Here is a 245262-nt window from a genome sequence, read left to right as displayed (position 1 = left end):
GTTCCAGCACAAGGGAGTTTGAAGGCTGGGGCAACACCACAAACTCTTCGTCATGTTCCTCAAACTATTCCTGAACAATGTGTGCAGTGTAGCAGGGTGCATTATCCTGCTGCAAGAAGCCGCTGCCTTTGGGGAATACTGTTATCATGAAGAGGTGTACCTGGTCTGCAACCATGTTTAGGTAGGTTGCACGTGTCAAATTGATGTCCACGTGAATGCCTGGGCCCAGGGTTTCCCATTGTCCAGATCATCACTTTCCCTCCACTGGCTTGTCTTCTTCCCACAGCGCATCCTGGTGCATCACTTCCCCAGGTAAAGAGCGCACACATACCTGGCTTTCAGTGTGACGTAAAAGAAACTCAGTGGACCAGGCATCCTTCACTGGCCGTGTGCATTGATGACCCTTTGGCGCCCAACACCCTGTCCCGTTCGGTTTGTGGTTTGCTCCTCCACACACCACTGTCAGTAGAGACTCGCCACTGCTGACCGAGAGCACCCCACAAGCTTTGCCGTATCAGAGATACACCGACCCAGTCATCTGGCCATAACAATTTGGCCCTTGTCAAAGTCACTTAGGTCTTCACACCTGCTGTTTCTCCCACATCCAATATGTTGACTACGAGAAAGAAACTATTCGCTTGCCATCTAATATATCCCAGACCTTAACATGTGATCATTATTCACGTCATCTATGAGCGGTCATAACGTTTTCTCTCATCTGTGTACATTTACATATGTATTGTTCAGGAGGAGTATGATTGTCACTCCAATTGAATGGCAATGATTACTTTTGGTTTCTTTATACCACAGCTCTGTTGAATTCTTGATTCTGATTGGTCAAAAGGTGTTGGTTAAATTTCTATTACAGCAGTCATGATAGTAGTGAAGACTCTATTTCAAATCTCAGGTTTATATTAATACACTTGTTCTAATATGTTATCATTTATGAAAAGAACATGAAAGATAAAAAAAAATGTGGAAGGAGATTCCACATGTACCTTTTGATATTTCTGACCTGGGAAACTCTTGAGTACAGAAAGCTTTTGCCATTTCTCTGTAAAATGACAAGCTGTTTTTTTTTTTTTTTTTTGTCTTATTAACTTAAAGAGAGAAAAAAAAACAGAGGCTGGTGACGGAATGACTACTCGTAGCTGTTATAAGTGAGCTAGCTTGCTTTTTGGACATTCCACAACTTTAAATATAACAATACACAAAAGTGTAATGTATTGTTCTTTAATTAAGAAAAAAAGTAACAGTTGGCAAACTACTGTGGTGTTAGAGGAATAAAACACTTCAGGACATGCTGTTATTGGGAAATAATCAACATTATGATTGTGACTCCGCTTTGCGTTGGGTCTCATCACACCATCCCATCATTAATTCTTTAACTATTCTAGCATATCTCAAAGTGTTTCAATCCTTACTTAACAGCTTGTACTGTCTGTTCAGCTAATAACAATATGGAGCTGACATTTTATGTCTGAATGTCGTTTCTTTATTCACAGCCCAGTATACTTCCACACCCGCAGGTAAGACTCCAGCCTACACAAAAAAAAAAAAAATCCAGACAGCTTTTATTGACCTCCTTTGTACAAACAGGGATATGCAAATCCGTCATGGCACTTGTAGCACGAGGCCAGAAATAGCACAGGTTTCCATGGGAACGGTTTGTATCCTTTCCCCCCCCACATGTAATGAGGTCTCACCAGTTTTAGCTTCAAACTCATCAGCCCATTATTACACTACTACCAGTGAAAACTGGCATGAAAAGATCAGCTGAATCCCGATTTTGTCTCTAGTATCTGTCCATGTTGGGCCAGAATTGGCAGAACTATTGTGCTAGGTCTGCAAATGTCTTTTTTATATTAGATTTCTAAATATGGCTTTGTCATGTATACAGAATAAAAGATATAGAAGTAGTAACAACAAATAAAAAGTGCTAAAAACCCATAGAATACAGAACAAAGTATGTTTCCAAGTATGATGTTTCCCTCTTCAGTATCAAGTTAATAGCTGTAAATGCTCTTCTGTAGAATTGCTCATCATTTAAACAGGCTCTTCTTTTTATCCTCTCAGTGTAGACCCGCACTACACCACATCCCACTTACCACAGTCACATTTAACCTTGAACTGTTTTCTTTTAAAGGTTGCTTCAGTTGCAGTTTTCATTTAGCAGAATCGTACACGTGTCATCTGTGTTTCACCAATGTAGCTTTTGATTTGTTGACATTATTTTGCTTTAAACCAACTAGATCAGCCATGGGGCAGTGGAAATGGCCATGGCTCATCTGATGGCAGATGAAATCAGCCTAATCCTTGTTTGCTGATAACATATTGATCCTTCCGTGTGATGAGCCCAACAACATTATCCTTCAGATAAGATCACAAGGAGAAATAGGAGAGACAAACTCTAGTGGTGCCTTTGAAGACGAATACGCCGGAGTCTGTCATAGATGAGAAATGAATATCTCCAAATTACAGGCAAATGGATGCAGTTTGTCTTCAGTCCTGTTCCAGCACTAAGATTAAACTCCGTTCCTGTTAATATTCTCTCTGATTGATGTTTTTAGTTAATTTATACTTTGACATTTGTAAAAATGCATGCAATGATACAGCACTGGAAATTGCCTTGATTGTGCTCTGTTGTGAGTGATTACGTGTTTCGGGGGTGTAGGAGTCCTGGAAATTTCAAGGTTGGCAGCTAAAAAACTGCCATTTTACCTCTAATTATTAATTTATTTTTTTATAGTATAAATAAACAATTTTTAGTGGAGCTGCAGGTGACGATCTGCGGGTCCAAGCACCTTTCTTGAATAGCACCCCTAGAGGCCAGTTCTTGCCAATTTACATAGAGCATTAAAGAGACCATAGATGAACATACTGTTAATCTTTGTGATGGTAGCTCATGTAACCATATATTTATATTTATGCATCTTAGCTGTGCCACACCCCCAGTGCTGCTGGCACCAGTGCTTAGTTAATTTCAGCTGTATCTTGCTCTGTTTTCACTCAAGTGTGCATAAAGATTTTGCATCTGTATAAATGCAAATGCTTCATTTTAATTTATTTGCTATTTGCACTACTGGTGGGATGCTAAGTGCATTTCCTTGTGTCTGTACTTGTACTCTGACAATGACAATAAAGTTGAACCTAACGTAATGTTGAGTGAGAAGGGTTGCTTTTTTTTAAATAAAGTCCATATTTATGGATTTTTGCATAAATTACAAACATTTTCCGGGTACTTGTAATAATTAAGAAACATCTGTAAAAGTAACTCATGAAATGACCTGCTATCATTTTGAAGTAAGGGTGTGCAAATTTTCCTCCAAACTATTTATTGTGTATAACAATAGATATTTTGTTTTTTATATTTCTTGTGTCCTGAATGATGTTTCTACTGTAACTCTACTCATATTGCTTTTATTTATGTTTAGTTGAACTAAGCTCAGTTAATTGAAAGGAACTTAAGTTAATTAGTACTAAGTTTTGGATGGTTTATTTTGATTCCTTGAGCATATTTTGCACAATCAAGTATCTAAGAAGCTACGTAGATTTACACAGTTGCATGAAACCAAAAGTATTATGGGCTGTATGCAGAGTTGGTGACTTAATGTTACATCAATATTTACTTGGACAAAGTTGCTCGTATTCAGAGACGGGTTACACAGCTGTGCAAGTTGATTTACTGGGTGTGCCATTCAGATTATGCAAATCACCTGCATAGTTCACACCTCACAACTTTAAACACAAGCACTTGCCTTTAAATTACGAATAATAGGATAATTTCCATATTAAATTCTCACTATGCATGCTCAGAATGCAAATACTAAGATATGGCCCTACAGCTTATTATTTTCAGGCATTTCTGTTTTCTTCCTGAATGTCTATGAAACACATCTGGATAATGTAAACTTGTACCTAAGAACTGCTGCTCTGATCATAAAGACTGTCCTGTGCTCATCCCAGGACTCATACTGAACACCCTCTGAACACACTTAAGACTGTTTATCTTTACTCTTCTGCACCTGTATGCTGTAATGATTTATAATCCTACTATCCAGTGTCACCCAGAAGAGGATGTGTTCCGTTTTGCGTTTGGTTCCTCTCAAGGTTCCTTCTGTAATGTTTCCTTGTCTCAGTCATCTCTGGCTTGTTCATGAGGGATCTAAATCAACATCTGGATTTCTATAAAGCTACTTTGTGAAATGTCCATTGTTAAAAGGCACCATACAAATAAAATAGGATTGAATTAAATACATGAGCACATCTTCATATAACTGCTTCTAATGACATAAAATATTTAGCAAGGATAGCAAGGAAAGTCTTTAGATTTTAAATTTAATGTTTGAAGTGAAACTACAGTAAAATCAACTGCATAATTGCCAACTTTCTGGTATAATTCTGACTTCAGATGTTGGGACACATGGTGTAGATTACTGCCATGTTTAGTAACATCAATTGACTGATCTTTTAGGTGTAGCTGGTTTTCCAAGATGGCTGCCTGCGTAATAATACAGTATTCAGCTACACTGTGAAATATGTTCAGTTAATAAATTGTAAGTTAGTGTGTCATAAAACACATCATTAAGTCTGTGTGATATTTGTGAAGGATATTTCCTGAAAAGGTTTTGGGTATGATAGAACTCCATTATCTGTTAACTGAATTAGCCTCAAAACTCCAGTGGAAAGTAATAGAGTTGTACACCAAACATGTCGTTGCTGATGGATGACATTAAGTGTAAGCTGAAAAATTTGTAAATTTGATATTTTTGCCTACGTCCTTTCTTAAGAGATCCATTACCTTAATATACCTGTGTTATGCAGTGGTAGCCCTGTGTGTGTGTGTGTGTGTGCATGGGGCGACAGTGTGTGGCGGATGTTAAAAAACAGCCTGAAAGTGGCTATTGGTGATATAAATGGGTCCTCTGGCACACAGCTCTAAAAAGTAATGGAGATTCATAGAGCTGTCACGCCATTCTGAGGTATTTGACTCATGGGATTTTGCCTTGCTTTCCAAAACAAAACAGAGGTGACACTTGTACAGGAGTAAACACACATACACACACACACACACACAAATACACATGAGTGTAAAGGGTACATATACATACTGTACATGCAAGGTCATTTACCTTACCATAGGTTATGTAAATAGGTTAGGTTGTGTAACTGTTAAATTTCACTGGCCCATGAAAAATAAATTGCCTGGTGCAGTTGATTAAAACTCTCGCTTGTCATGAGTATTGATGACTTGGAGGCATCGTTCAGGAATAACAGTGACCCTCTCTTGACTTATTTATTATTATTACTACTTAGTTTGGATGGAAACTTATGATAGTGTTTGTATACATTATCCATTTATCCATTTTATCCTTCAATCAAAACGTCATTCTTTTATAAATAAAAAATTGTAGTTGCCAAGAAGTACAATTTTTTAGTTATTAAAGCACAACGAATTATGTTTTTTTTTTATCAATATATAGTTACATTTAACGGTGCGGAATGTCGGAAAAACAAGTTAGTTCCTGTTACCAGTTTTTATAACAGCTGTAAACAGCTGTCATTCCCCTCACCAGCCTCAGGTTTTTCTCTCTTTTGAAGCTAATAAGAAGAGAACTGTAGCTTGACACATAATTGAGGAACCACAAAGAGCAAAGTCCTCCATCTTCAAGACTTTAACTGAGGCAGAAAACTTAAAGGGACAGCTTTACCTTGAAGTTTTAACTGAACGAAATCTACACGTCTCTTAACAGAAAGCATCACTAGTACAACATTTCTACGTTTTTTTTTGTTTGTTTGTTTGTTTTAAAACTCTCTTCTTATTATTAGTCTTAGATTATGTGGAGCATCCACTGTACACGTCCCTTATTGGTTTCAACAGGAATGATAATACATTAGACTGCGCATATAAATATAAACCTGTGGTTTGCCTTGCAGCTGGAACTACTGGCAGAACTGTTGTCATAGAACATGACTCAACAACTTCTGACCAATCAGAATCAAGAAATTAACAGCGCTGTGATATAAGAGCACCAGTCTCAGGCTGTATTTCATGATTAGTCCCAAATTAGTTCATGTCAAAGCTTTGACTCCACGGTTATTGCTTTTAAAGCCCTGAATAAAGCCCTTATTCTTAAAGCTTTAAAGTAATATTTCACTCGAAGACAATCTCATACTCTTTAATACAGGTCATGCTGATTTCCTTCCTGATTCACGGTTAGTATCTAAAATGCTGTGTTATGTATGATTATTTTAATATAGTAAAATTTTTATTTCAGGTACTCGCTGTCACTCAAGGGTTGTGCAAGTGATATTATTTTTTGTGTTGCTCTTGAGGTGAAGGTGGACCTCATGTTCACGTGCATGTGAATGCTATCTGAAGCTGCACGTGAAACAGGTCATATTACAGCGATTCAGCCAGTTCATAGAACGGCATCTTTCCCAGGGACGCAGTATCCCCTGGCCCAGTGTAGCTGTATCAATGGGGTCATGCCCTCCACCCTAAGACCAGCCAATAATTTCTCCTAAATTAGTCTAAACTTTCAGCCCTCTTAGTCATTCAGCTTGGGCCGGTCAGTAGGGTCGAGTCTCCACTGCTGTTTTCACTTGCGGCAATGGCGTTCAGGTGATTCTCTCCTTGACACCACACTCATGCAGTCCTTAGTATCAGATATAATTTTATCAACTGTTAAAACTCATAATCTGACAGAACAGGAAGTTAAGTGTAACCCATTTTCAGTAATAATAAGAGAGATCAGCCCATGAAGTGTGTGCTCCAACTATTTACCCACTACAGGGCAGGAGCATTGTGACAAGGTCACCCCTATCTCTAATTCTGTGTTCGTACTGGACTCGCTAATTGATTACTTAAGGTTGGTCACTAATGCTAATTAGTGTTAATGAATTTGCTTTTGACAAATTTACCTGTGTCGTCTAACATTTTGTAGTCGTGCATGAGCGCACATGGAGAATATATGTATTCTCAGCTCAATACGCTAACCCTGTTTGTATAATGCATTGTATAATTTCCCTGTGAGGGTGCATTCATTAGATTTAGTAAAAGCACTGCATGGGTGCAGGCTGGAGAGCTGAGCCGAATACAGAACACTCTCATAAACCTGCTGACTGCCAGCAAGAGGATCATGACTTATAATCAAATGTCTCTTTCTCTCTTCATCCATCTTTTTCTCTGTGCTTTCTGTCTCTTGGGCATCTAGAAGTGACCTTGCACATAACAATCAAGCTTTGCCTACAGTTTAGCATGGACATCAATTTAAAGAACTCTGAACATTTATTAACAGGTTTTTAAAGATGTTAAAGGAAACCCAGGGACCTGCGCTATTCACATTTCATGACGTAGGTTTCAGTGGTCTTTTATTTTTGTTAAAATCTTATATAAGCGTGATTAATCTACCCTTACCTGGAACGAGTGTTTTAGCCATGACAGTCTCACATTGAGTGACATTAGTTGGGGGCGATACATTTTGCATTCAGTTCATTTCAGTCTCAATTGATTTTCCATATAGTATGTGTTTGTCAAGCTCCTGATCTCTTTTAGCCTTAAATCAAACTGTCCTGAATTTCCACTGGGACTATAGGAAATGTCCTGTAATGGCTGCCTGACTACTTACTGTTGGATTTATTTATTTATTTTAGTTGTCACGTTTAACTCATCACAAGCTCTGACATTTAATTCTGTGGAAGTTGTAGATTAGAAATCTAGCTGATGTGGCTCTGGATCCACCGCCACCCTGACCAGGATAAAGCTGAATGCATGAATGAATGAATGAATGAATGAATGAATGAATTACCATGTCACATTTGATATGCAAAAAACCTGACACATTTTATGTGGTCCATGTTCAGGATGTGCTTTTCCAACAACACTTGGATACATATATACTGTTAATCATCTTTAAACAACACATAATTCTGATAAAATGCATTATATTATATTATATTATATTATATTATATTATATTATATTATATTATATTATATTATATTATATTATATTATATTATATTATATTATATAGATATCTGAAGAATGGTGAATGTATGTGAAAGTATGTATTTGAAATACTAAACTATTTTCCATAGAATTTCCCCTGTTCTCATCCCTTCACAGCTCTTTCATGGTGATGATGAAATCCAGTTTTCTCCTCCTGCTGTAAGAAAACGTAATCCATTCGTGCAAGCTGCCATCAAATAATTTCATTTCCAAGACTCACGCTGGATCAGAGCCCTCAAACCCTCCTGCTCTGACAAGAGATTATAATGTGTTTGCATGTTCCTTTTTATGTCTGTGTGTGTGTGATTTTTATTGGATGGGTTTGGGATTTCGCTGCACAAGTGCAAGACCACTTGTGTTCGTCTGGCAGTCTTCCTTTCCCTGACACGCAGTTTTCCTCTGTAAGGCTGCTTGCATGTTCTCTCAGATGTTAAATGCAGGGAAGGGCACTTAATGCTGGAGGATTACAGAGAAAGGAGACCTGCATTATCTCTACAGGCTTAGTCCTCTCCAGACACCCAGTTCACTTCAATTTGTTTAATGTCATGTCTGAGTTATGTAAGAGTGACGTTTATTTAAATCTCCGAACTAATCTGTGCACTTTTGGTTTGGAAATATAGTCAGATCAGGGATGTAGTCTGTAATGGGCACAAACTGAATCTAGATGGACACCTGGCGATGTTACTTTACCTGGAATAAGTGCAGTGAGACAGATAAGGGTGGCTTTCAGAGCAGACAGACAATTTTAACCTCGATTTCCATAAGACAGACAGTTCAGAGCAACTAGCCAGCTCAAGATGAAGTATAAGAAGTTCTTCCCGGTGATGCAGGCAGCTCTTGGCATCGTGCCTCTCAACAAACGCGAGCTTCTTCCTCCTCCACGAAGACTCTGGAAGTCACACCAGTAAGTGCTTGTTGTGTAGCTATATATTTGTGTGTGTGTGTGTGTGTGTGTGTGCGTGTGTGTGTATGCGTGTGTGTGTGTCTGGAGCCAGCAGGTGAACACAGAAAGTTAATGATGGTTCAGAGCCAAGCGCACACAGATGCACTGCTGAAGGAGGAGAAATGAGCTCCATTCACGTCTCTATTTATAGAAATGGTTGTGTGTATTCCATTCTGAAAATATGACGATGAGATCACCTTGAGACTGATGCTGTCATGCTAGCTGGTCATTGACAGAAAATTGTGTTTATATGGGTTTTCATTGTGTGTTGTAGGACATGTAAATTCGCATTTGTACGAGCTGCAACATTTCAGATGTAGAAAAAATATTGATAATAAAAAAGTGGACTATACTCAATGTATGTCTTATGACTATATATAGTATTTACCATTAATAATCTTTAAACAGACACCATTTTGAACACTGGAATATGCCCTGGATGGGATGCCAGTCAATCACAGGGCACCATGCACACATACATTCTGACCTATGGGCAAACTAGAATAGCCAATTCACTTACCGCCATGTTTTTGTGAGCTTGGAGGAAACCAGAGAACATGGATGAAACCCACAAGGACACAGGGAGAACCGGACAGTAACGCAAGCTCGGGATCGAACTGGGAATGCTGGAATTGTGAGGCAGCAGTGCTGCCCACTGAGACTTTTTAGATATTAATTTAATAGATATTAAGTGAAATGTAACAATTTTAGTTTAGCAGACTGAATTTCTTTTGGTTCCTTGAACATTCGCTCTGTTATCTGAATTTAAACGTAACATTCATTAACATCCCCACAAGATTTTTAACACAAACATTTCCATAAAGCTAATTATGAAGCAAGTCAGTATTACATCATGTATTTTCGGAGCAATACAGGAACATTAAAAGGGGGAGGTGGGGATGAATTCAAGGGCCCTGAGTAGACAAAGGTTCCAGAAGGAACCAAAAACTGGCCAGGGCAGGGGCCCGGAACAATGAACTGTCTGCAGGCCTGAAATGTGTACTAGCAATCATGGAATTGTGTGATCAAATGAAATTTTCAAAATTTAAAGGTGAATCCAAGATATGCCTGTCTTTCCAGCTATGAGAAAACTGTTGCTAAGCAACTGGGAAATATGGATGCTAATGACTGAGGGTAGCAATTTAGCTAGCTATCACAGAGCCATGAAGTAAAAGCAGGGTGATGCTAGAAACAAGACTGAACTCTTAGGGATATCTACATGTTAGGAAGTTTCTAAGACTTTTACAACAAAAATTACACTGTGATAACACTTACCATAAAATGCAAATGAACCATATTAAGAAACATCAACATTACATGAGGAAAGTAGCTAATACAACAACCTAATCCTAATGTCCTTAGCTGGATGGTGAGTGGAAGGTCTTGACTAGTCGTGAGAGATGGTGTATGACTGTGAAAAACATCTTCCCAACTTCACACCTGTCTCATATTCCACAACTGAGGTGGCATTCTTGTATTAAAAATACATATAAAATATATAAAAATACACTTTATTTTTTATGAAATAATTTTTCTAACATTGAATCTAAGAAAGCATGTATTTAAACATTCAAAAATATATTAACCTTTTTCAGGTAACAATCTCATTTTTTCAGGTTGCTTTGCTCTTAAATGAAGTAACAGGGCTTGAGGGCTTATGGACATTTTGGAAGTTAATAATTTACTTTCAGGCTAGGATTTGAGTAACAGGGTTGTACGTTCAAAGTGACCTCATCAGTCTATATCAAAATATCAATGAAAAAAAAGAAAAAAGAATGAAAGAACTTACTTTTCTTCTTCCCATGATCCGCAGGAATTTTGGATGATGCAACTTTCTGTTAAAAATGTGACTTGTGGAATATATCAAATATTCCATAAGGGTGAATGTTTTCAGGTAACAGAACTGAGCGAATGTTGTACATTTTTCATAACCTGTAATGGATGACTCGTGGTTTCAAGCATGAGATGTGAAATGGATTCACACATGAATGCAAAACTGCAGATTGTCAAGTATATTAATGATTATATTTCCAGGTAAAGTGTAGTTATAGTTGGCCGGGACACTTTTTTCTATATGTTACAGAGGCTTTTTTAATGTTTTTATTATTTTTAATGTTATATTAGAATGTTGTGAAGGACACATTCCGAATGTTTCAATGTCTTTTGCCTTGACTTTACGCGCATATTTGTAAATGCAGTATGGGACAGTGGGGCATTTGAGTGGAATCACCCCTTCTGTCTGCCACCCAGACACAAGAAGCACTAGAGGGATGAAAAGCAGGCAAATACAATTAACAATTCTATGTAGTCGCTGAATAATCAATCGTGAGGTGACAGAAGCAGAGCGGTTTGTTCGCAGCTGCATGTGTGAGCTAGGGCGAGAGGATGATAGTGTGAAAGTGTCTTGTGAATGCTCACTGTGCGTCCTAGAAGTCTCCTTATCATACCACAAGCTGAGGAAAACAGACGGAGACGCCCTGTAGAGTGTGTGTTGGGTGTATTCATGCACATGTGGATGGGGAGTGTGTGTGTGTGTGTGTGTGTGTGTGTGTGTCTGCTTGTTGACCAGGTCTTTGGCTGCACCTGTTGTGTGTGTGAATGTGTGTTGGGGACTTAGGTCCAATAGCAAATAGCTGAAGAAGCATCTTTCTCTCTTCATCCTCCCTCTCTCTCTCTCTCTCTCTCACACACACACACACACACATTCTCTCTCTCTCTCTCTCTCTCTCATTCACTCTCTCACTCACACACCCTTACTCTCCTCTCCTCCCTCACACTCCTCCCTCTGTCCTCGCTCCTCTTTCATCACTGCCTCACACTCCACTCTGACAACACCAGGCGACCTGTACCTCTCCTCCTTCTTTTCTCTTCTTTCTCTCCATCTCTGTCTCACTTGGAGTCATCCACCATGCGTTTGGGCATCTCAGGCTTCATCACGGATATCCTCAGCACCTCCAGCAACATCTGCTTCTGCTGGGCCGACGGCAAGGTAGTGACTCTCCTCTCCTCCAGTCTTAGAGGAGACGAGCAACTTCACCTCTGTCTCTCTCTCTATCTCTCTCTCTCTCTCTCTCTCTCTCTCTCTCTCAGAGACGCTCAGTGTCTCCCACTGTTTGGAGTTTGTTCGAGTGAAGTCATGTTTGTGGCTTGCTTGTTTGCTGTTTTTGCTGATTGCTTTTGGTATGGCATTACAGTTTGGGTGAGAGATGACATTATTTATTTTGCGTGTATGTGAGAGAGTGTATGTGTGTGTCTGCAGGGGGGCTGAAGGCAGTCTTGGCAAGCGTGGGTGATTTGGTGTTGATGTGAAATCAGCAGTAGCTTCATGTCACGGCATGTGTCCTGGGTGAGAAAGAGGCAGAAAGAGAGAGGGAGTGATGAACACTGAGTCAGGCTAAGGAAATGACACATAACTCTTCAAGCTGCTTCTTAACTTCACTAGACTCTAAGTGGTTCCTCACTCTAAACTCTAAACGGACTCTGTAGGGAATTTTTACACTTGCGCTTTTTTCTGGATTTGAGATGATTCTGAGCAAAAAATTTCGGTCACGTGTGAAATTTGTTCTTGAACCTGGTGAAGTCCAGGAAACTGATCTCTGGTTCACCAGAAAATGCTAAACTAGACTTCTCATCACTTGAATTCTAGGCAAACCACATGTGAAAGACGTCAACTCCCAGGACCCGGCTTTACGGGTCCACAAAAGACACGGAATTCCTTCTTAATATACTGTTCAAAGATGGTATTTTGAACACAAGTGACTATAGCTGTTATGAGCAGCTTTGACTAAAAGGTTTCACTTAAACCACTGACTAGCATTGAGAAAAAGTAAAGAAACAGTACTTAATAAATAAATACTAAATTACTTGGAAGTGGATTACTTCACATTAATTGGCCCTAGGTGTGAATCACTATGTGAATGTGCTGTGATGCCTTGTGATGTACTGGCGATCCATCCGGGGTGTATTCCCGCCTCATGCTCAGTATTCCAGGGATAGGCTCTGGATTCGCCACAAATCTGACCATGCTGATTGGATTAATAGAAAACGAACACACAAATAAAAGAATAAGAACAACAATTGTGTGGCATGTTGCAAATATTTCAAGCACTGAAGAAGTGCAGGTGATAAAACTGTGCAATTTGTGGATCGATAGTAATTTGTTTGTGTAAGAACAAACCTACAAGGATGATGCCTTCCCCTTAAACAAACCCAGGGTACCCTTAATCAATCAGGTATACCCCTTAATCAAAGTTTTGCAAGCTAAACTATATTTATTTGGTATTTGTTCTGATGAAGGGCTTTACACTGCACACTTCTCGGCAAAATATTGCACCAAGGTCAACTTTGTTGAAGCTTGACTCTGAAATTTGTCCAATATCGGTTGAATTGGTTGCATTGACTTCTGAAGGTATTGCCCTCTTTATTGCAGTGCAGACAATCTAAAATGGAAGATGCACTAATTTTAGCGCTGTGTAGGCATGAGATTATAAATGATACTTCCTGACCAGACTGTAAATTATTCTATAATAAAGTGTGCACGTTCTGTCTGGAGGCTGGATTACATGGTTTCTGTTTTTTAATTTTGTTATTTTTTGCTGCATATGGTGGATGAGTTACAGTAGCTAGCTTGCTATCAACCAGCTTGAGCAGGTAGCCAACAAATTTCCCAAGTGGAATAAACCCACCATGTTTTCTCCTTCATATCCCTCATTTTTCTCAGAAGAAGAAAGGCAGAGCTAAGAGTACTCTGACATTTTCTCAATCTCACCATGACAATTCTAGCTGTAGCTAGCTAAAGCCTTTGCCACTCCTATTTTGCAAATATCTGGTGTGACTGCAGCTATAAAGTAGTGTCCTTTTGTTTGCTAGCTGTGCTAAGGTAAAAGGCGTTGCTATTCCATGTGCTCGCTTTCTCTCAGTTCCTGTACGACTGTTAGCTAATTGCTGGGATTGGGATGGTATTAAATTCAGCATGCGGCTATTGACTGGGGATTGTGGGAATGATTTGTTTGTTGCTTTTCTCATGCCCTTACTGGTGAACATGGCAAGCTCTGACAAGTACTACATCACTGCTGGCCTCCCAGTTATATTTTCTTTGTGGTTCTGACAACTGAAACACAGCCACACAAAACTGTCATTATATCTGATGGTTTAATTGATGGTTTTGTCCAGCTCCCTTTTTGGAAAAGCTGCTAATTATTGTGTTTACCTTACAAAGCTTTTGCGATTATACTGTATGCTGTTGTTACTTTTGACATTGTGTAGAGTTGATAATGTCATAATTGTATTGTGTAAGCCAGGATAAGGTGGCATACTTCATCCCCCGCCATCTTATATGACCACCATGAAGGCACGTAGGGGGACATACTTCTTTTTCTAATCAGTCTGTCCGGGCAGTGTTACCAAATCACTTCTACAGATTATTGCTCTTGTATTGATCGGGTCATTCGGACATGCAGATCTATGGCTCAGCCGTTAGCTCCATGTTAAGAGTGGAGTTGAGTATGAGTAGGTCATCTCCATTATGCTGGAGCTCCGAGTCCTGTATGGTTCTCTCACATCTCAGGAAACCTCGGTCCTAACTACTGACAGGCTTTGGGTGGAGTGCAGCAGAGACAGTCTCCAATTTTATAAAATAGATAGATAAATAAATATATCTTCAGTTTCAGGGGAAACCCTTAAAGATTAAACGTAGAACCCTCCCAGCTAACAATTTTAGGTGAGTAAAAGGTTTTCTGAGTGTTATCCTTTACAGTCACACAAACCTCACATTTGAAATTTACACTTTTGTTTTCTGACACTTCCCACTTCCCAACTTTCATACAGTTTTCAGATGTAGCACATGCATTTTTATTTCTCACATATGGTTTTGCCAATGATTCCATTTTATTTATTATGTGATTTTGTGTTTCTGTTGCCTCGTACCTCCGGGTTTGGAGGTTTGAATCCCGCCTCCACTCTTTGTGCGTGAAGTTTGTATGACATGACATGCACCGTAGGCTGACTAGCATTTCCAAATCGTCTGTAGAGTGTGTGATTGTGCCCTGCGATAAGCTAGCACCCCATCCAGGGTGTCCCCCGCCTTGTGCCCCGAATACCCCGGGATAGGCTCCAGGCTCCCCCATGACTCTGTGTAGGATAAGTGGTGTGGAAGATGGATGGATGGATGTGATTTTGTAGATCATTTGTTTATTTTCAAACATTCATTTTTCACGTGATCACATATTATTCACACAAATTGTCAGAGTTTTTTTTGAGCACATGTGCAATTTCAGGGCACAACATGTTGAAATGCACCTTTATGTGTGATCACTTGTTACTCACGTGTGAAAAATATGATCATGTGCGATGTGATTTTTTTCCAGTAGGGGAACATCTGGTTCTGAAAATAACAATCAACCTGTAATGTCTTCTAGATAATCCAAATGTCTGAGACCACATTGAAAATCTGGGATTTTTTTCATTTAATATTGAAAAAAATTAAGGTTTTAGAATTGTGAAATATTTAAAACATAGAAAGCAAATGTTTAATATCTTGAATATTTAATATTCAAGATTCTGCACTATTTCTAGGTTCCTATTGAACTGTAAGCAAATTTGTGATATTGACCATGTTAACTGCTTTTTACAAATAGTCAGATTTTCCTCATGCCTAATCTCTTCTATTGAAGCATGTGTTCAGATGACACTCCAATGGATTTGAGCTAAAATGGATCATCATTTTTTGCACAAACTTGTTGAGTCCATGCCAGCTCGAGTGCACACTGTCATTAAAGCAAAAAGGGGACATAGCAAATACTAAGAAACTGAAATATGTAAATATTTCAGAGAGTCTAATTTTCACTCCAAATTTTTTGTATTAAATTAGAAAACAATGCAAAATAGAAGCATTTCACTAATGATCTCAGACTTTCAGACCCTACTGTAACTGTAACATTTTCATATGCATTAACATTTGTTAGTTTATGTCTGACTGGGAATGTAGTGTGGGCAATATTTAAGAACATTGTGAAGCGAAGCTTCATTACAGCTGATGCTTTTACAACTTTTGAAGCGTTATAGTCTAAACTTTTTAGAACAAGGTGAATACTTGCTGAACATTGTAATAATGTTCTCTAGGACATGAAGAACTTTTAACTATCTAAAGAACCTTAAATATGTTCACTAGTATACTGTATATAGTTTAATTTCTGTTTTTTTACTGTTAAAGGGTACAAAATAGATCAGTCCTTATTGAAAGCCTTTAATTAGTGATTAACCAGGAAGTCTGAAAAAGTGTTTAAGCCTGACACAAAATTCCGACAAAGCTTCTCTTTCTTCTGACATGTCTGGATAAGACGTAAAGATTTTTAATATTGTATTCCACTGTGTGTAGGTTTGACTGAACTACAGTATATTTTTGAAGAGATAAGCTGTACACCTCCTTTGTTATTTCTATCTCTAATTCTTCCTTCAAAGCTTCTTTAGTGAGATTGATAAAGTGTTGAATATCATAAAAAATTACACATTGTGCCTCATATATGATTTTTAATGGCAAATCTGATTATCTGTCTCTATCACCAGGCTTAATCTGTGTCTGTCTGAGACAAACTTTATGTCAGTTCTTATCTTCCTAAACTAATGTCATACACTATCCACTGACTGACACTGAAAAGCACTATGTCTGATTCTGAATGAACACAATGTTTTAAAATACACTTAAATACATTTAAGCAGACAAGGCACTTTGTCCTTCATATCCAAATCCATATTATTTATTTAAAGTGCCTCATTGACATCCCTAAACAAGCAAGATGGTATTTTTAGGCATAAAAAGTAGCGCCACTCCAGCAAAATGTAAATGGCGCCTGCGACACGGTTACAGCATTGATTTGTGTCCGGGGTGACCTAGCGTAACGGATCACGTCAGCCTGACGCCACTGTCATTTGTCATTTGTGAGAACTTTACAGCTCAATTTAAGGCCCAGAATGTGTGAGGCTATAATGCACTGTGTGGTAAGAGTGATGAACCTGTCTAATTTCAGTTAGAGATTCAGTTAGTGATTCTATCCAGTATCCTCAGATTGACAAGCAGGTTCAGGTCATGAGCTTTGACGCTATTTTTAGGACCAAATAAATGGATAGATGAATGGATAGAAATCCCTGGATTCAGAAAGGCACTAGAGCAAGAACTGCTGAAATAAGTAACATACAACAACATCGATGTGTATGACCTAGCTAAAATAAACCAACCTTTCCTCACCTTCATGCCCTTCATGCTTTTTTTTGCATGGCCACTGGGTCTGGATTACAGCACTCAGCTTTATTTGTGAGACGTGGCCTCGGATGGTCTGATGTACAGTATATTGTACGTTAATCTTGCAGTCTTGTCACTTACAATCTGATTGGCTATCCACACCTCTGTGTGTATGCACTCTGGTACAGCTTGTGTGTTAAAACACATGCAAACTTGATAAAACCCACACAAACATACAAGCCGGTTTGTTAAGAGTCTACAGAGAATGAAATAAATAAAATCAGCTTTGTTTGCTTGATTTGATGCATGTGCAACATGGGATGTTTTAAGCTAAAATTGCAAACCACAGGGAGGAATCTTTGCAAATAGTTTCTTTTAGCACCTGCAGTGTGATTTACTAAACCTGAAAGTCACTGAAGTGATGACTGCATGCATAAATAAATTATATAATCAAATTGAAGGGCAGTTAATTTGCCTAAACCTACTTATGTTATTTAGATTAAAAATAGAAGCAGTGTTATCACAATTATAATATTATTCCTCTAGTACATTTAGATTCATATCAGATATCCACACCTAGTTGATACTTGACATATATATCCTATATGTGTTTATTTTCAGTTCACTTATTGTTATTATTACTCACGTGTGAAAAAACCTCCTGCTATGCATGTGACATAATTTACACAATTATTCTTTCTAAATCACCCACAACATCCCCACTTTTACTGAAATTTATCTCATAAATGACCCTAGTTGTTTGGGATCTTAGTAAATCAAGGGCTCTGTGTGTACACAATTTTTTACAGTCCGATGTAGAAGCAAACTTTCTAAACTTGACAACACTGACATTTTAATAGCAAGATCTAGTCACTGGATTTAAAAAAAGTTTGTAAGATTTGTGGCATCCTGTTATTCAAAAGTTTTGTTTGGAGCAATTAGTAGCAAATGTCAGACACACCACCTACAGACCTGTTCAGCAGCGTTTTCACGTAACTCACATCACGCAATCGCAAATGTCTGTAATTGATTATTTGCAATGTCAGCCAAATGTCCTATTTCTGGAAAAGTAGCTGTTATTGGTCATGTTAAATGATGAAATCTACCAGTTAGGCTTACAGAGCTAGGACATTTAGACATTTAGTTCATATGATGTGACTGTGCAGTATCTACCTGCTGAAATTCATGTAACACAACTATGGTGAAGCTGGGTGGCATGCTGGTGCAGAGGGTAGCCTTGTTGCCTCACAGCTCCAGGGCCTCTGATTTAATCCTGAACTCAGGTTACTGTCTGTGAGGAGTTTCGCATGTTCTTCCAGTGTCTGCATGGGTTTCCACCGGCTTCTCTGGCTTCCTCCCACCTCCCAAAGCATGCTGGGAGGTGGATTGCCTAAGCCAATTTGCCCCTGTGTGTGAAAGTGTGTACATGGTGCCCTGTGCTGGACTGGCATCCCAGCTAGGGTGTATACGAGGATGGGTAAAGCTACCAGGATAAAGTGCTTACTCAAGATGAATGACTGAAAATGTAGTTTTACTCTCTGAAAGAAAAAAAAAATCATATTAACAATTAAACTTACAATACCCATGGGCTTCCATTATAAGTTACTTCTTTACTCTTTACTCATAGATTTATATTACAATTATATTAGCTTGTCCTGAAGTGACCATGGTGCTTTTTTGACTGTTCATGATTTCTAAACCGTGTCAGACTGTCAGTACCTCTGTCCTTGCTTCCTCTCTGAGCATCTGGCAGTGATGGAGCTGGAGGGATCTGACCTGATGACCCCTGCCTTTAATCTGCTGCTTCCACTATTTTTAAAACCTGCAGTGGACTATGAGGCCTCAGATAGGATGTGAAGGTGAATGTGAGATATGACCATCTTTGTAAGTCCCCTGTTCCTTCTTCTCTCTCTCTCTTGCTCCCGATCTTGTCTTCCTTCCTACATCTGTCTCTTCCTCTCTGTTCCTCATCCTGTCTTTTCCCATACCTCCTGGAGTTCTGCACTACACCAGTGCCTCTTAAACTCTAATGCAGTGTGATGTAGTGGCATTTTGGTTTACTGTAATTAAAACCTCATTAATGAGCTCCATGTTCAGGGGGAACATGGACATGACAAACAGCTGCAATCATATTAGTACCAACAATGATCAGTCACATCAGTTAGGCTGATTATACTGGACGCTATCTCTATCTCCCCATCTCTCTCTCTCTCTCTCTCTCTCTCCAGAGAGAAAAGGTAATTAACAGCAGACAGATGGAAGGGGGACAGGAAGTCCACGCAGCGCAGCCACAAAACCCGTAATTACACTCCTCTAAATCGTTGCAGTGTGATCGCTGCTGGCTGTTTATTCTGCAGGAACTGTATGAGCTAAACTACAAACTAAAACTCACCTTCAAACAAAAGACCTATTACTGTTCATAACAATTCATAGCATTTCCCAGACAAAATATATCACTCTATGGGATTGTGTTTGTATATAATTCAAGGTGACCTCCAAGTTAATTTAATTGGAAATGATGCCATCTGTTTTAAATACCACAAATCCCACCATACCAAAAAAAAAAAAGCTATTGGACTATAAAAAAAAGGCACAGAAACACCAATGTCTTTGCTCTCATTAAGAAATCCTGATTCCTTGAATACCCAGTTTGGGAACACCTACAACTCACACACTCCTCCCCACTTCCCCTGTATAAATAAGTATCATAGCTAATACTATGCACCATTTTAAATAAGTGAACACCGATATCTCGAACTGCCTTGTGCCTAAGATCTTTAACGTTATCCTCCAACAATCAGTAAGAGCTAAGATACTGAAAGTAGCTAGCTAGGAAAGTTTGTAAAAGTTGCTTTTTTAGATATTGCTCAGGAAAATAAAGGTCTATCTGTTGATTTCTCCTTGCTACTGATCTTCAGAACAGTTAAGAATTGCTAAAACTGTTCTCTGTGAAACGAGCCATGAAAATCTTCACCCGATCTAGATGGCATGCACCTAAGTATTATTGTAAACTTCTGGTGTAATATTTGATCCTTTTGCAGATAAGATAATGAGGCCACAGGTTCTGAACTGTAACCCTGAACATGTGCAATCTGTCATTTTGGTAAACGTATTATTAACTACTGTAGAAAGGTTTTATATAGGCTTCTTTAAGATGCAGTTCCTGCATTTGCATACTGGGACCTGATTGGCTCTTATTTTTTATGATGTAATAACACTTGCCTCCTAAGTTTAGTTTTTTCTGTTTCCTAAAAGATTGGATTTTTACACTTTGATCATTCTTCTTAGTCAAATCAATTCTACACGATATAATTATAAAATATGATAGTTATGGGTGACTATTTCCATTTCTACATCATTTTTATTGACTGAATAAAAGTTGTATAGATTAAGTTGTATTATATACTCAGAGTATATAGTTTTAATTGAAAAAAAACTATATATACCTTAGCCTTAGAAATAACTAGAAATAATAACTAGAAATAATTAGAAATAGCACAGGGAAGTTCAACCGTGGTTCCTGAGGACTGGAGTGCAGCACAATTTGGTCATATCACGTTGTGCTTGAGCTAAGCTAGCATCTATGTTTTTGTCAGAGTGAGTCCACAGAATGCCACAGTGCACTCCTTAACGTGCTCCGTCACACCTGATCCAGCTTGTGTATTAACTGCTGAGTTGAGTCAGGTGCGTTAGAGCAGCAGAAACACTGACCTGTGCTGAGCAGTGTGTCCGAAGAGCCTAAGGAAGGACACGGGGGAAGTCAGACAGGAGCTGCCTTCGATATTCACAGCTGCAATTTCAGATAGGGAGGACTGCTGAGTCCCAGCGCCATTACACTTCCTCAGCAGCTTCCCAGACCTCTTCCTCTATATGCATAATCAAGGATGAATATCTGACCTTCATGTACTAGAGTAGCATATGAGCTCTGCAGCACATGAGGGTACATTTGAAACCAATCACATATCACCTTTTAACCTTTTTAAAGGTGCCCTAACAGGGGCCCTGTAATGTAGCTGATGTTAAATGCTATTTTATGGGATCTAATTAAATGAGGCTACGTCCACATTAATCCGGATAGATCTGAAAACTGCATTTTTGTTTAAAACGTTCTCCGTCTACACTGGCGTTTTCAAACGTTGTCCACACTGAAACATCTGAAAACGCTTAAACGCTTAGCCTATTCTGCCCATGCATAAAAATGTAAGAAGCTTTGGCCATTTCTGTCAAGCGTTTATTTACTTTCCATCTCCTATTTGAAAATTCCATTCTGTACCCCTTCTTAAAAAAAATGCAATCTGAAGATCGTACAAAGTGACATTAATCTCTAACAATGTTAGCAAACTGGCTAGCAGGCACAACGACTACAGTACAACATCATCCACCATTTTGTTTGTTTTGAGTTGAATGGGTCACATGACTGCGTCACAACTAAAAATACGACGTTGTTTTTGAATTTCTGTGTTTTCTCAATCCACACTACAATGCAAAAACACTGTTTTCAAATTTATCCACTTGGAAGAGCATTTTCGAAAAGCTTCATATTTGCTGGACAAAAAAGCCGTCTCAGTGTGGACAGAGGGCCAAAACCTAGAGGAAAAGATGCATTTTCAAATGTATCCGGATTAATGTGGATGTAGCCTTAGATTGCACTTTTAATTAAGATTGTTAATTTTTTGGTTATTAGTCACATATTATTGCTAGTCCACAGAGAAAGGATTACTCTTCCTCTTACTGCTCCTAGATAATATTAGGTTTTTTTTAAGTTATACACTTAACTACAGTGAAAGCCATGTAACATCTTTCCCACACATTTACAACACAGTGCTGCTTTAAACAGGAACAGCTGATGTTATTTTGACAGTTCTGACATTTCCCACTGGTTTTGTAACTTGCTTCCGCATGCAAAGCTGTCCTGACAATCGTCTCCACTGGTTGGGTCAGATCCCAGGAGTCAGACCTGAAAGTATGAGGATCTGGTGAATGCCAAAGCAAACTGAAACAAATGACATGAGAGAAGCTGCTGTTAAACCCAGTGGACACAATCTGTGAACATGTCTGTCTTGTAGATTTTATACATAATAAAAAGTTTGCTTGAATTAAATAGCTGTGAATGTAAATACAGTTTTGAGCCAGGAGTATCACAAACCCTGGCTAAGTGTTGAAACTGTCTTAGCTAGCTAGTTAACTAGGTGACTAGTCACCTAGTTTTATTCCAATGGCATTCTTGTACATCTCCCCCAGGCTGAGCTAATTAGCAAAACAGCACCATTATGTAATTATGGATATTTAACAGCATTTTGTTAAAACACATATTACTTTCATTGGAGAATGCTATAGTTGTTATGATAGTTAGGTAGTTAGTTTGCTAGCAGTTGTACTGTTATATGGGTTAACTAAAAGCAACAACCACAAAAAGAGAAAAGTTAATGACAAATCATTAGCTAGCTAATTTGACATGTATTAGCTTACTGTCCTCAGTGTGAAAAGGTGGAACTCAAAATCATACAGTCATTGTTGGAAAGGGTTCAAATACACAAAAATGCTGGAAAACCAAAGAATTTGTGGGACCTGAAGGATTTTTCTGAAGAACAGCAGGCAGTTTAACTGTTCAGGACAAACAAGGGACTCATGAACAACTATCACTAAACAGAAAAACACAGCTGTGGATCATTCAGGTAACAACACAGTATTAAGAATCAAGGGGATGTAAACTTTTGAACGGGGTCATTTTTATAAATTCAACTATTATTTTCTCTTGTGGACTATATGTAAACATGAACATTTTGCAGATTCTGAAAGGGGGATGTAAACTTTTGACCTCAACTGTATAAACACACACACACACACACACAGCATGGAGGCATGGACTCCACAAGACCTTTGAAGGTGTGCTGTGGTATCTGGCACCAAGACATTAACAGCACATCCTTAAAGTCCTGTAAGTTGAGAGGTGGGGCCTCCAGGGATTGGACTTGTTTGTCCAGCACATCCCACAGATGCTCGACTGGATTGAGATCTGAGGAATTCGGACGCCAAGTCAATACCTCGAACTCTTTGTCATGTTCCTCAAACCATTCCTGAACAATTTTTGCAGTGTGGCAGGATGCGTTCTCCCGCTGAAAGAGGCCACTGCCATTAGGGAATATAGTTGCAATGAAGGGGTGTACTTGGTCTGCAACAATATTTAGGTCAGTGGTACATGTCAAAGTAACATCCACATAAATGCCAGGACCCAAGGTTTCCCAGCAGAACATTGCTCAGAGCATCACATTTCCTCCACCGGCATGCCTTCTTCCCATAGTGCATCCTGGTGCCATCTCTTCCCCAGGTAAGCAACACACACACACACACACACACACACACACACACATGGCCGTCCACAGGATGTAAAAGAAAATGTGATTTATCAGACCAGGCCACCTTCTTCCATTGCTGCATGGTCCAGTTCTGATGTTCACATGCCCATTATAGGCACTTTGTGCTACAGTAGCTCTTCTGTGGATCGGACCAGACAGGCTAGCTTTCGCTTCCCACATGTACCAGTGAGCCTTGGGCACCCATGACCCTGTCGCCAGTTCACCGGTTGTCCTTCCTTGGACCACTTTTGGTAGGTACTAACCATTGCATACCAGGAACACCCCACAAGACCTGTCATTTTGGAAATGCTCTAACCCAGTTGTCTAGCCATCACAATTTGGCCCTTGTCAAAGTTGCGTAGATCCTTACGCCTGCCCATTTTTCCTGCTTCCAACACATCACCTTTGAGAACTGACTGTTCACTGCACAAACATCCACATATGACTACAATAAAACAAACACAGAAAAAAATGTTTTCATCAAACAACAGTAGTACTTTCTGTCTAAAAAGGTCTGTATTGAAATAGATCCGAACTAAACCACTCTGTCAGGGTGTTATTTGAAAAGGAATATTTACTGCCTGCCCTGCTACATGATGAACGTTGTGCATGTACACATATTTATTCATTTATTCATGCGAGCAATCATATGGTAGCGTATGATCCCTGTGGTGAACTTGTACATGTCTGATGAGTGCTTTTTGCCTTCTTTATCTGTCTTGCTCTCTCTTTGTCTTTAGTAGCCAGAATGTGTGCTTAATTCACATTGGAAATAAATTGGAATTATATGAATTATATATTGGAAGTGACTCCCTGCCTTTCAGCTATTTGTTTTGTGCAGACTTGTCCAACGTGTCTTTCTCAAACAGTTATCAGAAACTGATCGTGTTACTAGAGCCTCCTGCTAATCCCCCACCCCCACACTGCCCCTGTCACTACGTATTACTGCCGTCCTGTCTCTCCTCGCATCTGTACAGCTTATGCTAACGGCTGTCTGAGGCTCAGATCAGCTCCTGCTTCCCCCAGCTAAGGAGATGCCACCCGTGGCCTTCATTTACGCTCCCTCCTCCTCTTTATTATCGCGTGCAGAGTGGTTAGAGCGTTTTGGATTTGCTTTTTTGTTTAAATGTTGGGGGTTTTTAATCTTGTTAGTTCACTTACTTTGTGCTGTTTAACAACTAAATGAGAGTTGATATGAGCATCAGGTGTGTAAGACGAAGCAGATGGAAGAGCAGGATAGCAGAGGACACATGAGTTGTTCAGTGCTATTGACACACCAATTTGTCATGTGTCCTTGCCATCTACTTGCTGTCAGTTATATGTGTGTGATGAAGGAGAGTATGTCATCTCCTCTCTTTCCTCAGGCTGTGATGACATACTTCGGAGCATCAAAGGCGCAGTAGTGTGTCATGTTTTGTCCTTGTGGTATTCCTCAGATTAACAGTAGATCACTATAGGTTTAGGCTTTCGGTGGATGTGTGTGTAGTGTGTGTATGATGTGATCTGTATTAGTGTCTGTCAATATCTCTTTAGGTGTGTATTAAGGCTGGCTGTGTGGCTCGGCTCTGCCTGTGGAGAGCTGCTCGTTAGGCGCCGGATTGATGAAGGGCATCGTGGCTTGACTAACGAGACTTGGGACGGCTTTGCCGCTTCGCCTCTGGCCAGCACAGAGTGACTGTTCCTCCAGCCTCCATTACTCATGTCACACTCCGTCAGTGTGCTAAAACCCAGGGACGCTGCAATTCTGCAGAGACTCACTCATGCTGAGCACAACAGGGGACTTGGTTTTGACATTAAGGGCAAATAGGCAGAAAGGCCACAAATTCTAAGCTATTATTGTATGGTCTTACATGTGTCCATCATCTCTATAGATTAACAAAGGGTGCATCAATAATCTAGGCTTTTAAATCAGAAAGCAGGACATTTCTAGTAAAAAAGAACAGGTGGACTATTTAACAGTAGTATCAGGCAAGGAAAAATTAATACATTGATTAATGCTGTTGTAACTGAGATCCTTTTTCCATCTTGGAATTGGTAGAGACTATTTCTTTGGGAATGAAAAATATTTTTGTGCTGGGTCCATCCATCCATTCATTCCCTGGATGGGGCGCCAACCCATTGCGGGGCACAATCACATACACATTCACTCACTACGGACAATTTAGAGATGTCTATCAGCCTGCATTGCATGTCTTTGGACTGGGGGAAAAACTAGAGTACCTGGAGGAAACCCCCGAAGCATGTTGAGAAAATGCATAGTCAGGAATCCAACTGGAATCAAACCCCCAACCCTGGAGGTACTAGGCAAATGTGGGTTCCCTCTGGGTTCTCAGGTTTCCTCCTACCTCCCAAAAAAAAGCCAGGAAGTGGACTGGCTACACTATATTTGTGTTTACATGTCAATGCGTGTATGAATGTGTGTGCATGGTACTATGTGCTGCATTCAACTAAAACTTGTATCTTGGACTAGGAAAAACCAACAAAATGCACCCTCAATTCGGAGACTCATGAATGTCTCCTCAACCTCGAGTTCAGCAAGTGGCATCAAATCATCATGGCTGCTCACAGCATGAACTAAAAATTATATAAACAATTCTTTACTTTTAAATGAGTTATGCTGTGTATACTAGTATTTGCTTTAGATCAATCAACATACAGACAAGCTTGATAATTCTATAAAACTGACTCTATAGTTCACTGAGAAGGTAAATCTACATCACTCATTACAGTTGAACATGGGGGCGTCCATGTTTTTTCCCACTTTGTAGCTCGAACGCACAAAGGTCGAAACTCCAATGCTCCACTTCTGAGGTAAGCTGACCGAAGCATAACTGGCATCCCATCAAGGTTGTATTCCTGCCTCACAGCCAGTGCTCCCAAGATAGAATCTGGATTCAGGATCTGTGACCCTGACCAGGATAAATCGGATACTGATAATGAATTAATGAATGAATGACTATCACAGCTTTGTTACAAAGAAATCACACTGGTGTACATCTGCTAAAAACAAATATATGCTCAGTCTCCTATCTCTAGTATGTATATTTCCAAGGCTGGAACCTTTTCAGGAACTCAGGATCTTTTTTCAGAACCCAGGAACTTTAGGGGCATTTCCAGGAATCTTTTTAGTTACACTAAAAAATGTCTTTAAATTCTGAGCTCTCCGTGACAAACAAGAACAAACAAAAACTTTGATTGCATATTGTTTTCAACCCAATTATTTTCTGTAAATCACCCAAACACATCCACCACCCATTATTTGTGATCTTGATAAGTTTCCTCCTTGCTGTAGTGAACATTGCTGGTCAAACACAAGCTCACAGAATGACTGACTGATGATTGCACAGCCAAGTTTTCACAACACTTTTATTTTGGAAATAATTATTTTGAAGGCTAGTACGGTGCAGGAGCATGTTTTGTGTTTTGTATGCACTTCTAGTGAAACTCCACTTATGGCAGGACCTTTAACTCTCAACTACTCAGTTATATCCTTTCTTAATTGTACGTTGCTTTGAGTAAAAGCATCACGTAAATGGAAAAGTCAACCTCCTCAAGATTCAGTGTGTTGTACTTTTGCCGTGTGCTGAAATGTTGCAACGGTTCACTGAAATGATATGGCCTTGTCTTTGTTCAGGAACCATGTACTTCTCATTCAGGATAGTTTTTGTAAGATTTATTTTCTTGAAAGACTCAGTGAAAAGGTGACCTGCAGCCATCTAAACTGTCTGTTAGTGTTAGTGTTGTGGAAGTGCATGTGACTCTGAATTGGTTCTGCTGTCTGAATTTGGACTCAAGCATTTTATTATATTATACCACAGTGCTGCTGAATGCTCGAATTTGATTGGTCCGAAAGTGTTGATTATTATTTTTTTTTTTTTTAAATAACAGCATCTCTGACAATCGTGATGGCTGCAAGGCAAATAACAGTTTTATATCTTCTATAGTAACAACTTACACAAGGACTTCCATATACTCAAAGGCTGATAAAAAAATGAGTAAAAACTCAGTAATCATATTGGTATAGTACAATCATTGTATAATCATTGATATAGTGAAGTTTTCTGTAAGGAGACATTTATGTAACATTGATGGAAGAAGTCTCCAGTGTCATCACTCAATACCTTTTCCTCCACAGAAGAGTCTTCTGGACAAAGGAATCTGTGCTTTCTGGTTTCTCTGTAACATAAAATGCTGCATTTTATTTATTTATTTTTTTCTTGTTAACTTCAAGAATGAGGAAAAAGAGAGGCTGGTGAGGGAACTACTGTTTATAGCTGCTCCAATGTAAATCATTACAGGACCTAACTTGTTTCATGGCTGTTCCACAGCATTTAAATGTAACGATAAGCTGACAAAAAAAGCGTGGCATTCTTTAATTAACAAAAAAATATGATTGTTGGCAAATTACCAATGGTAGGAGAGGAATAAAACACTTCAGAACATGCTGTTATAGGAAAATAATCAAATCTGGGGTGGTAACAGTAACTCCGCTTCACACCAGGCCACGTCATACCACATATTTTCCTATAACAAAACGCCCTGAAGTGTTTTATTCCTTACTTAATATTGTTATGTTGGGAAAATTCTCTATATTTTAATATTTCAATAAGTTTGCAGCAGGCCACATTATTTTACATACTTTCTTCATTATCCCAATTACTCATTACACTCATTATAACAAATGTGGCAACTCAAGAGAGGTAATCTTAAACAAATTGTAACTTCTAGTGGCAGGTTCACTGGTAATCACACACACAGCTCTCACATATCTTCTAGCTTAATCTCATGCACCAATCTGTAAATATCACCCTTCATGGCTTAATAAAAACTTTAACCAAATTCATTTTTCTAGTACGTGGCTGATAAAACCACCACAACCACCAGACTCGTTGTGTGTCCTGCAGGTTAATACACAGATCAGTGTGTCCTAATGTGCATGTTCTATTGTAGGGATACGTACGGCTCTGCGATCTTGCATACAGGCTCTTCAGGAGAGAAGAGCTACTGGAGCAGCAAACTACACTACATCTTCCTGCTCGACTTACGCCACACCTCTCTACACAGCCTTACACACCTCTGGCAGGTATTTTCCATTTCGTTTTCTTTTATTTATTCAACTTCAACCTCATTTATCAGTGACTAAGGACGAGTGGACACTTTGTTATGTTTATCATCATCGTTTCACTCTTCTTTTATGTATGCTATTACTTTGCAGGGAGATTTACACAGCAGTAAATGAATGCGTTCAGCTTGTGGGAAAAAATCAATAAGGTCCTACACATAATGATCAGTACCATTAATGATTAAGCACAAATCACTGCTTGTTTTCATTCACTACCCACTTTAAAACGTGTTAGAGATGATGGCGAATCACTCACTTACAGTCTTACTTCCCTATTTTAACCCTCTGTTATTTATATTAAATAATGTACATTATTAGTATATATTACTATACATTATTGAGTATTAATCATAGTATAAAAGTTGCTACAGTTTAATGTGATGTAATATAATTATAGTCCAAATAAGGTGCAGTGTTTTCACATAGCCTCAAATGCATCCCTTAAGGCGGAGGACTGAGTGGATAAGTATGCAACAGTGCACCCATCCTGTCCTTCCTATGACATTTTATTTAATCGCTGTTCAGGGAGCCAAGTCAAGGAGGGGCAAATGCTTTTCAGTAATAGATTTTCTGCAACTTGGAATTGAGACTTGATGAAGGGCTGAAAAACTAAATAGTACAAACAGCAGGACAAACAGCATGTTCCATAAAATTACAAAACAAACCCACAGGCATAAAGAGTAGAGAAGCATTGATCTAAATTTCAGGACTAGAATGAAGACAGATCTTTACTGTCAGTACCTGAGTGTGTGTATTTGTCCCATGTGTTCTCTTTAAATCCAGGCGCATTTCTCTTTTTTGTCATGTGACTATGTTTGTAACATAAAACACTGTACTTTCTGATTACTCATAACACTCTATTATTGTAATTAGGGTATATTATATAGGTATGTTACTATTTATAAGTGTATTATGTAAGGAATAAAACACTTCAGGACACGCTGTTATAGGAAAATAATCAAAGACATGGTGGTGTGATCCAGCCTGACACAAAGCAGTGGCACTGTTACCACCCTGAATTTCAGTATTTTCCAATATCTGCATGTCCTGATGTCTTTTAATCCTCTTATACCATATCAATTTGCCAGTCTAACAATGTTTTATTTATTAAAGAGCAACACATTTTAATTCCACTTAACACTGTGGAACATCCACGAAACAAGTCCCGGTTATCACTTACATTATCACCAGCCTCTCTTTTTTCCCAAAAAAAGTTAAGAAAACAAAAAAATGCAGTTTATCATGCTACAGAGAAAACTCCAGTCATGAGGACTTTCTTGTGTCTGAATACTTAAAGGAACCTCTGACTGTTACAAATCACTGACACTGGAGACTCCTTCCAACAATGCCGTCTCCTCACTATAACTTCACTATATCAACAATTACGCACAAGTCCCGGTGTAATTGTTACTATAGAAACATTCATGTGATAGAAGGAGCGCATTAATATACTCTCACCGTTCACTATAATAGGAACACCTGTACACCTGATCATTTATGCAGTTTACACAGAATGGTGCAAAAAACAAAAAACATCCAGTGAGTGACAGTTCTGAGGGTGGAAATGCCTTGCTGATAAGAAAGGTCAGAGGAAAATGACCAGACTGGTCTGAGCTGACAGAAAGTCTATAGTAACTCAAATAATCACTCTTTACAACCGTGGTGAGCAGAAAAACATCTCAGAATGCACAATACATCAAACCTTGAGGTGGATGGGCTAGCAGAAGACCAGATCAGGTTCCACTCGTGTCAGCCAAGAGCAAGAACAAGAATCTGAGGCTATCATGGGCACAGACTCACCCAAACTGGACAGTTGAAGACTGGAAAAAGACCAGATGATTTTTTTTTTCTAATCTTCAACTGTCCAGTTTGGGTGAGCCTGTGAACACAGATAAATGTGAACATTAACTGAAGCTCTTGACCTGTATCTGCATGATTTTCTGCACTGTGCTGCTGCCGCATAAATGTCTGATTGGAGAACTGCATAAATGAACAGGTGTACAGGTGTTCCTATTAAAGTGGGCGGTAAGTGTAATTGAATTACAGCTGGAACTACTGTTGCGCTTCCGTTTCTCAGGAAATAAAACTCAAGAGTGATATATGTAGTCAAAGTTTTGCCTTGTCAGTATCTTATTTATGCAGAGCGTCATTATCAGAGTCACCTTCATCCATCCCCTCTTCCTTCACTCATTAGATGCACAGAGATGCTTTTGATTTTTTTCCTCTGTTTATGGATTACTGTCAGAAGCACAAACCTTGAAGCATGCTTACAGTATCCTATATCGGTAATGCCTATGGAGGCTCATGTGTGACTGATTGTAGCACTGCTCTGAACAAAATGTTAAAATAACCAAGACATGATTGGTATTAGGTGAAACAGCTCTGACTCTGGATTTGAAGTTAGAGTTTAATAAGCATCCAGAAAAATCTTAATAAGCTCAGTGGTGTCTAGACCATTTTAGGATTTGCCATACAGCAGATAGAGTTAATGTACCACAGATCATAACAAAGAAATTATGTAATTTCCTGAGTAATGTAAAATTTAATGTCATTTGTGCCACATTATGTGTTGCATATCACTCTACTCTTATTATGCTTTTGCGTCAGAAATGTGTGTATAAAGACAAAATGTTCTAAAGTGCAAAATAACAGCCTGCATAATAATTATAAAATGTAATTTTTTTTTTTAATTTACATTAAAACAACAAATTAATCTTTATGGCACATTCTTGAGTGTATTATTTTTCCACTTTTTTGCTGGTTTTTTTTTTATTCTTCTTCTTCTTTTAACCCTAACATGAATTATGAATTATATATAAAAAATAAATAAATAAATAAATAATAGTTCTTTTTAATTTTGACTTTCATTATTATACCATATCAATATAAGTATCTAGCAATTATTATTATTATTATTATTATTATTATTATTATTATTATTATTATTATTTAGGAAGTATTTGCTTCCACAGTTAAATGAGCAAAGTCTATCAAAAATGTGAAAACAGCCCCTCTTGTGTCTGAAATCAGTACTGCACCCATAATAAAAGTTAATCTATGATCACCTGAAGCAGCTGACATCTGACATCTGTTAACTTTAGTTTTCATTCAGTCATTTAAACTACTTTTGAGGAAGTCCAAATTAAGTAAAGAAAGTTACCTGTAATATGCTGACATTCATCAGATGTCAAATACATTCTGCAGCATGTTTCAGGACTTGTCAGGAAATTATTTTCCCTCTCAATTTTCCCCTCTGTGACGTAGGTACAAACTTTTGAAACACATTACTTATTAATTCATAGCTTTGAGCTAAGTAATTTTGCAGACACACCCTTCTCTGCCTGCACCAGTGCATAATTCAACAGCAATACCACAGCTATGAGTGCAGGCAAAGCTTTGAGCACAGCTTATATTTAAAGCTGGCATTTTTTTACTCATTAAGGTCACAAATAAGTCATACACTAACAGGTGACCTTTGTGTAATTGACTTATGTTATTTGCTTGCTAATTAACCATCTTGCTGATGTGTATCTCACAAGATCTCATCAGGTTTTGAAAAAAAAAAGAAATAAAAAAATTTGATTCCATTAGTGACATCATGGGAGATGTTTTCCTATTAATTTACACCGTGAATATTTCATGAGGATGGATCAGTGTATAATATGCATTTTAGCAGGTGTTAATCTGATCCATATGCTGAATTCTATTTTAAACTCCGCTTGTCTCACCTCCACTAAAAGTGTGACTGAAAAAGCATTTAACATGATGTTATATTTAGTGTTAGACACGACAGGCTTAATATAGGCCACATATACATCTAGACATCTGTGGCTGGTTCTGCAAGATGCTCAGTAGAACTTACAGCTCATTTCCTTATAAAACTGCACAAGTTGTACCTGAGACTATTCATTTTGTTTGTAAGCAAAGGGTCATAACAACAAATATTGGCTTTGTTTCATTTATTACTGTTTACTGCTCTTTATAGTAATTTTTTTAATGTAGAAACATTTCATTTCATTACTTTTGAAGGCATCTTTGCTCTAAATAATGTACAAAGCTCTATTTCTTAGCATGTACCTAAGACTTTTGAACAGTACTGTGTGTGTGTGTGTGTGTATATATATGTGTATATATACATATATATATATATATATGTATATATATATATATATATATATATATATATATATATATATATATATATATATATAATTCCATTTGCAGTATTACTTGAAGTGTAACTCCAGTGTTAGATTGGAGGAAGTGGATCTTGAACAGTCCTGCAGGCCTGACAGTGTGCTGACAGCAGTGGGCTTTGAAGCCGATCAGGACGATGCGGCTAGTCACTGAAACAGGCCCGTTTGACAGCTCACTGTCAAGTGGAACAAGACAGCACCCGTCCTCTTCCTACACACACACACACACACACACACACACACACACACATACACAAAGACGTGTAGTTCTACACTTCATCAGATAATCAATCCATTGCGTTTGTTCGATTTTGAAAAGCCAGTGTATGGCTTTGTATGTAAAAATGGTTACTGGAGGACTGGAAGAGGTGAATGGCAAGCACACAATACATACACACTACACACACACTCCACATTCTAGTGCTCTTACCACTCAGATCCGCACAGAGACATCACCCGTCTAACAGGAACTGCTTACAACAACACACATAACACACAAAGGTTAAATTGATTGAGTTTGAATAGATGTGGTCATGACTGAGTGTGGTTTGTACATGATGAGCTATCCTGTCATTCTGCCTAACCAATGATGTCATCCTTGTCCTTTGGTCAGTCTATTGGTCACATACTGGAAGAATGAAGAAGGAAGAGGTGTTTTATTTATTCTAAGCATGGTGGCCTCAGTACTTGCACTAACCTGTGAACAGCTTGGAGGATGACTATGTTATTCACTATTCACTCCACAGGAAATGGTTCATTTGTGTTTATTAGGCTTCTCAAAAACTGTATCCAATACCTATAAAAAAACGAAATATTCAATTCCCTACTGGTAAAAACATGCAGGCTCTTTTTGGTTTTGTTGCTTGTTTGGATTTTGTGTTTTTCTAAAGTGTTGGCTTTACACTTCTCATAAAAGTGAATGGTTTAGGCCCTAAATGGTCCTAATGGTTGAACCCGTGACCTCCACCTGGTTCACAGGAGTCTGGTGGTGTTTTATTGGTGACCTTGTGGTAATAGACTGTGATGTAATGCAGATTCAGTGGGCCTAATCGATTTTTTTTTATTTTTTAATCATTTCCACTCCTGCAATGACGCTGCATTTTAGACTGTCGACAAGAAAATAGGACGTTACTGATTTATAGCATTCATGGTTATATAGACATCTTCAGTAACCTCTTTATCCTGGTCAAGGTCGTAGTGGATCCAGAGCCTATCCCGGGAATGCTTGGCGAAGGGCAGAACAACTCCTTGGATGGGACATCAGTCCATCACAGGGCACCATGTACACACACATTCACACACCTGTGGCCAGATTAGTGTAGGCAATCTGTCTACCTGCATGTTTTTAGGTAGTGGAAGGAAACCGGAAAACCTGGAGGAAACCCATATGGACGCAACTCCACACAGACTTTGACCTGAGTTCAGGCTCGAACCGGAGAATTAGATTCCAGTGGGAAAATGCTTGATGGAAACCACTAGGCCATTTCCAATAGGAAGTCAGAAATTATTTTTAAAAAAAGGTTAGCAGAAAGTTTTAGAAAGTTTCTTTTGATTCTTTAAGGTATCTAAAAGGAATTGCAATGAAGAAGAGACAATCACAATGAGAAATTGTATACTGAGAAATTGATATGAAAATGTACATATTACAGTCTGTGGATTCAAAATAAGAAGGTTTAACTAGTTTTGAAAATGCATACTGTAACTTGGCTATTAAAGTCCTGCCAGTGCCTCACCTAATGATAAGTCAAATTTTATTTCCATTTACAACACTGTATGATTGCATGATCAGTCATATAACATTAAAATGAGTATAATGCCACCAATTTATGCTTTGGTATGTTTACGGTATTTTGTTTTAGTCCTTCCACACACACAGCTCTGTTTGTTATCATATAACTTTCAGAGAGAACAGTTAAATCAATGTTGCCAGCTGGACGAGTCCATGTTAAGAGACAGGGGTGTGGCAAAGTGAATGAGAAATTCGCACTCGTTACATGTGTCAGCCTTTTTCATTTGAGGTCTGTGAATAAATATCTGTTGTCTTATCGGCATTAATGTGTTTTTGATTTATTTTTTATATTTCGTGGTTTTATTAACATTGCTCGGTAGAGGTGAAACAAACACCCCCGTCCCGTTTGGCTTCACGGTATAATCGTGAAGTGGGTTGGCTTGGTCGAAAGTCGCTCGGTGTAAAAATGTTTCTCAGGCTGTACTCCAGCTTATAGAAAGTGCGAGCAGGAGTGTGGCGTCGGGAGGAATGTTGGAAGGACCGTTTGACAGTTGTCATGTGTAGTTTAACAAGATAAGGACTTTTAAGAAAACGTTTGCACTTGAGCTAATTTCTGACATACATATAGGCTATATTTTGTCCTGAAGAGCGCAGGATGCCCGTCAAAGGAGGAGGAAGAACTGCGTATGCGAATAAAAACCAGAATGGAGGAGTAAGTAGATTCATAGACTAATAAGACGTTTATGGATTTAATTACGCCTTTAAAAGTATTTAAATATATTGTTTATAATCTTAAGGAGTTTACTGAACAGCACCCGTGTCTTTCTTATGAAAAGAATGGACTCAAATAGGTAAATTTGTCAGTGACCTTAAGCTATTTCAAAAACTTGGTGGAGTGGAATGTTGAATCATGGCTTGAATCCCAAATGGCGTTGTATTCCCTACATAAGTGCACTACGTAGCCTATATAGAATAGGATAATGGTGGTCTATATACACTATGTAGTACCCTATACGTTTACTGGGCTGTAATTGGGATTCAGTCCGACTCTTATCCACCTGTTGCGCGTTTTCCTCTGAGGTCCAGCTGTTCACCTGGTTCAGTGTTTTGCTTTAGTTTAGCTCTTAGTTATCAACACGTAGCCACTTTAGCATTTAGGACCCTCACCACACACTGACGAGCTTAAAACTTTGACTTTTGACCTGCACTGTATACTTAACATTGTAAAACAAGTCTGTTTTACGTCTCACTTTTTTTTTAAAGGAATATTTTCTGTAGCTTTTAGTGGCTGTTACTTTTTCTCTCTCGACCTTTAGTACTAAACTGACATTCAAATGAGTCATGTCAGATTCATAGGCAGCCAGTTCCTGTTTGTGTTGCCTGAGGTGTTAAAAGTTCTTATAGCTCAATATTAATTTTTATTCTTCACATGGGGTTGTAGAGGGGCATGGGGGCTCAGTGGTCAGCACTGTTGCCTCAGGTTGGGGGTACGATTCCCACCTGTGTGTGCGGCATTTGCATTTTCTCCCTGTGCTTCAGGGGTTTCCTCTAAGTTCTCTGGTTTCCTCCTCCAGTCCAAAGACATGCTTTGTAGGCTGGCTGGCGTTCCCAAATTGTCCGTAGTGTGAGTATGTGTGCGATTGTGCCCTGCATTGGGCTGGCACCCTCTCCAGGGTGTCCCCCACCCTGTGCCCTGAGTCTCCTGGGATAGGCTCCAGGTTACCCCGTGACCCTGTGTAGGATAAGCAGTACAGAAAAAGGATGAATGGACATTGAGTTGTCCATCCTTTAGAGAAAGGGTGGCAAAGGTGGGCCAAGAACACACTAGAGGGTGGCACCATCTAATTATGTTTAGGACAAGGCTGCATTGTCTGATTTGTTCCTGGGTGCAGAATTAATCACCCCAAAACAGACACAAGTCTCTATAATGTTTTGGAAAAATACAGTGAATTATATTATCCAAAAAAATAAATAAATAAAATAAAAATACATATTAACAAAACCATTTTTTACACAATTACCTCTAGAAATTGTTCTGAAAGAACTATAACTGAAGCATGTTCCCATTGATATTTCACATTTTTTTAAGGTCACCTGCATGTTTCGGACCTCTTAAGCCTTTATCATTTACTTCCTGTTTCACTGAGGATTAAAAATAAGGGGATACAGGGTCATTCATCAACAGGGGGAAGATTAGAGAATACACAAATGAAATGAGTCAAAAGGTTGTTTACTTTCATAAATTAGGCAGTGGCTATAAAAAAAAAAAGCTACATACCTAAAAAATGCCCTGTTAGGAAAATAATAAATAAGTTTAATAACAGCAGGAGCTGTAGTGAAGCTGCCTGGAAAAGCTCCTTATTTAGGAGAAGAAGATGTGGTCACCAAATATACAATTAGATGCCACCTCCATGCCAGAAAACTATTGTGGAAACGTCTGGAAGGCATGTTAGAACCTCTGTGGTTAGATGAGACAAAAATAGAGCTTTCTGGCAGCAGGCATTCAGGGTAGGTTTGGCATAAGAAGATGGAAAAGAACCTAGTGTTAAGTATGGTGGCTATGTGATGTCAGCTCTTTATCCCTGAGAACCATGTTAGGATACATGGCATTATGGACTGCCAAAAAGTTATAACTGGGTCATGGTTGGATCTTCCAGCAGAGTGATGATCCAAAATAAACATCCACATCCACACAAAAATGGTTCCGTATCCACTGAATCCAGCTTTTGACGTGACCATCCCAGTCCTCTGATCGTAACCCTTTTGAAAATCTAGTGGGTGAGCTGAAGAAGAGCAGCCACAGGAGAGGACCAGGCCATTCCTTGATCTTTTCAAGCACTATAGAGAGGTGGCACAGAGTACTAAATATGAGAGTGCCAATAACCGTGAAACAGATAGTTTTGTTAACAAGTAAATTTGCTTCACAATTAAAGGTGTGATTTCTCTCATATTTTCAGTGTGAGGTTAAACTAAGTAAGTAACAACAAAGACATTTATCTTTTTTCCACACATCTTTACCAGGGGTGCCAATAATTCTGGAGCTGACTGTATCTACAATGCTACAATGTGGATTTCAAGATTTAATTTATGGAGTCTGCAGTAAATTTATAAGAGCAATAAACCTTTCTTTTGAGTTCTTGAGTTCAGAGATGTGGTCAGTGAGAAGCTTATTTCAAGAGTGGCACCTGCCACCCAGCGCCACCCCTGTGGCCACGCCCTGATTTTTAGGCTTTAGTAAATCTTAACATTTAAAAACTTTTTTTTTTTTTTTTTTTTTAATTTCTAATAATATTGGGGCCCAGTGCCCTAGCACGTATTATTGGATGGAGTTGCCTCATCTAGAGAGCAGCTGAAAGTGTGTGTGTGTGTGTGTGTCTGTGTGTGTGAGAACCCCCAGTAGACACTCATCGAGCTCATTATTGTCTGTCTGACTTGGCGCAGTGGGGAACGGCTTAGGCTGGGGATTACGGGCCCCGTTATTTAGGATGAGACTGTCAAATAATCACAGCAAGAAACCTGTCTGTATGTTTACAGAGACTCAGCATAGTCGAGCTGGGTGATTTTATAATATAATGTCAGTATTGTGATAAATTACATCCCATTATACTTTTGTATCACGTGTTTCGTTAGTACTTGTATAACATCGTATTTCTTCCCAGCAACAAGTACCTGATTAAACATTTAAAATATAAATTTTTTACCAAATATATTCCATTTTACCTTTTTTTGTAATTAATTTTTCTAGATGTTAAATTAGATTTTTTTTTCCTGGTTTATTTTTGTAGATTAATGTATGAGGTGGATATCACATAGTGTATGTAGTGCACTTTTTAATAGTGCATAAAACAATCTGATCCTGCTGCATTCTGAAAAAAAAACTGCTAAATTTATTATTATTATTTTTAATTAATTAAATTTTTTAATATATTGTTGAGCTCTAGGGCACTGTGTATAAAAAAGCAGGGTACAAAAGGCTTTAAAATATTCTTAAAATATGCCAACCCCATTAATTCATTTGTTATGACTTGTTTTTTTAAAAATTAAATATTAAAATTGCAACATGGACTGTAACACTTATGCTCCGTTATATCACAGTGCTGAATACTCAAATCTGATTGGCCAGAAAGTGTTAATTAATTTTCTATACCAGCAGCACAGACGTTAGTTTGGCTGCAAAACACACCACAGGTCTATATTAATGTGCATTTTTTGTTGTCTTACTAACTTCAAAAAAGAAAACTAAAGATGCTGGTGAGGGAAGCACTGTTTATAGCTGTTATAACGTAATGATCGCAGGAACTAACTTGTTTTGCGTACTCCCCACAACATTAAAACGTAACTATAAACAGATAAAACATACAGTGTGTCAGTCTTTAATAAATGAAAACTAAGAGCTATAACTACAGCACTTTGGATAATAATCAACTTTGAGGTGGTAACAGTAACTCCGCTTTGCATAATGGTGCACACCACCCCATTGTTGATTAGTTTCCTATAACAGCATGCCCTCAGGTGTTTTGTTATTTATATAATGTATATGTGTATGTATGTGTGTGTATATATAGATAGCTCATAGTTCTGATCTTGGGTCACTTTTAACTTTTTATATCCTAATGGTTCCAGTTACATGTTACATGGACAGCTGGTGGGAGACGCTAAACCACTAGGTCTACTCTTAGTCAGAGACATGTGAGATCTGACTGTGCGGTTTTTGAGCAGCTGGGATCTAACCTCGCAGACCCCCGTGAGGAAGCATGTGAAGAGGGAAGACTCTTAATTAGGCTTAATCTTCCAAATGGCCTGATCTCTCCCCCCCAGTTTCCTTTCATCTTCCCAGTGGCAGTTTGCCTTTTTATTTCCTGTTGTGATCATACTTTTTTAATGTTATACAAGGGTATAATTTTCTGTTTCTAGGTTTGTGCTTGTTTTTTGGCATCAGTATGTTTTGTTCTGTGCTTTAGAAAGTATGAATCATAGTGTACTCGTAGAGAGAAGTTGGTTTTGGCGTGAGTGTTCGCAGAGGAAGCAGTGAGTTCCCATGGTGCAGCTTGTTTTATTCCAGGCACACGAAGACTGTGTTTGCATTTGTTGTGTTTGCATGTTTGTCTCGTGCTGTGTACGGATCAATGGGCCTCCACTACACCACTCCCATCTACACCTCAGATAGAGAGTTCCACAGGATTGCCACAGCATAGGATCTCAATTTATTACTTACAGAAATGATATATCGTAAAGCTGCACGATTAATAATAATACTTTTAATCATGATATTTGGCTTCCTCGAGTAATTAAACAAAGTCAGATGCGATATTGGTTAAATTACGCCCATTAACTCACAAACTCCTCATTTTTTTGTCAGGCTTCTGGCTTTGAGATTTGGGGTGGCTAGACCGCACTAAAGGGTGCCACCCTCTATTCTTATGGATGAAGCAGCGGTCACACCACACATCAATGAAATCCATCTGGTGAAAAGGGATTTGCTTCAGTGCTTTTCGCCCTCACCCATTTCACTTTGAGCCAGTTCATCCAGATGAACTTTAACCCTGTGAATTTGCCAATTTTGGAAGCGTGAGCCAATAGAAAACAAGAGCGTGGGGCTGGGGTCACATGTTTCTTTATGAAAGACTGAGGAACTGTTTATTGTTTCTGTTTCAGGACACTCTGTTTGATACAACAGTAGTATGTATAAACCTATGTGGTTTTAGCAATTTTGGCAAGAGCTAACAAGCTATGACAAAGCAGCTAAATTAACCTGCTAATAATATTCTACATAATAAGTTTACAAGCTAGTGGCACATAGCAGTGTGTGAAGACGTCAGTTAACATGATGTTTTTTATCTCAAACAAATTAGCTAGAGTGGTAAGGTTAGCTGTTTATTGAACCAACCAGAAACAATGTTTGCAGGCAAAAATCTGGCTTAAGACGAGGTTGCATTTGCAGAAAATCTTTTATATAATGCTTCTGAAATTTCCAAGATGTTTCTTCAACATTTTTTCCCTAGCATTTCGGAATGTTAACGCAAATGTTCCCATAATGTTCCCATAATGTTCTGATATGGTATGTTGTTTTAACGTTCTAAGAACATTATCAACACAAACCTCATTACTTTGGATGGTTTGAAACATTTCAGGAATGTTATTTTTGTAACATAACAGCTTATCCTTTTTTAAAATGTCTCACATATAAACTTTATGGCCAAAAGTATGTGGACACCAGACCACTGACACCCATATGTGGCTGTGGGGATTTGCTCATTCAGCCACTAGAGCAGCAGTGAGGTCAGATGCTGATGTTGGGCGAGGAAGCCTGAGGCGCAGTTAGTGTTTCAGTTCATCCCAAAGGTGTTCAGTGGGGTTGAGGTCAGGGCTCTGTGCAGGACACTCGAGTTCTTCCACTTCAACCCTGGCAAACTATGTCTTCATGGAGCTCGCTTTGTGCACAGTGGTATTGTCATGCTGGAACAGGTTTGAGCCTCTTAGTTCCAGTGAAGAGATACTGTAATTTTACGGAATTCAAACATATTCTAGACAATTGTGTGCTTTCATCGTTGTGGTAACAGTTAGGGGACGAACCACATATTGGGGTCATGGTGAGGCGTCCATTTATTTTTGGCCATATAGTGTATTACTGAATGTTCTGATAACATCTGTTCGTCACCACACCTCTGGATGTATTTTTATTTTTATTTTTTTAATTTTATGTTCAGAAGTATAGTTTGGCTGAATAATTGTGATTGACACGTTTCACCTCACTTAAATGCACAAAAGTAATAATTGTTACCATTTCAGTCCTTATTGTGCTGCCTTATTGGAGTAGAATGCCTGGTAATATAATTTGTGGTCTACCTAAACAAATACCCCACCTTACACAATCAAACATCTGCAGCTCTTTTCATATATGAGTGCATATTCAAATCGGAGCTGGGCTGTTAGTCGACGCCCAGTTTGAGTCCCTGCCTGTTTAAATAAAATAAATAAAAAAAATAAGGACAAGGGTATTAAAGGATTGAACTTGATCTGTTTAAATAGTTTTTTTCCTTTCTACTTGTTATGATGGGCCTGTGGGAGGATGATACTTCCCACCGCAGCTGGCAATTAGCTCATGGTGTTTGTCTTCCTCCACGAGGCGAAATCCACATGAGGTCTATTTTTGTCTTTTAGACCTTTGTGCTACGTACCGGTTGACTTTCTTTATGAACTACATGGGACTGTTTTCACTCCTGCTGAAATTTTAAAAAAGGCAAAAAAAAAAAAAAAAAAAAAAAACAGGGAGATGAAGAAACAGTTCTCATGATCAGTGTTTTATTTGTTAGGGGAATATAGTATCTCGAAGCTTCTTCCTGTCATCATACTGTTTGCTTGTTCTTGTTTAAGTCAATGTCCATACTAGGTGAAAATTTGCTTTTTTTTTCTCCCTTGAAAATGGCTTGTTATAATTTTGTGATGTTCCAAAGTTGTTATTTCCTTTCAGAGCATGACAAACAACCTCTGTCTTATCTGTACTCCCACAGGATGAGAAACGTTTACAGACTACTTCTCGTGCAGTTTGTTTTTCGCTCTGATCTTTGCTACGCCTATGAGTTTCACCGTCGATCCCACATCAAGCCGTGCAATCAACAACGAACTCTGTATAATAGTTGAGATATCTGGGAAGATTTATTTTTACCCCACTGATCACTTCATGTCTCACAGGGTGAAACCGAATGACAGTTTCAGGTTTTCCATCGTTCATGACTCATTTCATCAGGGCGTGGTCTCTGTCTTTTTTAATCTGTGCGTTAATTTGAGTAAATTAAGCCAATTTATATTCTGCACACTCCCACTACTTTGCCATTACAGGATGTTTGCTAAAGCCGGCAGGCATCAGTTTTAAGGACTTAATATTTAGATTTCCCCTGGGAAGCACTTTAATTACGGATGGATTTTCCTTGTTCACATTAAACTGTTTTGGCAGCAATGATTCTTTCACAAAAACATATTACATACTGGTTGTTTTTGTTTTTGTTTTTTGCTAACAATGTAACCTTGATAAACTGAAGTATTTGCAATAATCACTACGTATTTCAGTGCAGCACTTTGGTGGAACATTGGGCCGTATGTGTGTGACTTCCTGCAGATTCTTGGAGGAACAATGAACGGATCCAAACATGTGATAGCAGAGCTGATAGTGAAGTCCTGAGGGAGTAGCCACTGATGCAGGAACGTGCTGCTTAGACATTTAAGGTTCGCTTAATGAAGCTCTGCCGTTTCACAGCATGCATTGCTTTAATTAAATACGTATCGTATTGTGCCATGGTGTTTCAAACAGTTAGATATACAGACAGGTGCAAAAGTTTGCACCCCCCATGGTTTTAAAATGAATTTTTTTCTTTATTATACACGTGCTATATTCATTATACGCTTTATCTACAAAAATAGTGTTTAAGAATTTAAAACAAGGCAAAAATCAACAGTTTGCCATGACCTGCTTGGTCTCCACATCTGATTTGAAGAAACATCTGGAAGAGGACAGATGTGTTAGGAAGTAAATGGAGAAGTATGACAACTACAAGGATCCAAATTATGCTGAAAGGATATGAAAGTGCTAGGAGGTAAATATCAAAGCAAAGGGTGGGCATACAACTTATCAGAGAAGATTTATATCGTGTTCAAACATTTTTTGAATATTTTTTTTTCAATATTGTAACATATACTAATTTCACTATTTGTGTTCCTTGTGATACAGAACTAACAACCGTGAAACGTTTTCTTTTTTTATCTTGTTCTAAGGGTGTGCGTGAATAAGACATTTTTTCTGACTCATCTTTAAATTCTTCTCTTCCTGATTTAGACATTCTTCTGTTTTCACATTGTATACACACAGCCCTGATACTATCTATTTCTGAACACGCCACAATCCACGAGGAATTCCAAACACATGAGCAAGTCAAAATCTCATTTAGTAATTCTGATCTCAGGCAGACAGCTGGGAGGAGGAGGATGAGGAGGAAGAGAGACGTGAGTCACTGTGAACCCGAGGGATCGGGGAAATGAATAAGAGGTTGTTTATGCCAGCTCTGTGAGATGCTCTTACTCAATAGCATCCATTGTCCCTCAATAAAAACCCAACACAAGCCGAGCGTGAACAATGTGAGTGTCTGCGAGGAGAGTAGCTCTGTGGAGGAGGGAGAGAGCTGGAGCACTTCTAAAACTTTTATAAAACTCGACTATGCACATTTTATCACTAGTTTAATGGACTTTTCGCAAGAAGACATGGAACTACAAATAAATCCTTTTAGCAACAACTGATTCTCCAGAGATCAGACTTTCAGATTCACAGAGGATGATGCAAACATTGACCTTTTTTTTAATCAAGAAAGAAATATTCTAAATAAAATCATTTCTAAATCTAATTTATTTCTACTAGACATACTGTACATAAGTCCTACACTTTAATGCCTCTTTAGATGCAACTGAAGGAGACAATGGAATTAAATTTATATCCAAGTGAGTTATTTGGTTTATTAGGTTTCACAGTTGTTCCGTCATTATCACAAATGGCCAAATAGTGTAAATTAAGACCATAAAAGTGAAAATGGAAAAAACAGAGCTTATATTAATTTGTAGGAACCTCTGAATGAGATATTAAGAAAGGCAAGAAACACTTCATACCTACCATTTGTGTGTGCTGTTATAGGAAATCGATCAACAACAGGATGGTGTAAAGCAGAAGACTGTCACCATTTCCAAAGCTGACCATTTTCCTATAACAGTATGTCCTGAAGGGATTTTTATTTTACACCATAGCCAATGCACATTTATCAGTTTATAGTAACATTAATATTGTGGAATGTCTGCGAAACAAGTTAGTTCCTGTAATCAGTTACCTTATAGTTGCTATAAACAGTTGTTTTGTCACTTTCTCTTGAAAATAATGAGACAAAAAAAAATGTAGCTTGTTACTGAGAAACTGCAAAACTTAAAGCTACAGCTTTAAGTCCGACTGCTACAAAGTGCTGACACTGGAGACTCCTTCAAAAATGTTAAATAAACACCTTCTTAAGCCACCTAAAGATAATCAGCATTTTTGTGCTTTTCTCACCGCAAAGCTAGGCGCAATATACAAATGACAAATTTGAAGCAGTGATAGTTCATCAAGACACATTTGAAAACAGCGATTATGTATACAGCTAGCCCACTGTGCATGTTTTTAAATCCAGCATGTGTCTAAATATCAAACAAAAACATGGTTCTGGTTTTAGTCTTTGTGGCCAAGTATGGTGACCCATACTCGGAATTTGTGCTCTGCATTTAACCCATCCAAGTGCACACACACAGAGCCTTGCTCAAGGGTCTCACCTCAGTCGTGGTATTGAGGGTGGGAGAGAGCGCTGGTCATTCACTCCCCCCACCTACAATCCTGCGGGACCCGAGACTCGAACCCACAACCTTCAGGTTCACCTTCGGGTTGCAAGGCCGACTCTCTGTCCATTATGCCACCCTTTATAACTACCTCTAACCTCTTTCATATCCTATGAGCTGCTTTGCTTCAGTTATATTAGGCTCACTCCTTTAGCCCTGACCTCTGATCATCATACACATCAGTCACTCATGCAGTACTATAAATATTAGGTCACGGCAACAAATTTGACTTCTATCTACGTAAACTATTTTTTGGTTGATTTTTCCTTGTTGGATTGTTGTTTTTTTGCAGGGTACAGCGTATTTATTTATTTTTACATGCCACACATTTGCTTTTTTTCAATTAATTTTTTTTTTTTTTTTACATTTTGAGACAAAATCTTTGCACTCGATTATATCAAATTCCTCATCTGGATTTCTGCCTCTGAGTAACGACCCATGGATTGTTTCACTCCGATTACAGTTCTGTGTCTTAATCTGTCTCGTGTGTCTGAAAATGTGATGAATAAGATTGAATGTTTTAATAACATTATGGGATGACATTACACTTTCCTATGTATCATTTCTCTTCAGAATTTCTTAGAATTAAATATTAAAATTAATCTCTTTTCTTGTAAGTAGTTTTAGGAGAGATAACAGAAGCCTGTGCTGCTAATTTATTGTGATTTCACTTGTTTCTTCAGAAAAAGTTTTAGAGCAAAAGTTTTGCTGTGGGAGGACAATCTGTCATTAGTGTCATGTATTTCTAATGTTTTGATGTCATCAACCTGGTGCTGGTTTGGAAATTCCCAGTGCTGCATTCTCACTCAGCACTTTTGTGTTTTTTTTATTTATTTATTTATTTTTTTTAAACTGTAACACAGCAGTCTGTCAGCTCTCTCACTAGTTCTGAGGTTCAAAACTGCACTAAGATGCACTTCTTTTGTACAGTTCTCAAACTGGGATGATCCTAAACTCCTGGGGCTCAAGACTGCTGAGAGATTGCTGAGCTCCAGTTCAGAGACTTTTTTTTTTTTTTTTTTTTTAACCCAGAAGTCCTTTGAAGGAGTCTCTGAACTGAAAACACCTACACGCTCATAGACATTAAAGCCATGAAGTACAATGGCATGGCTCGTGCCTGTCCACAGGGGCCACTCACTCTGTGGGTTATTGGCCAGGAGGAAACGTTTGCCCCATGGGGTGTAGGTTAGTGTGTGGTACACGAAGAGAGAGTGTCCGGTGTCCATCAGATTACCTTACAGTGCACAACAGATACCCTTTACCTGATTGGCCACTGGGGAGCTCAGTGGGCAGAACAAGACACTCTATTTGTCCTCGTAGAAGCTTGTTTTATTTTGTTGCAGTTCATTGTGGGAGTAGTACAGGTGACGGAACTGTCACTACGATTTGTCATGTTTTTGGTCTTTTTTTTTGTTTTATTTTAATGATATGTGACGCAGGATGAGAAGGGAGCATTATGGCAGTTCGGTTCATTCTGCAGGTAAGCTGCCTATGGAGTGTACTATGGAGTAATTATTAACCTCCACCTGACACCTGAAGGGAAAAAAAAACATACATTGGAGCTCATTCCAGTCCTGTGAGTTTGAACATGGTGCAAGGAAGGAATAATCTTTTCATAGCTGGACTTTAATCCTGAAATGGTGCTCCACCTGGGCTGCAGAGCCCTCACACACACATGCATACACTGAGAGTAAGCAGGTTTTGTGACTCAGGTTACTGAAGTATCGGGATGCAAACTGGCTTATGTAAATAGACCTGCTGTGGTTCACTACTCGGTGTTTTATGTGAGCAGAAACATTAGCGTTCATCAGCGTTCTGCCATAAACAAGAAATATACTGGATAACACCTTGGAGAAGCGAAGATCCTTCTGTTGTTGTTTTGATGCATGTCTGAGTGGGAGATTTAGTTTAGCCTCTTGTTGGTACATTGGCATGCGCAAAATACATTCCAGGTTCAAAGACAATAACACGCTGGTATGAATTCTTAGGATGTTGTTCCAGAAATGGCCCTGTTCAGCTGGAAAGAACGCTTTTCTTCATTCTTTCTTTATTGGTTTACTCAGTAAGGCCCGGCCCTGGAGCTCTGTAAAGCAGCCTGGATGTAATATCTGTGAAAAGAAAAGCGATGTGCAAATAAAACTGAACTGAAATGCAAACAAATGATGTATAAAAAGCCCTTTGTGTTCATGGGTGCTGAATGAACACTTTAGATGAATCAGACAGCTGTTGAATTCATAGGGACTAATTTTCCGGAGTGACTGGAGGGAAACAGAGATGCAAAAATTAATCGTTGGTGTTTTTTAAAAAAGACTTTGTATCAATGTATAAAATGTTAGAATTGGATTTTTACATAGGAAAGTGTGTTACTGTGCGTTTATTAAGAACGGGCAGCAGTTGCAAACATTTTTAATACAATGATTAACACTATGAAATGCTGTATTTTAAGTGTATTTTTTTTTCTCATGACCTAGAAAGGAATTATCTAGACCCAATTTAGAGAATCAATTTATAATCCTGGTCTGAAAGCGAATTAAGTCATAATAGGAAAGTCTTTAATGCATGGGAAGTAGGTGAAGCCTCTGAATGCACACTTTTGTATGCGTCACACACAGCTTCCTAATCACACTGTTTTGATGAGGAACATCACTGTACATCCTCTTTTTCCTCTTATCTGTAAGTCAGAGCCATGGCGTTATTGTTCCAGTGGCACTGTTTGGAGTTAATGGCCTGACCCATTTCTCAGTATGGGGAGTTATTTTAGTTAGGGCAAGACTAATCATGCAGTGAAGTGGCAGCCACTGTGTCAGCATAATTAGACCGAGGGACAGATCACATGACCAGCATTCGTCTGGTCCTGTTTCTGGGTGATAAACAGTTTGTGTGTTTGTGAATATAGTATAAGTATAGGTTCCTTGTTATGGTGATTCAACTCACAGGCAGCAGAGGACTCTAAAATTTACACACTGCTCCTTTAATACCTTTTAATTTCATTTGTTTGCTTAGAGGACATACTGAGGACATTTAAATAATATTTGACTTAACACTCTGTCACTTAGCCGTGTGTATCTTCAGGTATTCTTGCATTTACATTTATTTATTTGGCTGGTGTTTTTTCTTTAGAAGTAGCATTTTCTCCCTAATTTGGTCTTGGCCAATTCCCACCTCTATCACATGACTTTCAACCAGGGAGGGTGAGGGCTACTAACATGTCCTTCCTTGGAGACACATGAACCCAGCCAACTACCACTTTTTGAACTGCTGCTCATGCTGCATCACAGAGAAGCCTGATACAGGCTCGGCTGAAGGTACTATCCGCCCTCTTCTGCATACATAAGCTTACAGAAGCTCATGATTGGATGCTCATGTATCAGCACTCTTCCACATACATGAGCTTACAGAAGCTCATGATTGGATGCTCATGTATCAGCACTCTTCCACATACATGAGCTTACAGAAGCTCATGATTGGATGCTCATGTATCAGCACTCTTCCGCATACATGAGTTTACAGACGCTCATGATTGGCTAGTGTCACTGTGATTGACAGGGGAGAGAGAGTATGCCATCCCACCCACCCAGAGAGCTCCTGGCCATGGATGACTGTGGCATCGTTGAGATTCGAACTCAGAATTTCCAGACGATAGAACGAACTCTTTTCTGTTGCGCCACTTGGGAGCCCGCAGTAGTGACTTTCAGAAAACAGTTGAGGGTTAATGGCCTTGCTTGTGGCTTTCTGTCAGTCTGGGATTTGAGCTCACAACCTTCCTGTCCCAAGTGCTGAACCTTAACCACTGAGCCACCACAGCCCTTGGTTGCTTGTATTATTTTTGAAATCCCCAAGAGTTATTATATCCAGATACCTCCGTAGTGCAATAAAGCATTCCGCAGGTTCAGCCTCTTGTGTAGGCCATATATTTTTACTGTCTGGATGTAAGTGATATACACACAAGCAGTACACATTTGCTGTGTGAAGAGTGCAGCAGCGGGAGATCCATGCGTTATGGACAGGTCTGTGATGGGAGAGAAGAGTAATGGCAGCCTTCATCACCAGGCTTGCGCTGGTCAGGAATGCCCTAAAAATACCAGATCCAGCTCCAGCGCCTCCCCAATGCTTCTCCATTTTCATCATAATAACAGCTCCTCAGCCTCAGCGTCTCTCTCTCTCTCTCTCTCACACACTCACACACACACACACACACACACACACACACTCAGACTGAATGAGCTTTTCGCCTTAAGACCTGCATATAGCTGAGTCATTTTGTTTACTGTAGAAATTTGAGTTGTTTATGTGGAATTTGAGAAGTGTTATCAGGTTGGTTTTGCACATCTCAACAGTGGTGTGAGAAGCACCTATAGCTTTTATATTGGCACCTTCTCCCAGCTCAGATTCTGAAAATGTTTTTATACAAATATTCAAAGTTTCTGAGTGTTTCATGTCTGGAAATCTTTGCGTCCTAGAATGTTCTGTCAGTGTGGCTGGGAAATGGTTTTACATAATGTGTATTAACATTCCTACAATGTTGTTATGGCACTTTTAATTATAGAATCCTGGGGTGAAACGGTATATGTGTTCTAAACAGATACAGATACAGAAATGAATACCAGGAGCACTATTTTTTTTTTTTTTTTTTTTTTTAAAGAAAGCTTGCCAGAAAGGTTCGCAGGACATCCGGTTGAGACTAGAGGTGTACATAAGGACTGGGAAGTAGAACCAAATAAATTCGTTATAATATATCGCAGACAGGTACAAACATAAATAATAACTGCGCGAGTGGGATTAAAAACCAGTTGAAACCAGTTATGATCTTGAGAGAGTGTGTGAGAGAATTCACAGACCATGCTGACAGTGCTGAAATTTCTACATCTGGGTTTTTTCCCAGTGTTTCCAAGGCATAGTGATGGAGTTCACCTTTAAATTTAACTTTAAATTTAATTTTTTAAAAATGAGAAAGAACTCTCCTTCCAAGTTAGACCTTGCCCACTTTGGGTTTGAACCTGAATACACATATGGATACAAATATTTGGAGCACTAAAGAGATACAGATACAGATAGTGTCACCTCTAGTAGACTCATGGACACAAAAGTCCACCACAGAAATCCAAAAATGTCAGATAACTCAGAGTTCATGAGTTATGGCACGTTAAAAAAAAATATGGAATAGGTTCAGTTTGCGCTCAGTGCTAAGTGTAATTACTTTCTGCAAGTTTTTTTCTTAGTACTTTACCAACACATCTGAGGGAAATATTGATATTCCTAACAATTTTATCTTGTTTTCATTGTTGTTGTGCCTTTACGTTGTCCATATAAATTACATGGCTGCGTGTTCGTGTGCCAAATCATTAGCCTCGGTTATTAATGACCCTCGACATCCATTTTGCAGTTGAGTTGCTAACTTGACTGGTTTGGTGCATAAGTTAAAGGAATCACATTACAACTTAAAAATAGCTGAGTAATTTTGGAAAGCTGGCTTAGGGTTAAATATTGTGTACTATTTGCAGTGTGGAAATAGAAAAGCTACATGTAACAGGTTAAATGCAAATTTTCTGCAATGCTCAGTAATTGTACTCAATGCATTTTTGGAATGAGAGATGATATTATTATTGCTATTTTAAAGGTGCATTAGGTAAGATTAGTAAGATTATTAATTTTTATTTTTTTTTTTTAAACTTCTTGAGCCCAACCCTATTCCCCACCCTGGTTTTCAAAGCTCCACCCCCAGCATCTACGGTTTCCTGTAGAGTAGAGTGTCTGTAAAAAGACATCCAAATGCAAACAAGCATTCCGGACCAGTAGTCAGTTTTCCAGACGGGTTTTCTCAGCCTCTTAATACACTTGTGCTGAGGCCATGGCTTAAACCATTATTATTTATCATGTTCTACATGTTGTCCAGGTTATTTGCACAAGTAGGAAATAAAAAATGACTATTGCACCTTTAAATTTATTATCAGCAGTGTTCTCTTGGTTTATACCACTTGAACTACAAGCATACTGTGTTCGCCTTCCAAAGTTGCAAGCACATATTCACAAGTTCTATTTGAAGTAACCACTAGATTTTATCTAACTGAAAAAATGTTAGGAATGTTTTTAAGGACATTATGAAACAATCCAGTATTACATCATGTTTTCAGAAGTTTGCATGAACTAACCTTAATACTTAATACTTTCCTGAACATTCCCATAACATTCTCTGATAGTAGTTCACCTGCTCGTTTCTGCTGTGGCAGTCTTTGTACAGTTGAGTGCAAAAGTTTGCACACCTATTCTTCCTGAAAGAAGTAGGAAAAATACCTCTGTACAGTTTATCGAGCTAATTTTAATTATTAAAATTAAATTTTAAATTTTTATAATTAAAAATGAAATGACCATGAAAAATGAACACAGCAACAATTCACATAATAATAATATCTTATTGGTATAAATGTAGCCTTTTTTATGCACATGGACTTGTGAAAGCTTTTTCTATACGCAGCAATTTCGAGTTTTACCTGTTTTCCTTTCCATTTTTTTATATTTTTCATTTCCATTAACACGCTTTAAAGCAGATACACAAAGCAATTATCAGCTATAGTGGCACCGCTATTTTGAGAAAAGAGAAGAGTGTGTATTCGTATCGTTAACAGCTTTCTACATTACAACATTTGCTGCCAGGAACCCCTGTTCATGATATAATTTATATCACATTGCTGGAGTGCCCCTGTGACAGGCTGCCTAAGTAGTGTGTCAGCTCTCTGATGCTGATCGCTGATCTGCAGACGCTTGTAAAGGAGCGGTATTATTAGCGGAAGGAGTAGTGGATAAGGAATGTGGATTTGTCTACTTGAGCTGTTTATACACACTGTATAAGAGAGATGTACACCAGTAGTCCTGACTGACCCTCTCTCCTGATCGACACTGAGTGTATGTCAGCAGGCTAAATCAATGTGGAGGTATTTAGGCTGTACTACAGCTGACACCCATCCGTCCTCACCTCCAGATAAAGATTTATCCCAGTCAGTGGATTAAATGCGCCAGTTATCTCTTCTTCATCTAGATATAGACACCTAGTATGTCCGTCAGACACCTAGTACATCTATACTCTCATAATAATAATAATAAGCACTGTGTAATAAACGCTGTAGTGTAAATTCAAACAGTAAAGTGTAGATTAGAGTTGTAACAACACCATCACTTTGAATCCAGTACCAATAACAAAGCAATACTACAGAAAAAAATTGTTATTTCAATGTGTTTAAAAAAAATACAAGATGGAATATACTGTTTTATATCACAGCCCTACATATGAGCTATGTAATCTAATGCAAAAAAGTGCTGTTATTTAACAAAGACGTATACTGGTGTTGATGTGATGTAGCTTTCTGTAAGGAGATGTTTATTAACGTTTATGGAAAGAGTCTCCAGTGTCAGCATTTTGTAACAGTCATTAAGTTTTCCACCATGGTAAAGTCTTCAGGACTGTGCACTTTCTGGTTTCTTGGAAACATGACACACTTTTTTTTTGGCCATAACTTCAAGAGAGACAAAAAAAAAAAAAAAAAGTACCACCACACCACCCCATTGTGGATTTTTTCCCCCTCTATCACAACATACCCTGTGATTATATCATGTCATATGTCATGTACAGGTAACATGCATGTACATGTAGGCTAACTAATGTTGTTTCATGCTGGAACTGGGGATTTGCTAAGTCAGAGCATCCATTATTCATTTGAGTCATATTTGAAAATTGAGGTCAACGTTCGTTTAGGATATGAAACTTTAATTAGGATCGGTTCAAGATTCTGACGCAAAATGTGATTAAATAATTTCAGTCATCATGGGAATTCTCTGAAACTGGCAATTAAAAAGAGCCACCACAGAATTAGTATCTTATTAAAATTCTCTCCTGCCATCCTGAAATATTAAACATAGCTTTTCATGACAAATTAAAAAATAATGCAGAAGAAGCATAGACGAGTCTGATAGAAATATCACATAATTCCGAAAGGTGGCTAAAGTCAAAGCTTAAAGAGAAACTCTTTCAGAGTTCATTTGTGTCCAATTGGACATATATAAGCACTGTAGGTGTTAATTCAGCACTGGGGCTTTTGCTGTATAGACTCAGGACAGCTATGTGTCTGGTAGAGATGGGGACTGAGACACAGTGAGTGTGTCTAAGCTGACCAAGGCTGTAGGTAAGATGCTGTACAGACAATTTATGTATATAATAATGATTATTAATATCTGTTCCAAATTGCATTACCTCAGGTTAATCATTACATTAATCTCCATTGAGCCCCAGTGTATGTTTCTGCCTAACCTCCATTAGCCAGTGAGCATATCTGTATCTGTGAAAGAGCTGTGTGTGTGTGTGTGTGTGTCTAGTTAGCAAAGACCGTCATTCTCTTTCGTCATGGCTTCTCGTTGCATCCTGCACATGGTAGTGAAGCCTTTATTTGGAGGCGTCCCTGTTTGAGTGGACAAAACAAAGGCCATGCTTGCGTGAATGTCATCCATTGTGCTCCAGTTTTTCTGCCAGTGTGAAAGCTTTCTCTATTTATAGGCATCGCTTTTGTGATGACAAGCTGAGCTCACTTCGCTTGGTGAGGGTGTCCTAATATTAGGCAGAAAGAATTAATATGAAGTTTCGATTCACGCTTGGTGACTATAAGAATATGTGAAATAGTCATTTGTTTTAATCTAATTATGCACTTGTTTTGTTCATTGGATTATAGTTTATCTCCCATATATTTGTTTCTGTTTTGCAACAAAATTCTATTTAATTTGTGGATAATTTTTTATTCCCCTATTTTCTCCATAATTTGCTCATCTGCTTATTCCCACCCACCAGCCAGCTGTCCTCTATCATACAACAGCTACCAACTGGGGAGGGCGAAGGCTATCATGTGCTTCCTCTGGGACATGTGAAGCCAGCCAACCACATCTTTTCGAAATGCTGCTCACGCTTTGTCATAGGGCAGTGTAACACACTCTGAGGAAAGTGCTATCCACCCTCTTCCGCATACATGAGCTTACACACACCCACGATTGGCTAGTGTCACTGGGATTGACAGGGATGAGAGAGTATGCCATCTCTCCCACCAAGAGGGCATGGCCAGTTTTGTGCACATTTCTCCTGGCCAAGGATAGCTGTGGTATCATTGGGATTTGAACTTGCGATCTCCAGAAGATAGGATGAAGGCTTTTTTTTCTTTTATATATATATATATATATATATATATATATATATATATACACATATAAAATTTCTCATCATTTGCTTTCTTCCTTTTTTGTAATTGTTTTCTTCTTATTCTTATCAACTTATTCTAACTTGATATATTGCTAACAAAGTCCGTATTCTTCTTATTATGGTCATGGCAGGTTTATTTAAAACAAAAATAAAAGGTGGTGGGTGATAGTGGAAAACTCTTATTTTGCATATTGCAAGAGTTACTCTTACCACCCTGAAGTAGATGATTTTTTTAACAGTGTGTCCCAAAGTTCTGTCACCAGTCTTTCTTTTTTCTGTTTCTCGAGGTTAATAAGACCAAAAAAGTGCAGGTTGTCGTATTACCAGGAAACCAAAAAGTCGTGACGACTTTCCCGTAGTGTAAAACTTTATTATTATTACTTATATTATTTATTATTACACTTGGCATCAATTGTACAAGTACCTGTGTACGTTATTATAGAAACAATAACATATTAGAATGAGCGTGTTAATATAAAGCTGTGATTTGCCTTATAGCCGACACTACTGTCAGAGCTGATGTTATAGAACGTTAATCAACACCTTCTGACCAATCAGACTCAAGAATTCAACAGGACTGTTTTATCAATATATAGTATATACAGTAGTTTGTGAAATGTCTTGGGCCCTGCAAGTAATTCCTGCTAAAAAAAAATTATGTCCAGTAAATCTTACTTCTTTAGTCATTTAGAATGATTAGAATTATTTAGCCATAATTTGTACAATAGAATTCACTTGAACATCCCTAACTAGCACGCAGTTTGGAAAATCATAGGGTCATGAATGAGCCGTATGTCATCAGCAGTTGATGAGGTCAGACTTGATGACTCACCCTGACCAGGAACTTTGCATTACAGGGAAATGTAGCCCATTATATCCATGCATGTGTGTGTGTGTGTGTTTGTGTGTGTGTGCGAGTGTGTTCTCAGTTTCTGGGAAGAAGACAAGGGCTGCTTGGATCAGGGGAGTGTGTATTAGAAGATGGAGGGTGTGTGCATGTGTGTGCATGTGTGTGCAAGTGTGTGTGTGTGTGTGTGGCTCAGAAAGGTGGTTTAGTGCAGCTCTGATAACTTTAAACACACTGGAATGTTTGGGTGTAAATCCTGATAATCTGCTGTCAGACTCTGGTCCTTATCTGTGTGCAGTTTCTTGTCAGTCAAATCCATTTGAGTTCCTTCGTCTGAGTCTGACTGACGTGTGCTCCATGTTGTGTGCATATTAGCGTACTAATTAAAAGGCTCTAGAATAAATTAGATGAGGTTTGAGGCAGATACTTAATTTCCTGATTAATCCTCACGGCGGTGTGATTCAGCCCTGATGTAGGAAGTCAGGAAGTCATCAGTCGCCCTAGACTTCTGTTTTCACAGTGTTAAAACTGTAACTGCGTGATGCACCAATGCTGCCTCCTTGAATCCCAGTGCTGCAATGTGTTAAAGGGACATTTTTTACATTTACCTTTAATTTAAACAAGATCTTTGAATGTTAGTTAGTTGAACTAAGGTCATAAACCAGTTATCTCTGTAGCCTGGTAGTAGAGCTAGCAATGTAAAAAATTGTGATACATATTTCAGCAAAATACATCAATAACGATTGATGCACGCACAAATGTACACTCAAACACCACTTTACAATGTTGATGTCTCTGTCTGTCTGTTATTCATTGTTTATCCGTGTTTAAATTTTTCTCGTCTTATGTGTTTATCTACTTGTCTGTGTGTTTATCTACCTATCAGTACCAGGTTCTGACCTCTCTCCGTCTGTCTCACACCCTTTTGGCATGCATGGACTCTGGACAATGTGGTGCTGGCAGTGATGTAAATGGGTGTTTGGTATCTCATGGCTAATTTTTGGTGCTCTTTTAGTTGGCTGCTGTGTTCAGCCCTGGCTTATTTAGCTGCTTTTTTCACTCAGCACGTACACCTCGAAGCATTTAACTGTTCTCCTTGACTGGACATGTAAAACATTAACTTTTTATGCTACTTGACCTCTCACCCTGTCTCGTCTGCTGCTTTTGTGACTGAGTAGTTGCAATGCCATTGAAGAATTTTTTGGTTTTATTAAGAACCTTATGATTAAATGTTCTGAATCTTTATTGTGGAAAATGATTATTCAGCTGAAAGGTTCTTTACTAAAATGGCTCTCCTATTGCACTTATACTGCACTGCTCTAAAGAAGCTGCCTTATCTGCTACCTTTATTTTCAAGCGTGTACGTCACTGAGTTTATTTGCTTGTTTTTTGTTGTTGTTGTTGTTGTGATTGCTGTTCAGTCTTTGGGGTTGTTTCAACATGTTTTCTTATCGTGACTGACGTTGTAAGAAACCCTGAGCTTGGGAAAGACACTATACAAATATTTCTTTTGCGTGGGGGAGGCGTCATGTTTTCGGGTTGTCCATCCGTCTGAGATTCTCGTTAGCGATATCTCAAGAACGAGTGGTTTAGTGTTTGTAAGATTTATATGGCGTTATTATTGTAACCAGCAGATGAACTGATTAGGTTTTGGAATTGATCCAAATAGGGTCAAGGTCACAGCAAGGTCAAATGTCTGAAATAGTTTTTCTTCAATAGCTCTTTCCTGTTTAAGTATATTTTAAAGGTATTTCTGGCATACAAATTAGTAACAAGAAGGACTAGACTTATTGGTGGCATAGGCATCCTCGTCGACACTGTTGGTGTTGACTTTGGCTTGTTTTTTTCTCACTCCTGCTTGCTCCCAACAGATCCTGTCCACTCTAGTAGAAAGTTTGACCAATGCCTGCTCCCAAAGGAACTTTGACCAATCCCCCCCCCGCATGAAGTTTGACCAATCCCCCCACTCCTGCATGAAGTTTGACCAATCCCCCCACTCCTGCATGAAGTTTGACTAATCCCCCCCACTCCCACAGAAAGTTTGCCTAATCCCTCCTGCTCCCAAAGGAATTCTGACTAAACCCGCTAGCTCCTGCAGAAAGTATGACTAATCCCACCACTCCTGAAAAATTCTGAATAATCCTGTCCGGTTCCACAGATAGTTTGATTAGTCTCGCCAGATTCAGAAGGAATTCTGTCTAATCGCGCCCAACTAAAGCGTAGTGTGTGTACAGTAGTGTGCACCGTCCAGCAACACAATATTCTCAGTCTGCAATTGATTGCTGAGCCTCAAATTTTTTTCAAGCCTTTTTCATTTTTCTCAGTGATCAGTTGCATATGTTGAACCCCTCTGTGACTAGTTGTATGTACATGAGAAACAGCCATTGAGTGAATGAGAGGAAATCAAATACATCTGCTCTCGTGTGCAGCAGATCCCTGAACCCAGTTTATCATTTATCTATCACGCAGTAATATTGGTCTATTAGGACTTATTAGGCATGGCATATCCAAATGGTTGTTAAGAGCAACAAAAATAAACCCATGTAAACATATGATTTGCACTATGTAAATATAGCTATGATTCTTTTCACTATACACTGCCTGTTTCTCCCCAAGCAGTATTTCCTCCACATTTTTTATTTCTCTTTTTTCTTGTTTCTGTATTAAATAGAGACAGTTGCTTAATAGACAGCATTTATTTTTGTGAGAAAGCAGGTTCTATACACCAAATTATAAACAGATTAGTACTTTAAACCACAGCCACCATCGCCAAGATGAAACAGTTATTAAAGATGAATGAATGAATGAATGAATGAATGAATGAATAAATAAATGAAGTCCAGTTTACACAGTAAGCTCAAACACAGTAAGCTCATCATGCAGTGCCACACAAGCACCACACCGCATTCGATATGCTCCCATGTTACAACATGGCCTTTCTTTGTCCCTTCAACCTGTGGTGTGTCCCAGCAGATTTGGAGATGGAAGTGTTTTTAGTTTGAAATTCACAGAATTGCTGTGAGCATGATCTTGTTTGTGAAAGCTTTAAAAGCAGAGGGACACTTTGCAGAGTAGGTGCAAAGTTGGAATATTAAAGTGCACACTAGTGTGGTGCATATAACAGAAACTACTGCGGATCAGTGCAAGATAGGGTAGAGAGAGTGTATATATGTGTGTGTGTGAGACCAATAACACAATTCACACATATGTAGATGTCTGAGTGAGCCCGTGTAAATGAGCACGTGTGTGTTTGTATACAGTATGTAGGCCATTATTGTATTTAGATTACATAACACAGGGAGCAGTCCAGAGCAGAGAGAGGAGAGAGAGAGAGAGAGAAAGAGAGGGATGCAGATTGGAGATAAGAGTTCTCTCCACTCTCTCCCTCTCTCTGTGTGTGTGTGTGTGTGTGTGTGTGTGTGTGTGTGTGTTTGTGTGAGGTCAGTAGCCGACAGACGGCTGAGCTTGGCTTACGGACCTGGCCATGAAAACGGCACTGTGCCGAAGGTGGGCGCGCGCCGTCCGATCACTCAGGACTCGCCAAGGTTCTGTGAGTTTTATTTTTAGCCTCACTGCCTCCCTCCTTCCCTCCCTCTCCCCGTCGATCTCGCCCTCCCTTTCTTCCTCCCTCCTCCCTCTCCGTCTCTCTCGAGCTCCTGATCCGCTTTGCCACAGCTCCTAATGAGATTGGAGCAGGGGCGGCCATGGGGAGAGATGAGCGTGGACTGGCTGCCATGGAACTGCTGCGTGTGTTTGCGGAGAGCCACCGGCGGCCGGAGAGTGCGTGTGGAGGTGCGGGCCGAGAGCCGGCCGCTCAGAGACGACTTCATCATCCTCTATGCCCCCAGTCGGGTGCCACCATGCCTGCTCAGACTGGTGGGGGTGTAGAGAGAGAGAGAGAGAATCGCGCGCTCCGTCCTCCGGGGAAGATAAAACCCTCCTCAGGCAGCGTCTCCTCCTCCCCTCCCCCTCATAGCAAGTTGATTTGTGCGGAAAGTGCTTTTTGATGTGCTAGTCAATGCCGCTCCGGAGTTTACCGCTGAGTGTCTGTAGTGTCGGGTTACGTGTGCATTGGGAAAGTCAAAAAGGCAAAGAGATTGTTTGTTTGTCGTTTGTTTAACCATTGTTAAACTTAGTTGTGGTGTTCTGCATGCAGCTTTTGATTGTTTGTGGTGTTGGAATTGAGCCTGGGCAATGAGTGAGAGGAGAAATGAATCAATGTGTGTATCAGTGAAGCATGTGTGTACGTTGCCGGCAGTCCTGTGGAAGAGATGTGTGTGTGTGTGTAGCATGGAGCATCAGTGATGGTGATGATGCTGGAATACAGAATGAATCTGTATGCATGCTGGAGTGTGTATGTGCGTGTGTGTTAGTGGACTTCAGTAGCTCTTGTCGCATAGCGCACAGTCAGATTCTCCCTCCGCTGTGATGCTCTCTCTCTCTCTCTCCCTCTGTGTCTGTGTATGTGTATGTGTGTGTATATATATATATATAGGATTTGAACTCTGACACTGTGATACTCTGTGCCTCTGCACCTCCTGGCCTGTGCTCTGGCTCTGCCATCCATCAGTGTGTGTGTAGTGTACTTTATACGACTGAGTTTGGATTGAAACTCTGCACCGCACTGCTGTGCGTCTGTAACGTGACTGTACTCTCACTGCCATTCAGATGCTGCGTTTGTGTAAAATGATTCCGAGCCCGAGTCTCCATGTTGTGTCTGTATGATCAGTGTATAAAGTTCAGCACTGCTTTCGCTGACCGTTTGCTCACTGCTTGGCTTTGCAGAGAGATTCACTTTATTAATATAGGGATGCACTGATAATTAAATGATGCTCGTATCTATCTTTGTCCTGTACATACCTGTATCTGCTAATGCAGATGCTGTTGCAGATGGAGGCAAAGTGTGTACTATATAGTAGAGAAATATATACACTGACATCTGGGGCACTCTGTATATATGTTGCCATTTGGACTTGAAGGGATCAAATGGCTTATGTGTATATATGTGTATGTATGTATATAACATATAAAAATTGCATATTATGCATTTATTCCCTTCTGTTAGGAAGCACAGGTACTAAATAGAACATAACAAAATGGAAATAAGAAGGCAAAATTATCTCTGGTATCAGCAAATTTAGCTAATTATGGATATGGTGAAATTCCTATAAGCAACTGTTTATGGATGGAGACTCCAGTGTCAGCACTTTGTAACAGTCAGAGTTTTCCACCACAGGAAAGTCTAAGGATGGACAACATTGTTCTTTGTGGTTTCTGAGTACCAAGCTGCACTTTTTCTGCCTTAATAAAGTCTGGAGTTTATAGCAGCTATATAACAGCTATGATAACAGGAACTTGTTTTGTGGACATTTCTCAAGATTAAATGTAACTATAAATGGAAAAAACATACAATGTGATGTTTCTTAATTAAAAAAATTGTAATCATTGGCAAATTCTTGTTTGTATAAGAGAAATAAAACACTCGCTGTCATTGGAAAAAAGTCAACTCTAGCTTATATCACACCACCCCATTGTGGATTATTTTCCTGTAACAGCATGCCGTGTTGTGTGTTATTCCTTTCACATCTTCCATATAAACATTATACAATATAATTATGAAATACAGGTAAAGAAAATGAAATATTCATGAAAATGATACTTCATTGAAGCAGCCTTAAGTAGGAGATTGGGCTAGTTTATTTATATATATTTGGGCTAATTTATTTATAAATTCATTTATAAATGTGGGTTTATTTTTTAAATATTATGTATTGTTACGGTAGATGTATGACTGGGGTCATACACAAAAACATAGACATATACTGTGGCAAAAATACTTCAAAGACTAATGTTTTTATATATAACCAAATAATTGAACCATTAAAAAAATTTGAAATTGTTCTCTTCAGGGACAGAAAAGGTACGGCATATATTAGGAAAGACCCTGATATTAGTAAATCCTGTATATATTAGATGATATTTTGCTGTATATTGCACTGGGGAGAGGAAGGGAAGCAGGTGTTTCTGGCTCGATGTCCCTCAGGTGGAAAGTAAATTTTTAGCTTTGCCAGCTGTGTATGTGTGTATGTGTGTGGTTGTGTGCTATATCCTTTTTATGGCCACACACTGGCCTTGACATGTTATTTATGTGATGTTTGCTGAGAGATCCATGTTTACTGCTTGATCAGCATCAGCTTGCTCTCACTCCTTCTTCAGTCTCACAGCTCTTCCACTAATGCAGCCACGCATAGAGCTGCTCTGGTTGTACATCAGGTGTTTGATTAGTTAAGACTAGAGCCATGGGAAATACCAGCTGTAATTCGTGTGTGTGTGATTGAGCGTGCATGTTTCAGGTTTCTAGGTTGCTTGATATGTACATGCTATGTATGTACTGTTTAGCCTGTGTGTGTGTCTGTATGTGTGATACGATTGCAGCAGCTCTCTGGCTCTTGTGTAGCCATAGTCAAATGCTAGGTAGTGTAGACTGCAGAGGTCTGTGCTAACACGCTGGGCTTGTGGGCTTCTTCTGCATTGTGGATGATGTGGCAGGAAGACACACACACACCTGCCAGCCTGCAGCGTTAGAGGTACTGATACACTGTTGTTTATAGATATTGTGAGATTATAGCATTAAGCCCCAATTCTAGCCAGAGATCCTGTATTTCAAAATCAGTCAATCCTGTGGCAGCAGCGCAGTGAATAAAATCATGCTTATACACATCGAGAGCTTCAATTAATGTTCACATCAGACATCAGAATGGGGAAAAAAATGTGATCTGAGTGGCATGGTTGTCAGTGCCAGACGGGCTGGTTTGACTATTTCAAAAACTGCTGATCTCCTGGGTTTTTGTTCACACACCACAATCTCTAGAATGGTGAGAACAAACAAAAAACATCCAGTGAGCGGCAGTTGTGCAGGTGGAAAAGTCTTGTTTTTGAGAAAGGGCAGAGAATAACCAAATAACCACTCAAATAACCACTCTTTACAACCATGCTGAGCAGAAAAGCATCTCAGAATGCACAATATGTTGAACTTTGAGGGGGCTGAGCTACAACAGCAGAACACCACATTGGATTCCTGTCAGTCATGAACAGGAATCTGAGGCTACAGTGGGAACAGGTTCACCGAAACTAGATAATTGAAGATTGGAAAAATGTTGTTTTCTCTTTTTTTGATCTTTAACTGTCCAGGTTCAGTGAGCCTGTATCTGCATGATTTTATGCAGTGCACTGCTGCCACATGTTTGGCTGATTGAATAGTTCCATGAATATTCAGGTATACATCATGAAGTGTATATCAGACCATTGTATTGTTAAAAATCGGACTTATCCCGGAAGCAACAAGAACACCAGTCTGAAAGCGAAGTGTCTGTCAGCTTGGCTCAGCGCCATACACGTGTGCTAGTGAGCGCTGCAGGGATCTGAGCAGTCTGAGCGCCATGCTGGAGACCAGAGTCCTGACCTTATTCTGATTACTTTGCTTAAGTAAGAGCTGAGAGTTGCTCTCTTTAGCACTGGGGTTTCTGGGTTAGTTCTCAAGATGGTGTGTCTGTGTGTGTGTGTGTGTGTGTGTGTGTGTGTGTGTGTGTGTGTGTGTGTGTGTGTGTGTGTGAGAGAGAGAGAGAGAGAGAGAGAGAGAGAGAGAGAGAGAGAGAGAACTGAAGTACAAACTTGTAACGGAAGCTGGGGCATTTAAAAAGAACCCCAATGTGTCTGTCGAGAAACCAGTTCAAGTGGTGACCCTTACAGATTACTATTTATACTATACATTTTATAAACACTAAAATAGCTAAATTAGGTCTGACAAGTATTAAATGCTTATATTACGATACACAGCCAAACTTAATATTTAAGTTTGTTCCTGTTATTATACAACATAACATATTTATGCTTAGTTGTGTAAAATTTTATACTTCAGAGTATTTATATTTTCACTATGATGGTAATAGGTTATATACTTAAACCTAAAATGTGACTTTAGGAACAAAATTCCAAATTGGAAGTTCAATATGCAAAACCTGGCAAAGTGACACTTTACACTCAAATTTTATTTTATTTTTTTATTTTATTATTATTATTTTCTTCAATTCCCACAGGGTTTCCATCTTGGTAATCTGGTGTTTTGTTGTGACACTCAAAAGGGGGAGGGTTATTACATAACCAGTTGTGTCACATGGTTAGTTCTGAGAAAAGGTTTTAGTTTGTGCAGTCTGGATAATGAAGCTGAGTTATATAAAGATTTATAAATGTTCGTTTTATTTCTTCTATTGATGCAACCGTTGGACATAAGATGATTGGTTGATTGTCACTTTTGAGAGATGAAGGGCTTGTGAAGTTTAAAAGAGTTGTGTTTTGGTGTTGGATTTGTGATGTTTAAGGGAGTTGTGGGTTGTGGATGGTGGTCTGATAGCAGAGTAAGCAGGGGAAGTTGTGGAGTATTGGTGTGATGTTTGTCGGAAATTTGGGGTGATAATGTTGCTGCTCTGATTGGCGTTTGAGGAAGATATGAGATGTTGGTGTTGACTATTTGTGGAGTTTGAGGGAGTTGTGGTTTGTTTATGTTGGTGGCTTGATGGTGTTGTGGGTTGGTTGTGTTGTTGATCTAATTGTATAATTTAAGGCGTGCTATTGAGGTATTAAAGACTCAGAATATTTGATGCAGAGAGTTCGTCTGGCTTTCCACGCACAATATGACAAAATTGTGGGAAAAGTGTCATTGCGTCATCTGAAGTCTTTGCTTATTGTGCTGTGAACATGGCATTCAGATGTTCAGCAGATATTACACGACCAAACCTGTGATTGGTCAATATAAGTTATGAAGTATGAAATGTGGGTCTCCTTGTCAGTGTATTGCATAGATTAGGCTAGCATGCTAAACTCACCATCCTCAACCCTTGGTTTGTTTAATGGTCTCAAGGACCATCTGCATCTTATTTCTATTTTCATTTTCTCGTTTTAAAAAACATAAGCAATTCTTCCTCTTCCTCTATATTCTACAGTTTGTTTATTGTACTTGCAACAACTCCTGCATTACCATGGTTTATGTTGTTATGAATTTAAATCGATAAATAGACAGTTTGATATACTCTATTGATCCCCAAGGGGAAGTTTGGAATGTAGAATTTGGCTCGGTAAATCTTCTTTTTGTAGTGGTCATATATTTTTAATAGCACCACCTGCACTATGTGAGCATACACAGTAGTGTTTGACTGTAGAGTTTGAGAGGTTTTGCATCTGTGATGGTAGTCTGATTATGGAGTTTGAGATGGTCCTGCATTGGGGTTGTTGGTCTGGAGAATGAGATGCTCATATTTTGTGGTGGTACTCTGATTTTGGAGTTTGAGATGCTCATATTTTGTGGTGGTACTCTGATTTTGGAGTTTGAGATGCTCATATTTTGTGGTGGTACTCTGATTTTGGAGTTTGAGATGCTCATGTTTTTTGGTGGTACTCTGATTTTGGAGTTTGAGATGCTCATATTTTGTGGTGGTACTCTGATTTTGGAGTTTGAGATGCTCATGTTTTTGGTGGTACTCTGATTGTGGAGTTTGTGGATTTTACTGGGTTTGTGATTGGCTCCCAAGTCATCATAGTGACCCAGATGTCTGTCTGCTTATCTGGGAACATTGACACCCTCAAGCTGTGTGTGTGTGTGTGTGTGTGTGTGTGTGTGTGTATGTATGTGTATGTATGTGTGTGTGTGTGTGTGTGTGTGTGTCTTTGATTGTATGAATAGGTTTTGATTTGAACTGTAGCTTTGTTCACAGAGGACACAAGGGCAGCAGTACAGTCAAATGAGTTCACATGAAATCAGTTTGGAGTGTTCCATCTCTCTCTCTCTCACACTCTACTACATTGATCTCATTAAAAACACAAAAATGTCCATGAACTTGTGTAAAACAAAGAGACAGCAGGACCATCCATCAGACTGTACTGCTACCAATAGTACATCCCTTTTCCTTTCATCTGCACTGCTTTGCTCAGTATAGTAAAAGATTTAACAAGTGCTCTGTTTGAGTTACTGTAAATTATTTTAATATAAAGAACAGTTCATAAATTCATATAATTGGACAACACTGGGGTTTTGTTGTTTTGTCTCTTTAATTCTGCTTAGATTCTCGGTGAAACCATAACTAGGAAGTGAATGTACAGCCCTAATATGAGGATACTAACATATATGTTGGGTGAATCATATAGGAATCACATCACATTTTGCACATAGGCCCCAAATTGAGAGGACCATAAGTGAATATATTAGTATTTTATTAAATAGAATGGTTGTGTTTAGGTTTAGCTAATCTTGAATTCTTGTTCTATCAATCATATTGGTAGAGCTTGATCTTTGTCTCATCTGTCTTGTCCAGACTACTCAACGAATACAAATCCATGTAACAAAACTGATTATATGATTCTTAGGCCTTTCTGGTGGTTTGCTCAGTTAATCTAAATTCATGCTGGTACATTCTTCTCTTCATGGTAGTCTATCATGCATATATAGAATATCTATAGCCACGTTGATGTTTTTATTGTTCACTACTGTCATCTACCAGGATCAGGTTCAATGTACTAATGAGTTCGTAAAACAGTTCTGTGGAAGAACTAATGTTGTAGCTACTCAGAGAAACAGTTGAACAATCAAATGTTTAATAACTTTGGTCCCTCTAAGTATAGATATGGCTGTAATTCCTATATGACACCCAGTATAGGTGTAAATATTGTTCAAATTAGAGTTCTTGGCATCCTGCCATGCAAATAACTGGGTGAGGCTAATTTCTGGGCTGGAAAATGTAAATATAATAAAGGAATGAAGAAAAAACTATCTAGATCCATTATGTTGCATATTGAGTAGCCATTTTTTAAGGGATCGTTGAAATAATATGATAATTATAGGTCTAGAAATACATTCTATGCAGAAATACTGGAGTAGAATGGCAAAACAACAAAAATGGTCAGTTTCCTCTGACTGACTGCGTTATATGTTTTAGTTTTACAGTGATTATATTACAGTTAAAATCCTTTAAAATTAATTACTAAACAAAAGCTTCAGTGGAGTTCAGAATGTAAAAATGTTGCCATGAGACCATGAGCACTGGTCCAGCCTAATGTAAATACCCCTTATGTGCTGCCACTCATATGTATTCACAACCAGTGAGTAATATTTTGTTTGTAAGTCATTAAGGTGATATTAATATTCATATGTTTCTCTACAGAGCTCAGGAATGGAGGAGACGGTGTGGGAGCAGTACACTGTGACTCTACAGCGGGTATGTCCTTACTTCCATTCACTTGTCTAAGGCTCATCGTGCTTTATTCTTTTGTATTATTCCTACTCTGTTTCCTCCATTGCAACTGTCTTATCAGTTTACGTGTCAGGCAGGCATGCTGAGAGTTTCTGCTTTCCTCTTCCTGGCTCTCTCAGAGAAACAGCTCCATTTATCTGTCCTCTTGCCTCACAGGATAAGCTTCTCTCTTCTTCAGCATGAGAAATCACCCAGCTGGCCAGAGCTTTTCACAAACACCCATGTAAACACACACATGGACACACATCCATTTCCTGACCAACTATTTGATGTATAATACATCCAGGAAGTGGTTAAGTGTGCTGACATGTGCAGCGGGTGTGCCACATCAAGGGGGATCTTGTTCTATCTCAGGAACATCATGACCAGGGCTGAGGGAGGAAGCAGTTGCAGGATGCAGTTTGAAGTAGGGGAGGTTTGGACTAAGCAGGAAGCTGGCAGAGTTCACAGCAATTTCCCATGGCAGCTTTTAAAACCCGTATTTATCCGACTAATCAATAGTCTGCACTTATCATGGTGTGGCTAGACTTTCAGGTTTTGCTCCTCTAAAACCAACTTTACACTCACTCTCATTTTATTGACCAGTGAAAATGTTTTGAGTCAACACCCTGTCTCCTTCCACACTGTAAATACATACATAAATGTCTTGCACAAGGGCATGATGGAAGTCACTGGAACAGCAGGGTGATCTACTGTATAACCAGCAGCCTGCTACCTGCTACCTTCCCTGTAGAGCAAAGCTAGGCCTTGAGCCAGCACGTTGTTTGGTTGGTTATTTTTCTGCCTTGACACACCTACTAAACTATCGCAGTTATTCATCTTCAGTAACCAGGGTTGTGTCGGATCGGGAGCCTATCCCAGGAACTGGGTGCGAGGTGTGATTATACCCTGGACGGAATGCCAGTCCATCACAGGGCGTTCCTTACATTTTACACACTCATTCAATTTAGCATAGGTTTTGGGAGGTGGGTGGAAACTGGAATACCCAGAGGAAACACAGACATGTTAAGAACATGCAAAGTGCAAACGATAACCTTAGTTCAGGATCAAACTGGGGACCCTGGAGTGGTGAGGCAGCAGCACTACCTGCTGTCCAACCATGCCACCCTAAACCAAATCAGGTGTGTTAGAACAAGGAAACCACCAAACAGTACTGGACCTTGGCTCTGGAGTTGAGTGGTACACCTGTGCCTGAAAGGTATAGTCAGCAGTTTTCATTTGAAAGCAGTACAACCCCAGTGTTCTTTTCACATACACAAGTGCTATACAGACACCTCTTTGTCCAAATGGTTAAAACATTTTCCCTAAGCAGATATTTTATTGCCAGCTGCTTAAATATGAGGAGAACTTTGATTTAAAAGTCACTAACCCCAAATTTACCCACTGGGATATACAGTAACAGTAAATGTTCTAGCTAAAGATCTGCCACAATTGTACCATTTACCATCCTCCCAATCTCACTGTCATGTTCTCTGCTGACCTAATTAAGCTTGGAGAGATTAGTTTTGGTCTGGTTGAGAGTAATAGACAGTCATTATGCTGTATTTCCCAGTGTACAGCTCTAAAATGATACTATAATTTGCTTGCTGCAGACAGTAAGGCTGTTTGTTGGGAGCAGGGCAGTGATAGAGTGCAGGCCAAAGCTGAGTTTTGTATTGACGTTACCTTGCAGTGGGTTTAAACAGGAGATTAATGCTGCCAGTGTGTTCAAATATTGCCTAAAGCGCAAATCTTGTCTAACTGCTTGACCATCACACTGCCTAACTGCCTCACCATTTCTGTTTATTAGAATCTTAATGTCTTCCTGTATCACTGTCTTAATGTCTGTGATCTATGACTTGGTCGGGGCAGGAGACATTAGGAGAGCTTTAAACTTGAGAGCAATTTCCTTCTGCTCATATTTCCTCTCTGTCTCTCAGGACTCCAAGATGGGGTTCGGAATTGCTGTGTCTGGTGGCAGAGACAATCCCAACGTAGACAGCGGTGAGACGTCCATCATCGTGTCTGATGTCCTGCAAGGAGGCCCAGCTGATGGCTTACTGTTGTAAGTCTCCTTCTCTCTCTTCCTGTCCTCACACTTCAGAAACATTAGACTTACCTCTCACACTGGGGCAAGTGTCAGCCCCAGCCTGGTACCTTCAGTTTGCTCTGAAATAATGTTTTTGTGCTGTTTGGCAGTGAGAATGACCGGGTTATACAGGTCAACACCATTGCCATGGAAAACGTGTCTCATTCCTTTGCTGTGCAGCAACTCCGAAAATGTGGGAAAGTGGCTAAAATAGTAAGTTGGCTTCTAACAAACCCTGTGTAAAGCCTGCCTGGTTCTGGCACACCACTGTGGCTTTTTCAAACATCATGTCTGTTGAAATGTGATGTATATTGGATTAACTTCTATGTTTTCTTACAGACAGTGAAAAGGCCTCGCAAAGTTGCCGTCCTCAAGCGTCCACCTTCCCCAGACAGGGACAGCCGGGATTACAACCTGTCCAGCTACTACCCTGAAGACAACCGCAGCACACATAGTGACCCAGATTCGGATTACCCCAGGGGCAATGGTGGACTGGGCTACCCGCGTGGACCAGACCGTCACCGTGGCACCTTGGAGCAGGAGTACCGCAGCCGGGGCCGCAGCACAGACAGATCACCCAGCCCAGATAGGAACTACCGCAGGGATGGGAGCCGGGGACGGAGCCTGGACCGCAGTGTTAGCCCTGAGCCACGTTACCATGGGCAGCAGAGCCGTGGCCACGGAGCTAGTTACGGAGGTGGGAGCAGTCCTGCACCAGGCTATGATTCAAAGAGATATGACCCAGACAGGATGATGAGGAGTTACAGCAGAGATCGGTTGCAGGAGGACTCGTCATCACCTAGCAGGGGGCGTGGGAGAGATCAGGGCTACCAGGAGCCGCTGGAGCCGCCCGTCAGTGTCCTGCTTGTGAAAAACAGGCCCAGTGAGGGTGAGACTTCACTCAAAAATGTTACTAAGGTTCAGTCCTGGAGTCCTATGAATGGCAGCTAATTAGCTGAGGAAGTGAATTAGGAATATAGTGAAAGTAGTCCTCCTTTATTTCCAGGCCTCTGGTGACAGTTTAGTGTTTGATATTTCTCCGATTTAACAGCAGCTAATCGTCAAGCTCTTTGTAAGCTGGATCAGGTGTGTTTTAGCAGGGGAACTGCTGAGCTATGCAGTGGTATGGCCCTAGGGAAACAGTTCTTTATTTATGAGGATCAGTTTCAAGAAATAGGTCTACAGCATTTTTTGCAAAGGTGGTTATTATGCAAGAACTCTCTCTGGTGTCCCTTGCATCTGGGTAGAGATTTTATCTCAGCTGGCACTGAAGATATTTTAATCTGATTTATTTTGGCCAGGCAATTGGCAAGAAGAGAACTCATCTCGTGATTCTGCTTATAACGCCCTGTCTTCTCTCATCTTTTCACCAACGGTTCACAGCATGTAGTCTGAGCAACTGGCCACCCACTCAGTACCACTCCGTCTCATTATGGCTATAGAAAAGACCAACAATTTTTCAATCCTCACAATCCGCTCTGAAAGTACACTGAAGGTTGTGGGGAAAAGCTGCTAAGGTGCTGCTAAGATGCTTACATAATTGGTTGTGTGCAATAAATGCTTTCAGAATCAGGAACATGCAGGTGGAAATGCATGCAAAGGCATCATATAATATAACCTCGCACCTTGAGAGAGAGGGGAAAAAAAAAGCCAGACTCTATATCTTTTATGTGTGATGCAAGGGCAGAACATGAAATGGCATAGCTGAAATGTTAACCAACAGCTTGCTGACTTTTTGTTAAGGACACAAATATAATATGCTACATTAAACTTGGCAGCACCTTGAAGCTTATTTTATTAGACAAGAATGTATTTATTCATTTAGCATAGCAGTGGATAATAGATGATCTACAGGGAATGGAAAGCTTTATTGAGGCTGTTCAGTCAGTACTCTACATTTTGGCTTGATTTGATTGGCTTTCAGTCCCCGGCTGTTTGCTGGACTGTGATGGCGTTTGCCTTAGGGTGTGCTAGGCTGTAGTCATGTCAAGTCTTTAATGATGTAGTTGAGGTCATTGTGGTTGAGGTCAGGATTAACCAAAGAGTGAGTAACTGAATTTTTAGTCTTTTCTTACAGAGTATGGTCTTCGGTTGGGCAGCCAGATTTTCATCAAAGAGATGACCAGCACAGGACTGGCTGCCAGAGACGGGAACCTGCAGGAAGGCGACATCATTCTCAAGGTACATTTACAAAACACCATAAACAGCGCACTATACAGCAACATTCACATTACAAGCTTCATTGCACAATTTCAAATTTACGCTCAGATCTGCACATGTGCATTGGGGAAAAGCTACATGAATTCCAATATGACCATTCTCATTCATGTCGCATGGCTACTTATCAGATATGTATCCGATTTAGGACCACACACAGAAGTGGATGAGGTCTTAGGCCATATTTTTGTGTCCAAACAGTCCTGAAAAAAATTATATCTGTCACATCAAGGCAGAAAATTGATTTTGTGTCACTTCCTCCTGGTAATGTGAATGTAGCCTATAATAATCAGCTAAGATCTGAGGGGGTGGCGCTGAACAAATCTACGACCCACATCTACAAACTGTTAAACCTCTCTGTGCAAAATCTGTAATGGAAGATGTAAAGTATGACCTGAATATGAGAAGCATGCACATATACGGATGAAATTACATGTGTAAAATTATCTAGGAATGTGCACTTGATAAAATTACAACCTTGCCACTGCATTCACATGTGATTACTTTTGACACAAAATTAATTTCATACAGCGCTATCACAGATAGACAGTGTTTCCTTTAAACCACAGATTATGTGTCCATTCTTTTCTTCTAGTCTTCTTTCTTTGGGTCTTTTATGGATTTTATAGATTTTTATGTTGATGTAAAAACACTGTTTGAAGCCCCTTAGCAAACAGGAATATCTTTTTAACTAGTTTGTTTGCTGTGGGACAGATTAACGGGACAGTGACAGAGAATCTGTCTCTGAGTGATGCGGGGAAGCTGATTGAGAAGTCTCGGGGGAAACTGCAGCTGGTGGTGCAGAGGGACCACAGGCAGATCCTGGTGCGCATCCCGGCCCTGGCAGACAGCGACTCCGAGCCTGACGGTGAGTACACTCTGGAGCTGACTATTGATCGATGTGATCTATTTGGCGCTAATTTATACTGGACCAGCTATTTCAGTAGCTCATGAATGCAGCTTTATAAGCATCATTATAATAAACTTTTATTCATATAGCCCATTGAATACATGGACTGGAGCTATAATATTAAAAGATGTCAGCACAACAGAAATACAAGTATTCAATGTGATTTGATTCAGAGTGCCAAGATTTGATTATGAAATAGTTTACTGCAAACAAAAAACATATCTTAGCAAGTGAAAATATCTTGAACGTGGGCAAATGTTTTTTTTTTTAAATTATAAACCAAATGTAAGATTATTCAGCCTGATTTTAGATGCTTTTACTCATTTTAAGCTTTAAGATTTCTTTCCAAAGCAGATAATTTAGCTTCTATCTAGAAATAAATGTTTAAAATTAGAAAGATTTTATATCTTTTAAAAATTTTATATATCAATTTTATCTTGTCAATTTCAAGATTGAAATTAGTAATATCTAATATAGGTTTACCAATCATATATTTGGTTAATTGTAATCTTATAATAGGAAATACTAGGCAAATTTGTTTATTTGAGATATTTTTGCTTGCCAACATGTCATTTTTGCAGTGTTCTCAATGCAATCTTGATTCTATACACGATGGATTTTTTTTTAAAGCATAAAATATAATGTTGTATGGCTCCAGGTAAGCAAAAGCCCTTTAAAAATAAAGTCTTTTTCAATTTTATTATGACTCAATTCACATTGTATGTGAACTGTTTTTAAGTGTAAAAAATTAGATTAGGGACATCTGTACATCGATACAGAATTGTTTAAAGAGAGAATCAAGGTGCATCAAAGAATCAATATTTTTTCTAACCCCTAAAAAATACTCTGACGAAGAATGGTGAAGCGTAGCATGCAAAGCTCCAGGGTCTGATTATATCACAATACTAATGCTAATTATAATCAGTTTGTGCCTTTGAAATTTTAATGAGAGTGTTTAAATAGATTTAAATCAGCATTCTTAGTCTGAGATGTTTGATCTGTTCAGTCTGATGCATCATGATTTAATGTAAAACAGACGGATCAGGTTAATTAGATCAGGTAAATATCATACATGCATATGCTAGATACATTTCTTGAAATAAATGACTTATACATGTGTGTATTCATGGATTCTCAGTATCAGTGGCTGTCCATGGACACAATTTCAATTATTTCAACTGTTTTATGGTTCTCATTTGCTTCATTATTCTTGGACCCCCTGAGCAGGTTGATAGCCAGAGAGCTGCAATGATCTGAAAATATAATGGTTCTACAAGAGCAATTCTATTTCTGTTCTTTTTATTTTCCAGATAATATGTCATACTTTTAGCAGAAGGACGTCAGAGACACTGCAGCACACACTGTCTGGTTACCATTAATCTTTATTATTGACTGTGCCTTAGCCAAATTGTAAAGCTTTCAAGCCCATGCACTTAATATATTTGTGAAACCCCTACGTTTGTGCACATATATTTTTGCTAACTTCAGTTTTTAATATCCGTCCTAATCAATAAACTATTTTATTCATTCGTTGATTCTGTGTGGTGACTTATTTTACTTTTGGTAAATAAAAGCCAATGGGAGAGGGTTATAACTTTTTGTGATGTATATAATTTTTGTGATGTTCAGAGTGTTTATTACTGTTGCAGTTATTAGCAGCAGAGATGATATAGCATACTGTCATAGCCAAGCCACACTGATGTGAGTACTATACTGTAATATGCTCATTGCAGTGTGTGCTGTTTAGCACAATGTAATATCCACGCTTTTGTTCTGTGCCTGGCCTATGGACAGAAATGGGATTGCCAACATACTCAAAAGTCATGTTAGTTTTGGGGTCAGACATGTTTCTAAAGGCAAAACAAAGCTTTAGGACTTTCTCAGAATCTCTTAGTTTTTCAGTAGGGCAGAGGTCATGTGACCAACATAGCATAGATTAAATATGTGAAGATTACTACTGGTTAAAAATGTCTCTCTATGTTACCTGTGTATCATGACAACAACTTTGTGTGGTTAACTGTTTGAGATTTTCAGGCAGGTTTTAACCTTTGCCAAATCACAGCTGTTTTCCAGCAGAGGTGATGTGTGTTTACTTGTTGTAAGCCTCTTAGTGTGTAATCCCTAATTACCAGGCTACAACTGATCACACGATTGGATTAATCATCTTCTGTGTGTGTGAGTGTGTTTCTTACTATCCTCTATGGTGTCCTGTATGTATGTTTTTGTCTTTCTGTTAATTGTTGTTGAGTGTGTATGCCAGTGTTGTGTGTGTGTGTATATGAGGAACATGTACGTGTTTATACGTAAAGTAGTGGTGTGATGTAAATAGCCAGACGTGGCAGAGGAGAAGGTTTTGCTGTGGAGTGACTCTTGGTAAAGATTTTAGCAAAGATTTTATATCCTATCTCTCCCTTCTTGGAGGTTTTGTTTTTTTTTCATCTGTGTCCTACAAGCTGTAATTTCATCTCCACCCAACAGATGGGAACACTCATTTTTACACATCTCTGATTTAAAAAACTAAGCAAAGGACTCGTTTCCTCTCATATATGCACTCTCATTTAGCAGATCAAAACAAAAAAAACAACAGTTATTAAGTTAAATCATGTACAGTAGGGATGCACCGATCCCATTTTCCCATTTTCCCATTTTAATACAATACTGATATTAAGATATTAACACTCTTACAAAAACCAATCCAACACTTTCAAGTTATTTACTGCTTGTATTTGATAAATGTCCTAATTACATTTCAATAAAATGAGTCAATAAAATATTGTAGACCAATATTATCCAACCATTCAGGACAAGGGAGTGTCCCCAATAGCCTGTCAATCATGTTGCTTGCCAATTCAGAATGCTCTGCCTCTTACACATTCAGAGGATCTAGCCTAGACAGCTCACATGTATGTTTTAGAGGTGTGGTTGAACATCAAACATTTGAAGAGGGGTTGCATTTGTTTGGATTTTGCATTTCAGAAAGTCAGTGCTAGCGCTTTTTAACAAGAGACATCTAAAGGCAGCTTTACAAAAATCTGGATGTAGATTTACATCCAATGAGCAAATCAGAGGTGACCGTGGCAAGGAAAAACTCCCTGAGGAGGCATGAGGAAGAAACCTTAGAGGAACCAGACTCGAAAGAAAGCCTGTCCTCTTCAAGTTTAGGTCTCTACAAAGTGTGTCTCTTCAGTTCTCTACTAAGTTTGTTAAAATGATGTTCAGTATGAGAATTATAATGAATAAGAGTCTTGGGATGAACACAGGACAGTCTTTATGATTACAGCAGCAGTATTTAGGTACAAGTCTACAATATCCAGGTGAGATTGTCCCCTGAAACAAAGGCCTTTGTTTATGAACATAAAATCAATTAGTGTATCATGTTGGAACATTTAAAATCTGCCACTTTAGTACAATATCTAGCCTAATACTTATAGTCACTGTCCGCTTGGTGCATCCCTATGGTCACATATTAATGACTGTTACCCGTGGACACATTATTTCTATTTCTGTTTTTTCCTATGTAGTGCTCCACTTAGGCCTGCACAGATGCTCTTGGCTGGTATCTATGGCTGTGTGTGTGTGTGTGTGTGTGTGTGTGTGAGAGAGAGAGAGAGTGTGTGTGTGTGTGTGTGTGAGAGAGAGTGTGTGTGTACTTGTGTGCGTGTGTGTTTTGTGCCAAGTAACAGAGTGTGTTTTAGGCACGCTGCACTGGCCACCACTGGCACTGTGAGGAGCTGAGGAGTTCTCTTAAAGCAGCGGACATGCTCTTAGGTTCACCAGCAGCACCCAGCCACACAGTAACTCCCTCCCTCTCTCTATCTCTGTCTCTCACCCTTTTCTTTCATCTGATCAGTGTCCTTGTGTTTCTCTTTCTTTTTGTCACGCAATCACTCTTACCTTGCTTTGTATCTCTGGACTGATTCTCATGCCTAACTCTTCTGGTCCAAATATCTGCTTCATATTGGTGCCGTTTGTTAACCCGTCTCTAATTAACAGGAATTTTCTGAACTACCCTGGAAAAAGTAGAGCTTTACAATATGATAATGTTTTACATGGAGATTGCTTGGAACAAAATAGCTCTGCTGTCCAAGACAGTTCACTGTATATGTCTGTGTCTCTCACACGACTCCTTAGCGGGGTAACGGGTATCCTGTTTCATCAGACCTGCCTATCTTACACACGCACACACTTTCTCTGTTCTGCCTCTTTGTAACGCATTTAAGGTTCAATACTGCAAAAACTTTACTGCTTTTTGATTATTCTTTCCCCAAAACATCACGACTGGCAATGGATGTGCTGGCGAAGCTGCCGTCCTGGTTCCTCATCTTCCAGTGTGTTATGACGAGGCAGATCTTGACACATTAACACAAAATGAATAACTCTAAGAGCTGTGTGTGGGATCGGGAACGCTAAACTCTCTCTCGGGGGTCGTCTGGTGGAGGGTTTTAGAATGCTAGCACTTATGGAACGCATCTGAATCTCTCATCTGCGTTTGCTTTCAGATATCTCTGAGATGGAATCATACAGATCATACTCACCACAAGAAGACCAAAGGTCACGGCAGTCAGACATTTCCTCCCATTCCTCCACTGAGCTCCCACGAGAGATTGCCAGGTATGATGGGACCCTAAGCCAAGGGTTTACCACAACCCTATTCCAAACAAACAAACAAAAAAAATCAAGTAAATACCAAACCTTTGAAATAAGGAGGGGTCCCTTCAAGGAGATATGAACCTCCAAAATGAACCCCCACTCACCTCCTACCTCCTGTGCAGCGTAGACTGGTGTAGAAAGGTCCTTCAAGGGTACTTTGGATAGTTAAATGTTCTTATATTATGTTGAATTCTCGAGTTTGATTGGTCAGGAAGTGTTGATTTTCACAGCAGTTTGGAACTTTCTCTAAAAGGAAAAACCCCAGTAGTAGGGTTCTACATCAAATTCATTCACTTTGTTTTCATTTTATAACCGTGATTGAGGCGTAAGATATCAGAGACTTGATAGTAAATTATAATATCCAACAATTTTAAGCATTTCAAAAAATGCTGCTTCTGAAACCTTTCTAGTTGTTCAGGAGTTTAATCTTCTGGGTAAATCTTGCTACTCTTGTTTCCAGAGAGGAGCCCCAGAACAGGCTGGCCAAGATGGGTACACCATTATCTCCTTACAGGGTCGGAGAAGAGCCACCTGCAGTGCAGGTAGAGCGAGAAGATCCACCACAGGAGCCTCCAGGTACAGTCTGTTTCTGTAAACACAGGACAATGGACAATGTGAATGTGTCTGCTTTTTCAACTCTCTCATGCTGCAGTTATGGCTGGCATTAACAAAAATCATGTATAATATATTAAAAGAAACATTCTGCTGTCTCATTTCTGTATTATTACTGACTATATACTTACTGAATCTACTGCTGTTAAATGATTATAGATCTTTATAATTAGATTACAAAGGATTTTGGGTAAATCATTTTAGACTCTCTTCATAGTACTACAGATTTTAAAGTGCACTTCCTTTATTGAAATGTTCGCAAGTGTCCAGCTTTGCATATAAGAATCCCTGGCCAAATCACTTATAGCAGACAGAAGACGAGATGTATGTCAGGCCAAATCTAATGGCATCATCGTGTCTATTTGTTTCTAGCGCCAATCAGAAAAACACCCAAAATTCTGCTGCGACCGAGTCCTGAGGATGAGGAGATGTATGGGTGAGTACTGTAGGTTTGGTATATAGTCTTACTGACTCATATGTAGATATGAAGTTGAGGTGTATTTGTTTTTGTTTTTTTCAATACTGTCACATCTTCTTCCTGCCCGCTCCCAATCCTGATCCTACCTGATCCTGCGCACTCCCTAAGACACTCTTGATGAATTTCTCCTGCTCCCATGAGACTCTTGACTAATCCTGTATGCTTGCAAAGACTCTCTTTACCAATACCACCTACTCTGGAAGACACACTTGACCAATCCCACCCTCTCCAGCAGACACTCTAGACCAATTCCGCCTGCTCTCAAAGACATCTTTCATTGGGTCTCGCTCCCAGTCCCCACGCACACCTCTAAAACAGAGACACAAACTCATACAAACAGATTCTCTCTTACATGCACACATACTGGCAAGAATGCATACACATATACATAAGCCTCATACACACAAACACGTGAGCAATTCCCGCTAATGTACAAACCCCATTAAATTGGCATGGAGTTTAATAAATAATCTCTTTCTTCCTCTCTTTCCTCCTGATGACACCATTGTCATTCTCGTACATATTCATGAGGCAGAAACTATGCATGTGAAGGTTTATTGTTGTGCCTTATACTTGCTGATTGAAAACCTTTGTCTCCATGCCAGAGCTTTTTACCTTTAATGAGTTTCTACCCGGTATAGATGATTAACACATGCAACAACAGTTTGGGAATTTTTCCATAACACAGAAACAAGAACTGCCCAAAAAGGAACCAACAGGACATGGGGTTCTTTTTCTAGTCACAAATAAGGCATCATGACAGAACACAGTGACACCATTGTTAGATTTAAACTGAGAAGGGAGAAGTGCTTGGATTAACACTGTTTCTTTAGTTAACTAGCTACTAAAGAATGGTAAAAGGCTCAGCAAAGAGTTTCCAAATTTCCAAATTTTCTCCATCAAAATATATAACATGCTGGTAAAATCGGTTAGGGTCTATAATAGCATTAAGCTAAACCCTGTTAGACAGGAGGTAATACCACAAGTTGGTACAGCAGTAAAAACTGATCCAAGTCGAGGGTTGTTTAACATATTAAAAGGCTCTGTAAATCGGACTGTCCTTACGCTCTGATAGTTAATGAATTCATTTCTGTTCATTTGTCTTGTAAAAACATTTGTGCAGGTTGAGAAAGAAAATAACACAATGTTGCATGTAGATTGCACAAAAAACATACCATCAACATACCGTACTATTGTTCTTTTCTTGTACAACTTGGTACTGGACCAATGGAAAAAGCAGTATAGTGCCAAAAGTGTACACACTTGATTATAAACTTGTTCATTCTTAGTTGGACGTCCTTTGTTCAATATGCCATAAAGCATACCATAATGCATGTAGATGACCTAGTACTAGCTTTCCAGTCCTCTGTCTTTGCTGGATACATGGTTGTGTAAAAGACTTGATGGAGCCACATGATGAAGTCCTCAATAATAGCCTCCTCCACCCCCTCTCTCTCGCTCACTCAGGCCGAATACTATGATGGTGAGCTTCCAGAAAGGGGAGAGCGTTGGCTTGCGGCTCGCAGGGGGGAACGATGTGGGCATCTTTATCGCCGGTGTTCAGGAGGGAAGCCCTGCAGAGGAGGAGGGCCTTCGTGTTGGGGACCAGATCATGAAGGTACGACTGCAGCCCTCATAAGCAAAAGAAATACACCTAAATAAATAATAAATCAAATAATGTTTGGCCATGCAGTCAGTCCAGCTCCTTAAAACAATAAAGCAAACATAAAGCAGCCGCTGACACAAGCTCCAGGTGCATATTTTTTCTGTATAATGTAGTAAAAGAGTACGTTTTTTCAACCACTTCATGTGTTTTGTATAAAACCAGTTGTGATTTTCACCTGCAGGTGAATAATGTAGACTTTCGAGGAATCATACGTGAGGAGGCGGTGCTCTTCCTGTTGGAGCTCCCCAGAGGTGAAGACATCACTATACTGGCACAGAGCAAAGCTGACGGTGAGTCTTCTGCCTTCCTCACATAGTCACTGTTTCACTATATCAATAAAAATGTTAGAATGTGACAGACACAGGAAGGTCTTAAGTGAACTTGTCGTTGGAAGTTTTATCCAACTTTTACCCAACACTGGAGCAATACAGTGAGAAATAATACCAGTTATTTACACTTTCTTAAGGCTTAGTGGAATCCATTTACAGTGTGACTCACTACATTAGTATTACATAATCAGTAGTTCTCTCTTTGAAAGAACAAATTTCACAGATTTGATTTTATTAGGAGTTAATACTGAAAATGTGCATATTGATATTCAGACCTCAGACATAACTACAGAATTAAGCACTATTCACTATAACATTATGAATGAACTTAAAGATAACTTAATTCAAGTGTAAGCATAGCAGATGGCTGCTCGGTCAGCTTATCCTTCAAACTGTGGGCACGTTTTCTTTACAAGAGAGCACATCAAATTAAATACTGCCAATATTTTCATTAATTACTTCCACAACTCAAAATAGCAAAAAGCATGACCAAATAGCCTACATCCCACACACATATTACGACCTTATGACCTCATTTTAGTGTCTTGTGGCATCATTAAGCACACAATTAATGGGTGCATGATATAAAAAAAAATGAAATGCAAAATATTTGGATATACTGGATCAAATGCCTGATCAAGCTGCCAAATAATGAAGGTGGAGGCAATAACTGTTAAATTAAACCAAATTTGCAGTGATTAATGTGATAATTACAAATAGGAATATTCATGCAGCAATACAATGGCAATATCCTAGATGTTTATCTAGCTATATTAGATGTTTCAGTGCTTGCCATCTCCTCATTTGTATATCATTTTAGTCTTTTTTATTTTATTTCTCTTTGTTTTGTGTTCATGTAGACACTTACACTTTTCCCCATCTCTTTTTACACTTTATGTTTCTCTCTCTTACACACACACAAACACACACTGTGTATAAGAGTAATTACAAGACCACTAGGTTGTTCCCCAACAGAACAAACCAGTATGAACCAGTTCTGGCTTATCCAAGACCGCCCTTTATGTGTGCATGTGCTTCTTCTCTACCTTTCAAAACATGTTTTCAGATACATATCCAAATCTTCAGTAGTAAAATATTTAACAATTATGCCTTCTGTTACTGCTTGAGTATTGTTCCCTCAGTATAGTTGTGTGTGTGTGTGTGTTTATCTGAGAAATGCCTAAGCAAGCATGACAGATTTAAGAGCAGCCCAGGCTGTTTGTTTAATATCTAATCAGGTGTGTAGTCACCCCTGTCTAATGTCTGTGTGGTTCATGGTGAGTTATTGGATTTGGAGTCTTGCCCTGCCTTATAGCATCCTACCAGGATGAACAGCACTGACCTTTACTGTCAGCTCCTCCTTTCTTTCTCTTTCTCTCTCACACTGTCTCTCTGCTTGCTTGCAGGTCTCACAGACAGTTAAAGAAATCCTGACTAGAGCTGCTTTAGTTCTGCTTTTAGACATTTATTGCAAACCTTTATTTCTCCTCTACAGCATATGAGAGGAGGATAGAGTAAAAAGAATCATGAAGAATTTCAATGAAGTTTCAAGAATTTCATGAAGAATTTCAATGAAGTTGCAAACTGCTCAAGTTGTAGTCCTGTCTGCTTGCCACTGTGTTGTCTTGTATGTATCTTTTAGGCTACTGAATGTATTATATTTTGTCCTGTCATATACATCAGGGGTCTAAGAATGAATTTCATTGTTGATAAAATTTAATTTACATATTTTAAAGGCAAAAAATATGTGGCATGTGTGGCAGCCTGGGAAAACCCATCAGATGTCACTGTGTCTGATTTTCATAAGCAGCCAGTTGGGTTTTGGTCAAAATTTCATTTTTCTGCCAGTAACATACTTTGACCTCTTATATTTAAGAAACTTTAAGAAACATGGAAATGTTTATATTTACTTTTTAAACTTGCTTAGGTTTTCGGCAAAGATCATGCTGGGTAAGGAGCCAGTTTCACAAACAATTAACAACAAATAATAAGTCTGCCTAAAGATGAAATGGACATAAACCATACCAGCTGTTTAAATGTCCGTGATGCTTCTATGCCACATTTGGAAAAAAATCTTTAAATGCAGTTTTTTCCCTTTCCACTTTTGGTGCTAATCATACTGTAAAATGCTCCACCTTTACATGTGGTTGAGATACATGCAAAAGAGAAACATATTTCAGTTCAGGACAGTCTGTATTTTTCAGAATTTTATATTGTAGAAAATGAAAATTTCACCATGTTAAGGGTTTTCCTTGGCCTCCCATATTCGACTTTTAGTCACCTAATGTCCACCGAAACATGAGATTCGTGAACTGAGGTGGTGTTAAAAGTGCCTCTATTTGTGTCCTAGTTTACGAAGACATCCTCGTGTCTGGACGTGGAGACTCCTTCTTTATACGGACGCACTTTGACTATGAGAAGGAACAGCCACAGTGCCTGGCCTTTTCTCGAGGGGACATCTTCAAAGTGGTGGACACCCTGTACGACGGCAAGCTGGGAAATTGGCTGGCTATCCGTGTGGGCAAAGACAACCAGCTGCTGGAGAAGGGCATCATTCCCAACAAGAGCAGGTGAGCCATGTGGTGGAAAGACACACAGACAACAGCGTAGAATGGATTTTTAATAATTGGGTTTGGGTTAGAATAGGAAAGTCCCTTTAACCCACCCACCTTTTCCTTGTCTCCTGTCTCTCCCCTTGCAGAGCTGAGCAGATGACTAATGTCCAGCACACTCCTAAAACCCCCGGCAGTGACAGAGCTGACTTCTGGAGACTCCGTGGCCAGAGAGCAGCTAAGAAGAAGGACTTGCGCAAGACCCGAGAAGATATGAGCCTCGTCTCCACCCGCTTCCCCGCCTATGAACGGGTGGTGCTCAGAGAGGGTAGGATTCTCAAAGACAAATAGAAAGAGAGACAGCCATAATGAAACAGAGACATGTTTTAAAAGTAGGATATTGGAACGTATCAATAGCTCACAGGTCTGTGGAAAATAATTAAACTGTGAAAGACTGATACAGAGTGGCATTTGTGAGGCAGTAGGTGCAGGAGCTGGTGCTGATTAAACATTTAACAACCTCGTTACAGCCAGAACCATTCACTGACAAACCCTGAGGGCAGAACTGATGTGTAGAGCGTGTCGCATTCTCCCCATTAACAATACGCTAATGCAGGGAGTGAGAGAGAGAGAGAGAGAGAGAGAGAAAATGATTTATTTAAAATTTAGGATCTGCACATGGGTGCATAACTGCCCGCACAAATCAACAACATAAAAAGTATACACAAACTGCAATGAGCATGATTTATTTAATACAGATATTAGTAATAAAAGTAAACTTTATTTCCGAAATCCTCTATCAGCAAGAGCTTTTTTAATTATCACTAAGGTTCAGCTGTGCAATCACTTTTTTGCTGTACTTAAGTCTGTTTTTAAGTATCATTACTCCACTTTTGACTTCTACATACTACATTTCAAAAGAAAAATTCTGCTTTCTACTCACTACATTTTCAAACACTACATGCTTACACGTATTGTGACAGCTAGATTTTTGCATTCAGCTAGTGTGAAAGATTAGAAATAAAGCTGTTTTTAGTTAGTCTTAGGTAATATTTTTTCCTTGGTGAATCGCGCACTAATTTACAGTTACTATGATCAATATGTGATTTGAGGCAGACATCAGTATCATTTCCTGTACGTTCGCTTTCATATTTTATAAGTACAGAGTGAACAATTTGAGGTTGTATTTCAACTAATAACAGGATTTATTTAGATGAGTAATTGCACTAGATTGACAGGGAGTCCTACTGTACTGTATGTGTAGAGGTCATAATGTTTTATAATGCTCTTTATAATTTTCTCTAACATCTTTCTATCTGTGCTGTAGCTGGTTTCAGGAGGCCCGTGGTTCTGTTTGGTCCTATAGCCGACGCTGCCAGTGAAAAACTGGCCACCGAGCTGCCGGAGGAGTTCGTCATTGCCAGTGAGTAGAGCCACGGAGATTTAAAAACCTCTGTCAATGTGACAGAGTTGATCATATTCAACTTAGAGAGGGCATTTGTTGAGGATAAAGGCAGCCATGAGGAGAGCAGCAGTTTTGTCTCAGACATTTTGTTCAGCTATACTTCCACATGCTTAAAATGCACACAAAAGAGGTGCATTGATACTATACAAACACTGTCTTTGCACAGGTTGTTTAAAGGAGCAGTATGTAATTTTCGGACATCCATATCCTCTGTTGAAGCTACATATGCCTTGAATTGTCTTTTGAGGAAAACTGACATAGCTGAGCTTTTTTGTTCCAGCTGGAGAGCAGAGCTAGTTTCAGGGAAAGAAAAATCTAAACAGAAGCCTGAAATGGAAAAACTATGCAGATCCATTGTATAGCAACATTTTAGTTTTTAAAGGTATTTTTTAAATTATGTGATTATTACAGGTCTATAAACACTTTTAACATTACAGACTACACCTTTAAGGAAAAAAATCACTCCCATAAATATTTCATACATAAGAATTTGTTTTATTTTAAACCCTGTAGCTAGCAAGACCAACTCCTGATATTTCAGTGACTCCTCCTTCAGATAGTCACTTTTAGTCATGGAAAATCATGTCTATCATTTACTCTATTCTGTGCTGTCTGCTCATTAGAAACAGAACCTAAAGATGCAGGGTCAGAGAAGTCTTCCGGGGTGGTGCGTCTCAACACCATCCGACAGATCATTGAACAGGTAATACATATATCTAGCATATGCACAGTGAACCTTGCACCACGTGCACCTCACCGTAAACTAAACTGGCCATAAAAGTTATGTTTAGAGTATTCACAGTTTCATGCTTCTTACACAAATTACATTTTACAGTCCTTAATTTCTAATATAGTTAACTGTTTATCATCACTGAATCCAAATATCAGTGTGTTGTGTCCCTTTTTTCTCTGATTCCTCTCTCCCCAGGATAAACATGCTCTGCTGGACGTGACCCCCAAGGCCGTGGACACACTAAACTACACGCAGTGGTACCCCATCGTCATCTTCTTTAATCCAGACAGTAAGCATGGGGTGAAGACCATAAGACAGAGGATCATCCCTAACTCAAACCGCAGTGCCCGCAAACTCTTTGACCAGGCCATCAAGCTCAGGAAATCCTGCTCACACCTCTTCACCGGTGAGTCCCAGAGATATGTATGTACAGTACTGTACTCTGTGTATATATGCGTGTGTGTGTATGAGACATGATTATTTCCAGATATAACCATCTCGTATAAGGAATAAAACAATCAAAACCTTCTGACCAATCAGGAGTGACAAGAAACAGCACAATTGTATAATGCATAATAACAACAATTCTGTACTTTTTATTACAGCAGATGTATAATACAGTTATTATATAAGAGCAGTACTGAACAGACTTCATCTCCATTTGATATTAGTTTGTTTCTGATAGATATCCATCAGAAAATGATTGATTTTAGCAGTCAGTGGAGATGCGGTTAAATAAATAGGTCAATAGGTGAACCTGCAGAACAAGGTGCTCAGATCGAAATGTCTTGATTTTTACTCTCTCTCTCTCTCTCTCTCTCTCTCTCTCTCTGCTAATTTCTTTACTGTGCTAGTTGTTATTGATCTGAATGCAGCCAATGATGCATGGTATGGCAGTGTGAAAGACTGCATTCGGCATCAGCAGACCCAGGCAGTGTGGGTCTCAGAGGGGAAGGTAAACACCAAACACTCTATTTTTTCATCATCATTCAGTTCTCCATCTTATACTTTCAGTATCCCGTTCTTTTAGATTTCCTTACTTTATTTCATTAACTCTAATTGTTGGTGTTAATATATTTTTTTCATCACTGCATGCCTTTGCTTTTCTTTTTACTATTGATTCATTAGTCATATTAGACCTCTTTTGTTTCTTTCTGTGCTGTTTACTGTTCATCGTTCTTTGATTGTTCTCTATAGCTTTATTTTTGTTTTTGTGTGTGTGTGTGTTTGTGTGGTTTGTTTTTTTGTTTGCGCTCCTGTCTGTACCCAAGATCCATCATGTGTCTCTTTTAGCTGGACGGGACGGCTGAGGGAGACCTTGATCTCCACGACGACCGCATGTCGTATCTGTCGGCGATGAGCGCCGACTATCTGAGCATGGACAGCCGTGTGACCAGCGACTACGATGACACAGCAGACGAGGGAGGAGCCTATACGGATAACGAGCCTGATGAAACGCTGGAGCGTCAGCGAGTGTCAGCCATCAGCAGATCCTCTGAGCCGGTCATGCCAGAGGAGGTCAGAGAGTACACACACACGCGCACACTCACAGAGAGAGAATACACAAATGGAAAATTGTCATTGGATACTCTGAGGCAGACTGAAGAACACAAACATCACACACATAGACAGCTGTTATGACTGTGTAGTCAGTATTGACTAAAGAAGTTAGAGAGTTAAAGAAGGCACACAGGCCATCAGTTCTACATAGCTTTTATAAACAGACATACACATATATACAAACAACTCCCATTAGACAAAACACAAATAATCAATTGATCAAAGCTCAAAGTAATATACATTAACACAGTCTCTTCTGCCCCCTACTGCTTAATGTTTTTAATTACAACATTCTCAACTGACAGCCAATGCTTAGACATATCAAAACTATTTCATGCATTCACAGAACTGCTTTAATATCTCTAAATATACTCTTTGGCAGGGCTATTCGCCTAAAATTTGCAGAAATCCTTTGCTTACAAAAGTCTGGATAAACATATAGCATTAACACTTACCTTTTAATGCTTAAACATTAGAGATGAGTGAGTAAGACCATTTGAAGTGATTATGTTTTGTTTCACAGTGGCAATTCGTTACCTCTTGACTAGTACCATGGATTCTGAACAGATGGGAAATGTTTTGAATTTGAAGCAGGGAAAGTATTTTGTTAAACAAACTATGTTGTCAGTTCCCTAATTTTTTCCCCCCAGAGAGGGTAAATAATATGAAAAACTTATGAAAATCTGAAAACTTTCCCCTTTCTGAGCATGTCTCTAGCCATATAGCTAGTCTCTAGTCTGATGAGCTGCCTTCAGTTAAATAATTGACATAAAGAGTCTCTACGACCAGTTTCTGATGCGTTTCCTGGCTCTGCTATAGTATTATTTAAAGTAGTCGGTTTGGCCCAGTGAAAAAAAAATTGCTGGGTCTGAATTTGAACCGCAGTTGATGACCCCTGCTATATGGTCATCATTTGTGTGTGTGAGAGAGAGTCCAGTCATCAGAGTGAAACCTTATAAACACCAACCCATCCCTGAGTAGTGTGTGATCTTGTGCTTGCCCTGTAGATCCTCAGGAAGTCCAGCCCAGAGATCCGCTTCAACTCCCGCATGGGTGTGGTGAGCAGAGAGTCGCCAATTGAAACCAGCCCTCCTGTAATGTCCACCTTCCTCCCTGAGCCACCCAAGGTCAGCCGCTCAGCCAGCCCTGCAGTCATCCAGGTGTGCCATGTGTACCGTAGAGCAAGTACACCCAAAAGGAAGTGTGGCAGTAATTTCAGTTTAGTTTAAACCTACAAGAAAAATGTAAGTTCACACTGTTTAAATATAAAAAGGGTATAATGCACTATGCAATATATACTACAATATCAGACTTAAGAATGAAGCTTGAGGAAGGTCAGTTGGGTTGGGTTAATGGATGATAAGAATATACATCAGATTTACAGTATTACAACAACTGATCCTTCTGCCAATGTGAAAATGTTCATATTTGTCAGAAAAGGCTTGGTTGTCTTACCAAGAGCTTCACTGTCTCTAATGCAGGGTGTATTTTTCTCTCAGGTGAAACCACTGGCTCAAGGCGAGGCCCCACACGGACACTTCAACCAAGCACGAGATCCAAATACCAGCAACCCTGCCATCATCGAGCACCATCATGTCCCAAACTCACCCAGCATCACCAAACCTCTTCCACCTCCCGTAGCACTGAAGCCCACGTCTGTGCCCCGACCCCCCAGAGGCCTGATGGACAGCCCCATCAAGGACCGGGAGCCTCCAGAAAAGAGCCCTGAGGACCCTTCCCAAAAGTCCTTTCTGGGCAAGCTGAAAGCCTTTGAGAAGATGGACCAATTCGCAAGAGCACAAAGGGTGCTGGAGCTACAGCAGGCCCAGGATGCCAGGGTAATGAGCATGTGTGAAAGTGAAGTAAAATTGGTGGTAAAAATGTGAATTGAAATATGAAATTCAAATAATACTCTGTTTGTTAGTTGGAGATTGCTCAGAAGCACCCAGACATCTATGCTGTCCCCATAAAATCCCCGAAACTGGACCACAGCAGACCACAGCCTATTGGGTAAGAGCACTGTTTCCCCTCAGGAGTAAGAAATGTTTCCATAACCCAAAAAAGAAACCTGCTTGGGGACCGTGGCATCACGTCCACTCATTCCAGTCCCTGTCCCTGATTCAGTGGCAACAGTGGTGTGTTGAAGGCTAGGCTAAGGCCGCATTCACAAAGATATCTGTCAGAAAAAGCATAGACAGATACAGGTGGATGGTTGTAAGTGTGTTTGTCCTTGGAAGACAATTTGTAGGTTAAGTGACACTGACAGTGTGCCATACCAAGGCTCAACTTGTTCAGCCATTGACATGATCTATCGACCGTAATTAGTTTCTCCTTCTTTTTTTGCAATATCAGTGTGAATAACTGAAGCCCAGCCCCTGACCGTCTCCTCCTGGAGGACACATGGCCACATACGAGTACATTCTGTTACTCTGGGGAACCATTTCTGGGCAACTTTTTTACCCGAACCATTGACGTATGTTGTCAACTTATTTCAGTGGCAAGAGATTCAATTCAATTCAATTCAAAAGCTTTACTGTCTATCCTAAATAGGGTAGAAAATTGTCTTTAGACAAAAGGCTCAAGACACAAACAATACAAATAATCATCACAACAACACTTTACATTACATACATCACTTCACAACTATAATAATACATAAAAAAATTCATTTTAAGATCCTATTTAAAATACAAATCGCAGTTGGGATAAATTGAGATACATTGTTGATGGATGCTAAAAAGTCGTAGTGATTGCAGCCTATCACCTTGTCTAATCCTGTATCTCTGTGCACAGATCCAGCGCGAGGCCGGAACCTCAGACTCCTCCCTCCAAAGTGCCCTATTCAGACAGATTTTCAGCTTGCCCCAGCAAAGAGGACGCGAGTGACGAAGAGTACCGGCAGTGGTTAGCAGACCCGACAAAACACAGCTACTATCATAACAAACAAGAATATCAGGACACAGAGCTGTAGAGCTTGTGTGCTTGAGCTCCACACACTGTTCCACCATTCCACCACCAGGGCTTCCTACAGCTGCTCACGCCCAAGCCTTTCTGCTTATTTTTTCCTGATCTTTTTTTTTTATTTCACATTTAATTCCATGTGAACAAGATGGCATATTTGTTAAAAATATATCTATATATTTATGCCAGTTCATTTTTGTCTTTTGTGTGGAAGGAAGGAGCTACTTTTTTCTTGCCTATGCAATCAGTTTGGTTTTTTCAGAGCTACTGAAACTTCTTGCCATGACTTTTTGTCTTTTGCTACATGACAACCTTAAGCCTGGCGTGCACAACAGGCCAGCTTTTTTGTTACAGTTTGTTATTTTGTGAGCCCGATGAAGCAAAATGCCTGCAGAATGGTCTGAAAAGGCCACTCTTTGGAGTGTACACTTCTCAGCCTTTGCATTCCGTCATTTCTGATCACGTGTGTATGATTATATAATACAATACACTGGATTTTGTTACGATGTTTTGAAGTGCCTTTTACTTTCTGACTAATACGGACGTGTGGGGACTTGACAATCCAGACCGCTGGACAATAAATATTATTCTGCTGCTCACAAGCTTCAAGGGCAAACAGGGAAAAGACGACACCAAAACCCTTAATACTGTAATACTGTTCACCTGCCACCCCCGTCTTTACTGTTAGCAACAGCCAGGAGTAAATTCAGAGTCGTGTTTCCCACAGCCTGGCTCAGGTTTGTTTGTGTGTGTGTGTGTGTGTGTGTGTGTGTGTGTGTGAGTGAGAGAGAGAGAGCGTTTGTCTACTGTGTTTGCTATATGTTGCTGTATGTTGTTTTATTCCTCACAGCATTTCTTTTTTTTTTTCTATACTTCATTCTGTGTTGGTCTGCTGTACCTTCACATGTTGGTTGAAAAGTGCTTTTATAATTCATGAACAATGTTTTGATGGCCTCCAGTTTGTGTACATATTATACAGTAAATGCGTGCACTGACTGGACTTTAACACCAAATAAAACAACTCTAAAACTGAACTATAGCTGTTGGAATCTTGATTCTTTTTATTAAGGGTGTTTGAACGTCCATATCTAAAGGATTGTTTAAAACCGAGCCTCAGCTGCTGCTGGTATAAATGAGCTAGAAGGGCTAAGCCCTCCCTCTCTGTTAAAGAAAAAAAATATATAAAAATAAGGCTCAAATGGTTTAAAGTAGATGTTTTACAGTAAAGTACAACAGCACCACTAGTGGTTGTAAGTAAAAGTACACTGAATATATGATGTGCACTAAGGCAAAATCTAATTGGAAAAGGCCTCACTCTTGATTAGGTAGCACACAACATACTATATTTGTCCTACAATCAATATTAGCACTGATTATGAGTTTTTTAGCTACAGGCTTAACTGATATACCCTCCTGTCTTTATTAAAGTATAAGTAAGAGTTCCATTAGGATCTGAAAGTGATCAGTTAATACCATAAACACAAGCATTTAGGTCTTTTTTTGAACCACCTGTTTAATATTTGTCCTAACTGAATTGTTATTTATAACTTTTCTGTGGCTGTTTTGTCTAGGGCACTAACGGTGAGTAAAGTGTAAAGAGTAATGCTAACCGATCCGCCACTGTGCTGCTTATCAGAAAGATGTAATAAAGCGGCCGGGATGTTTTGTAAACAAGTTAACTTCATTAAAATGCCATTTTTATTAATTACAGGGCAAAACAATGCATTAGTCTCATATCATGTTAATCTCTGCTTGATCGTTTCCTCCAGTGCGGTATAAATGATGGAAGCAGATTCTGTCGTGGAACGTGTTGACAGTATTAGGCCCGGTGATTCGACTCTGCTCCAGCGATGTGTTGAAGCCGTTATCTCGAAACATTCCTCTCTTCAGGATGTGGTCTGAAAACTTGCGCTGACTCCCATGAAAGGTTGTCTGAAATAACATAAATGATAGAACACTGTGTCATGACACACTTGCTTATAAAAGAGTATAAATATTTTACAGTACACTCAAGATAGTTACCGGCATTTCATGAACTGTAGGTTTTTTGCTGCCGTATATCTGGTTGGTTGTTTGGTACAGTGGGTGGACCATCTTCTTACTGCAATGGAAAATAAAGTGAGCACGTTATGAGTGTTTTTTTTTCCCACCAATTTCTGTCCCTGCTAATTCCCACCCACTACTAGCTAGTTCTTCTTTATCACACCCCAGCTACCAAGCGGCATCCAGGAATGCTGAGGGTTAGGATGTACTTCCTTTGAGACGTGTAGCTACCCAGTGCCTCGTTGCTACATCACAGGGCAGCTGAACACACTTGGTGGAAAGCGCTAACTACCCTTTTCCATGTACATCAGCCTCACAGACACGCACGATTGGCTAGTGTGACTCTGATTGACAGAGAAGAGAGTTAAGCTCCTCCCACCTCAACAGCATGGCCAGTTTTGCTCAGTTGGACTCCTGGCTATTATCAAGACCTGACCAATGGTAGGGCAAATGTTTTTCTGTTGCTCTGTTCGGGAGCCCAAAGATGACTAAGAAACAGATGAAATAAGGATGTTATTTGTTAATCTTCAGTCCTAGCATTGAGACACACTGAAATGTCTTAGGCTAAATATACTATTAGACAGGGCAAATACGGTATTCTAATGTAATCAGATTTCTAACCATTAATAATTCTTCATGAATCAATATCAGGGCTTGATTGTACTTCTCGTCTAAATGGACTGCTTTATTGATCCAGGTCCGTTAGTAATGTAAAGCACCAACATTTACTTGTACTCATTTTATATTGTCAGTGTTGGAACCTCAAGGTACAATTTGGTGGGATGATGCCTTCCTGATATTTATCCCTACCAGTGAAACACAGCTATTCTCACAAGCAAACCTTATCCAACTACTGCTGGCTGTCCACTGTAGTTTATATACACATAAGATAAAGCTCTTGCACTCTTTCATTAGATACCCTTAGAGAAAGTTACACAAACTTCACGTTGTTTCACACATTTTCCCCATGTAGTGGATTTATTTTCACATGTGATTTTATTTTTACACAATTCTTTTCCTTTCACATGTTAATTTTTCACATGTAGGACATGTGGCTTCATTTTTCACGAATCATTGTTTTTCATACTGTGATCACATATAATGACACATTATATTTACTTCAATTTCAGGGTGCAGCATGGTGAAATGTACCTGCACATGTTTCTCACATGTATTACTCACGCAGTCCCATGTGAAAAACATGACTAAATGTGAAATGTATGTGATATTCCTTTAAGAGTAGCTTAAGCTAATATTAATATAGTAACCTAAGCTAAGTAAGAAAAGTGTGCCTACAAGTTAGGCATTAGAAAGTGTGGGACATTTTTAGCCAATTGTGGTGCAAAGACATCTTAACAGTGAATAATATAATATATAATCGGGGTAGACAATATCTGAGTAATCGTACTTTGTCACTATACTTAAGTATAAGCTTGGCATATATATATATATATATATATATATATATATATATATACACTTTACTTTGAGTATTATTGAAATTGAATACATGTACTCTTACTTATTTACATTTCTGAGAAAAACAAACATACCTTTTACTCCGTACTCTTCTGTACACTCTACATCAACTGAATGAGCTCCTGCACATTTTTGTTCACATTTCAATTCAAAGCACCTAATCAAGCTCATGAATGGAAATTTTTTAAAAAATTAAATTAAAAAAAAAAAAAGAAATCCATCAGGAATCATGAAAACTTGTCACCAACCATGACCTTCTACACAATAAAGCTATATTTACATTTTACATTTACATTTATGGCATTTGGCAGACGCCCTTATCCAGAGCGACTTACATTTACATTTAATTTAATTTTATATAGCTATATAGCTAATCCATGTGTGTGTGTGTGTGTGTGTGTGTGTGTGGCTGGATTAAACCCCTGGACTGCAATGCTGAACTTGGGGATGAGTACCCTGGCTCTACCTCAGCAAAAAGCTGCATTATGCTGGAGTAAGCAAAGACTCATATACAAGCCAAATTCTCATGTGAAATATTGCAGACTTACAGAGAGTGAATGATGTTTTTAGTTAAACCAGGTGATTTAGAACAAAAATCAGTTTTAGTTTAGTAATAAAACTTTCTTTTCACATGAAAACATGACTAACTTTACTTTTTAACACTTGAATACATGAAAAAGTGGTTAACTTATTAATTTGAGTAGATTTTTAACTGAGTTTTTAATTAAGGTTGAGACACATTATCTATACTACTTACTCTACTACTGTATTTACTATACCAAGTGTCATTGCCCAGTACTTTCTCCACCCGTGTGTGTAATATATCATGTAGCTGCAGGATAATGCTGGTTAGCCGGATTAACATAGCTAGCTAAGCTCACCTGTAGCCTTTAAAGCACTCGGGATTGTTGAAACGTTTTGGCAGATTTTCATTCACTCTGTAAACGTCGCTTGTTTTCACGTCGGTGTTTTTATCAGGCTGCTGCTGGTCCATGTTTATCCCCGCGTCTAAACACTCAGCGTCCATGTTTAATGTTTAATGTTTTAATTCAGCTCTAATGAAACTCGAATTAAACGAGTTCTTCATTTTCTCTGCTGGTTGCCATCAACAGTGTAACCAAGTGACGTCACAGCCGTTCCAGAAGCCTAGTACGCAGGAGAAACTGCATACTAACGTACTAAGTAGTATTGTAAAAGAGTGCGCTGTTTACCATTACAGCATACTGTTTAGTGCGAGAGGCTAGTATGCGGGTTTGGTTTGTTTTGTTTTGTTTTTTCTTTCGCATAAAAAAAAGAAAAAGCTCATGCTGCAGGAAAGAGCTGCTTAACTGTCTTTTAATGATAAGTTGCTAGGATGAATTTAACATGAGTAAAGTATTAACCCAAATTAAAGGGGAAAAAAACAAACATCATTAAGTGTCTTAAGGTGCTGAGTCAGATATTTTCTTATATATATTATTATTATCAGGAATAATCCAGAAAATAGAGTTAAAAGTAAAAAATAAATAAATAAATAATAAAATAAAAAAAATTATTAAAAAAAACTCCATACAGTCCAAATAATTAACTATTAAATATTTATTAAAATCCAAACTTATTTTCCATTACTCAGAATAGTTTAACATACTGTCACTTAATGATAATAATAATAATAATAATAATAATAATAATAATAGTACCATATGATTCTGTATTGAACTGAAACTCCATATATAATGCACTTCACCTGTCACCTGCAAACAAACCTGAACAGAAAAACCACAGGCCATACAGTAAGTCTCAACATTAGAAACTATTTCTCCCATATCACCAGTAATTCCCATTCACGCACTCGTTCATTTAAAGGAAATGCATACAGCACATATGCAAACAGTTAAAATCACATGTGAAATGCAGGCTGATGGTCTTCATGATGCTCCTCCTTCACTGGACTCCAGAGCTGTAGCTGCAGAGTCGAGTAGCTCAGTGCCTGCCACAGTGCATTATTACTCACGGTACGAGTTTGAGGCAGGCCTAGCGCGTACCAAAAGTAATAATGAGCTGGGAAGCAGGCCAGTTTCTCTGCTGTTAGATCACCCTTCATCTGCCCAGTTTATCAGCGGCCTCCTGCTACAAAAAAAAGAACAAATGATACAAATGGTAATCAGCAGAATGGCTCTCAGCCAGGTCAAATGAGATAATTCCACTATATTATCAGTAATAATAATAATAATAATAATAATAATAATAACATGATTGACTGCTGGCACACCCAGGGTCTATTCCCGCCTCACGCCCAGTGTTCCTGATATAGGTTCCAGATCCAACAGATGAATTAATAATAATAATAATAAAACTACTACTACTACTACTACTACTACTAATAATAATAATAATAATAATAATATTGACTGGTGGCACACCCAGGGTTTATTCCCGCTTCACGCCCAGTGTTCCTGATATAGGTTCCATATCCAACAGATGAATTAATAATAATAATAAAACTACTACTACTACTACTACTACTACTAATAATAATAATAATAATAAAACTAATAATATGGACTGCTGGCACACCCAGGGTCTATTCCCAGGTCACGCCCAGTGTTCCTGATATAGGTTCCAGATCCAACGGATGAATAAACAATACTACTACTACTACTACTACTACTACTACTAATAATAATAATAATAATAATAATAAAATGCTATATTAAAATGGCAGTAGAAGCTGTAAGTTTATATATTTTTCAGTTAAACCCAAACTGCAGCACATCTGATGGTTGTTCGGAAGAAATTCACAAAACTTAATATTCCTGAACATGCAAAGCATGCAAATTGATGTTTAAAATAGAAAAAAAAAAGAAAACAATAGCTAGTGAATAGCTACCGCCTGAGTTACCACTCGTTGGGAATTGGAGTGCAATATTAAAAGCTGCCACGAGGAGGCGCACCAGCGGAAACTCAACTACTGCATTTCAGTGAAGGCTGTCAAACTTTCCGCAAAAAACCTTGTACCATTTTAAATAAAACAATTTCTCCCTCTTTTTGTGTTACTAACGACGTCTGTGTGAATAAAACGTTCAGAAAAGGCAGTAAAAACTCGTTGTTGTGGTACAGAAGGCTAGTGTAACTCAGGCTTGTTAGCAGGTCGCTGCTGTACCTCAGCCTGGCGTTTCTGCGGCTAAACGCTTCTCACTGAGGAACCTGCCAGGAGGAGCTACTGTACCTGTCCCGCTGATTCATGCTGAAGCCGGGGAGAGCCGAGTGTGTGGAGAGTCCCGCTGGAGAAGTGCTGTGGAGTTTGGGCTGAGATTTGGGGTGAGCTTTGGTGTGAGCTCTGTGCCTGGAGCTGGACGGCAGGAAAATGAGACGCCTTTCCCAACGATGAGCTGCTTTTTATTCTGCCTTCCTGTGGAAGCTGGGAATCGGACGGTCATTCCCAAACCGGAATTCCTGTGTGTGTTAGGGACTGATAAAACTGCTGGGGAGAACAGGCTCCATCCTGCCTGAAGCACCTCACACACAGATTTAATCCAACAGCAGTGTGTGTGTGTGTGTGTGTGTAAAACAGCCCTCTCACACTTAGAGGAAGATTTCTAAGAATTTTTTTTTTTTTTTTTTTTTTTTTTTTTTAAATGATTAGTGGACATTTTTTCAAACACAGGCTTGAACCTACCCCAGAGAAAAGACCTCCAGAAAAGGGCTCCTAAAGGACTCAGGGCTCCTGAAGTCTCTGTGGAGGAATGTTTCTTCTTCATATTATTATTATTTTTTTTATTTTTGTGTGGCTTTCTCTTAAAGCTCATCACACTTCCCAGTTCTTTCACAAATGTATAATTCATAACAAGTAGTACTTCATAGCTGAAGTAGTTAGACCTGTAAGGAATAAAATGTCACAATGTGCCGTTACATATAGCTGAAAATCATCCAGACAGGGTGGTGTGATGTGGTCTGACATGAAGCGACATTACTTTTACCACCTGGAAGTTGATTATTTTCCAATAACAGCACATCCCGAAGTGTGTTATTCCTTATATCACTGCAATCTGACAATGCTTAAAATTTTTTTACATTATTAAAGAATGCCATCTCATGCATTTTGTTTGTTTATAGGTACAGATAATGTTGTGGAACGTCCGTGAAACAAGGTAGTTCCTGTTATCACTTACATTTTAGCAGCTATAAACAGTTGTTTCTGATTAGCAGCTATAAACTGTTGTTTCATGTGTCTTTTTTCTGTCTTGAAGTTAAAAAGACAAAAAAAAAAACATGCATCTTGTAAAACATACTGACTGTTACAAAGTACTGACACTGAAGACTCCTTCCATAAATATTAAATAGATGTCTACATACAGAAAGTTAGATTATGTGAAGGGTCCATTATACAAGTCCCTGTGAATGAGCTGATACTATAGAAACGATAATATATTAGAATGAGTGCATTAATATAAACCTGTGATTTGAATTAGAGCTGGAACTAATGTCCAAGCTGCTGTTATAGATAATTAAGAATAGATACAATGAATTTATATATAATGTAAATTATAATACTAACACATCCACAGTGATGAAGCTTTCAAAATATGGGGCCTAGTCTCAACTTCCATTTGAGCTTTAAAATTCTAAAATTATGACCTTAATTCCCATGCATATTTATTTGCAATGTATGTGCGTACAAATACACTTTATCAGGGGCACATCCATATAGAGGCACTTTTCTGGTATATGGTTAATGACTTTAGTTGACACTATGATTAAATATTATTTCAGTGATGGATCATTGTCATCAACAGTGACACTGAGTTGGTGTAGCGAATATGTGGCAGTGATATGAGTGTAACAGACACAAGAGCAACACTGGACTTCTATTATTTACCTTGTTAATCCATCTTGTGGGTGTACATTTAGAAACTGTAGCTCTTTTTAATGCTTAATTATCAATGACCCTTAATCAGTGTCAGTTTCTGACCACATGACTGCTGCTGGCTGGAGATACACGGTTGGGGAGCTCATTCTCAACACAGCTCAACACACACTATTATGCCACTCCCATTTCACTATCACTGTTGATCTGAGAATTGTCCACCACCCAAATACCATCTGGTCAGTTGATGTCCTGTAGTGGTTCCTTTCCACTGATGGATGAGGTAGAAGAGGGCTGACTCATTGTGTATACAAACAGATGGGTAACAGTGAGTAACTGACCCACAAAGTGCAAATGGTCAATGAGTGTGGATACACTGTTACAAAACAGAACTGTTCAAAGGTTCTTTAAAGGTTTCTTTGGATAGTTAAGGATTTTAGCTTGAAACTCTTTCTGATAGGGTTCACACAGTTGTTGGGTTTCATATTCAGCCCATGTCCCCGTAGAGGATTTCTGAAGAACCCTTAAGGGTTCAAGATTTAGCCCTTTAGGGCATACAACATAAGTGTAGGCAGCTCCAGAGTCTGAACTTGGGTTACTGTCAGTGTCAAGTTTCCATGCACGTTCTCCCCGTGTGGGTTTCCTCCAGGTTCTCCGGGTTCTTCCGACCTCATAAAACATGCTGGTAGGTGGGTCGACTATAGTAAATTGCTTCTAGGTGTGAACGTGTGTGTGTATGCCCAATGTTCCCAGGATAGGCTCCATATCCATTGGGACACTGATAAAGATAAAGCAGTTACTGAAGAATGAATGAATGAAAGGTAGGTGTATCTAAGGAATTGGCAGATGAGTGCATATACATTGGGAAAACCAAAAGAAGATCAGTTGACTCGAGTACCATCAGACACTTTATAAGCAATGGACCTCACATTAATGACATATCTGTTGTCATTGCTAGTTGTTGTTATGACAACAATGAAGGTAGGAGACTAACTCATCTACAGGATTTTTACTATTTATATAGGAATTTCCTGATGAAGGAAATGATTAGGCAGGAAACATATAAGTGAAGCATATCAGGCCGGTTATTATTTATTTATTATTTTAATAGTCCCAGACATATTGTTTAAGAAAAGAGAAACAGACAGTTCTGACCCTGCAATTTTTTTTTGTCAAACATAATATTCGTGTATAATTTGTGGAAGAGCATTAAAATATAACAACTCCATGTATCATAAAGCTGTCAGAGCGAATGATGCTCATGACAATATGGCGACCCGAGTGCTAATCTTATGTGCTTGTTTCCATCACAAACTATGCGTAACCAGCCCTCATCTAATGTGGAAGAAATGTGGCTTTTTGGAATAACAGAGCAGGAAAGTTAAATTTATGTCCAGAGTGCTGCACAAGGAGTGGAGGAAAGCAGCACAGCATTTCCTGTGCAAGAGGAAGCAGGAAGTGGCTGGTGGATGGAGATACAGGAGCGTGCACAGTCCGAACAATACAAATCTTACCGAGTCAGGAAGCGGATCTGCGTCAGCTCTGACTGACAGATTTTAGAAAGGCCAAGCAGTGCCAAACCCGCAGAGGCCTGAGAAAATCACAGTTTCTTGCAAAGTCCAGCAAGCACACTGCTTTTGTTCTCATTTTTGATTGAGAACATATTTCTTTTTGTTCACTGGGAAACGGTTTCATGAAAACGTACAGCCTGTGATGCAAAGTTCTTCCAGAAAGACAAAAATGAACTCTACAAAGAGAGTAAGCCAGTGAGTTTCAGTGTGATTGGAGAGATTGTGGGAGGAGTTGTGCTCAACTGAGAAGTGTCAGACTTCCACAATGTCATGGTTCCAGGAAAGTGACTCCCCTGCTCACAGGCATTGAGATGAATTCATCTGTTTACTGCAAATTACTACATGACAAAATGCATTAATCAGCAGCAGACATTTGGGCAACCCGACCCTGACCCATCCTCACAAAAAGTCATTACGCTGAAGTTGCCTCAGGGCAGGCATGGTCCACACTCAAACTATTTTTTATTTATTTATTTTTTTAGAAGAACAATGCTAGAAGAGGTCAGCAGTTAAGCATCATCAAAGTCATGTATAAAATCGACTTAGATCAACCTCTTGTGCCTTTTGCATGATTTAAATGGTAACGATTTGGGTTGATTTTTTTCTAAATGTAACAGCAGATTATTATCTTGCAGAAACACTTCCTGACCTCTTCAGGGCGAGCTGTAATGAGTGAGTCTGGCAAACACATGACTTCAGCTCGGACATGCATGATACAGCCACCATTTGCTGCCACCATTATTTAAAAAAAAGTTGTGTCTTTTATTTACTATTTTCTAACAGTGCCTGCATTCGATGGTGTTGTTTAATACTGACATATGTTAGCTTTTATGGGTACAAAAATCACAGTTTATGAGAGTTAAAGTTGGGAATAGCTTGTACATTTGGTAGACATTGATCAGTACAGAGCAAATGGCAATTTAAACATTATATACAAAAATATCCCAGTTATGGTGCAGTGTCTAAGCAAATTTCTTTCACCAGAGCTTTATAACTGACTGTACAACATATAACTAATGACCTACAGCTACAATGGGATACACATCAGCATATATCAGTACAGCAATACCTGTTATATCTATTTACATCCATACAGTGTCCCTCAATGTTGCATTAAGAACATTTTAAATGAACTTATTTATGTCTTATTATAAACCCATACTACTAAAAACAGTTCTAGGTGCAGTGTTCTTTGGCCTGATGAACAGAAACTCCCACAATTAGGCAGGAAATGAATCCTGCGAGAACGTGGGGGGGGTTGGGGAGGGATACAAAAGTCTTGTGATATTTGGGTGGGGTTGCAAAACATATCTTTAAAAAAAAAAGTATAAAAAGAAACAAAGCTATTCAAACTTGATGGACTTGTTTTGAATTCCTCAGCTTCTGAGAGGCATTGCATTCCACAGTTAGAAAATAAAGCTCAAGACAAATACAGGAAGTGATGTAAGAAGTTCTCCTCTTTATCTGCCCTTCCCAGTCTTCACCTGCTGAACTAATTACATCCCTCTAACCCCCCTTCAATTGTAGGACCCTGCAGGAGGAAAACATTCGTCTATGGGGCCATGCGTCTGTCACACACAGCAGGTCAAGGTGTGTGTGTGTGTGTATGTGTGTCTGTATGTGTGTGTGTATGTGTTAGTAAATTACACTGAAACGTTATAAATAGTTTTTGAATGGTATTTAAAATGAAAATGGAATGTTAAGCATAAACAAGCATCATTTACCAACCAATGCATCGCAGTATCAAATCAGTTTTTTGTTTCAAAAATTAATGTATGTTTTGAAGGACAAAACACATTGATTGAGTTGATAGACATAAACATTTGGCCTGAATGATCAGAAGTGTCTAAAAACTAGGGGTTTTTACAGGAACATTTAAAATCCCACTCCCACAAAACATTTGATCAATCCCAACTGCACCAGCAAAAAAAAATGATCAATCCCGCCTACTCTTGCTCCAGTTTTGCCCACTCCCACAAAAAACTGGATCAATCCCAGCCACTCCTGCCAATCCTGTTCATTCCCTCAAAAATCTGACCAGTCCTGTCTGCGCTACTAAAAAATAAAATCTCATCTGGTCCTGCAAAAAGAATGACCAATCCTGCCCACTCCCACAAAGTTTGACTAATCCCAACAACTACCACAAAAACATTTGAACAAGCCCACCACTCGCACAAAAATTTGAAATCCCATATGTTCCACAAAAAGTTTGACCACTCCCACAAAAAAAGTTTGACTGATCCCATCCTCTCCCAATAAATTTTGACTAATACCACCCAATCCTGCAAAAAAGTTTTACCAATCCCACCTACTCCCTAAAGAAACTCCTGTCTGCTCCCGCAAAACATTTGACCAAACCTTCCCACTCCCGCAAAAACATTTGACCAATCCCACTCGCCCCATAAATATTTGACCAATCCTGCCCACTCTGCAATAACTTTTGACCAATCCCACCTTCTCTCTCCAAAACATTTGACCAATCCCTTCCAGCTCATTCCCACTCGAGTTGATGCACCTCTTGAACGCACCCTCTGTTAGGATCCTTGTTTAAAACGCTTACATCACTTCTTGAATGTCTGTTAAAGCAATATTTATGTTTCAAACTTTTATTGTGATTGAAAGTTTGATTCTGTGATTAAGTTGCGATAAGTTGTGATTAAGGTTTTAATAGGTTTTACATAAAATAACAGCTTAAAAATGAATAAAAATGCATTATTAAAATATGTGTATTAAAATATTAAATTCAGTGCCTGCAGCTGTGGGATGTCCCACGGTGATCTCTGCTCATTATGAGCTTTTACGGCTGCATATGAATTAATTTGTAACACAGTAAAGCATACACTTTCAATGCTCTGATCTTCAAACACACATTATAATCTCAACTGATTGCTGTATATTTAAATGGATTTTTCTATGGAAGTGCGTTTCCACTTAAAAAACCTCACAGGCAAATTATTATTATTATTATTATTATTATTATTATTACTACTACTACTACTACTACAACTACTACTAATAATAACAATAATAATGAGATACTCATAAGTCATAATTCAGAAATCAAATGCATAATTCAGAAGATCTAATAATGAGACAAAAAGTCCTAAATATGTTATAACATATCAAGTCATAATTGAGATAAGTCACAGTTTTGAAATACTAAGTCATAATTATGAGATAACAAGACAGAATTTTGACATACTGTTATGGTATGGTTCATAAGACAGTATCTCAAAATTATGACTTGTTATCTCAGTTATGACTTACTATCTCATAATTTCAAGATATTATCTCAAAATTATGGCGTGGTACCATAATTATGGTGTGTTATCTCACAATTATGGCATAGTATCTTGATTGATAGTATCTCATAATTATGACAAAGTATCTTCTGAGATGGTATCCCAGAATTATGACTTTGTATCTCATAACTATGCATAGTTTCTCATAATTATGACTTGGTATCTCATTATTTTGACTTAGTATATCGAAATTGTGACTGGGTTATCTCATAATTAGACTTAGTATCTTGAAGTTATGACTTAGTATCTCAAAATTATGACCTGGTATCTCAGTAGACTTAGTGTCTTGAAATTATGACTTTGTATCTCATTATGACGTAGTACCGCAAAATTATGGCTTAGTATCTCATAATTATGAGACTGTACACAAGATATTTTTAAAGGGCTTTCATAGATGGCAATTACTTTAGCCACCTGAATTTTACTTGTTTTCTCTCTCAGAAAGCAGTCATGAGTCAGGCCTGTGTATTTATGACTTACAGGCTATGTGAACTATTTCATGCAGCTTGAGAATGGATATCTGTGTACTGCATATAGACCACCATGTGTACCTTCAACTGCCCTGTGCTGCCATCTACTGGCAAAAAAATACTTATTATTTGATTAGAGAAAAAATATCATTATATATATATATACACACATTAGAAAATATAGAACATAGTTTTAAATATGTATTAAACAGAATAATTTATTATTAATAATTATTAAGATTTATATGACACTCAATGTTGACACACAGCAGCATATTTCACAATGGCCTTTAATTTGATTTGCACATAAAAAGGTGATGCATTTTACAATGGTTCTGTTTGGAAAATTGAAGTAGAATTAAGCTCTATTATTACTAATAAACAGGGAGCAGCTGGGATCAACACTGACGTTACAAGGCTCTGATATCTTGGCAGTTTGGTGTTTATGAGAATGTCTTGAGGGGAAGAGAGAGTCAGAAAATCCAAAGCACAATACACAGAATGCACACACACACACACACACGCACACACACACTCACACACACACTCAAACGCGCAGCTCAGCACTGCAATACTCTTTCTTTATAAATGGAGATAAACCACAATGTTAGTCATTCAGAGCTGATTCAAACAGCAGCCCAAAATCCATCAAAAATGAGGTAACTATTTGTTTTTAACATCAACTCAAATTACTGCAAAATGATGTCGATCAAAAAGAAGCATCTTGATTTTCATAAAAAAAGGAAAAGTTTTCAAAAAAAAAAAAAGAACTTAGGAGCATGAAGCAAGTGGCCATGCACGGGTGGCGAAAATAAAACCTTTTAATTCAATAGAAAATGAATAAATAAATAAAGTAAACCACAGGCACGAACACAACTGAAGAAGCAAGTTCGCCCATCAGGAAGTGAAGGCAAGAACTTGCTGGACCCCTAAGACTGGCACAGACAAAGAGACAGGGCAAGCATGCATGCGCAGAAACACAGCACCAGCTGGAGAACATCATCAACATCGAGTGAACGCACCACTACAGCTACACGACACACGGCTATGGCCACGGCCACTGAGCCCACAGAGAGAGAGAGAGAAGGAGGGAGGGACAGAAAGATAGGAAAAGAAGGGAAAGTAGAAAAAGACACAATGAAAGAGGGAGAGATGGAGGGAGAAAAAGAAAGAGATGCCAATAGAAACAGATTCAAAGTGAGGAAATGTAAGAGACAGGAAGAGGAAGACAGGAAGAAAGAGACAGGAAACTACAAAGAACATTAGCGCTTTTCCACCAGACAGTGGGGTACGGTAACAAATCACTAATTCCAGATTTTGTTAAGTTAATTCTCGATTCTGATTGGCCAGAAGGTGTTGATTAATTTTCTATAACAGCAACTCGCATGTTTATATTAATTTGCTTGTTCTAATACATAGTACCTAATCTAAGACTAATAATAAACAGCTTTTTGTTGTTTTTGAACAAAAGAAAAACATATAATCCTTGCTGTGTTGAAGCTTCCTGTAAGGAGACATTTATTAACATTTATGGAAGGAGTCTCCAGTGTCAGCGCCATGTATTTTTTTGTATTATTAACTTCAAGAGTGGAAAAAAGAGGGGATAGTGAGGGATTGAGAGAAATAAAACACTGCAGGATGTGTTGTTATAGGAAAACAATCACCTTTGGGGCTGTTGATTATTTTTCTATGAGAGCATGCCCACAAGTGTTTTATTATTCACTAAATACCTACACTGAATGTGTCTGACTGTCTGACAATGTGTCTGACTGAAAACACTTTAGTTTAATTTTAATTTCACAAAACAAATGGCATTCTCTTGATTTTTACTAAAATTAAATGTTGGCACCCTTTAATTTCACGGAGTCGCTCACTGGCCAGCAAATTTACTCATCAGAGGCAGACAAATGACAGCACCACACACTTATCGAGGTATCTAATCATGGTTATATGCCAAGTGTTCTGCTTATTAAACACCACCTCACAACCTCCAGAAAACTTCACTTACTCAACACACAGGGCCTCAACCAGTAGATCAGGATTTGGATTAGTATCTGTACTATTTGGTACTGCAGTGTCCAGTGCAAAAGCGCTATTAATGAGAGAGAGAGAGAGAGAGAGACAGAGACAGAGACAGACAGAGAGAAAAGTGAGAGAAAGAGAGGAGATGTGGCGTATACACACATTACAGGGAAGAAAGTGAGCATGAGTGAGTGAGTGAGGTGGCACTGCTTTCATCTCTGTGAGGAAAGAGTGACCGACTGAAGGACTGCAACTCTAAAGCTGCCTGCTTCAACCACTTCACTCACAGATTTAGTCACAATAAACACCATATTATATATGATATACCTTTAAAAATAACAACCCTCCCCGCACCCAACCACCTAACCCGCCCACTTAACCCGCCCTAACATTTTAATGCTTTTCAATTTTCACAATCAATTCTGGCCTGATAAATATGTTCATAAAAATGATTTTCCAAGGGATCCTCAAGAACCTTCTGCAGGCCAGAGAAAGACAGCAGCTAAAGGATCATTACTAGTATGAAAAGTTTGACCAGCTTGACTAGAAGCACGTCACGGTCCTGTACAGTATCTGATTCTGAGGACTCGAGTTTAGATCTACTGGCTCTGGTCAGATAGCAAGCAGCTACTACACAAGGCTGAGAAGTCTAGGCTCACACGAGAAGCAAGCTCTGCAAATCATTAACACACGGGTTATTTAAAAAAAAAAAATAAACAAAGAAACAAAAAGATCTCAGACAATAATCCGAGCAGGTGTGTTTTTTGCCTCTGGCCCGAAGAAGAGGAGATTCAGAGTTTGTGTTAAGAATGGATCGGCCTGACAGACGGCCTCACACAGCACCTCTCTGACTACGCATTAAAGAGGAGGATGTTTCACGCAAGGACGCTTGCCCTGCCACTCCTGTGCCAGCCAAACGCTTTTAGGGATCTGCAAAGAAAAGAACAAAAATAAAAAAAGCAAAGAAAAACAACAACAAAAAAAAAAAATCACACAAGTTGTTAGACATGTGGCATTGAAATACCGTAATTTCTGGACTATAAGACACTTTTATTTGCCCACAAGCAGGTGATGTGACTTTAACAGCTTATTAAATACAGTGGAAATCAAAAAGTTTTGACCATCCTGTATTTCTTAGGAATCTAGATAAAGAACAGATATAAGTAATCTTAGAAATGTTTGTGTGGTTCTATGAACCTGCTTGGGTTCTGCGTTTACCCCATGAGAACCCGCTGAGAAGGGCTCAGGAAAAGATAGCTTCTATGACAGCGGGAAGCTATTTATTGCTAATACAGCCATATACGTCACTATGTGACGGAAGGTCTCGGCCTGTGTGAAGTTATCCAGACGATGCGCACCACACCTGGGTGGGAGAGTCTTATACTCAATTACGTCTAACAGTCCAAAAATACAGTACTAACCCATGACAATACTTCGTCACCGTTTTCCTACATTCATTCTCACGTATACGTCAATTCATCACCTAGCAGGTGATCAAAAAAAAGTGTCAGTGTTAATATTTCCTGTTGTATCAGTCTATAAAGCAGTGAGGCAGAATTTACAGCTACTATTGCTTTACAGGAAAAAAACTATGGACAAGCTTTAGTATTACAGCGACAGAAAGACTGCGTTAAAAAGCATGCAGAAGCAGCTGCAATCACATCAATACTATTAGCATCATAAATCACAATGTGTGCTTTTTTTATTCTTTGCCTCATTTAAATCTTCATGGAAATGTCTTTAACTAGTTTGTCTTTCCAGTCATGATAAGAACTGCATGCAAAATGTTGATTGTGGACTCTTTTATTCTCTCACCACGTCGTAAAAGTGATTTTGTTTAAAGCTCTTGAACTACACTAGCTTGGGTTAGTTGCTGTCTCAAATCAGAGATCACGGAAAATGTAAAGCTATTCAAAGCTAAATTTGCTATGAGCATGCAGGAGTTAATGTAGCTAGTTCTTTTTTATTATGATTATACAAGTTTAGCTTGAATCTAACTGCTTGGGGAAAAATGCTGTATAGTTATTAGTTAGACAAATACAAAGAAATAAGTACCTGAGTAAACGTTAGACTAGACATTGTTCCTTCATGCTCACTCATAGAGTATTTACAGTGATGTGATATTTAGATTTTAAACACTGAAGTACAGAAACTGTGATAAAAATTGAAAATGTCTTTTTTTTTTTTTAATACAATCTGATATTTGACTGAAGCCTGACAACACCTTTATTGCTGACTGTCAATCTCTTCACCAAATTTAAAGAATTCGACTCTTAGCTCAAAAAGAAATATTACCTGTGGCTCAGCCATAGACAGACATATAAACATACATGGATTTTTTTTATACAAAAACAACCACAATACCCAAAGATATGATATGAAATGTAGATTAAGCAGCGTTTTCTACTAGCACACCTCAATGGCGGCTCTATTGCCTTCTCATCCTTAAGGACTCTTATTCACACTGAGGGAGAGAGATGCAAAATAAAGAAGCCTATAAATACTGCACAAATAGTCTGATATGCTACATGATATGTTGCACATTGAGTTCATTCCACTTCCTGTCCTACAGGATGGAGGTGGTTTTTCAGATAGCTCATAGTCCGTCCGGCTCTCTCTCTCTTGCATTCTCATATGCAAAAAAAAAAAAAAAAACTTTTTAAAAAGCAGAAATGGCCTAAAGTGAACATTATACACCATCCTTCTTGCCTATAAAAATGGCCAGAGGACAGGGATAGTCAGAGGAAGGCGCTGATGCTATGCATGTCGTTTTATCTCTGTGGGTTAAATATAGGTCATGGCACCTTTGGAGTTGGCGTCGAAGCAGAGCTTGATGTAGGACGTGGGCACGTATCCCTCCTCATCCTCGTTCCTGCGCACTCGAGTCCAGCCGTCGCCTTTGTCCTCCTCGATTACGTACAGCATCTCGCCTTCTGCCATCGGGATGGTGCCCTCGTTCTGACCTAAAGCGTGAGAACAGATGAGATGAGAAAGTTAGAGGACATGTTTTAGGAATGTACACAAAGAACATACTCAACATACTGAACCCTCATGTTCTGTTCACTACCTAAGAGATGTCTATGGCAATAGGTGACTCAGCCAATACAACTGTTACGGTTAATTAAAAATGAATGCACCAGGGCTGAAACAGGTGGAGCTGCATAATATTTGCCATAATATTTTCAAACTGAGCATGCCGTAATATTTTCAGACCTCTTTGGTTCCAAATGGTGCCTGCTTTGCCACCTGTTGAAACTCCCTCATAGTCCAGATGCAATGCTATTACAGTATTTTGCTAACTTCAAGGTTACCAGTTCAGCACTATGTGGCCAAAAGTATGTGGAAACCTGACCTTCACACCCATTTGTGGGTCTTCCCCAAACTGTTGCCACAACATTGGAAGCACACAATTACCTACAATGTCTCAGTATGCTGTAGCATTAAGATTTCCCTTCACTGGAACTAAGCAGCCAAACATTCCAGCATGACAATGACAACTGCGGTCTGTACAGACACGGTCGGCCAAGACCGGTGTGCCCTGACCTCAACCCCACTGAACAGTTTTGGGATGAACTGGAACGCCGACTGGATCCGAGGCCTCCTCATTCACCATCAGTGCTCAACCTCACTAATGCTCTAGTGGCTGAATGAGCCGTTTCAAAATCTACTGGAAAGGAGGACCAAATCCATATTAATACTCATTGTTTTGGAATGGGATATTCGACAAGCACATGAGTGTGATGGCCATAATAATATATATCAGAGTCCCAGTAGGATCTGAGCATGAGCAGTTAATAAGTTCAAAAACTGTTTAGGTTGCCTTTAATTTCTTTAATATAACTGCAATTCTGTATCATTTGGTTACACCTGTGACAATGATAGTGACTACTGAAAACCTTTTAAAAACATTTGCCTTGCAGTGTATATCATTAGATAATTAGAAATATGGAAAATATTGTTCTTTGTAATAAAAGTTATTATAGCAATATATTTTTGCTATGAAAATGATTTGAGGGTTTAGTGATCAGAGGTAAGTGCGCTGAAATCTCAGCTTGCACTCTGATTATGAAATACAACGCAAGTCAAGTACTGTACTTAAGTATGGTACTTGATATTTTGCAACATCCTTTTACTGAGCTGTACGTGCTTGCTCTCCAAGATGCTGTTTGTGCTATTGTTTTGGTCATACTTTCTACTTCTGACAAGAGCAGTCAAATCGTAGGGTTCCTCATATATCTCAGAGTTCCTCTTTTAATCTCGCTTGTACTCTTCTACTGTAATCTGACTATCTGGTCCAGCCAGAGAAAGATATATTTCTGGATTTCTGTAAAACTACTTTATAACAATGACTGTTGTTAAATGATCTCTATACAACTTTAATTGAGACTGTGACTAGATAAGTTGGGAAAGTTTCATATGTGAGGAAAATGGTATTGTTTAGTAAAATCTTCACATTATTTATTCTGACCTGAAAAGAACATAAGGGTTAAGAAAGCTCATTGAGGTCCATCGTGGTAACTGATACACCTACAGCACTGACTCAGTGTCAGCCACATTAGTACTGTAGGGTCAACTGCTCAGGCATTGCTCTTTTAACAGGTTAGGATTTTGGTAGAAAAAAAAAATCTCAGAGATTAATTTTCAAAATCACCAAAGGTGACCAAAATGTGTACTCCATCCTCTAGGACATTTCTGCCGCTACCTTCGAAAGGGTAGAGAGCTTTGCACGTTCCTATGGTGGGTAAAGGTTCTTCATCATCGAACTCATCATCGAACTCAGTGCTGCGAGACTTGAACTGCACCGTCTCCGTGCTGGGGTCTTCCGTATAGCTGCCGTCCGGACTGTGCACAGAAGACATGTAATACATACAACAGTCTAAATGAATACAAAGTTAATAAGGGCAAGGTGACAGAATACCACAGGGAGGCAGGCAGGTTGTGTGTGTGTGTGTGTGTGTGTGTGCGCTTCAGGAGTACCTCTCTCTGTTCTGAGCACAGCTGTTAGCAACGTTGCCCGCGTTGCCCTGTGACTCAAACGGGGCACTTTGTCTCCGCAGAGTGCTGTCCTTCTCCAGCAGCTTCCTCTCCACATCTGTTAGCCAGGTCTATGAGGAGACAAGAAGAACATGAACATTATTCAACTGTTTAAGGAATAAAACATGATGTGATGGGGTAAATAATCAGTGATGGAGTTACTGTTCCCACATGAAAGTTGATTATTTTCCTATAACAGTACGTCCTAAAATGTCACGTCATACTTTTTAGCTGTTTATGTTATGTTACATTTAATGTTGTGGAACGTCCGGGAAACAAGTCAGTCTGTGTTATCCATAGTTCCTGTTTATGGCAGGTTTTTCCACATCTGCCACATGTAAATACTTTAATATTTATGCCTAAAATTAATTTCTGGGGCTGTATTAAAAATTCTTAAAGTTAAAAGTAGCTTATAAAAAGCTTAGTTAGATTCTAAAAACTTTTTAAAATGGGCAAATTAAAAAGAAAGACTTTCAATTTCTTTAGTATGATTCACAAATCAGTTCAGCATTAAAAACAGCTCCTAAATCTGAGATCATTCAGGTCTGGTCTAGAAGACTCAGATATCACCGAGACCAAATGACGAGCAATTCTATCACGCCAGCAATTCAAATTCTAATATCTTGACATAAAAATAGATTCTAATATGAAAAAAAAAAAATAGAAAATTACATTTGCATGAATTCTTTGAACTTAAGGGGATCCAGGATTTTGTGTATATATATATATATATATATATATATATATATATATATATATGAAATGATATGAGCCTCACCTCATATTTGTGTGCCTCAAGCTGGAGTTTCTCGATGCTCTGCCGCACCTCCTCTAAACGCGGGTCCACACTGTTGGGGTCGCCCATGTGAGGGTTCTTAATGTACACTTCCTTCATTTTATTCAGCGCGTCCCTGCAGTCAGTGAGAAGAGAAACATGATGTAGTATTGGTGCTGGAGCAACATAATTTCATAGTCAATCCTGGAAGAACATTGGACTTTCACTAATGGTTCCAAATTAAATCTGGAGCTGACAACAGCCTTGAAGTTGAAATAAATCTGCTTTGTGGAAAGTGCGTGAGAGTTTGTGTGTGTGTGTGTGTGTGTGGGTATGTGTGTGGGTGTGTGTGTGTATGTGTGTGTGTGTGTGTGTGTGTATGTGTGTGTGTGTGTGTAGACATACCTCTGATCCATCTCTTTTTGGATGTCTTTGCTGATGTCATTAAGCTTGGCCTGCAGTTTCTTTCGCCTTTGCTCTGGGGGTAAATGACTGTAATCCTCCTGGACTGTTCCCTAAACACACACACACACACACACACACAGTTCAGGAGTTTTGGAGTTCAGGAGAGTAGAAATTAGAGCTGGGCTGGTATTATTTGTTTGCTAGGTTGGTATTATTTCACTATTTAGTATTCGGAAGCTTTGTCTCTTTTTTAAGCCACAAAACCTGTAACCTAATCTACAATAAATGTCATCAGCAAAAGACATCTTCAGATAGAACATTTTTTGTTACTATATAGAAAATGTTAAATGATATTTTTTTAATATAGCTGCATGACATATCATTACAGCAAATGAAAAAATTGTTGGCAAATTTCTGTGGTATAAGGAGAATAAAATATATATAATACTGCATTGCCACCTACTGGATATATTTTAAACTTCAGGTTTAAAAAAATCACTTAACATTATGGGTAATCATGAATCGTTACTTTTATTGTTTTTAAAGGTGGTTTTGAGAGCAAGTTTTTGGAAAATTAAGTACATAATATTCATTAGTAGGTCACACCTAATCAACTAGCTCTTGTTTTCTAAAGCTGCCTTTTTAAAAGTCTGACCCTCTCGTCTGACCCTTTCCTGTGCAAATTCCTCGTGCTATGAAAACATAATAACCTGTGAAACACATACTGTAATGCACAAGCAAGTCTAATTGTTAAATCATCTCTGAGACACTGAAAATCACCTATGGTATTGTTTCAGTTTAAAATGAATGTCACAAGGTAGTATGATTAAAAAAAAAGGCTTGAGAATAGTAAGACAGGTGAAAGTAGACACTTACACTTACCAACTTCAGGGAGAGCTGCATACAAAGCAAACAAAACACAACAGAGAAAAACTCAAATCAATTCAGCCCTTAAACGTTTCGCAGCCAGAAATCCCCAGCAGCCGAAAAAAAAATCCTCACGGATCCCCTTATGATCACAGCATACATTTATTTTATGACTATAATCTAACTATTCACATATAAGGATGTCTTTTGGCTAAAATGTAGAATCATATTTAATTATTGACCTATTATATTCTTTAACTTTCCATCCACAGACACCAATGACCTGTATATCAGAAATTTTATCATATAAATAGCATTTTCTAGTTTTATTAAACTGCGCTTTGATACCATTTAACCATTTTAGATTGCTGACCTTTATGTTAAACCTGTTTAATCATTTTGACTATAATAACAAAATGATTACAACTGTAGCTTTGATAGTAGTTAATACTTATCGCTACCACTGTAGTCTCATTTAAAAATAAACCAAATTCAAGGCTGGACAAATGCTACATTTTTTACTTAGCCCACCATGCAAGTAAAAGTCCAATGATTTGTTGCCCGGAAAAGTAAACGTCTAGGGTAAAAATGGCAGCTAGTTTGTGTCTGATGTAGCACATTGTGTTTGCACCCTCAACACAAAGTCAGCAGGTCACTGGCCTAGCTATGGTCATGAGCTGTGATATTTTCTCTTCACACCTCATATAAAAGTTTTATTCGATTATTTGATTCTTTATTTATATGCATGCTTCATTTGTATTTTTAGACTTTTTTATGTATTATGCCACACTTTGTGCATAACTACGGCTTGCAGCGGTTCCCTCAGGTGCTTACCCCACGCTTGAGGCTTCTCAGGCACTGCATCTTGTGTTTGGAGCTCATGAAGTCGTTGAGGCGCTGTCCGAGCGGCTCCTTGCTGTGCGGGGGCGAGTGCGGCCCGTTGGCCAGGCCTTCTGGAGAGGGCGACGTGGGGGGAGGGGGAGGTGGCTGACGGGGTGACGCTAACAAAGACATAAGCTACACGTGACAGAGTGATGGAGCCACAGTCACAGATGGAGGAGTGGAGAAACACAGAAGGAGAGAGAGATGGAGACATAAGGACAGAGAGAAACACCAGAGAAACCCAGCAACAAGCTGACAGCAGGAGCGCTGATAAAAACGTCAGAGTCCACTAACAAGACCTGTGTTTATTTCAAGTGTTATCAAGAACGAATACCATTTTGTCAAACTCCATCATATTTCAATGTAAGTCAAAACGTCAAAAAGGTATATATTAGAAAGAGATTTCTTAAACAGCGAAAAAATAATTAGTCAAATGAACAACGAATACTTACACCATGGAAGTATTGCGTGTAATAGATTTTACTTAATTTGTAAGTGATTCTGGGTAAAAATGTTTGCTGAATGAGTGAATATTAATGTGTAGTGTTATGATTTTGAGAGGAATGGTTGACATCTTTCTCTCACCAGATGGAGACATTTTCCAGACAGCTGATTAGTAGCGCTACTGTAAAAGCTTTAAGATCCTTAAAGAAAGGATTGATGGACAAGTGGTCATCCATTTTTAAATGAAAACTCCAATTTCTCTTTAACAATATTTGTGCTATTTTTGTACATTTTTTGTGGAACGTGTGCTTTAAAGGTAAGATACAGTGATACTGCGATAAATCAAATTCTATTTGCAAAAGATGTTGGCATTTTCCTTTAAGACTGCTAATAGCAATAACAGCATTTTTCTGAGTGACTTTACAGGAACATTTTTTGACCTACTCTGGTTGTAGGGTGCTAAGAGATATCATGACCTGCCCTTTATGACAGATTAAGTCATTGAGCTGCTAGAGGAGTGAACAGCTGAGTCTTAAAAGTCAGTAGGGATACAATTTTTCTCCTCCTTTAACAAAGCAAACGCGTTCATTCAGCTGCTGGCTTTGGGTCTGTGTCAATTCTACACATCTGTAGAACCCAAACACCAGGACTTTCAGCCATGTTCCGTACCTTATTCCTCTTAATTAAAGGCCACAGCTTGCTCCGGCTCCTGCGCCGACTCTCTCCACGTGCATTCAGGAAGCTGGACTCGGAAACGGCTCTCTTCATGGATACACTGTAGTCCTCAAACTCTACATCACCTGGCGGCTCAAAGCCTGACTTGTACGTCTCTACCACCTGCTTGGTGTCCTGAGGTTGAAAACATGGATGGACAGAAATGAACACATTTTATATTGTTCTGTTCTATATATTATTTTATATTATACTGTTCAGCACTTCTGTGACAGCATTAGAGGAAAGAGATACAAAGAGAAGGATGAGTCCTAAATTAAGAGCCTACAGGGGATAAAACGAATCACATTTGATTATGAAAATAATCTGATATCAGGTAAACGTTTCATGATATATGCATTCCTATGATGCATACACAAACCATTACATCTTTACTGGGAAAAGTCTTACAATGCAGATTGACAATGATTATAAACAGACTATAAAGTGCTATTAGAGCAAAAATCTAGCAGACTGCAGACTACATTTTGTTAAATAGCATTGATTTTCTTAACTGGAATTAATATGAGGTCTAAGGCCAGAATGCAGTATAGATTTTTAGCCCCCATATCCTATACAGAGATTTCACATTGCCTTGACACTTATGCTTTATCATATTAACAAGCAATGCACATTTTTTGATGTACTCAAGATACAGAGACCTCACATGAAGGTTAATCAAGTCAAAGGTTTAATAAAGAAACATAAAATGTAATATATTTACAAAGGAACAAAGCAAACTAAATATAAGATATACACATGGTGGAAATCTCAGTTCCTAAACTTCATTCAGGTTTAAAATCAGAATTTTATAATTCTATGAAACATCCAAAGTGGAAATGCTGAGAGAAAATCAATGGGAAAGGAAACTATCTGGAGTGTCTTTTAGTCTGAGCTTCTAAATCTGAAATAAAGGTGCAACTGTGAGTCATGTGAAGCCACGCAGGAGCTTTAGTCCAATCACGGCCCATAAGCCACTTTTAATCTGCAGAGAAAGTGAGTCAATTAGTGCTCCAATGTGGCCTCTCTCCATCTGTGACACTTGGCCAATCCACAGCCACGTGAGTGCTAGCTCAGGATTTAGCCGACAACACACACACACAAACACACACGCAGACACACACACAGAGACACCAAAGACATCATCTCCATGGCTGCTAGCCACAGCTGTTAAAAAGCTAGGCATCATGATCATTGCTCATTAGCTTGAAAGTGGGGCAGGGGCATTTAGAGTAATGAACTCAGCACTTTTCTGTGATAAATTATTAATATGTCTGCTAAAGATAGATTACTTAAGTCCTGTTGTTGAACAAAGTGAAACAGAAAATTACTGCAGAATGCTGTCCTACACAGTTTTCTTAATATACTGCATCATGGTTTACAGATTTGTCCCAGAAGAGATGTTTTTGTTTGCAGTTCCTGCTTTGGTTCTAGTCTTCACATTCATTCTGTCACTGGTTAATTTTAGAGGTGCACAAATAGGCAAGGAATAAAATGCAACAGGGAGTGCTGTTACAGGAAAATCATCCATGACAGGGTGGTGTGAAGTGGACCGATGTGAAGCAAAGCAAATGTTTTCCTATAGCAGCAACAAAGTGTTTTATTACTCTTACTACTCTTACTCTTACATCACAGCAACTTGTCAACACTAGTAAAGAAGGACATCATAATTTTTATCCACTAACAGTTATATTTAATGTTGTAGAACATCTATGAAACAAATTAGTTCCTGTTATCACTTACATTATAAACAGGCATTATAAAAAGTTGTTCCCTCACCACTCGCTGTTTTTTTTTTCTCTTGAACTTAATAAGACTAAAAAATGCAGCTTGTCATGTTACAGAGAGTCAGGCGTCCTCCATCCTGGAGACCCTTCTGACAAAGCACTAACACTAGAATCTCCTTCAATAAATGTTAAATAAAATGTCTTCACATTATCATTCTTTGTAAATAACAAAACCTTATTAATAAAAAAAAAATTATTTTCATAATACTCTTAGATTATGCCATGCAAGTCCCTGTGTAAATCATTACTATAGAAACAATACTGTATTAGAACATGCGCATTAATATAAACATGTGATTTGTCTTGCAGCTGGAACAACTGTCAGAGCTGCTGTTACAGAAAATGAATCAACAACTTCCGACCAATCAGAATCGAGCATTCAACAGCACTGTGGTATAATCATTATAAGCATTAACTCCATATTGGCCTTTGCAGTACTGATATTGCAGAAACAATCTGCAATATGCAGATGCATATGCAAATGCCAAATAAATTAAATAATCCACAGTTTCCATTAGTTTAATCATTCTATAAATAGAGGAATTACTGTTCACATACCATTTTGGGCTCGATGGACTCAGCTGCCTTGGTCATGCCATCCAGACACTTATTAACGATGGGCAGCACTTTGCGCTCCACCTCGGCGTAGCACCTCATACTCTCCCCTATTCTCTCAATCCGTCTCTCCTCCATCTCCTGGATCCTCTGTAACACAAAGACACCATTCCACTTAGAGGCTTCTGGAAGGTATATCCTCTTTAGATCCACTAAATATCCTATGGAGACTTACCTGAAAGATGTGGGGGATGAGGGTGTAGTAGTGCTCGTGTTGGTCTTTATTAAACTTCTGCAGATAGGACAGATACTCGTTCTTACTGTCATCAGCTATCTGATGCCTTATTTGAGCCTGCTGTTTAGCCTGAGAGAGAGAGACAGAGAAAAAGAGAGAAAGATAGAGTGATGAAAGTGCTAAAAGAAGGTTTGCCCAAAAAGCCCAGCATCCTTTGTGCCACTGCAGGGTCACGCTGTAAAGTAAAATAAAAAGCCACATACAGTACAAACAGAAAAACAGACATGTACACTGGTATCCAACAGCACATAATACCACATATGACTTCCATTGTGGCATAAAAATATGGACTGATGCTGATCTACCAGACAGGACGAGTGCAGCTGCACAGACAGAGACGTCTCTCACAGGGCTCCAACCACAGATCAGTCCAAATGTGTGGAAACTGGAAACACTTTAACACGCCAGACACAAAACCACCAGCTCAAAGAAGAATCACACAGTATCATGTTATTTCATGCAGCCTATTTTAAGCAACAAGGCTATTTTTCAAAGCAAAATAGCCTTGTTTCTTAAAATTCCAGCAGGCCACATTAATTAAAAGGAAATGTTTAATAAAAAATATATAATATATACATAATTTTCCTCTTACTCCAAATGTAGTTAGTTTTGCACTGGAGCTATGAGGCAAATGTTGCTAACAAGTATGGCTACAGCTAGAATATTAGAAATTACTACACTTACTCCATAAATTCACAATTTTCTATTTAAAACAGGGCACATACAGAGAAAAAACCTATTCAGGAAACTCAGTTTGTGATCTCATATCTGATAAGAAATTACTAGTAAAGGATAATTATATGGTAAGCTTTTAGCCACATTATCTGTATGCTAAGCTAGTTACCCAGTTAACATAGCTTAATGAGCTAGCTCTGTTAGTCATAGACAAAGTCGTGTGTGCCTGTAGATTGACAGGTTCAGTTACTGAGATTATGAAAATGCAATCTGAGACTCAATATTGAAAATTCAAATGCGAGCCAGTTTACAAACATTTAACTAGCTGTGTGCTAATGTTAAATAGAGTTAACCAGCAACTAGCAATGTCAATAAACACAGAAATAACTACATAGTGTTGGTGAACAAATGTCTGCTCTTCCTCTCCTCAGTCAGGTTCAGGTTCACATACAGGACCAGATTTTATGTAATAATATTAGAGTGTCTTAATGATGATAGCCTGATGCTAAACTGGTAAAAGCTGTATGCTTCCATTACATGTTAGCTATGATAACCTTGCTTCAGGGCAAAACTAAAGAAGTTCAGACACCAAACATGTTTTGTCTGGTCGACTACATATGATGTAAGGGGGGGAAAGTGTGTAAATTTCATTTTTCATCAAACTGCTGCTGTAATCCATACTAGGGCTGCAACAAGTAGTCAACATTATGAACTAGACTGATTATGAAATTTCATTGACATAGATTTTTTTCAGTTCAAGTGCTGTTTACTTAACCAGCAACAGAAATGAGTTGTTGGCTACAGTCAGAGACATCCCTTGCAACTGATCATCAAAATAACTTCCTTCTGACATAAATCACTAAAATAAGGGAATGATATTACTAAACAGCAGTTACACTACCCGTGTGCTTTTTATCATTTCTTCATGCTCTTCATTGCGTATTTACACACTTTAGGTTTGTGTCATCCAGCTGTGAAGCTTGCTTTGTAAATTAGAGTCTTTGTAAATTAGGATACTGAGGCATAGAGAGGATGTCTAAAGGATCCAGCATTACAGACCCAATTATTTAAACCTCCAGAGAACTTTTAAAAGTAGCAGCACAAAGTATAGCAGCAGAAAAAAAAGAAGAAATTGAATTAGGAGCAGTTAAGGACTGCAAAGGAAAAGATACAGTGTACCTGTATTCATTATAACATACACAGAACACATACACACCAAGAAGACAAAGTCAAAACAGTAGTCAAGATACAAATCACTTTAACATGTTTCAGCACACAGATTCATTCAGCATGCACACTAACAGAGCACAAACACCGAGGCACACAGCACAGAAAATGGACAGGAATTGGCCGTCTGTTCTCAGAGCAACACTAGGCTTTTCGCATTATATACCATTTCAGTGGCTTAATTTGATAAATTGTATATCAGACAAATGTATTGTGCTAAATAGTGGTTATAATAACCACAGAGGCATTTTTTTGCTTGCACCAGTGGCCAGAGGGACGTAATACAGCAACAGGGCCAGAGATTTGGACAAACAGAAATAATTTTGCGACAGACATTTTATGTAGACGTTGAGGTCTATGGGCGTACACTAAACAGATTAACAATTCCCCACAGACAGAGACGACTCGTGGTTATAAACCTACCTTGAGTGAACACCGCTTTGAGCCATGTTAAAAAGACAAAAACAGAGTCGATTAGTGTCAGAGCACTTTGTGGCGTAGAGCAGAATGTCAGAAATATGCGTATGGGTCAGCCGAATGGCATGAACTACACCTGGGATTCGGCCTGCTCACAGATCACAGATAGACTGCACATTCAGAGATTTTTGTAATAAAACTAAGCCTATAACATTCTATCTGTAATGTCCAGGATTTAATTAAAGGCAGCAAGTTGGCAGATGGTTAGTATAATTGCAAAATAATTGCAATACAGCAAATTAATTTAATATTCATAATGGGTTACATCTTAGGTACCTTAGTTGTTCCATTTCATGAACCACTATAAAATGCAATAGACCGAACAGGCAGTTTATTCAACACTACACTGCTGAGTGTCCTGGAATTTACTGCCAGTGTGAATCAGTTCAGTCATATGAATCAAAAGGACTCATGACACGGGCTGTAAAACTGTCCACAGCTCGTTAGGCTCCAACAACTGTCCAATTTCCCTGCAGGAAAGTATGGCACACCTCCAGAGGAGACGCTGTGGTTAGTGGGCGGAGGCGCAAGACTCTTTAGGATGCAGTGGAAGGGGTCTTAAAAAATGCTGAGCACATCACTGACACGCATCCATCCCAAACGCACTGCAGAGACCCAGGGCTGGGATGCAGAGGACAAGCAGGAGAAAAAAAGGGTAAGCCGGAACTGGACATACCTTTTCCACATCGGCCTTGGTCACGTTAATGTCGGCGTCCATCTTGTCAAAGTAATGCTGGGCACGGTCGGCTTCTTTGCAGTCTCTCTCAAACCGACGTTTGCTCTGCAAGAGACCGGGAGTAGGGTTCCTTGTTAGGGCAGGATGAAGACTGATATTTCAAGTTGCTCATATTGTCAAAGCTTTCTTTAGTATTAAAGGACTAGTCTGTAAGTTTTAGAGCCCTCTGCTGACTGCCAAGCAAACTGCAATTGCAACAGCCACGCCTTCCTGTTTCTCCCAGCTGACCCTGCCTTTTAGGCAAAAGCAGTGAAGCTAAGCCACTCTGCCTCGACTGGGGTGGAGCCAACTTTCAGGCCAGAAATATGAAACCAGACATTTAAAAAGAAACCAGTTAGAACTACCGGCTTTCTAATCACAGTTTTAATAAGGTGTCTTTAAAATTATATGCTTACTATAGGTTTAAAAAGAATTTAAAAAATTACAACTAGCACTTTAAACCCAAATAAACCACATCCTGGACTAAAATCAACTCTAAAATATGGAAATAATTCACAGAAACATTATCAATATGGCTAACTGAGCTTGAATCTTTAACCAACAAGCTTATTTATTAATAAATTATTTAATAATAGTAATCAAATTATGCACAGTTCTGGTCCAACATTAAGTAGTAATGATTCTTCACTGGAAACTCTTGGACTAGTTTTAACTCACCGACTCCAGCTGTTTCCAGGAGTTCTCGATATGCTGCTGAGCTCTTCGGCCATCATGGAAATGCTGCAGAAGGAGAATCATAACAGTAAGTGTGGAGTCGTCAAAAGCATCATATGCTTACAATGATAAACCTTTTTAATTCACATATTAGAAAAAAACACTTCCATTAACAGTGCAATTAAATCCAGACATATATTTCAAAATGAAAATGGGGAGACTGAAACATTTCTTATTGCAGTAAATAATAAATATGTGTGGGGAATTTTAATGCGGTAAAAGCTGCCAGTTAGCTTTAAAAAATATATAGCGAAGTAAAATTTGACAGAAATATTTAAAACTGATATTTTGAAAAGGTAAATAAGTACAGCAACAAAGTGTTTCTCCTTTATTACTGTACATGACTGGTAGCATGATTAAAGGAAAACTCCACTAGTAAATACATTGAATCTGTTTAAATTAAAATATTTGGGATGTGTTTATCAATTCTGGACACACGGCTTGGCCAGTTAGTGATCTACAAGATGACAAGCAAGTGTGATGGCGTCGATGGAGGTGTTAGCATGAAAAGTTGAACCTCGGGACCTTACCTGTTTGAGCCGAGTGTACATATGAGGAGGTGAGAGAGCTGTGCAGACAAAAACACTAAAGCACTGCTGCATTGCCCTCTAATTTGAGATGAATTCCCACTGCCAATAATATCTGCAGGTAGTTGAATGGCATTGTGGGTAATGTAGGAAACCCAAAGTGAAAATGTTGGTGAAAGAGGTTTAAACTAAAAAAGTCATCTCAGATGATAAAATAAATCTAAAGTCACGGAAGATCACATAAAGATTATTATTATGCAAGTCATTAAGAGTGGATTTTTCCTTTAAAAAGTGACTCATATTTCATGACACAGCAAACAACAGACTGCAGTCTTTTCGAAACAAAGCTGATTAGATGAAATGTGAACCTGATGAATCAGCCAACACAGTATGGCCACAAAAATGTACTGTATTCCTCCCAAAACAAAAAGCTCACCACTCACAAACTTCTCATTGTATCAAAAAACATTTGCTTAGGTCACCCGAGGTCACGGTGACGTGAATATCACGTCATAACTGACTCACTCCCACTCACGGGATGCCATTACACACAGTATGAAAAATACATAAAGAGCACTTTCTTTCAGAAAGCCAGTCAGACATGAAAGGCAGATGAAAGCTCATCAGGGTGGAAAAAACGATCTGCTCTACATTTTGTTCAGCTCACGCGTGGTCATGTCTGCTCCTATTGTGTTAGTTCCAGTCATTCGGCTGTGACAGAGGCCTTGCAGGCCCAGTTAAGGAGGAGGGGCATCTTATTCCTGCACCCACTCCACTGACCCCAATGCATGACCCACATTCAGCTCCAGCCTGCTCTACCGTAAAATCATCTACAGCGTAATAACATATTTCACATTCTTCATCCAGGGATTTACAGGCGGTGGGGAGCAGAGGACGGATTTCTCCACAGGTGGGAATCGTGTACTTAGATAACCATAAAGATGTTCTAAGGAAAAAAAAAAAAAACGATAATAAAAGTCTCCTTGGGTCAGGGGTTTGATTTAATTTTTGGATGATCATCAATTTTGAGTGTCTCTCAAAAACAAAAATCAAGGTTTCTTTAATTTCTTAACGTACATGTGGCTAAAAGTTTCCAGTTAAAACATCATCCACAAATCCTAGACATGATAGGTTGAAGGCTTGGTGCATGTTTAGCCAAGGAGCTTATGTAGAGCTCATACATAATGCTCTCTAAATCAGTCTATACGGAGGTACAGAGAAAGTCTCTGTTTTACATGGACCAATGTGATTTTTGTGCTTTGGGTCGTATTCAGAGTTGGCTTAAGCGCACGCAGTGAGGATTTAATACCGAAATTAAGCACATTGGTATTCAGTCCTCAGATATAACTATAGACTTAATTCAGATGTTAAGTGAGAATTGCTCAAATCAGGTGGACTTTACATAAAACAGGTGTCTCAGCTACATGCAATTCTAACCCTGAACTTCTTGTGAGATATTAATGAGGTGATTATTAACCAGGAATATTCATGCAGTAATACTGTATATCGGTAATATATTAGACTCCTATTAGATTCTTATTTTAATGCTTGCTATCTTCTCACTCATATATAATCGTATTAATCTTTTTATTTCTCAATTCTTCTCATTTTCAAACACTCTCTTATTTCTTTCATGTTACATCATATTACATTTGACAGCAAAGAAAAAAATGCTATTTTCTTCCTTTTCAGGCAAGAGCTTGTGTCAAAAAAATGGTCAGTGGTCTAGACGCTATTGAAAAACCCAGTCTCAGAGTCTACTGAAGAAAAATCGGGCAACCTTGGAGGTGTACCTACACACAGGAATCATCTACCCAAGATGAGTTAACAATTTAACATGTTTTTAGGGCGAGGGTTATCTAAAGTCAAGCAATACAAAAAGTACGAAAATTGTTGGCCAACGTTTCGGCTATGAAATGTCATGTTCTGTCTTTGCATCACACCTAGTAGGTATTTTTCCAGTCTGGCTAGTGTCTGCATTTCCTTTTAATATGTTTAACTGCACTGTGAAGATTAACCATAGCTACATACCAAATGAATACTTGTCCACTAGGCAGCTGCAAATGAAAAACGAATAGCCTGGATACGGAATCTGTTTGCACCAGGAGCCCAGGCTACTGATTTGTCCACTCTGATTGAATAATAAATTTTTTGACTTGGTCACTCCAACAACAAAAAAGCAGAGAAGCTCCAAGACATTTATCCTTATCAAGAACTCCAAATTCTATGAAGGTATAATCTGGAAACAGTCCCAAACCTATACACACCTTCACACTTCCCCAATAAAGTGGTGTCCTTCCAGTCAGATTTTGCACTTTACACATTTAAAATAATACCACTGAAATTTTTGTATCTAAAAAAAAACTGCGCAGTTTGCGTGCACGTACTGCTTTCCGTTCGGCTTTCAGCTCCTGGATGTAGCGCACCAGCTCTGAGATGATCTGTGTCGAGAGGTTCTCTGCGATGACCTCGTGCTGCCCGGCGTAGTCATTCAGCTCGTTCAGCGTCATCAGAAACGCTCTGCAGGAGGTGTACCTGACCATATGTGCAAACACAAGACAACAAGCATTACACCGATTATTACTCTGAAAGCAACATGTTCTATCATTCCTAACGCACGAGAGCTCATCGGCCAAAAACGCAATTGTATGGTGTTATATTATATTTAAAATTAAATATAATAACTCAGATTACATTTCTACTGCCTACTATGGACTTAACTTAGTTACAATGCTGGTGAACTGAGACGCAGGTATTACAGGATGTGAGTGAAAACGAACTGACACTAAAATACGCACTTGTACTCGTCCTCTTCTCTGGAGTTCTTCTTGGGCTGATATTTCTTAGAGAGATTTCTGTAATAAAAGCAAAACCTTTAGACAGCAATCAATACGGTGTAATTCTGGGTATTCCATTAAATTTCATACTAACGCTTTTTTAAATGTTAAACATTCATTTAAGACGTGCCATTTACCAAAATAAAAAGGAATCCTTTCATTTTAAGTTCGAAAAAAAGACAGAATGTGCTGTTATAGGAAAATAATCAATAACGAGATGGTGTGACGTGGCCTGAAGTTGATTAATTTCCAATAACAGCATGCCATGAAGTGTTTTATTTCTGTTATACCACAGCAATTCACCAATATTTTTTGCTAAAGAACAACACGTCACACTTTTTATCCATTTATAGTTACATTTAATGTTGTGTTGTGCCCTACAAGTTAATTCTTGTTATTATATGTTATGTTATAGCAGCTATAAACAGTCAAGCCCTCACCAGCCTCTCTTTTTTTCCTCTTGAAATTAATAAGATGTTATTACCAAGAAACTGCAAAGCCTTCCATCCTGAAGACTTTGGCATGTCGGAAACTTAAAGGAACAGCTTTACCTCTGACTGTTACAGAGTGCTGACACTGGAGACTCCTTCAAAAAAATGCTTCACCATAAAGAAAACTTCACATTTTCAATGATTACACGCATTTTTTAAAAATCTGTTGAAGTGGATTGTCCAGCATTTAACAGCGCTGTGGTATAATGTGGTTTAACACAGAGAAACTGTTTTTTGTCTCTCCTTATATGTTGGCTTTTTCTTTCACCCTTCCACCCTCTGCATATTTTATTTATGAAAGACATATCAATTAAAGCAATCATGTCCTGGGAAGCAAACAAAGCCCAGTACTGTCTCCACCATAATGATGTCTTTATCATGTGAGAGCTTTAATTCATAAAGCTGATGTTTGTTAGTGTGACGATCCGAGTCGAGTTGACACACACTAGCACTGTGACATTAATTCAACTAAATGTGAAAAGGGGATATAAGGCACTCAGGGATATAATAAAGTGTGTTGCTGGTGCCGCCCTGTCCCTCACTCGCTCCTCTCGTCTGCAGCTCTGTCTATCTCTCCCCCCCGCTCTCTCTCTTTTCGTCTGGCTTGCTCTCTATCTTTGTGTCCCTCTCACCCGCTCTCTCTCTCTCTCTCTCTCTCTCTCCACACACACACCCAGCTGTACCTCCCCGTAGGCTGACGTGTTGCTAGGCAGATCGCCATCTTGCAGCTCCTTGTCAAAGCCATGCGGATGCTGCCGTTTATTGTCTCCTTACCACCTCACCAAAGGACCAAAAAGTGTTCTCTGTGTTCTGCAGGCGTTCAGTGAAGTGACAGGAAAAAAAAACATAACTGAAACATATAGACCCTCAATATAATAACAACTATCCTGTGGCCTTTTAAACAGCCATTATTCCTGAGCTGGAGGCAGGTCGATGCCGTTTGTCTGCTAACAAGCGCATTGTGTCAGATAAATCTCCACTCATTTAGGGAGCTGAATAAAAGGCTTGAGGGAGGCGTCGTGAATTAAGCCTTTCTCTCAACTGAAGGCATGCACAAATACACTCTGCCAGACTTCATAGAAATAACAAAGCACTGACTGACAGGCAGCTATAAAAAGCAGAATTTCTTGTGTGAACATGTGTGTGTGTGTGTGTGTGTGTGTGTGTGTGTGTGTGTCTTCACTGGCTAACACAACCCGAAAAAACCACAGACAGGACCAAACCGACAAAACCAGCACAGGACTATGAGGATATGGGTCAACACCATAGCAACCCACATAACCACGGTGATGCAGTGCAAACATGTCCAGTTCAATATGTTGTGAAAAAGTAAATAATAAGCAAGTAATATTTATTTAGATATTCAGTGGTAATGAAGAGTGTATAAAGACACAGAGATTTAACAAGACTAATTAGCAATGATAAAAGGCACTGAACATCCTTAAAGAATTTGCAAACACTTGGAGTTTTAAAAGAAATATGTTAATGTTAAATAGTTGACTAACACGAGTCAGACTTATGGTACAAATGTTATTATCTCAATTCAGTGTAGGGCTGAATTTTATGGAGGGAAATAGGATACTGTGCTACACACTGTTATTACAATATACTTTGCAATTTACTGAAACAAATTGCATCACAGTTAAAGTTGTAACTGCATTATTTTGAACAAAAATCATGGTTCATGCCAGTGCCATTTTAGAACAGACAGAATCTGGGAATTCTCATTGGGAATTCTGATTGAATAGAGCATCCTCAGTGGAAATTATGATTGTACAGAGCACCTTCGTTGGAATTCTGATTGGTCATCTGATAGCTAACCAATCATAATTCCCACTGAGGGTGGTATAAGCAATTCTGATTGGTTATACCACCCTCAGTGGGAATTCTGATTGGTTAGCACACACTTATTAGGAATTCTGATTGGTTAGAGCACCCTCAGTGGGAATTATGATTGGTTAGAGCACCCTCAGTGGGAATTATGATTGGTTAGAGCACCCTCAGTGGGAATTATTATTGGTTAGAGCACCCTCATTGGGAGTTCTGATTGCTCAGAGCACCCTCGTTGGGAATTCTGATTGGTTAGAGCACTCTCATTGGGAATTCTGATTGTGCACATCACCCTCATTAGGAACTTTGATTGTTCAGATCACCCTCATTGGGAATTCCGATTGTTCAGAGCACCCTTATTGGGAATTCTGATTGTTTAAAGCACCTTCATTGAAATTGGTCAGAGCAGCCTAATTGGGAATTCTGAGTCGTCAGAGCACACTCACTGGGAATTCTGAATGGTCAAACACCGTCATTGGGAATTCTGATTGGTCAGAGCATCATCTTTAGTAATTCTGATAGGTCACAGGACACTCAATAGGAATTCTGATTGGTTAGAGCACCCCCTGTTGGGAATTCTGATTGGTTAAAGCATCTTCATTGGGAAATCTGGTCAGAGCACCCTCATGAGGAATTCTAATCATTCAGAGCACCATCATGAGGAATCCTGGCTGGTCAAGAAAAACAAGATACAGTATATAAGATACTAACTGGAACACACTGATTTCTTGTTCATCCCTACTGAGGGGATTTATCTAGAGGCCTCTGCACTATAATTTTCTACAACGAAAGGTGTTTGAGTTTGCTTTCACATGGCTGTCTGATTTTTCAGGTCCTCACACGACAAGCTGAAAATCAAATCTTGCATGCTGAGAAGAGTGTTTACAGTGACATACAATCTTCTCGTACCTTATTTGTTTGGCATAGCTCAGCTCGATTTCGGATCTCTCCTTGACAAACTTGGTGTAGCGCTCCACAAACTCGATGCCCCACTGTGTGTGCTTCTCCAAGTTATCAAACTGATCCTGAGGAAGGGGAAAAGAGAGAAGAGTTTCTGTCAGCTGCAGATTCCTCTCATCCAAGGCTTTTACACACAAACTAAAATCAATCAAAAACAGATCAAATTGTAAGAACATTGCACATGAACATTGCACATAAACATTTTAAGTGATGGAATTTAGCACTGTAGGAGTTCATTTAACCCAATAAGAGGTGAACTAATGCTGGGGAGGTTACTGTGCACAATCTTATGAATTAATAATGACAAATTTCATTTGCATAAAAATTTTCATACATCGAACTTTTTTCAGTTAAAGTACTTTACAGGTCACAGCACCATTATAGGTTTGCGTTTGCTAGTCTTAATCTAGTGTGAGAAACATCAATAAGCTGTACTTCCGCTCGCTTTAACAGCTCATTAGGTCACGGCTCCCTTTTTAGCTCTATTCCACAGTGTAGTCATATTATATTAGGCTAAACGTTTACTCTGTTCCCCAAATTAGACATCTTCAATATAATAACGGTAGCATGTCTGCTATTAGGGTGGTGCAAAGGCACAGCAGTTAGCATGTTTCGTATGATCTCCCTGTGTCCATGTACGTTTCCTCCGGGTTCTCTGGGTTCCTCCCACCTCCCAACAACATACTGATAAGTGGATTGGCTACTCTAAAGGTGTGAATGTGTGTGCATGGTGCCTTGCAATGGACTCGCATCCCATCCAAGGTGTCTTCACATCTCGTACCCCGTATACCCAGGACAGGCTCTGGATTCACTGTGACCCTGCCCAGAATAAAGCACTTACAAAGACAAATGAATGAATCTCTGCTGTTACACAAATGCACCACCAGTCTATGTGTGTGAACATGAGTAAATATGTTCACTGTTGTGTGTGAAAGCTGCCACCTCATCATTTCTCAGCATGACTGGTGTGCTAAGTGCTCACTCCAGCTCATGCAGTTGCCCAATAAGGCTGGATGTTGCGCATTGGACGGCTAAGACGCAGGGATGAAGCAGGGATGAAGCACAGTTTTTACTCACAGGCCTCCCATGGATGATTCTGTTCACCAGAATTTGAATCAGCTAATGTTTTGCAATCTCAGCACAAACTGAAACAAGTAATTAGATAAAACTGAAGCTATTGCTAAAGCAGGACATCATGGGACAGAGATCATGCAATACACATTATACAGTAGATAAAAAACAAAGGCTTCACAGAAAAACAGGACATTGGACACTCAAATAATTAGACATTACACTAAAGGTTCCATCCTTTAAGGCTTCTTCAGTCAGCTAGTCCCTCTGGGGGAACCCTTAAAGGTTTGATGTAGAACCCTACAACAGATGGTTCCATGTTGAATCGTTTTAGGAAGCTAGAATCATTAACCATCCAATGAACCCTTGATAAACCTTTTTTCTAAGAGCGCAGGGGAATAATGAAGAGTAGAACTGTGCTGTAAACCATATGGGACAAAGGTAAAAAGAAAACAAACTGTAATTAAACAAATACTGAAATGTATTTGTACTTATATTGACTTTATTTAATATTACATTAAATTTTTTTTCCCCCATAAACACTATAGAGAAGTAAATATGAAAAATACATTTGACATTTTCTGGAAAATAAAAAGCCTTCCAGTGCAAAAGAAAAATCTCATCTTTACCTCTAATATGCTCTGAGGGAAAAAAGAAAGGTTCTTCATTGGTTCTAAGGATAGTTAGGGTTTCTTAGATTTTTGAACTGGCTGAACCTTGGAACCTTCTCTGTTTCTGAATGGGTTCTGCTTAGATAGTAAAGACTCAGATGTAAGTTCCTAAAAGGAACCAGGGTTTCCCAAGAGCAACAAACCAGAGAACCAATAACAGACTGAGATTTAACATTTTTTCTAAGCATGCTGATAGTCAAAGGAAAAAAGATCTCTGTTAGAGGAGCTGTCAGAATGATAATGCTCTATTCACAGTACTTATTAAGAACTGTCTTAGTTGTTTGAATTTTACTGAAGAACACACCTTCGAAACTAATTCCACTGAACAAGTGGTTAAAACACCTCTTCACTAATTAAATCTGTCTCATACACTTGTCCCAGATCTTATAACTCGGCAGTGATGGATGTTTGGACTATCATCACCTGGGCAGGACTGATAAATACTGATACTGTAAATGCTGTCTAGTCTGTAGCATTCAGAACTAACGTACAACACTGTTCCCACTGGTACACAGTTATTTCCATTCCCACAAGATCTGAGAGATATTCAATGTCTCTGAGTGCAAAAAACTATACAGTACAGATTGCATAATGATGGCTTTGGGAAACAGTGTTTAATTCTTGCATACCATCCCAGTGGGTCTGACACCCGGGGTCAGGTCGAGGGAATAGCAGGAATAGCAGGGCTTGGATAAAAAGGTCAACAAATGCAAACAGATACAGCATGTATAGAAGATCCAGAAATATGTGAAACACCCCTGAAATCCTGACAATCTAGCTGTCAATCACTGGTCAGAATGTACTGACTAAAACAAAAAGATAAGACTGAGACAGGAGCATGTCATGTGTTCCCCAAGCCCTATTACTGTACTATTATCATGTTGTAGGCCTGACACAGTATCACAAAAGAACACGAGGTTTAATGTCTTCTACCTTAAATCTCATGCATATTTTGTAATCAGGATGATCAGTGCCATCTAAATGAAGAGCTCGTGAGTTGGTTAATCACACTCGTGCAGCAAATATGCACTGCATTGATATCAGACATTGCAGTCTTGCCTATCAGACCTTTACCTCGATAAGCATAATAGCTAATGGAAAATGGCATGCACGTGCCACAATTATGAACAATACACATGCATATACTGTACATATATATAGACATAGACATAGACATATCCATGTGTCTCGTGCCCTTTGCAGGCGGTTAGGGCCAGCATTAACGACGGATTACTGCACACTCGGGTGAGCCAGCGCGTTGGTTAGTAACTCAGTAAGCCAGGACTGGTTAAGCTAGATCTGTCTGCGTGTAAACACACGGAGAGTGAATGACTGAAGTGATGCACTGCAATGATTTTCGCTTCGACGCAGGTTGGCAGGACGGAACGGCGCGCGCCGCATGTATGCATGCACGACTCCTGGAAAAATGGGCGGATCGCTGACTGATCCAGCTAGAAAACATCCGCACAGACTCCTGACACACCTGCGGGTTCCTGATGCACGCGTTTTGAAAGATTTCTGACCCCGCACACACCCCTGTCGTGATGCATTTCTCGACAGATTGCTGGCACGTACCCAGAGCTCGGTGCCCCAGCTGCAGCTCAGGGATTCGGGGCAATTCCTCCGCGATAATCCTCTGCTCGAATGCATGGCTGCTCCGGAACAGATCACCAATCTAAGTCAAAAAAAAAAAAAAAAAAAAAGACTGATCCTGGTGTTTTAAAAAATACCGTCAAGGGTGTAAACCTCGAGCGGTGATGAGAGGTCCGATTTCACCTCCGCATGCTGCCAGTCTCTCCCTCTCTCTCTCTCTCTCTCTCTCTCACCCTGCATTCATTCAGTCAGCCGCTTGGGACAGCACACACACACACACACACACAGCCTGGAATGATGCTGATCTGATCGATAATGCAATAATAAAATAATGCAATAGTCTGAAGCACCAACTCATGTAAATGCTGTTTTTCGTTTGCAGTTACATTTTTCAAATCACATTTCACCTTTTTTATTTTATTTATTTTTTTTTTTGAGAAAAAATTACAGGATTAGATTATCATTAAACATTAAATAATGACAATTATTTCACTTAAACTATTTAATTTATATGTTTATATTCCATCCACACACTAGATATAACGTTATTCCCATAAAAAAAATTTCCTAATGCTCCATGCCTTTATTTTGACAACAAGCACGGTTCTATTCCAAATGGATTTCAGTTGGAAACAAAGTGCACTATATGAAGTTTGAAAACTATTATTTCATACCCTATGTAGTGCGTGTATATGTGTAACAGGATGCAATTTGGAAAGCATCCCCCCAAAAAAAAAAGATTTCTTGAGGCTGAGGAGAACTTCCTGTTGGCAACCAGCAGCAGTTTTTCGGTTTCTAGGCAGTTTTTTTTTTTAGCATGCCGCAGGACTTTTTAGATAGCTGCTGGAATATAATATTTGTTAAATTACTGTATTGATATATAAGTATATTACATTTTCGAGAAAATTATGAGAAATACTACATATATGTACATAAAACGACTTTTTAGCCGTAGCTAGTTAGTTAGGGGGATGACGCGGTTGCCTCGCGACAGCTGTGTTTGTTAACAAGCTAACGGGTTAGCAAGAAGACTGAAGGGATTTGTTTATGCGGGATTTGATTTGTTTTTTTGTATAAAGTAAATAAAAAAAAATGAGTGAACAACTTAAGTTAATCGTGGAACAGCTGAACCGAGAGCCATTCAAGAAGAACTTGAATTTAATCACTTTTGACTCTCTGGAGCCGCTGCAGCTTCTGCAGGTTCTCAATGATGTTCTGGCTGAAATTGACTCTAAGGTGAGAGCTTCACATTCAGGGGCTTGGAGTCTGATCAGCTGCTGAGTCTATCAGGAATATGATCTAATCTAAGCCTTGATAACTCGATCTAATTTAAAGGTGATCCCAGGGCAGTGCACCTTGTTGCAAAGGCACTTCATTTAAATGCTGTGTTTACTATAGAAGAAGTAAGACACCTTGTACAAGAACAACACAGGACAATCACTTTTTAAATCTCTCACTTAGATTTGTATTTGACTGTTCTGACTGGCTATAATTCATCGTCAGACATTATGAGGCTCTCATGCATAACTGATTTCACCCAGTTGTAATGTACTGTATTATATGAACACAGGATGGAGAGAGAGAGATGTTTTTGCTCAGCATCATCAGTAAGGCTGGAGTTGAGTTACTTCTTATGGCATGCAGTCGTACCCATAATGCAATCAGTCAATCAATCAATCAATCAATCAATTAATCAGTCAGTCAGTAACATTCACTTCCATAACACCCCATTTTTCTTAATTAATTTATATACAGCAATGCAAGACTATTCATTCATTTTCAGTAACAGCTTTCTGCTGGTCAGGGTCGCAAGCATCCCGAGTCTATCCCGGGATCACTGGGGGTGAGATGGGATGGGATGCCAGTACATCAAAGGACACCGTACACACATTCCCATCCACATGCCCACGCGCGGGCCCACGCACATTCCCACGCACATTCCCACGCACATGCCCACACACATGCCCACACACATTCCCACACACATGCCCACACACATGCCCATGCGCATTCCCAAACACATGCCCACGCACATGCAAAACTTCACGCAGACAGCGACCCAAGCTCAGGATCGAACCAGAGACCCTGTGCTGTGAGGTGGCAATGCTATCTCCTGTACCACCCCAATAAAAGACCAACAATTCATAAAAAATTTACAGCATGCATTGTCAAACTTTTCACAGCCAGGGTCTCCTTTAGCTGTTAAAAAAAAAAAAAAATCCATGGACCCCTTCATTACAGATTTCTTTTATGCACACAGAAGGATGATAAGGTCTACATGTTATTTGTTCATTCTCTCCCATGTATTTACTGTCTTATATTTCAGCAAGCATTCGATATTCGAGAAGAAATGCCTGAGCAGACGGTCAAAAGGATGTTCACTTTGTTGGGAATGCTGAAATACAAACCACCTGGCGGTTTCTCTGATGTGTAAGTTAAAAAAGTAGAACACAACGAGTGTTAATATGGCAACGGATAAACATTTATCAGTATCATAGTTGAATTTTCTGATCTGATTGATCAGAAGGTGCTGGTTAATGTCTCTGAAAGCCAAATTACATGTTTATATTAATGCACACATTGTAATATGTTATCATTTCTGTAGTAACAGCTTACACATGGACTTGAACAGCGGACACTCACCTTATATAATAATAAGGACGTAATAATTATTAAAAAAAAAAAAAAACAAAGTGTAATGTGTAATATGGTGTTTTCTACGAGGAGACTTTTATGTAGCATTTTTGGAAGGAGTCTCCAGTGTCAGCGCTTTGTAACAGCATGAAGAGGGGAAAAAAGAGAAAGGCTGGTGAGGGAATGACTGTTTATAGCTGCTATAATAAAAGCAATAACAGGAACTAAATTGTGTAGTGGACGTTAAATTCGACAACGTTAAATGGATGGATATAAATGGATAAAAAGTATGACGGGTGATTCATTAATAAATTTAAAAAAATTTGTTAGTGCTGGCAAATTGCTGTGATAAAAGGGGAATAAAACACATTGGGGCATGCCGTTATTGGAAAATAATCAACTTCTGTGTGGTAACAGTAACTCCGCTTCATGTCCGGCCGCATCACGCCACCTCGTCACCGATTACTTTCCTGTAACGGCATGTCCCATTAGAAATGCTAACAGAACATAAAGTAGTAAAGGTACATAACTCTAACATTCTAAACAGAGCAGAGTGTAGGTGTTGATAGGGAAGTTTTTGCTTCTCTTATCACCGAGCCGGAGTTTCTGCTCGTCTCTGTTTTCCAGGAGCAGTTTTCGGCAGGGTCTGGTGACGGGCAGTAAGCCGGTGGTGCACCCCATCCTGCACTGGCTGCTGCAGAGGGTTCCTGAGCTGAAGAAGAGGGCTTATCTGGCTCGCTTCCTCGTCAAGCTGGACGTGCCCACCGAGTTCCTGGCTGATGAGGTCATGGCCGAGGTCTACCGCCAGGTCTGTGCTCATTTTGGAGTCAATGGACACAATTTTTCACTGAAACAGCTTGTATTACATTTTAAAGTAGAACATCTCCTGCTGTTTTCAGTGCAGCTTGATTGGAAACTGAAGTTTTGGTTTTATGTAGGTAAAGACAGGAAATTACAAACATGGCTAAATACACAGTATGTGCACAGATCATGTAAAGACATGTACATGAACAGTGGTCTCATTTGTACTAAATAAGATCATCAGCATTAACTCTATTACAGTTTAAATAGGTTTGATGTCAGCTCTTAAACTTCAGCAGTATTAATGTGGCTGAATAGAATATTTTCTTTTTTTGGTATCCTATAAAGAGTATATTGCACCTTTTGTGATATTTTGTACATATAGTATGTGATTCTTTTGTGATTTATTATCCATATAGTATGAAGAGCTGGTAGAAGTATTCAAGAATTACCATAAAGAGTGTGAACAGCTGAGGAACTTTGGATTTTCCGCAGCTGAGATTCGACGGGTAAGAGAGTCATTTACTCTTTTCTTACATTCACCCACTTTTTTGAATATATTGATCAAAAGACAAAACCATTTGCACTGTTTATACAGTATAACAGCAGTAATTACAATTAAAATAAAGCAAACGTTTCTTGGCTCTAGGGAATAAAAAGAATGAAAATTGAATAGTATTTTAAATAAAAATTCTTGCCAGAACTTCTTGTAACTATAATAGCAAAAAATTGAGATTGAGTCAGAATAAAAAAATGTGACTGTTTTATTTTGATACAAATGTGATTTACATTTATGGCATTTGGCAGACGCCCTTATCCAGAGCGACTTACAAAAGTGCCTTAAAGTCTCTATTAATAAATACATTCTGATACTGGTTCGCTAGGGCAGGAACTAAGAATACCTTCAGTCCGAAAACTCTCTTGGGGATGTAATATAGTAACAAGCACTCAAATAGTACAAAGTTTTTTTTGTGCTAATTAAGTGCTAATTTAAGTACTTTAGGAAGAGGCAAGTCTTTAGACGTCGTTTGAAGACTACCAGTGACTCAGCTGTTCGGACATCTAGGGGAAATTCATTCCACCACCTCGGTGCCAGAACAGAGAAGAGTGTGATATACGGGGTGCTTTGAGATAAGTGGGTTCTGGTCCGTTTTTGGCTTTGTAGGCAAGCATTAGTGTTATAAATCTGATGCAGGCAGCTACAGGAAGCCAGTGGAGGGAGCGTAGCAATGGTGTGGTGTGGGAGAACTAAGGAAGGTTGAAAATCAGTCGTGCAGCTGCATTCTGGGTCAGTTGCAGAGGACGAATGGTGCTCAGAGGCAGACCTGCCAGGAGCGAGTTGCAGTAGTCCAATCTTGAATGGCAAGGGACTGAACGAGCACCTGAGTGGCCTGTGTGGAAAGAAATGGACGAATCCTTCTGATGTTATAAAGGAGAAATCGGCATGAGCGTGACAGATTAGCAATGTGAGAGGAAAAGGACTGTTGATTGTCCATGGTTACCCCAAGGTTGTGTGCAATGACCGAAGGTGAGATCAGAGAGTTGTCCAGGGAGATCACAAGATCCTGACATGGGGATGAATCACCTGAGATGAGCAGCAGTTCAGTTTTACTGCTGTTAAGCTGCCATCCATGATGAGATGTGTGCCAGACATGCTGAGATCTGATCAGAAACATGAGTGTCTGAGGGAGGGAAGGAGAGGATTTGTTGAGTGTCATCCGCATAGCAGTGGTATGAAAACCCATGTGAGGGTACGATCTCACCAAGAGATTGAGTATAGAGGGATTTGTGTGAGTTTTTATATGAGTTTTTAATGCTACAGACATCTTTTATACTAACTGGCTATCTCTTGTACTAATTCACATTTCAATGTGTAGCATTTCTGGGAGTCTGTTTAAACTGAATTTTTGACATTCTTGCAAAAAAAAAAAAGAAAAAAAAGAAAATTAGAAAAACATAGGGCACATCCCAGTGTCTATTACGAAGCCATTAAAATTAATCAATATTATTTTTTAAGGTGTTTTGAAACCCCTTTGCCTATGTCTTTGACCCATTCAAAGAAATTGTTTGACCAAAGAAGTTGTATGTTCTTGAAAAAACAGTGAATTGATTTGAATTTGTTGCTGCAGGACATTGCGGCTATGGAGGAAGAGAAGGATCAGCTCATTAAACGAGTGGAGCGTCTGAGAAAGCGGGTAAGAAGACTTTTGGCTTTAAACTTGTTTCAATAATAAAATGTCTGTCTCATAAGGAATAAATTGTGTAACGTGAGATAGATTGACATTTTATTCCTTTGAATATCCACTACAATTCTGTTCAACCTTAAAGAGTTTGTATTACTTCATTTGTCCACAAGGTGGAGTCTGTTTCTAACCATCAGCGCATGCTAGAGGTGGCCAGGCAGCTTCGGGTGGAAAAGGAGAGAGAGGAATCTCTGGCTCATCAGAAACAAGAGCAAAAGAACCAGGTGCCTGTGGGCTCCATTTCTTTTGCTTAAACAGTTCTAATGCTAAAGAAAATTGCTTTGAGCGTCGTGACTCAGAGCTTCATGTAGAGCATCATATATATCTGTCTGACATATAGACTAATAGCTGCATCTTTCCCAGCCAAGAAGATCGGTTTTATGACGTGTGTTACACATGCAGCCTGTTTGGTTGTGCATTTCAGCTGTTCCAGGCTGAGCAGAGGAGGCAGAGGTGTCAGCTCCAGCTGAAAGACTTGCGACAGGCAGCAGCAGATGCCAAGCCTGAGAGTGAGTAGACCATGGAAAAAGTCCTGTGTACTGACAGTGCAGGACAGAGGTCAAACAAACGTCATCTGCACAGGCGTCCCACTAAACAGACTCCTTTTAAGCATGTAAAGGCTTTATATGATGATATGTCTTTTATAGGCATCGCACACATTCCAGCATGTGACTAAACTATGGTGTGAATTGTAATTTTCCAGATCACTAGCTTTTCAGCAGTTCCAGTACTTCGACCTCAGATGACACGTACTTGCATTTTTTCCGGCAATTTTTTGTCTGTGCTCATATTTTTCTCTAAAATTAGCAGAAGTGTTATTTTGCAAATGAACTGTCTGCACTGCATATATAGTGTGTCATGTGGGAGTGTGCTATGAGAGCGTAGTGCCAAAAGGCTTCTCTATTGCAGGCCTGGTGAAGAGACTGGAGGAGGAGATTAAGTTCAACTCTTACATGGCATCAGACAAGCTGCCCAAAGAGCTGGAGCGCATCCGCAGCAAAGTGCACTACCTGCAGAAGGTGGCGTCCGAGCCGGCCATGGGCCACGCCGAGCTGGACGAGCTGGAGGACAAGGTCACATCACAGTACATGTTTTATCCTGGTCTTAGTTCAGATCTCGGCACAACACCTACTGCCGTTCACATGGAGTGGACCACATAGCCATCTACTGCTTAAAGGAGCAGTTTGAGAAATCATCTCGTTTTCCTCTTTACCTCAAATGTAGTCCGGAACTATGTATACTGGAACTATCTACATAATGTTGCTAACAAATAAAGGAAGCTAGTAGCCTCCAGTTTAACACTGCATGAATAACTCATCACACACTTGGTTCAAACTGTGTCAGTGTGTTAAATAATCTCAATTTTGGTTACATTTGACTTTCCGTTAACGATAAAAATGGACCTCTTTCTCAGTACATAGTATGGGGTCGTTCTGTGCACTCAGAGTTAGAAAAAAAAAAAAAAAGTAACTGTATGTTAGGATTGATGATGAAAATAATGTAGTTTTGATTTCATTTTTATATTTATATACATTTCTATACATATTTATACCGCAGCACTGTTGAATTCTCAAATTGGTTGGTCAGAATAAAGGTCTTAATAAACTTTCATCATCAAACATCAGTGCCAGCTGTAGTTCAAAGCACATTTTCTTTCTTGTTAGGTTCATTAGCCTTGTATCTCCAGTCCAAAACTAAAGAAGCAAATTACAAATACCAAACATTTCTGCATGGATGATCATCTACATTTGCAGTAAAGGGGAAATTGTAGAAAAATTGTGTTGGCTGCATTAAAGTTCATCCCTAAAGATAACTGAGCACTCAAGAATATAAAAGTATATACAAATATTTAATTAGCTGCACAGCGTCTCGTTTTCCATTTTCTAATGTTCCAGATCATTTAATTTTCTACTCATGTATTTTACTGTTTAATTTATTTTATAATTTTTTTGGATGGACCTTAGACAAAAGTATTTGTGTTTCTCCTGGTGACCAGATTAAAGAGCTAAATCAGATGAACCAGGCGATGGAGAAGAAGATGGCCAGGACTGACCCAATGGATGATAATCTCACTCTGTACAGACAGCAGGTAGAAGCATTTTTGTCTGTCCCTTTATTAGAGTCGTGTCAAAAGCAAATAATACAAACAACAGATTTGTGAAACCTTTTTACTTAATGGACATCTAAGTACAGTTGATAGATTCTGTCAAGATACACATTCACTGGCCACTTTACCTGGAACACTGTACTAATACAGTGTCGGACCCCCTCTTTGCTCTCCAAACAGCCTCAATTCTCTGTGGCATGCATTCCCCATGGAAACATTTCTTTTAGATACTGATCCATGTTGACATGATTGCATCACATAATTGCTGCAGATTTGTTAGCTGCACATTCTGTGACTCTCCCATTCTACCACATCCCAAAGGTGCTCTATTAGATTCAGGTCTGGTGACTGGTGAGGCCACGGATGTGCAGTGAACTCATTGTCATGTTCATGGTGCTGGTTTGAGACGACCTGTGCTTTGTGACGTGGCAGATTATCATGCTGAAAGTAACCATTATAAGATGAGTATTAAATTGTGGCCATAAAAGGATGCAACAGTATTAAAATAGTCTGTGGCATTCAATCGATGCATGAGTGGTGTCCAATGAAGGGTCTAATGTTTGCCCAAAAAAAAAAAAGAAAAAGAAAAAGAAAACATTCCTCACACCATTACACCACCAGCAGCAGTTTGAACTGTTAAAACAAGGCAGGCTCAGACCATGGATTCAGGCAGTTAATGCCTAATTTGATGCCTAGTTCTGACCTCACGATCTGCATGTTGGAGAGGAAATCAAGACTCATCGGACCAGGCGATGTGTTTTCCAACTGAAAAACTCAAACCAGCTGCTGTCACATTGGTTGACTGGATTAATGAATAATTGCATGAATGAGCAGGGGATGAGGTGTTCCTAATAAAGTGTCCAACATGGTTAAAAGTGAGTGTGTCTATTTTGTTCCTGTACTGTAACTCTTGTTCTTGGTGTTTGCTATACTATAGATGTAGATAGGGATTTGGCTGAAATACATTTGGCTGGAATATTTCCTCAAAACATACTTCAGGTTTATAAGTTGCATCCCTCTGTTTTCCTGTATGTATTAAGACACAGCTTTGAACTTGAAAGAATGATTGATGCCTCTCTGTGTTTGTTTCATGTTGATAATAGCCAGATCTTTATTATCATTGCATAATGTTAGCATCATGCTTTGATTAACTAAAATGTCTTCTGTTTTAATGAATAGATAGTACAGCAGCAGTGATTGGCTTTTTGATAGATCCTTCATGGTGGCACGTCAATGGAAACCCTTAAAAATATACTGTTTGTTAGGCCTCCATCATAGCACGTAAGAAGGAGGCAAAGGCAGAGGAGTTGCAGGAGTCCAGGGAGGAGATGACCGCCATCACAAGAGAGCTGAACGCCAAGAGTCAGGCTGTGGGACAGGGAGGAGTCGAGATCATCCGCTCAGACGAGGTACAGCACAGCTACACACACGAAAACCACACTACGTCACAAATATACCTCACTTCAACATTCATTACAGTAACTTACAGGACTGACATGTACATACAAGATAATCTCTACAAATTAGGCTCCAACAGTACTGTTGCAAAGGGTGCTGTTACGGAACTGAACATGGTACCAAGATACTACAAGTTTATTGAAAAAAATAATAATAAAACAGTTACATTTGCTTTAGTGATGCTGGGTACACAGCTGTGTGTAATATGCTAAAACTGCTCCTCTTGAGATGATACACAGGAGCAATTTTAGCATATTACACACAGCTGTGTGCCCAGCATCTCTGATGCAAATGTGACTGTTTTATTTATTTATTTATTTCAATATTTTAAAAAAGTAGTGACAGCCAAGCAAAGCATTAAATTGATCAAAGAAAGTAAAAAAACAAAACAAAAAGTAATACCAATTAGATAGTCATCTTAGCTTTATTTGTATATATGTGTGTGTATATATATATATATATATATATATATATATATATATATATATATATATATATATATATATATATATATATATATATATATATATATATAGTGTGTGTGTGTGTGTATTTTTCCCTTCAAATATCTGTATCTCTTCACACTCCAAATTGTGCAAATTTTCCTTTTTTTTTTTTTTTACTGTTTAATGCAGTTTAGCAAACTTTCTCTGTATTCAGTTCCTTATTCAGTTAAATTGATCTTTAACAGATATTTAGATGATTTGTGTGTTTTAATGTTTCAGACTTGCTGTTGTTATTATTACATCTTAAGCTACTTTTCAGGGATATTTTCCGTGAAATACTGTATTAGTATAAATTAGTATAAATTGAAGTATTTACTGTGATATTAGTATTGAAATTGAATTTTATGGTGTCAGCGTCAAGGCTTGTAAATCAAAAAAGTGTGCTAAAAGGAAAAAGCCATAATGTCTAGAGTGGATAACTGGGTAAACGTTTATCCTAACTGGACTACATTTAGTCTAAATGTTTGTCATGTGACACTTGGTAGAATAATGTTACCAATTTCACTTTGCTCTTCTGTGTACTCTGTTCTCTCTGCCTTAAATTTTAAATGTAACCCTCCGTGTCTCAGTAAACTAATACATGTCTGTACTGTATGTCCCTGATAAGGAATCTGCACATCCTCGTAAATAGCATTGTGGTGTTAATGTTCCTGTCTCTGCTCTCTGTCTGTATCCTCTCACACTGTTGGTCTGTCTGTCTGTCTGTCTGGGTGGTTGGTAGATTCCAGCTTGCCCTTATGCAGTGAGATGGGAGGCAGAGGAGATAGAGAGGCACAGAGGCTAAAATAGCCCCCACTGTGTCTTTCCACTTGCTTCAGTCCTATCATCCTTATTTGATAAGGTTCGCTTCTGCATGTGGCTCTTCCAACTGTAAACGGCTGCAACACTACACCAGCCATGGATAATGATACAAGATAGGGAGAAACAGGGAGGTACACTAGTTAGGAAGGAACAAAGAAAGGAGTAAACTGCTACAGAAACAGAAAAATGAAAAAAGAAATTCTGTGCGTGTGTTTAGCTGTAGAAATCTGGACAGTTTTTGCTCAACAAGTGATTTATTTCCCCCAAAAATGCAACTTTTGAAAAGTAAGCCCAAAATAGACTGCAAAGTAATGCACATGTCAATGAAAGTAACTAACAAAAATGGTGTATGTCTCAGTGTGTGCGTGTGCTTGTGCGTGTGTGGAGGATGTTTAAGACAGCGCTCTGGGATGGCTTATGCCCTTGTATGGTCGCACAATGTCACTGCTCCATTTTAAAAATGGAGAGAGAGGGGCACAAGGGGTTCATAGCTGTTGTAATGAAACCGACCGAAATTTAATAGATCCATGTAAATAGTGCAAGCAGCTGGTCCATATCCTAAAATCAGTGTGTGAATGTGTGTGCTCTGCACTCTCCAGTCTGCCTTTTTTTTTTTTTTTCAATCTTACGTACTAGTAATAAGTTGAGAAAAGATAAGGAGCTCTGCTTTGCTTTAACTTTTAAGCTCGAGTTTTTATTTAATAAGCTAAAAAAAGTCCTTTTTTATACAGATTAAAAGATGATCTGTATAACCAACAGTTAATACATGACCTTTGTAAATTAAACAGTAAAATTTACATTTGATGTTACTTGAAAGCATAGCAGATAGTTTATTCTTTTATACACTGCCATCAACGGTTTAAATTTTATCACAGTACAAGCACTATTAGTGCTTCAGACATAATGAAAAGATTGAGAATTGTAATTAAATAAGGGAAAACATTGAATTGGCCACCAAGGTTTGTGTACATTGCATTCATTCATGTTTTGTTTTGAAATTGAAATGGGAAAACAAGGAAATAGCTTTTTTTATTTGATTTTTAAAAAATGCAACAGAAAAGTGGTCACCCTATCATCAGGAGATCGCGAGTTTGAATCTCGGCAATGCCGTAGCCACCTGTGGCCAGGAAATACGATTTGTGAAATTTTGGGGGGACTGTGACACATTTCTGCATGAACACAGTTGACCTGGAGGTACAAGCATGCACTTCTACAGTTCTTCTTCTCTATTCTCAAGTTAAGATGTCTACTCTGAAGCCTTATTCTGTTTTCCTAAAAGATGTGATAAAAATAGGATCAACATATGCAGAAATAAATTTTGGGTGATTGGTATATTCTTAAATTGCAGCACCAGGAAAATCCTGCTGATTTTTTTTTCAGCTGCCATGTCGTCCTCCTTTATCGTACCCTCTTGCTATTTTTAAACCACACATAGTGATCCATATTAGCAGTACATCAGGCACTAACGGCAACCGCTAATCTACCCATCTTGCTACTACTTACATAGTAACTGCTGATACAAATCGGGGTAATGAAGACCGTTCATTTATTTTAACCCCAAGAGTAATCTGAAAAGATGAGAAAGAAAGCAAAGCAATACTTTGCATACTTTTCATACTTTCATACATTTTAGAGAATGTCAGAGTTTAACCAGATGCTAAGATATATTGTGCTGAAACTTTTGACAGGAAATGTACATTTCTGATAATATGGTTAATGCTCATCTTTGCTAACTGCTAACAGCTTCTATTACTGAATCAGTATCACATGGACATGTTCATCTGTTTCTTCTGTATTTTCTACATCAGGCCTAAAACGTAACATCCACTCCATACCTTCTCTTTGTGTAGTTCATGTAAATGCAGGACTCTGCTAACAGTGATTTATTTGCCCCCTAATGCCTCTGCATTTTTTTTCCATTTCACTGTGACGATTACCAACGCATGTGGTGGCTAATTTAGCCTCTGTCACTTGACGGCCATTTGTAACGAGAGAAAACAAGGGAACACTACCCATCGCAATTGTTGCCTATAATCCCTCCAACCTTGTCTGCCCTTGATGTCCTGAAATACACAAAGGGTAAACTCTGACACACAAGCTCCACATTCCCTGAGCGACACACGACACACTGTGATTTCTGAGGTTGCTTTCTACATTTATAACTGCTGGCTGTAGTGACAGCAGGGCGGTCCAAGCAATGTCCTTTCGCAGGAACTGCGAGATGACGAAGGCGCTTTGCACCCCTGGCCACGTGCCTAGAGGTTCAAGTTACTTTTGTTATGGACCGAGGAGACATCCCTGAGGGACACCGCTCCACTGCCAGATTCTTCTTAAAAAAATAAATAAATAAAAATAAAAATAAATCCCCTCCTAACCCACCACCACCACCACCACCACAACCACAAATCAGATTTCATTCAGCCAGTATTTTGAAATGTCCATTCTAACTATGATGTGTATTCTGAGTATTGCTATGTAAGGAATAAAACACAATGTCCGCACCTCCCGAAATGTATTATTCCGCTTACACCACAGTGATCTGATAATGATTTAAGTTTTGAATTAATTAATGAATGACACGTCATGATTTTTAACCATTTATAGTTATATTTAATGTTGTGGAACATCCTCAAAACAAGTTGTGTCAAACATATTGAAACTAACTAAATAACTAACTAACTAAATAAATAAATAAAGCATCTTGTCATGTTACAGAGGAAGCAGAAAGTTCTCTGTCTTGAAGACTTTTCCATAGTGGAAACCTTACTGACTGCTACAATGCGCTGACACTGGAGACTCCTTCCTTAAATGTTATATAAACATAAGTATATAAAGCAACTTGCTTGGTTGAATAACGAGACATTTTTGTATCTGTTAATTATTGGCCTTAAATTATACAAGTCCTTGTAAATATGTTGTCACTATAGAAACTATGACATGTTAGAATCAATGCATTAATATAAACATATCAAAGAAAAAGAATCAACATTTTCCGACCAATCAGATTTGAGAATTCAGCAGCGCTTTAGTATACATTTTGTTTTATCTCAGAATAGAGAATGAGCGGATAATCTTATCTGTCGTCTTGATGACTTCTAGTTTGACAGCTAGTCACTTCTGCATGGAAGATGTATGGAAGACCCTCAGACAGGAGCCTGCGTGTGTGTGAGCCCGATGTTTATTCCTGTTGGAATGTTCCTCCTGGCTCCCTGCTCACTATTGTTATAGCACAGCACTTTTACATATTCTGATATGACGTGGTGGAGTTTATTTGTCAATGATTTATTTTTCCACATGCTTTCCAAATCCAAACTTGATCCTGACTGTCCCTCATGGTTTTTGATTTGTTGGTTGTTATCTCTGTTTTGTTCACAGTTCAAGAGGTACGTTGCCAAGATGCGTGGCAAGAACATCGTATATAAGAAGAAGCGTCAAGAGATGGCGGAGATGAAGGCTGAGTTTGGCATCCTACAGAGGACGGAGGAGGTCCTTCGCCAGCGCCACACTGCTGCACAACAGCATCTGGTATCCAAATGGCCCTTCTCATTGCCATGTGCCCTTACATCTTCACATTATGCCAGTTAACACACATGGTTTGGTTTTACTTTGGATTGAAATCAGCTCTATCAACTTTATGTCCATATTTTTTGCACCACTTTTTTCCTCCCATCCTGCATATTTCCATATATTCATTTATGCAAAGTTTGTAATTTTATTCAATTTATTCAAAGTGGGTGATAATTTTAATCTTAGGCTTAGAGCTGAGAAGCTGAAGGTTAGGGAAGATTACTATCTATATATATATGTGTGTGATAATCCAAGAGAATAAATTTTGAGGCACTTTCCTATACTGAAAAATATTATATTGAGAGAATATATATATTGTAGAACACTCATGAAATCCTCAGGCAAATGTTTTCATTAATTAATCTTTATATTGTTAAGTAAGTAGCAAAAAATGACAATATGTTACATTATAGGAAAGTAATTAATACCAGGGTGACGCAATCCAATCCAATGCAGTGCCAATTATTTTACCACCCTGAAGTTTATTATTTTCCTATTAAATCATACCATGTCATGTATTATTCCTCATATACCACAGCAATTTGACAACACTAACAATTTATTATTTATTGAAGAATGAAGCATTGTAATTTTTATTAATTTGAAGTTACATTTAATGTCTGTGAAACAAGTTCTTTTTACACTAAATGGTCAGAAGTATGTGGATCTGATTTTGGAACATGGCTGTAGGAATTTCTGATCATTCAGCCACTAGAACATTAGTGAGGTCAGGCACTGATGTTGGGTGAGGAGGCCTGGCGCACAGTTGGCATTCCAGTTCATCCCAAAATTGTTCAGTGGGGTTGATGTCTGGGCTCTGTGCAGGCCACTTGAGTGCTTCCACTCCAACCCTGGCTAATCCTGTCTTTATAGAGCTCACTTTGTGCACAGGGGCATTGTCATGCTGGAACAGGTTTAGGCTTCCTAATTCCAATGGAGGGAAATCATAATGCTATAGCATATAAAGATATTCTAGACAATGTGTGCTTTGTAGCAACAGTTTGGGGAAGGACCAGATATGGGAGTGATGGTCAGGTGTATACATACTTTTATATATTGTATCACTTAGCAGCTATAAGATGAAAAAAAGCAGCTCGTAGCATTAGAGAGAAACTGTGCCTGTGTAAGTTGTTAGTATAGAAAGTGTTAGAATGATTATATTAATCATGATTAATACAATTGCATTAATATAAACCTGTGATTTAAATTAGCTGCTGTTATTAAAAAAATCAATCAACACCTCAGACCAATCAGAACTGATGATTGGAATAACATTATTATATAACGTAGGTGAGAACAGGAACCAGTTTGTCTGTTGGACAATCCACAACATTAGAGCTAATTATAAAATGCATGACATGTTGTTCATTAATACTGATTCATTAAACTTTGTAATGGTTTGCAAATCGCTGTGGAATAAGCAGAATAACACACTCCAGTCTGTGCTGTTACGTAAAGTGCTCAGCTTGGGTCTCATGCCGTATCACACCCACTTGGCGTGCATTATTTTTTATAACAGCATGGTCTGGAGTGTGTTATTCCTTACATACTTTTCATACATAGATTATAATGTAAGTGATTTTAGACATCAGTCCTTTAAGGACCCAACAGCTCTGGGATTCAAACTCATGACCTCTCAGTTTATAGAAAGAATCTTTGGAGCTACCACACCAGCCTAGTAAATTACACATAATTCCCAGCACACACTGATAAATGATATATCTTGCTTACTTCTGCTGTATTTTATTTAACTACATTGAGCACATCGTGATTCTTTCATCTGATGCCTCTGTCCAACGTTCTGTCCCTGACCCTGTTCCACTCAAGCATCCATCCCCATTCAGATTTCACTGCGTTCACATGAAGTTACAGCACCTTCCTGGAAATGACTTCACACCTTTGAACCCTCCCAGCCGTGGACCTGCTGATAGCCCTTTTGACGCAGGAGGTCTGAGCCCGAGCTATTTGTGAGAGCAGCATTTGCTCTCTGGCTACGTGCGAGGCTGTTGTTAGGCGAGTGAGAGAGTTTTGCAGTGGGTTGTGCGAGCCTGGGCCTCGCCCCCTCCTGGCAGCTGTCCTTCTGTTCCTCTCTCTCTCTCTCTCTCTCTCTCTCTCTCTCTCTCTCTCTCTCTCTCTCTCTCTCTCTGGAAAGCCAACCATCAATATGACCAACAAACACATGATCCTTCACTTACTCTCATACATGGACCACCAGCAATGTCTTCATGCACTGTCACTAAGTCATTCACAGACATGTACACACAGCACTGCTACAAAATCATAGCACAGAGACATGATATGACATACGTGTGAGCTGTGTTTGCGTAGTAGCTGCTGAGAGTTTTGGGTGGTGTGTGTGGGGGGCATCAGGTCGCCAGACTGACAATATCTAGGCCCTAATGAGGAGGTGCGCTGACAGATATACATCTTAAAGTTCCCAAGATCTCTGACCTTAATGAACCCACATAGTGTGGTCGTGTATGTGGGATTACCACCACTATAATTTCAGCACGTTTCCCTGAGAAAAGAACAGAAACCCTGTTTACTTATATTTGAAATATAAATGATTTTTTGTGGTTATTCTTTGCAGCTTAAGACATGTCTATCTTATCCTAAGACTTTTTGTTTGTTGAGTGTAATGGTTGTAATTTTAAATTCTTGTTATACAGCTGCATGTTTTATACATTTACTGAAGTTCAACAGCTGCCCTTTGATTTCCATTACAAGTCAGTTTTGAGTTTTCCATTCTTTTTACTAAAAAGAAACATTAAAGTTCTTATCTATGGTTATCACATATATGCCCCTTCACCCCTTCCCAAACATTTTTTCCCCAAATTTGGTCACCTTCCAATTCCCACCCACCATTAAGCTCCCCTCTGTCATACAACAGGCACCCACTGGGGAGCTATGTGAAGCTAGCCAACAGTATCTTTTCAAAATTCTGCACATGCTGCGTCACAGAGCAGAGTAACACACTCATAGGAAAATCACTTTCCGCCCTCTTTCACATACATGAGCTCACAGATGCCCATGATTGGGTAACGTCACTGTGACTGACAGGGAAGAAGGTGTATGTCATCTCTCACACCTAGAGAACATGGCCAATTCTGATCTCTTGGCTCCCGGTCATGGATGTCTGTGTCATCGTCAGGATTCAAACTTATGATCTGCAACATTAAATGTAACTATAAATGGATAAAATATATGAGTTCTTAAATAAATATTTGTTAGCATTGGCAAATTACTCTGGTGTAAGACGAATAAAACACTTGGGGATGTGCTATTACTGGAAAATAAGCAACATTGTTTTATACTTTACACCAAACATACCCAAACACGCATCGATATAATCCAGGCTCTTTGGCTCATATTATAAACAGTATCTGTCAGTGTAGTGTGTGAAGGCTCTCACACTGTGTGAAGAGGTGAGCACTGACTGTGTAGACATGACTCTTCACAGAGTGCTTAACACACTCAGAGGCCTATTGTGTTTCCAGCCTTTCAGCAGCATCATACCTTTTCTGCTTAGTGCATGAGCACTGATTATACCTGCAAATGAGACTCAAATGACTCCTGTCAGGGGACATCGGATCTAGACTCTAATGTAAGCATAATTTTTTGTTTTTCAGCAATCCCTGGAGGCTCAGAGAGGGATCTCGGGCTTCAGCGAGACCCAGGAGGAGCTGGAGAGAGTCTCCGCCATCAAAAGTGAATTGGACGAGCTGAAGGGTCGCAGGCTGGACAGCATGTCTGAGATGGTGAGCAGATAATAAAAAGGCACATCTGAGATGTTTCTGTTGTCCTCATATTTCCTTTCTCCTTATACTCCATCGAGGGTTGAATTTTTAAAACCTTGACATTGTCACATATGCTGTTTATTGCATCAGTTTGTGTGGTGTTCCCTGGCTTCATGTTTTTGTTCATTAATGAGCGCTTTGGGCTTATGGGAAAATGCTGCTCCCCTGATGAGATCTGTAACTGCCCTGGCACTCCGCTTGCTTTGGGTTGCTAGAGAAACTAGAAGAAAAGAACCGCTGTAATGCAATATTGGGACAAACAAATATGAGCATCCTATCCATATCAATAATTGCAATCTTACCCATATGAATAATTGTATATTAATCTTTATTAAATAACAACAATTTTTCTTTTTCAATTTATTAGTAGACTATGATCATGTGCTGCAGCGTCAATACAGGTCCCTGCAAATGAGTTGTTCCTATAAAATGTATAAGAAACATATTAGAATGACAGCATTAATATAAACCTATTGTTAGAATTACAACTAACTATTGTCAAAGCTGCTGTCATAGAAAATTAATCAACAACTTCAGATTTGGAAATTCAGCAGCGCTGTAGTATAAGTCCATAATGAAGTGGGCCAGGTAAGTAGTGAAAAACTCAAACGGTCCAATACAGGAGGTTTCCAGAAATAACGAAGAAAGCACATAATTGTGGTCTTTTGTGTTGTTTCAGGTGAAGAAGATCAATTCAGCAATATCAGAGAAGAAGTCAGCTCTGTCTCCATTAATAAAGGAGCTGAGGCCTCTTCGCCAGGAGTGCCAGGTGGGAGACTAGAACAAAACTACAGGAGATTGTACAACACATACTGCCCCTGGGAACATAGTGTAAAATTACACAGGTATAATATGTAGGTGTTACATTAAACGTCCAGCAAAGTTTAAATGAAAACAAGACTAGGCAAGTGTAGTGTAGCTGGACCAAAGTCTGCTGCTGTGGCATTTGAAAAGTCAGTCACATCACCATAGCAACCACAGCAAAGCAGTAGAACTTGAGAGGGTTCGGAGATGCATTGCTTTTTTCCCCCACAATTATTTCTCTGGCAAATGCTTTCATATAAAACAGCTTACAACTGAAAAGCTTGATTGAGGGTCCAACAGTGAGTCACTGGCCAGCCTAAGATTTGAACTCACCTGATCACATTTGATTACCTTCTGAGCCTTAACCACTGAGCCACCACTGCCCACTACCCTATCATTAATAGTACCATGATTAGCAATAATTGATGAAACATCATTAAAATCTCTATTTTTATATTTGAATTTCTACCATGCACCTTCATTCAGTCAGTAAGCAACATGTCTTTCCTAAACCTCTTGATGGTCCAGGAAAAGCAATAATTACGTAGGATCATTGTTTAAAAAAAAAAAACAAACAAACAAAAAAAAAAACAGCTGAATTTGCTGATCAGACCAATCTAACAACTATCTAGGGGTAGTCTTGGTATTCTAATGAGTACACTTGATTGAGAGCCTTCTGTCTAATACTGTTGGCCTGCTATGCCACTCAAGACCTAAAAGCACTAAACACGATACAAGCCAGATCTTTTGACCATACGTGAGCAAGTGTCCCGAATTATAGAATACAGTAGACAGATGTTTTATAGGTTAGCTTTCACTTGCTAGTTCACTTTGGCTCACTAGGTTGTTCAAACACTGCCAATTTACATTCAAAACAAAGAAACTCATGTGAAGTGCATGTAGACATCAGTTCCTTAACTCACCAATTATTCATGCTTTGTTTATGCATATTGAGTTTCCACAAGACTAACACTGACCCAGTTGGAACACTGTAACAGTAGTATAGTACTAACTGTACAATTGTGTAAGCATTTTTTTCCATTTGTCTAAACCAGGAACTTTCCCAGGAGTATGAAGAGAAAAAAGCTCTGTATGACACTTGTGCTGCTGGTCTGGAAAGCAACAGATCCAAACTGGAACAGGTAAAGTGGCCTATTGTTATAATCTCTCACACAGCCTTTTTCATGCAGTAGAATAGTGTCTTATGTAATTAGGACTTGTTAATAAAGTCTTTAAATGTGCTGATCTGGTCTAGGAGGTCAGGACCCTGAGAGAGGAGATATCACAGGGGGAAAACCGCTATCACCAAATCAACTGCATGAAAGAGGTAAGATCCACCCTCCTACTAAAAACCAGTCCTGTCCCTTACATCCTACTATTCTTTTACTTCACTACCCCTCTCTCCACCGCCCATCCATTCGCAGATCACTGAGATTCAAATGCAGCGGGCAGCAGACGAGATGAAGATCTATGTGTCCTCTGACCCACAGACACGGAAAAAGTCCATCAGGTATCCAGATGCTTCTCTGTTCACACCTGCTTATTCATATGTAAATTCTCTGAACGTGGATACGAACAAAGCAACTCTGTCTGAGCTTATTTTAAGCAATACGTTCCCCATATGCCCTCGCTTTTCTTAACATGGAAATGTGGGACAGTTTTCTGTGTCTCTCATTTTAGCGATGCTTAGAGGTGCTCCACTACTGTGTCCTATTCTTGGTTTCTTCATTACTTTCAGTCGGGCAGTCATTAGAGGACAATAGAGGTCTTTTCATATAGAAATGTATTTTCTTTGAAGAAATCATTAACCCCTAAGGTGTGAGTCTGGCACCAAAAGAGTGGCCTAGAATTAGACTCTATGGCAGATTCAGAAGTTATGGTATATCTCACAGTATATTACATATTAGATATTATTATTAAAGACCTAGATAGAAAAAGGATGGACTATTGAATTTTTCTGACTTTAAACCTAAATTTGAAATTGGTTGTATAACAATGAATATTACTGCAATAAAATCGGTCTCAGCTTGTCCTTTTTGTTATATCTGAGTTTTAGCGAGCATTTCATTCAAAGCCAAATATTTATTTTACAGCATGGGGAGGGAACCGGTATTACTCTGTATAAAATACTTCATTAGCTATCTAGTTTCTAATAGGTATATTAATTGACACTAACTTATTGGGTTCACACCCCAAATGTAATCCGCCATCCAATCCACAACTGGAATACATCACATCACCCAATGCACAAGTGTAATAAAACACATCACCCAATCCACAACTCGAATACAGCACATCACCCAATCCACAGATCGAATACAGCACATCACCCAATCCTCAACTCGAATACAGCACATCACCCAATCCACAGATCGAATACAGCACATCACCCAATCCTCAACTCGAATACAGCACATCACCCAATCCACAACCTGAATACAGCACTTCACCCAATCCACAACTCGAATACAGCACATCACCCAGTCCACAGATCGAATACAGCACATCACCCAATCCACAGATCGAATGCAGCACATCACCCAATCCTCAACTCGAATACAGCAAATCACCCAATCCACAGATCGAATACAGCACATCACCCAATCCACAACTCGAATACAGCACATCACCCAATCCACAACTCGAATACAGCACATCACCCAATCCACAACCTGAATACAGCACTTCACCCAATCCACAACTCGAACACAGCACATCACCCAGTCCACAACTCGAACACAGCACATCACCCAGTCCACAACTCGAATACAGCTCATCACCCAATCCACAATTGTAATAAAACACATCACCCAATCCACAACTCAAACACCTTATTTCTCAGGTCACACCTCAAAGATTCCACTCACTGGTTCATACCTCAGACATCTTTTTCCCCAAACCACGATAACGAAACAATAACGTATTAGAACATGTTCATTAGTTTAAACCTGTGGGTTGCCATGCAGCTGGAACTATTGTCAGAACTTATAGAAAATTAATCAACACAGAAAAGAATGGAGAATAAACACATTTTAACTGCTCTTCTTTTCAGGGAGCAGTACATGAAGAACATTGCAGAGCAGGAATCTTTGGGCAAGGTGAATCCTTTGGTTTCTTAAGTTGTCTGTCAAATCCCATAGCCTGGTATCCCCTTTCCTCACTCTGTTACCCAGACTTGTGTGCTTACTGCAGGTTGATGATAGGTGACAACAGGGGCTTGGCCTCTGCTATATTTCTGCCAAAGCCTTTGGAGCATGCTGTCATGTCACTCTACATCATGCTTCAGTTACACCAAAGCATGTGATTTATATGGCAGTGATGAACAACATTACAGCTAGACCATCCTCAGAAGGAGAACCTCCTGACATGACACTGACCTATATGCTATGTTGTATTTCGTTGATTCATTTGAATTATTTTTAATAGTATTTCTATAGTGATGGTCTCAAGAAAGCAAGATCACACAGTGAGCTTTGCGTGAACAAGGCGGAAGAAACGGGAGGAGGGAGAACGGGAGAAAGTTTATCAATAAAATAGGCTAAAAGGTCATTTAGAGGCATGCTAACAATGCTATTGTTTTCCTCTGTCGACAAACAGAAGCTCCGTGAGGAGCAGAAGCAGGTGAAGGAGTGCCATGGGCCCAACATGAAGCAGGTGCGCATGTGGAAGGATCTGGAACAGCTGCTGGAGTGTAAGAAGCAGTGCAACCTGCGAGCCCAGAGCCAGGCGTCCATTGGTCAGGTTATCCAGGAGAGCGGAGAGGACCGTCTGGTTCTCTAACTGAGCCACACAGTGCGTCAACGATTCTAGCTATTTTTGTGTTTATTGTATCAAGGAATACTTTTCAGCTTTGATGGAGCAATGTGTGTTCAGAGCATAAAGAGAAATTTAATGACTATGCTATTAAAAGTTTCTCTTCCTTTTTCCCCCATCAGTACAATACTCAGTACAATTTGGTCTTGCTTTTCAAAACGGACCAAAATCTCCTTTTTTGGACATAATTAACTGGACTTGGAAGATTTTTAGTGGAGATAACCAGTGGAGCGCTCTGAATCTGAGAGAGGGAGAGCGAGCGAACGAGAGAGAGAGAGAGAACACATGTTCACAGAAATGTTCCATGGATAAGAGGTTTAAAAAATTCAAACAAGTCCGTCGTCTCCATTTTGACGCGTCTTTAAGAATAGCGCTACAATCCATGTGTTGGAAGATAACAGCGAACAAAGTGTTACACTTTGAACGCGCCTGCACACAGTTATTTTGGGAAGCAGCAGTCATGACCTTGGGCAGAAGAGCTGTCCAATTTAGGAATTCGGCTGGTCCTTCTTTTGTTTCCGTCACTGAGGGGCAGAGGTAATCAGCAGAGCAACATCTCTAACTCCCCCCCTACCTGTTAGTGCACATGAATGAGTCTCTGACTTGGGACATTTCTATGATGTAACAAGAGCCGTTCAACTGTTTGAATAATAAAATAAATTGGTAAGTGTATTATAAGCAAAACCCATAAATCTATCTTGTATACATTTTCAGTTCAGAGGATTTTGTAAAGGTCTTCCTCAGTATGTAAACTAGCAGTGAGTGAACACAAGCTGTTGCGATGTCAACAAATGAGCTTCTTTTATATCTGCACTCAATCCAATTAACACAACATTTAAGCATTACATTAACTGTTCTTCTGTCAGTAAGTAAGGAATAAAACGAAGATGCATAGGAAAATATTCCACTCTGAAGTTTGCATGTTCCAATGTGAAGTGGATTATTTTCCTATAACAGCACTTCCCACAGTGTTTTATTCCTCTTACACCATGGCAATTTGCCAACCATTACAATTTTTAATTTATTAACAAATGTCACGTCATGCTTTTTACCTGTTAGTTGCATTTACATTTACATATAGTTACATTTAATGTTGTGGAATGTTCACAAGACGAGTTACTTCCTGTTACTTACATTCTACCAGACATTAACTGTCACTCCCTCAGCGGCTTCTCTTTTTTCTTTTTCTTAAATTAAAAAAAGAAGACATCTTCTCATCTTACTGAGAAATCGAAAAGTGCAGGCTTCTGTTCTGAAGACTTTACCATGGCGGAAAACATACTGGCCACTCCAAAGAGCTGACACTCGAGACTCCTTACATAAATGTTAAATAAATATCTTCTGACAGAAAGCTTCACCGTATCAGTGATTGTATGTTTTTCTTTGCTTGCATGCTTTTAGTCCATTTATTATTAGGCATAACATTAGAATGAGTGTTTTAATATAAAACTAAGGAATAAAACATAACATAAGTGCTCTTCTTAGAAAATAATAAATGGTGTGTGGTGGTGTGATGTGGCCTCATGGCCTCAACATTCCAAAGTTGATTATTTTCCAATAGCAGTGTATGCCAAAGTGTTGTGCTCCTCTTACTCCACCAGTGAGATTAGAGAATTAAATAGTGCTGTGGTATAACCAGAGATATCACACTATATAGTATATTAAAGTAGTATAGGCAGTGCCATCACAGAGAGTTTGCTAAACCAATGATGATATGAGGTGAACATCAGAGAAATTTGTATTTTATGGCAACCTTTTTGCAAATCTGAAGTAAATATACTTATATCATGGTATACTAAACCCCATTTTATTGGCAGTTACTGTTACCTTACCATGAATGTTTCAAAAAGTTTGACCCCATAGTAGTAATAATGACAATGCCTAAATTGTTACAGTAATGCAATGCTATAATATACCATCTTCCTACTAAAGGTCATTTAAAGTGGTTAATATAGTCTACATTTAATTCAACTGAAAGTCACCAAAATTCCAGCATCGTAGCAATAAACATCTGGAATCATCCCTGTCATCTTGGAGTGGAACAGTTGGAGAAGTTAGGAGGGTGGTAGGTGGGTAGGTGTCCAGGGGATCTGCTGACATACAGTGGACCTATTTGATCAATATTTGCTGGTCAAAATTATAGGTTGTGTCCTGTTCCTTGGCATGACAGTCCTATCTGGAACCGCAGCTTTTAAAAATAGGTACCAGGGGTCATGAGGTCTACAGCGCAAACACTCTTGTGCTGTATGTTTCATACATTCTCACTTTTACTCACTGGTTTTTATGATGTGCTGGAGAGGCCACAAAAATAATCTTTTTCTTTTGTTTAGTGTGAACAATGTACTTGTGTGCATGATTTAGTTTAGTGTGGCCTTGAGATACTAAATTGGAGTCAAAATCGTAATGCATAAGTAGGATTTACTTCATTCATGCTCGTATGATTGATAATTTGTAAGTTGTATGTATAACTTGACTTGAACTAATAAGACAATCAATTTCAAGATTTAAATGCTGCAAAAATGTTCTCCTGTTGCACCTGGCGTCATTAGAAAAGACGTTGTCATTAGTTGGGAAGATTTCACAACAAGCTCTCAGACTAATGATAGGGAAGGTAAGAAAGAAGCCAGCAGTCACTCGAAAAGAGTAGCAGGATGACCTGAAAGTACCTCATAGCCACGCTTCCCAGAAGAGTGGAGGCTGTTATAACAGCAGGGTGGTGGTGGTGGTGGGGGGGGGGGGGGGGGTGGTAATATGGGGGACCAACCCTGTGTGGCCACGTAGCGTAACTCACACAGGCTTTGCATGGCGTAGCCAATCTCCTGAGCTGAATCCCATTAAAATTTTATGGAGGATTTTCAAATTGTGAGTCCATCGGACAAATTCTCATAACTTTGGGGAGCTGAAGACAGTTTGCCAAGAGGAATGAGTCACAATTGAACCACAATTCTACAAAAAGCTAATTAGTTCGTATCGTAGAAGTCTTGAAACTGTAACTGCTAACAATGACTTGGCAACAAAGTACTAATGTTGGTAATTTGTGGTGTCCAAATACTTTGTTCCCTATCAATTTTGTTTTTTAAACATATTTTTGTTTATCTTATGAATACATACTTTTTTTGATAATAATTATAAGTACAAAGTCGAAGCAGTTGCTGTCGTGTAGGGTTTGTGGCTGTGTAAGTTGTGATTGAGCATTAGTAAGTCACATGACCATAACATGTTCCTGTGCAAGGAACTCAGTAACTCACCTAGAACCCCTGGAAGTGTTGCTTCTCTGCCAAGTCCTTTTAAAGGTCTGTATTTTATTGTTCTGTGTTTTAAACCAGCCAGTGCTTGGTTTTGTTTTGGTTTCGGCAGGAGACGTTAGAAAAGAGCACTTCCTGGAGTGTCTTTATACTGACGAAAAAGTGGAAAAACCTCTTTTCTCATAGGATATAAGAGAATGTCCATTAAACCCATATGTAGACTTTCCCTAAACTTGCCACACAGTTGGAAATACACAATTGTCTAGAATGTCTTTGTACGCTGTAGCATTAAGAATTCCTTTCACTGGAATGAAGTGGCCCAAAGCTGTTCCAGCATGACAGTGCCCCTGAGCACAGTGTTGATTTGCCAAGGTTGGTATGGAAGACCTCGAGTGGCCTCCACAGAGCTCTGACCTCAACTCCACTGAACATCTTTGGGATGAATTGGAACGCCAACTTTGCACCAGCCCAGCCGGACATCAGTGCTCAATGTCTTGTGCTTTTGTGGCTGAATGGGCAAATCACCACAACCACTGTTAGAAAAACCTTCCCAGAAGAGTGGAGGCTGTTATAGCGGCAAAGCAGGAACAATATGGCGTTGAAATTGGATGTTCAGTGGTTAGGTGTTGGGGGGACAGTGGCTTAGTGGCTTAGTGGTTAGCACTGTTGCCTCACACCTCCGGGGTTGGGAGTTTGAATCCCGCCTCCACCCTGTGTGTGTGTGGAGTTTGCATGTTCTCCCCTGCTTCGGGGGTTCCCTCCGGGTAATGTGGTTTCCTCCCCAGTCCAAAGACATGCATTGTAGGCTGATTGGCATTTCTAAATTGTCCAGAGTGTGATTGTGCCCTGCGATGGGTTGGCACCCCATCCACGGTGTCCCCCGCCTTGTGCCCTGAGTCCCCTGGGATAGGATCCAGGTTCCCCATGACCCTGTGTAGGATAAGTGGTACAGAGGATGGATGGATGGATGGATGGATGGTTAGGTGTCCATATACTTTTGGACATGTAGTGTATATTACCTGGTCATTTTATAGAAGGTCAATTTACCAAAATACAGCATAACCTTTCCAGACGCATACTGGTTAATGTAAAAAAAAAAAAAAAAAAAAAGATAACTATGTAATTTGTGTTTGCTTGTTTGTTTGTGGTCTTTACTGAAATGGACACTTCACTAGCGTTGTGTCCTCATAGTGAGGCAGGTAGGATGGTAATTTGCGGTTTGGGACGCAGCCCCTGTGTGATAGTCACTGAAGGCTGGTCGCACGAGCTCCCCGAACACCCCCAACCCCCCCCCTTGTCCAATGAGCGGGCTCGGTGTGCGGCGCGTGCGGCGAGGAGGGGCGGCAGCGGCGAAGCTCACGCGATAAAACAAGAGTAAACGCGGCGCGAGGTTGCCTTTGACCAGCAGGACTCAGCGGAGACTCGTCTCCTGTCAGAGCGCGCGCACTCGGGCTGAGTGGATGTGATGTACTGAGCGAGGACGTCTCTCCCTCTCTCTCTCTTTCTCTCTCTCTCCCTCTCTCTCTCTTTCTCTCAGCTCCCACCTCTTTTGGGAAACACACACAAGACCCTCTTTTTTTTTTTTCTCCTCATTCTCTTTTTTTAGCCCCCCACCCGCATGATCCGTGGATAAGCTTCCCGGGAAATCCTCCGCATCTCTCCTCCGTCTGAGCTGCACAACTTTCAGGCTCGTGCGCCTCCTCAGCTCGCGCTAACGTGCATGTTTTCGGTGCATGCCGAGAGCCACAGCGCATTCTGATTCTGTCGTGGAGGAAAGAAAGGATTTTGTTTCTGCTCTCATCTGAGTCCTGACGCATCTCAGCCATGGAGAACGCTCACACGAAGAGCGTGGAGGAAGTTTACAGCTATCTGAACGTGAACGAGAGCACGGGGCTGGCGCTGGACCAAGTCAAACGCCAGAGAGAGAAGTGGGGTCCAAACGGTACGTAGGTGCTTCTAGACCCCGTCTTCACACACATTCTCAACTCAACACACTGCACACAGACACCACAGTGAGACGGGTTTCTTCCAGACTTCCGTCCGTCTGTAAACCGGTGAATGCAGGACGTCATGACTTATGACGTCATAACTTTTTTTTTTTTTTTTTTTTTTTTTGCCTTTTACGTCATATTACAGTATCTTACAGCCGGATCAGTAGTGACGTTCAGCGTCCCACGTCACTGATTTGATTCTTTCCTACAAAACCATTTAACCTTCAAAATTACATTTTTTTAACCATACTAAAATGTTTTTTTTTCTCTATTGAACATGAAAAAAGTACTTGTTGGTGTATCTGCTGTACCCAGGGACGGGTTAGGAAGTCCAGGGCCCCTGTGCCCGCCTGGCCATGCGTGAACCGGTGCATGGAGCCCTGACCAGCTCACAACCCAATGCATATATGATTCATTTCAATTCAAAGCTTTAGTGTCATATGCGCAGTACGCTGTTATGAAATTCTTACTTTGATGCCTCTCGGCAAGCCAAGACCAGACACTGAACATACAGAGTAAACATACAATAACAATAAACTCCTAAAGACAGATGACATAAACATTTACAAAAATATCCATTAGTGCAAAATGATCTAAAAATTAGAGATGATGAATATAAACTATATGAGTATTTGTGCAGTCTCGGTTCTGCGCAGAAGAAGGCCTGTCTTCCTGTAGGCGACTGGCTCCTTTCCCACTTTTCACCTCGCAAACTTATCACCCAAGCTGTTTAACAAGCTCTGACGAAAAGGCCAGCAGTGACAGCATGTTTAGTCTTCTTTGGTCCATTTTAGTCCAGAGTTTGTTTTTAATCTACCCATTAGGGGATATGAACATTCTGTCAATGTCGTAAGTACTATTCGGGTGGAATGAGTTTTCTGGACATCTCTCTCTTGAGTAATGTTGTCATAGTACGCCTGCAGTAATTATGATCAATTCGCATGGGATCTCTGCATGAGAAATTACAGAGATGGGAGTGTCTTCACAATGTACGCATGGTCGTCACACTAAAAATTCCATGTTTACTAGGTACATTTTAATACAGATTGATTGTTTTGACCTTGATTATAATGTAATCTTTAGTTGATCATTAGTAGGTCACATGACCATAACATGTGTGTAGGCCATAGCTGTGCTAGGAACTCAAAAACTAAATTAAAACACCCTGAAGCATTGCTTCTCTGAAAAGTGTATATAAATTGTCTAAAAATTTTATATAAAATGATTGTTGTGCATTTTAAACTCGCTCCATGCTAGATTTTGTTTTGAAGACGACAGATAAGATTGCTTTTTGGAGTAAAAAAGCGAAAAACCTCATTTTTTCCACAGGATATAATTCTGTATGTATTGTTAGGGGGATATATATATATAATACAACATAATCTTTCAAGACCTGTGCAAGCAAAGTGACAGATTCAGATGGGACTAAAAAAAATCCCACAATACTCCAGTAATTCCACAATACGATTCTCATGTAAAACTAATCCACTCCAGATAAGGCTTTATTTGCGCTCATACCTGATCACACACACCTGCCGGTAGGAGCAACCCCAGGCATGACAAGTGGTTTTGTGTGTCTTTACTGTCTCCCAAAAACATAGATGTGTTATTATCTGTCTGAGCTGCACAAAGTCAATATGACTCTTTAACTGTACATCCATTTCTAAGATGTGAACAGAACATAGGGTCTAAATGAATTAAACTACACTAGTTTTGATAACTGTAATTCACAAATCTAGAGCAGCATCCAGAAATATTGTGCAGCACATGTTCAAATTTCAAAATCCTTACAGCAATGGACCTTAAAATGAGATTCAGAGACCTCCAGGGGCTCATAACATATAGATAGGGAGTCCACTCACTGTGCTGGATAGCGATATTAACCATTATGTAAGTTGTCTTAGTTATTATCAGTTATATGCTCTGTTAACCGGTCACTGCAATTGAATGAGGTTAATCCAAATCTCGGTAACTTGAAAAAAACAATGATAAATGATGTCAGCTTACATCTGATTGTTTTTTTATATAATGAAAAGTTCTGTTTATGTAATGCAAAATGTTTATAATATACATTTTAAACTGAATTAGATTCCGTAGGTGGGAAAGTCAGGGATAAACAGCTCACATGGCTCAAAAAACGTACAGTATAATGGCACATATTGGGCCTAATAGTTGAAAAGCTGGATTATGTTCATAAAATAAATCAGTACTGCAATCATCATGGGGTTCAAGGGCATTTTTTACATTCATAGTTTTGTAACGGTTTGACAAATTGTTCTACAGAAGGTCATGAATCGTGGGAGAAATGTATGAATGTTGGTCTCCTCCATCCTCTCTCTGTCTTTAGATTGGCTTTCAAACTGAGGAACTGGACTCAGTGAGCTTTTTGGGCCAAAATGAATTAATATCTAAAAAGAAATACACAGTTATCTGCACTGTGTAACATTTCCAATAAAATAGTTTTGTCCACATGCTAATATCTACGGTATGTTTGATTTATTTCTAAATAAATCACTTATTGAGAAGTAACCAAAACAGTGCAGAAGTTTTTATAGTAAAATTGTCATATTGAGAGAGATTTACTGACTCAGATTTATTTGCAGTGCTTTCAATAGGAAACAGGGCTCAAAATGGAAATAGGGCTCAACACAAACACCTCGGTTTCGTTTGTTATTCAAACGCCAAGTAAAGCTGCGCATGTCTTCTGAGCAGCGGTGGCTTTACAGTGGCAGGCTGGGCAACTGCCACCCTCTCCATACTTCCCATCCTTCCATTATGCTTACCATAATGCCTTTTACAACCTCTAACTGACTTTCACAACCTCTAAAATATAGTGTCGAATGTTATTAAGCACAATTTGACTATAATACCAGAATGTCTGAAATCAGAAAAAAAAACCTTGCTAATTTTGAAATCTAATCAGTGGTATTTGAAGTTAAATGATTTTCTATGTTAATGTCCATTGCATTACATTAGTCATTTAACAGAAAGTCAGCCATGTTGGTTGCTGTTTTGAGGGTTGTATGGTTAGGGGTGGGTTGTGTATACTGTGTATCGCAGATAAAGAATAAAAAGAAAGGATGCAGCCCAAGGCAAAAAGCAGTGTTATCCTTACCACCCAGAGGTTGAGTATTTTCCAAAAGCAGCCTGCTCTGAAGTGTTTTATTTATCTCATACCACGGCTATTTTCCAACTATTACATTTTTTTAAAATGAATTAAAGAACATGTCATAATATTTTAAGTGGTTTATTGTCACATGCCTGAATCAAGTTCATTCCTGTTATCACTTACATTAAAGCGGCTGTAAAAATTTCCCTCACCAGCTTTAGAACTTAATAAGTCAAAAAAACACAGCATGTGATGTTATCTGTCAAATCCTATGTCCTGAACAACCTTAACAATATAAAAAGGATAAAGTGTCCCTGTATAACTTTAACTCTCTTACTCACTCACTCACTCACTCACTCACTATCAGTACTGCTTTATCTGGTCAGGGTCCCAGTGGATGCAGAGCCAATCCTGGAAACACTGGGAATGAGGCGGGAATACACCCATGATGGGATGCCAGGGCACCATTGGCACACACACATACACACACTCATTGTCACCTGGGGAAATTTATTTTAGCCAGTCCACCTACTGGCATGTTTTTTTTTTTTTGGAGGTTGGAGGAAACCAGAAAACCAGGAGGTAACCCCCAAGGACAGAAGGAGAACAACAATTTTAGGATTTTACTTGGACTGGAAATTTATCATCACTGTCTAATATCCAGACACTTTGAGTTCTTGAAGAAGTGCCAGTTTGAGTTGCCACTGATGGCAGAACAGACTGAACCAACACATTTCCATTGGCTTTGGACTGTTCTGCTTTCTCTGTCCCTTCTGGCATCCTCACTGTCCTCAGACTCGTACTCAGACTCCGCCGTATTTCACAGTAGGTAGGCTAAATGTAAATAGCTGTAAATGAAGGAGTATGGTACTATTTGCGTTAGTGTTGACTGGCTTCAGCTAATGTGGTATAATGACAATGCAAAAGCCATCAATGAGATGAGAACAAAACATAAATGGAGCCAGAGATGCTGCTTTCCGCTAAACATTCCATGTAGCAAAAAAATTTCAGAACTCTTTAGAAACAGTGTCTAAAGAATCAAGAAAGGTATTTGTAACAATTTTTCTAATAACTTTCTGTGAGGTGAATTTAAACATGCAAGAGGCTTTAAACGCTGCACTCCTGGGTTCCGTCACTGCTATTGTGGACTGTTCTGGCTCAAAACGGTTTTATGATATCAAAACTAAAGTTGAATGACTTTCTTTACCTTCTAACGAGTGACGTATCCAAGTTTTTAAGAAATTCCCCAATTTAATTTGAAGGAATTATTTTTCAAATAATAATGTGATAGCTGATAGTTTGGACTTTGTTTTAATTATGTTTAATGTGAAGTGTTCTTTCTCAGAAGAAATGAGAGAGTCTGATTAACAACGTTACTGAGATGTATGAGTAGAATGGATCTCCAACCAGAATGTTTCTGGTGGGTCATTACTATAGTTTATACCACAGCGCTGCTGAATTCTTGAGTCTTATTGGCCAGATGGTGTTGATTAGTTTTCTGTAACAGCAGCTCAGACTGTAAAAGAAATCACAGGTTAATATTAATGCGCTTGTTCTAATACGTTATCATTTCTATAGTAATAACATACCCATGGACTTGTACAGAGGACACTCTGCTTAAATTTTAAAGATTTAAAAACCGTATGTTCATATAGCAATCATAGAAGGAGTCTCCAGTGTGCTTTGTAACCTTTTGACACGGTCTTTAAAATGAAAGGTTTTGCGGTTTCTCTGTAACAAGAAGACGTTTTTTTTTTTTTTTATTATTAACTTCAAGAGAGAGAATAAAAGCGGGATTGGTGAGGGAACATCTGTTTGTAGCTGCTATAATGTGGTGAAAACAGGAACTTGTTTCACTGACATTCCACAATGGATAAGTACCATGAGCTGTTCTTTAATAAATATGAATTGTTAGTGTTAACAAATTGCTGTGGTATAAGAGGAATAAATCATTTCAGAATGTACTGTTATTGGAAAATAATCAATAATACTCATCATCATCATCATACCAACGTGTCATTGATTATTTTCCCATAAAAGCAGGCCCCATTGTGGTTTATTTCTTACTTAGTAAATGTAATCAGTATTCCCTATTTGTTTAAGCCTAATGTAAAAATATATGCTTTTTTCTTCCCTTCTCACTCATGTGCAGAATTGCCCGCTGAAGAAGGTAATTATCTAGTTTATTAATTAGTGCATTTATTTAAAATAGTGTTAAATAAATTGCATTGCAGTATTCTAATGGATGCTTATTGTATTCTCCTGTCCCCTAGGAAAGTCATTATGGGAGCTGGTCATTGAGCAGTTTGAGGATTTACTTGTGCGGATTCTCCTGCTTGCAGCTTGTATATCATTCGTAAGTAGAATTATCGAAAATAAGTGAGAATCTGTATGTTAATGAAATTCAGATATCAGTGTGTCTAATTCCTGAAAAAAAAGATCAAATTAAAATCGTGTGTTTGCTAAAACAGATTTGTGGGGAGTGTAAGGTGTGCGTGTGTGTGCGTGTCTGTGCGTGTGTGTGTGAGTGTGTGTGTGAGTGTGTGTGTTGTCCTGTTGTCATGATCGCATGTGGAGGTGCAGATGGCTTGTATGTGACTCGTGCCTTCGCCGTGTCTTGAGTTGCTCACAGATCAGGAGGTTAAACAGCTGAGAAAGCTGCTCCTGCTCAGGAATGGTGAGAACAGCATTCACTGCGATCGAGTGTCTGTCGCTATCCACTAAACAAGACGTCTGAGCCGGACACTGCTGTCTCACTCAGACGTGCTATCACTCCTTTCATTAGCCTGAAATGCTCCTGGAGGAAGTGGTGTAAAGGCACTTTCCTTTCTGTCTGTCTGTCTTTCTTCATTTCCCTTTTATGTTTGTTGTTCTGTCCGTCTCTCTTTTTTCATTTTTGTCTGTCTTTCTATACTTCTTACTGACTCTGTTGCTCTCTCTTTCTTTTTGGTGTTATTCTTTTTCATTCCTTTTTGTTACTGTTTCTGTCTTTCTCTATTTTCTTTTATTTTATGCATTTGTCCTTTTTTCATTCTTTTTTGCTTTTTTTGTTTTTTTTTCATTCACATTCTTTTTTTTGTCTTGTTCACTTTCATTCTTCTCTTCTTATTCTGCTTTCCTTTTTGTCTTTAGTTCTTTTCCCTTCTTTTCTCTCTTCTTAGACCCATCTAATGCTCTTTTTTTATACACATCCTTAGATCAGGTGATTTGCAGTCGCTGTAGCTTTGGGAGAGTGTATCTCGGTGGAGAGTGTAACGAGGTCAGTGGTCGGTTAAGCCGTTAAGTCCGTGAGTGCGTGCGGTGTAGTGAACTCTGAACCACATGGCTGCGTGGGCCGCTCACTACATCACAGCAGGCAGAGGCATGAGAGCCAGATGCCCACTACGCAGTGTAGAGATAGCAAGGTGTTGGGCATGGCTGTGTGACAGCTCTCCCAGAACACATTAGACCAAAGGGTATCACTGCAGGACAAATTTAGCTTCTGACCTTCAGTGGGATGTTGGGTGTTCCAGCAGCTGGATTAATTGTCCAGCGGTGGGAGTATTATCCATTGGCCAGTGTTAAGTATTGGCCAGTACCACTAAACAGCAAGAGGTTGGGTCATGTGGAAGATGGCTGGTGTTCCACACTGTTCCACAACTTTGGCTGTGACTTCATTTTTGGCAGGTTACGAAGGACCATAATGCTTGAACTGGGATCCATAGACCCCGGGCTACGGCACAGACAGTGATATTATAATCATTATACTTACGATTTTGTTATTATAGTTATAACCCTAATTGACTGGTCACCTGAATCGAATGGATTCCAAAACTCAGTATCTAAAGAAAAGTATAAATAATTTAATATTTATTAATTATAATAATTATAAATAATAATTAATTAATTAATAATTTAAACTTTAATCTAACTGTACTTTTAATCAAACTAGTAAGTGTTGTTAATGTGTAGAAAGCTCTGGAATAAAAAGATTTAACAGATCCAATAAGTAAGGAACAAAACACTTGGGGATGTGTTGTTATAGGAAAACAATCAACAGTGTGTGCAGTGATGTGGCCTAAGCTAGCAGAACTTTTCCTATGTCTGCAAGTCCTGAAGTGTTTTATTCCTCTTATACCACAGCAATTTGCCAACACTAACAATTTTATATTGATTAAAGAATGGCACATCATGTTTTTTTTTATATGTTTATAGTTACATTTAATATTGTGGAATATCAGCAAAACAAGTTAGTTACTGTAGCTGTAAAGTCATTCTCTCACCAACATCTCTCTTTTTATTATTTATGACATTAGTGAGAAAAAAAAGCAACTCATTACCAAGAAACCACAAGGCACGAAAACCATTTGTCCTGAAGACTTTCCCATGGCAGAAAACGTAAAGGAGCAACTTCACTTCTGACTGTTTCAAAGCGCTGTTACTAGAGACTCCTTCCATAAATGTTAATAAATGTGTCCTCACAGAAAACCTGACCATATCCACACGTTTTTTAATCTGTATATGCGAAGCGTCCGCCATACAAGTCCCTATGTAAGTTGTTACTATAGAAACGATAATGTATAAGAGCGCATTAATGTAGACCTTTTGTAGTAGCTGGAGCTACTTTCAGAGCTGCTGTTACAGAAAATAAATCAACAGCTTCTGACCAGAGTCGATAATTCAACAGCACTGTGCCATAAATAAATGGACTTAATATTTGAATTGTCCAAAAGCAATTTCAGCAATTAAACTAGCACTTCCTAAATATTAAGTATCTGCCATTTTAAAATATGCACACATATATATATATATATATATATATATATATATATATATATATATATATATATATATATAGACATACATATAATATTTTTTTCCTGAGCAGATTTTAGTTTTAGTGCAGCCATTTTGTCTTTAATTTAGCCAGAAGACAAGCGAATCTGCACGATTGTATTATATTAGGACAGTGAAGGAAGCCAGACTGCAGCAGCACAGTGTTTCTGCACTCCAGAATTTCGATACTGCTTTGTGTGACTTGTCAGACGATCAGCTTGGTCATGCTCTGATGGCTGCCTTGCATTTCCAGTGAGGGATGAATCACTGCAGATGGCGGCTTTACGCATATAAAACAGCAACAACAAAGGCTTTCGAAAAACAGGCACAGTTCAGCAGCACAATCTCCCAAACGAGTGGTGAAGGCTTGTTGTGCTGAGCTTTAATGTCTGGCACCTTTAAAACAAACAAGCGGATTACAAAACCTAAACTGTACATATTTAGTCTGGAGCATTATATCAGCGTCTAAAAACAAGATGGACATGTAAACAGTACAGAGCTACATATTCATGGTGGCTTTATCGCTCTGCTATTTACAACATCAGATAGTGTTTTTCAGGCTGTAAATTGTGACTTCCCTTGATTAGAGGTTTTGTGTGTGTGTGTGTGTGTGTGTGGTGCTGTAGCAAGCCTGAATCCATAGCTTTATGGATTCTATATCAGACTTCCATCTTGGAGGGCCACAGCACTGCAGAGTTTAGCATTTGACCTCATTTCTTCATTTAACACACCTTATTAAACTCGTCAGCTAATTAGCAAGACCTTCACAGGCTGAATTTGGTGTCTTGGAAAGAGAAAAAACAAATCTCTGCAGTGTTGCAACACTATAGACTCTCTAGTCATAGGAAATGCAGCCTTAAATAACTAAATAATTAAAGTCATAAGCCAGGTTTACGATGTGCGATTGGTGGTCTTAGAAGGTATAATGCGACATGCGTGGGATTACGAAACTCTCTGGACAGATTCTATGGAGAAATGTAAACAAAACATGCTAATGGACAATAAAAAGATCCATATTACCTCAAGCTCACTTTAAAGAATCTTTGTGTTTACACAGCTCTATTTTCTGCACAAGCCTGAATCACGCTAATTAATGATGAATGTAGTCATTTTCTTTAATCACAGATCTACCGTTAGAGGATCTTCATCGTATAATCTGACATGGAGAGCATATCATAAAGTCTGTTATGCAAGTCAGACAAGATTTTTATTGGGATCATCTCTTAAAAATCTTAAAAGACTGCTGAAATTACACAGTCTAAAATTAAGTTATGTGACTCGTGTCAGTATGAATACGGTATCTGTCTGTGTTTCCCTCTAGGTTTTAGCCTGGTTTGAGGAGGGCGAGGAGACAATAACAGCCTTCGTGGAGCCTTTTGTAATTCTGCTTATTCTTATAGCCAATGCCATTGTTGGTGTGTGGCAGGTGAGTTGATACTGGCACTTAATTCATTTCTAAAGTTGCACTCTCTCACACACTTCTTAAAGGAGCGGTTTGAAATATTTAGAGCCCTTTGCTGCCTACACGTTATTTTGTAATTGCAGTGAACACACTATGAAGCCCTCGCCCCCAAGCCCCATGCCCTGTTTCAAAACTACGTATGAGTTTTAAAGGGGTGTATTTAGTTAGGGGGTGGAGCTAATTTCTGGGACAGAAAAATGTAAACAGAGCTTTTAAACACAATAAAAAGAGCTTTATATGAAGAAATTAGACCAATCCTGTTAAAGTGTCTTTGAAAATGTTATTATAGATCAAAAAACGCTTCTAAAAATTACAGACTGCACCTTTAATGAGTGTTTACTTAGTCCTTTATGAAGGAGATTTTTTTCGATGCTGATTGAAAGCAGACTTGCATATTTGAGACATTTTTTGTTTATTGTTTTTAACAAGTGCTTACTTAGTCCATTTGCTTCTTTGTTTAGTCCACTTGATTTTTTTTTCAGTAGCGCTGATGTAGAGCAGACTCGCATAAAAAAATACATTTTTTGTTTTTTCCTTTTTCTCTAGACAAATATATGGCTGGTATACATCTAGAAACTTTTTTAATTAGAAAACTACACTTTTAACAAATTACTTAGTCTGGAAATATCTTTTTTTTTTCCTCACACTTGGAAATCCTCCATACTTACAAATGGAGCACCTTGATTTTTTGTCTGATTGTATTTATAATAAATCGAGACCTGACTCTTCCTCTTGCCCCTGTAAGCTAAATAAAGTGTCTAAACTTTGAATCTTGCCAAAAAAGCTCTTCTCTTCCACAAAAAATGAGACAAAAAGAATGAATCTATGGGTAACGTGAAATGTTCTTCCAATTCCAGCAAAGATCTGGTGTCGCAGTCATAAGCATGAATCACTCAAGCAGATATCGGAGTGTCTATGCAGGTTTAGTGCAGACAGCCTTTTTCCTGCCTGTAAGCGTCCCCTGTGTCTTGTTTCCCTGAAAAATGGACAGGAGCGTAACGCCGAAAATGCCATCGAGGCACTTAAAGAGTATGAGCCGGAGATGGGGAAAGTCTACAGACAGGACAGGAAGACCGTGCAGAGGATCAAGGCCAAAGACATTGTACCTGGGGACATCGTGGAGGTAGCTGGTAAGACTGTTGGTTATTAGGGAAAACTTAATGCAATCCCTTAAACATGCTTTTTAAATAGCTTATTATGTAACGATGGCTCTGAATGCACGGTGCTGTGTGCCTCTCTGTGCTTTGATTAACTACTATGAGAGACACCACACACACACACACACACACACACACACACACAGCTCCATATTACATGCCGCTAGCAAAGCTTTTGTCCATCCTACGAGCTTTCAGCCTATCTTTCCTCCCTCTCATACACACACACACACACACACACACACACACTGTGCTGCTCACACATCGTTCACACAGCCCTCTGCTCCATCAGCACCTCTCCACATGTGCAGAAATACAGAAGAGCTCACAATCATGCTGGAATGAAGAGGATCAGGCTTTGATTTATTTCAAACCTGCCACTTCTGGAAGTTTAGGAAGAGAATTCTGTGTGTAGATGCAGGCCGGCTTTTACATTCACAGTGTCATGTGCTATATTTTTTCACAAACCTGTTAAACCAGGCTGAAACTCTTAGATATTTTGGAGTACGAGTGTGGGCTGTTGGCGTAGCTTTTATAGGATTTTTTTTCTCTTTATGCTTCTTTTTTTTCTTTTGTTCTAGCATAGTGGTTGATTTTATTTTTATCTGCATGGTGAGATTATGGAATGTGCTATGTATAGCTCACATTGACAATAGTGAAGATGACAGGTGTTGAGTTCTTCATGGAGGCCCCACCACCCCATGTCCTCTATCATTGCCATACTGGAGTATTGCAGTGTGTGACATGAACGATGGTTCACATAAATGTCAACGTCGTCTAGACAGTGTCACTGAAATTGTGTTTTTATGTTGTAGCATAATTGCAGTTGTGACCAGGTAATCTCACAATGTTCCAAAGTACACAGACTACTAATGATTTGAACATTTGACGTGAACATCGATTGAGAACTGAATCACATATATCATTTTTTTATGTAGATGTACGCAAGCTGTTAATCTTGGAGTGTAATTTAATCAAAATGCTTCCATGGAAACCTCTTTTCAACGTCTGAGCTGTTTGTTAGAGCGATGGTAAGACATTCAGCTGTGTGAATGAGGCAGCGTGACAGGGATCCGCTGCACTGCTGCTTGGTGAAGAGGCGATCAGTTATGAGGATAAATGGAAAGGAATCCTATTAATGAAGCACAGACAGAGCAGGAACAATCATTAATTCATACAGCATTCATCAGTTTGTAGTGTCCTGCTGAATTAGTGAAATAGATTTTATAAAATGCAGCACAATGTAATGTTATTTCATGAAACAATATCAGTCATACTGAGACAAAGAAGAACGATCACTGATCACTTGTCCAGTCTAGAGAAAAATCTGACAGTGAGCCGTTTGGGAGTCGAAAGAGTCGACTCTTCCGGGTGAGCTGAGCCAAATGATCTGCCTCACTGAAGAGATTCAGATATGCCATCACTTGAACTTACAAATGCTGATAGAGAGTGCTGTTTATTACCGTGCTTACAAGCTGAGCACTCGATTGTTATCTCATATTTCTTCTTCCTATTTCTTGAGTAAGAATTGTGCAATCCCTTCTAATTTATTAAATATTCAACTTTGAGATTTTCCAGATGAAATACAGCAACAGTGTCAATTCCACCTGATGATGTCACAGTGGGCTTCACAGTCGACCAATCAGCAGCTCTGCTTTAAACTCACACAGTGCAGGTGCACCCACTCTCTCCCTCCATCGCTGCTCTTTCGTACTTTTTACATGTTTTTCATCCTATCATTTCATTCTCCTTTTGTCTTGTCTCCTGCATTCTATTTCTTTTGTTTCTTCAGCTGCCGTTTTTTTATTTTTCTACTTTTGCATGGTTTTTTTCTCACTTTATCTCTCATTCCTCCTATATTTATCAAATTTTTCATTTGGACTCTTTCTGCCTTTTTTCCCATTCCTGTTCGCTTCTTTCTTCCTTACTGTTTTTCATGCTGTTCTTCCTCTTCTTTCTTTCTCTTTTTACAGTTTTCTTCATCTTTCCTTCATTCCCTTCTTTATTCCATCACTTTCAGGTCCTTGCAGGTTTTTCTTCAGGAAATGCAAATCCAGCTTCTATCTGTTGCTTAATTTTCCTTTATAAACATGGAAAAAGCTTCACAAGCTTGTTAGATGCTCATAAAAGAAATTCCAAACAGCAGCTAGTAAATCACATTAAATGAGTGATAAGTACAACTCAAATAAGGACAAAACAAGTGGTTTGAATCTATACATGAATGTTTCATTAACAGTTCATATCAGCACTAGAGCTTAACATAAACACACTAGCCACTACAAGGCAGAGTCTAAGCTACCAACTCCATTGCTAGTCAGAGGAACAACTAGCTATAATTGTGTTGCCCCTTTGTATCTTAAAGGTTCATTTTAAATATCATTATTTAAAAAAAAAACTATCTTCAGGTATTGTGATATGATATTCTTGCCATATTGTCCACCTGAGAATACAGTGGCAGTGTCAGTCACTGGTACAGATAATGACCACAGGTCAGAACACTGTCAGCTTCCCCTGTAAATGCCTCAGACGACAGAGCTTGTGATTATTTGTCCATGTCCATGTCCATGAGGTCTAGTAAAAAACTGCAGAAATCACTTTCAGTGTTCAGACTTGACCTACTATCTGCTTTCATCCATGGCATTGTGGAGAAGATCTAATTTTACTGACTGTTTTATCATTTTCAACGATGTGAAGTTTTGTTTTCAGGCATCTGCACATTTGATCCCTGATGCGAGATGTGTCGGTTTTGGATTTTCTCTTGCTGTCATCCCATTCCCCTGTTGCCTTAGAATCTGTCGCGTCTCAAATCTCTGGATAGCTTGAACACGTTCCTGCACGGCATCGACAGTTAGGTTGGTAAACACAGCTATAATGAAGAGCAATGACAAGTGGCCACATGTGTGATTGACTTTAGATGGAGGGAGGCTTTTACCATGGGGCTTTTGGTTGAATCTGGAGAGGATTTTATAACCTCAGATCAGTTTTTTTTCACATTCTAGCTCTCTCAGGGTGCAGTCTGGAAGGGATTGTGGGACTGTAAGCGACTTGGCCGTGAACGGAATTACAAACAGCACAATCTGTCCTTACTGTCAGCATGTAACAGGGTTGTGTGTGTTTTAGTGTATATGTAAGTCTTATCGTCATCACGTAGCCTGCTATGTGCATATTGGGTAGTAAATATTTGCATAGACCTCATACTCTCGTCATGTCTGATAAGATTATTAATACTTATTCCACTGTACTGTTGAGCTCTCATTTCAGATCGATCAGAAGGTGTTGATTAATTTTCTGCAACAGCAGCTCTTTCAGTAGTTCTAGCTGGCAGGTTTATATTAATGCATTTGTTTTAATAGTGGAGCTGATGCTCCACATATATGTGTTTAAAAAAAAAAAGGTAATATTGTTGATATGGTGACGATTTCTTTGAGGTGATGTTTATTTTTGGAAGGAGTCTCCGATCTCAGCACTTTGAAACAGTCAGTGGAAAATGGAAACAGAGGATTTTGGACTTTGCTTTTTCTGAATAAGATAAGCTGCATTATTTTCTTATTTAACTTCACGAGAGGAAAAAAAGATGCTGATGAGGGAAGGACTGTTCATAGCTTCTGTAACATAATAAAAGCTGCATTAACAGGAACTAATTTGTTTTGCGGATGTTCCAGGTCTTTAAACGTAACTATAAAAGGATAAAAATTATGTCATGTTCTTCTGTAACTAATTAAAAGGTGCACTGTGATATAAGAGGGATAACAGACTTCAGGTTGTGCTGCATTTGCAAGAAATTAACTTTGAGGTGGTAACAGTAGCTCCACACTATACCATCATTGATTATTTTCCAATAGTAGCACTCCCCCGTTGTGTTTTATTTCATACACACAGAATCAGCCATTAGAAATAAATGCACAGATTGATTAACAAACACAATCTAATTGATTCTGTGTGCAGACTTTATTCATTAATGATGTATAGTGGTTGTAAACCACAAAATGGCCACAGCTGAGGATAACCTGACCTACACCTCTCACTCCATCTTCTCATCTTTCCATTTGATTCGAGAGGCGATATGTCATACGGCACAAGATAATATGTAATGGAAATGTTATAAGTGTTTGATTCATGCCTTTTAGTAACAGCTGTTGAATAAGAGGAAATCCCCCTCACATCGAGCCGGGTGGGATGCACATTGTAGCCTGTGATTGATAACAGCACTGAGTTCTGCTCCTATTGTTGGCTCCCAGAGAGATGACCATAAAAGGAAGCGCTCGTAGGGTACCTCCTCCTGCTCCGCCTCCTGTCCCAGACAAGCCAACAAGCCCAACCTACTGTCCTCAAGAGTGCTGGGATTCCAAACACGCCGGCCGGCATGCAGGATTGCTCCAGAGCTGGCAATCAACTGCCGTCACTGAGGAGACTCGTGAAGAGGAGCGGGGCTGCTGTCAGGTGTATTGTACCCTCACGCTGTCAGCAAGGAACCGCAAATGGCTGCGCTGGAATGAGTGTGTTTATCACTGACATGAAGGGAACAGGTGCCTAGTGCACACTTTACTGTTGGTTACAAGCATCAGAATGAGTATCTAAGCAGCAGATGTCTTCTTCTGTTCTTCTGATTCTAATCAGTCAGATCCACTGGATTAGTTTCAGTGGGTAGGAACATGACACTCTCTGGTGATTAGATGTTATCCTGAGCTGCACTCTTCGGGATGCTATGGATTTCTCTAGAGAAGCAATGAAAGCAATAAATCTGAGCTATGATAACAGCACAGTTCTCACCTCAGGCTATTTATATAGCACCTTTTTGTACTTACAAGTATCACAAGGCAGCTTTATATAATGTATAACATGAACTGAGCCAATGAACAAAACGAGTACCATAGATAGAAGTAAAATGTATCAACATGAACTTTTGGAAACCCAAGTATTCATTTTTTAAAACATAATTTGCTCTGGGGTAGATTTGGGGAAAAATGTCGCAAAATAGGTTACAGAATTGTATCAGTAGAATTTTTTAATTTAGAAAGTAAACTGTGTTGTCAGTGATACACAAAAAATGGAGGAATGATTAAAATACAAAAATAAATTTAATTATTCAATTATAATAAATTATAATCGAATAAAAATAAGATAAAATGCTGAGTACAATATTTAGGTTTTTGTACCAGTGTACCTGCAAAACAGCACTAACTAACAGCCTTTGTTTGTTTTGTAACAAACAGACTTTGTTTTGTACCTTGTCATTGAACAAGCTGCAAAACAGTCATAACTTTACTCTACAACCTTAAGAAGTACGCTAGCATTGTGAATTCATCGGCCAACAATAGCTAATAATGAACTGAAGAACTATGATGTTTGCGTCCAAATAATATATATAGTATTATTAGTATAGCATATAGTATATAGTAATAGTATATCATTTGATCAGTGTTTGCTCAGCATCAATCATTGTGATCAGTGGGGCCAGGGAATAATTGTCTTCTGTGTTAGCTAGCTAAACTCTCTTTTTCCTGCACAGCATTACACTTGTTGACAATCCTTGCCATTGGCACTGGCCACCCTTTACCTACGTCCATGTGTTTCATAACCTATTCTGCTGTAGATGTTTTGCCTGTTCTACAGCAAGCTGGAGCTTCAGTTCCCACTCAGAGCGCTGCAGAAGGTGGCAGTCATGTTTATTTAACCTCAGTGCTCACTCTTATTGTATAGATGAGGCCACTTAACGAGATCCATGTGACTGTTTACTGAACGCGAAGTGCTGGGAACTCTGTAAAAACTCACAGCAGGCTATCACTGGCGGTCATGTTCCGTCTTGTCATCTACACCGTGGTTTTTGTTATCGTGTATGTGATCGATTTGTGTGCCAGGAGCTATGGATTTGTTTGGCCTTATCTCCCACTCCTCTCTTCAGCACCTGCCTGTGACTCATGTGTTTAGTATTGTGCTGGTTCTGGGTACGCAGTGTGTCCTGTGTAGGTGTTGTAGAGGGCGCAACGCTCTCTAACTGCCCGGTCAAGCCGAGAGGAGGCGGATATACAAGTGGAGAGGGAGGATAAGCAGCTAAACAGCAAGTGGAGGAGAGAGGAGGACAAGCCCGTACCTGCAGGCCACTCTGCAAATAACTGTGCCAGGCTGGGCTTTGAAGCTGCTGCTGTAGCTTCTGAAAAATTACTTAACTCATGAAGTGCAAGATCTGTTAAAAAAATGCTTGAATAAGCTCCAGCGAGCTCCAGTTGCTTCAGTCACATGTTTCACCTCTGATGTATTTTGGGGCATGCTACTATTTCTGCATATGATTCTTCAGTTGTTATGATCAGTGATTGGAGCAAAAGAATGCCTCAGCAAATCATATGCTTTCTTATACTACAGTGATGTTGAATTCTTGAATCAGACTGATCAGAAGCTGTTAATTTTCCATAGCAACAGCTGCATTTTTGTCTTATTAACTTAAAACTTGAAAGAAAGACTGTTTATAGCTGCTGTAACATAAGTGATATCAGGAACTAACTTAACTCGCAGGTATTCTGTAACATTAAATATAACTGTAAATGGTTAAAAAGCACAATGTGTTCATTAATAAATTAAAAATTGTGGTATAAGAGGAATAAAACACATGGGATGTGCTGTTATAGAGAATTAATCCACTTTATGGTGGTAACAATACGTCCACTTAATGTTGGTGTGAGTATTTTTCTATATCAGCATGACCCTTGTGTTTTATTCTTTACTTGAACCACATTTGCACCAGGTCAGTTCACGCTGAGGGTCATTTCCACCCCCATTCATTTTTTTTCCCCAGTAATGACGTATTTTATTTGTCATACACCATAGCAATCTGCCAACAAATACAATTTTTATTAATTAAAGCATGACATACTTTTTATTCAGTTTATAGTTATATTTAATTTCACCTCTACAAAACAAGTTTTCCTTTTATCACTTACATTATAACAGCTATAAAAAGTCATTCTCTCACCAATTTATAAGACAAAAATGAAATTGAAATTTGAAAAATGAAATTAATAAGACAAAGATGCAGATCGTTACAAAGCACTGACACTGGAGACTCCTTCCATAAATGATAAATAAACTTCTCTTTATAGAACACTTCACCATATCAATGGTTATACATTTTTCTTTGTTAAATAACACCATGTTTTTTTTAATTTGTTCATTATTAGTCTCATGTTCATCAATGTGATCTTTTACACAAAGCGTATTCACTTGCTCAAGTTCTATTTCTGCCACTCACACCAGCTAGTATAAAATAAAACAGTATAAAAGCCATTAGTTATAACAATACGTAGCTGTGTGCTATATTTCAGCCTGTAGCCATGCTACAGTGCGCTCTCTCACTGTTCATTTTATAACTTTCATAAACTGCCCCTGGGCATAAATCTCCCATGTATGCATGTATATAATAATCTAACAGTTGACAGACATCTGCCACCTGGTATAAAATCAAAAGTCTGTAACCTGAGCTGCGTCGCCTTTTGTATAATACGGTGTAAAACATCAGACTCAAATCTGTCTCAGACCTCCTTGTGGTTTGAGTGATCAGATTTGTTTTAACTCTGTTTTAAATCCATTTTGGGGGCATTTACATATGCATTACTATTAAACAATCCATCTCCAGATACATGAAAATATGATGTGACATGATCTTTGTCTTTTTCTGAGATTTTTTTTTTTCAAGCAAAGCTGAATATATTAGATGTAAATAGAGCCCTGAGGTGTTGCTGTGTAACAGCACCTGACTGATGCTTATAGTACTGAAAAAGCAACATGATGTTCTCTGTTTGAGGTGGTTATAAAACATTCAGGTCCTTTGACATTGTGTAATTAAATGAACAGTGCTGTAGCCGCTGGCTGAATTGTCCACCATGATGTATGTGCAATATAACAAGTCCATAATTCCCTTACGAGACAGACGTCTCTGCAGGTACGGCACCATGGGCGCAACGTCTTGTGGTTTAGTTTTGTCTGAACTTCTAGTCCATAGATCATGTCCACAAATGAAGGAAGCTGTTGAACAGTATGTTCCCAGGTCCACTTCACACCACTCAGAAACGACGGTGCCCATTTGACCTCCGCAGTGCGCTCATCCTTATTTGCTCGCTGAAATGGAATCGCTTTGCCTGCAAACAATGCCGGCTGACCTTCAGTGAAGTGTGGCACCCTTCATTCAGTACATTGTTCCTCATTTAGCATGCTGAAACAAGTGCCTGAGCAGCATTAAGTCTTTCTGGGAAGAGAGCTGCCAGACTGATGCGCCGTGCCCTCACCCCTGCAGCTCCGGCCGATACGTAACGCGGCCCGTGTGTAAATCCGCTACACTGAGATCAGGTTGCACACGCCTACGTTCTGGCCGGCGCCAAGGCCGCGAGGCAGCCATTGTTATCGTCCATCATTTGTCACATCACAGTATTCAGTATGCAGTAGCCTCAACGGAATGGTGCCGATTGATATAATGTTGAGCAGTAAACAGGTTGGTTGCATAGCTTAGCAACTTCCAAAGATTTATATGTGTGTAAAATATTTTTAAATCAAATATTTGGCTGGATTTCCTTTAAGAAGTCAATGCAGTTGAACCCTAGAAGCTTAGAGACTGTTGTGTTACTGAATTACAAACTTTCTCCAGGTTTGCTCCTTTTTTTTTTAATAAAACGGATAAGTTTTGGATGCAGAGAGCTGTCCAGGCTTGCAGTTCCAGTTTCAACCCCGGTTGTTTGATTGACAGCTGAACGCTCTGACCTCCTGCAGCTCTTCCTGTTGCGGGCAGCTGTTCTCGTGCGTCCACATTTAAACCTGATCAGTGGTGCATCAGGGAACAGATCAAAATAGTTTTCCCATGTTTGGCCCGGTGCATTGTTGCTCCCATGCTATTTTCTTCTCTCCTGCTCAAGGGCACGGGGATTGTGTGTGAGATGATGTGACTTTTTTTTCCGGGAAAAGGGAATCTTTTCACGTTGTATCTTTGTCTTGTATCTTGTTTTTACTTCTTTGAGACTGCTGGAGGTGTGGAAATAATTAATGCATAAGAGAGCAATTCATAGATAAGTTATGATGCTTGGGCTTTGAATGGAGATGATCTTTACTTGGAGTACCTTTTTACACGGACTCATTATGTATAAATTTCAAAATAAAAAAAATTACTCAATAAACATTAGATTCATTATATATCAACTTATGTCTAAAAGTTATGTCTGTATTTAAGCAGGGAAAGTTCCTGGTATTCAGAGACTGGTTAAGCAGCTGCTTAAGTCGTTGACTCTAAATACTACATTTTAGCTTGCAATTAACTCATTTGTTGTTGCATGTACTTATAACGAACTCTGTTCCAAGGGTTATGGCTCTTCTTTAAGTCACATGATGCAGGATGTACATGATGAGACCCCATCCCATCTGGAGGAGAGCACTGTAGAGCATTGTTCCAAAATCTCCTGAGAATATCAGAGCAGTTGTGTCATGGTTTGTGTGGAAATGACGTTGGTATGACGTTGGCTTTGAGTGGGAAAGGGGAGAAAAGAAATGTGGATACTTCATGTACTGGGATACGACAGTGATGTGGCTTTAAGAGAAATGAATGCTTTATTTAGAAATACTGAAGTATTATTACATACTCAATCAGTCTGTTTGCATTTGGAAAAGAAGCACATGTTGGACTAAAAAGCACACACTTTGCTATTTGCACATTTCTTTAAAAGGCCATCTAGAGCAATATGATTCCTGAAAGACCAAGGAGGTAGAACGTTGTGCTTGAGGAGATGTCTGCTAGCACCGTTTGCTTAATTTCTGAACAAATAGGATTTAATATAGAAAGCACTTGTTTGTAAAGGGAGACACTGGTCAAGGTTTTCTGTTTTTATATTCTGTGTTTAGTAATGTGTCGAAGACATCACCTACACCAACCTACCTTTTTCTTTTTTCAATCCCAAAAGCTATTTATTGTACTTTTCTTGTAGTTTTACTTTGGTGTTGTCTCATAAAGGTGTTTACATGCATTCAAAGTAGTCCGTGTTGCTATTTTGAACAATTCCGCCATCAAATGTTAAAAAAATACAAACAATAAAGAGTACAGACTGACGTCAATGCCATATTTTAACAAGTATTTAAAGTTTTTAACCAATCCTTTTAGTCATTGAGTCTTTATATGAATTTTAAAGTATTGTCACTCACACACACACGCACACAATCTGATTTTTGACCTAATTTGTCCCTCTGTTCTTTTTTGCATCTGTCCAGTGGGAGACAAAGTGCCCGCAGACATCCGTATCTGTTCCATCAAGTCCACCACGCTGAGAGTGGACCAGTCCATCCTCACGGGTAACAAACAGCTAAATATACATTTATAAACAAACACATCAGTCAGAGCACTTAGTAGGAATGATGTGTACATGTTAGCATGTGTATATATAATATTAATTAGTATCATCATATATTCCTCCATATACATACTGACACTTTCTGTGTCCACCTGTGTGTACAGGCGAGTCTGTCTCCGTCATTAAACACACTGACCCTGTTCCTGACCTTCGAGCTGTCAATCAGGACAAGAAGAACATGCTGTTCTCTGTGAGTGCCACCACACAGCGGCTATGCTGACCTTTCGGCTAGTTATCACTGCAGCCTGTCACTTCTTTGTATTACTTTTGTTAAATGGCGATACAGAAAAATAGAAAAAGCTCTGGCTTATTTACTGACCTTTTCGGAGTTGAAAAAATGAACGAACAAGAAGGAAATCATCCTGTGATTATTGTAACTCTTCTGAAAATAAGTTTTTTGAATGTTTTTTTTTTTTTTCATGTAGGGTACTAACATTGCAGCGGGCAAAGCCGTGGGTGTCGTGGTGGCCACGGGTGTGAACACCGAGATCGGCAAGATCCGTGACGAGATGGCGTCCACGGAGCAAGAGAGGACGCCGCTGCAGCAGAAGCTGGACGAGTTCGGTGAGCAGCTCTCCAAAGTCATCTCGCTCATCTGCATCGCCGTGTGGATCATCAACATCGGCCACTTCAACGACCCGGTGCACGGCGGCTCGTGGATTCGCGGCGCCATCTACTACTTCAAAATTGCTGTGGCTTTGGCCGTGGCTGCAATCCCTGAGGGTCTGCCCGCTGTCATCACCACCTGCCTGGCGCTGGGCACACGCCGCATGGCCAAGAAAAACGCCATCGTGCGCTCACTGCCCTCTGTGGAGACACTGGGGTGCACATCAGTCATCTGCTCTGATAAGACTGGCACCCTGACCACCAACCAGATGTCTGTGTGCAGGGTGAGTGTGTGTGTGAATACTGATTAATGACCATTAAAATCAGATTAACCTTTTTCAAGTTAGCTGTATACATGCTTTTTTTTCTGACTAAGCTTTTAGCCAGTGGCTAAAAGTAGACTATTTAGGTACGTTAGTGTAGCTACTGAACAAAAAAGACCAAATACAACAAATAATGACCTTAGTCTTAGGATGTGATTAAGGAATAAAACACTTGCTGTTAAAGGAAAATAATCAGACAATAATCAGACACCAGGTGGTGTGATGCGACCCAAAGTGAAGTGAAGCTTCAAAGTGGATATATTCTGTCTTATACCACAGCAATTTGCCAGCGATTACAATTTTTTTTTTATTAATTACAGAATGGCACATCATACTTTTTATCCATTTATAGATACATTTAATGTTATGGAATGTCCGCAAAACAATTTAGTTCATATAAACACATATAAACAGTCATTCCCTCAGCAGCCTCTCCTTTTTTTTCTCTCTCTTGAATTTAATAAGACAATAAAAAAGACGTCATGTTACAGCTTGTCATGTTACCAAGATCCCTCAGTTCTAAATATTTTAACTTAAGGTCACAGCTTTACCACTGTTACAAAGCACACTGGAGGTTCCTTCCACAAATGCTAAATAAACATCTCCGTACAGAAAACTTCACTATATCAGCAATTACACACGTTTTTAAAATCTGTTTACATGGAACGCCAGCCATTCAAGGCCCTGTGTAAGCTGTTGCTATAGAAATGATCTAATGACATATTAAAATGAGCACATTAATATAAACCTGTGATTCGAATTACAGCTGGTGCTAGTGTCAGAGCTGCTGTTATGGAAAATTAATCAGCACTTTCTGACCAGTCAGAATCAAAACTTATATCAAGACACGTATAAGGTCAAGGAGCTCTTTTTATAACAAGTTTAAGATCTTTCTGTAACTCTCTGACATGCTGTAGTTCGTAACTGAGCCATCTGAATCCTATCTGCTGTTCTTCTTCTACCACGAGCAGCCAGAGATCTGCGCTCTCTGTGAGTGTACATCCTGCAGCTCTGTTTGGTGTTCTCCCACTCTCTGGCCCGGGAGCTCTGCTCCGCTTCCTGTGGAGATGGAGGTTGGCAGAAACACAAGTCTCAGATCAGTAGAAGGAATGTAGAGTCTAAAGAACACTTGGAATAAGAGCTACGACTCTGAGAACAGTTAGACAAACAGCAGTCGCAGGAAAAGCTGCAGATCTCGACTCAGTTTGCAGAACGGCTGTAGTATCTGATGGGCTGTAGGAATGGGTTTATTCCAAATCAGGAAGACTGTTTAACATGTCCAATTATGTATTTGTATATAAAAAGGGCTGTGATTACTGTAGTTCAACCAGAACGTCTCTGAATGGCTCAGATTCACTATTCGTACTGCACTGTATTGTGGTGATTTCCTCTCCATCACTGCAGTCTACCATATAAGCCAAAGATTTAAAAAGTAAGCTATTAAACTAGTTTTCCGAACCTGTGTAGTGCCAATCAGCATGGGACTATTTCCCAGAAAAATTACAAAAATGAACCTCTTAGTTATAAGACATGTGCAGAGCGTGCCCTAATTAAACACACAATGATTCTGAAAACTCTGCAGCAGTGTGTGAAAGATGGCAGCTGGGGTTTTGAGAGCTGGAAAAGACATCCTGCGTAAAGCAGTGTGAATGTGATGAAAACACAAGACATCCCTTCCTAGAATGAGAAAGATTAAGGAAGAATAGATTGGAATACGTTTTATAGCACAATACAGATTAATGAAAAGCGGCTTTATAAACATCAGTGGTTTAATTCTAAGGAGGTTAATACAGAAAGGTGTTAATAGAGAAATTCAGTATTCACACCTCAGACGTAACTACAGATAGTTGCGTGTGAGATGTGTGAGGGGTGGAGTTAGTCCGAAAAGCAACTGTGTCAGTTCTGAGCTTGGCCTCAGGTCAGTTCTTCTTCTGTGGTATCAGCTTGAGCGAGGAGCCACTTGCTGCCACTGTCTGACACAGTATTTTGCTCTGAAACACATTATTATCACTGAAATATGCTCGAAAATGATGGGATGCCATCTAAAACCGGACAGCTGAAGATTGGAAAAACATGATCCATTTACCCAAACATGACTTCAACTGTCCAGTTTCGATGCCCACTGTAGCCTCAGATTCCTGTTCCTGGCTGGCAGGAGTGGAACCCGACGTGGCCTTCTGCTGTTCTAGCGCATCCACTTCAAGGTTCATGCTGTGCCTTCTGAGATGCTTTTCTGCTCACCACTTTTATAAAGAGTGGTTATTTGATTACGGTAGCCTTCCTGTCATCTCCTGTCAAGTCTGGCCATTTTCTCCTGACCTCTCTCATCAACAAGGCGTTTCCAGCCACAGAACTTTGCTCACTGGATGTTTTTTGTTGTTCACACCATTCTGTATAAACTCTAGAGACTGTTGTGCAAGAACATTCCAGGGGATCGGCAGTTTCTGAAATATGACTCAAACTAGTCCATCTAACACCAACAACCACGCCATGGTCAAAGAGGGTGAAAGTCCAAATCTTCCATCCTGTAGCTTTAACAAGACTTTGTTTTCTAGATGTTCGTCTTGGACAAAGTAGAGGGTGAGAGCTGCTCTCTGACTGAGTTCACCATCTCTGGATCAACCTATGCACCTGAAGGAGAAGTGTGAGTGTCTCATTACCTCACAACTCCATTCAACTTTTCTTTAAAAAAATTCTTTTTCCTGCTTGTGAGCTGTTTGATAAAGCTCATGATGTCGTGTCTTGTTGCAGATATCTGGATAACCGACCAGTGAAGTGCTCTGGCTATGATGCTCTAGTGGAGATGGCCACTATCTGTGCTCTGTGTAACGACTCCTCGCTGGACTTCAACGAGGTAACACCACACACAAACACAAACACACACACACGGACCTGCAACACACACTCATATTTACAGTTCAGAGGAAAATGCAGCATCCATGACTTTGTGTTCAGTGTGCGGTTTGTAATATTTAAAAAGGTTTAATAAAAATATTTTCACATATATTTGAAATTTTGAGATGCAGTCATTGATTTTATGATTAGTTTATTCAGTTAAGACTTCTGTTTACATATTTCTGGCCAAGAAACTAGCTCCACCAGCATCTGGAACACACCTCCTCAGCTCTGATCTTTAGAAGCATATACATGGGAATATGGGAAAAGTCAGTCAGTATGTCAGTATTTTCATTTCAGTTGCAGATCACCTCTGAGGCAGCAGAGGGAAAAATTACAAATCGCTCCTTTAATTTGACAGTCATTTTTAAATTGTGTAAGTGACTGAACAGAGATTTTGACTTGTTTATAAAGCTAAAATATCGGGGTGTGTCTGTAGTCTAAAGGTGTGTATGAGAAGGTGGGAGAGGCCACAGAGACTGCTCTGACCTGCCTGGTGGAGAAGATGAACGTGTTTGATACAGATGTCAGGAGCCTGTCCAGGATCGAGAGAGCCAATGCCTGCAACTCCGTAAATATCCCCAGTTAAATTCAAATAAATGATAAACACCACAATATTGAACAGATTTAATATGTGTAAAGCTCAGTGACATAAGATGTGTGTGTATGTGTCTCAGGTGATCAAGCAGCTAATGAAGAAGGAGTTCACGCTGGAGTTTTCTCGGGACAGAAAGTCAATGTCTGTGTACTGCTCCCCCAGCAAGGGCAAGTCCACCACCAGCAAGATGTTCATTAAGGTAACTAGATATAAATCATGCCAGATGTGAAAAACAGCCTGCAGAATAGAGGATTAATGTCTATGAAATTGAGTTTTTAGAGCAGTAGTTAGACCATAGCGTTTATTTCTTAACCCGCCTCAACCATCAGGAGTTAAACAGGACATTACTGCTAAATCCCTGTTTGCAGGGAGCCCCAGAGGGAGTGATTGACAGGTGCACGTATGTACGTGTGGGAGCCACTCGTGTGCCCATGACTCAGGGCATTAAGGATAAGATCATGACTGTGATCCGGGAGTACGGCACTGGACGGGACACGCTGCGCTGCCTGGCACTGGCCACCCGGGACAGCCCGCTCAGGAAAGACGAGATGGTTCTGTCTGACACGGCACGCTTCGCTGAGTACGAGGTACTGCTTAGCACCCTCATATCGGCCTCTCTAGAGTTAAACCTTTACACTGTTCTTGCTGTATACTATTTGCTAACCTACTTTATTAGGCTAACAGAAAGTGTATTTAAAGGTGCAGCTTGTAATGATTAAATAGTGTACAGTGTTTCTAGACCTATAATATTCATAGAATTTCAAAAAATGCCTTCAAAAACTTTTTTGCAATATTGCCATGCAATGAGTTGAGATAGTTTCTTCATTTCAGCCTTTAGTTTACATTTTTCCAGCCCAGAAATAAGCTCTACCCCTTTCTTTTTTTTTGTTTACAGGAAGTCTTCAATACTGTTGCATTATAATATGGACATTCCAACATAGCTTTAGTTGTTTGCTAGCGACCTGAGAAAAGGTCCTGAGTTGCTCTCCTGTTCTGTTGTGTGCAGTCTGACCTGACGTTTGTGGGCTGTGTGGGCATGCTGGATCCTCCCAGGACTGAGGTGGCTGCCTCCATCAAGCTGTGTCGTCAGGCCGGTATCCGGGTCATCATGATCACAGGTGATAACAAAGGCACGGCTGTGGCCATCTGCAGGCGCATCGGCATCTTCTCTGAGGATGATGACGTAAACAACATGGCCTTCACAGGCCGCGAGTTTGATGATCTTTCCCCCCAATTGCAGCGCGAGGCTGTCGTGGCTGCTCGCTGCTTCGCTCGTGTCGAGCCCTCTCACAAGTCTAAGATTGTGGAGTTCCTCCAAGGCTTTGATGAGATCACTGCAATGGTAAAGGCGGCAAAACCAAACCTGTCCCATTATGTAGATGTAGAATATTCTAGAGCTGGATGTTACTGGTTTGATAGATTCAGCTGTAAAGTTAGAAGTAGTGTGGAGTCAATAATCCATTCCTAGGCATTATAATAACTTTGTTGACATTTATTTGTAATCTCAATTACTATGATTCTTGCAATTAATGTACATTAGCGTAATTACAGATAAATACTATTTTAAATGAATTATTAGATTTCAGCTACTGTACAAACTAAAACTTGTCATTATCGATGGCTGTCATGATCACTTCCTCCACAGACGGGAGATGGAGTGAACGATGCCCCTGCCCTGAAGAAGGCAGAGATTGGCATCGCCATGGGCTCTGGCACTGCCGTGGCCAAGACAGCCTCGGAAATGGTCCTCGCTGACGACAACTTCGCCACCATCGTAGCCGCTGTTGAAGAAGGTCGAGCTATCTACAACAACATGAAGCAGTTCATCCGCTACCTCATCTCCTCCAACGTGGGGGAGGTCGTCTGGTCAGTCACTTTATCACTTCAGATTTTTTCTTTTTGTTATTTAGAAATCTGTATGTGATGTAAAGTACTAGTCACGCTGGACTTTTTGCTTGCTGGTTTCTTCTCTGGGGTGTGGGAAAAAAGGCGATAATAGCCAGTCGTGGTGTGACATGTAGTGATAAGTGTTAATTAAGAAAATAGAAAAGCAAAAATCTACTTCTATTTTTATAGAAAGGCCACCATCTTGTATTCTACTGCTTTATGTTTCCAAGATTCTCAAATTTATTGGTTGACCTGATGAACTTGAGGCAAAATGAACCTCTACTGGAAGTCCCACATTTTTTCCCATGCATGTTTTATTTATTTGTGTTTGTGACTGCCGATTACTGCATTATAAAGATCCCGAAACTGTGCGCTGTTTCAGTTAGTCCTGTGTTCTTTTCCTGTGCCCTAGGTACATTGCAGAATAAAAGACGCCTGAGATATAACGCTTGGATCTCGGGGTTTCTGCGTGCTGTGTGTAATGGTGTTTTTTCCTTCTCTGCAGTATCTTTCTGACTGCAGCGCTGGGCTTCCCTGAGGCTCTGATCCCAGTGCAGCTGCTGTGGGTAAACCTGGTGACAGACGGCTTGCCTGCCACTGCGCTTGGCTTCAATCCCCCTGACCTGGACATTATGAACAAACCTCCCCGTGTTGCCAAGGAGCCCCTGATTTCCGGCTGGCTCTTCTTCAGATACCTCGCCATTGGCTGTGAGTTCATGTGCTCCTTAACTGAGGCCTTAAAACTTGTGTGGAAGCTGCTGATAGACTATATCACGGCAAATCCAACCAGACTGGGTTCTTCCTGTCAGTCAGAAGATGCTTTTATTTCACTGTTCTGCCCTGACCAGGACTGATAAATATGTCTTTGATTTTCAGACACTCTGATTGGCTGTAGTATAACCTAGCAGAGCTGAAAGAATAAAAACATGTCTATGCCACGAGCTAAGATGGTGGAACAAAACTGATAAACAAAAAACAAAAACAAAACAATAGTGGACAATGCACTTGTTGTTTGGTCTTATGATGGTATGTCTGCTTCCTGTTTGCTATGTTCAGACATATTCATGTAAACATTCCCAGTTCTGCATTCATCTGCAGACTTGCCAACCTTTACGCAACTCTGTATTTTAACTCAGCAGTACGCAAGTACAACGTATCACTCAATAGTACTCTTCTTTTCCCCCAGTAAAAACGGCAGATGAGCCAATCGACAAAGGAATCTGGTATGGTTGATAGTTGTGCATGTTTTGAACATAAACAACTGTCAAATTTTAAATGACAACCCCTGGAAGCCCCGCCCCCTTCCCCCAGTTCACATTAGTAATGTTTTGGCCAGTGCTCTCGGCTCAACTCAATTTTTCAACTTGAAAGATGCCCAACTGAAGTGACGGCATCACTTTCAGTCCAGATAAATGAAGAATGTTTTATGAGTTCATTACTGTGTAATAAAATCAATCAGTGTATGTTTGACTTTGATAATATTAGACAAGTATACATATAGTTAACATCAGGTACCTCTATTTACTAGGGACGCAATGACATTTAGGCCACTGAATATTTTTCTTTCAAAATTTTTGCTCTTTTTTTCTCTTTCACTCAAAAATCTGCAGAAAGACAAAAAAGATGAAGATTTTAACAGAAAATAGATTAAACAGGCCTACAACTACAAAATTTAGAAATAATTTTAATGGTAGCATAATGATAATTAAGCAGTGATTAAAAACGCTCTTTGTTCGCCTTGCTCTCTTGAGCAGCTGTAGTTCAGCAGTGAAAATGTCGGCCATGTGGCCAAGTGTTTTTAGGTTTCTACAAGGAACATAACATAAGACGAGTGATTTGTAAAAGGGCTTTTTTTTAACTGTTTACTGTATTATTCTTCTTTGGGGTTGACAGGTCTGCAATTGTATAGTTTTACATGTTTATATCCCCACTCTAACATATCTGTTTCCTTTGTATTAGAGTCTTGAAACTCTGATCTGAAACTCTAAACCCTGCAGTGTGGAGGTCTCTCAGGAGTGGGATTGAGAAACTGTGATGTAGCGAGCTGTAGGTGGTAATTGCAGTGTGTCTGTGCTGTGTCTCGTAGGCTATGTGGGAGCTGCTACAGTGGGAGCTGCAGCCTGGTGGTTCATTGTGGCTGATGACGGCCCTCAGGTCACCCTCTACCAGCTGGTGAGTGTTCGGTCAGGCTTCAGGCCTGAACGTGGGATGTGGGACTGTTAATAATAACAGTTCATTTGTTCAAGTGTGAATATTTCGACTTGATTTTCTTTTAACTGGCATGTTTCCTGTCTGTGTGTTGTGTTTCTTTTTGTTCCTCTCAGAGCCACTTCCTGCAGTGTGCTCCTGACCATCCTGACTTTCACGATCTGGAGTGTCACGTGTTTGAATCGCCGTACCCCATGACCATGGCGCTGTCTGTACTCGTCACCATCGAGATGTGCAACGCTCTCAACAGGTTCGTCTCACAGAGAAGCACACACACACACACACACACACACATAAGACCCAACCAACAAAATGCAAGTTCAGTTGGACAAAGCTGGTTCCATAGCTGGTGCCTAAGTTTGAACCGTTCTGCAATTTTTCATAAAAGGGACAGTTCTGGGCCGGTAAAAACTGGCTTAGTACCAACAAGAATCTGTGACGTCGAGTGTGGGAGTAATTTATTTTATCAATAATAATTTATTATTATTCTTAATTTATCACTATTACTACAGTGAGCAACTCAGTTTTATAATGATCATGGAAATAAGATATTTACAGGGCAAGTGCTTTAAAAATTGTTTTAAAAAAATAGCAAAAAAGTAAAAAAAAAAAAATAGAAAGCATGAATCAATTATGAAAAGAATAAGAGTTTAACAGGTAACTCACAAATCAGATCTGTATTGCAAATATTAATGCTGAAAAAAAAATGTCCTTAGAGCATCAGCTTACTTAGAATAAAGAGCCAAAGCAATAAAAACCTTTATCTCTTGTTTTCTGACAATAGCATGCAATAAAGAGATAAATGTGATGCTGAAGGATTTGATTTTGAAAGGTAAGAGATATTCCTAAACCCAGAAAAGTAAACCTTGTCAAAATCCTCCCACATGGTTTTTAGAAAACTCCCACAATTGATAACATTATTTTTAAGTTCTGAAAGCAGCAGAAACAACAGTTGCTTCTTAAAGAAAGGTTCAACAGATCCACAGACAAGCACTGTGAAAAAAAAACACTGCACTGAGACGAAGTTTACTGGTGAAGGTGTTTGGGAGATTCATTGGAAATCACTACTTGGTGTAGCTATCAGTGAATCGGTGAAGGGCCCACTGAGAAAACATCGGAAAGATGTCTTTTATTCTTCAGAGTGCTCTATAGTGTACTAGTCTTATTTCTAAGTGATGCAGAACTCTTGAGCTTGTGTATTTTTGTGTTCAGCACAACAGCACAAAGTGAGTCATCATTTTCCTGCCAGTCTCCTTACTGTCAGTCTCTTTTGTTACTACAAAAATAACAACGCTTTATCTTGTTTAATCCCGTAAAAAATCTCCAACTCTCTTTCTATTCGTGTCCAGTCTGTCGGAGAACCAGTCTCTGCTGCGCATGCCTCCGTGGGAGAACGTGTGGCTGCTGGGAGCCATTTGCCTCTCCATGTCCCTGCACTTCCTTATCCTGTACGTCGAGCCGCTGCCGGTAAGAATGATGGAGGACAGAACGAGCAGGAAATTTAGGAGATCCACAGCATGCCTGATTTTAGTCTAGCTGGAGCCGAGAATAGGATTTCAAATTATCTTGTATTAGAAGAGTCATGTACTCTTGGAGATCTGCGTGTTTCCAATTTTAAGTTGAAGGCCATAACAGAACTCTTTTTTGACCCCTGACAAAATGTATTTTAGCATTAATTTGAATGAACTTGATCTTTTAAAGCTTTTAAGCTTTAAAGGATATGTGTTTGACATTACATCTAACACACACACTGGAAATTGCAGGGTCACACAGGGGAGGAAGGAGTTAAACTGATTAACATCCACCTCACACTTACTAGTTACGGTCAGAGGAACCACTATGGCATGAGTCTGATCAATGTAACTCGTTGAAACTCATGCAGTTCAGCAACTCTAGTTTTCTAAACATGACCCAGTTCAGCTTCTGTAGCAGATCCTCTCTTGCGGTTTATCCAATCACGTGCATTTATGTACATTATTTAGCTGAAGGCAGATCATCAGACCAGAGACAAGCTACAGGGCTAGAGATATTAGCTCATAATGGAGAGAGTTTTCTCTAAAAGAATTCACAGATTTTTCATTTTATTTGCATTCTCTTGGTGACCTGGCTTTAAAAAAAAATTTATTCTCCCTACATCAAATTCTAAACAGCTATTCAAAAGTGGTAACATGAAGCACAACTAAGAAAAAAAAAGTAACCACATTGAATTGTCTTTTTTATCGCCATAAACTAGAAATCATATAAATCAGATAAATCATTAATGCATTAAACAGTTATGTTAGCTGCTTAACCAGACCTTTGTAAGCAAAAAATGTTATGTTGAACACTATAAAACATCATTTTTAAGGCATCATGCTTTAACAAAGCCTGTGCTGTGTGAGCGAAGTTTATTGATGGACATGGAGACACTGAGAAATTCTTCCCCTTGTCTTCATTTCAGGTCATCTTCCAGATCACTCCTCTGAACGTGACCCAGTGGCTGATGGTGCTGAAGATCTCCATGCCCGTCATCCTGTTGGACGAGCTGCTCAAGTTCGTGGCGAGGAACTACCTGGAGCCGGGTAAAGATTTAGCCGAGGGGGTGCAGCAAGAGAGCTGGAGTGTGTCTGCATGTGTCCGGGGCATCTCCTGGCCCTTCATAGCTCTCTGTCTCCCCCTGGTGGTGTGGCTGTACAGCACGGACACTAACACGAGCCGCTCGCTGGGGTCCTCCTGACTGACCCATCACTGACTGAGAGCTGCGGTGACGCTAACACACATCCACCACCCATTAACCCAGAACCACGATTAACCCAGTCCAAGAGAATGTTTGCACAAGAATCCGCATACTGTATGTTTGGTGTTTTTATAATTAAGAGTGATGACTTATTATTCATTGTTGTAACTGTTCCATTTTAAAGCACACATGAATTGTTTTTTATATAAATATATAACAGCTATATTATTATGAGATGTTATAAGCAGTCAGTGGATTAATATATTTATTAGCTCATTTTTAAAAGGGGCATGGACCCACTGAACGTCCTCGCAGTGTGTGTATTCATGACTCAGTCCTGTACAGTAAAAAATTCATTATATCCCAGATTATATTGTTTTTTTTTGTTTTTTTAAATCACCCCCTGTCTAATTTATGATATTTTGAAGTACAATTAATGTACCACTTTTTTTTTTTTTTTAAACAAATGGTTACTTTCTGCATTTGGCAGAATTCAGCTACCTCAGTTCCACTGCTGTCCAGTTAACTTTAATTCTGATTTTTATTTATTTGATTTTTTTTCCTCAGAAAACCAGCGTAGCTGAATATCTTTAAAGGGGCAGTTTGTAATTTTTTTAACCCTGAAGATACGAATTGCAATTGCAATGAAAACCCTGATACGCCTTTTCCATTCCTCCACCTTACCACACCCTCTCTGTGCAAACATGTATGCCTCGTGATTTGCCTCTTAAGGAAGAGTAGCTCTGTTCTGGAGCTCATTTCCAGGCCAGAAAAAAAAATAGAAAGAGAAGTCTGAAATGTAGAAAAAAGTGATATCTTTTCCATGACTGTATCAGAATTGTATTTTCGCTCATGGTAGCTTTGAAATATGATTATTATATGTCTAGAAACACTTTTAAATATTATAGACTGCACCTTTAAAGAAAAGGAGGAGCTCTCTCTCCCAGCTCTAAATTACTGTTCAGTTATTTAGGAGGATGAAGAATATCACATTGCCAAGTAGGTTTTTTTTCTGTAATCATGCTTTACTTGGACACAGTTTGGAGTATTTTTATTTTCCGTGACCTGTGTGAGGTTGTGGAAAATGTGCACAATGCTAGGGCTTTACATGTAGGAAGGCAGTGCTCTGTGTATGTGTGTTTATACTGTATGTAAGTGAACATGCATTCGTTTGAAATGAGTACCTACAGCACAAATGTCTCTAGGGATTTAGGGAATTCTGGGAATTGTAGATCCTGCCATTAGAAAAGGTCAGCTAGATGCCTAACTCTCGTGTAGTTTGAGACTATGACTGATCCTATTTTTTTAATATTACCTGTACTTTATAAAGAATTTCTTAACTTTAGGCTCCCCGTTTGAGAGCATGCTTCACTCAGTATCTGATTCTAATAATAGTACTACTTGGCTTTTTCTCCCAAAGCTTTGCCCTGAGAGTGAGAACTGTAACTTTCTGCTCCTGCACCTTCTCACCTCCTCATGACTCTACTCTTACTAATACTGCAGGTTGCATTTGTATTCTTAAAATGCATTTTCTTCAGGTTGCCAGGTCCGCACGTAAAAACTCAGAATGTGACGCACCACAAACTCTGTATTAAAGTCCAAAATTAGGACTAGCATGGAGTAACACCATACGCTTTAAAATAAGCAGTGCTGAAACTGCCGTTTTTTCACTAAGCTCCTTAAACGTCATAAATAAGAAAAACATGCAGCAATGAGCAGACCACTTCACCTTTCTGTTAATTCGCTAATATGATAATTCATAATGGATAATTGCATTTACTGTTTCCTTCAGAAAGTCCTGCTTCCTTCCAAAATGTTGATATGTAAATAATAAAACACTCGTGGGCACGCTGTTATAGGAAAATAATCAATGACAGCTTGGTGTGATGCTGTGCAATACAAACCTGAGTTAGTTACCACTCTGAAGTTGATTATTCTCCAATAACAGCGCGTTACAATGTGCTTTATTCCTCTTATACCACAACAATTTGCCAGTGATTATAAGTTTTTATTTATTAACGAACAATACATTGTGATTTTTATAGTTACATTTAACATTGTGGAACGTCTGCGAAGCAAATCAGTTCATGATATCACATTATATGCCGTTCTCTCACCAGACTCTTTTTTCTCTGATCTAAGCTAATAATAAGAACCACATTCAGCCTGTCACACAACTATTCTATTCTGTTCTATAGAATTTCCCCACAGAGGAAAGCTTAAAGCAACAGCGTAAAGCACTGACACTGAAATCTACTTTCATAAATATTAATAAACATCTCCTTACAAAAAGCTTCACCACAGCAACATTCCCTTTTTCTTAGATTTAAATTATGTGCAGCGTCTGTCATACAAGTCCCCGTGCAAGTCGTTATCATAGAAATGATAACGTGTTAGAACAAGTGCATTAATGCAACCCCGTGATTTGCCTTGAAGCTGCTGTTAGAGAAAATTAATAAAAAATTAATAAAATTAAATTAATACCTTCTGACCAATCAAAATTAAGAATTCAACAATGCTCTGGTATAAAATAATCTGATAAAAGCCCTTCAACCTGCAGGACGAAAAGAAATTAACTCACAGCAGAGTTCCACAGGAAAAGTGCAGACTTGGCAACCCTTGTAGAAAACTTGATTTATACCACATAATGAAAAATGTGTAAGCAACACATTTGATACATCTTTAACTGTAAAGTTCTTCAGTCTTTCACTAATGCTTTTATTACAAAATATTCTTTCTTTTCATCAGTCATTTGATATGATCAGCCTTTTTTAATCTTTCCTTTTCTCGCTCTCTCTTTTTCCCTCCTCAGCACGGATCCTGTAAGCCTGGCCTGGTTCTCAGTAATCCTTGCAGAAGCTGTAAAGGTTTTGGTAGTTTAGCTCGTGTGTTTTGAGCAGAACCACATCGTTCATGACCTGCATGCCAACTGTGCCAAGTGCTAAAAAAACAAAAAAGTTATATTTAAAAAAAAGCTTTGTTAACTGAGTGAAAGGTTCTGTGGTAAAGAGACTAAATTGAGTGAAATGTTAAGGGAAATCAGGGTGCATGCCCCTTTAAGCTACTCGAACATGATGCTGGTAAAACAATAAGCTTTTGTATAGCACAGAAACACTTAATTTAAATGTATGTATTTAAATACCAGCTGGCATTAGTGACAGGCACCTGTTATTTCTTTTCTTTTTTCTTTCTTTTTTTTTGCAAAAGGACTTGTTTTATTTTGTGAGATGTGTATATCAACCAAATAATTGTGACTGTAAGGATTATCGCTTCGCACTGTGATGTGCGTCCTGTTTTAGCGCAGATGAGTTTCAGCATGGAGGAGTGTGATGGGAAAAACAGCCAGCTGATTTTGTTCCAGTGACGACTACAGGCAAGACGCTGCTCAACCAGTGTCTAATATTGTAATTATCACAATGATTTGTGGTTAATAAAATGATAAATGACAGCATGAGTCTTTCTTTGTATTAACAAGCTCAAATATTTTAGATAGATTTGGTACATGTGTAAAACAGTCTAGACAGTTCATTTGCATACGACAGGCTTCTGCACCATCAGTGTTGCAAAAACCAACATTGATATACATATATATTATTCAGCTCACACGCGTGACTGCTGTTATTAGTTTAAAAACAGGGAAATTGACAGTTACTAAGAATCCGTCATGATTTATTTGTTAACATTGAAAAATAGTATTATTCACAGCTCACAATGCCACAATATTGTTATAAACATTAGAATAAAAAATAAGTGACGCCACAAAGAGCACTTCAGGCTACATGAATTTAACTTGATCAATATGCTGACTGGAAACAAACGTTTTCTCCTTTTGGAGGAGTTTGTTCTTCTTTACTTAATGGCGTCGGGAAAGCATGGATGTGAGAAATCACTTGGAAAAGGCTGTTAGGAGATCAGCCATTAAGGAGAAGGCCAACTTGAGAAAAATCAAAATTAGCACAAGGTAAAGGAAAAGTCCACCCTGAAACACAGTAAATGTGTGTATACTGAAATTTCCGTGATGTGTTCAGCAATTCTGGTGCTAGTTTGTTGGTCTGGGCTGTATTATCATTATTCATACGAGAAGTTAGAGGTTGTGAGCCAGTCTGGGCGGCGGATGGAACGGACATTGCTAGCGCAGTTACAAAGCAGTGTAATAAGAAAAAAAAATCGGTGTGTTTCAAAATCAAAGTGTTATCAAACATAAGTGATAACACTAAGGCTTTGCTGTTACCTCCTAACAACAAGCAAGCAATTACACTCATGTTTGAAGTTCATTAGAAAATGGTTTGTGAGAGATCTCGCTGTGACAAAACTGGAAAAGTGACCAGGGCGCTCAAAACACAAGTACGACCATTAGATTCAAAACTGAAGCACTGATGCCGAGCAGATTCGTGTCCAGTCACATGACCTGTGTAAAGGCAAAAGACAAGCCTCGTATAAGGCATTGCTTTTGCAACACAGTGGCAAAGTGGTTAAAGTGTTTCCAAGCATCAGTGCTGTTCTTTATAACTGTGCACCATCACCCGTTACAGTATTGTCCATATTTACGCACAGATTTGTCAGGCTTTCCTGTGCTCTGGCCTGCGCAGACACGGCTCCCAGCCTGCAGGAGGCGCTGCAACACTTTCCGTAGGCCAGGCTCATACAGTATGTCTCAAACTCCACCAGAGTTAAGTGTTGATCCAGGATCAGTTTGTGTTCTTTAAATCCTGCTGAGTGATGATATGAGTCAGAAGGAGGCTGATCCGAGATCAGTGCTGCCGCTCACTGCATGCCGAACCACTGCTCCTGGTCGGCCCACTGCGCTGCCTCGCTGTCGCTGCCCTCGAGGTCGCCCTCCTCACCGCTGCCCTCCATGTCGTCCCCGTCTATCTCCACCGTGGCATCCGTAGGGCTCTCCTCCTTCTCCATCTTCTGCATGCCCTCTAGAGACTTCTGGTCATTTGGATCCAGGCTGTGGGACGGCGAAACACTTTGTTATTGCTCAAATGGCTCGGGAAAGGTGTTATTGGACTGTTTTTATTTTGTGTGGTGAGCAATAAAATCCCAATTCCTGAGCATTTTCCCCATCCCTGAGTTTCCTGCAAGGAAGCTAAACAAGTCTGACCTCTCTCAACAACAAGGCATTTCCATCCTGCTCATTAGATGTTTTTTGTTTTTCGCACTATTCTGTGTAAACACTCGAGACTGCTGTGTGTGAAAGTCTCAGGAGATCAGCAGTTTCTGAAATACTTACACCAACCTGTCTGGCACCAACAACCACGCCACAGTAAAAGTCAAAGATTTTTCCCTGTTCTGATACTTACTTAGTGTGAACATTAACTGATGCTCTTGACCTGTATCTTCCTGACTGTATGCACTGTGCTGCTGCCACATGATTGACTGACTGGATGATTGCATGAATGAACAGGTGAACAGGTGTGAAGCGAAAAAAACGAGTCAAGGCTTTTAAAAATACAGAATTAAAAAAATCTGAGGTGTTAAAGGAACAGCTTGCAAAAGAAGACTAGATTACCTCAGTGCTATGCTGTACTGGTCCATGGCCTCCTGATACTCATTAACAGCGACTAGGAAATCTCCCAGCATTCTGTGCAGCATGCAGTCGCTCTGATTGGCCAGTGTATTTCGCAGAAGTGCTATGCCTTCTTCGTATTTCTGTTCTCGACCTACGTAAGACAACCACACAGAACGTTTAGTGAAAGTAGCAATGACATATAGTACAATATAGAGATTTTCAGTAAGGACTCTTTTTGGAAGGAGTCTCCAGTGTCTGCACTTTGTAACAGTCAAAGATAAAGCTGTTCTTTTAAGTTTTCCACCACAGGAAAGTCTAATAATGTTGTGCTTTGAGGTTTCTCTGCATCAAGTTACATGTTACTGTCCTATTAACTCTAATAAAACTGTAATCATTAGTATTGGTAAAAATCGTTGTGGTATAAGAGGAATAGAAACGCTGGGACATGTTCGTGTTGGGAAATAATCACCTTCAGGATGGTAAGAGTAAATCTGCTTTGCATCAGACCACATCGGACCACCACATCATTAATTATTTTCCTGTAACAGCATGCCCCCTAGCATTTTATGTCTTATATTAATAAAATTACTCTCAGAAGCGTTACACAAATGAACCATGGTTATGATAGGCGTTTCAGGTGAAGAGGTCACGCACTGAGGAGCTCTGCTTTCTTCACCACAGCTTTGATGTAGTCTGGCCGCTGAGCGAGGGCTTTGTCCAGCAGGGTCTTGGCCTTCTCCTGGGTCATGGGGTCCTCCAGACACACTGTGGCCAGAATAGTGAGGGTCTGGGCGTTGGCACCGAGAGTCTTATAGATGTTATTGGCCATGCCCATTGCCTCACGGATGCCATTGGATGCCAGGTAACAGTCAATCAGTCCTAAGAAACCAGGTCAAAAATATAATCAAACCACATCAGATATGGATCCCACAGATGTGCTCTGTTAATTATTATGGTAAACCACTGATCATTCAAAGAATAATCCAGTAATTCTCTATAGTCTTCACTGAGTGCTGCTCCTACCTTCGTAGCAGTCCAGACGGCATGGTGCCAACCTCATGGCCTCCCTAAAGTGAATGATAGCTTCCTGCACTCGGCCCATGTTACGCAGCGCAGCACCCTTCAGAAGCAGAGCCTGCACGCTGTTACTGTTCAGCTGAATGGCTTTGGCCCCCAGGTACAGTGCACGAGAATAGCGCTTACTGTAGAAACTGTGGCACCTGGAGGAGGAAACAGAAAAAAAAGCATGAAAGGAGATCGATTAAAAAGGGCTTTTTTTCGATTGATGCTATTGATGCTATTGATGATTGACTGAACATCAGTCTCGGACAACAGGAGGTCATAATGCTGAGGTTACATGATTGAAAAACATCCAGTGTTAATTCTTCTAACAAACAATGACAGACTAGCTATTGTACAACATGATGCAAGCAGCTCATGATCATAGCTGACAATGTTTTGCATTTGTGAGCTACAACGTATTACACTAAACCAACATGTAAATGCTGCAGGTCCGGGTTACAGAGGTACAAACAAATCCAAAGGAAAAGGAAAATATACTACATATGCAAACACACCAGGAAATACAGAAACACACTCTTCCCTTCGAAATGCATGTAGCAATTAAAACAGGTGGCAGGAGAACAGTTCTTACTCACCCAGATATTACCCAGGGTTCCGCATGCTGATCCGAGATGTTAAACAGTCGACCACCGAGAACTTCCACATCCTCCAAATGTCCTTCTCGAGCCATCAGGTAGCCGTACACATCCATGCCTAACAGGCAGCACAACACATCACAGTGCTTTCATCAGTGTTCATCCATCACAGGGACTGAGCACACTATTTGTTCATCCTCAGAAAGTTTTATACAGAGCCACAACACGTACATTATGAATATACATAAAACTGCCTACCTTTGATTAGATAGGGGTCGAGCATCTGCGCCTGCTCAAACTTCAGGATGGCGTTCTTGGTGTCTCCGGCTCGGAAGTACACGTCTGCGAGGCTCACCAACAGATCCACGTTATCCCTCAGGAGAGACTTTTTCTCCAGAGAGCTGTAGGAAATAAACCAGTATGATAACCATACGTATACCCTGCCTTAAAAATTTTAATAAAATAACACACAGATCATTTGGCAGACAAGCCATTAAACAAAACACCCATTACATGAGACAGAGATGCAACTGTGATGCTTTTTAAGAACCATTAAATAATTAAAGCAATAGATTCCAGTTAGCCCAAATTTTAATAAATTAGCCATGATAATTTAATAAATTACTGATATATTCTATTCTATATTCTAGCCGTTACCTTTTTTTTTTTTTTTTTTTTTTTTTTTTGAGTTAAGTGGAGAAATTGATTTTCTCTTTGAGCCATTCCTTTATAAGCTATATGAAGTCTATATGAGGTGGGCTCCTCACCAGATAGTATTGATGGCTCTGTGATTATCTCCTCCATGGATGAAGGCGTAGGCTTTGATCCAAACAGAAAGCCAGTCCAGATTGGGGATACTCTGAATCACATCCATGGTCATGGAGGCCACCTCAGCTCCTTTCACAGACAGAGACAGCAGCCCTACACATCCCGACACACACAGCTCACCTTACTCCGTGCACATAAGAGCTACAGGCTCCCTGTACTTAACATTAACTCTGCCTGTATATGTAAAAAAAAATTTAGTTACACACCAATAATAGCATCCAGTGCGAGAGGACACTGCCTCAGGACTTCCTTGTAGCTCGTGACTGCTGATCGCTCCTGTCCAGCCTTTCTATACAGATTCGCCAGCATCATGTTGATCTGTTGGGATTGAAGCATCGTACACAATCTCATAGACAATCAAGTGAGTAGACTTCATAGTAAAACATCGAGCATTATCGGGTTTATCAGAGGAAATGCGGAAAAACCTTGGGAGTCCTCTGCCTTGAGGGAATCCCGTCCAAAACCGAGATGGCATCTTTGTCCAGCTTCAAAATGGTGTAGCACTCTGCAATCTTGTACTTCACCTCAATCTCTGAAGGCAAGTTCTGCAAAAAATATTTTTAAAAAATCCATGACTTAACAGATTCTCCTATTAAATGTCATTGTAACTGCCCTAATAATGTCCCCCTTTGACACCAGCCCATCAAACAACCACTAACTACTACTAACCACGAACGTAGTCATGTCCTGTTTGGTGGGTAAGCTGTCAAAACAGATTATTGTGCAATGTCTATCCACACAAACACGCTCACACGTGCACAAAAATACAAGCTTATCCGAGTTATAAAGACTAAAACCTTCAGTTTTCACTAAGTAGAAAGAGTTTTATTGTAGCCAACTAAAAATGCTGTCAATAAATCTAGGAAACACTGGGATAAGGAGCAGTGAGGATGTCACCTGGGTTTGGATTTTTTTAAGTGCTAAAGGACGAGGAAACTCTGAAGCAGCAGTCGGCATGTCACCTGGGTTTGGATTTTTTTTTTTTTAGTGTTAAAGGATGAGGAAACACTGGGATAAGCAGCAGTCAGTATGTCACCTGAGTTTGGATTTTTTTTAGTGTTAAAGGATGAGGAAACACAGGGATAAGCAGCAGTCAGTATGTCACCTGGGTTTGGACTGAAGAAGGGCCTCCTGTGCTGGATGGACGCACTTTAGAGCTTTTACTGAGCACCTTTTTCTGCTGCAGGGCCATGTTGTACTTGCAGGCTGCATTTCTGTACTCTTTATCATGAAATATAGCATCAGCGTGATACACCAACAGCTGATACTTCTGAGCTGGAGAGAAGAGCTCCCTGTGGGACAGTAACACACACAACACACATTATACACACATTCTACATTTCATAACAATATTCTGTCCTGAGCTTTTAACTGGAACTTCAGTCAGCTTAAACTGTATGTCGTTGTGAACTAAAACACCTACTTCCTCTGGAAGTTGGCTGAAAACAAACAGTAAACATTTTATAGCTAGCTAGCAAGTTACGCTAATAACATAACAGCTAACTTAGCTAGCCGGTTAGCTTGCTGTTCTGACATAAACAAGCCGCAGTTATACATGTAGAGTTAAACGCAGAGGTTTACAGGGTGGTTCACGTTATACACAGCAGAAGTGGCAGTGCTACAGGAAGGGCTAGCTGTAACTATCCGCGGGTTAGCAGGAACACTCACGGGTTGTTGGTGCTCATGGTCAGCAGCAGGCTGCTCAGGAGCCGCACGTTAGAGTGAAGGCCCGCGGCCGCCATGTCCCGCACATGATCAATAACATTCATCCTGAAATTAATCACTGATTAAACACGAAAAGATCCTTTTTTTTTTTTTTAAAGATGCAATCGAGAAGCTACAGCGCCAAAGATGCTGCAAAGTGGGAACATAAACGCGAGATTTTCAAAATGGCAGGAAGACGGCTTACGTTTCAAAATAAAAGTCTCTCAAGGACGAAGGACGTGACCAGGCTAACCGGTCATCCACAGGGGGCGTGACCACTCAAAGCTCTAGCTAATAAGGGGCGTGGTTACACTAACCCGCCCACACAATGTGGGCGTGGTCATATTGACTCGTTAGCTCATAAAGGGCGTGGTCATGTTAACCCGCTCGCTCGGAAGGGGCGTGGTCTATGGTGGTATTTTTGTTGCAGAATTTGCAAATATATAATACGAGTCCCACAGAAACAAAATAATATCCACAAATAAACAGTAGGTGATTCACAAATATAAAGTGACACCTACAAATAAATATAAAAGAGATTCACAAATATTTTTGTAAATCACAAACAAATTTGGTGTTTTTGAAATGCACAACCTCATCAGCTCTGTTTATTTGTAGATTTGTGAATCACATGGAATTTGTTAAACTGTCTGCATTTATTCATGGATTTCTGTAGCATTTCTCATGTGAACTGCAGTTCAATCCACAAATGTGTGTTTGTTTGGGGTTTTTGGGGGGTGGCTGGTCTGCTGTAAGCCTTCAGAAACCAAGTCAATGATTATTATTATTGCTCTCAGCTAAAACTGAGGTTTTAATCATTTTGACTTATTTGAAAGTTTGTAATTTTAATTTCTAATTAAAGTTCTAAACTCTAAAAGAAGATACTTCATGAGACCGATTACCCAGTGAGACTGATTTAATGGGACTGATTAATTTATGAGGCTGATTAATTAAATTTACAGTGACACAACTACAGTCCTGGGAAAAAGAAAGTACACCCTCTTTCATTTCTATGTTTTTATTTATCAGGGCCTAAATAACAATTGGGTGGTCCTTACCAACCCCTAGAAACAATGAGAACTTTAGGATTAAGAGAATTATTAGGAACACCTTTACACCTACTCATTCATGCAGTTATCTAATCAGCCGATCGTGTGGAAGCAGTGCAGTGCATAAAATCATGCAGATACGGCCAGCAGCTTCGGGTAATGTTCACATCAACCATCGGAATGAGGAAAAAATGTGATCTCAGTGATTTTGACCGTGGCATGATCGTTGGTGCCAGACGGGCTGGTTTGAGTATTTCTATAACTGCTGATCTTCTGGGATTAGAGACACAAGTCTCTAGAGTTTACTCAGAATGGTGCAATAAAGAAAAAACCAGTGAGTGGCAGTTCTGCAGACGGAAACGCCTTGTTGATGAGAGAGGTCACAGAGAATGGCCAGACTGGGTCGAGCTGACAGAAAGGCTACAGTAACTCAGATAAGCACTCTGTACCACTGTGATGAGCAGAAAAGCACGACACGTCAAACCTAGAGGCGGATGGGCTACAACAGCAGAAGACCACGTCGGGTTCCACTTCTGTCACACAAGAACAGAAAGCTGAGGCTGAAGTGGGCACAGAATCACCAAAACTGGACAGCTGAAGACCTGAGAAACATAGACTGGTCTGATGAATCTCGAGTTCTGCTGAGGCACACAGATGGTAGAGTTAGAATTTGGTACCAACAGCATGAATCCATGGACCCAACCTGCCATGTGTCAATAGTCCAGGCTGGTGGGGGTTGTGTAATGGTGTGGGGAATGTTTTCTTGGCCCATTAATACCAATCATCGCTTGAATGCCACAGCCTATTTGAGTATTGTTGCTGACCATGTGCTTCCCTTCATAACCACAATTTACCAGCTTCTAATGGTTTCTTCCAGCATGATAATGTACCATGTCACAAAGCAAAATTCGTCTCAATCTGGTTTCAGTGTTCTTCAGTGGCCTTCCCAGTCACTGGATCTGAATCCAATAGAACACCTTTGGGATGTGGTAGAATGGGGGATTCACAGCATGCAGCAATTATGTGATGCAATCAACATGGACCAGAATCTCAAACAAATGTTTCCAACATCTCATGGAATCCACACCACGTAGAATTGAGGCTGTTTTGAGAGCAAAGCGTGGCCCTACCCAGTATTACTACAGTGTTCCTAATAAAGTGCTCAGTGAGTGTATGTATTTGTCAGTATTTTCAACTAAATGCCAAATGAAATAATTGAATTTCAAAATGCTTTTTAAAGAGTGTCTTAGTGCAGTCTAATTTTGTTAATTGATTAAAAAAAAATAACTTATTTTGCTTATGTTAATTTAATTAATCTAATGTATGCATGACACTCATTCCCAAGCAGTGAACAGAAAGAATTTCCAGAAATGATACATAACCCAATGAAGTTATTTCCACTGGTCACTTTATAGAAAGTAAAATTATGGTGTAAACTTTCAAGACGCATACACGTTTGATTTTTTTCCTCTAGTTTTTCACCTGTGTCTGACTTGCCGACCCAAACAAATTGCATCCCAGACCTGATCTGTTGCAAAATCTGCAGGCTTCTCCTCACTCACACACTGCGAGGCACGACATTCAAACTCTTTTTGCATTTAGTCTATCTACAAATTTCCTTTGGCCTATGACTTTGATGTGTTAGTTGAGAAGGAGGTGTAGTAAGATAAGAGTTAACTGTCATTGCACTGGCACTGAAATTTTGTTTAGCAGCAATCCTGCCAACATGCAGTTACGACATAGACTACGCAATTTAAGAAATAAAGTACAGTATAAAGTATATAAATACAGGCTTAGTGCAACTGGTAGGGCATATACAGTGCCCTGATCCATCGTTTCATATTCATCTTTTGATTTCAATCCCAAATGCCTTCAGTGTATTGCAAAAACAAAAGAACCGGCCTTGTTGTTCCAGTACTTTTGGAGGTATAATTTATGACTTACCTGTCAATGTTCTACTGCTTCATACCTACTTAAATGTTGTGGGTAATGATACACTGTTCAGTAAGTTCACTGTACTGCACATACAAAATTGTAGACCACCAAGTCAGACTCTCATCAATAACCCCTTCTGGTTTCTACTTTTAGGTCTAGGAACATAGCAAATAAGAGCTAGTCCAGCCAGAATACTAGCTATTGAGCTACCACATTAATAGGAACGCTTGTCCACCTGCTCATTCATGCAATTATCCATCATGTCACAGCAGTGCAATGCGTAAAATCATGCAGATACAGATGAAGAGATTCAGTTAACGTTCACATCAAAAATCAGAATGGGGAAACTGCTGATTTTCACAAACATCAGTCTGTAGAGTTTACAGAGAGAAATGGCCAGTGAGTTGCAGATCCATGAGTGTAACGCTTTGGTGAAGGTCAGAGGAGAATGCCTCTTGACCTGTATCTGCATGATTTTCTGCACTGCACTGTTGCCACATTGGACAATAGCATGAATGAGCAGGTGTACAGGTGTTAATCTTAAAATGCCAGTCAGTGGATATAGTAATAGTTTAAAAGAGCAAAAAGAATTGCATTTGCAGTGAAAACTGGACAAATCTCCACTTTTTTCCCCCCAAAGCAACTCCACCCTCTATTGAGCTATGTTGAAATTTTGTGAAAATGGGCAGGGCTGCTAGTTCTGTTTCAGCCGGGTGCTAACTTCTGGGTCAGAAAAAATCTAAACATAATCCTGAAGTAAAGAAATTAGCCAGATCCAACACATGGAAAAATTGTAAATCACAGTTTCTATAAGATGTCTCTGAAATTAAATAATTAAATTAAATTACAAACTGCATCCTTTACATACTCGATCATAATCCACAGACTAACTTGAGAACGTTATATTGTGATACTCATTTTTTTTAGGCTTTCTAAGACTAGTTTGGACCACCTCCTGGATGCAAGTCTCACAGCAGAAGCTGGGTTAAAAAAAATATAATAAAAAAAACTCTCAAAGCAAAAATGATGAGCAGAATTTTTTTTGAGACAAATGTTGGAACTACAGACAGCTAATTTGTCATTCTGTCAGCTGTACTGATTGCTGACTGGGACTTTAATTCCACATCGGTCTTTTTAATAAATGACTCCTTCCTATATTCCCGAAGCCCACATCACCCTCACAGAATGTCTTCAGTCTTCTATACAGGGCTGTGCTCGGCGTGTCAGCTCTTCATAGCCTTTTTCTTTTTGTTCAAACAGTTTCAAGTGCACGTTTGAACACTTTTCATACCGTTGAGATGGAGAGAGCGCATCAGCTTCTCCAAAAGTGTCCGTGTAAAATGTTTAACATAAAAAAAAAAAAAAAGAAACATTATACAAAAATAAATGACAAATCACCGCACCATTTGAACAGCTTTAGGCACTTGGTATCAGATTATGAGCGCACACTGTAATAGAGAGAATCGTAACCATAGTACAGAGTGATAATGTAATCGTACACACCTTAACAGTTCTATCTGGATCACTTCGTATAAGCATTAATCACAACCATGAAATTTAGGAATCTGTAATGAGCGTATTTGTACCTACCAATGCATACAACTATACAATTCACAAGACATGACATATTTCTCTGAAAAGTAGACACTTTTTTTTTTTAAATAAATACAACTGGAAGACTTGGTGTGAAGTGGTGTGAAGCCTTTTGTTTCCAGACAGCGTCTATTACAGTCAACGTACACAAACTTTCATTATTCTGAATGACCAAGAACCATTTAGTCGTAAAAAGGGACATGAGGACAGTGTTTGCAGTCCAGCTAGCTCTGGGTAAACCTGTTCAAGAAGTCGCATCATCATCAGGGGTTTGTACGTTTGTACATGGATGTAAAGTGCTGAGTCTGTTGAAATTTCAATCATACCTTTTATATCAACTGTCTATAAATACCAAGACCTAGTGCCAAATGCTGCAAGCTGTTAAAATAGGGACACAACAATCCTTCTAAAGTCCGTCGTAAACAGTCATTTATGTGCATTGTTTTAATTATAAAAAAAAAAAAAAAAAACACACATTCTTCTCCTCAGGAATTACATCACAGGCTGGAGGTGTGTAGAGCTATGTGTCCAGACCCTCAGGCCTTACTGACTCTCCCACCGCAATGTCCTTGTGTCCTGCACTCTCCCCTGAAAATATTCACAGGGCGAGACGCAGTGCAATCCCAAAACTCCTGTAAACTTGTGAAAAGCGAAAACGTCGTACAGTTCCCAACAGTCTCATAGCTGCCGTCATGATCACTCCTTAATTGCTTCTTCGGGTGAGTCCACTTTAACAGAGTTCTGCTGGAGAGCGAAGCCCTACGTCTTTTCCTCTCGCTCTGTTTTGCGGCGTGTGATGTTCCGGGGCTTGATCTTGAGAGAGAGCTCCCACAGCGCCTCCTCAGCGAGATGGTCACTGAAGTCGTTGAAGAAGGACACGATGTCTTCGTTGTGTTTGAGCTCATAATGTCTAGAAGAGAAAAGGTTTACCGAGGGTTAAAATGACAAGTGCAGCAGGAAGAAAGAAATATTCACACACAGGATGTAAAAGGGTGCTGCCAGCTTGTCAGCAAGTTCAATATTTTCTTATAAACTCCTGAAGTGTTTTATTCCTCTTATATCCCAGCAATTTGCCGATGATTACAATTTCTATTAATTAAATGAACGACATAAAGAACGACATGCAAAACAAGTTAGCAACAAATAGTTATTCCTTCACCGATCACTTTTTTGCTCTCAGATTATATATATATATAAAAAAAAAGCCTTTCTTCCCCTCAGGAATTACATCACAGGCTGGAGGTGTGTAGAGCCATGTGCCAATCAATGTTACCGAGAAATCGTGACGGGAAAACCTGAATGTTACAAATCACTGACACTGGAGACTCCTTCCATAAATGTTAAATAAATATCTCCTTCCAAAGATTTTCACCATCACTATCAATGCTTACATGTTTTTCTCTGAGCCCTATAGCTGTTACTATAGAAACAATCATGTATTAAAACGAGCGCAATAACATAAACCTATGATTTGCTTTAGTAGCAGCTGGAACAACTGTCTGAGCTGCTGTTACAGAAAATTAATTAAAAATTAAAATTAATATCAGAATTGAGAAATCAGCAGCTGCGGTATAACACACTATTTGAGGTATATTCGGTACTTCTTAAATATATTGCTACTCTTTTATGTCTGGTTCCCGCATTTGGTCATAAGTGAACGCAAATATTTGCACCAGACTGTAGGGAATGAGGGATCGCCTGCGATTTCTAAAGAAACGTCCGGTGAAGAGATTACACTGGACCCCAGTTTCCTGGTACCATTTAAGTGTTCTCCATGAACAACCTATGTCAGTGTGAACAGAAGAATCGGATTTGTAATATAAATGAAGCTGCAGCTCAAAAGTGAGAGTATAAAACCGCACATTAAATTCACCTCCCTTCAGTAAAACTGGTGCATGTGAGATAAATGCTACAAGCGTATCATCTTTGTCAGTGATGCAATGCTCTTTGCTTGTGACGCCACTGAAAACACTCACACTTGCTGGAAGCGCCGCATGCTGTCAAGGATGTTGAACTGCTGCCAGCGTTTCGAAAAGTTCACCTTCCTTTCGATGAAGTCAGGATTCCCAAGGTGCACAAAGGTTAAGTCCTGAAGGATGAGACCCCTGCGTTTGCAATAAATAAAGAGGATTTCAAACATTAATTAAAAACAAGATGAAACGACTCTACAGAAGTCTTTTGAGAAAGCCTCTGCGATGCTGCACGTACAGGTACGGTATACAGGGAGGCTCGACGTCTGCCAAGGCTGCTCTGTACGCCCGGAACGACGAGGAGCTATCGATTAAAGTGCAGTACTCCTCCAGACCCTAACACACACAACGTCACATCATAAACATCAACCAACACAACAGGAGCAAACAGGCTTGCTTTCTGAAATATGGATCTGTGTGATGATGGCTGACCTCTGAGGTTTGCTTCTGCCACTCCAGTCTCCGTATAGGCGCTGAATCCAGAGCCGACAGTATTGCCAAGTAGGAGTTAAAGTTATTGAGTTTTCGTAAGTGCTGTGGGAAAGCGGAAAAGCTCAGTCATCTCATTTTACTTTGCAGATACTGTGACGATAAATGAACAGATTCATTTTACCTTCATGATTTTGATAAACTTGAGGAGGAGTTTTTCTCGGTCTTGGGCTTTTTCTTGCTGGATTATTATAGAACGCACCCTTGAGGAGAGATTTGGGAAAAAGGGTGAATGAGATGTGAATGTCTCCAAGCACAAATGAGAATGAATGATGGCCTCTGTTGCCACTGCAGCAGAATGGCAGCAAAACACTGGAACTGCGTTTTTTTTCCCCTCACATCCACAGAACCAGTACCGAAGAGTCCAGGTGTACAATGTTTGGCAGCCACTCAAGAGAATTATCAACAGGTACTAAAAGTGCTCGGTGGCAGGACTTGCTGGTATGTGTAACTAATTGTTGCTAAATAACTGCATATACATTGGGGTTAGAGACCACTAGTGAAAATGCTTCTATTCTGCATTCTTTTCAAGTTTAACAAAAAATTACAACTTTAGCAAAATGCCTTGTTTCGTTATCATCTAAAAAGAGAAAAAGAAGAGACTGGTAAAGGAGTGACTGTTATACTGAAGGAATAGCTGCTATTCTTATGTGATAAGTGATACAGTAATATTATATGTAACTAAAAACAGATAAAAAGTATGATGTCATTATTTAATAAATACATTTTTAAAATAGGTAAACTATTCTAGCTGTGATATGAATAAAACCCTACGGGATGTGCTGTTATAGAAAAATAATCCAGTAAATTTTCTCCTATCAGCACAGTACATTGTGCTTTGTTTTTTTTTTTTTTTTTCTTTTTCAATTATTGATTGACATGTGACACTAAAAGCAAAGATGAACTCAAATATTAAAAAAAAAAAAAAAAAAAAAAAAAAAAAAAAAAAAACCTTTTACCAGCATGAACATTTAAACTAAAAAAAAACAAACAAACAAAAAAAAAATGTGGATTTATATTTCAACACAATGTGGAATTGTTTTTTTTAATTTAAAAGTTTTTTTTTTTTAATAATTTAATAGTTAATAATTTTATAACTGATGATGAAATGATGATGCAGTTGTTTCTATTGAACCGAGAATAGAACTAGAAACCCAATTTCTGTTAGTTCCAGTTTGGGCCAGTTTCATTTTCTTTTTGAATGTGCAGTGGGAAAATGGCCAATAACAGTCATTATAAAAAAGAAAAGAAAAACAAAAAAGAACTGGATCATACCAGTAAGACATGTTATTGAAGTGTTCTGTGAACTGGGTGAGATTCGGGCTCTTCTCTTCATTCTGTTCTTTTGCCCACAGCAGAACTTCAGGGATCTACAGACAGAAGTTTCATGTGTCAGAGAAACTGCTTCCATTTCACAGATTACTTTACTGTTCTAAACAACTTTTCTACCCTAGTGATAGCTATAAACCTGACACACTTTGCATCACTTATATACGGGATATGTAAAGCTTAAAATGCTGCTGTTACTGTGTTTATATCAGCAGCTTTAAATTAGAGGAAAACTGATTTATAAAATATTTGGTAATGCTAGCCTTAGTACTAAATAACATGCTCATATAATATTAATAAATCATGTCATAACACTTCTCTGAGAAATCGTGGGTATCACAATATCATACAAACACAGATTGCAGGCAGCTGTTTTGACATTGTGCTGATTATTTAAAATTGTAACATGGCAATATTTGATCTTTTTTCTCTTTTTCAGTGCTAAGCAATTTATTTTTGTATTTGTCAAATCCAATTTTGTATTTTGTCAAACACAGCTTTTCAGTTCACAAACATTCAAGTTAGCAAACCCATATATCACAACACAGAAATATTGTGTACACTAGAATGTTTTAAAGTATTGTGATTTGATATTTTTGTCATGCTGCCCAGCCCTAAATATTTCCTTCTACACTGCAGTGTACGTAAGTAATTACTGTAGATGTAGTAAAAGCTAAGGAAACTACATCAAGTTTCTAGAGAAACAGGGCATTTCAGACAAAAGTCCTGCATCTAAAGCTGTAGAAGGTGAAACCCTCCATCTGAGTTTTGACTTTTTAAGAATGAAGGAGAGAAAACTGACATCCATGATAAGTTATTATGAGCCAGCAGGATAACTACCTCTATTTTGTAGAACAGCTCTGCGTCCAGGAGAGTGAGCTGGTCTGCAATCTCATGGCTACGGAAGTCATGAAGAGTACCAGGCCTATGAAAATGACGACATCAGTCGATCAGGAACAAAAGAAACCTGTTCATATGTTAACCAAGACAAGCTTGTCCATCGCTAAACCAGTATAAATCCATATCACTAAACACAAATGGCTTCACAGGTTAAAACAACAGCAGTGTGTGAATCTCAGAAAACCGTTAGAACCAGAAGCTCCCACAAAGTCCCAGCTAGGAGATAAGAGGACACTCAGGTGTGTATTCACCTGGCGGCAACGCTGCGAGCAGCTAGAGTCTTCAGCGAGTTAGTGTAGCTCAGCAGCTTCTTCTGCTCCACTTTATCCAGAATGTTCTTGCGGAGGATGCGGGCCAGACTGAGCTCCCCGCTACACACCAGACTGACCACCAGGTCCATCAGGTGCTTCAGAATGTCTTCTGTCAGCTCCACCAAACTGGCGTGCACACACACACACACACACACAAAAAAAAAACCCTCTTCTGATTAGCATCCTTCACTCACAATAGTCAAACTCCAGAACTGAGAGTCAGCTGTCTGTAAGAGCTTTACATACATATAAGTGAGGAATAAAACTCTTGAGGGTATGCTGTTATAGGAAAATAATCAATGAAGAGGTGATGTGATGCAGGCAGGGGCAAAGCAGAGTTACTGTTCCCCCCATGAAGTGTTATCACGTCCTGAAGTTCTTTTATTCCTCTTATACCATAGCAATTTGCCAATGATTACAATTATTTTTATTAATTAAAGAATAATGTTTACTTGTCATCCATTTATAGTTATAGTTAACGTTATTTCCCCATATGAGGATGGGTTCTCTGTTGAGTCTGGTTTCTCTCAAGGTTTCTTCCTATCACCATCTCAGGGAGTTTTTCCTTGCCACCGTCGCCCTGCTTGCTCATCAGAGACGTCACACACACACACACACTTCACTTTACTTTTGTTCGTGTAAAGCTGCTTTGAGACAATGACCTTTGTAAAAAGCGCTATACAAATAAAAATGAATTGAAAATGAATTGAATTGAACGTTATGAATCCAGTTACTTTCTGTTATCACATTTGCAGTATAGCATCTTTAAACAGCATCACCAGCCTCTCTTTTTGCTACAGAGAAACCAGAAAGCTCTCAGTGTCAGAAAAAGCCGAGAACTTAAAGGAACAGCTTTATCTTATAGCTTGATTATACAAACTACTGTCACTGGAGACTCCTTCCAAAAACGCTAAATAAACATTTCCTCACAGAAATTACACAGAAATCTTCACCATATCAATAATTACACACATTTTTTTTTTTAAGTCCATTCATGTGATGTGCTACTACACAATATGCAAGTTGTTACTATAGACACAATAATGTATTAGTAAAAGCATATTAATATAAACTTGTAATTTTCCTTATAGCTGGAACTACTGTCAGACCTGCTGTAATAGAAAATTAACACCTTCTGACCAATCAGAATGGAGAATTCAACAATGCTGTGGTATAAATGACTTAACGAGCTGTGTTAAATTGTAGACACAGATTAAGACCACTGTCTATATGATAGATATTTAAGTGAACAGGGAAAGCAGATTTATAACAATGGACACACTAGGAAAATCTTCAATTGCATGTTTTGTGCTTTTGGACTCATTAATTATTTACTCACCAAAGCTCGTCCACAACACGCACCAGCACAAAGAAGGTGTTTTTACTGACTCGCTTCTTAATGGTGTCTGAACTGTGAGAAAATCTAGTATATGTGTTGAGTGGTTAAGAAAAAATAAATAATTTTTAAAAATTAATTTTTTCATCAGTCACAAGCAAACAGACATCATTTCTCAACTGCTACTGATTATCTGAAATAATAAGCAGTTAGAGCAGTTATTTGTAAATCACATCTTTGTTTTCTTTCAAACAGAAGCAGAACGTGCAGATATGTGGCACCATGCTGAGTTCCCGCTCTTCTCAGAATCCTCTCATATGGAAATGTATTTTTGTTCTACAGTCAGACTTTTCTCACAGCACTGAAAGGATATCTATAGTGGAGCTTCTTAATGAGGTCCTCTGGGGTTAGGAACGTCCTGTACGTCGTCAGGAAGGCTTCACAGTATAAAACCAGATCTGCCGCAGAGAACACACACTTCGTTAACATAAAAAATACACGAGCCTACACGCCTTTCATCCCTTCCACCTAACTGAGCAGAGGCAAAAAAAAGTGCTTCTTTTTCCTGGAATTGGAGGTGGAAAAAATCCTAAAAATGTTTAGGATGTAATATTCTCCACCAGGGGGTGCTATAAGCCCACAAATGACTTGCACCAATTTTCCATTTTTACAGTATCACACGAACAGGTGGTTTTCATCAGGTGTCAGATTATTTGTGGTATACATGCTGCACTCTCCATAGCGCACAACATAAAGTTCAGAAAGCTAGGATGTAGCAAAGAAAGCAGACATATTTTTTCTCTACAGGAAAAAAAAAAAAGTTTGCTGCTACTTCTAAACATCCCTACGCACAATTAAACACAGATGAGTGTCTACTGTACCATATACTAGCCAGCAAGAGATATAACTAAGATTAGGCAGAGACCATACACATAGGCCATTTGGCTTTAAACAAAAGCACAAACAACAGTTCCAGCTACAAAAATATTCTGATAGCAGCTATTGGACAGCGAAAAACCATACTGGAAAGTTCAACTCATGTCTTGTCTTCATGATGCACTGATGATCATCACTCTAAAAATTCCAAGCATGCTCCATGCACCTAATTTTAATACAAACTGATTGCTTTGGTCTTTATTATAAGTGCCTGCTGTAGGGCTTGTGGCTGTTGTACGTGATCATTAGTAGGACACATGATCAAAACGTGTGTAGGCTAAACATGTGGCAGGAACTCAATAATTTACCTAAAACCACAGAGCGTAGCCTCTGTGACATGGCCTTCTAAAGTGCATCTATGCTTTATTGTGCCAATACTTGGTTTTAGTTCGGTTTTGACAAGAGACGATAGAAAAGAGAGCATCCTGAAAGCACAAAACCTCTTTCCCCCTCCACACGATATAATAGCGTCTTTACCGGATGGGATACATATGGGATATATATTACCTGGAATTATTTCTACTGGCCATTTCATAGAAGTGATGCATTTTATAAAAGTCATGTATTTTATAAAATAAGGTGTAATCTTTCCAGATGTGTGCACAAACACGTGAAAAAATTACTGACAAGAAATCTTTAGATGGGATTATAATCCTAGAGATGCTCTAGTAATAATTATATTACCCCACCTCCCTGTGTAAAACTAATCCGACCTGAGTAGGGTTTATGACTGCGCTTAATTACAATGCACCAGTTATCGTCAACTGAGAGGTTCCACCCTTCTGTGTGATTACTGCTAAATATACGCATTTTGTATCGTTAAAAAAATGGTGATATTTGTTTGAGTTTAAGGAACATATGAAGATTTACCAGATATATGGGGGACAAGTGCTGACAACTGATTGTACGCGAGCGCCTTTGCTTGAGATACTCCAATACCACGTTTCATTTTGGCGTTATTCAACATGCATGATAGTTTCTTCACATAGCATGTAACTACTGCTGAAAAGTGCTGTGCGAAAGTTGAAAACATTTGAACTTTAGCTTTCCGTGTGCATACACGTGACAAACTCTGTGTTGTACTGTACAACCCATAATATGCAGGAAAGCAAAGAGCAATATATGATGCAACTCATCGTGGTGACTGAGAACTTTACACCCACTGAGTCCAATCTGTTTTTCAGAGTAAGAATTTCCCAAAAAATGAAAGGAACCATGCACTCATTCTCATATGTACATGCATTTGCACACAGAGACTGGAAAGCGTTCATGCACACACAGGCGCACATGCTGGTTGATGTAAATTAATATTACCTTTGCGATCCGTTTCTGTTGCATGAACTAATAAAATATCCCCTGATCCCGCTCGGACATCTGGTCCATCATCATTCTGTTTCAGAGAGAAGAAGAAAAAAAAGTTTTAAATAAGAACTGAGCAAATCTTCTTTTGCATCTGTAACACCTAAGCAATGCGTGGGTGTTGGTTGTTGGCTCATCTGCCATACTGCAGATAAACAGGTTGTATAGATTGAGGTTAGAGATGAGCAAAAGTGTGTCTATAAATACACTCCGTGTGGACACTAGTCTGATTCAGCTCTCTCTGGGTGGGGGATGTGATATCTGCAGCTACTTTGACCTTGCAGCATTTCACACAATTTCCACTACTGGTCTGTGTAAGTACTAGATGTGTAAATGACACATCTGTATCTGCTTCCACAACTGTAGCTCTTTAGTGCTCCAAATATCCGTATCTGTATCCATATCCAAATCCAAAGTGGGTGTGGCCTAAAACAGAATTACTTTAAAAAGTAAATACAAACTCTGGAAACACTGCCAAACACTGGAAAGAAAAACAAACAAACAAACAAAAAAAACCTCAGAGGTAAAAATGCCAGGACTGTCAGCATGGTGTGTGTATTCTGGCTCTGACAGTTCCTCAACCTCAGCTACATCATTGCAGAGCTACGAGTGGGACTGTGTTTTTTTTAAATGCCACTCACGTAGTTACTATTTTGGTTTGTACCTGCCTGTGATATTTTCTTATGAATGGTAATTTCTCAGATGGTTCCCAAAATATAATAAGCTAGAAAGCCTAACTTATACCACTGTCACTAGGTAGCTACTGAGGACGCTATAAACGCTTCATGTCTGACTTATTCGCTCATACCTGCATTAACCTCTAGTGCTATGCAAGCTTGTTTTGAGAAAATATTACGCAGACTTATCTTGCAGCTGCGACATTTATCTCTCAGTTGTGAGGTAACATCACTCAATTCTTACTTTCTAATCCCATAATTGTGAGAAACTTTCACTCACCTGTGACTTTTTTTTTTCTTGCAGTTGTATAAAGCAAGGCACAAAGTTGCACTAACTCACAACTGCGAGATACGAAGTTAAGACATGACAAGAACATAATGCTGCATTTTTGTGATATACACTCGCAACTGCAAGTCACAGTTGTGTGATATAAACTCGTAGTTGCGAGATAAAAAGTTTCGATTGCGTGACAAACTTGCAATTGCAGAATAAAATGTAACAATTGCGTGATATAAACTTGCAGCTGTGAGATAAAAAGTCTCAGCTGAGTGATGTTAACTCGCAAAGGTCAGAAAAACCTGTGTAATATGCTCTGTGAAGCTTTCTGGCAAGCTTTAAAAAAAAAAAAAAGTGCTCCTCCTATTCATATCCGTATTTCTATTGATTCAGAGCACATTACTTGTATATTCTGAATCATGTATTCATATTAAATTATATAATTGCAGGTGTCTGACAGACAGGAGGCACTGCTGTGACAATATTCGTCCCTTGTTACAGCTATGGGTGAACACATGCTGGATAATGAATGGCGCTGACAAGACAAGAGCCATCGCGCACACACAATCCAGTTGTTCTCCAGCTGTGAGGTGTTAGAATACACTGATGAATCTGAGGGCGAGGCACTAACAGGGTGTTACCTCTTGCTTTAGTGTGATGCGGGCCATGATCTCATCATGATCCACTAGGGACAGCTCGTCCAGCTCCTCCGAGCTCAGGTCTGACTCTGCACACTTCTGCTTCCAGCTGAGAGGAAAAACAAACCCACATCAGAGGTGTGTATCAACAGCAAGCGCCAAGACAAACCCCACAAACACTTGTAGTACCTCCGTGTTAATTTATATGAAGTTTCTCAGTCATAGGTTAAGCCAGGTTTGTGTGAAGTAGCTGTTATTTTAGAAACAATAACATCTTAGACATAAGAATGTGATTTGTATTATAGCTGGCATTACTGTCAGAGCTGCTGATATAGAAAATTAATCAACGCCTTCTGACAGAGCAGAATCAAGAATTCAACAGAGCTGTGGTATAAAACATCACATCATCATACCAGCTGTTTGTTCACTGTCCCACTGTATTTTTAATAAACTGTTCTGTTAACCCTGAAAAATCTACAAGCATCAGTATTCTTGATAATAGCTTTCACGAGACAGTCTGGAATGTTCTGTCACTAAGAACTGCCTATTTTCACCGATTTCATTAACAGTTCCTTGTAACATGATGTCCTATGGAGAGCTGATAAAAATGCAAACTTCAAGATGCCTGAAGCTTGAACGTGTACAAAAGATATGTGACACTCCATGGCTCATGGGCAAAGTGTCTGAGGATATCTTGTTAAAAACAAAGTGCATTCTTGCTCTGCTCTCACCACTAATGCTTACAGAGTGAGAAGCGTGAGAAGTGTGGACAGAATGGAAGGTCACTTGCGCTACACTTAAGCTATGCACATGCAACACTTACGTGTCAGGTGGAAATTCTTTTAGCTTTCTCCAGCTTGTAAGATTACATCATTTATACATTGCGTGTTGTAATCCTGAGTATTAGCATTTAGAATAGCTGTGGTTCTATTTTCTAGCGTAGCTCACCTGTCCGAGTCAGTCGGCTCCTTGCTGTGGTCCGAGGCCGAGTCCTGGAGCGAGTCCTCCGTGCCGCAGTTGGGGTCCTGCCAACAACAGAGGCGCATTAAAACAACAACGCCAACCCATGGTGTTTGTGCTTGCCCTGCACAAATCAAACACACTGAGGGTGTTCATAAAAATAGGACAGCTCAGTGAATTAAACGACTAGCTGTGGTATTTCACTCAGCAGTGTTAACAGCAGCAGGTCAAGAAAACGACAAGAGGAGAAATGTGTCAGGAACAAGACGAACATCCAAATACAGCATTAATCTGAGTGAGTTGCTGGTGATGGAGGTACGACATTAATCAGCTTACTTTCACACCCCTGAGATCAAGGCACAAAGATGTCTGACAACCTCAATGTGTAAAGCATATGAATGGATCGGGAGCCTGCCAGTCAGTGCAGACTCTGTATTTATTCAGACAGCACTGGTGGGAAAACTCACACAATCTAATGCGCTATACAGAACGGCATAGTGAGTGTAATTTTCCAGCCAAAGGAAAAAAATAAATAAATAAAATAAATAAAAAAATTAGATTCACCATCAACAGCCTTATAGGCGTGAGTTGATTGACGATGGGAATGGGAAGCTGAGATAGATTCCGTACTGCAGTGGTTAATAAATTGGACAGTTTAAAGGCCAGAAAACGTGATGTCTACAGCTTTAAGGACTTTCATGTGGCAGATGACAGATCACTTTCTGCTCCTCATGTCTCTCTCCACTCCATATGAAGTCAGAATTCCTGCTTAGCCAGAAACTTAGTACGAGTAAAAACAGGCTACTGCTTGAACTCTGAAAGGTAATACACAACATGTCAGCTGTATTACTTAAACCCCACCCCCTCAGCAAAAAACCCAATTACATGGACGCATATGCTCATACAGGGCCCTCTGCTCAGGTAGTAATGGAGAAATGTGTAGCTGGTGCAACCTGGAAAAAAGTCTTTCCGTGTGATGGGAGCCAAAAATTACATTAATTTACGCCATATTTGTCATATCTTTAACAGCCATTTTAAACGTTATCTACACTGTCAATCTGTTTCTGGTTTATTGGTGTCTCTTCCTGTTCAAAGTCTGATGGCCATCAGACTTTACCAGAAGGACTATCACTTAGGTTTTTGTATGGCAGGTGAAAAATCTTGTGTCTCTCATGTGATAAGCTGATAAGCATAGTGACAAGAGAGCTTAAATTCAGCTACTGCAGGTCTGAATGAGAATGGCACCATTATTTTAACACAAACACATAAAAATTGACTAATAAATAAAACCAAAAATGTTCAGCCACCACTTTATGTATTAGTTCAGAAAAATAAAAACATCTACAGTACTTCACTGTACTGTAACGTATAAGTGACAAATAAAGGCTTCTATTCTATTCTAGTCGTCTGTTCACATGTTGCCTTCTCCACAGCATTAATCTTCACTATATATATATATATAGTGTGTATATATGTGTGTGTGTAATCACTTTCTTTTTTTAACTAACGCTACAGTGCAGTGCATTACAATCGAAAACTGTAATGCTGTTACTCTGAACAAAGTTAAAAGGGTCAGATGACAGCAACAGGAATATTCCAGCCATATTAATATTATTATTAAAATATTGCTATAATAATAAAAAAGACAAAATGTAGTTCCAAAATACAATAGTTAAGCCCCTGCCCCAATGACACTATCATCAATCGGTAAATGTTAAAAGACCCAACTGGACGATGGTAGATTAAATTGAAAAAATGGCAGAGTATATTGCAGAAATACATAGCAGAAAAGTTCAAACTTTGTTTCAGAGCAGGCTCGCTGATTGTGCTCCATAGAGGGTTGTTCTAGTGCAAATAAGACCGTCAAGAATGTCAATAGCTTCATTATAAAAATGCTGCAGCACCCTCCACCCAGGTTACCCAGGCTGCAGAATACAAACATTGACTCTCCAGGGCGCATGAGAGGAACACAAGCACGGCACAAGCAGCACACAGCAGAGCACAGGGGTATAAACTCAGAGCTCTTTGGCTGCAGCTCGAGCAGTGTGGCTCCTGCTACTTACACCGTTCGAGAGCGGCAGGTCTCCGTTGGCTTGGCTGGATGAATACAGATTGACGTACCCACCCTCGTCACTAGCATTCTGGCTCTACAGAAAGAAGGAGCAGAGGCGGAAAGGCGTCAGATAGAAAGCAGAAGCGGGATGTAGGCCTGGAGCCTACCTTAACACACCACGGACTGGGCTCCAGGCTTAAATGGTAATAGAAACTGAGTGAAAAAGAAAGAAAGAAGTAGCCAGAAAAAGCATGCAAGGCCAAAAAAAAAAAAAAAAAAAAAAAAAGAAATCAGGAAGTGCTAGAGCACACAGGATGCAGGAGCATCGCGTCAGCCGGTATCTGATTACAAACTGAATTGATTAGGCTTATGTCCATTTCACTATGGCATGTAGTGATCCAACAACTTGATCAATGAGTTGCATTCACTGCGTGTGGAAATCAGCAAGGTTTTAAACACCTGTAGATAGACTGACTGTTTTTACCACCACACTCTTTATTAAACCGGGTCCTTTACCCAACTAGATCTTTGCAGAATGTCTAGGAAAAAGCACATAATAAACAGAAAACCCCAATTTTGTTCCATTTTTGGTGGCTGTTTTTCCAGAATTCAGCCACAGAGACATCTGATGGGTTTTCCCAGACAGTCACACCTAATACTGGCAATGGAGATGGACATATATAGTCTAGGACTAGGCTTAATCTGTCTCTGTGAGAATGCAACCGCTAAAGCATCCAAGACACATAGTTAGCATGCTCCCAGTCCTGAGGTGATGATTTTAATGTAGCGGTAGACAGACGAGGGCATTCTGTCATACTCTCCACTACTCCATCATCCACAAAACTGCCTGAATCTGTCAGTAAGAGGTAGGCCCAGGGGCTTAAAATAAAATCAAATTCTTGACTACTTGCTTCTTGTTTTCCATCATCTGCATGAGAGGAAAAAAAAACACACACACACACACACAAGGTTTTCTGTAACTCAGAACATGTAGTCTAGGAATATGGGTGCTCACAATATCTAAATAAGTCTACATTTAGGCAAAGAGTCAAATTAAAGCCCTTTTCCATGAGCAATGCTTGATGCTGGTGCTGATTCCAGAGCCTTTTCCACAACAATAGGTCTGATTCTCTGCAAAATTGGTCTGGTTCCAGCATCAAAATACTGCTGGTCTGGAACCAAGAACCATCGCCATGACAACAACAGAAGTTATTTTTTTGACCAGTATCAAAAATAAGATATGAACACAGCAGGGGTTGGAATATAACTAATACTGTTGAAAAATGTGAGAATTGAAACATTGCAACCATGAATCAGTGGCGCAATAAAACACCAAAATAAATTTGACTTCAGTTACTGAATGTACTCTCAAAACCAAGGGTACATGGTTATTAATTTAATAATGCATTCAGAAACTCGAACTGTGCAATGGTTCAGCTTTTAAACCGGTGGAAATATAGAAAGTTTGCTTGCTCCCTTGTCCAGCACAGACATGTTGTGAGTGAAAATGGTATATTATACATCACTCACATATCCAAATAAACACGATATTTCCCATCAAGTCAAAACAGGAAAAAATTCCGACATGAATCATGTTCACTTAAAGCCGCCATTGCGTCAGTAAGTGATTCCTGTTGGAGCGTGCTGAAACACAAACCCAGGGGTGTAAAAGGAAAAACAATTAACCTTCTGTCTGAATTCATCCAGACAAACTCTGACTCACCTCTGTGCGAGGTTTCCACTTTCTAAGAGCTCATGGCTTGAGCGAGCTTATATCTCCAAATGGAGACTGTAGAATATAACATTGATAATATGTATTGTAACCGTGTGTGTGTGTGTGTGTGTGTGTGTGTGTGTGTGTGTGTGTGTGTGGAGCTGTGATTCATATGAAGTGAAAGGAGCGCACTAACATTCCCGTATTGTGTGAACAGTGAGTAGTGTTAATAAGTCCAGAGAATAAGTGAGTGTCTACAAGTGGAGACACGTCAGTCACCTCTTACACTCTCCTGCTTTTACTCAGTGAATTACAGTTTTTCCAGTTCCTTGGTGTTTTCCCAATCCTAGTACTGAATTCCCACCTCCTGTCCATGGCAGAGCTTAGTGTTTTCTCTGCTTTAACACACCTCATCAAAATCAAGTAAGAAAAAAGGACTCTGTGGTTACTGTATATTCTAAGACACTTTCATCACGGATTCAAATGGTAACGTCAATAGCTATTTAATAGCCATTTATAAGAGATAGATTTTAAGAAATATAGTTTAAGTACAATTTAATTATAGTTATATACTATAAGAACTGTGCGGGTGTGTTGGATTGCACAATGATTGGCAGTGGCGTCTCCCCGGCAAAGCAAACAACCCGTCAACAGTGCTAGGAAAGCAGGAATGACGAAGCAGAGGGCACACCGTGAGTCAAAATTACACAGAAACTAGCATAGCATAGCACATCATCATACTGAGGGGGAAAAAAAAGAAAAGGAGGGAGAAAAAAAAAAAAAAAAAAAAAAGGGTTGATGGAAAATGGTGGAGCATTAAAAAAAGAAAAAACAAACAAAAAAAAAAACAACAAAAACAAAAAAACACCAGGCCTCGTTTATGAATCTTTTAGTAAATAGTATATAAATGTTTTCGTAGACCAAACCGACCTAAATATTCTTGACAGATTTCGGTAACGCTGATTTTCTTTGTACTCGTGTGTGTTTATAAATGCCATCAGCCATGATTTACGATGCGCTTTCACAGCACAGCTCATTTGCATTTAGTGACGTCCACAAAACTCCATAAAAGGCAAAGCTTACAGGGCTGAAAATGACAAAATGACAACTAAACGGCGTATACTAAATCTCCCAGTAATGCACCTCAGCCACTGCAGCATGTCAGCTACAACAATAGACACTACTTATTCCTCTTTTTATGGAGTGTGATTACTTCGTACTAATGTATAGATTTGTTTTGGTTTGCGTTCTTTCATTAAGGCATTAATACAGAATGACAACATTTCAGTAGCTTTGTGTGTATAATTGAAATAATTAAGCAATTTAAGCTTCTGTAAATCAGTATATCTAATAGGACTGCTAATTATACAATTTGAAGCTTATCAATCGAGGTTCACGCTGGTGAGATTTTTATATGGAAATCTACACAAACTCGGCTCTCAGGATACAAACATTTATTTCTGAATTAAACGAATTTTCATGAGTACAATATTTCTGTGAAAATGCTTCTATTAACGATTTACGAATAAATTCACTCAGATTCAGCTTCATTAATGAGGCGGATTGTTGTTTCTTTTTCAATCAAGAAGAATTAACAGCTATAGCTATAATAGTTTAACATATTATTAAGAGCTATAGTTAATAAAGAAGCCTGTAAGACACTAAAAATACACTAGAATAGATGCATACAATTATCACTCATCTTATTAGACCCATCACAATAAATCAAACTTGTGCAGTGACTGGGACTGAACACCACATTTCAGTGATCTCTCAGTCTCATATCACAGAAATAAAAGGCTCTAAGGGTTAGTAAGGAAGTGAAGGTGTGAGCACGAAGCAGGCAGGACTCACCGTGGCGGCAGGAGGAGAAGCCGGGCAGCCCAGAGAGGAGCTCGAGGCGGACAGACTGAGAGCAGCGTCCACCTCAGCAGAACCCGGGCCTCCACCCGGCTGCAGCTGGCACGACAGAGAGGAAGAGGAGGATGAGGAAGGAGACGCAGAGTGAGAGGAGGCCTGGGACAGGAAAGCAGCGGAGAGAAAAGGAGATTACAGAAGAGAAGCAGGGCAGATTGTGCACGAGAGTAACGTCATCAGATAAGCTGGAAATTTATAGGAATGAAAGCAAATGTAGTTCAAAGGAGGAGGCTGCTGAAAGAGAAGAAGGAGAGTTGAGGGATTATAAAGAGAAAAGGCTCATCATAACAGCGCGGTACAATCATTGTTAAAGAGGAAAGAAACAGAGGGATAACCCACACTGTAACAGTAAATCATGCCTGGTGCTGATCATCAATCGTACTTTAATTGCAATCCCTCTAAATTTAAAACATAACTGACCATCTATTTAGATTTATTTAATTTAACTCTAATTTCGTTAATATTTTAACATTTCAACAAGCACTCAGTATGACTAAGAAGCAATTTATACCTTTCAGTAAGGCATAAAACACAACAGGGCATGCTGTTATAGGAAAATTAATCAACAGCGGGGTGATGTGATGTTACTGTTTACCCATAACAACACATCCTGTGTGTGTGTGTTTTATTCCCCTTATACCACAGCAATCTGCCAATTATTACATTCTGTTTAAATTAAAGAACGACACGTACTTTTTATGCTTTTATAGTTACGTTGTGGAACGTCCATCAAACAGGTTATTGCTTGTGTTATAGCAACTATAAACATTCGCTCCGTTACCAGCCTCTTTTTTCTCTCTCAAAGTTAATAAGACAAAAAATTCTGCTAATAAGACAAAAAATGTACTACATCCTGAAGTCTTTCTCAATGTCAGAAAATGCACAATAGTTACAGCTTTAGAAAATTTCTATTAATAGATAATCAACGCCTTCTGACCAATCAGATTAGGGAAGTCTAAAGCAGTTTGGTGAAAGAATTTATAATGCAAAAGTAAAAGAAAATCCTGTTTAAAATGATTGCCAATCATTGTCAAATATTTTGTTCCTAAACAGACTAGAATAATCAAACAATCGCTCCATCATATAGCATTAAATAACTAGCATGCTGAATTTGCCTACTCCTGATTAAACACACACACACACACCCACACACACACACACACACACACACCTGTAGTTTCTCTTGCTGAGTCACACTGAATCCTCAACAATAAAGACTAAAGTGCAAGATAGGTCACATGGGAGATTAAAATAAAGCAGAACAATAAAAACAGGATCAGCATTTTTTTTTAACCGTAGATGCAGTGTGCAAATTGTGCGAAACTCAGCAGTCAGCACGGTGTACTGAAGGTCAGTCTTATCCTCAGGGCCTCACACAGATCGGAAGAGAACAGAGAAAAGCGCAGACAGGATTTTCGAGATTATTCTACTTCTCTCTCTGCAGAAAGTAAATCACTTCTTTAAACCACGCTTCTACACACGGGATAATGAATTGCGCATATCTGTTAGCTTTAATCCTGGAGGATTATAGTGTATATTCCTGTATAGAGCAGGAAAATAAAAACATTATCCCAAAGAAATTTTTAAAAAAGTCATAAATTCCACAAGAAAAAAAAAAAACTTTATGCACAAAATGAATCTAAGGCACTCTGATATGCAAGGAATACTTAATACTTACGACGGTGCTACAGGAAATAATATTTCATTAGGGATTATATTTTTTATTAATTAAAGACTAATATGGTGCACTTCTTATCTGTTTATAGTTACATTTAATGTTGAGGAACATCCATAAAATAAGTTAGCTCTTTCTATGACTTATAACAGCTATAAACACTCTTTCCCTCACAAGATTTTTTCTCTCTATCTTGAAATTAATAATAATAATAATAATAATAATAATAATAATAATAATAAAAAAATGACTTATAGTGTTACTGAGAAACCAAAAGGCAGAAGACTTTCCCGTAGCGTAAAACTTACTAACTGTTACAAAGCACTGATACTAGAGACTCCTTCCATAAATGTTTCTTAAAAGTCTTATTAGACAAAACCTCACCTCAACAAATATTATTTAAATACAAACACGGATTTAAATCGGTTTATTGTTAACCCTAGATATGTGGAGTGTCCTCATATTAGTCCCTGTGAATAGTGTATTAGAACGAATGCACTGATATAAATCTGTGATTTGAATTACAGCCAAAGCTACTGCTTGAGCTACTGCTATAGAAAATTAATCAACATCTTCCGACCAGTCACAATCAAGAATTCAACAGTGTTGTGGTGTATCAGCGATAACCTGAGAACAAAACCCAGACCTGACCTTGAACCACCTACTCCTGGGCTTGCGCTTCTCTCTAGAGGTTTGGTTCTTATTTTTATGTACATCGCTAAGGGGCTAATTAGTATCTGTCTCTTTCTCTCTCTCTCTCTCTCTCTCTCACACACACACACACACACACACACACACACACACACACACACACACACAGCATGTTCACAAACAACCACGCACACACACTGCCTGAGTCAGGAAGATGATGAAATGTAGAACAGACTCAGAACGAAAGAAAAAACAAAAGCGATGACACATCAGCGGCGTATCACACCAGCCAGTGCAGACTGGGCTTAATGAGAGCGCGCCTGCTGCGACACAGTAATCCAATGCAAAATGAGTATGATTAAATGCATAACTGCTGTTTACAGAGGGAGGGAGCCAAACACACCACTGTGCAAAAGTCTGGACGAGAAGAGCTGAAGGGCGCACACTAACTACTGCTGTCACAATATTAGAATATGCAGGCATTTTAAAGGCAAAAAAGCCACACTTTTCTACAATTAGTCATTAATCATCTAACTTAGGTCAAAACATGCGCTTCACAACATTGTGGGCTAAATGACCCATGTCGCTTGATGTAGAGAAACAGATTTGACTTTATGCATTACTATAATTTTATTTTCACATACTTTTAAATTATGCATTATGCAATAAAAATTAAAATAGATGCGACGGATATTACACGCAAGTAATATTTCCCATAAGCTGATTAGGTTAGAAATGAAGAAGTAGGCAGGGCATCATTCGGCGGAATCGGAATTAAAATTTTGCAAACATGCAATTTTCTTGTTTCCTGCAAAACCAGATTGCAGAAAATGTCTACATTTCAGCATGTAAAGGCTTCTGCAATGGTGCCACACACAGAATGAACAGGAGTAGATTTGGGATTCGCCCTGCGTGCTGGAGCACATAATCCTGCGTGGAGGCTGCATGAAGCTGAAAAGGGTGAATTTCAGATCTGTTTTTATCAAATGATAAATTTATGATCCAGCCGCAGTGTGATTTTCTCAGGTTTAAGAAATTTTCATTCGGTTAGTGTTAAAACGACTGCACACTGCAGTATTACAGTTAATGTTTGTTCTGTCTGCGACAGGATAACAATATAGGCTCATTAATACTCAGATGCGTTCGAGTCTGAGCCCGAGCGCACGATTCGACGTGTGTGGAGTGTTTGTGTGTTCAGTATGACAGCAAGTTCCTGAAAGAGGAAAAGAGAGTGAGCGTGAGTGTGTTCAGCATGTGGAGCTCACCAGCTGCCTCTGTTTGGGTGGGAGTGCTGGAGGAGGGAGGGGCTCGTGCACAGAGTCACTGCTGCTGAACGAGTCGCTGAAGCCGTACACTTCCTGTATGAGCCTGTTGCGCTGCTCGTAGATGCTCTCGCTCTGTGGTGTTTGGTAGAAGACGGATGGCTGCGGTTCTGAATAATCCTCCATGAACTGCATGTACTTCAGGACTGCGGGTTACGAAGGAGAAGGTGTTAGCACACTTTGCACACTTTCACTTACAAGCACACACTTCACATTCTGACTCACTCACACTTACCCTGGCAATGACCCACATTTAATGACTTCCATAAAATGGAGGTCAAAGTAACAAGAGGGTCATAAACTGTAGCAAATCGTCCATGTTTCATCTTCGACCCACTGATAATTTATAGATCAGCTGTTACACTATGGTTCTTAGTCTCCCTTCAGACCTATAACATCCTGGAGGGAATCGTCTCTAATAAAACATACCATAATCTTTACGAGTGGAAATAAACAACAGCAGCTGCATATAAGCCTCCATATTACACAGCACGCTGTCAGTACACAAAGTATTACATCACCTCCCCACCCTCCATCCCACCCAAACAATGTCCACAGGGAGAGAAGCCTGGTGTGAGGTCATTTCCTGTGTGTCAACAGCTACGCCCCAAGCAGACTCTTGCAAATTTCACTGACAAACTCCTTATGCCATATGACCTAATACTAGATCTGACACCACCATTTCACCACACCTTAAGGGAACAAAAAAAAAAAAAAAAAAAAAAAAAAGGGAAAAAAAAAAAAAGGGGGACGAGTGGAAAAATCTGCGAAACATTTTATACAAGAACTTCAGCGCAGAATAGCATTTAATGACAACAAATAAATATCTATATGTTTAGACAATCACAGAGATCACAGACCAGAAACCTCTAGTACCAAAAGATTTGGCATCTTTTAATTGGCCACCAGTCCATTGTCAAAAGGTTCCGGTTGTACTATTTAAGGTACCAGCTTAAATTTGGCACTGAATTAATGACACGTGTGGGCGGGGCTAGCAGCACTGTTTATTGCTGATTGGCTACACATACTACCAAAACAACAAAAAGAGACAAACTCTGAATAAAGACGAAAAAAAAGAGAACAAGAGAGAACAGTCAAGTTTAAACGAAGATATGGAGTGTGTTTATATTTCTGTATAGTCCTCGCTGCAGAGCCTGGATGTGGAGCCTAACCCCTAACCCCTGTACAACACATTAAGCACACTTTTGGCTTGAATTCATCCAGGTAGGAGGAGCTGGATCAGGTCCGACTCCACCCCATGGACTTCTTGTTTTGCACGAGGGGTGCTTGCCAGTTCATGGGTTCTTGTTTTTGAGTGTGCAGCAGAAAGCTGCATTTTGTTAGCATGCTGTAGGTGGTTCAGTGCTTAACACGGATGACAAGTAGCTGAAAGTCTGCAGGTTAGATCCTACTGTGCACTGCCTTTATACCCCTGAGAGAGGCATTTAAATCCCAGGTGGTTCCTATGGTGAGACTGCTGTTATATCATTTAATCAGGGTGTATCTTTAAATGATTAAACATTCCCATTAAAAATAAAGCCTCCTCTTTTTTCCCCATCATGCTTCCAGGATTTAAGGGTTTAAAATGCTTTGTGCAGAATTACTGCTAATTAATATTCCAATTCTTAAGAAATCTGACAGCCCTAATACTCACTGTGTCTGCTCTTCTTCTCAGGTAGAGGTGGAGGAGACTGAGGCACGGAAGTGTTGTCAGAGGCGACAAAGTCCGCTCCATATCCGACCACGGGAGTGAAGAGAGGGAACAGAGGGAACGGCGGCACGGGCATTTCCTCATCCGTGACGTTGTCGTAGTGGGAGTGCAGGCGCTCGAAAGGGGTCCGAGACGCCAGGCCGTCGAAGGGTGCCTGAGAGTTGCCGCTGCGCCGCTTCTTTTCCGGGAGAGCAGGAGGGGTGATGAGGGTGTGCGGAGGAGGAGCGACGGAGTGATGGAGAGAGGGAGAACCGTAGGAAATCTGGCCCGGAGTTGGGGAGGAGGATGGCTCCCCATGGGACTCAGGAAGGGGGCTGAGACAGCTTCCGGCAGGCAGAGAGATCTGATCCACGCTGGATAAGTCCTCTCTGAGGAAGTCATAGTCTGGGTCGTAGCTCTCTGCCGTATCTGAATGAGATGTCAGATGACAGTTAGCGAAGTGTAGATTTATAAAAGAAGAGAAAAGGTGTGTTTGAAAGAAAACCCCTCACCTAGTGTCTCACAGCTAGTGTTGCGAGAGCACTGTCCACTGTCCTGCTCCAGAGAGGACAGCTGCTCATCTGATTTGCTCAGTTTACCCATGCTGCCGCAGGGAGAGCCGCGTGGCGACTCGCCACCATACGAGTGACTGCCACCAGAAAAACGCCGCTGTAAACCATCTGCATCATAGTCCTGAAGATGAACATGATGGTGTTAGTTAAGTGTGCACAAATAAAGAACATGTGCGGTATGTATAATGTTTTTTCATACTAAGGTTACATGTGTTTGCATCACATTCTCATCCTTGTAAAGTAAGGAATAAAATACCTGAGTGCATGCTATTATAGGAAAATAATCAATGATTATCTTTACCACCCAAAGTTGATTATTTTACAATTATACCACAGCACTTTGCCAACAATAACAATCAGGAAGTGAAAGCAGATTTTCATCTGTAGACTAAATTAAATCACGTAACTACAGTAAGAATATATAAAAAGAAATAGCTGCTATCGTGTACGTACCTGTCTGCAGATGCCGATAGGAAGACTCGATCCACTCGTGGCACGGCTGATCGGAGCAGCAACGGCGACTCGGGTAGGAGACGGAGCTGACTGGCGCTTCTTAGGAGGAAGAGCTGGGGGACTAGAGACAGAAAAAGGACAAGTTTAATTAAATGTCTATATTATTTGTATGTAGAGATTTGAAAAACCAAAGCTGTGGAGAATAAAATGCTCGGTCACTACGTCAAATATTAACAACGACGACAAGAAACAGTACTGTGCATAAAAGAAAGGAAAAATCAAAGCGTTAACCAGGTCTCAATTTAAACTAGATTCATTTTTATTTGTTTAATGTATATGTTAGATCAATATGGCTTTACGTTTAGAAATTCAATGTAATGCTTTCAAAAAGAAAAGTGCTTCAGCTTTTAAAAAAGTTCACATTTGCACCCGTGTGGGTTGCATACCAAGGTTTCCCAGTGCTAGTGCTCCATATCATTAATAGTTGAGTATGTAATATCTAATAACTCGTCTCACTACTCAGTATATACATTCTGAAATATTTTCATGTTCACGTTAAGTGTCTAAAAAAGTTGAAAATCAGATTCAATATCGGTGCCAGTGCTTGTAATAACTGCAAAATGAAGCGTTATTTTTCTCTAGAAAAGCAAGGCGAGAGAACGAGGATGTGAACACGTCAGAATCAAGAATCCTTTTAGCATCGTGAATGAGATAAAAATCAGCCATGATAATGATGTCAGCTTTTGCATCAGGTGTTACAGATGTAATCTTGGTGGCTATGGGATTTTCCCCTGCTAATTCACGAACAAGAAGTAAAGCTAATATTTTACTTGTAGAATCACCAAGCAGGTGAAACATTCTATGATAATTTTGATGAACAAAGAAAAAAAAAAAAACACAATTTAGGCAGTGATCAATTCAACATTACAAATGAAGCCTGTTTTACACTGTTTGATTACAGCAGTCTTAAGATTATTTGTTGTACTGTGTGAGATTCTCTCAATAAAATCTTGGCCAAAGTCTATAACGGAATTCTATTTGCTTGCTTAAATATAAATATTTGGTGCTTTGAGTTCGGCTTCATCCTATGCTGTCCTCCTATCGGTGGCTTTTAGATGAGCATCATATCAGAGGTCATCTTAGTTTTTGGTTGCAGTGGCACTAAATGAGCATGTCACATGACACAAGACCATCTGAAGCAACACAGTTACATTTGACAGTCCATAACTAGTAACCTAACCTCCTTGTGTCATAAGGTTACAGTGTTGTAGTGTCAGGTATGTAAGAGTTAACGTATTTTAATCACCCTGTATAGGAAAAGCTATTCTTGTTTCACTTACGCTGCAACGTTTTGTATTGAACATTGTACATTTAATGCACTTTCAGCTCCTGAATGTAATATGGACTTTTTAACCTTTTTATCTTTAATGCTACATTTTTTATTTTGTGCTGTACCTATCACCAGTGCTATCTCACACATTCATTCCAGAGTGCACCACGCAATCCTCCAGACAGACGAATAATTAAAACGACATAGTCTTCATTCCAGCCTTAATGTCTTCCACAGAGACATCTGGATCGAATGCAGCTTCACTTTAAAACACAGTCAGATGTGCAACTAGATGTGGCAATTCCTTCCACTGTTTATCATTAAACGTGCTGGAAATAAATACCCCCTCTCTCCTGCCGTAAAGGGTAAAATGCTGGTCAGGGTGCTGTTAAAACCCTCACTGCTCACTTCAGGAGACACGGTGAAGCCACGGCAAACACATTACAACAGAAATGTGCACAGAAAAGGGCAAACCTGCTACCGCATGAGTGTTAACTGCCTACAAGATGTCCAGAAGGCACATATTCAATTTTATCTGTATAGCGCTTTTAACAATAGATATTGTCACAAAGCAGCTTTACAGAAATCCGAATGTAGAGTTAGATTTCTAATGAGCAAGCCAGAGGCGATAGTGGTGAGGAAAAACTCAGCGAGAGGACATGAGAAAGAAACTTTTAGGAACAACACTTATAAGGGAACCTATACCGGATAGTGTAATTATAAATCATCACTATATCCAGCTCCATCTGCAAAAATAATAATAATAATAATAACAATAATAATAAAATAAAAATTATCCTACTCACACAAACATCGTTTTTGAGAAAACGATTTAAAAATGCTTCTGTGAGAATGCAAGCCTAATCAGAGTCAAGGTGGCTAACAGTGGGCATCTCAGAGCTCATGTATGTGGAAGAGGACGGATAGCGCTCTTTCTCCGAGTGTGTTAAGCTGCCCTGTGAGGTCGCATGAGCAGGAGTTTGAAAAGATGCGATGACTGGCTTCACGTGTCTCAGAGGAGGAATGTGCTAGACCTTACCTTACCCAAATAGGGTAAAAAATTGGGTTGATTTTACACTTCAGTTCACGTTCTTCATGTACAATATGATTTAAACATATTTTAAAATATAAATGTTATGAAACTGATCACACAAGATATAGTATGTAAGAAAAGACACACCCTGCTACAGAAGAATAACTTTTTTAAAAAAACATTTGAAACACCACAGTTTGTCAGAGGAAGTGGAGAACATATATCAGGCGTCTCTGCACCCCTACGAAAACACTAGTTCTAAAGAAGCGCACTATTTATAACAGCCTGCTTCACACCTTCCCATGTACACTTCTTGCAAACAGTTAGATTTGAGCGAAAGTGCTATGTAATCATCTGGAGAGAATAGAGCTTGGGCCTAGCTAAAGCCACAGCCTTGCCTGCTTCGATCTGCATCCAGTGAAACCAAAAAGCTCTCAGCGTGCATCCAAATAGAAACCGAACTACATGATAACGCCGAATGATCATCTGCAAACACGTCTGGCTATGCAATCTGCCCAAATGTACCAAGAAAAGCAACGGCAGTTGGCGCTTTTCTCATGAGCAGACAGTGAGAGACAGCGGGAGCTGTGAATCAGAGTCAGCTCACTTACCAATGCTCGGGCACTTTGAGGCCAGGAAGTGGGGGTTTGGGAGGCGCCGCTTCTTCAGCGGAGGGGGCGTCAGTCAGGGCCTCGGTGGAACGACTCAGTGCAGAGGAGTTTGTCGAGCTCTCGTCTTCCGTCTCTATAACAGGAGGCTCTGGAACACTGTAACGACCATAATCACGTTAATGCATAAAGAACGTGTGACATATTGGCGTTCAGTGACTTCAGTGCACTACAATCACTTCCTTATAGATACAGAAAAATAAATAACAGAAATTTATTAGATATATTACACAATGTACTGTCAATTATCAAAAAAAATCTCACAAAGTGAATTCACGTCATCAACAAACAGATTAAGTAAAAGCTGTTGATTTTGGGCTCCTGAGTGGTGCAACACAAAGGCGTTCGCCATATCATCAGGAGATCGTGAGTTCTGAATCCTGACAATCCTTGGTTGGAAGCAACCAAGAGGCCAAGTGTAATTCTCAACATGATGCTGCCACCACCATGCTTCACTGTGGTATTTTCAGGGTTATACTTATGCAAGGCATTGCAAACAAGGCTGTAGAGTGTTGGTGTCCTTCACCTCTCTGAGCTGAGGACTGATGGGACACTTTTGGCTGTGGGTGATGTTGGGGAAGGGAGCTGCTGTTTCTCCAAGATCAGCTTCACCAGTTCCTGCAGGAAACCACAGACAGTACCATTACTGGCCACACCACTTCCACTTCACAGAACACACAGTGGAAAACTGATGATTCAGGTGTGCTAGACAGGTGTGTTTAAAAAAAAAAAAAAAAAGAGAGAGAGAGATGATGATGATGAAGCGTTACCTTCACCCCATCCAGCACTGCTTTGATGATGCCGGTAACATTCACAACAGTGTCCTTCTGCTCCAAGTCCACTCCCCCCAGCATCACCTGATCAGACCAGCGGATGAGGTTCGCCAGACTCTGATACACTCGGCTGAGGCAGGACGACACTGAGGAACTGCACAAAGATGAACTCCAAACATTATAACTCAGGGAACAGGACAAAATATAGCCATCGAGTCATAATATTCAGCAAGAAAAAAACAAATAAATCATATGCAAGTGCGGAATTTGTGGGCTCGGCCCAGACAACATGTGGTGCACAGCTGGAACAGATGAATCTGACATATCCGAGAGCCTCTAATATGGGAGAAATGCATTTGTCAAAATCCGACTTCTTTGTGAAACTAAAACAGAAGAAGACTTGGATATGGCTTTATTTTTCATTTCATGAAAATGTAAAGTATAAAATAAAAAGTCCCCACCTTTTCAGAATCTTGGGGTCAATTCGCACTACAGGCATGATAGCCTCCAACACTTTACTGGCAGATCCGGGAAGCATTTCCAGAACTTTTCGGTCCACCACCATCTTATCAATTATTGTCTTGAAGTAACGCAAGGCACTGACCACTTCTTTCTCCTTCTCTTCCAACCGACTGAGATTCTGAACCTAAAAAAGTTGGAGGTGGACAACAGGTCAGCAAAGAGCACAACAGTGATAACAGCCAGAGTATACATGCAGTGCACACACAAAGCTACCTTAGTTTCTGGCTTCTCAGGAGTCTTGACAACTCGCTCTATTGGAGGCTTTGATGCTTTCTTCGATGGATGTACTCTTTTTGGCTTGGGGGAGTGAAATCTGTCTATTAGCCTCATTGTGAAGGTTTGCAGGTTGGAGCGCTGGGAGTCTGAGAGGCATAGAGAGAGAGAGAGAGAGAGAGAGAGAGAGAGAAAGAAAGAAAGAAGTAGAGAAAGCGAAGTTAAAAGAAAAGGGAACAAACAAGAAAGTCTTGGTAAGGCTGCCCAATGATGGTTAAAATGAGATTCAGGATTGTTTTGTTGTATTGAAAACAATATCCAGTAGGAGCAGACAAATCAGTAGCCCAAGCACTCAGAACAAGCAGAGGTATCATTCTGAGTAAACAGAAAACAGCAATTTTCACACACATTATAAGCCTGCTCACATGTATAAATCTTTGACTGGTCTGTAGTCACGTTAATTGGCTATATGTTTTAAAAGGAGTATATAAATGGGATCCCGAGTGGTGTAACAGAAAAGTATTCTCCCTTTCATCAGGGGATCGTTAGGGGAGGTTCAAATCCAGATGAAGATACAGCCATCTGTGGTCGAGAGTCCAAGAGAGCAAAATTGGCCGTGCTCTCTGGGTGGGAGGGGTGGCATGTTCTCTCTCTCCGGTCAGTCAGAGCGACACTGTCTGTGAGCTTGTGTACACAGAAGAAGGTGGATAGCACTCGCTTCATGTGTCTCTGTAGAAGCCTGTGTTACCAACCTTGGTAGCTTTTGTCTGACAGGTTAGACCTGGCTGGTGAGTAGGAATTGGCCAAGACTAAATTAGGGAGAAAATGGGGCAAAAAAAAAAAAATCTTCCCACCCCCAGTAACTGACTAAAATTAGATATTAACTAAGCTCACATTCATTGTAGTTATTTATTTAACATTATTTTCAAAAAGCCAAAAATTACAATCATGATTCATAAATGATCAACTGTTCTGGCCTAACAGACAGCTAGCAGTGTAACACAGCATGTTTAACACAGAACTACACCCCTTTTGACGAAATAACTTTAACTCAAACACGGCCACATGAAAGGCTGTACGTTGTACCTCGTAACTCCTCCTAGCATGTAAACAGAGGGAAGGAGCAATTTCATGCTCAAGAGTGGCATATTATTTCAGCCTTTTATGCTCTTCAGGAACACACACAAGCGAAGCGGGAAGAAGGAAGAGTGTGTGGCCATTGTGTGCGGTCAGATCCTCTTCTGCGAGCTGAATCGTGGCACTGTGTCACAGAGGCGCTGCTCACTCCGACACTTGAGCTGAAGCAGACCACTGTGGAGTTCTGATGATGCCACTATTGTGAACGAAACCATTTAGGGGAAATTTCCTTGACTCTTTCAAGTGAACTAAGCTTGAGGTTAGTGTGGGTGTTCTGTGGAGTTTCACGTCAGAGCCCACACGTAGCACCTCAGAGCGAGAGTGCTAAACTGGTAGCAGCCCACACAACGCCTCATACCCTCAATTCTGCACTGCTAAAGGAGAATATAAAATACAGAAAGTAAAACTCAGAGATCAGCATCAGTGAGTGACAGAACATGGTTAGTTTTACAATAAGCAGCTAATGTGGCAGGGAAGTCCCTCTGAAGTGCTCTAGACCGTAATGGCACTAACAATTACCTGAAATTGAACGCATGACCTTTTTAGTTCTAGGCCAAGAGCTAACATTTAACATTCTGAGCTACACTGAGAGCTGTTCTAGCAGAACTTTCAGCTTTGACTGTGATACATGCCTAACTGTGTTATTAAACTGTTGAAAAGGGAGGGAAGTTCCCAGTCTTATCAATGATCATTCTAGCTGATAAGAGCATTACAGTTAACAGGTGAAATTACCCATGAAAGCTGACTTCCTCAATATCTGAGTAAGTGGGCAAGCAATAGTAAAAGAAGGAAGAACTGCTTCTGGCACCTAGAAACAGAGGAAGTAACTCAAATACAAATAGATCTGGTTTCCGATTTTTTGGTCTTAATTATTACACTCTAACCAGAAATGTCCCTTTAGTCCAGGTTCTTGGCCTTGGAAAGAGTTACTTTTTTACAAATATCACTTTCACACCTAAAAGTCCATTTGCAAAGTCTGAATGAGAGCAAAATACTTGCAATACTTTTGGAAAATCCTTTTGAATCAATTCGTTTGATTTGTTTGCTGTTTGGTTACACAGTGTTCGACAGAATAGTAAATGACACAAAAAGGTAAACAAAGTACAAAGCCAAGTGAGTGTACAAATCACAAAAATATCAAGTACAGATCACAGAATCTGCACTTAAGACATTCTGGGGATCGTATCTATCGTTTACTTCCTCTTTTGGTTCGCTGGCACAAACATCAGGAATTCTGCAGCTCTACAGCTCTGTCCTTTGGCACCTTGTGGCTCAGTTCAGCAGCTCGCATTCACATTTACCAAAAAAAAAAAAAAAAAAAAGAAATTCACAATCCTGTTGTATTTCTGCAGGGTTGAATTGCTTTCTCATTAGAGTTCAAGGGGTACTGGACCTCACACTTGGGCCCACTGTTTTGGTCCAGACCTGAGTGTAAGCGCTGTTGTCTCATTGACACAAATAAACCACAACAAAGAGGAAAAGGCACAAGGGTCCGGGTCAAACAGACTACACACTGCGTATGTGAAAGCAGCCTAAAAGAAAGCTGGTACTGAAACATTATAGGAACGCCAGATATTCAGAGCTCTTGAGTCAGTATGAGGAATGGAAAAAGGGATGAGTGCACTCATAAACAGAAACACTCCTAAATTAATACTAACATGTTCTATGGTCTGTTCCGCTCGAGCAGTGCTGTATAGGTAATCCTTTCTCTCTCTCTCTCTCACACACACACACACACACACACACACACACACACACACACTCTCTCTCTCTCTCTGACTCATCCAAGTCCCAAAAAAAAAAATGCACCAGGACTCAGAACTAGACTCAGACTTAAGACACAACTCCTGATTTGACTCATATAAATAAAGGTGTAGGTATGTAGAGTATCATAATGACTCTCTACTCTCTGTTTAAAAAAAAATGCATGATCATATTTTTAAACAGACCATTACCTAACAATATCCGTTATGTTTTTTTTTTTTTTTTTATCAGATAAATTATATTTTCCATTTATACCTGCTTGCCCATTTATTAGAACTTGTTAACACTGTTATTCTGTACAAATCACAGTAAACAGGCTGAATCCCAAATTGATCCTTTCACACTATGTAGGCGTCCTATATAAGGGTGTGGAATAATGGCTTATACGCTCTGTGTTCTGCACTTTATGTCTTAATAAGGTGTCATTTGGGATTCTGAAATCAGTGAAAACGTCGTAGTAAGTTTTTAGATAAATTTGTAAGCAGAATTACATGGAAAATATAACTTATCTGATTTTTAAAACCCTAACCCTGGCTAAAAATAAAAATTCTCTTAAAAATGGAATAAAAATAATTATTAACAGGCTACAGGTTCATTCGGGTCATAACCATAACACTAACTAGCCAACTAGCAAGTTACTATTATAGCTGACTATCCTGGTGAAAACAGCTATGCTAGAATAAAAGTGTTTATATAAAGTATTATATAGAAATGTTAAAATGTATATACACATATACATATACATATATACACATACCTAGGTTATGCCATTCAAGTTCGCTGTGTAAGCTAAGCTAAAGTGAAGGGCCCGCCGTCCACACCCACCGGCGGAGCGGCTAACCGCTAATGCTAACCAGTCAGCGATTAACCATTGTTGTTCAGCCGTCTAACTGTTAACATGAGCTGGGCAGGGCAGCTAGCTGATAAGCCTGTCGTCTTCCACCACGTATCCCCAACGTTCTGGTCAAGGCTAAAAGCTAAAAGCTCTAAAGCTCTCAGATGCTAGCTGTAATCATCTCTTGTAGTCTGGCCGTATCCACAGCACGGTTCTGTCCCAATTCGCTAGCTAGCTGTAGTTAGCTAGTTAGCTCAAAGCATTGAAGATAGAAAGTGAAGAATAACTCGCGCTTACCTTGTTTACTGTCGAGTTTCCCAGACATCTTCCAGATAAATATGGGCTAGATGTTAGATACAGTGTGGATTCTGTGTTATTCCAGCATCGTAGCAGAAGATAGACTGGTCATTCCCTCTCTCTCTCTCTCTCTCTCTCTCTCAGTGAGCGGTTTTGTCCACTGTGCAACCAGAGACTGCAGTGGAAACAGCGCCACCTGGCGGTTGGTATGACGCGCAAATAATACTACAGATCTTTCATACCCTCAGGACACATTTTCTCTGCCTGCATAAAGGTGTCCTGATGACAACGTAGTAAAATCACTTGACATTATCTGACATTCATTACATTCACAGAGATGGCTGGTCGTGATTAGAGGTGTAGACAGGGTCGTGGTGAGTCCTGAGTCTATCCCAGGAATGCTGGACCTGAGGTGGGTCCTGAGTCTATCCCGGGAATGCTGGACCTGAGGTGGGTCCTGAGTCTATCCCGGGAATGCTGGACCTGAGGTGGGTCCTGAGTCTATCCTGGGAATGCTGGACCTGAGGTGGGTCCTGAGTCTATCCCGGGAATGCTGGACCTGAAGTGGGTCCTGAGTCTATCCTGGGAATGCTGGACCTGAGGTGGGCCCTCAGTCTATCCCGGGAACGTTGGACCTGAGGTGGGCCCTCAGTCTATTCCGGGAACAAAGGACCTGAGGTGGGTCCTAAGTCTATCCCAGGAACCCTGGACCTGAGGTGGATCCTGAATCTATCCCGGGAATGCTGGACCTGAGGTGGATGCTGAGTCTATTACGGGAACACTGGATCTGGGGTGGGAGATTCACACTCAGGGACAATTTAGAGTAGCCAGGTTATCTACATGCGTGTTTTTTGGGAGGTGAGAGGAAACCAGAGAACCTGGAGGAAACCCATGTGGACATGGAAGAATATGCAAAAATTCCACACTTCTATCCACACATCCACATCTGAGCTCAGGATCAAAACAGAGACCCTGGAGCTGTGACCCACTGTACCACCCAATAATAACAACAACAACAACAACAACAATAGTAATAGTAATAATATTTGGGATTAAGCTTGTTAATATGCCATTTATATTACTAATTTTAACTAAATATGTCCCTAAAATATGTATAACAAGGAAGGCATTTTTTTTGCCATAAATTAGGAAAAAGTAATTATACTCTCCTAATATATATGTAATTATATTGGTCCCTTATATATATAATTAAAACAAACATGTAGATCATAATCAGTGGTAGAGCAAATAGTTCATCAAATACAACATAGACATATTCTTATACTTATATAATAAAATATACAGTTGCATAAATAGCTATTATACAAAGCTGAACTTCTCTCTTTCTACACCTTTAATCAGTCTTTAATGGTAAATGTGATATGTATAGAGGTGGTTCATCACTGAGAGGAGTGTAAGAGCTGATTGTTTTCACTCTGGCTCCATCTTGTGGTCAAATCATGAATATCATGAATCCTGAAACATTTTTCTAAGGAGTCTCCAGTGTCAGCACTTTGTAGCAAAGCTTTTTTTTTCTTTCTTTTTGACAGAGGGCTTTCTGGTTTTACATGTAACATGACAAGCAGCATTTTATACAGTGTTTTATACAGGCTGTTTATACAGAAGCTACTATAATATAAGTGATAACAGGAAATAACTTATTTCAAGGAAGTTCCACAACATTAAATGAAATTATTATTTTTTTAAAGCGTCATGTGTCATTCTTTAATAAATAATTTTTTTTACCGTTGTCGAATTGCTATGGTATAAGATGAATAAAAGAGTACAGGAAGTGTTGTCATTGGAAAAAAAAAATCAACTTCCGGGATACTATCAATAACGCTTCGTGTCAGGCCACGTCACACCACCCTGTCGTTGATTATTTTCCTATAAAAGCATGCCCCAAGTGTTTTAATCCTTGCATGAAAGACAATACACGACATACTGTATATTCACAGGAAAATACTGAAAATGTCACACAGATCCATTGTCTTGGTTTTGGCTGATCCAGTGATGGGTTTAATAGTTTGCAATTAATATGCAAAGCAGTTCCTCTGAGTAACAGAATAAACAAATATGAGTGAATATCAGACTGTTATTCCACATTGGCGAAAAGATTGTCAATATCCAACGCTCGGTTGTCTTCTGCTCAGCTGTCAGCACGCACTTTGTGATGGCTGTGATCTCAATTGTTCAGTGCAGTGTGAAAAACAGTGGGCTTGTTGTAGAAATTTGTGATTTTGATGTTTCGTTCTTGAGTGGAGTGCTCATGGTTTTAGTGCCAGCATGGCATTTTGTTCACACTATATGAAGTGTGTATGGTTTTGAAAAAGGTGTTAAAACATTTGAGAGCAGAGACACTTTTTCTGAAATGTGTTTACGCTAGTGAGAAAAACTATAAACAGTTGTTTTACCACAATGTCACTTGTACATAATTTCTTATAGAATATATATTTTTATTTTTAATTGAAATAGAATATTTCTGCTGTCAAATGTTTCCAAGTCAGGAAAATAAAGCCATCGTAGCCTGTATGAATTAATAATAGGGAATTTTCACATGTTCTCCCCTGGTTCTCAAGGGTTTCCTAAGAGATCTCCACTTTCATCCACACTCCCAAAAACATGCTGGTAGGTGGATTATCTACAGTAAATTGCTCCTGGGTGTGAACCATTAATGCCCTACATCTCATCCAGGGCATTTTCCTGCATTGCCATCAGCGTTTCCAGGATATATTCCACTGAATCTACAACAAACTTGACCAGGATCAAGTGATTATGCTTGAGGACATACAGTGACACACTCTTTGCTTCCTTTTACTGATAAATCTAAATGTATTGGTAAAGTCCATTTAATCAGTTGATAAGAATCCTGTCTGTCATTGACTTCACCCCATGCTGAAGTGCATATTACTGTATATACACTATATGGCCAAAAGTTTGGACACCTGACCATCAAACCAATATGTGGTTCTTTCCCAAACTGTTGTCACAAATTTAGAAGCACATAATTGTCTAGAAAGTCTTTGTATGCCGTACCTTAGAAAGATTTCCCTTCGCTGGAACTAATGGGCCCAAACCTGTTCCAGCATGACAGTGTTGGAGTGGAAGATCTCAAGTGTCCTGCACAAAGCCCTGACCTCAACCCCACTGAACACTTTGGGATGAACTGGAACACCAACTCCACCCCAGGCCTCCTCATCAGACATCAGTGCCTGACCTCGCTAATGCACTTGGGGCTGAATGAACACAAATCCCCACAACAACGCTCCAAAATCTAGTGGAAAGCCTTCCCAGAAGAGTGGAGCAAAGGGATTATAACAGCAAAGAGAACTAAATCTGGAATGGGATGTTCAAAAAGCACGTATGAGTCTGATGCTCAGGTGTCCACATACTTTTGACCAGATAGTGTGTCATGTAATGTAAGAGATTCTCGGTAAAACATTCATCTTCCCATCACGTTCAGGAGTCACGTGAACTTATCATATGCATGCACATTTGTTTTTATTTTCACCTGAACTATTTACATAAATATGAAAATTCATTTTCATATGCTAATTTTTCACTTGTATGCAATGTGATTTCATATTTAATATGTGATTATTCACATAATGACACGTGAAAAACGTAGGATGCCATATGCTACAAAAGACATCACACTTATCATTAATACAGACAAACATAAGCACACTAACAGAGATAGATGTAGGAGTGTGTGAGGTAGCCGGCTACACACACCGTAGTTCTGACACTGCAAATCATACTGAACATTTTAGGACTTTTGTCAGCCATTTTGTGTTCTTTTCAAGAAGGAAACTCAATCAGATTTCTAAAAATAAAACATCACTTCAGCTGATATAGCCTATTGCAGGAAGGCAGGAGGGACACCTCAAGGGGAAAAAGGCAAGGGCAAGCTGAGGGTGGGGAATGTCACAGAGCCCTTGATGATGTTTCCTCTTTCAGAAATCATTTTCAGACCTGCTTCGTGGTTAGTGTGACTTTACCATCTGCTGAGGAAAAAAAAAAAGCTGGAGGTTTGATTCCTGTCTTCGTCACTCAGAACAAATCTGGCAGCTCCAATTCTACTGTCCTTTGGAGCTTTTTGAAAGACACAGAAGACTCTCGCAGTCACAGGCTGCCGCAGTGGGACCGTGTGTGTCAAAGCAAACAGACAGGCAGCCCAGAGCGCTCATCCATCAAGTGCTGCCACGTCCACTCTCTACATCCCTTTAACAGGGGAATTAGGAGCAAGCCCAGAGTCTGATGCATTATTTAAGAGGCAGAACACTGATTTCTGACTAGAGGGCTATCTATCTATCTATCTATCTATCTATCTATCTATCTATCTATCTATCTATCTGTCCGTCCGTCCGTCCGTCCGTCCATCCATCCATCCATCCATCTGTGGTGCCATTTAGCCTTTGAAACTCTTAAAAATTAAACATCTCTTTAACACGGAATGCATTTAACCATTGAACAATGTGCTACCCCTCTCAGACAATCTCATTTTTTTAACCAGGTTGCTTTGCTGAAAATGGCTCTGTTATCTTAAATAAGTAAGATTGTTTAAATTTTTTGAGCATAGAATTTGCAAATACACAAAACTGAGTCAAGTATCATCCATGCTAACGACACAAGGACATTACAGACATTCTAATGAATAATAGTTTACTTTCAGTCTATAATTTGGGAATCAGTGCTGTTGAATTCTCGATTCTGATTGGTCAAAAGGTGTTGATTCGTTTTCTATAACAGCAGCTTTGATAATAGTGCCATCTGCAATTCCAATGACAGGTTTATATTAATGCGCTCGTTCCAATACGTTATGATTTCTATAGCAACACCTCATACACTTGGATTTGTTTGGCAGGTGCTCCATGTAACCGAAGGCTAATAATGAACGCATTAAAAAATGAAGTGTTATTTAACAAAGAAAACAATTAAAAATTTTTTTTTTTTTAAATTATGAGGTTATTATAAATGAAATATAATATTCTTCAGCCTGTTTTTAGATGCTTTTACAGCTTTCAAGCATTAAATTGTCTTATTTTATTGATAGATAGAATTTTGTTTCTTTCTAGAAATAAAAAAAATTATCAGCCAATAGAATAAGACAATTTCAAGGTTGAAATTAGTAGAAAATGCCTAGATTTTCTGGTTTAAAAATCATATATTTGGTTTACTGTAATCTTATATTCAATATTTTCAGCCTATATTCAATATTTTTATCTTGCTTTTGACTTATTAACTTCTAGAGAGAAAAAAGAGAGGATGAAGAAAGAGGGAACAACTGTTTACGGTTGCTATAACACAAGCGATAAGTGGAAACCTAAGAAGATTCATAACATTCATAACATTAAATGTAATTATAATCAGTTTATTCATTAATTAATTCATTAATTAACATTAAACATTGTAATCATTGGCAAACTGCTGTGGTATATAAACAATACAACATTTCAGGACGTGCTGTTATAAGAAAATAATCAACTTTGGGCCAGCATCATGCAACGCAATCCACTTAGCATCCTCTGATTATTTTCCTCGGAGAGTACTCTCCATCGTGTTTTATTCCTTACATAATGAAATCTTGAAGACTTTTTCTTGAGTTTTTTTTTTCTAAGACTGCGCCAGTGTACGTGTGCTATCCGTGTTCTATCTATCTGTGTATCCTCTAATAAAATCAGTAGGGAATATATATATAAAAAACCTCTCCCAGCTAAAAAAGATGCCACAGCATTCATTATTAATATGGGTCTTGATGTGTGCGTAATAATAATAAAGCAAAAAAGAAAAAAAGGAACGAAAGGAAATGACCTTGTTATCTGGTGTCTCAGTCTGGGTGATAAATGCTACGATTCAACAAAGACAAAATGGCCTTGGCTGCTATCTCGATACGTCTCAATCTGTAATGGTTCACAGAGGAAACGAGTGGCTCGCTGTGCATTCTGAAACCTATTTGACATTCTGAGGTTGTCGGTTTTCCATCAAATGTGGATCTCCATGTGCTTAAACGGATCTGGATAAAGCCACTGTCATCGCTTTAACAGTGCAAAGATGAACTGAAATTCAGGCATTAAAACGCAGCCCGCTGTGTGTGGGGTTTTTTTTGTGTATATATTTTTTTTTTTGAGAAATATGTATTTAAAATAGGATACGACACAAAGATTACTTCCTGTAGGCTTGACTGAGGCACTGAAATGCATGCACACGCACAATAACAGCCGAATAACACCTGATCCTCAGATTATTGTGTGAATTATGAATGAGTATTTGAACACATTTACAAAATTGTTGTTTCTTATTATGCGGATAGTTAGGTTGCTGGTTATATTACCTTCACTTCACTATGTTTTTTGTGAGAAGAACAGGTTGGAAGGCATGCTGTGCATATCCAGTAATCTACACAATTTATATATATATATATATATATATATATATATATATATATATATATATATATATATATATATATATATATATATATATATACATATGTAAACACTGCCTGGCCCAAAAAAAGGTCACTGTTTGGGTTTAAATAAGCAAATACTTAAGAGCCTATGATTGGATCATTACTGCAGTGATTAATATGTTTCAGCTGGCAACAATTCTTTTAACCTTAACTGATGCAGTGTGTAGCTTCTCATTTCTTAAGCAACCATATTTTATGAGTGTCTTAAGATTACATATCCCGTGGTCGTGGAAAAGATGTTACTGAAGGGGAAAATTGTTGGCCTGCATCAAGCAAAGAAAACAACTAAGGAGATTGCTGAAATCACTGGAACTGGGTTATGAAATGTCCAGTGCATTAGTAAAGCCTGGAAGGATAGTGCTGAACCGTCAACTTTACAGCAGAAACGTAGTCGGAAAAAAATCTTGATCGTGATCGGAGATCTTTAAAACGCTTGGTGATGTCACATCGTAAAAAAATCGACAGGAGAACTCACGGCTATGTTTAATAGTGAAAGTAAGAGCATTTCCACACGCAAAATGTGATGAGAACTTACAGGACTAAACAGCTGTGTGGCCACAAGAAAGCCATTTGTTAGTGAGGCTAATCAGAAAAAATGACTACAGTTTGCTAGGGAGCATAAAGACTGGACTGTGGAGCAATGGAAAAAGGTCATGTGGTCTGATAAAATCAGATTTACCCTATTCCAAAGCAATGGGCGTGTCAGGGTAAGAAGGGAAATGCATGAAGTGATGCACCCGTCATGCATAGTGCCTACTGTACAAGCCTCTGGAGGCAGTGTTATGATCTGTGGTTGCATCAACTGGTCAGGTCGAGGCTCAGCCTCATTGTCTGGCAATAAAATGAAGTCAGCTGAGCACCTGAATGTACTGAATGACCAGGTTATCCCATCAATGGACTTTTTCTTCCCTGACGGCACAGGCATATTCCAGGATGAAAATGCTAAGATTCATCAGGCTTAACTTGTGAAAGAGTCGTTCAGGGAGCATGAGGAATTTTCACACATGAATTGGCCACCACAGAGTCCTGACTTTAACCCCATTGAAAGTGTTTGGGATGTGCTGGAGAAGACTTTACGGAGTGGTTAGACTCTCCTGTCCTCAATGCAAGATCTCAGGCAAAAATTAATGCAACTCTGGATGGAAATAAATGTTGTGAAGTTGCATAAGGTTGTTCAAACAATGTCAGGAAGAATGCGTGCCGTAATCAAAGCTAAATGCATATATATACAGAGTAATGATTTGCAGATCAGCCAGAGTGTACAGTGCATCAATGATTTAAACAAATGTGGAGTATTAAAGTGGTCTCAGGTGAGTCATAACAGGTGCTCTGCTCTTTATCAGGTCTTTCTATAAAACAGAAATAATAGCACAACTTCACTGCGTTAGTGATATATTAGAGTTATAAAAGCACTTTAGTTGCTCTCATTTTATGAGGTAATTCTTTGTAACGGTTACTTCCGCAGCACAAAATCCAACCATAGTCATTCTAAAACCTCTGAAAACATGGAGACGATATGTTTTCATAGAATAACCTGAGCTGCTTTTGGAGAACTTACTTCACAAATACAGTGGAGTGGAAACATTTGCACACCCTTAGGATGAACTAAAAAAAAAAAAAACAACAAAAAAAAAAGTAGTTTAAGCAGGGACACATTTATTGAGTTAGGTTTCACACATGTTCCTTTGTGATTATTCATAAATATCTTGATCTTCATTAAATGCTGTGCCCTAGTCATCGTCCTTGTGGATCCAGAGGCTATCCCAGGAACACTGGACGTGAGGTGGGACAAGATATCAGTCCTTCAGTGGGAGGAAACTGGAGAACCCAGTGGAAACCCACACGACTCAGGATGGAACCAAGGACCCTGAAGCTCTGAGGTGACAACGCTATTCACTGTGCCACAGTGCCGCCATTTTTGTTATCATAAGTCACAAAATACTCTTAATTTCCTTTGTTCAGACAGCAAAATAGGGTAATTTCCTGTGTTTTTACTAATTCAATTCAAGTCTTATTGTCCAAAAATATAAGCACTGCACACCAATAACTACTCACTTAAATGAAAGATTAAAATATACCAAAATAAATCATTCAACAAAAGAAACTATGATATAACCACTGTGTCTACATGTCTGCTGTATTTTATTGTTGCCTTGTTTGCGATTTGGTTTGCGATGTCCCAAATACTTGGCCACTTTACATCTGAAATTCTTGCAGGCTGTAAACAAGTCCAGAGGTGACACGCTTGGATGAGTGTTTTAGGGTTGAGAGAAAGAGAAAATAAGGGTGAAATGGCTGAGAAGTGTTGGTATACCCACACATTTAACGAATGATCCACAAAAGGCACACTCTCTCCATGCATGAAAGAGAATAAGGGAGAGTACAAAGTAAAACGCTCTGAAGCATTACAATAAAAATAAGACAGTAAAAAGGGTTACAGATGTAGTCTACAGTAAAGCAGTCACCTTCCCTTACCCACTCGTAACTCTGGCAGACAGATACACACACTCACACACAGACAGCGTACATACACACACAACACACAACATAAAAGAGAAGTGTCTTAAAGGCACATTACAATACAATTAGCTAGCTACAGTTACACTAAGTGACCATTATAACGTCTGTCCTGTTATCGAGGCTCTGAAACAAAGACACAGAGAAAGCTCAAATTTCATATGCAGATAGATAACTTATTACTTTGAAAGATGAGATGCTGATATCGTTGCTGTTTTCTTTATACTGTAGATGCCGGTGTCTACGATGTCTAGGTTACGGTGTCTAGGCTACGATGTTATAGGAAAACTCCACCCTGAATGACTCGCATATTCATTACCATGTGATCATCAACATTTATTTTGTAATGAAATTCTGAGTTGAGTCTTTTAGTTTAAACTTCTTTCATCGACACATTG

At 39.3% G+C, this 245262-nt stretch overlaps 7 protein-coding genes across 19 annotated transcripts; 3 read left to right on the top strand and 4 right to left on the bottom strand.

Annotated features, from left to right (window-relative positions):
* The first annotated feature begins 35043 nt into the window (after window positions 1–35043).
* Window positions 35044–89610, top strand: LOC113535329 (tight junction protein ZO-2). 4 transcript variants are annotated; one of them, XR_008302154.1, is made up of 24 exons: window positions 35044–35307; window positions 66286–66339; window positions 68295–68419; window positions 68554–68656; window positions 68783–69332; window positions 70521–70624; window positions 71375–71528; window positions 76070–76181; window positions 76681–76796; window positions 77205–77268; window positions 78778–78928; window positions 79158–79266; window positions 81656–81875; window positions 82007–82185; window positions 83185–83280; window positions 83946–84025; window positions 84251–84461; window positions 84910–85010; window positions 85349–85573; window positions 86623–86775; window positions 87115–87453; window positions 87540–87625; window positions 87968–88088; window positions 88409–88546. XR_008302154.1 is itself a non-coding variant. In XM_034306344.2 (23 exons), the coding sequence occupies exons 1-23, from the start codon at window positions 35251–35253 to the stop codon at window positions 88584–88586; spliced, it is 3534 nt and encodes a 1177-aa protein (XP_034162235.2). In that variant the 5' UTR covers window positions 35044–35250; the 3' UTR covers window positions 88587–89610. The 4 variants fall into 4 exon arrangements, 3 of the variants coding, with proteins under 3 accessions (XP_034162235.2, XP_026784377.2, XP_026784378.2); XM_034306344.2 differs by lacking the exon at window positions 87968–88088 and having other exon boundaries at window positions 86623–86742; window positions 88409–89610; XM_026928576.3 differs by lacking the exon at window positions 87968–88088 and having other exon boundaries at window positions 88409–89610.
* Window positions 89611–90251: 641 nt separating this feature from the next.
* pierce1 (piercer of microtubule wall 1) lies at window positions 90252–93572 on the bottom strand. 2 transcript variants are annotated; one of them, XM_026928436.3, is made up of 3 exons: window positions 92980–93572; window positions 90599–90677; window positions 90252–90508 (listed from the first exon to the last, which is right to left on the bottom strand). In XM_026928436.3, the coding sequence occupies exons 1-3, from the start codon at window positions 93123–93125 to the stop codon at window positions 90308–90310; spliced, it is 426 nt and encodes a 141-aa protein (XP_026784237.1). In that variant the 5' UTR covers window positions 93126–93572; the 3' UTR covers window positions 90252–90307. The 2 variants fall into 2 exon arrangements, with proteins under 2 accessions (XP_026784237.1, XP_034162706.1); XM_034306815.2 differs by having other exon boundaries at window positions 92856–92980.
* An 8985-nt stretch (window positions 93573–102557) lies between these two features.
* fnbp1a (formin binding protein 1a) lies at window positions 102558–130117 on the bottom strand. Of its 6 annotated transcripts, XM_053236432.1 has the most exons (18): window positions 129856–130117; window positions 126488–126603; window positions 123219–123275; window positions 122808–122955; window positions 119837–119899; window positions 119120–119224; window positions 118390–118404; window positions 116005–116133; window positions 115773–115919; window positions 113386–113565; window positions 112225–112407; window positions 111400–111420; window positions 110524–110633; window positions 110122–110254; window positions 109287–109414; window positions 109012–109151; window positions 107114–107272; window positions 102558–105239 (listed from the first exon to the last, which is right to left on the bottom strand). In XM_053236432.1, exons 1-18 carry the CDS (start codon window positions 129928–129930, stop codon window positions 105232–105234), a joined length of 1917 nt encoding a protein of 638 aa, XP_053092407.1. In that variant the 5' UTR covers window positions 129931–130117; the 3' UTR covers window positions 102558–105231. The 6 variants fall into 6 exon arrangements, with proteins under 6 accessions (XP_053092407.1, XP_026784229.1, XP_053092406.1 ...); XM_026928428.3 differs by having other exon boundaries at window positions 102558–107272; XM_053236431.1 differs by having other exon boundaries at window positions 102558–107272; window positions 111406–111420.
* Window positions 130118–130615: 498 nt separating this feature from the next.
* ift81 (intraflagellar transport 81 homolog) lies at window positions 130616–153755 on the top strand. The gene is made up of 18 exons (XM_026927826.3): window positions 130616–131109; window positions 132200–132303; window positions 133135–133315; window positions 133728–133817; window positions 135438–135503; window positions 135665–135775; window positions 135976–136060; window positions 136461–136624; window positions 137548–137640; window positions 138924–139067; window positions 143799–143948; window positions 147620–147748; window positions 148467–148556; window positions 149647–149733; window positions 149847–149918; window positions 150016–150101; window positions 151644–151689; window positions 152189–153755. Exons 1-18 carry the CDS (start codon window positions 130966–130968, stop codon window positions 152369–152371), a joined length of 2025 nt encoding a protein of 674 aa, XP_026783627.1. The 5' UTR covers window positions 130616–130965; the 3' UTR covers window positions 152372–153755.
* Window positions 153756–157033: 3278 nt separating this feature from the next.
* atp2a2a (ATPase sarcoplasmic/endoplasmic reticulum Ca2+ transporting 2a) lies at window positions 157034–193240 on the top strand. Of its 2 annotated transcripts, XM_026928018.3 has the most exons (21): window positions 157034–157591; window positions 162902–162919; window positions 163023–163105; window positions 166886–166990; window positions 168018–168156; window positions 178420–178500; window positions 178664–178749; window positions 178985–179449; window positions 182044–182132; window positions 182240–182342; window positions 182823–182954; window positions 183061–183180; window positions 183350–183568; window positions 183988–184323; window positions 184627–184847; window positions 185374–185576; window positions 186955–187040; window positions 187193–187326; window positions 188426–188543; window positions 189517–189637; window positions 192605–193240. In XM_026928018.3, exons 1-21 carry the CDS (start codon window positions 157474–157476, stop codon window positions 192616–192618), a joined length of 2991 nt encoding a protein of 996 aa, XP_026783819.2. In that variant the 5' UTR covers window positions 157034–157473; the 3' UTR covers window positions 192619–193240. The 2 variants fall into 2 exon arrangements, with proteins under 2 accessions (XP_026783819.2, XP_053092109.1); XM_053236134.1 differs by lacking the exon at window positions 192605–193240 and having other exon boundaries at window positions 189517–192598.
* Window positions 193241–193249: 9 nt separating this feature from the next.
* On the bottom strand, window positions 193250–199704 carry anapc7 (anaphase promoting complex subunit 7). Its single transcript, XM_053236135.1, has 11 exons — window positions 199462–199704; window positions 198899–199085; window positions 198219–198338; window positions 198000–198111; window positions 197733–197886; window positions 197224–197366; window positions 196966–197083; window positions 196331–196527; window positions 195962–196186; window positions 195308–195458; window positions 193250–194746 (listed from the first exon to the last, which is right to left on the bottom strand). Exons 1-11 carry the CDS (start codon window positions 199560–199562, stop codon window positions 194557–194559), a joined length of 1698 nt encoding a protein of 565 aa, XP_053092110.1. The 5' UTR covers window positions 199563–199704; the 3' UTR covers window positions 193250–194556.
* A 3801-nt stretch (window positions 199705–203505) lies between these two features.
* rapgef1a (Rap guanine nucleotide exchange factor (GEF) 1a) lies at window positions 203506–236060 on the bottom strand. 3 transcript variants are annotated; one of them, XM_034306856.2, is made up of 25 exons: window positions 235876–236060; window positions 231843–231991; window positions 231569–231753; window positions 231105–231261; window positions 230861–230952; window positions 230278–230433; window positions 227304–227424; window positions 226791–226971; window positions 226243–226707; window positions 224532–224734; window positions 220878–221039; window positions 217320–217403; window positions 215245–215321; window positions 214300–214405; window positions 212660–212735; window positions 210783–210867; window positions 210413–210505; window positions 209014–209199; window positions 208703–208787; window positions 207809–207903; window positions 206658–206736; window positions 206477–206578; window positions 206283–206380; window positions 206051–206179; window positions 203506–204984 (listed from the first exon to the last, which is right to left on the bottom strand). In XM_034306856.2, exons 1-25 carry the CDS (start codon window positions 235901–235903, stop codon window positions 204834–204836), a joined length of 3345 nt encoding a protein of 1114 aa, XP_034162747.2. In that variant the 5' UTR covers window positions 235904–236060; the 3' UTR covers window positions 203506–204833. The 3 variants fall into 3 exon arrangements, with proteins under 3 accessions (XP_034162747.2, XP_034162748.2, XP_034162749.2); XM_034306857.2 differs by lacking the exon at window positions 217320–217403 and having other exon boundaries at window positions 235876–236059; XM_034306858.2 differs by lacking the exons at window positions 217320–217403; window positions 220878–221039 and having other exon boundaries at window positions 235876–236058.
* Between the last annotated feature and the right edge of the window lie 9202 nt (window positions 236061–245262).

This window comes from Pangasianodon hypophthalmus, chromosome 8 (assembly GCF_027358585.1).
Source record: "Pangasianodon hypophthalmus isolate fPanHyp1 chromosome 8, fPanHyp1.pri, whole genome shotgun sequence".
In the NCBI taxonomy this organism is placed as follows: domain Eukaryota; kingdom Metazoa; phylum Chordata; class Actinopteri; order Siluriformes; family Pangasiidae; genus Pangasianodon; species Pangasianodon hypophthalmus.
Note: the sequence above shows the minus strand (reverse complement) of the source record. Positions and strands in the feature narration are given on the sequence as shown.

What these genes read in the sequence shown, in the direction of transcription:
- LOC113535329 (XM_026928576.3), top strand. Translation starts at nt 35,251, where the DNA reads ATGCCCGTCAAAGGAGGAGGAAGAACTGCGTATGCGAATAAAAACCAG. An exon ending in ATAAAAACCAGAATGGAGGA is followed by an intron (nt 35,308 to 66,285) that starts GTAAGTAGATTC and finishes GTTTCTCTACAG; the next exon opens with AGCTCAGGAATGGAGGAGAC. An exon ending in GGAGGAGTTCGTCATTGCCA is followed by an intron (nt 83,281 to 83,945) that starts GTGAGTAGAGCC and finishes TCTGCTCATTAG; the next exon opens with AAACAGAACCTAAAGATGCA.
- pierce1 (XM_026928436.3), bottom strand. Translation starts at nt 93,125, where the DNA reads ATGGACGCTGAGTGTTTAGACGCGGGGATAAACATGGACCAGCAGCAG. An exon ending in GAGTGCTTTAAAGGCTACAG is followed by an intron (nt 90,678 to 92,979) that starts GTGAGCTTAGCT and finishes TTTCCATTGCAG; the next exon opens with TAAGAAGATGGTCCACCCAC. An exon ending in CTACAGTTCATGAAATGCCG is followed by an intron (nt 90,509 to 90,598) that starts GTAACTATCTTG and finishes ATGTTATTTCAG; the next exon opens with ACAACCTTTCATGGGAGTCA.
- fnbp1a (XM_026928428.3), bottom strand. Translation starts at nt 129,930, where the DNA reads ATGCATTCGAGCAGAGGATTATCGCGGAGGAATTGCCCCGAATCCCTG. An exon ending in AGAGAAGAGGACGAGTACAA is followed by an intron (nt 122,956 to 123,218) that starts GTGCGTATTTTA and finishes ACATATGGTCAG; the next exon opens with GTACACCTCCTGCAGAGCGT. An exon ending in TGTGCTCAGAACAGAGAGAG is followed by an intron (nt 109,152 to 109,286) that starts GTACTCCTGAAG and finishes TTCTGTGCACAG; the next exon opens with TCCGGACGGCAGCTATACGG.
- ift81 (XM_026927826.3), top strand. Translation starts at nt 130,966, where the DNA reads ATGAGTGAACAACTTAAGTTAATCGTGGAACAGCTGAACCGAGAGCCA. An exon ending in CCTGGCGGTTTCTCTGATGT is followed by an intron (nt 132,304 to 133,134) that starts GTAAGTTAAAAA and finishes TCTGTTTTCCAG; the next exon opens with GAGCAGTTTTCGGCAGGGTC. An exon ending in AGCAGATGCCAAGCCTGAGA is followed by an intron (nt 136,061 to 136,460) that starts GTGAGTAGACCA and finishes TCTCTATTGCAG; the next exon opens with GCCTGGTGAAGAGACTGGAG.
- atp2a2a (XM_053236134.1), top strand. Translation starts at nt 157,474, where the DNA reads ATGGAGAACGCTCACACGAAGAGCGTGGAGGAAGTTTACAGCTATCTG. An exon ending in CCAGCAAGATGTTCATTAAG is followed by an intron (nt 183,181 to 183,349) that starts GTAACTAGATAT and finishes CCCTGTTTGCAG; the next exon opens with GGAGCCCCAGAGGGAGTGAT. An exon ending in CAGATACCTCGCCATTGGCT is followed by an intron (nt 185,577 to 186,954) that starts GTGAGTTCATGT and finishes TGTGTCTCGTAG; the next exon opens with GCTATGTGGGAGCTGCTACA.
- anapc7 (XM_053236135.1), bottom strand. Translation starts at nt 199,562, where the DNA reads ATGAATGTTATTGATCATGTGCGGGACATGGCGGCCGCGGGCCTTCAC. An exon ending in CTTCTTCAGTCCAAACCCAG is followed by an intron (nt 198,339 to 198,898) that starts GTGACATACTGA and finishes TATTTTTTGCAG; the next exon opens with AACTTGCCTTCAGAGATTGA. An exon ending in CCGTCTGGACTGCTACGAAG is followed by an intron (nt 196,187 to 196,330) that starts GTAGGAGCAGCA and finishes CTGGTTTCTTAG; the next exon opens with GACTGATTGACTGTTACCTG.
- rapgef1a (XM_034306856.2), bottom strand. Translation starts at nt 235,903, where the DNA reads ATGTCTGGGAAACTCGACAGTAAACAAG. An exon ending in CTTCTCCTCCTGCCGCCACG is followed by an intron (nt 217,404 to 220,877) that starts GTGAGTCCTGCC and finishes TTCTTTCTGTAG; the next exon opens with AGCCAGAATGCTAGTGACGA. An exon ending in ATTAAGAAGCTCCACTATAG is followed by an intron (nt 210,506 to 210,782) that starts ATATCCTTTCAG and finishes ACCACTCAACAC; the next exon opens with ATATACTAGATTTTCTCACA.